Raw genomic sequence first — 235,226 nt, 5'->3', positions numbered from 1 at the left:
TAGCCGTAGCGCTGCAGGCTACACCCGGGCGAGGAGACCAAAACACGCCGCTGAGACGTGCAGCCGGTTAGCAGGTTAGCTGGTTAGCCAGTGGGCGAGACCACACACTGTGCTGTGAACCACAGGATCACTTGGAACCCAGGAAAGCAGGCAGGATAGGCAGCAGACAGCTTCGACCAGGCGTGTGCCAGATCAGGGAATCCAGCCACAGTAAGCACAGGGGAGACCCTTTACCGGCGAAATTAGCTCCAGGCTACCGGGTGTAAAGTAAAACACAGTAGCGCCAAACACACATGAACAACCAAGCTCTTGCACTACTTCTGCCAAGAAGCAGACAGTCTAAGCACTATGCAGCAGACAAGTTGAAGCAAAAACAATCAAATAAACAAATAAACAAACAAATCACTGAGGAGCCATGTCAAATTGTCAAATTGTCAAATTGAAACTGTCTTGTTTTGTCAAATTTAAAATGTCTAGTCAAATTGTCAAAAAGGTGTGAAAACGCCCTTAGGCAAATGTAAAACCCACAACAGTCTTGTATGGTGTAAAGACAGACAGGAAGAGGGCTGAACGAGTGCTCGTCTGTCGTGCTTTTCTCAAGACGAATGCATCATCAAACAATTGTACACAGTCACACTGAATAAAGCTTAACCACCTTTTAGTGACACAACATTTTTGTGTGCATTATAGAACATCATGATGATCTGATGGAGGCTTATAAGAGGAAAAGACTCTCCAAAAGAATGAGTCCAGTGACTAAATCCACTGAAATGCTGTATGTTGCTCAATATCTATCTATCTATATCTGTAATCTATCTTTATATGTATTATTTTTTTTCACTCAGGACAGGAGCCATTCATCAAGAGAATGAGTCACTGAATGCAGTGATTACTTTGTTCATGATTACCAGTGAAAAGCAATGCACTTTGTTTGCGAGTGTCTTAAGTCCCTGAAACACCAAGCCGACATCTTGATGAGAATCTGCAGTCGTACCAAGAAAATACCAATATTAAATTTGTTGTTCTAAAAATGACCCAGAAGTAGCTAACAACACTACACCAGAAAGGTAACATTAAGGTATAAAGCAGTGACAATGAATGGCACTGATATAAAGTAAACTAAAGTACCACTAGCGATCGTACTGCCCAGTACAGTGAACCACTGGAAGGATTCAAATTCCTATACTGAAGTAAAAGTGCTAATGAAAAGTAAAAGCACTCACTAAGATGATGATTGGATTACTGCTGCATTAATGGGTATGTTGTACAACATATAGCCTACCTACGGACAGTGCCGCAGGCAGCTACACTTCCACCCCGACCCCTGACCTACAGTACAGTCAACAACACTAACTAAATAAAATAACATGACACCGTGGGATGGTTTCACCCCTGTCCTCACCATTTTTTTTATTGCGGTCAAGTCAGCCATCAAAATATTCCACATGCAAACCTACGCCCTTGTAAACTGTGTTAGTAGTATCCTACATTACTGACAAAAAGTTTGGGCGCGAGCATGAAAGGACTTTGGCCCATTCAAAATTTAAATCTTGGTGCCGTGCCTGTTCGTGTGTGCACCGTCAGCGTAAAAACAGCCCTCGTGGACTCATCATGACACATTTTGTTAGAAAAATCATGTGTGGGGGAAGCCGCTGAGTGTGAGACGGTCAGAGGAAATGTGCTGCTCATGACACAAGTCCATGTCTAGAAGGGACGCATCCGACACGCGCAGCAACTGAGCCGCGCAGCAACTGAGCCGCGCTGCTCACGCAGGCTGAGTGGCTGCTCTAATCTGTTAACATGGGCACCGAAATAAAAAGCAAGAGGTTCCACCACGCGCTGCTGACGTTGCCAGTGTGTCCCGGCCATTACACAACTTGGGCGCTGGTTGTGAAAATGACAACTGCGTCGGTCTGAAACTAGCGATGACAGTTGCGCTGTGCTGTGTGCCGCTTTGCGCCGGGTGTAAGATCGGGCCCTACAGACGTCTGTAGCCGGCTCCACATCTCTGCATGAGGCTAGTGGTGGCTCCAGGCTACATTAGCCGCTACTAGCACAACACACCTGAATCTCTGACCGGACTGTGAATGATTGAAATTAATTTATGGATAATAACCATATGGATGGCCATAATCATGATTTCATTGCATGCTGCAAAAAATAACTAGCGTTTAGACAAGTTGAGATCTTTCAACTGTACATTTATTTCCAAAAGGCTGCATATACATTTGCAAATTCTACTGTACAGAAAACATCCAAAATGTCCATAATTATAGATACAATATACCACAAAGCTGCCCTGGCATTACCAAACATAGATGTTCAGCACTAGAAAAGCTCTGCAGCCTATTTCAATATTATAATCTTAAATACTTTTTCAACTAATATCTTTAAATGTATGTCAGTAAGATTAATTGTTTTTTTTTCATCCGCATCTGTACTTTACAACATTCACCATTTACAGTAGTTAAACAAGGCACAAGAATAGTGATATGAAGCCGAAGGCCATGCGTAAAGCAAAAAACGAGCGTGGGACGACCAACTCGGGACAGAAAGTCATGGACGCAACAGTGAACTTTTAATCTCATGAAACAGGGTTAGTCTTACACCAAAGCATTATACATAGTGAGAATACGTTTGTGAGCTCACTTTTAAAAAAACAGAATTTCAACACGTTTATGAGATACAGTGGACATAGATGAAACACTTCCAGAATGAAGGTAAGTGTTGAGTGTGACGCCCGTTCTCACTCCCAGCAGCTCCGTCAGCGGCCCTACGCTTCAAACTGGGAACCTCTATGTAGCCCTCTGGTGTCAGTTTTGCACGTGTCTATTTCTGCTCATTACATGTGGGTATGCACTATATGGAATATTGGATATAATATAATAAGATAACCGATAATTTCAAATTTTGTATGTTAAAAAGACGTTCGTAACCTGTAGTTTAGTATGCACACCTGAGGGTAAGAAAGGCTAAGATGTAGTGAGCAAAGATGGATGATTTAATATCCCATAGCTCTGACCCAAACAAATCCAAATGACGTCACTATTGTTACCACACCAAAAGCAAAAATCTGGTCTGATTCTTCAATCTTTTCTAGTAAATTACATAAAAAAAAATTGTATTGCAAATTGCCATCGTGTTGGCTTCCTCTGAAACTGTGAAAAACATCCACATCAGCGACAACATGTTTGGCTCTCTAGTCAGCGTGCTGCGCTCGTTCTTCATTCTTTGGTTTATTGGTGGATCGTAAAACCAACTTTCAAAGGTGCACACCGCCACCTACTGTATCGGAGTGTGTGGCGGCGCTTGTTAAGTCAATGAAAGCAATTTGGCTTCATATAATCAGCTGATAATTTATCGGCTATAATTCAATTATCGGAATAATACATAATAATATAAATTTCCGGTGCCCAAAATATAGTGTGCATCCATAATTGCATACACTGTCTTTTCAAAATAAATTTGTTGTGTTCACAGGAAACAACTTGGTTAGGTTTAGGAAAAGACTGTGGTTTGTGGTTAAGTAGGCTACGTTACGTGCATGATGTCAGTGACATAAGTGATGTAATGTTACATAACTTCCATACATAACCTAAAATAAGTCCAATGCTGACTTTTGGTTTCACATGAGACATTAACACCAGACTGCTGGGTGAAAGTCTGGTACCATCCACCCACCCAGACCTCCTCCCTACACAGACTGTATCACTCTTTATACTACGTCACCTGACGTCTTCATGGCCATGTAGAGCCACTGACCAAGCTGCCATATTTGACGACTTGGGAGTGAGAACGGGCCAGATGGGGGTGTACAGCACAGACAGGATGCTCTCGATGCAACATAAGCCACCGCTAAGCGTTACAAAAGCACACATTTTCCATTTTCGACACTCTTGCAGGAATGAAAAGGAGAATCCATCTAGTCACAATATAATTTGATTAGAAATGCATAGAGATGATGCAGAGAAATAAAAAAAAGAAATGGTTCTTTATCATGGCAGGATGAAACCATTCACATATGTCAGGTCAGATATACTCAGTGATGTATTCAAAGTCACCATATCCTTCCTGATAAAACCACTGAGGGACATACAGCTCTCTTATCTTAAAAATAGCCGACAGAATCTAAATTAGAATAGAAATGTTGAAAAATTGGGGTTGTGGACAAGGAATTGTGTGTTGAGATTGTTTAGCTTACAGCAAGGATCGTACCTATCTTTATTCAGGTTCATTATGTCAATTATGTAATTCAGTGGTGGATGGAGGTGCCAATTTGAAGATGAAGAAATGGTCTCTGATTTTGTTATAGAATCCAATATTGTGCCGAAGATCACTGCGTTTGACTCTTAATACAGTTGAGAGTATCAGCGCTGAGATTGGAGACGATGTGGGCTTAGTGGGCACTATAGACTAAGGAGTGGATAAAAGCAAAGAGTGACTCAGCTGGGTATGTGCTACATCAAAATCAACTAGTGTGTCTGAGGGAGAATGCAGCTCCAAGCCTACACACTTTCATTTGTACCACACATAACTCGTACTGTATGTTTGTTCATGGTTCTAGGTACTGTGATTAGTAAGTGTATTTCCTGAATTTAGATACTAGTGAGAAAGGCCACAAGACTCAAACCACAGGGTTCACTGATGTTCACCTGGAGGATGAATGGAGGATAGAGCTGAAGAGTCATTGCTGTTTTTTTCTTATCTTTACTTAAGGATTCATAGTGAAACAGTACGTCAATACAACTGCATCATGTCATAATCTACCAGTCAAAATTGAACTTCTTTTTGTTTATTTCTTTTAATAATGATTCACAAGACAAAAAGTAGCATACATGTTGGATGTTTTACACCAAATGCTAAAGTATACCCTCATTAAAAAGTGCTCGTCTTGGCGTCAAACCATACCGACACAGACCTACAGTAGATCTACATGTATCCCCATCTGTGTCCTCAGCACTCCCAACACGCCCTCATACCTAAACGACAGAATGGGACTTGTATTAATAATCCCCAAAACAACATATATGACCGTTGGAGAATACCAGTGACAGGCGCGCGCGTTGTCAAACAGTCCCAGTTTTAAATGTGGTTAATATTGTGAACTGTAACAAAACTGTGTGGTTAGGTTTAGGCAATACGATACAACAGGCCTTTCTCAAACCGCCCTCCTACGCCCGCTCCCTACCTACTTCCACTTCGTTTGCATGTTCGCGCAACGAACGCCTTCGCACGTCACGAAGGCCTACGTGACGCAAGTTAAGTACGTTACTTAAATTTGAATAAGTCAACGTTGACTTTTGGTTTCACACGGGACATAAACATCAGTTTCCTGGATGAAAGTCTGTGTGTAATACTACGTCACTTCCTCCTTTGCTCCCGTCATAATTACTACGGCCACTAGAGGTTGCTGTAACCCTAACAAGCTGCTCGCACAGACGACCTGTACGGCAATTTTTTGGGGAGGACCGTCTGGCACTGCGTATATGTTTGCTTGTCACAGCCTGGTCACAAGCTAACATGTTTGTTCCCCATGTAAAACTGCTATTTTATACCTGTTAACCAGCAGCAAAATGTCTGCCTCAAATGACAAAATGTTTCCCTGGGACAAGACCAATGTTTAAATCCAATATAGCCACCCACTGCGTCCTTACACTCAGCTGCTCTTCCTCGCCGGACCTTCGTTTATTTTGCGTGCTAACTTATAGCAAGTAGAGGCAGCAGCCAAATGGAGTCTGTGTTATATAGTGATTTTACCCCAGGCAAACATTTCATTATTTTGGGCATGTTAATTCATGAAAATAACAACTTTTCCCCCTAAAGTTTGTCTAATGTTGTGTGACTGAATCACAGAGGAACACATGGAGAGCTGTGGTCACACATGAGATAACCTCCATGTAACAATCGCTTGAGACAAAAGGTGCAGATGTGTGATTCAGTGTTCAATCTTTTCCCTCCTGCTGTCAGTCCGCTCTGCCTCTACAGCTCCACAGCTGTCTGTGATACACCAGCTAGCTATCATCTGTTTGAGGATGAATTAGAGTAACATTTGGTGCCTTCAGATGTTGTGGTGTTTACCAGAAGAGTCCACATGAACGCCCCCCCCTCGTGGTATTCACAACCTCGTAAGAGTTCACGAGTTGTGACGTGTTTGTTGACGTTGTCAGAAATGGCGGAGGCCTTGGAAGTTCATTTTTCGGTGCATAATAAGTTAATACTGTGTATTGTAATTTTAGTCGTATATTGTAATTCTTCGTAATTTTATAATATGTCTGAGGGAAATGTTGATATTCCCAATATCCTCATCTTTTTCCTCTTTCATTATGCCTCTGCAATTCCTGCATTATGTTACCCGCTTGCCTCTGTGGCTTCTAGACGCCGACAGTAACGTTAATATGGCCGTTGCTTAGCAGCGACTTAACCACACAGCACCAAAGCCAAGTATATTATGTGCACAACGTCCCATGTTGTAAACACAAGCTCACATGTTGTGACTGTATATAATTTAATTCAGTTTCAGTTACACAAATTCTGACCTCAATGACAGCGAGTGTCCTCACAACGCTGGTTAAAGCTCTGACTGGTTCAGTTGGGTACAATAACAAAATCAGGGAGTGTGTTAAGTTTCAAAGTTAAATTTTTTTCTTAAACTATAATAGATTTTGTTGCTTTATGATGATTCAACTCAGAATATCATCTACTGTAGGCCGGGAAACTTTTTCATTTACCATTACCTCAGCGGTTGACACAACACATGTTTTCTTTTCTGATTTCAAGCCTCACATGCTCAGAACATTTGTTCCCTTATCATTGTGTCAGTCTGATGTGTGTTCAGTGTAATTTAAACAGATACATAACAGCATGTTGTATCTCTGACACCATCGGTATTACATTTGTGTTTGTTTTACAATATGCAAACTCCCAGTCTGTTTGTACATGACCTCTGAAGCCATGAAATGTCAATGTGCATGTCTGCGTGTGAGTTGGGGGTGAGGGGGGAGGTGGTGGTGGGGGCAATCGGGTGTGTCAGGGCCTGATATGAGCTCTGTGTGACGGGTGTTAATGGTGGGAATCGGGTGATAAGACGCAGCGATGCGCTCCCTGCCGTGCCAGGAAATGATGTTTTACCGCTTCCTCCCTCTCTATCTGGAGGAAACTGTAATGAACTGTAATGCCACGGTTAGAAATCTCACTCTGCCACATCACGCCACAACCAGTTTTTTTTTTGTTTTTTTTCGTAGCATATAACACGTGGGAAGTCCCTCTCTGACCGTGCTGTCCTTCAAGATTAGACTTGGGCTGATATTGTATTTTTAACTATTTTTTCATATAAATGATCCACAACACTGGTTGTCTATCAGAAGGACTAAACTTCCTATAGACTAGTTTTTAGAATTGTTTTTTATGAGATGAAAATGGGAGAATTTGAAGATACTTGGCTTTGAAAGTTCACAATCAAAACATTTAAGCAATCAGCAGCTTCCTTTTAAAAATATAATATTGGACGTCCAAAAAAGTAGCTTCTAAGTCCTCATTCATTCGCTGACACGGGGATGTGGTGTCGGAGGGAAAAGATAAGAAATTAAATCAGGTGTGTCTGAAATAACGCCACAGTTGTATCACCTTATTTGCATATAAAGAACTTCTATGCAAATATGTCCAGCTGCCGTGTGGACCGCTGGGAGACGGAGGGGAGGCGGTGGGGACAATCCCAGGGGGGGAGAGGAGCTCCCATCTCTTCTAACACAAATTCAGAAAATAATGTGCACAGAAGTTCAGGAAGTACCCCCACACTCACCCTCTGAGCCGGTAAATGAATATACAGAGGCGCAGCTTTAACTTAAGACAACAAATACATTAAAAATGAACTTCGAATGGAGTGGAAAGGCAGAAAAAAAGATTTACAGTCCATCCTCAGACAGATTGTTAAAAGAGACGGGTACATCCACAGCAGGTACCGGCTCACCTCCATCTGTCGGAACTGGTCGGTATGTTGACCGCTCTCACTGTCTACTCACGACCTCGTGACCTTTCCAGCACACCGCCACAGTGTGTCGTCCATCTCTGGCTGTGTGCGTACACAGATATATGCTTTAGTTTGTCAGTCTTCACTGACTCTCTCTCTCTCTCTCAGCCTGTATATTCAGGAGCAGAGTCCTCTGTCGTCTGATTTGTTAGTTCGCCCGTTCCACACACGCTGCCCGCTTGTATGTGATTGAAGTCAGACTCCGGCTCATCCTGGTCCTTGGGGGAGCTTTTGGAGTGGATCTTGCCAATCTCCTCGAGGGCGCTGGCTAGGGAGTCAAGGTCAGCGGTGTCCTGGTGGCGAGCCTCCCACAGGCTCAGTATGACCGCCGACGGACTCCGCTGCTTTGCAAAATAACCCAGGTTTCTGTAGAGGAGCACACGAAGCTGGATTAATGAACTGCACATGTTTAACGTTGGCTTCAGATTATGGACTGTATCCCTGCTGTTTATGTGTGCATTCATCTTGTGAAAGACACAAGTCAACTGATTCAGTAAATAAATAGTGTGTGGGATTGAGTCAAAGACAAACTACAGTGTGTGTGTTTATGTTGATGAAGGAGCTGACAGTGAGGCTCACAGATGTGTTTTTATATCAAATTAGCTATACAACAACACCATATTTAACATCCTATATGCCCTGAAGAAATAATAAAACAGGTTAGAAATGTGAGAAATATCTGTTGACTGAATGTGAGAGCAGCTGCTATATGTGGTCGTGCTGTTATATTGCTAACAGATAGAGCATGTTTATGTCTGAGTGTATGTATGATCTATGTTCTATGTGTGTATGTACGTAGTGATGTGTTTCTCTGCGGGACAATAAAGTAGATCTTATTTTATTATCTTATCTCAGCTATACTGCTAGGTGGCTCGTTGGGATCATGGAAGTATCATTAGAACTGGATACCAGACCCCAAGATGGCGCCTATTCAGTCTAATGAGAATTGCTCGCCTGGCGCATACAAAAAAGTTTTCTAGCTTCCGGGTTTATTTGTGCAGTATTTCTCCAGCTGGCCCCGCCTGTGAGCTCCCGCTCGGCCCATAGACTTTACATTGTGATGATGTCACAAATGGCTTTTCTCGGCTCGAGGAAAGTTTTACAAATATTAAACCTCCATGGATCAAAAATTCAGAATAGAAAGAGTCACAATGGACCTTGTTTGCAGTTGGAGGTGTCCTGTCAACACTTTTTTACAGACGTCTCTTTTACAGTGGTGGTCGATGGGGAAATTGCTTCTGAGTGGCCTCCGGGCAAAACTGGAAGCAAGGCTGAGCGGTGGCGCCATATCCAGGTCTGATTATACATCCATGGATGTGATGGCCGATATGACAGTTTATATATCCTCCGTCTATCGTCAGAGTAGTTGGCATATTGTTTCTACTGTGGAAGATATATCTTGTCTTTGAGTGATAGGCCAGATGGGTGTTTTGGTGAGTTGATTCTTAAATACCGCAAATTACAATTACATGCTGTAAATAGTATAATTACAAACTTGTGTTATGATATGTTGGACGGGAAGAAATTATTGAACATTGCGACTACTGCAAATAAACGTTACAGTGGAGATAAATACAAAATAATTGGATGCAAAATATTTGTGTTTTTCAGGCTTTCGGATGATCCTAGGTGTCAAGTAAGGGGTCCAGACGCTCATACTGTACTACGCACAATGGTTCAATTAACCTGTAGAAAATGGAAAATGTGTTGTTATAATTCTATCTAATAGAATGTAGTAGAATATCTATTATCCTCACTCTAAACGTCAGTCCTGTTTTTGTTGTTACGTGAACATTAGTTTTCATTCATTCCCATCTGTAATGTGTTGTATGTGTCTTTTGTATTGTATTGTATGACCTGGACCTGACGTGTAGCTTGTTGCCTTCTTGTCCAGTTCGCCATCACAAAGAGATTTTATCTGGCTAAATAAATGTTTAAATACAATCACTATACTAACAAAACCCATTTGGGTCCCTGGGTCCTCTTTCACTTGACTATTATAAAATCTCCTCATTATATCTGACTGTATCTGAAAATTCATTTAACACAAATTGTCTTGGTGCAGTAAACAAAACCATCTGGTCCTACATGTAGGTACAACAAAAAGATATGACCTTTTAAGACTATCAAAAATATAGAGAATAAATTACCATCACAAATGATGAGTAATTACTGGCAAACACAGTCTACTTTGGATTTAATTATCAGGTGCTGCCAAAATGAAAGAAAGGAGAGCTTGTTGCTATGCCAGTGCAATGTCTTTTATGCATATCATGAAGTGCTGAATCCAGTTGGGGGCAGTGTTTCACTGCTGCTGCTGCTTTACAAGAGAAAAACACAACAAGCATCATAAAAGGCTGCAGCCGTTGGTCACATCAGGCTCAGTTCAAAGCCGCCCAACTTGGAGAGGAAAGCTTATCTGGATAATTTGGAATCCCAAAGGACTCTTAGATACCAGCGTTTCATGAATCATGCACTTAACAGGAGATTATAGCTGCCACAAGATCAGACCCAGCCAAGACAACAACTAAACATCAGTATGGTGTCTCATCATAAATGCATGTTTTCATTGGACAAGTGATGAATATAAATCGACATTGACAGCAACGTTGGAAATGCATTCGATATAAAACTATTCTTTTGTTAAGGAAATCATATAATAAGCACAAAACCACAATGCACATGAGCCACGGCCTTCAACAGACAACTCAATCACTATGTGCCGTACAATTAATTACCAGTCCTATCTCCTATACCGCTCAGAGAGAACACGAGGAACAAAAGGTATAGCTGCATATAAAGCCACATTCAAGAGGCTCGCCACAGCACATTATCATTCTCGTAGGCGAGGCCGTTACAGAGGAAAAAAGATGCAGCCATCATGCAATCTCGGAGAGGATGCACCTCCTACGCTCACCGATCTAAGTGGAGCTTCTGGGCTAAGAGTTGCCAGTCCTTGCCCTTGGCGTTGGCAGTGTCGAAGGTGGCACAGATCCTCTGGCGGATGGACAAGGGGATTTTGAAGGCCTTGGGCCCCGTCTGGGACGTGATGGTGCAGTCTGTCTGCATAAAAAATGGAACCGACTCCTTTTCAGTCTGGAAGAACAAAACAGAAAGTAGAATGAGAACCAGGGTCAGATAGGATTTGCAAATGTCGCTGTGTGTTTGTTGGAGCACCAGATGGATGGGGTTTACTGGGGTCAGGACAATCCAGACAGGTGTGTGTAACATTTTAAAACATCAGTGCATAGGCTGTGAAGCAATAAGACAAAGGTGGAGACGACTGGTAGCCTCTTAGTGTTGCAGTTAGCGCTGGCATTTCTCTAAATTAAAGCAATACACCACCGCAAAATCTGTCTGTTGATTATCAAACACTCAGCCCTGTGAGTGCTCCTTTGTGGTCACTTTGAATTCGGAGCAGTTACAATGGATTCCAACAAGGATGAAGAACGCCTGCCTCCTCCTCCTTCCATTGATCAGAACCACTCTATCCGTGCTCATTCATTGGCTAACCAGCTTGTTTGTTTATCTGAATTTCTGTTTTTTTGTACTGATTATATTGGCTCCCAGACATACCACACAGTTATTTCCACTATACTAAGATAGCGTCAAACCCACCCATCACAGTATTTGGAACATGCTGTAAATATATACTGACATACTTACTGACAGCAGAGAAGTGAATTCTCTAGATAGCACTGTCAGTCTTTATTCCAAATTCACGTCATTCATATCAAATTCAAACCACTGTTAGAAGTGTAGAGAAATGTTATACTCAAATATTAATAATCTGTTCAAATTTAACAGGATCCCTGTACTCCAGTGTGGGCGTCCTAATGTCCACTTCACACTACACAACTTTCTTCAAGTCTTCAGATCTCTGTACTGTTCACAAGACACATCATGATGTCTAGTAACCAGGAGTCTTTAGTCCTCGTGGTTTACACACTACATGACTGACCGAAAACAGGGGGTCACACACTACAAGATCTTTCACCAGGAGGAATTCCCGATGAGGTCTCCAAACCACGTATTGTCACAAAAACACACGCGAGAAATAAATGACAATGTTAAAATACGCAAGACATATTGCTGATGTTGCCTGTTTCCACACTCTTTTATTTCTACTATTTATTCCTCTCAGTGCCACTTGCTCTGTGTTGCAAATGCAGCACATACAGTCAGTTCCTGTTGTTACAGGCGACCCCTCCTCCCCCAGGTTTACCCTCAACCCGTGTGTCACGCTCTCATTGGCTGTAGCTCGTGGCCAGAGTCCCCGACAGGTCTAAATATTTAGCCTGCTAGATATCTGGAATGACTCTGCGAGGCGACAGCGAGCGTGGGCGAGCTTGTCAGCTCGCGTCTTTGAGCAGCATTTGCCTCTGATCTGGGGCTTTTTGTCGGGGAGCTCCAAAAACTGTCGCAGAGCGGAGAATCAGAGCTAAAGTTGTGTAGGGTGAAGTAGCTTTAAAAGACGCTGTCTGTCTGTCTTTCTGTCTGGCCCACTGCATGTCCTGTTGCCGTCCATCTTATTGCTTGACATGCTGATCAGATAGCCATGACATCAAACAATCTGAGAAGTGACGTGAGGAAGTATTTTGGATTCAACACCATAGATGGAAAAAGGACGAGATGGATGACTTTCATCCTTTACGGCGCTGTTCGTGTCCCGTGTGAAACCAAAAGTAAACACTGACTTTACGCTGGTTATGTAACGTTATGTATGAAAGTCCACTAAGGGCGGTTGTTGTTTACGGTAGTTACATTGTTGCTTTTTTCTAACCATAACCAAGTGGTTTTGTTATCTAAACCTAACCAATCTTTTCACTACGTTAATCACGAGTCATTGTGCGTGTGATACGAGGCTGATATGCAACGTATCTTTGGTTCAGAAACGTCGACATTCAACGTAATTAATAGCTTAATGCTTAATGGCTTGTGTTAGTGTACAGCACATCGAAAACTGCCGTGATGGTGCTCTGTATGAAAATGATATTGACCCGCAATGTAAAACGCAGCGTAGACTCTCCCCCCTCATGTCTGTTCACTGCACAGTGTGTGGTGACGATGTGATGATGATTTGAATTCTAGTCGCAGCTCCTATAAACGCCTTTATTCCTTCCTCATATCTGTCATACCCTAACTAATCATGAAGGTAGGATTAAATCCATAAAACGTAATTGCAAATCATATTTCACCTGCGTCTGACTGCGGTACCGTGAGTTCTGGTGGCCTTGTTGTAGGACAAGCACATTTGTGACTGCTTGTGAAAAAAGCAGTTGGGTAAAATCAATGGGTAACACTCTCTTCTGGCTTAACAACTACTGTCAAGGTGCTCTTGAGTGAGGATTTCTAACTCCTAGCTGCTCCAGTGGAGCTGCTCAGCGGCTGACAGGAGACTGTTGTTACACCGGGCAGCTCCCAGGTGTTAATGCATGTGAATATGATGCTGGCTATTTGCTGGAACACATGTCTCCCTGGACGAATAAAGGTTAAAAAAAATGTGCATTAAATGTGGTGAACAGCTGGATCTCTGTTGTCTGCGTTTAGCATAAATCTGTGAAGAAAGAAAGAAAGTAAGTGAGTGTCCTCCTCGCTCTATTAATACAGAATGCAAGCTCAGGAGAGCTGGCCCTTGCTGTCAGTGGACACACACTCCAGGAAGGTTATATAAAGGTTGAGAGAGAAAGTGAAACGCCGCCCCTCTCTCCCCCATCCCGCAGCTCCGGAGCCTCACCTCGGCCACAGCCGTGTAGACCTGCAGAATCTGCTCGTGGCCTTTGACCTGGCGCACGCTGATTTTGCAGGAGAGCTGGGCGGTGGCGGGGCTGTATCTCTCCAGAGAGAAGGCACAGTGCAGGGGCTGCTGGTTGCTGCACCACACTTGAGGGAAGGAGAACTCCTGAGGAGGCAGAAGAAGAAGAAGAAGAGGAAGAGGGACATCAGAAACATAACACAGTACACAGCAATGATCTGGCCCGAATTTGAGTTTAAATGAACTAATATTCAGCAGAATGTGAAGAGGTTACAGTGTTGATGTTATGTCAAAGACGTCTATGTATTGTGTTGCAGATATCTACTGAAATGAGCATGCTGACCAGCTAGCCCCGGCCCGTCCTGTCTATTAATACCACTTGTACCTCAAGAGGTGATGGTGAGTCACTGTAGCGTCCAAGCCACCAGGAAGATGATAATTTCCCTAGCGGCCAAACGGCGGTACTACAACTTCCGTATCCGTCACGTGATGCCATTGGGCCCATAAATACTTTTTCCCATAGACTGACATTGGGAAAGAGACATCTGTAACTCAGCAGATTCTTTGTGAGGTGAATCAACTTCCCAGTATGAACACTCTAATAGTTCTTATTTAAATCATTAGGTCCTACAAGTTGTAAAATGCACTAATAGCTGAATCCAGAGTTATTTCCCTTTGTCCGTTCATGTGAATGAGACCCAGACCGAGACTGGAGCGAAAGGCTGGGAGGCGGAGCTAGAAAGCCGTGACGACAGCGTGACGTCTGTGACCGAGTCATGTGACAGAGCGAATGCTAATTCGCCTGCCCAATGGATGCGGAAGATCGCCGGAAGATCCGGGTACTTTATCACTCGGAAGTCGAGCCACTGAACAACTTTCATAGGAATGAACGGGCCCCGCCTCCAACGCTGTATCCAGTTCTCTTTACATCCATGGTAGCGTCCAGTCTGTCCTCAGTCCAACATGAGAGGACAAAGAAGTAGAGCTGCCACGAGGGCTTGTTACTCACCTTGAAGGTACAGTGTACATTTTGATAGTTTGTTTATGGAATTAAATCCAAAAATGGCAGAAACGAGAAAACAACCCATCATTTTGTTTCATCCAGGAGACTACATGACTGACAGCTGCTCCAAGAGACGGACCTTCAATTAGCGGGGCTGTAGAAACTCAAATTCAGCCAGCGCAAACCCCGGTGCCGGGGGTCTGATCAAAGACAGCCCCGACTCCCCGCAGGATCAGCAAACTTCTTGTTGCTGCCGTTACACAGGTTAGACGCAGCGCTCCACCAGCCTGCTGGGACTCTGGGGTTTGCGCTGGCTGAATGGAGTCGCTACAGCTAACCGCTAACTGAAGGCCCGTCTCCCGGACTCGTTGCCCCCCCACCCCCTTCACGGGGAGGATGAAATGAAAATACGAGTCGTTGTTTTCTGGTTTCTGCTACTTAATCCAATAAAAAAAACTATCATCAAAACGTATACGGCCCCGGTTAGTGTCACAGTAAACACACAGATGGCCAACGTAAACTGTAGGTGAAGATTATAAAACAGCAGGGTTATTTGGACCGTCTTTCAGAGTTTCAGCAGTTTGTAGTTTTATAACTGATGACTGTAAATGTAGAGTTTACGGACCCAGTACAGACATGAAATGCTGCATGCTTGTTTGGAGCAGGTATATAGATCTGACGCTGCACCTTTAACATACCGGTAGCTCCAAATGAGATGACTCAGCTTTGCTGTTCTACATGTGACCACACTGGCACATGCACTTAAACACACAGCAAGATAAAAGGTAAGGTCTGGCTTTGAAATCCCACGGCTCGATATTATGCATGCATGGAAATAACTATTTTTGAGGAGAGAAAGAAGAAATGCATTTAATAATACAGCCTGATTCTCTGGTACAGTAACTCCTGGGATGGCAGAAGCAGCTCTCGGGCACACTAAGTAGCGTAAGCTGTATATGTGGGAATACGGGGGAACAGGGAACAGGCTTGTCTTTGATGTATAATTAATTTCCAGAGAACGGGAACATCTGTGGGGAAACGTCCTTGACCTCTGCAGGACTCCGTCTCTGCCATATTAAAAGTGACCTGTAAATGATTCTTAGCGCAGACCGTGGCATTAAAAGTGGCGCCCGGCGTGCCTACTGATGACTTAACCCGTGTGGCTTTGATCTTCGGCTGGCCAGTGCAGCACACAGCAGCAGATAATGGAGTCTGGGAGCGGTGGAGGAGGAGGAGGAGGCGGGGAGGAGGGGTGATGGACGTGGAAAGCTCGGATGCTCTTTAGCACTAAAAGCTGACTTGATGTATGGCACGGCGCTCGGCTATTATTCCACACCTGCTACACCAAAGCAGGTTCGCAGTGCCTGGCTGCCATCCCCAGTCCCTCATAAATAAGGCCGTGGAGAGGGTGGGGGGGGGCGGTGTCTTTGAAAACAGAGCTTTCATCCAGCATTCAGGTCTTTAAGCAACAACGGCGAACAGTGGGGACACAGTTCAGCTACTCTGCAAATGGCAACAACAAGATATACAAAACAGCATTCACTGACTGCTGCGGTGCGTTCAATGACTTCGATCTAATACTGTTTGCATCTTAATGCCCCAGCAAGCAAAACAAACACAAAGCTATTAATCTCAAGTCACGTCCATCTTTACGATCCTCCGGAGAGAACTGTGGCTGACAGCAGGATGCACGCAAAAAAAAAGAGACGTTTTAAAGCACAGAACGGTGAACACAAACACAAATATGAAGAGAGAGTCAAAAGCAGATGAATGTCATGAGCTGAGGAGTGGTACCAGCTTAACGTTACAGTCGAATACATCCCACAATACACAAAGGCCCTGTTCACACCTGGTATTAACATGCGTCCTCAGTGATCCGATCAGAAGTGGACAGCTCTAAGTACAGGTGTGAACACACTCAAGACGCATTGAGGACGCATTGAGATCGGATCTTTCAGACCGCATTGAGAGGTGGTCTGGGCCCCATATGACCACATTCTTTTAGCAGTGTGTACGCGAATGCGTCCTGGCCACATTAAGGACCGCCTACTTGTATGATGTCCAGCTGGGATCAGCGGGATCACCGCGCCCCCTCAGGTGAATAAACAGGCAGACACGGAGCGCTTGTCAGCCAGGAAACGGCCTGTGTGCTCTACTGGATGTAGACTAGGCACACAAAGTGCATTATTATCATACTGTCGGAGATGTGTCGGTGTTTTTGTTCTGCTGCTTTGCGCGAAGCTGACACCCGACCGCCCGCCCGCCTGTTCTCTGTCCTCCTGGCTCTCTGGAGCGCTGTAGCCCTACAGGCTGTTGTCTGGTTAAAGCAGCGGTGCCGGGACCGGCGGGGCCGGTACAACAACCTTTTATTTTGATGTTAATACAATGTACCGGAATTAACGGATACATAGGATATTACTACTGACATTCATGTAATATTACGTCACAACGGCTGCTATTAGCCGTGTGTTTACTACGTGTTTGCATATGGGGCGGGGAAGTGAGATCGGATCACAAGTGGCCACTGAAGACGCATGTGGAGACGCATTCTAATGCCAGGTGTGAACAGACGTACTTAAAGCTGTCCACTTGTGATCCGATCACTGAGGACGCATGTTAATACCAGGTGTGAACAGGGCCTATGTTGTCATTTAATATCTTGTCGGTTGCTGCCATGGTTACCTGACATGTGGTAAAGGGTTTGATGCTCCACAGGAACTGGGGAACGTCTTGGATGGACACCTGGAGGCTGAAGGTGTTCGCTCGGAAAGGCAACGTCTTTGGCTCCTCGAGGAGCTGACCCCCTCTGGTCTTCTCTGCAGCCACCACTCCCTGGAGGGGGAAAGGAAAAGGAAAGGAACAGGGACAGCGTAGGAAGAAGAATGAAAGGAAAGGGGTCAGAAAGAAGAAGGTAAAGAGAAGGTACACTATACCTTTGCATATCAGCACCAACACCTGTTTGCAAATCCTTTCCTCTGTCACATCCGCTAATTGACTCATCACAAATATTAACAGAAACAGGCTGCCAAGCCTCCACTGAACAACTCGTGCTCACATTAGCATCACATTCGCAGCCTCAACATGACAGATTGAAGCGTGAATTTAATGCTGGGGAAACGCGTGCGTCGGGGGGGCAGGCGTCCATCTCCCAAATTGAATTTGTGATGATGAAAGAGCACTTTGATTGTCGCTTGCAGGTATTCATCTGTCATCATTGTTCGGTGTCCCGGTGGGATGGTTCTGTGTCTGGCCCCGTCTATCCTTAGCCATAGACTGTAGACTGTGATTGCTGCTGATCTGCTGTTTTGACACATCACACTCGATTGATGTTTTATAGCTAAGGGAGTGTTGCAATGTTGGCCGAGAATGAGAAATCCAGACAGAAGAATTGTGAAGTTGGTGTTGGAGTTATTTTGGGATTTCAGGGTTCCCAAAAGTAAAAGTTATCTTAATTTTCTGCATAGACAATGTTAAGTTACTTAGTGACTTTCTCGCTTGATTTGGGAATTTTAAGACCACTTTTGCGACAAGTCTGGAGACTTTTTGTTTTTTCTTTCTTCGTCGTCAATATTTCTCAGTGAATAAGTTCTCATGTGGCTGTAGCTCTCTGGACTGACTGCGTTCACTGTGTGAGCAACGGCACGTTCAGTCGACCAATCAGCAGCCAGACAGAAATGAGCTGTCAATGTGTACCTAACGACCAATCACTGATCCCCATTGTTTGTCCTTCATAAAACTATTCCCACAATGCATTCCATGTAATAAAAACCCAATTACTACAGCTTTAAATTCAATTACATGTGAAATCACCCTCTTTGACAGATGAAGGTAGCCTGTGCTCATGTGGAAAATATTCATTCCTATTTAAAACATTAGAGTGAAATTGGTTAAGACAGACTTTTGAAATCATTTTTTGAATTGAGTTGAATTTTATATTTGGAGCAGCTGATGATAGCTCAGCCCAGTTAATGTGGGTTTAGTGATTAGCAGGTAAAACATATTTCTAGCTGTCTACATTTGAAAACATTCAGGGGCAAATTCACAGAAGGATTGTGTGGCTTTTTCAGCTGCACAAATAAGACCAAAATAAACTGTGTAATTCTCAAAGCACCCGCAAAAGATAAAATACACCCCTAACTGTGCTAAGCAGTGTCTTGGTGCTCCTGTGCTATTTGCACCTAATTAGGTAATATGCAGACATTTGGCAGAAAAGCATCCCCTTTTCTATGCAAATAGAGCCTCATTGCAAAAATAGTCCAATTCACAAGAACAGCGCTAATAGTCACACGCAGTTAGTGTCAGCGTCTTCAGAGAGTTGGTGGTAACTGAAGCACATTTATAAGGGGTGTCACGCCCAGACTTTCCAGCGATCATGGCATATTAAATACCAAATGGGTTTTAAATTCCTTGCATGAAGTTTTGAGGAATGCCTCTGCACTTCTTCGATCAGGACCTGGAGCCGTCTGAACATTTCATTTGATTTTTTCTCTCTGCCATTGTTCTGCAATGCAACATGTATACTTTACCACATGGACAACTGCAATCAGACGCAAAAAAAGGAAAATTGCACTCAGCTGCAAAACTTTATGGGCATGTTTGGGCTGTAATATCATTAGCACAATATCTTTTGTGAATGGAACCTTGAGACTGGGCAGATAGCGTCTGCAAATGATTCGCAATTCATGGTGTTATCAGCGGCTGCAATCCATTCTTTGTGAATTCGCCCGTCAGTTTTCTTTTTAGATACCTTCATTTTAATGCCATTTTGATGACTATGTTACAGGTTGTTCAGGATCTCTTGGACATATTTCTGAGCAAAAGCAGTTAAAAAGTAAATCATTTTATTTGTCGGGTCCCACTGCAGTAATGACAGCTTGATTACTTCCTCACAACCCAGTTTAGTCTGTACATTTGACAGTTTGCCAGAGCAATGACTGTGTGCTGAGCCACATGGGTATCATAGTATTCAGAGCCATCTGTCATGACAAACTGATGTAAAACACACTCACAAGGGATGTTGGAGAATTACAACTGTTGGCCAAAACATAAATGTAAACCTACAGTACCATCCAGGAAGCTCCAGCCTTTTTTATATTGATGAACATTTCAAATGCCATTAAAAGAAAAACTTTGAAATTTGGAATTTACATCAGGGAAACTGCTTCAGAAACCAGCTCCTATCACATCACAACCCTCTGGATGTGTCCTGGCGGAGGTGAGGAGCACTTTCTAGTAGTTTTTATCCATAGTTTCCCTTATAGCATGTAACTAACTTTTAGAACTGTTAGCAGGTGAATATAGGGGCGCTTTCACAAGCCAACATTTAGTCCACTTTAATCGAACACTGGTATGGTTCGTTTGGGTGGTTGTGAACGAGTAATCAAACTCTGATGTGGGCCAAAACAACCAGGCCGTGGCCGCTTGCGAGAGGTGGTCTTGGACCGTTTCCAAGCAAACCAAAACGCAGGCTGTCTGTGTGGGCATTTGTTGAGATGGACACAGGTAAACGACAGGTTAACATGAGTGGGAGAGGACTGACCAGGACGTCTGCAGAAGTCCGGTGTTCGCTTGACATCTGGGCCGAAGAGAACACACAGAATATGCCAAATAAAGTCCGGAGAAACAGTGATGTTTATAAAGTCATAAACTGGAGGAGAAGGGATTCATGCGGACAGTCGATCTATTCCTAAATCTAACTACGTAATCTTTTTTTTAAAAGACTGGAGCAAAAATTGACATGCGCGTCACGTGTTGCTGCACAATCATAGGAAAAATACGTTGTTGGAAGTTGTGCTGAGCATCACGAAAAAAAGGGATATTTGTGTTTATGTACACGAATCAAATAGATAACATTTTGTGACTATTTCACAAACTGCTGTTTTGACACATGGCACATGATGTTTTACACCCAAGCGAACGTTGCAATGTCAAAAATGAAAAATCCAACCGGAAGAATAGTGGAATCACAAAATGTGATGAAAACCATTTAAAAAAAACGGATTATTTTTTTGTTGATGTTAGAATTCAGGACATTATAGAAATGGTTCTTTTGCCAAGGCTGAAAACTAAAGGTTGAGGTGAACAGCATATACAGTATAGAAGGTAACGTCTGCCAGCAGAATACTAATAGGCCTATGGATGGAAGCTTGCGTCCATTGTGTCTCCAGTACTGAATGCTGTGACCTTGGAAATGGACTTGCTGGTGGAGGGGAATTATTTTGTCCCATCACTAAACAACAAGACTTTCCCTGACTTTGTTGTTACAGCTGACACACAAAAAAAATAATTCACACTATTTTGGTAATTTTAAAATCTTGAACTGTTTGTTTACCTGCTAATTTCAAAAGGAGATGAAAAGATGATGAAATCTTTAAAAAAGTGCATCAATTTGGATATTAATATTCAGAAAATTTCACCTGTTGAATCAGCCTGGTCTCCTAAAAATTCTGTTACCAAACAACAAAACTGCATTGTCAATTACGTTTCGAGGGAAACGTACCTTCTCCCAGATTACGTTTGTTTTTTGAGGTCTCTGTTTTTTGACAAAATAAATTTAAAATACTTATTTCACACCAAACCATGATGTTTTACTAAACCTAACCAAGTAGTTCTGTTGATGTTTGCTAACCACAACTTTAAAACTGCGACTGTGACTCAGGAGAAAATACCTGGAAACGTAATTGAGAATGCGTTTCAGTTGCATGGGAACATCATGTTGTAGGAGACAGGGTTGGTTGAAGAAGTACTCTTTTAAAAGAGACAAAAGCATTGTGCAATATCACTGACTTTATCAGAAAGCTGCCAATCATAACCTTGCTCGGTCTCAGCTGCAGAAAATGTCTCCCTCACACAAGTGTTTGTGTTGCATCAGGCTTCCTGTTGATCCAGAATCCAGTCTGTGATTGTGCCCGAGCTTGGAAAACACACAGCAGAGATGTGGTGCTAACAGACAGGAGCCCAAGGGACGTGCAAAAATCTGGCATCTGCTCGGCAGGCTGGAAATTCATAAACCAAATCCAGAATGCATTTTAAAGCCAGCTGCCGCTGACGGCTGCGACATGTCAGAAAGGCGGTCGGGAGGCAGAGTCAGTCACGAGGATCGCGGTGCTCTGTTCAGCTCGGCTCAGCTCTTCTGTTAGTCTAGCCTCTCCGGGGAGGACGGGAAGCTTGATTTCCCTGATGCTCGCTGATGAGATCTCAATGCTTAAAAACCCTATAGGTCGCTGAAGGATAATCAAGTCAAACAAGATAAAAAAAAGAATGATTGGTTAACATTTGAATGGCAGTGATTACAGTAGGCAGCCTTTGTCTCAGTCTATTAAAACCTCTGGATGAGAATCTGTCAGGCTGTTACAGAGTCCCCACTATGAGCTCGCAGTATTGTTTCAGTGGTAATGAATCTGCAATCACTGTCATGGTTTAACTGGTAGAGAGCACATGCTGAGGTCCCTGCTGCCTCAGACAGCCCAGGATAAAACCACATACACACAAGATGTTCAGCTTGAATCTAGGCCAGGACCTACACTAATAGAGTCGAAACTGCTAAAGTGAAAATGTGAGGATGCACATTTTGTGAAAGAGTTAAAAGTTGTGATGCACAGTTGCACAAAGACTGCTGAATTTTCTGGTTTGAATTCTGGACTTGAGGGAAATGAATTGCTTTCTCTCTCTCTCTCTGTCTCAAACAAATAAACCTCCAAAAACAACACAATATTAACATTAAAGTCACTCATTGGTCAACTGTAGACCAAGACAAGATCAAATCGCTCCGAGCGTAGCAGTCTTACTTTGATGACCTGTTCACATTTCTCACTTACCTGATATCAAGTCATGCAGATTGTTTATTTTTTAATTTTGCTAATATTTTGAGATATTTGCCTCTGAGATGAATGGAATGTAATTTGTAGACATGACACCTTAAAAATGGCGTGTTATTTATACGTCTTCCCATGAGATCACATTGGTGAGCGCCACAAACCAAATTCCATTCGCCATTCCATTTAAGATTCGGATATCTCAAAACTGGGTCACATAAAATGTGAAAAAAATATGTGTTTTCTGTCATTTCGGTGCATATAGCGTCATTTTCTGGCTAACTGGGGGCGCCGCTAGAAGCTGCAGACACAACACTGACATATTATCAGCTTATAAAGCTGATATAGCCTATCGTATGTTTGCCCATGTACACATCCAGCAGACACAGAGCAGCATTAGCATTCATTTGGATTTGTGTTGTGTCTGGACACCTGACTAATGTCAGTCCAACATTCACTCTCTTTTTAGGTTTTGTTTTCCTCATACAGATACCTGGCTCTTTAGCTGCCAAGAGCTCCACTATGATGTATGTCTACCAGCTGCTAACTTTGCCTGTCTGCTGTTTTGGTTCTGGCTGTACAGTGGGGTTATCACAGGTTTTTGCTGAAAGCAGCAAAAACAAGGCTCACGAGAGTCATGAGAATGACCCAAAAAAGTAAAGTTGCCGACCATAAAACTAAAACATTGAGTCAGGTGATAGTTCTCTGTAAGTTTTTTCACCACAAGTGCCACCAGTCACATAGTCATTTGATCCATTGCTAACATAAAAATGTTGATTAGTGCAGCTAATAAACCCCCCACCCTTCCCTTTCCAAGCGTGTTGAAGAACCTATGGTCAGGCCTTCAGCTGCATTCACGCCCCCAAATTCAAGCTGCCACTTCAACGTAAAAACACGAAAGGCCCTCTCTGGAGCCAGTGTTTGGTTTGTTCGTTCTGGGCTACTGTAGAAACACGGCAGACTCTGTGAAGAGGACCTGCTTATACGTAGATATAAACGGCTTATTCTAAGGTAACGAAAACGCAACGATGATCATACACTAAAGAAGACATACTTATTAATATTATATTCCATTTCTACCAATAGATCCCCCAAAATCCTACTGGTCATACACTGGTCCTCTAAATCTGTCCTGTAAATTGAACTTTTAGGTCAGTTCTTTTTTATAGGCAGTGTGCACAGCATTACAAAGGGAAGCACCTATCACTACAGACACACTCTTCTTTAGCAAAATGGCTGAACAGAATTTGAAATATGACGCTAATGTCTGAACATACATGCAAGTACAGCCAAAGAAGTAACTACGATGAAGAAGTCATTTCAGGGTAAACAAATGAACTCAAGCGTTGGCAAAAGGAGTAAATAGTATTAGCCTTCTTGCATTCTTGACCATGTATAGAGAACCATTATATGAAACATTGGAGAGAGTAGTCTATACAAGCACACGTTCCACCTCAGCCACATTTCAATACACCAGACGGTCATTAAATGTGCTTTTGCCCCATTAATTATCAATTTATAACCTCAGATTCGGCTCAAAGATCCAGTGTGTAGGATTGCGGTGGATCTATTAGCAGAAATGGAATATAATATTCATAAATATGTTTCCATTAGTGTATAATCACCTGAAACAGTGTGTCTGTTAGCTTAGAATGAGCCCTTCATATCTACTGTACATAGGGAGTGGGTCCTCTTCACAAAGTCCGCCATATTGCTCCTCCATGTTTCTATAGTAGCCCAGAACGGACAAACCAAACTCCGGCTCTAGAGAGAGCCTTTCACGTTTTTACGTTACCTGAAGGCCACCGTAGTTCTCCGACACACTTCAGAAACTAACGTGACGTGAGGCGCAGAGTTCAAAACCGTGGTACCGCAAACCGCCGCCTGACTTCCGCTGCTCCTAAAGTAGTGTTATTATGGTATGGATGGTCTCTGAGCGAGGCCAACGGTGTTCAAATCTGCAACCACACCACTAGATGCCACCGAATCCATCGCACTATTCTTTTAATCCACTGCTCACATCCTCTTTAGGAATACATGAGACAGTGGAGAACTGTGAAAAAACAGTGCTGCTGGAAATAATCATGACTCAACCTTTGATGGATAAACAAAAAAAAAAAGACAATGAGCCGGACATCTAGTGTCCGTCCCCCATTACCTGAAAGGCGTGTGGCGTGTCATCCACACAGTAGACCCGCAGGCTGTAGCTCATGGAGCCGGCCTCCACGCTCCCAAACACCGCCAGCTTCAGCCTCTTGACGGCAGCCTGCGTCAGGGGCTCGCCCACCAGGGCGTACGAGCCCGGCTGGTCCAGAAGCAGGTGGCAGCTCGTCGAGTCCATCAGGCAGTAACAGGAAGTGGACTCCTCCTCCACCGACATCACTTCCTGCAATAAAGCACAGCGGTATAGTCCCCATGAAGACACAGTATAGGTAGCTCCCTGATGTTCCTCTCAACATAGCAATAATCATCTTTGTACCCTGCATTTACTCATTTAGCAGCTGAGTTAGACTTGCCTACTTTTTTGCATTTTACAAATTCATACATTGGGTAGGTCAGACCTGGGGGTGAAGTTACACTTTAAAGGGAAATTAGAACAATCACCTGATTAATATGTAAACCTGGGCTCAACCACCGATAATCAGACATCCATTTTCATCCATTTCCTTCCACACAGACTTTGCTGCTGTGAAGCCCACTGTGGAACTAAATATTCATGCCCAGAGCTACATAGATATGACTAGAAATATGTGCAAATGAACTTGTGTATAATACAGTAGAATGTATTATGGATTGAGTTCTGGTTCAGTGCTGTTGAATACTGGTATCATAACACTGGTTTAAATCACAAAGCAAAAAACCCACCCAGGTTGTCAGCAGTCTCCCGAGAACGTGAAAACCATTCCCTACATGAGTGATGGTTTTAGTACATAGCAGAACACAAAATAGTCATTAGGAACAATACAGACTGTTTTATTTATGAGATGACAACAGCAGCCAGGAAGCACTACATTATGTCCAACTGGAATGAAGGAATCTTATAATGTCCTGTCTTTCCTTCCCCTTCCTTTAGAAAAAAAGACTGTTGTTTTTTGCAACGAATGACTCAGCTCATTCGAACAAACGCTGTTTTAAGTTCTCTCTGTTGAGCTCATTTTCGTAACGGAAATCGTGAATGATGTGTCACCAATTCCAGAGAGGATCCCAAACTTCAGTTCAAGGAAAATACAAACAACAAAAAACTGCATCTGTTATGAAATCTACTGTATGATGAGTAAATATTTGTTTTCCCCTACTTAGGAGCCAAAAAGGTGAGATTTACCAGGCAGAGAAAAGGCACCAAATCCACCTTCAAATATCTTCCTGTCATTATCCAAACTGTCTCACAATATCGTCACGCACTACAGTATGTTACGAGCCCCATCGTTGCAAGCGGATCAAATCCATGAACTACATGTGATTATGCAATTTAATGAGGAGCTGAGAGACCAAACAGCATGCTTAAGCGCAGCCTGAGGGGGGATATTTATTCCCTTTACAGATAATCACAAGTTAACTGGCAGTATGGCAATCTAAAGTCACGTTACCGGCCGTCATGTCCCGCCTGTTCACTCACATCAACACTGACATAACCACATAACTCCAATTCTTTATATAGTGTATTGACTTAACGTCTTTTGCGACAACATGGTAATACAAGAACAACAGCTGTCCCTTTCACCTCACAGTATCTCTTCCTCTTTTTTTTCCCTTTCAAACACACACAACAACACACTGGGCCCTGATTTATTTTCTGTTGGCAAATACAGTTTATCAGCTCATACATTATAATCAGGCACTGTATCGCTCAGTGAGATGCAAACGTAATGTGAGAAATGTTAGCACCATGTTCAGCCACGGCAATATCAGGTGTCCGGATTCCTTCTGTGAATACTTTATGTTAATGCATTTTTATACTTATGCTTTCCGCATCCTCATAAGCACAGCTTAACACACTGCAATATGGCACTGAATAACAATATAGTGAGTCTGGAAGGGGGCTGAGGAGTCTTCTGTGGGTACTGTGTATTCTAATGACAGCTGGAATAAGGGTATTTTAATGGCACTGTGCATTTGCAGGTATTATGCATCATCACCCCCCTCTCTCTAACTTCAGGTTAGACCTCAATGGTAAGTCATTATTTCTAACCAAGGAGCTCTGAGGATCTCTGCACCCTTTTAATATTAGAGTGAAATCTCAAAGCGACGTGAATCTCGCATTCATTCACTTTCCCTTCGGTCTCCATCCTCATTCGCAACACTTGCACATCTTGAGAAATTGCCCTTTTACACTGAAAAGGAAATCTTTTTTGTCACACAATAGCAAACCTAGAATGCTTATAAAAGGCGAGGTTAGATAAACATGAGCTAGAACTCAAAGGAAGGAGGAAGAAAGTATACAAGCTGACAGAAAGTGCTGACACCTGGGTGAGCAAACAAGATGTCGCCCAAAGAGCCCCTTCAAAACAACATTAATCTCTGACTGAATGACCTGAAGAGAGTCGACAAGGTTTCTAATCTTACAAAGATGGAAATGTGAAAGATAGAACAAATGAAGGAAGAGAGCAACTTCTGTTTCTGGCATCTACTTACACAATGTCATGTCTGTGAGTTATACGTACTGAGAAGGGTCCTGTATGAGTGGGTTAGCCAAGTACGGCGCCTTTGGGCTCAATCTCTGAACCCATCAGCTGTCGGTCTGACGCCGATTTAGCCTCTGGGGGGTAACGGATATAAGGATATCAGATAACGGGCCAAGACTTCCTCTTTCATTGATCATCTTCCTTCATTGTTTACAGTCCGATTAGAATCTTGAGGAGTTTTAGGTCCAGACGACATTTTGGCTGATCTCTATAAACAGATATATCTGCTATGAATGCAGACAAACAAAGATAATAAAAAAGCTAAATCATCGTGACCAAAGAGTTCCACCTCCTTTATTCTTCGCACGGACTGTTTACCTGCATTCAACCAAAGCCTGTGATTGGTCAATACTACGCAGACTAAATCAGAACGCTTCCGATACCAAAATCTTGTCCCGTTGCTTACAGATTTTGACCTTGCACGGCAGCTGGATTCTCGCGATTTCACAAGATTATGCAAAAAAATCCATCTCGCCAGGCTTCAAGTATAATGTGTTTGTGTCTGAACCACGGCGGTTCAGATAAAACAGCGTCCTGTGAGGAGCTACTAGCAGCTATACGGCCGTGGTTTAGGTGTGTGTGACGACGCGTAGACCGTTGGTTCTAAACAACAACGGCGGCTCCTGAAGAGGTTTAGCGTATAGATGCTGCAGTAGCATCAGTTCTACCAGAACTAGAGAGTATCTCTACATTGACAGAAGAGCAAAGAACGACACTGAAGGCTTTTCTTCATGTAAAAGATGTTTCTCTCTTCTCCAGATTGGCTTCGACAAGAGTTTGAGTGACAGATGGTTCATCCAATCACCCAGTATTTTTTGAGAGTGCCTGCCCTTTTCCAAACAGTTACGCAGGTTCTGTGTAACACCATCTGGTGTGTCAGGTTAACGTTATAACGTTATACTTGCTCGATCCCTCTCTCTCTCTCTCTCTCTCTCTCTCTCTCTCAAACGCACACATTTTATTGTTACTGGCATTACACTGGCTGCTGAAAACCTGTTTTGTCTCGTCACCCCAAAAAACACACGGACTTGCTAGTAAACAAACACGTGCGGATTGTAGTTTGAAGGAGACTACACCCAAAACACTCAGTCGCCATCTTTCTGAACTCTGTTACACAATACCGAACTCTGGTGGCGCTACAATACATCACATCAATACAGCATCATAGAAAAGCAGAACATCTGTATTTATGGATATATTTATTGAAAATCATACCATCAGGATTTCTAAATACCCTGTTATACCATAATACCGCCCAAGCCTACTGCACGGAAACCTTCTCTCAGCAGGTTCAGTTCAGATAATCAGATCAAAACATGTCGACAACGTGTTTTAAAGTTAGGCCATATTTTACACGTAGCAATACCTACGATTCAATATGATAATTGCAACCAGGACTAAAAGACTTTTAACGTGGGGTTTGGATCTTAGTTCAAGGGTACCAAACCAAACTTTACTTGTGGTAAAACAGCGGCGCATGCAGAGGCCACTGCAGCTCTTGAATATTCTTTATATCAGTCATCTCCACTGTAGAAAAACATTATTCACGACAAAAGCAGACAATGTGGAGAGCAGGCAAATCCGCCTGTTCTTCCTCTAAATAACAAGCTCTTTTAAGCGCTGACAACCACCACAACAGCCAGAGGCAAACTCGTGGTATTCATTATTCTGACCCATGCTCGGCTTGCCAAAACTTTACGTCAGATTTACATTCACATTACCGCCTGGATGAATATTCTCTTCATTACTCGCCCCCCTCCCTTCTCTTGTCTTGTTATCATCTTGCTGGTTACTGCTCAAAAACACAGGCAAATAATGCAAAGTGACGACAGCGACTGGGCTTGTTACGCCTATGGGTTTGGGATTAAGCTCTTGGGACTTCATCCAGACCAGTAAAAAACAATCTTCTTCGCTGGAGGGGGAAAAAAAAGCAAAAGCTGACACTGTGGAGAACACACACACACACACACAAAGAGCTGGAAAAATACAATGTGTCCTGTTCCAAAGCATTAGAGCAAAGATAACACAACATGGAAAATACTGTGTGAGTTGGACCACTTGGTTGTGTTTGGTGTCGATGGTGTGTGTGTGTGTGTGTGTGTGTGTGTGGATGCAAAATGTGTGAGGGCGGTTGGGAGATGTCCGAGGAAGCAAATGGAGAGTTGTGGTCAGCAGAGAAACAATCTCCATGACTCTCCTCCTGATTGCCTCACATCTAAATTCACCGTGCCATGTCTTTCCTGATCCACTAATCGATACTGCTCTTGTCTAACGGCCCCTTATATCCCCCCCCATTGTAACCCCCACCACCACTCTCCCACTGACTGACAGCAGCCATGCCTCTTCCTGGCCATTACACGCTGTAATTGTTTCTTTATTTCCCTCCTGCCGGACCGGCAGTCTTACCTTCATGTGGCCTTATGTCACTCTGTGAACCCACAGAGAGCACAAGGCTGGATCAATGAGCTCACCCACGAAGCCCCAACAGTCCTTTATGGCTCACACATAACTCACCTGACACATACCATGCTGACTAACAGGACCTTTTACCACATAAAGCACATACTGTATATATAAAGGGTCAGCAAACAGAGGGAGATAACAGAGTCAACAACCTCATGTCAAGGGAACATGTCTTAAACGTCCACGTACAAAACTCACCGTCCTACGCTGAGTGAAATCTGTTACTGTATGGAATAGTAGAAAAACAACAACATAAAAGGAAACTATGGCAACCAATCTTGATGTTAAATGCAACCCAGTCTCACAGGAAGGCGTATAAATATCACAACATTACATGGACATTTTGCATGTCACAAGTACTCATGTTAGCCTTTTTGCATGTCATTTGTACGCCACTCAAAAGTTAGGTTTAGGCAAGAAAACCACTTAGTTAGGGTAAGGAAAAGTAGAAGACGTACGGAAACAACGTAACACAACTAAAGAAAACACGTCAGAAACGTCAATAAAAAACACCTGACAAACGTCACTAACGTAGCTTACAAAACAAAATATTGGTCAACATCCGTCTTAAACAACGGTCTCCTGGTTAAAAGTCCTGTGTTTGTTGGACCCATCCACATCTCCACCCGGCTTTCTCACTAATTATACTACGCCACTCTTATCGTAGCATTTATATGTGGATGTGTTTACATTGCAGTCAGTACAGGATACATGGCGTACGAATGACATGCATAAATCAAGTAAGGCGTACTTGTTGCACGCTAAATGCTTTGCATATTATCGTATTTGCATTCATACGCCTTTTCGTGCAAATGAGCTGGTTAAATGACATCTAGCTGCCCATACTGCCTGGCAGGAAACACCGTAAACTATGCTTAGTCCTGCTATAGCATTGTATCTCATCTGAAGTGAGACAGGTGGAAAACAGGTTCCATTTAAATACTGACTCACTATAAGAACAATGGATTAGCTATACTGTTGTTTATGGAGCCATTGTTGATTGCAGCCTTCAATGTGGTGATGCTACATGGTGACATCACAGCAGCACCTCAATAGCACATATACTTATAAGCTGTGACTGTTTTTTTTTGGTGTTTACTTTATCTACAAAATCTGCACTTTAATATCATTTATAGTCTAGTCTAGTGAGGTGTAACAGGCTTTGTACTGCAACCATAAACAGTGGAAACACAAACAAAGTTTGGTGGGTTTATTCTGCCATCATTCCTGCTGATATTTAGCTCCAAAAAAAGAATAGAGCCATTGAGTAAAAAAGACAACGGAGGAGAGTGAAGCGCCACGTCTGAGTGGAGCAAAGATCTCGATGGGCTGTACTCTACTTGACAGGTGTGGACCTGCAGCTCTCACCTCCCATTTGCTGTCCTGGGTTTTCCTCTTGAGCTGGATGTTCCAGTTCTCGGTGTCCACCTCGGCGCAGTGAGCGATGGTCATGGCCACTGGGCAGAAGAGGTCCAGGCCCGGGGGACCGTATGTCACCTCTGGGCCCAGGAGGATTTCACAGCCTTCCAGTGTTTGGACACTAAACACACCATGACACACACACACACACACACACACAGGCACACACAGAGAGAAAGAGACACACATAAAAAAATACTGCTAATAAAAAGAAGTTGTTGTCCTGCACAGAAAAGATACTGCCTATGTGTTTACATGTGGTGACATGTCAGCAGAATGACTAATGTAATCCTGTAATTGTGCCTTTTGATGGTTGCTTCTATTCAAAGTGCTTTCCAGCATCATAGATGCATTGTTTTGCAGGTATGTTAGAAATTGCAGGGCATTGCGTTTCCTGCACAACTGCACTCTTAATTTAAGCATATGTGCAATACATTAGTAAACCGCAGGACTGAACAAAAGCACGTGTGTTAGTGTGAAATGCTTAATGAAGCCTGTTCATTATTTATTTATTTTTAAAATATCGCTAACATGATCCATAATCTGTGATTATGTGATATTATCAGCTTGATAGTGTGAGAGCCACCTAGCTGCTGTTTTTAACCAAGGTGTATAGAAGCAAAGAGACAAAACTCTGGTCCCTTTTTTGACAACAGCCGCTAGATGGCGCTGCCGCCATATTGGACAAAAAACGGCGATGAATCCGCGGCCATGGATGTATAAAGAGACGTCTGTAAATCAGAGGATAATTAGGTAAATCAACTTCCCAGTACAAACACTTAAATAGCCCTCATTTAAATCTTTAACTTCCATATATGTCCATTGCTCACGTTAGCTCCTCTGGGAAACGGCCGGGCAAAAAAGTTGAATAAATAGATAAGTAAGTAAGTAAATAGTTATAATAGTATGCATCATTTTAAATTGTTCAACAAAGGCAATTTCAGTAGAGACATTAAATATGACAATAAAATAGAAATAATTTAGTTTTACTTTTGTATGGCTCTTTGTAGGCGGACGTTTAACTGGTTAAATGGCGTAAGCGTAGCTCTGCTGCTGGGCGCTAACCATCATCAGGCCAAATGTCCAATATTTTGGTTTAAGACCAATTGCCTGCAAAACTAACAACATTCACATTAGTAGTGCTTTGTATTTAGCGCTAATTAGAAAATGTTAGCATACATTTAGGTCAAAGTCCTACTGTGTTTATAAGTACATGCTAACAGAGCCGCTATGTGGCTGTAGGGACTTTATCTTGTTTAAAAATGTGTGTTTTCCAGCCTGAAAGAAATGAGCGCATCCGATATGTTGGGAATAACTCCTCAATGCAAAGACAACTGGACCACCACAACTACAGCATGTACGGTAATTCAACATTGTTGAACCAGGTAGAGGATCTCTAAACTGTGACGGACCCTTAAAACCAACACGTCATCATACCTATACGTCAAAATAGGTTGTTTGTCAATGACTCCCAAAACAACATATACTGTATGACCGCCAGAGAGTACCAGCAAAAGGCACACATTGGTTAGGTTTAGGAAAAGATTGTGGTTTGGGTTTGGGTTAAAATAAGTATGTCTGTGACGTAACTTAGGTTATGTATGAAAGTTAAGTATGTTATGTACGTGACGTATGAGTGGGCCAATGTTACGTGAGTGAAGTCACCTGACTTTCTCCTTTGCTTCTGTCATAATTACTACGGCCACTAGAGTTCGCCGCCCAACAATAAGACGATGGTCTGCTTTAAACAGACAGTAGAATATTAGCTTCTGCCTTTGTTTTCTCTTCCAATGAGTTTGGCTAACTTTGGAAGTTGGTTTATAACTTTTCTGATTGATTTCTTGTCCCGTCAGATGTCTATTAAGTGATGTCTCCGCATTCCCAGATAATAAAAATACATCGGTATTAATTATTGGAAATGTTGGCCATAACTACAAAATAATATCCGCGTTTTAATAAACCAGAATCATCCTTCAATATACAGGACATTTCATATTGCATAGATACCACTGTCCACATCCCCTTCTACTTTCTCATCCTCACTCATTTCATTCCCTGGCGTTCAGAGATTGCTCATTATCTTTCTGTAAAAAAAAAGACAGACTCTCGTCGCTGTGCAGTTCCCAAGATACAGCATGACACCGGCACCATGGCGGGTATGGATGTGACTCCCACTGAGAAACAGCCATGCTATAATGTGCTGTGCTGCTTTCGGATAAAAGCATCCCTTTAAATGGCAGATGATAGACAGCGGAACTGGTTGTCTATACTTGAAATGCGAATTATAAAATGTTAATTGTCTTAACAGCCTCAATAATGATACTCCAGCTCCATTTAATTCTTTTGACATTCTTGAAAACCTTTTTTTTTTTAAATAAAAAGACATGTTACGTGAGCATCTGAATTAAAAGCCGCTTCATGGTAAATGCTCTTTCCGGCGCCGACATCCACTCCAGACTTTCCAATTACGGCATCAACATCTGACCTAACCATCTCACTGCACAACCACCTCACCCACCTCCCCGTGTCTCTTAGCTCACAGTCAGTTTTTTGCTGTTATGTCAACAGCATTCCTGCTCGACTGGTCCGGAGAAAGCTCTCCATCCCTCAGCCAACAGCGCTGAGCTTGATCACACATTTAATGCAAAGTGTAGGCAGGGAGCAGATTACCTGCTCCTTAAGTAGCCTACAACTCGGACCCAAGAGTCCGGCAGCAGCCTCAAAAGAAGCGTCCGAGGCTCGCAGACTCTCTCAATTCCACTTGTCATCACGATGAAGGGCTCTATACGGCAGCTACTTGAGCCCCTAGATGAGGTGCATTATTTAAAGTGAGCAATGACTCACTCCTCGGGGACCCGGGGAGCCGTGCAAAGTGGCAGATTGGTCCAGCAAGAGGAGGCGGCGGCGGGCTTAATAAATGCACACATTAGCATGCTCCATTAGCTTCACCTTTATTTACTTGTAGTCTCCCACCTGCTTGTCCCACTGTGCTTTTGTCCATTTTTAAGTTGATGCCGACACCTTACGTGGCGCGCGGATACATTAATCAAACAGGCATCTAGAGGTGAAGCTCCGTGCATCGCTGCAACTATCTAGCAAAGACGTTGCAGTTTTAGTTCTCCCGCTTTGATTCATTCATAACTCATCTATCTTCTGCTACTGTCTCCTTTTAACTGCAAAGCATTCATCACAACAACTTCAGTAATCAGGGACTGACAAAGTTACTTGATTGAAAGGACAACTCTGGTAACAATAACTTAAACTAATCACCGATCTGTGGCGCTGTGCTTTGATTTATTATACCATCATAATGACTATTCAACTTTGATTCATGTCTAAACCCAGGCATCGGTGTTCTGCTACCCACTTGACTGGGGAAATGAGTGTAAGCAACCAGGCTAATCACTTGAAACAACCCACCATGCCACTCAGATCACAAAAAATAGCTTCTGAAATCACTGAACAAGTTAAATAAATGCTTGAAGCACCTGTGCAACTGGCATACAAACAGTGGTATATTTTACCAGTTGCCAGCATTATTGTGTATTTTTCTTGCTTTTGCACTGCATACAGTGATTCTTGACTAGATGGACTACACTACTATTACTATTCATCATGACAATTTGTGATTTTTGCCATGGCAATGTGTAACATCTGGACAGAATTTTAATCTAAAATGTTCAAAAAATGACATCATCACCAGAATGTGAAGAGGTTACAGTGTTGACTTTATCTCAAAGACGTCTATGTATGGTGTTGCAGACATGAGCATGCTAACAGCCCCAGTTCGTCCTGTCTTGTAATACCACTTGTTCCTCTAGAGGTGATTGTGAGTCACTGTAGCGTCCAGTCTGTCCTCAGTCCAACATGAGAGGACCAAGAAGTAGAGCTGCCCCGAGGGCTTGTTAATCACCTTGAAGGTACAGGGTCTGTGTACATTTTGATAGTTTGTTTATTGGATTAAATCCAAAGTGGCAGAAACAAGAAAACAACTCATATTTTCGTTTTCGTCTTCGCAGCGACCAGGAGACTACTTTGAGAACCGGCGGTCTGATCCAAGCCCCCAGGAAGAGCGCCGGTTGTTGATGAAAATTTTCGTAGTGGCCAAATGGCGGTACTACAACTTCCGTGTCCGTCACGTGATGCCATTGGGCCCAAAAAAGACTTTTTCCCATAGATTTACAGAGACGTCTGTAATTCAGCGGATTAATGTTTTTTAAGGTGAATCAACTTCCCAGTATGAACACTCTAATGGCCCCCCAAAAGTTGTAAAATGCTCTAAAATCTCGATCCAGAGTTATTTCCCTTCCCCCGTTCATGTGAATGAGCCCAAGACCGAAGCTGAAGCGAGGGCTGGGAGGCGGGGTTAAAGGAAATTCTACTGCGCCTGCTCTATGGGTCTAATGGATGAGGAAGATCGGCAGATGATCCGGGTACTTTATCACTCGGCAGTCGAGCCATTTCGGCTTCATGCGCCACTGAACAACTCTCATAGGAATGAACGGGCGCCTCCAACGCTGTATCTAGTTCTCTTTATACATCCGTTGTCTGATCCCAGGACCCAGCCCGCTGCGACTCCTGACGCTGGGGTTTTTGCTGGTGAGTTGCTACTGAAGGTCCGTCTCCGGAGCTGCCACACTGGCTGTCCTCTCGGTGAAGTAGCCTCCCGTCGGAGAAAAGATGGCTAACGTAAACTATAGGCCGACGCCACACGTGATGATTATAAGAAAGCAGTTTTGTTTTGACCGGCTCTCAGAGTTTCAGCAGTTTGGTTGGATTTTGCGTGTTCTTGCCCTGCTGTTAGTAGTTTTTATAACTGATGACAGTAAGTTTAGATTGTATGGACTCAGTAGTAGAGGTGAAATGCTGCCAGGTATTACACACTGCACCTTTAACTGCTGTTTTAGATGTTCGTCCACCCCCGTCTATATATTCAGCTGTTATTGCAACGTATCAGGCTTATAGCTACTGGTCGTGACTTCATCAAAGGAACCTGAATGCCTCGCACTTTATGGATCACTCTCCAAAGTCTGCTCCTCTAGTTTTAAAGAAGTCAATAAAGGACAGAGATGTGTGTGTGTGTATGTGTTAGCTGAGTCATGGGTCTATTTCAACAGAAAATGGAAAAGATGATGACCACACTGAAAATCAATGTCCAGTTTGATCCCCATCCCTTTAAAACAAACTTTAAATTTTCAAGTTTTTATAGGTGATATTGCCTTCAAGGTAGAGCAATAAAACCTTTAAACATGTCATTAATACAGGTCTTATTTTGAAGATGTGTTTGATTTTGTGGTGGGGAATGCTTGGGGAATTGCAATGTCAATCGATGTCGGGCAGCCGGCCCATCTGTTCACACTTTATTTAACGCAAGATATCTCAACAACTTTCCAGATTTCTATGAAATCTGCTGTTAATATTCATGGTTCTCAAAGGATGATGTAATGATCACTTGCTCTTTCCTCTAGCACCACTATTGGGCCAAAATTTGCCCTTGTACAAAATGTAATGGGCAGAATATATTAATATCTAATAAGCACATTCATCCTCGCTCAAAGAGGCTTTTTTCAATTGTGGATGCTCTATACGAGCTGTCCTCCAGCATCGCCATCAGTCCTAAATGTAAACTTGTCATTACAAATCAAAGTTTTAATGTTTGAATTTCCATGATGTGATTATTTCTACTTGTACAGGGAAAAATATTGAAATCTAGTAAGCCAAGAGAAACATCTAAAGTGATGTGTGTTTTCGTTTTCTCCTGTGGATTGGTCAGATTTATATGTTTGTGATTCACATTGCAAGCACATTAAACATAATTGTACTCCCTCTGCTGTCTAAATAAAACAAGTTCGACAGTTGACTGTATCTATGACATTTATAGAAACATGCATAATTATCCCATTTGCAAAAATACAAGGTGTATTTTTTACCATATAATCTAGAGTAAAAGCTGGTATTAAATAAAAAATAACAGAGAGATGGCACTTCCAATAATATGCTGCTCTGAGTTTCTCTTTTTAACAGAAATACTGTTTTCATTTACAAACTTCTCCATTCCCTTCTAGTTTGCCTTGCTGCGCTGTGAATGTGGGTTGAATTAATTATGTATAATGTATGTATGTATAATTGTCGTAAAGCTGTTGAAGTATAAGACTGTGAAGACATGAAATTAGAAAGATTACACACCCAAAACATAACTTCTTTGGCTGAATATATTTTTTTATGAAATAAGGTCCCATGGAGGACACCATAAGGGGAGGGACTTCAACTCTATATGGAATTAATTCTGTGGAAATGTACATTATCTTGAAAATAGCAGGACAACAGGTAAAGGAGGAGGAAGGTTTTGCGTTTGCATGAATAGCAAACAACATCAACAGCAAAATAAATGGGAGCAGAGCAGTAAACAGGGAAATGTTTTACTGACATATAATAAAATATATTATTATATTACTTTAATAACAGTAGAAATAAAGGCATGTTAGCTAATAGAAGACTGTCTCAAAGGAACAGTTTGTAGCATTTTGGGGGATCTATTGACAGAAATGGAATATAATATTAATAAGTATGTTTTCTTTATTATATTATCACCTGATAATAACAAACGTTGTGTTTTAGTTACCTTAGAATTAGCCGTTCATATCTACATACGGAGCGGGTTCTGTGAACGGAGTCCGCCGTGTTTCTACAGCAGCCCAGAACGGACAAACCAAACACTGGCTCTAGAGAGAACCATTCACCTTTTCACTTCGACCCATCGTAGTTCTCCTACACACTTGGCACACGGTCGGTTGCAATCTGCAATCTCACCACTAGATGCTGCCAGATCCTACACACTGCTCCTTTAAATAAAGGGTCCTTTGTGCGTTAAATAAAGGCCATGGCCACTATGTCAGAATTTATGGTAAGTGTACGTGTTTTCAGTTCTCTGTCACAGAAAGAGTGTTTGCAATAAATTAAGTTATTCAAATTGAAACATGTCAAAAAAGAATAATAACGAGAGGGTGACCTGTGACAACACTGCATCACATGAGCAACACAGTGTAACAGGCAAGAAGAGGGAACGCCTCTGTCCTCAGCATGCTGTAAAGCGGAGGGATGAAATCTTCTACCTCCGAAGCAGTCGAACATTTCAGATAAAGATGGATCTCGCTTTAAAGTTTGACAGCTATTATTTCTTAAAGTGTAATGTCACCTTGGCGAGAACATAGAGTCGTGTGCTCTGGACTGAAACCATGAGTGATGTGTCCACCCAGAGATGTGTGCTGTGAGATCTATGGACCATGAGAGCTGATGGCTTAAAGCAGGAGCTGCCACGGCTCTCCGTCCAGAAAAACAGATCAGTTGGGTCAGACACCGTGCTCAGAACTGGAATCTGACTAGAGGGCCAAGCATCCAAGCAGGACGCCATGTCACAGCTACGCACTGGTGCACTTATACTGACAACCATGTATATTAGATTATCACTTTAGCCCTCAAACTCTACAGAACTGATTCTGCAATGCACTTTTTGGTGTTCTGACAGTTTTCTTCGTCTGATTTATATAAGAAAACTAAACCGGGAGCATCTAGTCGACAATAAAAAACATACAGTACTATGACCCAAATGGTCAGCTGGGCCTCTTTCAAATAAAGCACACACTGGTTTGGTCATTAAAATCTCTTTTCCTACCAGGACAAAGCTGTTTCTGCCTCAATAGATCGAGGGATTTATCTTTCAATACAAAGCGCCCCATAAAACCTCGGAGGCAAAGGGAATATGTCTGACCTAAGCAAAAACCGCGCCTTCAAAAGATTTAGATGAGCCTGTGAAAAGCTCCAAGAACACATCTTTTAAAAAAAAAAGAAAAAAAGGAGGCTTTAATGGAACTCTATCAGGATGTGGAGAAGTAGGTTGGACAGGGATTGGGCCGGACGCTGCAGCGGGGAAAGAAAGGATACAATTCTCGGCATGTCCTCTGGCCTGCCAGGATGAAGACATTGATTGACAGCTAGCGAGATGACAAGCACAACAGACCACAGGGAGAAATATAGGTGTCTACAGTAAACACCCCCCTGCTCACACACACGGAGATGGAGAGAAATAAGCACTTGAAAAGCTCATCGGTGGTCAAAACCGAATACTGACAGGTTGGAGCCTGAAATATTTCGAAGCGTTTCAAAGGTGGATAAACCAGCAGGAAGGAAGCAGACGCTTTCCGCTGGCAGGTAAGAACGTATAAGAGGAGATGAAGGCAGCTCTAGATCTTCTTGTAAAGATTTATAAAGGCGTCGTGCATTACACACACTATACATTTCGACAACACTGCCTGAAGAGGATTTGCTGCAAAAGCTAGTGATTCATGGGATCTATGTGCTGTAGCATCTGTAACCCCACTGAGAACAGAGTAGAGCTGCTCTGTGTACTTTCAGGATCGTAAAAAATAGAATTCTTTGAAAGGGATAATTGACTGACTGCTTTTAAAATTGACTTCAATTACAAAAACTCACACGACAGGCAGAGCTCACTCCATCCGCTGCTGTTTTGCATCTTATTATTTCAGCAGCCCTGTCAAGGCGATCCACAAACCCCGTTTTTACCACTAATGCGTGTGCATTTTGTGGGGTCGCTTTTTTTTCCCGTGTGACTTTGTTCAAGCGGAGCTGTGTGAATAAACAGTGACACTTCAGAGAGAAAACTGGAAACCCTTGTGGCTCTCTGCAGGGAAGAGCGTGTTAAAGCCCCCTGGAGAGAAGCTCAGTCCATTCAAGGGTCATTACCAAGCTGTGATCAGAATACATAATGCGTGTACTGCGAAGATGAAAGGCCTCGGGAGACGTCTGCGCCTTCTATTCCGCCGCGCACGTCCATCAGTGCACCACGCTCCATTCATCACTGCATTCATCATCGTTTAAACAAGCTTCCCGGGTCGTGACTCTCTCCCAGAGCGCCACATTGTTGACACCGAGTGGAGTACATAACTACATATTGACTCTCTGCAGAGAAGTGCGAGACAAAAAAGAGATTGGAGGTTTGACTTTGGTTCCTTCGAGTCAGTTGGCTAAATGAAGGACTCAATTACAGAGACCCCCCCCACCGGGTCGCACAGCGTGAACTTGAGTCACAGCAGCTGGGACATCAAAGCCCAGACTACCACCTGTGAGGGACGAGAACTCCGATATCATGACACCTATAGGACTCCTATAGGGTGAGGGAGAAAGGCTACGGCAGCGTTTAAAAACTAGTTACGGTATGGGCTACGGCAGCGTTTAAAGACTAGTTACGGTATATGGATATGTTCAGTTTAATGTGACTTATAGCTAACGAGTCAGCTAATCTTAAACTAGAGTTACGTTGCTATGGACATAGTTCCAACCGTTGCTACGCTGTTCCAACCGTATCAAATGGATTATTTCACTAGCGGAAGCAATCAAATCATTTTTATATCAATAAAATATTTTTTTTAAATCAATATTTTGTGTCAAATTATTAATTTCTTTAGTACGTAGCCATGTAATAAGCGGGATAATCTACAGTGGGTGATTCAAGATTCCTCCGCCTCGCGTTGGGGTCCTGTTCACCCTGTCTGGGTTCATTTCGCAAAAAACGACCGGCTCACTGTACACTATCACTTCTACTATTACGACTAATAATAATAATAATAATAATAATAATAATAATAATAATAATAATGTAGGCAACAATCAAAACTAAGTAATCAAAAAGAAAAAGCTTTTTTCTAAGTGGACTTTATATTTTGGGATTGAATAGATACAAATAAACAACATAACCATTCCTTATGTTTGTAAGGAAACACTATCAGCAGCCTACCTCTAGTGGAAACAGCCAAATGAGTGGGCAACTAATAACTACGTTGTATTGCCAATTGATCTTTTTTACGGATGTTGTCACTGACTTATTGTTGATTGTTAAAAGATAAGGCTGGTGATATTTGATATTTTCTTGAGCGTTAACAAATTCCATGAAAAGACCCAAACCAACAGTGACTGTATCTACTAGCATGTATTGTACTAGTTTGTACCGAAGGCTGATATCTCTTCTTCCTCTGATCCATAGAGCTCTGTTAAAAACACATCACTGTTGAACTGGGTGACATGTTGCTTCATCACCATGAAAACACATACACTGGAGTTTAGCACCAAATGTGGAGTAATACGCCCAACAAATGCATATATATATATGTGTGTGTGTGTGTGTGTGTGTGTGTGTGTGTGTGTGTGCGTGTGTGTGTGAGCCACAGACGGGATGCGGGAGTCAGTAAGTATTCTCCTCAGGTTTTGCTTTTGCAAGTGACATCTGCAAACATTTACAAATTCAGATGTTTTGGTTGGTTGTGTGTGACAGCATCAAACTTCTAACGTTATATAATCTGTTTCAGTAAGACAACTATAAGTGTTGAGAGGTGAAGGTCCTACATTGAGCTGTAATGGAAGTACCAGAGCACGGTAAATAATTAGAGAGAAACAGGACAGTGAGGACAGAGGATGGAGAGAGTCAGGGGAGATGGATGATGAGATCGCGGGACACTGACAGACAGATAGATGCTTGAAATGATATTTGAGTAAACTCTGGCCTCACCTTGCCTCTCCCTGATTGATCACCATGTACATCTCCCAGGACATATTTTCAGCCACGGCTCCATGAGGCACCAGCAGGCTGACCCCTGGAAAACACACGCAAATGTGTCAACAGCAACACCTCCAACAGGTTGACAGTGTAGGTGAAAATAAGGGCTCACAGCATGTCCTACATGCAGGTGTTATGGGATTATTCATGAGCTTCATTTAACTTGAATGAACTGTGACATATAAAAGAGTAAAGTGATCGTAACATAGGCATCCACATAATATATATGAATTTAAGTAGAAATATTATTTAAATGAAACACTTATCTTGGCACATGCAAACACTTAAATAGATTACAGAGTGAAGGAGGATGCAGCTGTTCGTTTTCTGCAGCACCAGGTGTAAGATCGTTTTAACTAAAATAGTTTCACAGGATTGGGCATAGCCATTAGCATCGACTGTATGCCGTTCTGAATTTCGATTGGCTTAGGTTTTGGTATGTCCATTGCTCTGAATGTCCTTCAAAATAAAAGACATTGTCATCGTCTTCCAAAACCTGTTACCGTTATCTAATTTAAAGAATATTAGAGATCCAAGACAAAACTGACAAGAGGGCGGGACTCAGAGAAAAAGTCTCTATTATAAATCTGTCAGTAAATTCAGCACCACGGACAGCGCCGTGTATTTATCAACACAGCACAGTAAGGCTGCTGATATTTCAGAGCCGTGGTCGGGGTTAGAGATTGTAACTGGCACAAACCTCAGTCAGATAAAGGATCAATGAGTCAGGCTGACTAGACTAACAAATGCACTCTCTCTGCTACTAGGGGACGGAGAGGCAGGTTAAGACGAGGCATGCATTTTGGTCATTTTGCTAACAAGGGGGATGCATAGCCCCCTCATATCACTTATTGTATATGACTGTTTTCTGAGCTGTTACCTCAGTGGTTATGGTTCGGTAAGTTTAGGCACACATCGGCTTGTTAGGAATCTTTCATTGCCGGTTGGCTGTGAACAGCAGCCTCCTATGTCAAGGTCCCAAACATCCACCTGCAGTTTTGCTGTCACACTACTTTCATCTCTTGTGACAGACAACAGTCATATTTTGACTTTACTCTGTCACTACAGAGGGCTTTACGGTGGATTTATGTTGTGTGTTGTCTGGAACAAAACCACATCGTCTCCATGTGCCCAAACGGCAAGCTTCAAACTGCTCCTGTGATTTGCTGTGTCCTGTAGAAATCACCTGGAGTTCAGTATAAAAGACCTGGTCTAACCAGCATTCAAAATGTCCAAATTTCACAGTGAATCCAATTAATTCCGATGGAAATGCTGCGATTGGTGGATTTGCTCGTGGGGGCGAAATAAATTGGCGGCTCTAATTGTTTGCAGGAAGTTTAACTTTGGTGAAATTTGACCCATGAATTTGCACCGTTGACAAAGAGCAAGTCGTCTTCACAGCTGACATCTGAGGGGATGGCGAACCAGAGCTCAAAATGGAGGAAGCTTATTAGCTCCGTTGCACCATTCACTTTTCTTTAACCTCCTCTATCGGAGTATTAACGGACCCACGAATGAGGAATGTTTTGCTGAGAATTATGAGACAGGAGTCTATGGTTCAAATACATCTTTTGAATAAACTGTGTGAACTTGAAACCTAAATATATATCTGTTCTGCATTAGTCTTATTTATACTATTTTTTATCTGCAGAGCAAATTTTGATATATTATTTTTAAAATGTTCTTAATTTTTTCTCGTTCTCTTTTAGTCAGCTGTTGTTTCCATGTCTTATGTAAAGCATTTTGAATTACCCCTGGATACAAATATAGTTGTTGTCATGATCTTTGACCAATTTTATTAAATATGTTTCATGAGTGATAATGATGTTTTTTTTCTCCCTCTCTCTGTTTTTCTCTTTCCTCTTTTCTTTTTTTCTCTTCAGTGCAGGTTTCTTAATATATAAAATGGCATCTTGCATGTATTCATAAAGACACAGAAATTAGAAAAATAATTAATTTCTATCCCCAATGGTTTCCCAATTGTGAAATATATATTTTTACATGATGTGTTGTCTAATGATGAAATTGCACAGGCTCTTCTTGGTGCTTAGCACATACTGTAGGTACCAGGTTTAAAGAGAACACACAGGAATTGTCTCAAGTTGCACCAGTTTCATACTTTGCACTCAGGAGTTAAGGAGCATATTTATACGGTATACTGTATACACATTGTTGTATATACTATATATATTGTGATGTTTTATTTTTGTCTAATGTTGTTTTATTGCACTCGTTGTATTCATGTTATTTGTTCTAATGTCTTGTAGCGACTGTCGCTGCCTCTTGGCCAGGCCGTCATTGTAAATGAGAATTGATTCTCGATTGACTTATCTGGTTAAATAAAAGGTAAAATAAATAAATAAATACATTTCATAGAATATTTCAAAATCTGACCAGACATAAGGACTACCAAAACTTATTAAAACACTGTTTATCAAGAAGGCCTGGAAATGATGGTACAGAATAAGGAGATGACTGGAGCAACAGCAGATTAACTAGAGGAAGTAATCACAATACTGAAATGATGGCACTTATCGGACAAGACAGAATCTGAAACAATCCCAGTCTTGGCTCACCTGATCAGCCCGAATAGGAATAAATGGGCACATGAATCAATATTTGAATATGAATTAAGTTGTAAACGTTTGTCTGAAATTAGACAATATGTAGAAGAAATAAAACAATCTCTCTATTTATTCTGATCTCCCAACCAGCAACGCGTGCTACACTTTTGATCATGCAACATCTTTCGAGAAGCAAGTGGAGATTTGTGCAGAGCAACACTATCCTGCCACTGTTGCCTGACACTATTCATATCTGCCTCTGTGTGAACGGAGAGGCATTCACACTGAAGAGATGAGAGCATATAAAAGCCTCGCTTTACAAATAAAAGGTTCACAGAAGCAGAGTGGGAGATGACAGATAAACATGCTTTTTTTGGCAGCTCTATGGAAAGTGAATATTTTGTATATATATTTTGTAAAAACCTCAGTCATCTCTTAAATGTGCATTTTAAGTTTGTTTTCTTTGAATAATCATTGTGTGTTATATTGTATGCTAGCGGAGGCTGCTCGGCAGTGATGGAGGAAACTGACAGATGAAGTCTTTCACTGTTTGACAACAAAGAAACATATTTTTCTTACTTCCCTACAGTTGGCTTTGAGAACTCAGAGCACTGCAACATAAGTACACGCGGAATCTGTCCAATCATTTCCTTCTTTTAATATGTGGATAGCGAACACACAGGCATGTTAAACTAATGCTGGTGTTTATGTGTGAAGTTTGTTACATCCAAAAAGTATTGTCTCTAATATAAAATAACACTTTTTTACTGGAAATTCTGTTTGGAAAAAAATAATATATTAGAGGACCAGACAATTACGTATTACGTAAAATGTTTTGAATGGAAAGAGTGTTGCATTATGGGTTATTTGTAGCCTTCATGTTGCTAGGCTAGAGAGTCTCGTCAAGTCAGCCCGAAAGGTGTTTAGGAAGCTCAGTTCACCCTGCAGGAGGTTCTGACTTGTGTATAACGTGTTTTACTGCCATGGAGGAAAAGACCTCTACGGAGCCCCAGAAGGGACACAGAGGGGAAAAGAAATCAATGGTTGCAAAAAAAATTTACTTTTACTTTTTGTTAACCTGTGTAACAACAGCTACAGAAAGTTTGTTGATCCGTCATGGTGTCGGGGGCAGTGCAGGATCAGAAAACTTTCAGTTGCTACAGTAGCTAACTGAAGGTTCGTCTCCGGAGCTGCCGATCATTCTCCTCCCGGCGCAACCCGTTCTCATTTCCAGCTCGTCAAATACCGGCGATTGGGCAGCGCCCCTTGGCATCGGAAGCCGATGCACGGAGGCACCCATTAGCCAAAAGTATGTGACGAACCCGGCTTTCAATTAACTCCAATGTAAACCCACCTGTGGCGTTATTCGACGCTCGGAGCAAGTGACGTAGTATTAATAGGGCCTGAGAATCTGCTCAGGGCGGGAGGTCGGGGAGGTGGATGGGTCGAACACGCACAAGACTTTCAACCATGAGACCGCTGTTTGTGTCCCGTGTGAAACTAAAAGTAATGTCGACTTAATTTGTCACGTGACTCGTCTGTATCGTCAGACCTGTGAGTCACTTGAGTCGCCAGTCAGTGAAGTTAACATCAACCACGACTGTTTCCTAACCCTACCTACGAGGAGGTGTTGTCTAAACCTAACTTCCTGTGAAAACGGAAGTTTATTTTGAAAGGACACTATGTATGTAAGTGCGTATATTGACACGCACGTCCCTGGTCTGTCCAAAAGTAATGATAACGTCTCCGATGCTGAAGGGGAACTGACCAAGCGGCGGTATTTGACAAGTTGGGAATGAGAATATGTTGCCCGGAGTTTGACCGTTTGACTGGAGTTCGAGTTTCGCGAGCAGTGATTGACAGCTGCTGTAGAGAGACTGCTCGGCTCTGATTGGTTGTTTTCCTTCTGCCGATGTGAAAACTTGCAGATGCCTTTAGGAGCGCTACGAAGAGGCAGATTACCTGTCCCATGCACTACTGTCAGGATATAGTGATAGTTTTATAAAAATAACAAAGCTCCCGACTGCAGTTTTAACAATTCAAATCTCCGTTGTATTGGGGATGGAGGCAGAAATCTCAGAGTCAGATATCAATCAGATCTCTAAGCCTATACTTGTTGAAGTAAAACAGTCTACATGGTTATATACTACTAGAGGTTAGTGAGGAAATGTATGTCTTATATGTTTTGTTTACATCCACACTTTAAAAGAGTGAATTTAAGAGTCCATTGAACTATACAGATGTAAGGAATGTTGCTGTTTGGCTCCATATCACTAAGGTGACTTCAGTAATCTGCAGTGAAGTGCGACATATGGCCGGCTATTCAGTCTAATGAATAGTAGTCCCTGCAGACGGGCTGTGTGAGTGCTGCACTTGACAGCGGTGACTCCTCCACCGAGACCCTCAGCCTGAGAGACGGCGGCAGGAGGCTGATTTCACTTCACCTCGCCACGCCGGCTACGTACACGAGGACCACAGGAGAGGGCTGGAAGTGCAACGGTTTGCACAGACTGTTGACCCGGTGACAACTATAACGGTCTATGCAAACTCCTCCATTTGTGTTGGCGGGACATGATGACAGCGTGACCTCCTGTTTGCCTGAGAGAGTCTGCGAGGATGTGGAGGAATAACAAACAGCTACCTGCCTTGGCAACGGCACTGATGGATCTTAGCAACAGCATGTAATATACTGTATAGTGTCTAAGGAGTGCGTGTATGTATTAATAGTTACTAAGAACATGACTTCTGAGTGAAGCACAAACTTTGACAAGCTGAGTTACACTAATATATATATGTATGTATATGACTTATATTTCTTTATTTTGTCTCACCTATGACCACATTCAACGTATTTTAATTTTTTTATTTATCTTCTGAAGGCTGTTCAGCAAACATGTATGGTACTAAAATCTCCAAGACAGAATCCTGGGAAATAGTTGGGTAGAATGGCGACTGGGGGTCAACTATCTCATTTTCTTCTTCTACTATTCTCCTTGTAAATAAATGGATTCATGATCAAAAAGCAGGATTTTTGCTCGTTTAAAGGGATAGTTCGGATGTTTTGAAATGGGGGTTATATGAGGTACTTCTCCATCGTCAGTGTGTTACCTACAGTAGATGGAGTTTATAGAAACAGACAGGAGTACCAGCACGGGAGCAAAGCAATGTACTGCTGTGGACGGACCGGCAGCAGCAAAACAGATTATAGACACCTAAAAAAATCTGTTTAAATGTACACTATATTTATAATATTTTCACCACTTTACCTCACCGTCAGACAGCCCTTTCCGACGGGGAACTGTTACATCCTATCCATCTATGTTCTCTTCAAAGCCACCAGACTCAATTGACAAACACAGTAATTGCAGAACACGGGAGTTGCTGGTCTACCGCTGCCTCGATCAGTTAGTTTGTTTGTGTTATTGTGTGACTTTGGTGTTTTAAAGGGTTTTTGTGTAAAATCTGTTTTGCTGCTGCCCCCGTCCACAGCAGTACACTGCTTTGTTCCCGTGCTGGTACTCCTGTCTGTTTCTATAAACTCCATCTACTGTAGGTAATACATTGACTGTGGAGAAGTATCTCATAAAAGCCCCACTTCAAAAAATCCAAACTATCCCTTTAAGTATTTCCTCTACAGATGACGTGGCCTTTTTATAGAAAACCTACGCCTTCAGTAAAGCTGTAGGATGCTTTGGACATTAATATTGGTAAAATCATGTGCAAAGCAGCAGGATTTCACCAGGGCTGTAGCTACAGTCGTTTCTAGACTACAACTATAAAGGATTCAGTATTTTTCCCACCAGAATTATATGCTGATCAGTGATCAGCTGATCAGTGGACAACTCCAGGTTCTTAGAAGTGAAGCCAATGCTGAAGTGCCTTAAATTGCGTTTTTTTCTGACAGCCAGCAGGGGGCGACTCCTCTGGTTGCAAAAAGAAGTCTGATTGTATAGAAGTCTATGAGAAAATGAGCCTACTTCTCACTTGATTTGTTACCTCAGTAAACATTTCTAACATGAGTTTATGGTCTCATCGCTAGTTTCAAGTCTTCTTCAATACAGCCTGATGTTCATTTAATAAATTATTGTTCCATTTAGAGTGTTATCAGGTCTGGGAGTTATCCGTATTTTCATCTTACAACTAACTCTTTCACAGTGCGTTTTCAGTTCATGAAAGTTAATTATAGCCTTTTCGGTCGTCTATAAATGTCTTAGCTCCACCCTCTCATGTCTTCTGGTTGCAAAAAAACAAGATGGCGATGGCCGAAATGCCGAACTCCAGGCTTCAAAACGGCATTCTATAAACCAATGGTTGACATCATACTGACTGCGTCCCCTTCTTATATACAGTCTATGATGCTGATGAGAGTTTGTTTGGTGGTGAGTCAAAATGTTCCTCCAAATTTCCTACGGAATGAAGTCGAGATTTAAAATGTTAATTAGTGAGCTTTACAGATGCTGATCGGTGGATTTTGTTACATTTGGTCAGAGCCAGGCTAGCTGTTTCCTCCGGCTGTATGTAGCTTCATATCTAAAATACATACATGCTGTCTGAGCTTTTTTTTTTAACAATATGTCCAAGAAATGCACAGAATGGCTTTACCTTCTTAGGAGACTCAATAGTTTCACAGTATGTTGATCGATCTTAAAAACTGTTTACGAAGCATGTTTGCTTTACATGTTGGTCGCCTGAAATACTGGCTCAGGAACAGCCTTATAGAGTAGCTGGTATGGACAGCAGAATAATCCAGGCAGACCAGGCTAGGTGACTTGTACTGTGAGAGGAGAAAAAGCCATGGGCATCCAGACAGACAGACAGACAGACTCAGTTCTCATCTTTAATTCCCTCAGTCTGAGATGCTGAACTCTGGGAGGCACCACAGGGGGCTTTTGGCAACCAAAAATAGAGCATTTTAAAATAAAAACATTTTTAGTTCACGTTTTAATAATGTATCCTATTTCGTTTGATTATTTTATTGATTTTTTTATTGTCTAATGTTCTTTCAACATATGTATTATATATTAAAAACTGTATATTATTATAATACTGTATATTATTATATAATACTGTGCTGTTCTCTTCTTCTAGCCTTTTTGGAAGCCACTGATCTGGATCTTTTTTTAGAGCTGAGAAAAGCTCACTGCACAACTTTTTTGTGTGTGTTAGTGTTTAGTGTACCGACAAAACACAACACAGGAGGACTGCACTTTCTTGATGCACACGCAGCAGATCGTTTAACAACAAGCACCAGGGACGTGGAGGAAAAAAAATGGTGGAAAATGTCAGATCTTTGTTGTGTTGCGAGACATTTTTGCGAAAACTGCACCTCCTGCTAAACAGCACTGGTTTAGGACGGCTCCTGTAATGAGCACTCACATTATGGAAACCGAGAGCACAGTTTGTGAGCTACTTTCATTATCAACACAACAAAAGGCAGCGCTGTTTCCGCTAACAAACTCAGTCTGTGCTTTTTATCTACTTCCTGTGAAGCTCACCGGCGTTTGGCACCACCAGGCGTCCTCCGGGGTGGCCGAACACGCCGTTGGTCCTCAGCTGCTCTTTGCCGGCGCTGAAGGGCCCGTTGAGGGTGAGCAGCCCCTTCTGGCGTCGATCCGCGGTGCTGCTGTAGTCCCGGCTCAGGTCCCGCGGGAAGGTCTCGGCGGGGGCTTTGGCGTGGAACTCCGCCCGCTCGGCCACACCTAGTGAAACCATAAAGGAGCTCTGAACTTTGACCTTGATGTCTGGCAGGGGGTCAAAGAGCTCTTTGTCTGTGCCGTCCTGGAAGCAGAGGGGCGTGCTGTACGTCCGTCCCACTGTTAAGTCAGGCTGCATCGAGGAGTTGAGGAGCAGCGGGTTGCCTACAGAGATGAAGAGATAGCACAGTCACCTCAAAGCCCTGCTCGCATGGGACTCGCATCACGTAGGGAACTAAGGTTTAATTAATGAATCAAAGCCCAACCTCTGAACAGTACGCACATAGGATAATGGAATTCACTGGTGTCCCAGATATAAGTAAATAAGGTTAAGATTGTAGGCTACTATCATGGGCGGATTATGAGAAAAATGGGCCCCTGGGCACAGACATGCAAAAGGCCCCCGCACCGCTCCTATATAGGAGCAGGACACACCGACTTCATAGTTGTTCAGCCTCTTTTTGTCATTGTTTTGCCTCTTTGGAGTGGTTTTGCATCTCTTTGTGGTCATTTTGTGTTTCAGTTGTTTTCTGTCACTTTATAATAATAATAATAATAATTATAATAATAATAATAATAATAATAATAATAATAATAATAATAATAATAATAATAATCCATCAGATTTATATAGCACTTTTCAAAGTTCTCAAAAACAAGCAGTAACTTTTTAATACAGGAAAATTAGATAACAAGATAGGAATAAAAAGAAAGAAAAGATTAGAACATAATGGTGTCGACTAGGAAATAAAAGCATGGGAGGTGGGGTGCGGAGGGGTAGCTGGAGAGGTGCGTTTTGAGGGCCTTTATGAATGATGGCAATCTGGGGTCATTTCTGATGTGGATTGGTAATGAGTTCAACAGAGAGGGGACGACGATTGATAACGTCCTGCCACCCCAGGTTCGGCGGATGTTGGCATCAGCACACCGTTCTATTCTCTTTGTTTTGGTCTTTCTGTAGTTATTTTTGTCCGTGGTTGTTTAGCCCCTTTCTTTGTAGATGCTTTGTGTGCCATTTTGAGTCTCTTCCTGGCTGGTACGTGTCTCTTTGTGGTCTCTTTGAGTGACTTTTTGTAGGTGTCAATGTATGGCTACTATGTTTTTTTTGTTTTTTTTATTTCTTAATTTAGCAAAGAAAAAGTTGACATATTAAAAGACTGCGATGCTGAAAAATGTATGATAAAATAATTCTTTCATTTTTCATGACAGGAAAAAGATAAAGGAATAAAGAATATGTGCCTCTCAGTTTGGATTATATAATATCAGGGGATTTCTGTCTGCAGCACAATACAGTAGATTACTATTTTTTCAAAAAGCAGACATTTCAGATCTGAGATTGAAATCACTTTTAATCTCCAAATTTATGGAAATCCTCAGGTAACATTAATCCAGTTCAAACCAGGTTCAAGAGCCACATCTCTGGAAACGTCCTGCAGCTGACCAGTGAAGCTCCAGCACCAATTAAAACAACATGTCCGGGCAGGCGACCATGTGCATCAGAGGTAAGGGAGCGCAACCTGGACAGAAGGTCCAGGGCTCGGAGCCACGGTCAGAACGTTAGATTTAATTACCAAGCACACACACAGCTTGATCTCCATAATCCATCTGCTGGAGTCAGCTCCTCTGGACGCCGAGTCGTCCTCCTGAAGGACGGGAGGGAGGGCCGGGAGGGGTGGAGGTGACTGCTCTGTAAATGAGAGGAGTCCTTCAGCTCACAGTGTGGACCCAACAGCTCGCGGAGGGGGGTCTTCATCTGTGGCCATTAGATGTGACGACGCTGCTGCCAAACGGGGCGAGGAGCGTGCCGCATCGATCTGGCAGCGGCAGGCGTGCGGTGCCCCTGGAAGAGCCGTGCCAAGATAGCGGCGAAGTCACTGAGTCCTTGCTGCCCAGCTGTTGCCTGGCGAGGGGTGCAAGGCGGGAGGCTAATGTTGTTTTATTTTTAGGGAAATCGTTAATTACCAGGGACGTGATTTGTGATGAGCATTTTGGTGTGTGCTCTTTTTTTTTTGACTTGTTCTTCAAAATTCAACTTTTCCTGTTGTTTTTGTCTTTTCAAACAGAACAAAATATGGAATATCAACAGATATGTATTCATGTAACTGTGCTACCTCTCCTATTCAAATTAAATTACAGTTACAGTTACAGTGAACGTCTTAAAGCAACGTGCCAAACTGACTTACTAAATCCTATACTTTTAAACCTACAAATTGTACAACACCACATCACATGTTCAGACCCCAGAATACAGACCTGAACACAAGTTTCAATGCTCATCACTAAGTGGTCACAGAATCAATACATGTTTTTTAAGCATTTCTCCGTAGTGTGCAGCATTGCAACATGACCATCCGCCAATTACTACCACTACTACTGTGATCCATTTCAAATGTATGGCCGATCCGTTTCTCACTCCCAAATCCTCAAATATCAAAGATTGGGCAGCACCCCTCGGCATCAGAAACCGACGCAGGGAGGCGCCCTTTAGCAACAATATGTGATGAACCGCGCTTTCAATAAACTCCGATGTAAACCCACCCGCTGCGTTTTTTGACGGTCGGAGCAATGACATATTATTAATAGTGTGAGAGTCTGCAGGGCGGGAGGGACGGAGGGAGGGGAGGTGGATGGGTCAAACACACATTATACTTTAAACCAGAAGACCATTGTTTGTGTCCCGTGTGAAACTAAAAGTAATGTTGTAATATTTTGTCACGTCTTTAGTCACATGACTCGTCTGTATCGTCAGTCCCGTGAGACGCTAGTCGGTGAAGTTAACGTCAGCCAGCCGTTTCCTAACCATATCTAAGTGGTTGTGTTGTCTAAACCTAACCTCCTGTGAAAACGGAAGCTTGGTGGTATGTGACGAGTTGGGAGTGAGAATGTGTTGGTGTGTGGTGGTAGTAGAAAGTCAAAAAAAGGAAAAAGAAATGCAATATCTTTCCTTTACATTACTGTCAAAATGTTGCGATGTGCGTAGTGTCTATTAGTGTAAAATGTGGTATATTTTGTTATGTCTTACAGCATTACTGCACTGTGAGCTATTGTATATGATGTCTTAAATAAAGTAGAGATGAATAACTTCTATGTTCAACTACGTGAAGGAGTGTTTCTTTTATTTCAGCACAGCTAACACTAAAAAAAACAACCGTCGAGAAGAGACACATAACATGTCTCTTGTGTTGAACCACAGATTATGGTAAATTAGGTCCTTAGAGTTTGCTGGGGAGAGGGACGCTGTGACCGGCCCTGGATAAGAGGAGGAGGATGGATTGATGGATGGATGGAGAGTCCACTAAAATATAACATATTTTGCACTCGCGTTAGACAGCTACCACATTACCGCAGTGTTTAAAGGGGGCATCTGTGTTGTGATGAGGTTGATCCAACCATTTTTCATTTCCACAGTCTAGCACTCCACTATTTTTCCAAATTTCTTTCTCGTAAATTTACGACTTTAATCTCGTAAATTCTGAGTTTTCTCTCGGAAAATATTATCCCCCTCCCTCAGCTCAGTAATTATTATTGTTGTCATTGTTTGTTCCTGTATATATATTTTTGTTTGTATTCAACAGCATTATTTGATGACCATTATATAATGTTGATAGTCACTGATAGACAGACTGAAGTGAAAACTGAGCCAAAGCTACATTGTAAAACACTGTAAAATCAGGACATAGTGAAAAACCCTGATCAGAGATTCCCAGAGCTGAAGGTTTTATCTTCAAATATCTTCATTTGTCTGGCCAACCGTGGAAAACCCAACCATATTCACTTTACAATGATGTCAAATAGAGAGAAGCATGGCATTCTCTCTTTTGAGAATCGATTTCCTCTTTACTTGACTTCATTATTTCAATGAATAATTGATCATCTAAATGTTTGGCAATCATTTGTTGTTGATCACCAAATCCATTAATCTACCAATCTTGTCAGCCCTAACAGTGAGTAGCTTCAGTATTAATATTGTTGCAGGGATTGCACCTGCATTACAAATGACACAATGATCAGTGATTGATACAGAATAACATTTTCAGATGAAAATGAAAATATGCATTTTTCCTTTCTAAACAGTCCGATAGTGACGGTGAACCTACAGAACAGGTGACACTGCGGATATTCCAGCTCTTGGTCAGAGCTGCAGCCCAGCGGACATTACCCCTCTGTGGCCGCGACATTCGATCACTGCTGAATTTTCTCTCCTCCGGTCGAGAGGAGAATGATCTGATTATCGCTTGAGTGTGCATCTTTAAGAATGGCGCTGCGGAAATGGAATGGCAGTGGTGAGATGAGAGAAGTTAATGAAATGTACCTCAGGTTGAATACCTTGAGGGATAGGTTTGGAATTGGGCCTCTGATTAAAAATCACTCAGAAGGAGAAGTAATGCGGAGAGACAGGGTCAGGTCCGAAGACTCATTCGGTACTCTGCCTTACAGCCGAGAGCCATCCGAAAGCATTTACCATCTCCTTTAAGTATTTAAGGTTTTTTTTTCTTGTGATTATTAGGCATGACAAATCTACTGATTTGCAATTAAACACACACTTTTAGAGGAGTTCCGTCCCCTAGAGGAAATGTCTAATTTCCTGCTATGTGTTTATGAAAAGGGGCGGTTAAATGTTGGAAGGCAATCACAGCAGAAGTAGGCTAGTATAAAAACGCCTCAACAACTTCCTCCAAAGCAAACTGGGGCTGAGGAAGTGTTCCACATTTCATGGGGAGCCTCGGCCGGGCTGATGGAGAGGAAAATGGAAAGGAGTGATTGTGGCCGGTGGAGGGCACAGCAGGTAGGCTGCGGGGAGAGCTGGCCTATTTAAATAGGATTGATGACCTGCTCAGCTCCTACCACCTCCCAGCCCCCCTTCGTTTCCCTCACACCCTTCCAATCGCGTGACGAAGGGTGGGGGCTTGACCAACTCCACAGGCCTTGGGGGAGCCGAGGTCTCAGCGTGGGCCCCGGCAGGGCCTCTCACAGAGCTGTCACCGAGGCGAGGATGGATCACCCGTCGCCGCGATGGCTATCACTTGCGCTAACCCAGAAATGTCAGTGACAGTAATATGAATGCCTGTAGCAAGGCTGGCTGGGACAGCCGCAGTCACATAACCAACAGAAGTTATTGCTGTGCACAACAAAAATTGAATTGATGTTCACTGTTCCATACCCCTCACATTTATCCATCAGTGGTTCAGGCCAGTGTAATCTGGTAGGGGAGATTGGTTGCCTGACAGTCAAATGTGTGGTCCGCGGTGAGGGGGTGGAGCGACGCCGGTCTCTATCAGAGATTGATGATCTCCGGCTTCACAATAACAGAGAAGAAGGTCTGTCAAAATAGAAGGACAGGTCCTTTCACTGATTGTGGAAGTATAAATCCTAAGTGGATAGGGAGGCCGCACGCCAAGCTGCTCGACGCAAACAAATGCCATCAATCAGCGGGGCAGCCCCCGTCGCAGAGCTCTTTGATGACGCTGCCTTTTTGGCTTTGTGGTCGCCGGTGCGTCAGCGCGGAGTTGATGGCGTTCCCTCTTACCTTGTCTGGTGGTCTTGAAGTTGAACGATTGGAATCCCCCTGTGAGCGCGGAGGAGTCGATGACATCCACGCCGTACTCGCTGTGGTTCTTCCTGTACAGCATGACGGCCACTACGAGGATCGCCACGGCAATGATGCCGGCTCCCAGACCCGAGTACAGAGCTACATCATTGGAGCTGTCCATACCTGAAGCACACGAGACACATGGGAAAGGAGAGCTACCATAAATTCTCATATAAAAGCAGGTATTATCTTAATAATAATAATAATAATGATAATATCCGGGGGGTTAGGCCATTCGCTAATAAAGGCCTGGTTCTCTAAATAAAGTCCCAGGTCACTATTTGAGAGTTTACAGTATGTAAATGTGTTCTTCAGAGATTTCTCCTGTAACACGGTCTTTTTCTTTTTTTTCACTGTGATGACGGCAGCATTGCCAAAAAAAGAGAAAATGTGTCTTTTCACATAAAAGAGCCTTGTTTTTGTTGTATTAATAAAGACCCAGAAACAGTGAGGAGGAGGAGAAGGAAGAAGAAGTGGAGACGATACTGTTATTATGTAGACATTCAAGGTCAAACACAGGCAAGAATTACAATGTGTTAGTCTGGCTACCAGGATGGAAATGAAACAAGAAGAATGGAAAGTGGTAAGATGGAGCAGACCATCTGTCTCATCTCTCTATGCTACATTATGCACCAGAGATAGGCATAAATGACCATGTCCAGCCGTTACTCTAAACTGTTACATATCACATTCAAGCTGCTAACATGGAGGGTGATTAGCATAACTGCCTTTAGACCCACCGGTCTATATCCAATAGCTACGATGGATATCTCACAGTGCAGGCAGTCGGAGCCCATGCGGTGTAGCCGGTGGTCACCGGTTGTCACAAGGACCAATCAGAGGGAAATTAATTTAGAGTATTCCTACCAGGGCGATCACTCGCCGGATACCAGCTTAATGCGCTCCCCAGTCAATCGTTCAAGCTTTTCCTTAAAGGATGCGAAGAAAGGCAGTACAGGCACAGCTTTTACACTAATGCAGCAATCTAATGAAAGCACTCAGGCTAGCACCTGACAATCACTTAGCCGGGCTAACTCCGGCGAGTGATTGAAAGCCGCCACAGGAAGGGTGAGGACAGCGCTGTAAATTGGTCAAATTAGCTCGTTTGCAATGATTACAACCCATTAATCCTCCACAACATAGCACATGTTCACTTGTCACAACCAATATATCTCCTGGCTCAAAGCAAAAAGCACAGCTGTGATGTCACGCTTGTCATAAAAGCCGGGCATTGAATAATGACATGAATGCGTAATGAGCACATCTTGCTGGGTTAAAACAGGAGTTGCTCAGGTCAAAGTGAAACTAACTGGTGGTAATTCATGAATCTTCTGTTTTCCAGAGTAGCCTGCTGAGAGAATGCCAACGACTACCACTCCTTAACTTTAAACTTAGAATACATCATCTCTTTTTTTCCCCCATAATTCAGGGCATTACATATATAAGTGGCGGTCATGGGGGCCGGGAGTTGAAGATGAAAGAAATCCACAGAGGAAGACTCACTTTGAGGTTTAACATCATGTAGCAGCTTTCGATCTGCAAAGACAGAGAGATAGAATGGAGACAAAGAGGAGAGAAAGTGGTGATTAAAAGTCCGAGCCTCTGTGACGTGACTAACAAGTGTGGTCTCGGATCCAACACCCTGAGTAGAGAGAAGCCTTTTCTGCTGACTGTGCTCAATTGATGATATACAGTATCAGATAATGGCCAGGCAGGCATCGTTACTGTCTTCATATCACCATAGATAAAGGTGGTGAGGTGCAAATTGCTCAAAGGCTCGGAAATACCTCTGAGTGGGCTAATGACCTGCTAACACAAGCCCAAAAACGCACCACTGGTTTAATTAATGGATGAAGTCTGAATTCTTTCTACCAGACTTTCTCCAAAATGCACATTATGGAAACCAAAATATTCCAGTTGGGTTGAACAATATCAAAAACATAATTGTGTGCTAAACATAAACACTAGTCTAAATAATAAATCACGAGCATATATTTAAAATCCAACCCAGTCTCAGAAAATGTTTTGATATTGTACGTTTCTGCAAACCGCGGAATACGTTGAATGTTGACGAGGCATATTTCGTACATACGTTTCCTATCAGCCTCGTATCACGCTTCTAGAAACAGCACAATGCCACGTGGTTAACGGTGAGACAAGATTGGTTAGGATTAGGCAACAAAACTATTAAGTTAAGGTTAGAAAAAAACATCACGGTTTGTGTTAAAATAACGCAACAACATAGCTGCCGTGAATAAATAACAACTAGCGGACTTTCTTACGTAACGTTGACAAGCGTAACAACTTTACGTTGACAAGCGTAAAGTCAATGTTTAGTTTTGGTTTCACACGGGACACGAACAGCGCTCTCCTGGGTGACAGTACTGTTCATTTGGCTCCCTCCACTCTTTCAGATTCTGCCATCTGGCAGGAGGTTAAGGTCCATCAGGACCAAAACCTCACGCCATAAAAACAGTTTTTTCCCCATGGCAGTGGGGCTCTCCAACAGCCCCTCTGCGACTCTCTCCCTCACACACACACACACACACACACACACACACACACACACACACACACACACACACACACACACACACACACACACACACACTATTGCCCCGCCGACACTGGCTCTCCCCCTCTTTCATACACTCTAAATAACACCCCCTACTGTATCCCTCTCTCTCCCTCTGATACCTGGTTGTTTGCACTCCGGCAATATTTGCAATATTTGCACTGTCTGTTTATATCATGTTTATTTTTGTTTATAGCTTATTTTGTATATTGTATATTCTTAAAATTTCAATTTTTTAAATTCTATTTTATTCTAACATTTTTATCTATTCTTTTGTTATTATACTGTTTGACTTGCACCAACATAACCAAAGCAAATTCCTAGTGTAAATCTCTTACACCTGGCAATAAACACAATTCTGATTCTGATTCTGATTCCCACTCGCCCTTAGTGGACTTTCTCGCTTGTTAAGACTCGCTATTACACCCAAAGATGCTCTATTACAAAGATGGCTCATTATAAGCTCCGCCAACGGTTTAAAATGATATACACTTCCTTTCTCCTCTATGAAAATTAGTTAGCTAGAACATTCGCAAACATTAGTTGCCAGATCTCGTGAGAGTGTGTTGCTGAGACAAAGAAAGGTCTCGAACAAAGTTAATTTTCTCCTGATTTGTCCGTCTGAAAAATGTAATTTTAGTATCAGAATGTTCAGAATATGTGTGTCCTGTGAAAGATGGGTCCAATATTTGCTTTGGTGACTATGGGGCAAAATAATCAGTCATACTCTGTGTTCATGTTCACTATCGCCGTGGTGAAACACAGATACAGGAAACTGACTCTCAGTGTACCGTCCCCTCTCTGAACTTTGTCTCTCTCATACCACATAACTGTCGCTCAGTAGCCTATACTACGTCACTTCTTCTGACCCACTGCAAAAACGTCGACATTCAGCAGATCCGGGGTTTGCGGAGACGTACAACGCCCAACATCTTTTCCTGGCAACTGGGCTGTTAAATCAGCTAAATTCATGTGACAATTCAAAGCCGGAAGTATTTCAAGCAAGTCAACTTGAGAAAATCAACAGGTAACAGTGCTAGTTTCCTACAAAAAAAACCCAACAACTGTCAATTTAGCTGTAAGAAAGTGGTGTAATATTTATTACTAACAGCTGAATCCACTTATGGCTATAATGACTTACAATGTCTTACATTGTTGCGATGTCTGACCGTCAATCCTTACTGTTGGCAGCGCTACACTTCAGCTGCTAAGCTAACGTTATGCTATGTTCACACTACGAGCAAAAAAGCAACAAATCGGCCAATACCAATACTTTATTTCAAAAGTTCAATACAATATATTTGCATGTTCTGATTTTTCATTACAATTCTGCAAAACTATTTTACAGTATAAAAATAATATAAAAAGATAAATGATAACTTATACAACAAATAAAATGTAACAATTGGACTACATTTAAAATGTCTAAACAATTTAATTGCTTTAGTCAATTAAGAATTTAGCTATCAATCATAGTCAAATAAAATGAAGCCATATCATTTTATGTATATAATATTTTGCTAGGATAATAATCATATTAAGTCGCCGCTGAAGTGTTATTCAAGCGCTCATTGACATGGTGGTTGTTAAATAGCGCTGGGAGCTGGCTTGTGGCAAGACATTCTATTTCCAATTTTTAGATGGAACGGAACAGGAATTGTTGGCAGAGAGAGAAAGGGACCGCATCATTGGAGCGCTGAATAAAGTTGAGACCAGCTCAACTTTGATTTGTAGCGCGGCACGTGTCGGCCGTCAGCTTGTTGCTTCATATCACCGGCTTCCATCGAAAATGACTCGTAGCCTCGCTGTGTCATTCATAGTGTGAACTGAACATAGCATGAGGCTCACTGACAGGACAAGCTAGTTCACAGAGTCTTTCGGTGATAAGCGTAAACCTATATGATATGTTGTGCTTAAAAGTTCAAATGGGAGATTTGAAATCTGTTCGCTATCTACCAGCTGTCTCTCATCCTCAACAGCTGCGTACATTTAATGTGATTGGTTGCCCTAATGGAGGAACTTGTATTGAACCTAACAGCTTGTAAACTGCAAATCAAATCGTGCCCTTGATTTGAAGATTTAAATTCTTCAAATCACAGTTTTGAAATAACAATGAATGGTTCAGCCCAATATTGTAGTCATTCTTCATACTAGTGTTCACACTAGTCAATAAAACATTCAACTTTTTAAGTCATTGCATGTGCAAGACCCAAACAGTGCAATGACATTTCATTCCAAACGTCAAGCATCATTCAAGAGTGAATGTCTGCACTTCTTACCCTGTGACAGATTCAGTATGACATCCAATATGTCAAGTGAGCAGCACACAGGAGGAAGAGCGCTGACATTATCATGCACTGGGCATCTGTGTCAATCCACAGCATGATTTCTTTCCAACACACACCTCCTGTTCAAACATGCTTGTGATGATTTGCCATGTTACTGCGAGTGTATATATGATGATGAGATGATAATGGTAGGAAAATGATGAGAATGATGATGCTGATGCCCATCAGGGAGAAAGGCCTTACTCTGGGTACACAGTCCATCTGTGCAGTTCTCAGTGGCCTCGCTGTTCCCTTCGCACATCTTGCCTCGGTGTCTGGGTGCCGGGGAGTTGCATTCCCTACTCCGCTGCTTCTCGCACTGGATGCTGCATACGCTCCATTCGCTCCACTCATCCCAGCCTCCATCAACTGCAATGTGAGGATAATATACAAATGTGTACAAAGAGATTAACAAGACATACAGCATGCGTCTGCACAAAGGGCAAAAAGAAAGACAAGAAGAATCAGTTAAAAGACAAGAAAAAATGCTGTCCACCAACAATCTGATGTGCAAAAGTTGTTCTCTATTATATTGTATGATAGGGCTTGTTTTGGTGGTGCGCATAGTGTGAAAGAATTAAAAATAAGTAACAGATAAAACAAAATAAAACAAGAAAAAGAGAAAGTTGAGGAGGAGCTAGAGACACGGCAGCCGTCCACGGCGCCGTCTTGCGAACCATGAGAGTGAATTGCGGGAAAAGTTATCAGGTAGTGTTTTCTCTTATTCTGTGACTGTGCCTGACGGAAGTGAGAGTGAAATACAACTATAACATTTGATAAACGACAACGAGAAACAGTGTTTGTAAAACTGCAGCTCGGAAAAGATAAAATGAAAACTGTACAAAATTAACCTCGCGTTTTCCAGCAGCAGCGCCGTGGGGACCAGTCTGTAGTGTTATGTGGAAAGATTATATTGTTGTCTACCTTTATTAGCATCAGCATAACTATGAGAATAACAGACTGAGACTGACCAGACTTTTTCTCTGGACTGTGGACTAATAACAAAGATGCCGATGGCGAACTAATCACACACACCAGCTAACATCTCACAGAAGATCACTACGCTCTGCACTACAATAAAATAGTACCGTTACACTACACAGTCCAGACAATATGTGGGCGTGATGACACTCCTCATTGTCACACATCATTTTAAACAAGATTATGATTATCTAGTCTCTCAGTCAAGGTTTAGTTATAACTCTGGACTAATGCAAGATGAAAAGCAAACTTTGAAACTGACTATTAATTAAATATTGAATTTAAAATGTTGATTAGTTGGGCTTATGGGCAGTAATTGATGCACATCTCTCATTTAATAATAACCATCAAGTATTCAGCCAAGCCATAGTATAAATAGTATATTATATTTGAAAATGTATAAAAGGAAATCAGGGGGATATGGTTTGAATGGGCCTGATACACCTGATAAAATTAATAATAGCATTGTTATCTATAATTTACAGGTGCTATGTAACCATAGCCTATAGGCTTATGTTAACAATGTACAAGCAAAGCTAATTTTATAATATTGTTACCAGGCAGCAGAGCCAAAGCTCAGTTATATATTATTATTTTCTACATTTTAAAACTATTATTATATATAACTATTAGCTAAAGTTGGAGTGAATTGTAAAAAAACACAGGACTTTCAACCAGGAGACCTCGGCTTGTGACCCAAAGTGTTGTTGAGTTATTTTGACGTTGCGTTAGTGACGTTTCCGTACATATTTTACGTTGTTTACGAAAGTATTTTACTTAGTTTACGTATTTATTTTAAGCATGGTGTTTTTCCTAATCCTAATTTAGGGGATGTTCACATGTTATCAATGAAGACGCGCAGCAGGCGCGCTCAAACACGAGAGCGAAGCTTTCGAAGGCCTTGCCCCGAGATAAAAAATAGTTAAACCTTTGGGACGCTGCAGTGCACACCGCATGTCATGTGATGAGGAAAAACCAGTCACAGCCGGCAGATATCTTTTCTTTCTTCCACAAGTATCAGTCTGCGGTTAATATGGAGAAGAGGTTGATTATTTTAGTGCAGAGCTTTACCATCTGTCCCACAGACTATTTTGCTTGCTTCGCGCTTTCTGTCCGAGGACGGCCCAACATCCGGTTGAACGGTCAGCCAGACTGGAGCAGAGAAATCGAGTGTAAAGATACTGTGAGGGATTTACAGCTTTGGAAATGCATTTATCTTTGTTGTTTTGATTGTGTTTAGTTTAGTCAGTGAGGCTTCCTGCTAAATTAACGCAACTTCATCATCATCATCGCCATTGCAGCACGCAGGTTTTGGTTGCTTAGTAACGGCAGGCACGACAGGAGCGCAACCTCCCAAGCACATTGGGAAGAAGAAGGAAAAAAATGGCACAGCTGGTGTTTTCCACGCCTTTTTAGACGCAGCATATGTACTAAGTGGTGTTGTTGCCTGAACAAATCTGCGACCGTTTCACTGTAACAACGTGGCGTTGACATGCAAAAGCCTAATGTGTCATCATGACATGTGGAAATGTCCTTAGAGTGTCAAGCAATTTATATGCCTTCCTATGAGATCAGGTTGCTTAAACACATCCTGACAGAGACATGAGGTTAATCTTGTCCTATTTTTGGAAAGTAGGCATATAGGCACATTTCCCAAAATGTTGAGATGCTACTAGATAAAGATATTTATGTTTAAATTTCAGACAAAGAACAGGTAGGCCTAGTAGTATCCGTTATGTACTGCAGACACAGTCTCAACTTTCATATCAGGGCTATATTTACACACATTAAACATTTAAGTGTTTCCTTAGTGGGCAAATACAGACACATATTCAGTATGACACACAATACGCACGGTGATTTGGACAGCTTGGGAGATATTTTCTTCCCATTAACCCCCCGGGTCTGTTTATATAATGGGATTTGATGCAAGGCTATGAAACCAAGACAGCCTGGTGCATGCTAATAGCTGGGATTCCTCCGCCGTGGTCTGTCATCTGATCAAGGAAGAGCTCATCATGCTTAGCTTAACAAATACTGGAAGACCATATGGCGCCTGAAGATTTTTGGCAGCCGCTGCGATGCCCATAATACAGCCTTGTGGGCGATGGAGAAGGTCATTTCCATTTGTGATGTTCCATAGGCTCTACCTACACTCTGAATCTGTTTGTGGTTTCCTTCTCAGCTACTTGAAATGCAAATGATGTGTTTGTATGTTGCAGAGATAATGCTGTGTGCTTCTGAGTTTGACCGCAGTTGCTGGTGAGCGTATGCATATTGTTTCTCCTGACAGTTCCCCCATGACTTGTTGCTCTGATTCTGTTGAATGAGCTCATCTGCCTACTGGTAAACAATAGATACAGTCTGACAGACTGTGATGACTGCAGCACTCTGAATCACTTTTTAACACCTTGTGGACATTTTCCATAATCCAATCTTCATTATTTTTGCTACTCACCACGTTCTTCATATCCAGTTTCTTAAACTGGCTAATCACCAGATCCTCAATTTGTTTGGTGACATTTTTACTGCTATAAGCAGACACTACTTTGTGATTTTTGTGCCATACTCTTTCTCAGTTCAGCTATTTTTTTTGTGGTTGAATCTAATTCCAAATACACCAGAGGATTCATTTAAAAAAAAAAAAAAAAAAACCTTCTGTGTTCAAAAAAAGGCAAATTAAAATTAAAGTTTTCATGAACTCGCTATAAGTTTAACACTTGTCATGTTACATAAACTGTCAGTAGATAGTAGCTCAATGGACATTTATACAAAATTGCTCAAACAGATTGTTACTGTAGATGTAAGATCAATTGAAGAAACATCATTGACTGTTTTATTTCTTCCAGCTGCAGCACCATGATCTTCAAGATTCAGAGCCAAACTGAGCCAGGAAAAGTGAAGACATTCTCTGGTCCGTACATCGATCTACCCCTGTGAAACTTTGCCATGACACCATAGGTCAAAGTCCTCTTGTGTACGGTAATCAATACAAAAAAAAAAGCAAAAGTTGTACTTCTGTTTTACTGCTTTATTGTCCCATGAATCAACACATTCTCATTCCCACCCCGACCTTAGAGACTTTATCACTCTTTATACCACGTAACTCATCGTGGTAGTCGGTGTTACCGGTGTTACACGGTGGTCGGGCACACACCAATTACATTACGTACCCACCGCCGACAGACACTTCAAACTTGACAGTGAATGCATCTAAACCATACGGAGTCTCCGCTCAGAGTAGCAGGTGTCAGATTTCACAAACGTGGGACGAGAGAGAGTTGACAGACAAGATGATGTGAAGTGAAAAGCAAAACATGCCTGTTTGGCAATATTTCAGATTTAAACCCAATGCTATAAGGGAACCATAACGGTATAAGGTCATCACTGTGCGGAGGATGGAGCGGTGTGGTGCGCAGGGTGGAAACCTGCGGCCCTGCAGCGAAAGCTGGACCGGAGAGGCCGGACACACCGCCACCCAACGTTAAAGATCAAAATAAGCGCACTACAGATATTGATCTTCTTGTAAAATGTCCGGTGTAATCAGTAACACCGGTGTTGTCACGAGTTTATTAACCGGTGGAAAAATGTTCTCACGGTCACATCCTTACACGTAACTACAGCCACACAGAGCGTCTTAGTCATAGTTTGATGTGTAGGGTCACTAACAAAGCTGCCGTATGTGACGAGTCGGGAGTGAGAATGGGCTGTCATATCACTGCTACTTCTGGTGCAAGAGATGATGGACAAAGATACAGTAGGAGCCTGAGATCATTTGACTGATGTCCAAGTAGGTGGAGGCTAGATCCAATCCAATCCAAATCTATTTATAAAGCACATTTAAAAACAACAAAAGTTGACCAAAGTGCTGTACAATTATTCATAAAAAACATAAAAAACAACACAATAAAACACTAAGACCAACTTAAAACCAACAGGACATTCAAATAATAAAAGCATTAAGACCAATAGGAAAGGAAAAAAGGATTAAAATAGTCAACTCTCATGCCGAGCCAAAAGCCAAGGAATAAAAGTGCGTTTGGAGGTTTGATTTAAAAACAGGCAGTGTGGGAGACGGCCGAACATGTGGAGGCAGAGCGTTCCAGAGCTTTGGAGCTGCAACTGCAAAGGCTCGGTCACCCCTGAGCTTCAACCTATAGACCTCGGGACAGTCACAAGCAACTAGTCAGTTGATCACTTGTTCTCTCCTATAGTAGCACTTCAATGTCCACAACACCAGCTTCATTTCTATCAGTATTCTCCTCTCTTTGCCGTTTCTTGTTAAGCGGCCGTGTGCCTCGTCATGGTGCAGCCTCTGACCTCACCCATCCTCCGTGCTCTCCCTGCATTCAGACCATCATTAAGGCAATGCTCTGGGCTGGCTTGTCAGAACCGGACGGGCTTGTCAGTCAGCAGCTCAGACAGCGGGGCTCATCGCAGCATACGCTTCGCCCCTGTCTGAATCTCCATCCTCCCACAAAGACATGGATTAGCCCTGGTAGCGGGACGACACCCACCTCCCTCTCTGCTGCATTTACTTCAGTCATTCTGTGAGGCCTCCAGGCTATGGTGGTGGTGGCACAGTGCCGCTTATCTCTGCTTGAGTCGGGAATTCTTATTCCTCTTCTTTTGCACTTACTTATTTTTTCATGTGAACTTCACACTGCAAACATAACCCACCAACGCCCCACTCTTAAGGCTGCATTTAAGGCTGACAGCTGTAATTGGCAGTGAGCGGCAGCCAGTTGAAAACTTCGATACTCACACATCAGTCAGTGTCGAGAAATTCCATTTTTTGTCTCAGACTACAAGCCAGAAAGTGAGTTTTGAGAGGCAGACGTTACAGCACCTCGAAAAGCAAAAGCTGAGTCATTGTTATTGATCACCAACCTCATCAGACTTACTCCTGCACAGAAATCCAAGGCGGCTGACGGTGTCATTTTCTGTGCCACCTTCATAAAAAGATGCATGTCGCTGGCAATTTCAACTAGAAACTGTGTATGTGCATAAATATAAAGTTAGATGAGCACAATGTACGAAAATGACACTCATTCACCCGTATTGATTAAAGGTATGAAAGTTTAGCACATAATGGTTTAGCACTAAAGCTACAAAAAAGCTATTTATTTGAAAAGTTAATTATTTCTGTGAAGTTATGTGGCTTGTAATAAAAAATAAAAAAATAATTTAAAAAATATCTTTAAAGCTGGTAGACTACATTGATGGGGAGGTAAGAGCATTTTTAGAGTAGGTGAGAAAGTGGAGTTACAGTAGCAATATGTCACATAATCATAAATAACTTAATGGGAAATGATTGTGATTCAGCAACTAATTCAATTTATCTAACTAATAGATTACTTTGCATACAATACTGGTCCTGGATTACTGAATACTACAAAATGGGGCTGGCTATAGGATAAAAAGGTCTGTATTTTTGTAAATCATTTTCATCAAACTTACTCTGTGGAGTTTTCTTGTAAACAAACAAAGTCTTACCAAAAAATGTTGTGTGTAACCTCTAGGCCTAAAAAACGTGTTGAATGCATTTCCTTCCACATAAAACATTTACAAAGCCAACTGTGCCAAGTATTTTGAAATCTGTATTGTTTAAAGAGACTAAATTTTGTCTATGTAAAGATATAGAGGAGTAATGTCTACCTGAGTCTATGATATCAGCATTAATATATCATCATCAACTATTGTCTATTTAACGATATAGAGGAGTGATCGCTACCTGAGCAGAGAATGAAGTCACTCTCTCTCTCTGTGTGTTGGAATCAGAGCTTCTCTGTACTTTGTTTATGTAGCCGGTCCGGCGGCGCATGCATTTGAATGCATGTGATGTCCTGTGTTTGTTGCTACACTGACTAGTTACCGCTGATAACGGCGTTATCATGGAAGTGTAATGCCCACCCTTCGGTTCCCTCCCAGGTTAACACAGTTAGCTCTGTCGGCACTGTTGCTGTTGTTTGCACAGTTCGGGTTCTTAGCACCGTTAAGCTGTAAGCCGCTGGGTTAGCCGTCGCCATGTTGAGAGCCATGTGGAGGCAATCTCTCAATCATATTTATGCTCTGAATATGGAATTTAGCACCTTTAAATCCATGTTTGCTAGCTAGCAGCCTTCTTCTTCTCTGCCTTTCGTTAGCTACATTTGTTTAGTACATTCCTGCCTCTGACTGTTGATCTTTTTAAATAACTCAAAACTGAACATTGCTCCAAAATAATAACCCCATACTATCACCTTTTTTAACTTAATTAACACACTTTTCTTACACTGGTGTCAGCATGCTTTCTAATTCCCTGCACCTCTCTCTACCAGTTCCACATCTCTCTCTCATCCTGTTCTGTTGCCATTAAACTAGACCTGACTGTCTGCCCCCATCTGCACCTTGGCAGTCTGAAGCCTCACAAACTGAACAAATTGGCTAGAGGCAGGCTCGTTGGACGACCTCACCACCTTCTGAACCACAGCTCTCAAGCTTCCAAGACAATATGTGGAGAAATGTGTAACAGGATGTGCAACAATGGGCTGGGACTGACAGGTCTATAGGGGCCCAACATCTGCACAGAGGTGACAAGCCCTTCACACATGTTGATAATGCGTATAGACAAGCAGACTGGAGTACGTTCAAGCTTGAAACCATCCTGTCTCAATGTGAAAAACAGCTGCTGATTATAACATTTGCTACTTTCCCCTAAAGCCTTATGCCCTCTGTTGTCTTTGATTTTCTCAAACATCTTCCCTCCTCTGTTTCTGCCTATAGGTTTTGTCACCTGCTAGTCTGGCATCTTCCAGGCCGAGCCTTCATTTGTATTGTACAATGTAATGGATTACTTTCAACACAAAACATTTGGCATCGGATTGAACCTTTCTGTCTGGCATAGCTCTAGAGAGAAAAGCTGACAAATGATTACATTTAATTAGGTGCAATGTCTCTTTTTAAATTATTTATGGACAAAACAGCTTCTGTTGAAAACCTTTTATTGGTTCCAATACTCTCCTGTTGTCTTCCCTCTTAAAACTGATCTTGCAACTAATTGTACACAGCAGACATGTCACACATATCTGATTCTGTCCTGCTTGTTTAGATAAGTCACATATTTGAGATTTAGTTACATATGTTAGGCATAATTATTCTTGTTGCCCGAGGTTAACAACGTACGGAGCTAGAGGGCAACTGTTTTCTAGAGCAAACCTGTGCCTGAATTTACTTTCATATACAACTAGTCTAAATTGCATTAGCAAATACATTTCGTAAGAAACATAGAACGTTTTTATCAACATGAGGAAATATTCATATTGAATGTCATCCTGTGCTTAGAGCTGCTCAAATCCATTGTGATTGATTTAAAGAAATACAAACAAGTCAGAGCATTTTTCCCCTATACTAAGGGGACCATATTTTCAAACCTCCAAACTGGGACCCTTAGATATACCGCACTTTTAGGCATGTGCACAGTCACGCGCAGGCACAAGAAGGCATTATTATAGCGGGGTGCATTAGAGGCTGTGACAATTATGATTTATCACATTCACTACTTTCTCCCTCTTTAATCACAGGACTATCCCTGACACACTGACAGTTTGGGAGTCCTATAGAGAGTTTTCCTCAGAGGAAACTTATTGTTGTTGTTGTCTGGGACTTTTGACAAATATTATTCAACCTTAGTTTTGAACCCGAACAATCTCTATCACATCATGTTGCTCGCCACAGCCTCAGGCTATATTAATAAAAAATGTGGAGCTCAGACATTTTGTCCAGTACGGAGACACCGGGTGAAGGACTGACCGGATGGACGGTCCTGAGGGAGTTATATAAGCGGAGCGAAAAGTTTTAAGTGATTCACAATTTTTCGCCTACACGCCTGTTGACGCACAGAAGGAACTGTGTAGAATAATAAATCAAAACGGCACGTTTGATGTGCACACAAGCACGGAGGGTTCTGTTGTTCGACAGTCTGATGCTGGTTCCGTGTCCGTGCGTAAATGTGGCTTGACAGCGTGCAACATCACTCTAGTTAGAGACTGCAGCGGTGCGGTACTGTATCTCGTGCACATTAATGAGTGGGAAAGAACATAATGAACGTCTATGTAAGTATAATATTGTTATTATTTTAATTGTGGTGAAAGCCGGCACAGTTTGTTAGTGACAGTTGAAAACCAGGACATTTGAGTGTTTCACAGATATTTGTCCAGACTCAGGACACCCAGCTTGAAATCGGGACAATCCCGGACAAACCGGGACGTCTGGTCACCGTACCCCTTTACTATAATGATAAAGTGTGCAGCCAGACATTTCTTTAGCGCTGAAACAGCACAGTGCAGATATGTCTGACTATGCGACACTATGGGAGACCTAATTATTACCAGGATTAAATGGCACACAAGAGAGAATAATACAAAACTGCTACATTAACAAGCTAAACTGAAATGGTGGCTATAATAAACACTGTGTGCTGCACGTTAGCATTTCGCTCAAAGCTCCGTTGTGTATAAGTGCAGCCTCACAGAGCTGCTGGCGTGGCTGTAGATTCTGTTTAGTGCCTCTTGACTATTGTGCAGACCAATAATACTGTTTGACTCCATAACAGCCCTGCCCCCTTAACAAATGGTTGTAGTCATACAACTCTAGTCTGCAGAATGTATGCACCACTCAAACTACAAGATAACCGTTACCTCTGTGAGAACCCTTATAGTCGGCCCTCCCTGTTTGCTCTTGTGAGGTAAAACCTAATTTCTTCATGAAGTACCTCCGCTCACCTTCTCCCCCTGAATCACACTGAATCATATCCCCTCTCTCTCTCTCTATCTCGTCTGCTTCCTTTATTTTGCATTGTGAATGCCCTGTTCTTCTTCTTCTTATTATTATTTTTATTTTCTTCCATGTTCTTTCTAACACAATCAGCACAGTGGTACAGGGATGTTGTCAGGTCACTATGTATCTGCCCCTTGCAATCCTTATAATTGGTTGTCTGTAATGCTGTAAAGAGGCAGGGGTTTAAGCTCATTCAAGTCACTGGGGATTTCAGCCACGGATGAATGTCTGACATGTTAGTGTGGGTGGCATGCTGTGATAGTTCAACATGCCTTAAAAAAAAAGCTGGCAATATATCTGAAAACAAAAAAGGAAAGGAAAGATTGTGCTAGAAGTATAAATACTGAATAGCTTGTCATCCAGAAATATTATTCAAATGTGAACATTGTATTTACATGTTTGGCAGCCTGTCATGATCTTTGTCAGCTTAATAATTCTAAGCCACGTCTTAATAACTTTTGACACCTATAAGGAAAATCAACTTTTGTATCTGTAAAACTCCATAAAGTTGTACTTGAGTGTAATATTTCTGTGCAGAAACTGACTTGGGCAGAGTGCGTTGCAGGTGATCTTCTGTACAGACATGCCCTCGCAGAAAGCCCCGCCGTTGAGAGGCGCCGGGTTAGTACAGGTTCGAGATCGCTTCTGGACACCCCGCCCACACGGCACATTGCAGGGAGACCACTCCGTCCACAGGGACCAGCCGCCGTTCACTGGAGGGAGTTCAACAAAGTTAGAGAGTATAAGAAGAGGTGTAGCGAGGGCACAACAGCACATTTTTACTTTTTCCAGAACTCTGGCATAGTTAAATACTCTAACGAGCCGGGGTTAATGATTATGCAGTCTGCGAGGCACTGGAAGGCAACAATGCATAACGGCTGAAGCAGATTGAGCACAGCGCATTCATTGTGGCGGATATACAGCTCCCTCTTTCCTAATTGCTCAGTTCAGTGTTCCTCGCTCTTGGATTAAGATAAAGACGAGGAACTGTGCGAATGCAAAGAAAACAGCCATTAAACGGAATTGCCATTTCTAAAGGCAACGTTGACTCATACTTGTCGACAGGTTGGAGTCGACCACTTAGCACTCTGACTGAAGCACTTTACTCTATGAGCTCTCTGTCTAACGTGTGTGGAAGCGAAATGTTGAGCAGTGCTATCAGAGAGCTGGTGAACCTGCCGCACTGCTGGAAGGCCTCTGGCAAATAAATACTTAATAAGCAACACTCCTTTTAAATGAGATTAAGACACAGTGGCTTATTTCCCTCCATAAAGTACACATTGATTTTAAATGAGAGGCAGTAAATTGAGTCTTTGAATAATACATTCATGGAAATAAAGAGGAGACATCAGTCTTCAGCGGAGACACGGAGATGGGTGTCTTAATCACTTGTGTAGGGGAGAAGGGAAACCAAACAAATTGATCTGAAGTGCCATGTAAACAGTGTGTCAGTACACTGGGATATGTTGTAACAGGCAATAACAGCAGCTGAGGAGGACGGCGTACCAAAGACGATCACAGTGGCTGTGGCGCTGCGTCTCTTAGCCACGATGTTGCTGGCCAGACAGGTGTAGTTGCCCGAGTCAGACAGTCGCGCCTCGTTGATGATGAGGTTGTGGTCCGCACGGGTGTCAATGTTGTCATCAATCATGGAACTCAGCAGCTCTTCGTTTTTCAGCCACTCCACCTGTTCAAGAGAGGTAATAAAGAGATATGATGAACTTTTGCGACACTATTAAAAGGATCATTTTGGTTCATTACAACTTGGGCCTCGTGTTTGTAGTTCATAATTTCTTACTGAAATCCAAGGCCTATTGAAGGAGGCTGTGTCACGCGTCATCAACGCGTCATAAACGCGTCATATCTTCGGGGGTTCAACACATGCGCAGTAAAATCTGGTCTGCCCTCGCCGAAATTAAGCCAATCGCAACGCACGACCGCAGCTTCAGTTACACTGCGCATGCGTTATACCCCATACCCCAAGACCGCCCGTGACCCAGCCTCCTTTCCATAGGCCTTGCTGAAATCAGGGAAGCGTGTTGTTGGGACTCACCACTCAAAATGGCAGCAGAGCCGTTTTGACTCAGTTTCCCAGAATCCTTCAGTTTTCACACAGAAATGGTAAATGGAAAACTGGTCCATAATAAAAGGGGGCAGCTTTCTTTGTCTTCCCTCTCTTATCTCTCACCCCCGCAGCAGCAACAGCTGCACTGCAGCTCAACTCCTCATCTCTCAGGTATGACCTGCTAACAAAGCAGACATAGCCTACGCAGAACTCTTTTTCTAAAGCTGAGGACGCAGGAGCCTGACACATTCCTGGGTAGCTCAGTATGCACTGCTAACCCAAGTAAACAAGTTGAGTGCCAGCAGTGACAACGAAGCCTGCCAGCGGACTTTTCAAGCAACAAGGAGCAACAAGCAAGTTAAACACCGAGCTGCTAACTCAAGGAGAACCAAAGACCGTAAAGTAAACTGTTTCCTTCAATCTGCACAATTAGATTAAAACACATCACAGCAAAGACAAAGACTGCAATCATTTGCCAACGGAACCTCAACTTTTCCAAGACTGACTCCTCCATCACCGACGGAACCAGTTACATTACCAAAGCATTGGCACCATGACGGCACATTGCTAAGCAAGACTGTTATCAATTTATTTCAATGTACATGCATTGATTTGATTGAATGTTTTTCACATGCGTTCAGACAAGACAAAGATGGCCGTCTTTGATTCAGCCCATCTTTGTAATTTTACATTGTCAGCCATATTGTTTGGTAGGCCATGCGGCTTCAGTCGCCGTTTTGAAGCTATAATGCCATCTTGTCTTTGTCTCTCCCACGCACTCTTTTTGGTTTGTAGTTATTTAGTTAGAATAATATTGTGTTTTTAGCCTTTATTATCTTGTAAGTAAATGCTTGTGGATTATAAATGCTGGTCTGTTTAATGTTGTACAAGAGTGAATAATGCCAACCTCTGCTATGACAAGAACTTCAAAAACCTTCAACTTTTAGTAGCTTTTGACCATTATTGGTTGTAGTTGTTAATTTAATTATTAATCAGAGTTCCAAATTGATAGTTTGGTATACTCTGAGAATATTTTATGAGACTACATTAATTGGCTATCTTTTTTCCTTTGTTAAAAAGGCTGGTGCCAGGTATCAGTTGATTTGATATAAATTAAGTCATATGATTCAATATAATTAATCATTATTTTTGATGATTGATAATCCATATTAATAGCCATTTTTATGCATTTTTGAGCTACTGCACCAGCATAGTTTTGGTGCCCCATTATTATTAATATATGTTGATATTTTTAATAGTATTGATATTAATAATTATCTTTAATATTTGCTAATATCCACACCTGCTCTTTCCTTTGTCCCCAACAGCGTATGTGGGTAGTTTGTCACCCCCACCCCGGCAGTAATTACAGCCACAATAACCTACAATTTGTCCACAAACTCCTGTAATTCAAATCCTGTTCAGAGCCACATCCTTGTATCTTAAAGTTGAAGAGTTGCTTGTTTTTCTACTTTTTTCCATTTTTAAAGTCTGCTCAGTGTGAAATTTGACTTTTGTGGAAGAAGAAAAAAAATGGAGGAAAATGTTTTTTGCTAATCTGATAAAAGGAAACGTGAACACCAACATATGAGCCTATAATGAGAGCTCATCAAATGGGCTGTTGTTATTTCAGTTAAAGATAGGTACTAGTATTCTCTTCTGGCACTCTCCTGCTGAGTTTCATGTCTGTTACAGACCACATCCTGTAACTTCTCGATGGATCCAATTAAATTCGAGTTAAATTACAGAGGAGCACAGTGAATATTTTATGCCCCACCTCCAGGCAGGATTTTAACTTCCCTAAGTCCAACTTTCATTTTTGGCACAACTCATTTGTGTGTACAACACAATGAATGCCTTCTGGGGTGGATTCTTCGAAAGTGTGTGATGTTTTCTTTATTGGCATCGAGACCAAAAATACATGCAAAAGACACAAAGAGAGGGTTCAGGGAGGCAGTGTAATGCAGCGGAGAGACGGCCATGATGGCAGGCTTTTTTGCACCCAACTTTGAGTGTTGCCATTAATTCAGAACAGGTGTACACATCTGCCTTTAAACATGGTCTGGTCTACTGAACCCTCAAGTCTCTCATTCTCATATGATGCTGCTCTCACATTTGGATTCACTCCCCTTTAAAACTGTACGGTGACAAACTCATCTGCAACCTACGAGTCCCACCCATACTGTATAACCACACCTAAAGCCATTAGACAGTCAAAAGAAGCACTATAATGAATTACCAGCAACAGAGAGGGAAACTAATTATAATTTACAAACTTAGTGACGCTTTAGTGCCTCTACCCTGGTAAAGGGAGCTGCATCGCTGCGTTTGCAAATTACATTCATAGTGTGGCAGAATGGGCCAGGCTGATGGATTTATTGAAGGAAGCGCAACCTTTATAATAAACAACACACTCAGGCTGGATGCAAATAGGAAGTGCCTGTGGGCATGCAGACACCGGGTAAATAGAAATGACACACGGACCCGAGGGATGATGGATTGCAGGTATATATTGACACAAATAAAAATGATAATGAACATCATAACACAGTAATCATTCCTCACAGTCTGTACATTTCCACAACCTATTTGAGTCAATTGAACCACCGTTAGCAGGAGTGGGAATTTTTTTTTTCCATAGGAAAGGAGTACAATGTAATTACGGCGGCCTTTTTTCCACCGTTTGCCTTGAAGAACACTTGTTAGCCCATCCTCGAAGGCTCACCGATTCTTGTCTACAATTAAAAGAGAGCCTTCCTTCAGAGGTAAAGCGCTTAGCATCGTTGATGGATAAGGAAATAGAGAGACAGAGGACTGGGGGGACTGGGAGTCTAATTTTTCATGATTAAAGTCATCTGTCGCTGAATGGGTGACACAAGTGGTGGCACCCCCCACCCTCAGACTCTTTATGTATTTATTTCAATTTTAGCCGGGGAAATTTGTGACTTGAAAGAGGCAATTAACGCGTGGCCCTCGCAGTGTTTTGGGGCCATGCTGCACATTATCTATCTGCCGCTAACGGCCCTTAGGTAATGATGAAAAGATTCACTGAGTGGAAGAGAAGAGAGAGATACACAAAGAGAGGGAGAGAGAGAGAGAGAGGAAGTGGGTTGGGTGATGGGAGGAAAAAAAAAAATGAAGGGACAAATACAAATTAGCCTGGCAAGTGTGGCAGAGGATGTGAGAAATGAATTGCCTAATTGGCACATTTGTTTCAATTAGGATGTGGTCATCAGTGTCAGCCGTTGACGGAAGGGTTTCCAGACGGGGCCCCACATCAGGGCTTTCTCCCTGTGATTTCATTACCCAGACCGCCCCCGGAGGTCACCTCCTCCAGCCCTGCACAGCAGCCAGGTCCTCTACTTAAGTACACACACACACACACACACGCAGCTCATTCAGATGACATTTGCTGATGATTAGATGCTGAGAAATGTGGCGGTTGAGGGGCAATTAGAGGGTAGAAGAGCAATGTAACCTGTGACACAGCAGCCATCATCAAGACTTATGAGGAGAGCGCTGATCATGACCTTGCCAGCTGACGCATTTTTTCGCCGTGCCTGTGTGCCGCACAGTCCCACTCCCAGGTCTTAAACGGTCACTTGATGTCAAGGTGATGCGGTACAAACGGTATGATTCAGTTGCTATAAGGAGAAGAATCTGTCTGCTGAGTCACGCTTAGGTGTCACAATTTAGCATGATCTCCTCCACTTTGGGTAAATCTCAGCTTCCCGTGGCGAAGCCCGACGTGGGCGGCAGAACTTTTTAATTGCGGAGTATCTCGTCAACGCAATTACATGGATTAAACGTCTCCGTCAGGCTTATACCCCGGGGACCAGGGGGACGCCGGCGGGAGCTGCTGAGCAGCATATCTGAAATAATACCGCCGAGCTACGGAGCTAATCCACCCGATGTATTCCCCCCCGCAACCAATCAACAGCACACGTAAAGAAAGGCATGCTCGTTGCCCACGCACACACACACACACACACACACACACACACACACACACACACATAGATACCCGCAGACACTTTGAACTCAGCGTGGCTCACTGTGTTCAGCCTGAGAGCAGCCGGTGGAGTCGGAGGGAGCTATCTGCGGCTCAGCTGTGCTCTCCCGCTCCGGAGGTTAATCAGAAAAGATACGGGGAGAACACAAAGTGGGCCTGCGTCGCCCATCCGCCTCCCCGTTGCTTCCCAAATGCCACCTCTCCTCCCCCTCCGAGCTATGTGACACTGCATTACTATTCCACCCCGATCTGTCTTATCTTAACGAAATAAATAGAGGGAGCTCCCGGCTTCGGCCTGGGTTTTGGGGGGGGAATGTAATTGCTTGGCTTAATAATGAAGCTCATCATCTGCTCTCTAGGAGACTTTCTCTGACCTATGAGAAAGAAACAGAGGCGCTTGGCAGCGGGATCGGAAAGTAGAGACAAGTGCAGAGGAGGCAGGGAGGTGGGATGGAGTTAAATGCTAACTTGTTTTGGAGTAGCATCGCAATGTCTTTGTGAAGCTCAACAGAGAACAGCTTGTATCACAGTGCAGAAGCATTTAGTTGATTCCCCTTTGTGCCGTAGCCCGGGCTGTCTACCTGAGCTACTGTAGATCAAGGGGATTCATCTTGGATTAAAGGCTTTCATTCAGGGAAGTTGAAATTGGCTCCCAGTTTGGCTGTTCATTTCACACTTTCTCTCGGAGTAACCTCTCAAAAGAAACTCATTATACAGGGTTCTCATGGACTCTATTCCACTTCAGTTAAAAGATCTGCTCTGCATTCACACACCCCTGATATCTGTGAAGTAAAAGTGGGGGATTGGTTTTGGATCAGGAGCACCGAAACGAAATTACAAATAAGCCGATCCTACGTTCTATTAACCATAGGCAAATTACAGTCTCTTGCTCGTTGGATGCCACGTATGAAGATGTTTTTGTGGCAAGACACTCGAGGATTTGCATGGCGCAATTTGCACTCAGACAATTCTCACCCACCTGTGTCCTAAATCATCACATTCTGACGCTTTGTCAGACCCCTCGGCAGCACTTTTAGGTTTAGGCAACAAAACCACTTACAGGTGGTATGAATGACTTAACTTGTGTTAATTGTCTATTTACCAATCCAGTATACACTGAACAACTAACTCCATTGTAAACCCCTAACAAAACGTCTTTCTCTCTAGTCTCCTGCACGCTTGTTTAGGGGTAACTAAATTGCAAACTGCTAAAATCTGTTAAACAAGGTACATGGATGTACATAAAAGGGTGTGCGAATATTGCACCCTGCGGGACAAATTAGCACCCAGGCTGCAGGAGACAGCTAAGAGAACACGGAGTTGTTATTTTATTCCAAGTATCATTTATTTATGTTCTTTGTAACTGACAAACTGAATAATAAAAGAAAGTTCTATCGCATCCATTCTCTATATGTATTTTGATGATGTTTTACAAAGGGTTCAACCTGATCCAGGAGTTAGAGTAGTAGTAAACAGCTGTTAAATAATAATAATAATAATAACTGTATATTTTTTATCACGCTGGTATCGGATCAGTACTCAGTATCGGCAAATACCGCAAGTTCATGTTTCAGAATCAGTATTGGGAAGGAAAAAAAGGTATCAGAACAAGATGGATTTTGGTGAGACATTTGATGCCTGTGATGCTGTCTTGATTCTACATGCTCTCACTTTTGCTTCCAATTGTTGTGGCACATGTGTTGCAGAAGTGATCTGGACCTGCGACTTACAGCATACTGAAGAGAGACAGCTAGAGGAAGTTTGGGGATGATAGCCCTCCAGCAGGCATGGCTGCTCAGAGGAGCAGGTAAAAGCAGCTTCTCCTGTCTTTTTCTTAGTCATCTAAAAAAAACATACAGCTCTCAGAGGTACTAACCTGTCAGTCATGCCGATGTGTTCCAGTGAGTTATATTTCTTTTTGGATGTAGGATTTTATAGTGACCTCTGCTGTCATGGAGAGGTCTTGAGGAGTGCTACAAAGTGTGTATTATTTGTTGATGACTATTGCAAAATTCAAAATACAAGACGTTGTAATAGCGTCGACACGGGGCTCCTCACACAGAGTGGAATGGGTTTGTCATGGAGTGGGTTTTGTGATGAATTACTCTGATGTATCGCGTACAGCAATCTGATTTATTGAGGCCTACTGTACAATGCTCACATTAAAGGAAGAACAATTCATGAAGAAAACAAAAGAGTTAAAGTCAATAAAGTTTTCCTCGTAATATCTTTAATTGCAAAAACACAACATTTTGCTTTTCAGTGCAACATTTTCCATAACATAACACTGCTTTATAAAAAATGTCCGATTATGACTTTGCTCTGGTTCCTTAAAGGGCCAGTGTGTATATTTGGCAGCAACCAACTGAAACCTCTCCCACGGTGGCCAATGCGAAAACCTGAATGGCCCATACGGACCCTATGGACCCCCTCCGTATGTAGATATAAAGGGCTCATTCTAAGGTAACAAAAACACGATGGTGATTATTTTCAGGTGATTATACACTAAAAAAAACATACTTACACATATTATATTCCATTTCTGTCAATATATGCCCCTAAATGCTGCACACTGTTCTAGTGAGGACAAGGATGCAGTTTTGGTTTCAGAAGTGAAAGAAAAACAAAAATTGGTTTGCAAATAAAAACACTATAATAAAATTATCTTTTCGCCCTCTACATGTCTTACAGAATAATTAGAAATGCAGACCTATATTCACCTGTAAATAAAAATATGATTTTTTTTTGTCCAAAAAAATCATGCAGAGGAGAATATTTACAGCCTCTATGTAGCCTGGAAGGAAAAACTCAGACCAAAAAAGCTGTGTATACTTACAAAACTAAATATGGCTGTGAGAGCACGTTAATAAAGGCAGCCGACCAAAATGTATATATAAACATTTTTATCAACTTAGATCTTCTTTCATGTGGATTTTGGCAGCTGGACAGCAGACACAATTTAGAGAGTAGATAAAACTAAACCTGAGACTGGGGGGAGGAAATAGGATTGTGGAGATCGAGGGGAACAGGTCTATACCCTATAATTGCACCCAGGTGTCACAGCAACTGCAGTGTATTTCAGTCTGGTCTCACCAAATGACATATGAATGGGGAAATAATATGAATGGCTATTAACGCTCAGAGTGACGTAGTATAAAGAGCGACTGGTGGATGAACGGGTCAAACAAACAACTTCCACCCAGGAGACCGCTGTTCATGTCCCGTGTGACACCAAAGTCAACCGTTGACTTATTTACGTTGACGACTCAACTTTCATACGTAATTTAATTTACATAAACATTTTTATTTCAACCCAAACCATGATGTTTTCCTGAATCTAACCAAGTAGTTTTGTTTGAAATCACAATCACATGTTTAAAACTGTTTAGGCTTTTTTACAATTTAGCGACTGCAATAAAGGCTTTTTTAATATTTCCTTCCTCGTTGTGAGTTGTTCTTCCAAGAACATCCAACACGTTTTTTATCTGCAGTTGGCCAACCAGTCATCACTTTTTCCTTCCTGAGGCTTATATGAGGCTTCAGCCGTCCGAGTTATACAAGCATGGTCGATATCATCAAAGTTACAGGTTTAAGTACAAAATTCCCTTCCGTCATTCTTCCACTGCAGCTCAACAGGGAAACTGTCTGTGGAACCACAGAGAGGGAATTTTGACTTTTGGTTGGACAAAAAAAAGAAAGAGAAATTGACAATACCTTTGGGCATGTGAAATCATAACTTTGATATTTTATAGAGAAAATTATTCGAGAAATCAAGTAAATAAATAGAAAACAGATGAATTGATACTAAAATGAATTAGTGGCACTTCTAAATGTTATATTCAAGGAGTAATAGAAAAGTCTCGATCTAACCCCGGTATCAACTAAAGAAAAGCAAGTGCTGATAATCTCATATCCAGTTTATTTCAATAATGACCTAACCGAAGTGAGGGTGAAATAAGCACTAGAAAAACATGTCAATTGTTGCTTGAAAACTTACAGTATAATGGGACAGGTAATTGGACGGAAAGAATGGCAGTAAATTACAACACTGTCAGAAATATATCTACTGTGACACTTCTCTCGTGCAAATAAAGACTTTCAGAGTCAAGAAGACGTCTCAAACTCTTGCTTAAATAAACTGTTGCAACCTCATGATACTAAATGATTCCGCTGTGAGCGATCGGAGACTCATTAGCTCACCTTGACATCCTTGCTGACGACGGTGATTTCCAAACACACCCTTCAGAAGCACAGTGTTTACGCCGCAACTCCAACCGCAGGCTCCCGCTCTGTTGGGCCTGCGCTGTGTTTGCTACAGTAGCATCCGTCCTGCAGCTGCACTCTGAAACCTCACACTACCACACTCACGGACGCCATCTCAATATTTCATGGACGAGGTGCGCTGATATCGACTGGGCTGAGGATATCTGCCCTGTGCTCTCTACATTATTCACTCCCATCTCTCGTGGCTGGGCTCATTTGTGTTGACAAAGGACGAGATGGAAGGTTGTGATTCGGCCTGTATACCGCTCATATTCAACTATTTTTATCCCCGCTGTGGATTCTGCGGCGCTGGAATGACATCACTCCTCCATTTCCATGTTGAATCATTTATACAGCATAAGGCCGGCGGTTGACCTCCATTTAAATCTTGTCCCCGCACACATCATTTATACATCCATTGTTCATGCTGATTATCACTGGATCAAATATAGAAGGAGACATTCTGCATTTGGAGAGGAATGTGCACTCGGTGACATTTTGCACTGAGACATTTAAAAGCTATATTTACCCCACAAGTCAGGCTTTCAGATTGATCTCTGTGAGAAACATCTGCTCTCCATCTCACTGGGTGTTTAAGTTGCCACGAGGCATTTCATTGCTTAAAAGCAATCACAGCACTAGTATAGTATAGTCAACAAGAATTACAATGTGTGAAATCCGATTACGCCAATTACAGCGGTTGACTACAATCTTGTGACCAGCTGCCAAAGTGGTTTTGCCCCCTGAATGTGCACGCACCCAATAATGTTTGTATACAAAAAACACGTCTATATATACATATCCTTATCCATATTCAGTGTGTATTACAGTAACCTATTGTGATCGGCATGCTTCCAGTTTGGAGAAACAGACAGGAGTACCGGCAGGAAGCTGAGCAATGTACTGCTGTGGACGCCACGTTAGTTCAGATCAGAAAGTCACACAATAACACAAACTAACGAACCGATCGATGCAGCGGTAGACCAGCAACGCCCCGTGTTCTGAGAGGTAAAATTACTGTTTTTGTCAAAGGAGTCTGGTGGCTTTGAAGACAGCGATATACCGGCTTCAGTTCCCTGTCAGAAAGGGCTGTCTGACGGCGAGGTAAAGCGTTGAAAATAGTCTAGCTTACACTTAAGGTGATATGAATTTTTTTTTAGGTGCCTAAAATCCGTTTTGCTGCTGCTCCCGTCCACAGACGCTTTACCTCGCTAACGGCACAGTGGTTCTTTGTGTTTCCATTGAAAAAAATTGGAAAATAATGCAGATGGACACGCACGCCCTTTAAGATAAGATAGGACAAACAGTTATGATATTTTTTCTGTAATGAGGCCCCTGGATTGCAGACTAGTATAGAACATCCGGTATCTTTCATAGATGTCTTAGATCAGGGGTCTCAAACTCGCGGCCCGCGGGCCAATTGCGGCCCGCAAGACGATATTTTGTGGCCCCCACCTTGATATGAAAGTTTAATGTTAGTGCGGCCCGCAAATTTTTTTTTTTTTTATAAAGTTTTTTATAAAGTTTTTTTTGGGGGCATTTTTTCATTTTTATTGACAGGACAGTGGATAGAGTCTTGGAAAGGGGGGAGAGAGAGAGTGGATGCGGAAAGGGCCACAGGCCGGATTCGAACCCGGGCCGCCGCGGTCAGGACCAAGTCTTGTTACATGGGCGCCCGCTCTACCAACTGAGCTAACCAGGCGCCCTCGGCCCGCGAGTTTTATGTGAATGTCAGTTTGCCGTGGAAGGTCCCTTTGTTGCGCGAGCCCGAGCTGAACGAACCTACCAATCACAGCGGGGTATATGGCTCCCGGGGACGGGCAATCGGCCGGGCTTGATGCAAGCAGAGAAACATTTCACAACAACTGTGGCGGCGCCCGTGTAACATCGCATAAGCTTGATTAAAGCTTGATTTATACTTCTGCGTGTAATCGACGCCGTAGCCTGACGTGCACCTCTCCAGAAATGTAACTACACGTCGCGGCGACGCAGACCGCAACAGCTGTGATTGGTCCAGTCTCTCAGCGATGCTGAGCGGCCAGGACCCCGGACAACCACAGAAAGTTCAACTTCTCTCTGCCTCGATCTTTTCAATGTTTGTTCACACAAATCCACTCAGATATATTTTCTCTTTTCGGCGTTGCAGTAATGTCAGTAAAAGTTCTGTGGTTCAACAGTTATTAGCTCCAACTCCCTCAGTTTCTGTTTGTAGTACAAGAAGAAGAGGAAACTCATAGAGACGCCGCCGCCAACTAGCGGTTTGGTGGTGTAATTGCAGAGCAACACAAACACAGCAGGCACAACTTTATTGCGGAGTGACACCAAGTGGAATGAATATATATCTTGTCACACAGCCCCAATCATGTCTTTTTCAAAGCCTGCAGTGAAGAGAAAGGTTGGTGACGAGCACAGACAATTTCAGGAAAAGTGGGAGACGCAATAGAGGCCATGTTCAGAAGAACCGTTCATGTTCTTCAATGTTCCATTAATGTTCAGGACAGTTCATGTTCAGAAGAACCCATTCAAGTTAAAGAACTGTTAATAATGACGTTTGAGAAGATTGTTGTTTTTTTTAACAAAGCTCCTTTTGTGGCCCAGCCTCACCCAGACTCTGCCTCCAGCAGCCCCCAGGTAAATTGAGTTTGAGACCACTGTCTTAGATGCAATGATGCAATGCCCGTATCACAGGATCTCTGGATGTCCATGTTGCAACCAACAGACACAGTAATGAGATTCCCTTTCATGACTTTGATGTCTTTACCAACACAGTAGGAGCTGCTGGTAGATAAAACTACAGAACCCCCCCGACCCCCAGACCCCTCACCCACTCCCTTATATCATCCCCCAAAACTGTAATTGGACCATTCACTTTGTGGCCTGACCCACTTTAAGCCAGATGTTTCTCACAGTGTGAACTCACAACACTCGCGAGGTTAATGTTGCTATGGACTGAAATTTTAGAAAGAGAATCTCTGAAAGTCTGATGTCTATATTTTATTCACCTACAGTTTACAGAAGATTTGATTAAAATGTGTGCTGTGAATCCTCTTCATCTCACTGTGGAACCAACACCTTCACTTTTCTAAACTTATCCCTGGTTTCTAACAACACTATATCAATCTCTTAAAAGGTCAGAGGAAGCAGAGTCGAAGGTAAAATCGGCATAGAGTTACTCTCCCAGAATACGGATGGCCACTCTGATGCAAATGGTCTCTGCTCAATGGGAGTATAAGCTTCTGCTCTTTCAGGAGAGGAGGAGCGAGTAATGTGGCAGCAGCCTTACCTCCGCCACAGGCACTCCCTCCGGAGGGCGACAGTGCAGAACGATCATCCCGTTGATTGGCACCTCCTTCCCCTGGGGGTCCTGCTCAAAGTTTTTCCTCAGGTCTGTGTGGGGAGATAAGAGGGAGCTGTCAGGTGTCAAGTGTTACGGTCAGCATGGCCTCAATCCTCTTCAGCAGCCTAACACGCCGACATGCCCCCGGCTCTGCACGCCACGACCTTCAAAACCCTCTAGCCGGTACAGGATAGAGAGGATCCCATGGCCCCTGTGTTACGTAATCTGTTTACTAGGTGGTTTGGAGGACACACTGTGTGGAAGAAGTGTACACGGATTGTTCTGATCATACTGGACATTCATGCGCATACAATAGTGACGGATCGTATTCTAACCATTTTCAAAAACTGCTTTTGATTTCAACATGAATGGGTTTCGTGTACCGTTGGATCATGAAACATTCCCTGCATATAAGGGATCTTAAAACGAGAGGGAAACTCTATAATAGTGCCTCAGTTCAGCTGGCAGGTAGTTAAGTGCAAACACATTGATATGCAAATCCTGTAGCAGATAAAGATTTTGACATCACATCGTCATTTGTGAACTCAAATTCTTACTTTTCTTCAAAGGACAAGAAAAGTAAAGAATTTACTTTCTTGATGTTTAAACATGAGCAATTTCTCTCGGCTTTTTCTTCAGGGCCATACATCAAAAAATAAATAAAGTAGAAGCACTAAATTCAACACAGAAGAGGGCTTTAAGATAACCTATAACACCGTCTGGCAGCAATATTGGATTTGGACAACACTGGCTGTGAATAGCTGATTGTGTCTAAACTTGATTAGACAGCATTCGTTTCTGGGAATAGATTATTGCGCCGCTGATAAATCGGATTCATTTTCTGTTTAAGATAAGGTCAGCTTGCTGTGTTCACACAGTTTGGTCCAAACCAAAGGAAACATTTAAAAAAAAAAAAAAGGTCCTGTAGTCAAATAGCTCCAGTCTGTAAGGTGTTAAAGAAGACACGAGCACAGACATTGTAAATCAGTTTGGGTGACCTGTCATTCTGCATGATCATAATACTTCTGGGACCTCCAGAGAAAAATCAACAGTGAGAGACTGACAGCCTTAACTGCACTTGCAAGGCTTTATTTTGTTATCTGCTTTTGAGTTTTACTTCTTTTTTGTATTTATATTCTGCTCTAGTGGTCACAAGAAACAACTGGATGCAAGCAGTAATCCAGTTATTCTAAGTATTTCATATATTGCTGTCACTTAACCTTTTTGGATTCAGATTTTTTCATAGCAGAGCAAAAAACTATAAATTAACTTCCCAAGTTCAGTGTGAACACAACCTAAGCCTATTGTATTTAGTCAACTTATCATATCTGTCTTGGTGCAAATACATTAGATGAGCACCAAAAGCTAATTTAGTATACATGTGCCTCAGGTACTAGTTTCACCTACGCCAACATTTGTTTAACCTTTTAAAATGAAAAGCTCGTTCAGATCGAACTGAACTGATTATTTGAAAGCTACAATGCAAGAGTGATGTGTAGACAATAAGGACGAAGACACCAGCTGAATTGTGGAAACAGTGTTCTTGCTCAGTTGTTACATATTGCAAAATGCAGAAGCTTTTTGATACAGCTGCTACAGTATGGTCACTGATGTGCTTCCATACTCACAGGCGATGCGGACTGTAGCCTTGCGACTCTTGGAGGTGCCCAGATGGCTCCAGGCCACACAGAGACACCAGTAGTCCTCTGGGCCGTGGAAGTCCTCCACCTGCTGACGGGACACATTGATCATCACCTCACGCACCTTCAGCCCTGGGACAAAACAGAGAAGATTAGATAGTTAGAGTCTGCTACATGACCTGAATCCAACGGCTTCCAAAGTATCATTTTCAGGTCAGGTTTGGATTTGATTAGTTTGGTTGGTTATTAAATAACCTTGTGGTTCCCGACATCGTATTGAGGTTTGGTTCAGGTTTGGGCCATTTTGTTGCATAAAACTTTTTTCACATTTTAGTATTTTCAATGAAATAGATTCAGAAATGCAATATTCTGTGTTGGTTGAACATATGTTGTAGTCGCTGCAGGATAAGTTATTTTTGATTTCGGAGAAAGTCTTTCCAAAGCAAGCACCTTACTTATAATGATTATTAAATAATCATAATACTATGTTTTATTTAATGGCGCCTTTCATGGCACTCAAGGTCACCTTCCAGCACATACAAACCAGTAATAAAAACATCCATACAAAACAAGTACAATCAATAAAATCAACATATTCAATACGCAGTAGAGGATAACAACAGCTAGTTAAAATCCGTAGAAATATGATGCAGATTGTTGTGGTTAAAATGAATATGCCGGTTTATAAAGATCGGTGTCAAGAGCAGTTTTGAGATTTGAGATCTGTGAGATAAGCAGTGGAAAAGGTTATGGAGAGCTTTGAATGTTTATGGTATGATTTTAAAGTTGATCCGTTGTGACACAGGGATTACACAGTGTAATTGAATCAGCAGGGGTGTGACATGTTCACTGGACTTTGAGCGTATGTCTAAGTCAGTGGGTAAGTTTGTCGGGAAGCCTGCCAGAATCATGTTGCAGTAGTCAATGTGTGATATGACCAGAGTACTCAGCAGGACTTCCGTGAAGTGTTATGTTTCGTAGATGGAAAAAGGCAGTACGGGTGACATTGACAGTATAAGTACTGTGTGCTCTTAACCTGTGTGGAGACTGGTAAAGTGGCTTCAGCAATGGGGAGTAAGCAGTTATTGGTTTTTGAGAGTGTAGATTTAGAGCCAGTGTGAAGTATCTCAGTTTTATTGCTGTCGAGTTTTAGGTAGTTGTTGGTCATCCATGTCTGTACATCATGGAGACAGGAAGTGAGGGTACTTGAGGGAAAAGTAGGCTTGGTGGACACATACAGCTGTGTAATATCAGCATAACAATGCAAATAAATACCATAGAGCTGAAAGATGTTGCCAAGAGGGAGGAGGTTATGAATAAAAGTGGCCCCAACACTGAACCCTGTGGAACCCCGTTTTGCATGATGGAGTTTTCTGACCGCTTATTATGAATCTGTACAAATTGTGTCTTGTTTGCGAGGTAGGAGACAAACCACTGATACACAGAACCACAGATTCCAGTGTTAGCCAGATGGTCCATTCAGAGCTGATGGGATATGGTATCAAAGGCTGCAGTGAGGTCAAGGAGGATGAGGATGGAGAGTAGACCGGAATCAGCTGCACGGAGGTTGACTTTGATCTTTACCAGGGCTGTTTCTGTGCCAGATTGGAACTGTTCAAAGAGGTTATTGTTATCAAGGTAGGTCTGAAGTTGAAATGCAGCTACCCTCTCAAGAATTGTGGAGATGATTGGTAGATTGGAAAAAGGCAGTTGTTGAGGTCACTAGTTTCTAAACCATTTTTTTTTTCAGAGTTGGTCTGATAGTGGCTGTTTTCAGTGAAGAGGGAGGAGTTCATCATGGAGGTTATCAGGTGACATGATGCATTTTCAGGCTGGTTCCAGGCCTTTTTAGGCACAAGCAGAACTACAGTTAATGGAGAAAACTGAAATAGAAAAAGCCCTGGGTTCTGAATAGGGGTCTTGACAGAATCCTTGATCAATACCTCAATACGTCTACAAGCTTGCGTCAGTGATCAATGGGTATTACAGGATTAGTTATGGATAAATTGTTAGGAAAGGCTGACACACTTCCTTTATCAGTGCGTTCTCCCCCTCTCCACTGAGCTCTGAGAGCATTACTAAGGGAATTGGCAGAAACACAGTCCCTCAGGGGGGCTCCACTGTAGGTTTTGAGCGCTCAATGCTGCTAACAAGAGAAGAGCTAAATCAGCTGCAGCAGAATTAGCATTAATAATTTGAACCACACTTCACCACTTCAAAAACAGCATATGTAGGCTTGCTGTGCGAGCGACACAAGGACAATATACTATATTATGTAACACATAAGGCGTGCGAACACAGCACTTTGTGCAATGCTCTATTGAATGCATTAAAGAAGAAGAAAAAAAAAAAACACTCCATTTGAAAATCCTCTTCGGCAACACGCTGACCCTTAGTTGGAAGTGTTCGTCACTCTGTCATACAGCTTCAGATGGGTATACAGCAACCGTTTTTAATCGGAGTCCTCAGCTTAGGGCCTGTCACATGTGTTTTCTCACCGCTCCTCAGAGCCTTTTTTGCAGCCTGCAGGCCTTATACCCAAAGCTAGATTAAAGGCAAGGGATGTGCAATGTGCTGGGGACCACAAAAGAACAATACCCAAACCCGTCCACCCCTGACTCCTCTGGCTCTTGTGCATCCACTCCCTCTGATAAATAACACTTTAATCTGACATGCTCTTACTAAAAGTCAAACAGCCTCATACTGAGGCTGCACAGCTTGTGAAGTGCTGAGCAGACTTCTGAATGAATGCCAATTAAACCCGAGTGAATGGCAGCGGGGCCACGGCTGCGGATCCATGCTGGCATTTGCGGGTAAAATTAAGAAATGGAGAGCATTTCGTGGCGGGCGGTCTCCACTGTGCCGGGCGTAAATGACAACAAGAGAAAAGTGGGCTTCTTCCTTTTTTTGTCACACCAAACATGGTTGACAAGTTGTGAAAAGCGGATACAAATTAGGTGGTTCAGCTTTAATACGGTGCACTGCGGCGTGTTTGGTGACTGGGGGTAGTTTAAATCGTGATTGACAGGCCTGGTGAAAAAAAGCCCACATTTAAGAAGAGGAATAAACAAAGCAGCTGCTCTATGGTTGGTGCTTCCTAGCCGCGGCCCCTGCAGAGAGTGAGACACAAGCATAATTCAGAATTTCTCGAGAGCTGGCAAGTGACAGTGTGTGTGTGTGGGAGGAGAGACAGTGGAGAAAATAATGACGAATGACTTTCCATGATGCCCTAAAAAGTGTGAGCCTGTGTTTTAGAGAAGAAGAGAAGACAGACTGTCGGAGAGAGAGAGAGAGAGAGAGAGAGAGAGAGAGAGAGAGAGAATTCGCGGGGGTAAGCGTTCTTGACAGAGCGACACATTTCCTGGAGTCCAAAGCGGCGTCGACAGGTGGTTTGCCAGTGAGACGGAGACGAGTGCTGCCACTCTGTCATCTGTCAGCCCTATTTGTTTATAGGCAGAATCCTGTTGACAGGGCTCATTAGAGCAAACCACTTGATCTGTTCTCCTCCCCAATCCCCTCCTTGCTCTTCGCAGTTTCCTGAGTCACTTGATAAATTCATCCAAAACGGCTGAATCACCCAGAGGAAGACTGGCAAGAGGGCTGAAATAAGAACTTTTGTGCTGTTCTGATTCCAGTGAGGAGGAGAGCGCCATAGTATAGCTTATTTACTCGGATGTGGATGATAAGAACTTCATTAAAATCTTGCATTAGGGGTCATTTCTGCTTAAAAAAATTGATCTTTATAGGTTTGATTTCAGAAGAAAACTTTTGTCCTATGTCATCTTTCACTCTCACCACATATTCCCTCTGGTTCCCTTCTGTTAACCATCCAATAAAGGTGAAATGGGAATGCGGTGCCGTCTTATAGATCAATATTAGACTTTTTTAGAAGATGGCAATATCTGCCCAATGTACTGGCAAACCCAAAAATACTGGTCCATTGGCTCTGAAGCAGAGGGAAAGTGCAGGAGCTCAGGATCAGACTCTGTCACCCTCATTTGAAAGGTGATTTTTCATTTAAACATCTGTTTAATGTCATTGAAGTAACTCACAAAACAAAGGCCTACGTTAACGCTCTCTCTTTCGCTGCTTGGTTTTTACTCCTGTCATCTTGTCATTTACAGTCTTATAGCAGAGTCACTATATACTCACTCATATAGAAGCAAGGTTAAGTATAAGCTTTTCAGAAATGTCGTCATTTGGCATGTAAGTGGTAAATATGCCTCATTTCCACTGCGTGGTTCAGCTCGACTCGACTCAACTCCCTTTTGGTACCAGTACTTGTCTCTATTTCGTTTTCCTCTGTAGATATTAACCCCTGAAGTGTAGTCGGGAAGCTGATCGCCATAGCGACGCAGCGTGATACTGCCGTGACATAATTTTCAATGCGACACAGTTCTCGCCGGATCCTTTCATTGGCAACCCAACAGAGTAATGTCTACACTTCATCAATTGTACGGTGTAGATTTGCGAGCTGCCATTTTTTTTAAAATCTGGGTCGAGTGGATAAAAAAATTGCGGTCGCTCTGAGCGGTAGTTTGGCTATTCAAAAATGGCAGGTTTGTGCAGGATGTAGGAGTAACTGGTGTTTGTAAACAAATGTGCAGTGCATAACACTTCATGAGCACCCCACATGCCCAGAAACGAATCAGCTCCAGGAGCAGTTTCCCTGGACACCACTGAAGTTCTGGAGACCACCCCAACTGATGCCAGGATTACTGAATGGCAAAACCAGTGGAACAGCCTCACCCCAGATGAATGCCTCGCTACCGGCCACGATCAACCTTGGGCTGTCTGGAAAACACTGAACCGCCTGCGGGCCGGAGAAGGACGCTGCAAGGTGTCCATGAAGAAATGGAAAATAACAACTTCCGATGCATGTGTGTGTGTGGCGAATCCCAAACCATGGAACACATCATGAGATGTAGCCAAGCTCCACAATGTACCAACGATGACCTGGCCGAACAAAATGCCGCTGCGCTCGCCTGCGCCAACCACTGGAAAGACGTGGTATGGACTTAAGCGACAGCATGTAGGCTACTTGTGTGTGTAGGTGAGGACACCGTGATTTATTCTGTATGAAAACTCTTCCTTCATTAATGTAAGTAGAGTTAAGTGAGTAAAGTTAATCTTCACTTTGCCAGCATTAACATAAAAGTCCAGTCACATATAACCACAAAAATCGCAAAAAAACACGGACATAGACAAACAAGCGGACCGGTGAAACACCGGCTCAGCAGCAGCGCCGCGCCCCTCATCCAGTATAACGCACTAACCCAATAATCACACATCATTTCCTGGATAGAGACGTGATACGTTTTTTATACATATTGTCATTGTGTTATATATATAAAAAAAATAATCAAACTACCACCTCCAATGTCAACAATGAAGCGTTAAACTCACTTCTAGTCTTTTTAGGGAGAATTGTCTTTAAATGAAAACAACTGAATTATTTTTTTACTGGGAAATGCAGAGGAGTTGTGGAATATTTTTCAGCCCTGGGTAGTATCTGCACTTCCTCCTCACGAGCTGCATTCAGCCCCAACCATCTTCATCAAGCAGCTTGTGTGTTACATGAGCGGCAAATTCTGGGTTGAAGTCTGTATAAATCACTCACTACTGCTTTTAATGCTTAATTGCTGTGAGCACACGGTAATAACCGAAGGCGACTCAGATGAGCATTTTAACATTTTGATCAACTCAGAGTTTCTCCCATCTGGATTTTAGCAGCTGGACAGTATAGAGGACACAATGGCTTAGTGGTGTGTTTTTAAGGTGCAAATTAATCAACCTGAAACTATAAAAGTGAGGGGAACATGAGTGGAAATTATGCCCCTGGTGACTATCATAATGCAGGTCCAATAAATCTAAAATAACTGTTAGAAAGGGGTCAACTAAAGTCACAAGCTTTGCATTGAGGCTAATATTAATTCAATAAAAGACACATTCTTTTTGTGATGCCACATAACAACTCCAACTGTAACCACATTGTTCACCAGCTGTTTGTGTTGCAGCTGTGTTGACACGTGTAGGATCCCTCAGTTATATGATCATCACTCTGGTGTCAGTCCATCCTCATAAGCCTATGTATGTAAATCAACATGGTTGGTGAGGAATTGAAGGGTTTAGTGTAGAGGTTTGACACCATCTCTAACTGTTAGCCTCCATGTCTTGGAAGCAGGGTGTGAAATTACTGCTAACTTCCAGCCAACTGCAAGTAAATGATGATAGAGGCGGTTGAGTTAGAGGGTTTGACAGGAACCAGCCATCGATCAGAGCCTCTTTTCTACTCGATAAACCTTTCTGGCTGGTTTAAAAAAAAGAAAAAAAAGACCAAAAGGAACAGATGCTATTTTTTTATTCACCTTCCACTGTGGCCAGTAGAAAACAGTTAGCTTCTTCTCATGGTTATAACCGTTGTATGAATTTCTGACAGAAGTATGTGATCATAAAGTCAATCTGTGGAGGCCATGATAAAAATGGACACACATCACCCAGCAAATCCCACTCTTTATATGATCAACGGCTTCTTATCAGCATGTTTCTTTGATAGCTAGACACCAAATCTGTGTCATCTTCTTTCTTTTTTTTGCCTCTCAGGAGCTGTGCAGATCCTCATTACTGATGCATACAACACACAATGGACAGGTGCTCTTATCTCCACTGGTTGTGATGGTCTGCTGCACTCTCAGCCTGCATGCTAATAAAGCTAATCGGACTAAAATCACAACCGCTGTATATATCAAGAGCTTACCATGTTGCCACAGGTTAGCTTATGTGTTTCTAAAGCTGTTTTCTGATTTATGAAAAACTACATATCCCGCATACAGTTCAATGTGCATAACCGGAACATACACTGCTTATCAGCAGCACTCCAATTGTGTCCATTCACTTACTATTACATTATTACTGACATTATACTATCACATCTTAGTCCAGTTATTTATTATTTGAATTTCTATGCATTCATGTCAAAAAAGTTAAGCTTATTTTGTAAGGCAGTCATGTCTGCAATCTGCAAGTGTAAGTGTAAGTGTGTAAGTGTGTAAGTGTGTCACGTGGTGGCAGCAGCACAGCTAATTATAACACCAGGGTCTTTCCTAAGGGTCTGAAAAGTGAAGCCAATGTGGAAGTGCCTTAAACCTGCATTCTGTCTAGCAGTCAGCAGGGGGCGACTCCTCTGGTTGTATAGAAGTCTATGAGAAAATTAGCCTACTTCTCACTTTATTTATTACCTCAGTAAACATTGTAAACATGAGTTTATAGTCTTCAATCGCTAGTTTCAAGTCTTCTTCAATACAGCATGATGTTCATTTAGTAAATTATGGTCCCATTTAGAGTCAAATAGACCATAAAGCAGGGGATGCTTTAGGGCGGGGCTACCTTGTGATTGACAAGTCACAACCAATGTGTTTATGATTAAATGTTAAATTGTTTACTACAGCACAATATTGTTTACTAGAGCACAAACTTATTCATAGATTTAGCCTCTTAATGTTTCGCTCAAAGTGCACCAGATTGATGCATTTAACTTGAAATTGTGCAACATTTTCTTCTGTTGGAGAAAACAGAATGCCCCCAGATCACCCTAGAGACCGAAAATTCCTACTTTTCATATCATAATATATACTGTATTGCAGAAAGAAAATTGCAATGTCAGGTTTTTTTTTCCAATATCTTGCAGCCCTAGTTTAAATCCTATATTATAATGACCTGAAGAAGGGAGGGTGTTCAAAATCACGTTAACAACATCCAATCCCATTTACCACTATCATTAACCATCATCAAAATAACCACATACGATACCTTTTTGTCCTGAAGTGATGGGGTTCACAAGAAGTGCTTTACCCAATGCTAAACACCAACAGGATAGTGCTTGAAATATGGTCATAAAACACCTTTTTATCTAAGATTTTACTAGAGAATCCAATTTTCTCAGGAAAAACATCCATATTCATGCATCATCAGATTGTATCTACTGTACGTCATCAGTATAAAACATATCTTGATACTGAAAGCCTATCTGACAAAGACTAATAATGACCAATAATCATTCTGTTTTTATCTGCCCATGTGCTTGCCTCCACACTTGTGTGCCACCTACACATGCTTCAAGAGCCACAGCTGAATTCTTCAAGTATAACTGAGGACACTACACTAGATCTCAGAACAGTATTAGCACATTAGCGTCATCCTCCATCAGGATCTCATTACGTCCGCTCCAGCTCTGCCAAGTAAGGCTGGTGTCCACACCAGGACTTAATGCTGACAGAAGAATCCTGGAGGTACTGTTCTGAACATTCTCCCTGCTGTTCGGTAACCGGAGCACTTAAAGTACTGAGGCCTTGTTCAAAATGAATCCCCAAATTAGACACCATTTCACTCTGCCCACATTCATATTGCAAATCAGCAAAATTGGCTCACAGACAAGAGCCCAGGCACACAGATATAGCCTACAGTACACACACACATATGCATGTGCATAGAGCCATTAGAGTCTATTTCAGCTGTATTTTTGGGGAAGGATATTTGATAGCACATCATTTCTTACTCCTCCAAGAAAAGAGAAACCTTTATCTCCCAACTCCATTAGGCCCCGTGCCCACTTCTTAGTACTGTAACCAGAGACAGTCCCAACCCACAGCTGTGTCTCTTTGAAATGATACCCAATTTCAAGCCTGCAAAATGTGAAATCAAGCCTGACGAACCCAAAACATACTGCTAACAACTGACACATCTTGCAATGTTATGAAACAGTGAGAACAGAAGTGACACTATGCCGCAATAGAGGGTATAGAGCAGCAATTAGAACTACAGTGGCTCATAAACAAAGAACAAGGAAACAGCGGCGCCGGTATAGGATTCTATTTCTATAGTTATAGCATCCTCTATCTGTCTTTTCGTGCAGATTTGTTGTGGTGATGTGTGTTCATGTCGTGACGCTCTGAACAATCCACACATTTGCTTGAGGTAAATAGTTCCGTTTGCTGAGTTGTTGTTATCACGTTTAACTGTGATTGGCTCAGCCGAGACGGTGATGTGACTGGCCGAGAGAATATTTAATAATCACCACACCCGCTGATTTATATTCACCTTCACCCAGCCCTTTTGCACGTTGCGCCGCTGCACATACATGAACCAAAATAGAAGGTGCGCATAGAGAAGCCCCCGTGCACCTAGACCGGGGATCTGCAACCTGCAGCGCCGGAGCCACATGCGGCTCTTTAGCCCCTCTCCACTGGCTCCCTGTGGATTCTTAAAAATGGAAATGAATAACTGTTTTTTGTTTACATTTTCATATTTATTTATCATTGTTGTAGGTCTATGGTACGACAGTAAGACGGGGTATTAGGGCCACATTGAGGAAAAAGAAATAAATTGGAGATTTCAAGAATAAAGTGATAATATTACGAGGATAAAGTCATAAGTTTACGAGAAAAAAGTGGTAGTATTATGAGAATAAAATCATAATATTATAATGTATTAATTTAACGTGTTATTTTCTTTTTTTCTCGTAAAGTTATGATTTTTTTCTCGTAATGTTACGACTTTTTTCTTGTAATATTATAACTTTATTCTGTAAATCTCTGATATTTTTCCCTCAATGTGGCCCTAATACTCCATAGTACATTTGCTCTTTGGCCCTCACTGCATTAGACTTATATACTATAAACTTCATCACTAATTTCTTCATCATAATGCTCAAATGTTTTGCGGCTCCAGACAGATTATTTATTTATTTATTTTTTTTGCCTGAAATGTCTCTTTTGATAGTAAAGGTTGCTGACCCCTGACCTACACCTACCATCGTGCGCTTGGCATTTATTATTCAAATTTCAACTGAGGGGAAAAAATATTAAACTGAGGGTGCAATGCATGTATTTGTACCCTGGTAGAACCGAGCCCGTTTAGCAGCATCATCATAATAACAGTTAGGCAGTAAGCACAATAAGCGCTGAACTACAGCCGCTCCTAGCAGTAACCACAAAATGCAACTGCAAGGCTACCAAAAAACAAGTATGCACAGTGAGTACAGGGTTACGGCTGCTGCCACTGAAAAAGTTGTTTCGTATTTCTTCATCTGTGCCTGGATGGGGAGTTAAACGTAGATTGATACATCGAGTCGGCCCACTCAAGTGAGAAGTCATCACTAACTTCAGTATTTTCTCTGTAACTGGATTCAGCAGTGGTGTAGGGAGTGTGTGTGTGTGTGTGTGTGTGTGTGTGTGTGTGTGTGTGTGTGTGTGTGTGTGTGTGTGTGTGTGTGTTGGTGTCCCTTTTCTGTTTCTGCTCAGGTGGCATCTCTTAAACGTGTTTTACTACAACATATTGAGCACATTAATTCTAATCATTAGCTTCACACTCCTTTGTGTTTTAGAGCAGAATTTGTCTAAATTACACCCAAATTAGCTTCATTTTCTCTGCAAGTGCAAGTCATTTTGTTTGCTATACTGTGGTGCAGCTCTTCCAAATGAGCAGAGAAGAAAGCAGTAAACCTATGGGTATGGGATACTGGAGCCATACTGGCCACGGCTGCAGTCTTTTGTTTTGCTTAGGAAGGTTCCTAACTGAGTGAAATGACCCGGAAGTATCTCAGTAAGCAGCCATGATAAGAGCTGGTTGAATTCTCTAAATGCTAAAGGAAAGGAGCTTCAGTGCTTCCTTTCTTATCTCATTTATATAATGCATTGGATACACTGGACCATCCAAATGAAAGGAGATAATGCCGTCCCACAATTACTTGCGGCAGCAACATTTAAAGCGACGCACATCGATCACCACCGTCGCATAATTGCGCAGCCTAATGGAAGTGCAGAGGGATTCTCTGAGCAGCGCTGTTGTCTTTTCCTTAGGAATTCTCCTTCACATCTTTCCTTGACCCCATGACATTTTCCATGGGGTCCACTGCAGCCCGTGTTTAAACTGGAGTGACAGCTGTGTCCGGACATTAGGCATTAGGCTCCACTTGGGTTGTACTTGCTCGCTGATATTGGGGAGCCGCCTAGGTGTAGAGAGTAGTCTAGTAAGGGGCCTCAGGGTTGCATCTCTGCGTTTTGCGTATGACGTGGTTCTGCTGATTACGACAGGAGGGAGTACTTTGCAACCGAGTGTAAAGCAGGATGAGGATTAGCACCTCCACTTCTGGGGCCATAGAGAAATGGTGGATTGATCCCTTTGGGTTTGGAGGGCCTCCAGGAACCATCCCTGTGGAGGTATTACAGTCACGTCCAACTGGGAGGAGGCCTCAGCGCAGACCTAGAACATGCTAGAAAGATGACATCCCATATGACATAGGAACGCCTCAAGGTCCCACAAGAAGAGCTGTAGGAAGCGGCTAGGGAGATGGGTCTTTGGGTTACCTTGCTTAGCATGTTGCCATAGCGACCTGGACCAGATAAGAGGCGGAAAATGGATGGATGGACGGATGGACGAATGGATGGACTAATGGATGACTAATGGTTAAGACGCATACCACATAACATCCTTTGTTTGATACACTCTCAACTGTTAACAAAGGGCAAAAATGCTAACAGAAAGTGACTCTTCCAGTCCTGAATTTCATCCTGCTGGAATCATGCAGCACCGTGCGGCTCCTGGAGTTGTTCTGCATTCTTGGGTAAGTGTCGCTGAGCACCGTCCCAAGGGTCGAAATTGGAAATAAAAACACTAGTGCATGCATCGATACTCCTGTGACGGCTGCAGGTATTATAGCCAAATCTGCTGACTCGTCAGCAGCGACAAAGGGTTCCTTTCTCTGTTGTAAAAAAAAAAAATCAAACCTTTACAGCCTAGTTCTCAGCCCTGGCAGCAAGCATGCGGTACGGCTAAATAAAATCATATCTAGGAAAAGGAGAAGTTATAACCCATCCTTCCCCCCCCCGGGAGTCTATGGCGTGGTGTGTGTTTATGTGTGTGTGTGTGTGTGTGAGGTGTATTGTCCGGGCCACATTCGGTTAACAACCCCATTAACTGGCTCACAAAGCAACCCCGGGGCAAAGATAACATCAATCCCGGCTTTAGAGGCCATTACGTTTCAGCCTGAGATATACGCACCGTGCTGGAAAAGCGAGGTGAGGCTGCGGCAGTGGAGTAGCTAGAAGGGTGGGAAGGTGTCACCGCCAAGCCCAACCCTCCACCCACCCGGCGACCCCATCCTGACCACACGCACACACAAACACACATGCGACAAAGCTCGAACAAGCCCCCCCTGGGCTACTTGGCAGGTGAGGACTGAGGCCGTTTATCTGCTTTAGTCAGGCCTTCGCACTCCACACACTCACATACACAAACCAACATACACACACACACACCAGCAAATACACTTATTCCACACATTCTAAAATATGCAAAGATACACACACTGTAATCACAAAATAAACACACACGTGTGCACCAACACACATGCATAAACACGTACAAACGCACACCTCAGCACACACACTCAAACATCCTTGTAACACACAGTATACACAGCCTTACACCCAAACACGGTCTCATTATGAACATATGTGTACATGCAATACCAATACAGGCAGTACAGATAAGGAACTACACACATACCCAGATGGCTCAACTATGCACACAATGCACATTAACCGTCATACAAACAACCCCAGCCCCCCATGACAATATGTACACAGATAAATACTTACAACCCACACACTCACATACCACCACACGCAGACACACACATGTGATACAGCTTCCACAGTGTATGAAGGTGCAAGCTTTGTCCACCCACTGCTCACCGAAGATAACATTCACACCCCACAGATGCTGGAGAGAAAGGTCAATGATTTTTTTTTCTCCTCTTCTCTATCCTTCTGCTTCATCGGTAACTATTGAACACCGGGATTCTATACGGGTACATGATTGTGTGCAACTCCAAGTGCTTAATAGCCAGATTCCTCCAAGGGAGGCTTAACTGCCTCAATTAAAATCACATAAAGGAGAATGTGTGAGTCCTAACAGCATAAACACGTCTCTTCTTTTAGAAAAAACAAGGATAAAGAGTTTCCCCCTGATAGAGTCGGGTGGATGCAGATTTCCTCTCACACTCCCAGGTCGGAGGCAGTAATCATGATTAGGGAAGTGCCAAGAGAGGAGGCGCCGATGATTGACGGCTCCCCCCTGCTGTCCAGGACATGTGGGTGGGAGGGGACCGCTTTACACCCAGCACCCAGGGGATCAGTGTGCTCTCCCCGAAGGCGCCCCGCTGAGCGTCTCCCAGATTTGGGTGAGACGGGGAAGCTTTCCTGGCAACCGTGGGAGGACGTGCTGAGGGTTTCTTCACAATAGGATATAGGACAGAGTTTACTTCAGGGGATGGAGTTGAGAAAAACCCACCTACACTCCGTTTACTAATCTCCCGAGGCTGACATGAATCTTAATCAGGTGGAATTCTTGGTTTGCATTACAGTGAGTAGCATCAAGCAGAAGTTTTGAAGAGGTGAACACAGGACGTTAATCTGTTTTTTGGTTTTACCTTGCTGTATGTTGGTCAGAAATCGGAGCTCCTAATTTTAGCATTTTATTTAACATGTTTTACATGCATGAACTCTAATTAATAATTGCCCTTATTTTGATTTTCTTTTAAACTTGATTAAACTACTTACATGTGTAGATTTTGTTCAAATAAAATGATTCATGTGTAGTGACAGGCCCACAGTGAATTATCAGAAATGCAGTCCCCTTCAGCTCTACTGAGCACTTTAGTATCTTTCAGGTCATTGTTTTTGGTTTTAGCCAAACGTTCTGATAAACCCACTGTGCTCTACCTGCTCAGCAGGAGAAAGCACACAGTTACAGTTAGAGACTAGCATGGCGAACATAGTGGAGCAATTAGCGAGCCAGACTTTTCCCTTTGGAGTTTCCCTTTGGCCAAAGAAATCAATCAGTTCATATCAGTTAATGCAGCTTTAAGGTTTGTTCAGACTGAATGTGAGGCAAATTTTAAAGGCGGCACAAGAAAGATGCGAGTTGGCGCCATACGCAAATTTGCTCCAGGAGCCTGAAATTGAAGCGTTTATACAAGTTGAAACCAAGTTGGTGTGTATGCTGCAAGCTATAGCTACAGTTAAAGTCTACAGTTGGTACATTCAGTGTTTAAGGTGAGTTAATCCAAACAGATTCTACATTAATATGCGATATGCAAGATTTTGGTATTGGAAGCATCCTGGTTTCGGTTTGTAGACCGAGTAGCATTGACCAATCACATTTGAGCAGCCTTTCATTGAGTGCAGGTAAACAGTCCGTGTGGAGAGCAAAAGAGGCGGAACGCTTTGGCTGAAATGCAGTCTGGGAGTCCACCGACGATCGTCTGATGATGATTTCGCTTTTTATTATCTTAAAATGAGCTTGTAAACTGGCTACTTGTGAAACAATCCGGTCGTAGACGTCGTCTCTCAACTCCAACTCCAGTCTTGCGTCTCAAGTTGCTAATCGGACTGTAAACAATGACCGGCGCACGGAAGAGGAAGTCTTGGTCCGGATATCCGCTGGCTACACTGGAACCCCAGAAATATAGCCCCCATGCCCCCAGAGGCTTATCGTCATCAGATCGACAGCTGATGGTTTCTCACCCAGCAAACATATGATGTCAGGAAGACGTTCAGATCATGTCTGTATAACGTCCGTCAGTCCAGACCCACTTTTGTACGCCTGGTGGAAATGCAAGTTGGGTTCAATATTTGAACGTCTGGTTAGGGGCCTTTTTGGACGTCTCTGGACGTGCAACCCAGGTTGACGTCAATAGTTGAACGTTAAAAGGACGTTTAAGAAAGAGGTCGCAAAAACTTTCATTCTGGCTCCGCAGTGGACGTCTTTTCGACGGTCGACAGAGACGTTAAATCGATGTCTTTTGGACGTGTCTTTGCTCAGTGGGCAGATTGAAGGTGACTTAACATGGACTGCACAAACTGTCTAGTGGTCACATTTTCTTGAATAACAGTAAATACCCACTAGAGGTGAAATGACACCGGCTATTAGCTTGTCAACGCTCACATAGTAGCAAATAGCTTCTGTGTTAGTGAACCATGTAAGCAAGCAGCCATTTGTGACTTTATGCCACATATTTATTGTAACCTCTAATCTTGGAGGCCAATGTCAAAGAGGTTCTCACAATCTTCAGTAATGACCGTCTGCTCCACAGATAATTTTCACTATTTCGTTGTCAATGTTTTAGCAAATGACTACGGACCTTCTAAGGGAATTTTGCTTTAATTTGCATGAGGTTAAAATGTTCCAACCTTTTAATATCTCCCTTTTTTTAAATCATAGCCAGTCTATCCAGCATTGCCTGCTATATCACAGTTCACAGAGAAGTGCTTCACTTGTTCCATAGAAAATAAATGGGTGCAGTTCTCCTTGTAGCACCCCACCATAAAGCAAAAGTTAGCATCACGTTCAATCTGAATGCTCCATTACTGTTTATGTTCAATAAGTGTGTCCCGATTTTGCACAGCAGTAACTGCAGATTGAACCTGACACTATGCTGCATAGTCTCCTGCAGGTTTTCATTCTTGTGATCATCATGGGACACTTGAACTCCCCACTGAATGACAGACTAATGAAATTCTTTGGCTGCAGCTCCTTATGGCAGGGTGAGGCAGATTTCATTTCAGGCTTTACAGACTGACACCCCGAACACTGTTGAGTCAAATCCTAATCCCATATTGGTCTAAGCCTTTGGTAATATTCTCTTCATATAGGTGCCTTCATATTTCTCTCGCTCTCATGTCTCAGATAGATATCAGCAGATTTATTAGCGGAGTAGAAGGCATGAATGATAGCTGTAAAAATTAGACAGCTGTACCAACTTATCCGAGCCTCAACAGACTTCAGATTCACTTGACTAATAATGTGTCCAAACAGCCCTTTGATGAAGTGACTGGTATCATACGCATCATAAATACTCTGAATGGGATTTTAATGAAAGCACCTGTCACTGTTTTTATTCAACCGTGAGGCAGATGATTCAGAAACTGATGAAAAGTCAGAAACTTCCCAAATGTCAAAAAACATCAACCAGGAAATCTTTTAAAAATTGGGCCGGCTGTTCCTCAGAAAACAGATACTTTTTGATAAATTGTATGCGGTGTTGAAAACATAAAAGAAGATTTTAGTAATTCTAATCCAGCACCAGCTAATGGCAAAAAACACACAGAGACTTGCGGCTGAAACAGGTCCATGGCCTGATTAACATGCTTGGGGACCCATACTGACCCCAACTATAAATGGAAGATTCATCTGTTCATCTGTGTATAATGTGATGGGCATATTTCTTAAGATATTTTACAATGTTCAGAGGCATGTTCAAACAGGAGTGCACTGAAATTGAGCCAGCAGTGCCAAGCCTTTATCATTGTTTTTTATTAGACAATGTATTTCCATTACAATTTATATTAGGTCTTCACAGATTTAAAACGTTTTGCTTCAAACCTGCATAAAGAATTTTGTGGAAATTGCATCTAATTTTACCATTGCTGGTCAGCTTTTGTAATCCAATACGCCTTACTTAGCATGAAAATAGGTGGATGAAGCCTTTTTAATAACAAGAAGGCATTTACTAGAGACTCCATTGGGATATTCTCATAATTGCATTGAGCTCTATTGAGTATTGCTGCGCATGCAGACCTTGAGAATAAAGGAAATTATCTTTAATGTTATTTCTATCTGCATATCTCATCCTCGTCATCTCTCTGCATTGTTAAGCTGATATAATATGTCGAACTGACCTGATAAGAACTTTATTACTGGGAAAGAGTCCAACTAAACCTTCTGTACTTCACTCTGGAGTCTATAGAAAGTGTTTAATGTGCCAAGATTGGCGAGAACAGATCAGGAAAAATCCACCCCGTCTCCATCCTCTTACAATGTTACACATCACCATTTTCCCTCAACCTGCCTCATCTACTACGACTTCACGTCTACATATCCCATAATGCCTTTCAACAAAGGGTGTGAGCATGTTGCCTTCAAATAAATATCTCTGTGAACATTATGGGGTGTGTCTGCAGCCTGGCCCCTTGTTCAAAATGCCAATTGCATTGCATTCTGGTCCAGTGAGGCTATACTGTGGGTGGATGAAAGGGTATCTATGTTTCTTCTATGATGGATTTCTCCCTGTATGGTTGTTGAATGTTGGTTCAAAATGGCGAGGCTAGATAGAAGGTGTTGAGAGAGTCGCATTAAACCTGAAGTTTACAATCACAAGGTGTCCTTTAATTTCTAGTACTAACATCTTATCAGGCCTCAAAGTGACATTCAAATGAACTTGCTAAAATTTTATCAGCAAACAGCTGCTGACTGTATTTTTTTTATAGATGGGACTAGAATAATCTATAAAAAAAAATGCAATCAATATCCATGCACACACTTTGCAGGATTGCCTGTTCTCATGTGTTGTACAGCACACAGTGCAGATATACACAGTCCTGCCTCAGTGTCTGCTGCTGGGGAACTCAAGGGCATTGTCAGCTTTATCAGCGCGTAGTGATTCATCAGGCTAGTTGGTAAATAAGAGATGCTATCAGATGCTCCTGGTGGCATTGAGGGCCCATGTCCTAATCAATATCATTCCAATTCTTCACTGATCTCCTTCTCTGATTAGCCGTACTAATCCAATACACAATGTTGCTGTCTATTACTGAGCCAGGACAAAGCCTTCCCGTTAAGACCGCCCTTATCTGCGCTTTTGCGTTTACTACTGATATAAGGCGGGCCTATGCCAGGGGCTGTGGCGAGGACATCCTCAGCCTCCTCTAATTGCTAATCCACTTGGGCCAGGAGATAGCAAGGAGATTTCACTTGGCCTGGCAGCGCCACAGGCAGTTAAGTGCGGTGATTGTAGTGAGAGGTAACCAGTCGGTGAGGAGAAACAAAGTAAAATGGCTCGTAATTTTTCCAACTCCCTTAAATGGGAATGAGAGATAGCGGAGTGGCACGGATAATGAAACAGGTTCAGTTGGAGGGAGGGTGGGCTGTCAGTCAGCTGGTGAAGAGCGGCGACGGCAGCAGCAGGCACTGACGTGGGAATGCTGATGAACAAGCCGAGTCTAATTTGAGTTAATGAATGTGAAATATGCATCAAATTTCCCTTTCAAAATGATCTGCGATGAGCACTACTGAAGGAAGAGGAAATTAATCTGCATTAACTAGGAAGTGTTTAGCTTCATGTTACACACATTAGTCCGTTTAAAGCTGCAGTGTGTAATGTCTGGCCACCTGCTCCAAACAAATAGGGGGCAGCATTTCACCTCTACTATACTGGGTCCATACAATCTAAATTTGCGGTAATAAAATAAGCAAACAACTAACTAACAGCAGGGCAATAAGAATAATTCAACCAAACTGCTGAAACTCTGGGAGCCAGTCAAAATAACACTGCTATCTATAGCTATCTTTGTGATTACTGTGTCACTAACTGGGGCTGTACGGTTCCGTGCACGTTTTGATAGTTTGTTTACTGGAATGTATCCGAAGTGGCAGAAACGAGAAAACGTCCCGCACCTTCACGTCGTCCTCCCCGCCGGGAGGAGAAGCACTCTGCAGCCTTTGGGGATGCAGACCGCCAGTCAGCGGCCACAGTAACTCAAATTCAGCCAGATAAAAACCCCAGCACCGGGAGTCACAACAGGCTGGTGGAGTGCTGGGTCCAACATGTTTAATGGCAGCAACAGAAAGTTTGCTGATCCAGCGTGGAGTCTGAGCAGTCCCCTGGGATCAGAGCCCCAGTGCTGGGGTTTGCACTGGCTAAATTCAAGCTGACTGCTGACTGCGGGACCGTCCGTCTCCCGGAGCTGCCGCCTGCCCTGAAGGCAGCCTGCCGGCGGCGGGGAGGAAAAGGCCACTTTGGATTTTAATCTAATAAACAAACTGTCAAAATGTACATGGACCATCAGCCTACTCGCCAAGAATTTTTTTAGCATTGGACGTTTCTGAAAACCATGGATACGTTTAATATAGAGGTTTTTGCCTTTGGTCAGAGCAAGTGACGAAGTTTAATGAGCGGAAAGAGACACACTAGGCAGGCGGGAGGGTAGGTGGATGGGTCCAACAAACAACAACAACAAGGCTTTTCATGCGTCACGTTACAATCAGCTGTTCCTTGTTCACAACTTTCAGTGTCATTTTCACTGTACTAACGTAGTAGTTTTAAGCCCAACCATGTAGTTCTTTCCTAAACCTAACTATAGTGGTTCTGTTACGGTTTTTACATTACTTCGGTACGTTGTTACATTATTATTTTAAAACAATCCGTGATCTTTTTTCTAACCTTAACCACGTAGTTTTGTTGCCTAAGCCCAACCACAACTTTTCACAACGATAACCACAAGTCATTGCGTTTCTGCAAGCGTGATACGGTGATGTGAAACGTGTTTACGAAACGTATTATTGGATCAGAAACGTCACTATTCAACGTATCCATTGTTCGCAGAAACGTCCAACGCCGAAATGTTTTCTAGCGACTGGGTTGGGACCATGGACGTATTATTGTCCGGCCCTCGGGGCAGCTCTACTCCTTCGTCCTCTCATGTTGGGCTGAGGACAGACTGGACGCCACAGTGACTCACTATCGCCTCTTGGGGTACAAGTATATCAAGACAGGACGGGCTAGCTGGTTAGCATTTAGAGCATGTAGCAGTAGATATCTCTGCAACGCAATACACAGACGTCTTTGTCATAACATCAACACTGTAACTTCTTCACATTCTGCTGATGATGGTAGTTAATTTTTTTTTAATGTTTAATCTAAAATTCTGGCTAGATATTACACACTGCACCTTTAAAGCACCTTTTTTTTTCTTTGCAGCCCCCAGTGGTTGTATCAAAAAAGACACTCTAGTAGACAACAATCTACACCATTGTCGTCCCGCAAATCCTCCATGATGTGGTGAAAGCAACACATAGAATGCACCGATTTCCAATGAGATAGTCTCTTCAAAGAGAATCTGACACCATCAGAATAATTTAGAAGATACAATAGTCACATTGAAAAGAAAAAACGCATGCTTTGAACTGTAAGCACTCAGTAATAATTTAAATATTAGCCATGCACCTTTATATTACTCACTTTGACTGACAAAATGTAATCGGCCTCACATTACATGGTTTACAATATGCTTCTTTATAGTGTTACAGCTGCTCAGGTTTACGCCCCGGCACCTGTCACTCATTTTAAGGAGCAGTCTATCTTAAATCCAGCCTGAGGTTAAGGAAACAGGCAGTTGTTTTTGCTGATGGTGTTGGTTCACCATTAGCCAAGCCTGTGGTCATTTATAAAGAAAAGTCCCACCATGAAATTTTGTAGTCATTTATTATTGGCTATTCTTGTTCAAACCTAAATGGGTTTCTATCATTTCATTTAAACTCGTATAATGTATTTAAACATGTCTTTCTTTGCAAAAGCCTCCAACATTGTCCCTTGATTTTTTTTCTCATTCTGTATTCGCTACATTTACATGCACACCAATAATCCAATAATAATGACATTAAAGCTCCTTCTTCCACAACAAATAGGCCTTTTTCATGGCATGCATTTTGTAATTTTGTGTATTAGTTACACCTGTGGGTGTAACTAATAACATTAACGATGTCTCAGTTCCATTAAGTGCTACAGTAAGCCACGACAGGGAGCTGGCATGCACGAACAAGAGCCTTGGAACAGGTAAACCTGAATGGATTGTAGTCTTTGTTAATGTTGTTAATTAGACATGTGCTTTTCCTGCCAAGACATGAGCAAATGTCTACAGTGACTCTATAAGAGCATTTGTCATTATCTACAAACACATTTGAGGCTAAAAGCTATCTCCTTGAGCCTTTTTGTGGTATTAAAGAGTCCTTTTACAGACTGGTGTGTATGTCCCCCTATGTTATAAAAGAATGACTCAAAGCTCAGTTTAATTACAGTATTTGCACAAAGATAGCCACAAGGGTATCGCAGTAGCATCTCGACAGAGAGATCAGGTTTGAGGTTGAATACTGGAGGGAAACTGTGATGCTGTGGAGGAGGCTATTAATCACACTATCTTCAGTAGCATGGAAACAGGAATATTAATAGAACCGTCCTCATGTAAACAACTCAGAGTAATGCCTTAGTGGACTTCATTTTATTGGCCATAATCAGATGATTAAGCGTATGTCCTTGTCTGTTTGTTTGATTATTCTTGCCATTGTCAGAACCATGTAAGAACCTGAGAGATTGACTTGTCTGACAAACTAGTGATGAGTTTGACAGCTTGGGGATGAATGGCTTGCTTTAACATCCTGCTAAAATAGCATTGAATAACCATACAGTGTGTCTTTAAAGCTGCTCAAATCGATATTTTTACATTGACAATGGATTACAAGACTGTGGCGAATTCTGTGGCCGCTGATCGGGGGGCGCTTGCCAGAGCGCCACTTCCATCCAAACCTCCCGAAGGCAATTAAAAGAGACGAAAGGGGAAAATGTAAGCCCAGGATTTGGGAAAGGAGGGAGAGGGAAGTTATAATTTGTTTATTCATTTATATAATAACTTTAGTTTTCATTATTTTGTTCATGTTTTTTCACAAATGACATGTCGGGGAGCTTTATTTTAATCATTTTTCATAACAGCTGTCACGCCATCCCAAAATAAATGAGTTTGAGCAGACACCCCTTATAAATGTGCTTCAGTTCCCACCAAATCTCTGAAGGCGCTAATAAATTCTCTGCAACTGCGTGTGGCTGTTAGCGCTGGTATTTGTGAAATTAACTGTTTTTGCAATGAGGCTCATTTCCATAAAAAGGGACCACATTTTTTGCGCCAAATGTCTGCATATTACCCAATTTAAATATGGAGCACCGATAACCTATATTTGCTCGGCAACACAATTAGGGGTGCATTTCACCCTACACGGTTTCCTTTTGTCAAACTTGTTCAGGTTAGTGCCCGCAAAAGCCGCGCAATCCTTTTGTGAATTTGTACCTCTGTGTCTTGTGAATGGGCTCTCAGAGTAATAAACCAACAGAGTATTATTACCAACTCTGCAGCTCCCCTCAGATCTACGGAGCATTTTAGCATCTTTCAGCTTGTTGTTTTGGTTTTACACATCTTAACATTATTTTTTCTCACATGCTGAAATGTATCGTAAGAGTAGTACAAGTAATAACGAGTTACGTAGTTAACGTCAGTTCCACAGTAATACAAGTATCTATCTAAAGTTTGCTAACATTCGCTAAAGTTAGCCTCCATAATCTATAAGGCTGGGGCGATTCGTCGACGTAGTCGATTACGTAAATACGTCGATTTACGTAACTTGCGTCGACGCATCGGATGACGTAATGAAAATGCGCTGCGCCAGGTCCGAGCATGGATTCTGATTCTCCCAGAGCGCAAGAAGCGTCAAAAAAACTCTCCAACGTTCATCAAAGGTGTGGGAATACTTCAAACAGAGACCCAACAATGTGGTGCTCTCTAAGTTGTGCAGGATGGAGATGGCGTACTACAGCAGTACAAGTGCAATGCACGAGCACCTGACAAGAAGGCATCCCAGAGCGCTGCATGAAGAAGACAGCAGCAACACACCGCCGTAAGTCCTGTTTACTTTTTCATCACCCAGGCATGATATATTAAGATTGTAAAAGCGCGGATGTGTTTCTGTTAGCAGCAGTCATTTAAAGTTTGTTTTTAAAATGTTTCTTTATCACCACCATGTTAAAAGTATTTTATGGACCACTGTTATAGTAACGTAACGTAACGCCACGCGTCATCTAATGTTGTTATTCGGCCTTTTATTTTTTCTGTTTACTTTAACGGCGATGTACGGGTGAGAAAATGGCTTAAAGTAACGTTACATATTGTTCTACAGTCTGTGACTGTTAGTCTATAAATAGTTTCAATTATTTCTCTTTCTCCACACTGATGCAAAAGTACATTTGCTAGTGTTTATCTTAACTGCATATTATTACAGTGATTAAATAAATCCATGTCTAAACCATTTTAAGTTTTAAGTTAAGTACTTAAGTAAAAATACTGATGAGAATTATTATTATTATTATTATTAGCCTAATGTCATAACACAACAGTGCTGTGGAAATTAGACCTGTTTTAAAATGTGCCACTATTATCATTATTCTAATGGGCTCTTCTGTGTCTGTTTTTCAGGATGAGACAAAGCAGAGTGGAGGACTTTTTCTACAAAAAGAACATTGCACTTTATTTCTTTTACATGAATTTACAATACAAGCTCTTGTTTTAATTTTATTTTGGAGAAATTTTATGTTGGACTGAAAACAGATTACCAGCAAAGACTGGGATATGTTTTGTTGTGAAATAATGCCATAATAATATTCTTGTTTTATGTATATGTTTATAAGAGAAGATATTTGAATAAAGTATTGAAATAATAATGAGTCAAGTTTTTGATATTTATTTATTTATAAAAAAAATATTTCTAATAATTGTGAATTAGTCGTTAGATTAATCGACTAATCGAAAAAATAATCGTTAAAAAAATAATCGTTAGGTGCAGCCCTAATAATCTAGCGGTCATGCCAGACAGACATGGCAGCAAAACTCTTGAGTTTATTGAATTGAGCAACAGTGTGTTTTACTTCTTATGAATTGCACTTTTAAATTATAATAATTATAAGAGGAAACATGTGTTATTTGTTATTTTTGGAGTTTCTTGCTCTAATTTTGGAGTCAGAAATTTCAGACAGTACTTTGGAGGTTTGTTAACACAGCTGCATGTTGTAGCCTTGAGGCAAAGCAGGCTTTTTGGTAGAGTTTCTCACTCTTATCTGTCAAATCCACTGATTAGCTTCCCTCCTGCTGGATGCTGGGCGTTCATGTGGCATATGAGGTGAGCTGACGAATACCGCAGAGTGAACTTCCCCTTGTACTTTTTTCCTCTGCACACAGAACAGCAAACAACCGAAGTTCCAAATTTCATTTTGCCATTATCAAGCGCACGACAATTTCACAGCACAGCAATCACACTATAATGAACTTCCAGAAGCAATTAAAGCCTCTTTCCTGTGGAGGGACCTTCATGAATACAAGAAAGACGGCTTTCTCACAGCCTCTAATCACAGAGCATTCCAGCCGAGGTGTCACATTGGCTTTGTTGTTTGCCAGAAATCCCTTCAGGAGGCTTCAGTCAGGTCCTCTAATCAACACGCTTCCACCTGACAAAAACTAATGGGACTTAATTGGTATGGCCCGACACTGCTTCCCTCACACTATAAATCACAACCCGAAACTCATATCAGAATTTGCCGAACATGTGTTGACTGTAGACCGTGTTGTAACAAGCATTATTTTAAGGTTTCCAGCTGGTCTAGCCTGAGGGTCCACATATCTCCTCAGCGATTAGTCATGGTCCAAACATAGAATCACTTAACTTCAACTCCATTTAATTTCTGAACATGAAAACAGAAATAAACAGAGTGCAACCGGGGCTTATACCTAATAAATAAAAATAATTGTATAACCAGGAAGCACAATTTAGGCTTTAAAAAAACCATGATTAAAAGCATAACGCAATTTAGAACCAAATCAGGTTTATTGAGGCTTCTAAATAACTCTTTAATTTTCATGGCACAACACTCAACGTGCTTAATAAGAGGAACAACAGGCCAATAAAGCAGGTGCTCTGCTGAGACGGATAAAGAGAAGGAAAACGCGCTGCCTTGTTATTTAGGTCTCTATTAATAGAGTAAAACAACGTTTAAAGACATACTCAAGAGACTCTTACATATTTGTTTTAAATAATCAAATGTGGTGCAGCAGAGGCCGATAATCTACTATGTGTCAAGCACCAGAAACACCCGATACTACATTTCCCATAATGCAACTTGGTAGCACCTCATTAAAACCTCCCTGCCTGGTTAACACCCATTGCCTTTCAAACACCATGTCCCCAGTTTGCAGCTCTGGCGTTCTGTTATAAATGTGTGGTCTCCAAGCCTTAGTCGAGATAACCCTGGTGACATCATCAGAGTCATTAAGTTAAACATTGGAGGGCTCCCTACAGAGTCACAGAAGACATTATAGAACTGTTTTCACAGGCTAGGAGTGGACTAACCAAACTACATTTATGTGTAAAATTGGTGGAATGCTCCTTTAATATCTAGATTTTATAAAAAAAACTCTCGCTAGCTTTCTCTCCATTTCTAAAATGGTATTTCAAAGTTAAAGCAGAAAATTATTTTCTTTTGTATGGGAAAGATCACAGACACCAAAAGGAAAGTTGACTGTTTGTTGGAAACCAGCATTAAAACAGCGACCTCCCATTTCTTAGTCACATGTCTTGTTGACCCATCCATCCAGCCAAAGATTCTCACTAAGATTCTCCCACATAAATACATTATTTTTATTTTTTTTTCTGTTAAAGTTAGAAAAGTGTTGGGGTATAACTGTGCTCTCTTCCCTGGTTTGAGGTGTTGTGAGTTTAGCAACATTTGAATCAAACTATGATTGAAATTTCAGTGTTAAAATCCCCATAGATAACTCAGGATGTTTTTTATAAGTTCAACTTCAATCGTGACTAATTTAGTCATGAGTTTATCCCTACGTTTAAAAGTTACCAGGGGCTTTAAACAAGACTTTGACAAATAACCATTGCCATCAATGTGGGTTTTCACTTGCCGAACCAGTGCCAATATTTTGCAGTTAAATATGTCAGCATCCGTTTTTCTATTTCCAAGCCTCTCAGAGTTTAATGGACCTCTCCACTCTCCACCCACACTGATGACATTCTTTGACAGTAAATGCTTTAAAGGCAGGGTGACCCATAACATCTATTCACTGGTTATGAACTCCAAGGTAGCTGCCCTTCAATTAAATATTAATTCAAAAATGTTATTTAAGAGCTGAAATAATCAAATGTGCAATGAAGTTCCCAGTTTTACAAGCATTTATTTAGCTGCAGTCAGGGAAGGAACTCAGAGTGTGTGATCATAACAGAAAAGCATATATGCATTTACGTGAGTGACGACTCATGTGAAACTGGCTGAATTTGTGCTGATGTGGTACAGTATCCCCCCTCCATCTAGCAATGCAAGGAGCTTAAAATAAGCACATACTGCACATATTGCTTGACCCAGCGATGATTACTGAAGCTGCTTTGCCTTTGTTGGCTTTCAGGCTTAAACCATCTGAGGCCACACTGATATTCTTATTGAAGGTCAGTATAAGTAGCTGTGGTCAAGACCTGGAATCATCTACACGCAGAGAGAAATGCTACATTAATACAAGATGAAAGATATTTCCTGTGTTTTCAGTGAGTGAACAAAACCTTTGGATCAAATCCAGAATGAAAGCTTGTGGCCTTCATCCACTTTCCAAGGATACTTAAAGGGCACATGCTTTCTGACAATGTTATTGAAGTATTGTGCTGCTGAATTAAAGGAACTGTGTGTAGGATCTGGTGAGGTGAGGAGATTGCAACCAACTGAAGCCTCTCCCGTGTGCCAAGCCTGTTGGAGAGCTATACGGTGGCCGACGTAAAAACGTGAATGTCTCTCTCTAGAGCCAGTTACAGTAGAGTCAGTGTGTAGAGTGTGTGTGTACATGGAAGGTGAGTAAGAGAGAGAGAGAGAGCGGCGGCGACGGGAGCGAGTAACGCTATCGACTCCGATCCAAGCAGGAAAAGATAACAGTGTTTGGTTGGTCCGTTCTGGGCTACTGTAGAAACATGGCGGTGCAACATGGCGGACTCCATGAAGAGGACCCGCTCCCCATGTAGATATGAACAGCTAACGAAAACACAACCATTCTTATTTTCAGGTGATTATACACTAAAGAAAATATACTTAATTAATATTATATTCCATTTCTGCCAATAGATCCCCCTAATTGTTACACACCGGTTCTTTAAATCACATGCATTCAGTCTCTTTTCAAAAGAAACTTCCAAGGTTTACTTAGTTTTTATGGTTTATGTACGCAACAAAACTACTTGGTTAGGTTTAAGAAAAGATTGTGGTTTGGGTTAAAAGGAATACGTTTGTTACATAAAATAACTACGCTTACGTAAATGCCGTTATTAAAGTCTGGAAGTTACGTATCAAAGCTCGGGTCAAATAAGTCAATGTTGACTTGGTTTCACACGGGACACGAACAGCGGTCTCCAGGGTGAAAGTCACGTTTGTTTGACCCATCCATCCTCCTCTCCCGCACGCCCTACTGTATGTGGACTCTATTTTAACTACACCAGTTGCTCTGACCGTCTAATAACGACATGGATGAGTTTACATTGATGTTAGTTGAAAGCCCGGTGCGTTCCATACAGATGCTAAAGGGTGCCTCGGTGTGTTGCTATCAGATGCAGCGGGGCACTGAAATTTTGTTATACTGTAAGTGCATCCACCTACACTACACTACAATCATATTTTATATGTTAGCACTGTCTGGAAGATGGAAACGAAGCTTCATCTTACCAGTGTTGAGGTCCTTATACTCCTGGGAAAAGTGCTCATTCTGGTGCACCCACTCCCCGTTGCATTTGAAGAAGATCTGTAAGGCGGGCGCGGCTCTACAGCGCAGCTTAATGGGGTTGCTCTTGACGATGTAGGCGTCCTCCGGCTCCTGGATGAAGTGCGGTAAGGTGCCCTGCACTGAGGGTAGGGTGTCAGGCTGAGCATCCCCCATAGCACCTGCAAAACCAACATAGAACAATACTGAAATGAACAATAGCAAGCCAAATCCCTCTCAGTTAGATACACAATTTAGCAGGAAAAAAAAACACTTCCGACTGCATTTTGCTTTACAAACAACAGTATAACAGCAACGACTTGCAAATTTTAAAATGATTGCTCTGTGGAAAATGTTCCAAATTCAAAAGCTAACATATTATAAAAAGGCAAAGTATACACAGAGCATAATTTGTACAAAACTGTTCTCCTCAGAGCAATTTGCAGATGAATGAAATTAGAGTGGACCAAGTGGAGAGCAATTAGGAGGGAATGATTACCCAAAGTGTGGCATGGAGTCTGAACACATCTTATTTCAGCCACAAGGCCCAGATTTTGTTCCACAAATAAACAGCCTTTGTGCTGCCGCCAACGTGTCTTTAACGACAATTCACAGCAGGTTACCCCTCTTTCTTTTCGGTTTGGCGAACACCCGGCCCAGTTCACGACTGTTGTTCCCCGTGGCAGCTCATCGATCTAAACACAGTTTTGGAAACACCAATCTCAGATTGTGAGAGCTTAACTTATAAGTGCATTTTATTTTCTAGTTTTGAAGGTAGGTCTTGACCTCACATGGCGTCCTGTGCTCGTGTCTTCTGGGTAAAGCACGGAGAGCTCTGCGGACTGGGAAAATAAGGAACAGGATGTTTGTGCTCCTGCCATCCCCGGGATACTTCTCAGAATTACACCTCAGTCCCATCAAGGCAGCTCCAGCTAAGCTATTCAGTGCCGTAAAAGCCCATGAAAGCTATTACGCCCCACCATCAAATCCAATTCTGTCCCCTGAAATCGAATCGGCCCTCTCACCACCTCTCTCAATCAATGTTGTCCTTGTTAAATGGGTAAATGAATGGATGCAGGTGTAAAGAGAGGCCACACATAAAACAAAACAGGCGGCAAGGTGAATGAATGGAAATAATACGCTGACATTACCTATCGCAGGACAGGTGGATGTCTTTATCATATTGCTATAACACACACTTCCTTTAGCTATTCATACCACCATTATACTCGGATTTCTTTGTGTTCAATACTTCCTGGAAAAATGAGAAAAGCAAGGCACTGGCAGGGGCTGCTGCAGATGTATTCTGATAAAACCCTCCATTAGGTGGCATGGTAAGTTAGGTTATATGTTAATATGTAACAGTCATGGCATGCAGAGAGATTTGCTTTGTGTTATAAAAGCAGGGAATGACATGGACCTAGGGGTGAAAACTAGTGATGTCGCTATAGTTTCAAGTCTTCTTCAAAACAGCATTATGTTCATTTAGTAAATTATGGTCACATTTAGAGTCAAATAGACCATAAAGCAAGGGATGCTTTAGGGCGGGGCTTTAACCCTTTAACACAGTGTGTTTTCAGTTCATGAAAGTTAATTGTAACATTTTTGGTCGCCTAGAAATGTCTTATTCAGCGTTCGGTTGTACTTAGCTCCACCCCCTTGTGTCACTTCTGGTTGCAAAAACCAATGATGGCGACAGACAAAATACCGAACTCGAGGCTTCAAAACGGCAATCCACAAACCAATGAACGAGATCAGGAGCCAAGATCTATTTGACCACAGGCTGCACACCCTGCATGCTGTTATTAGCTTGGGGTTACAAACCCAATGGCCCCCCAAAGGCTCTTGGCTGAAGAACAGCAGCGTACCGAGAAAAACAAAAGAAGAAGAAGAAAAGAGAAAATCCAGGCAGAGGGCTGCAGGGTCTCTGCAGAAACAGACACCACCACACACTTTTTTGCTGTAAAAGCAGGTAAATGACAGACAACTGACAAGTGGAACAAATCGGAAAAAAAACACTAGACATACGGGATATGACTATGATGAGAAACGTGACAGAACGCTCAACGGCAGCAATTTTTTACACAATCAGTGAATAACAAGTCGAAAACAGTCCTATATATAAACAGATGGAGGTTAGGTTTTTTTGAGATTTTTTCCTGCTGATATTTGATGGCGGATGAGAGGGACAAACTGGATGATGGGTTCGGCGGGTACAGTGTATGAACTCAATTAATTATTTCTATCTGCAGAAGAAATCGGACCACTGAACACATCTGATGAAAAAGTGACTCCATCAGGATTCTTTAATTTCTTTCAAAACCTGCTTCCTTGTTGTCTTTAATACATTTACAGCCAATTACGTATTCATGTCATACATGACATTTAAAAAACAAACAACAGCAGAAGAAACATGCTGTGAAGAAATCAATGTGGCGTGATATCTTAATGTTTGAAAGCCCTGCAATTTGAGCCGGAGTTTTGCTCTCAGAGGGACGGCGGTTTCGTCCATACTGTCGCCACATGTGGAGGCAAAGGTATCAAACCAGCTACCACAAGCTGTTTTCCACACAAATACTGAGGTTATCTCCATCTCAGCTATTGCTGTATAAGTTATACATCATCTGCATCAAATAGAGTATAGTTTCTTTTTTCTTTTTACAATGAACAATTTATTATGACGCCTTGCAGGTAATGATCGTGCTCATCTTTATGCAAACTGTTGGATTCTCAAAGAATGTAAGAACTTTGTGTATCCTGGTGCGACCTGTGCCTTGTATCTGTGAGGGAGCTATTTTCTAAGGTACATCGCTGGTGCACGTCTGCACACTGTGCTGCTGTGACTCCGGCAAACTTTAGAGGCATTTTTTTTCCAAAGAAGCAAAGTTTCTCTTCCTGAGTGCACATTAATAAGAAAACCAGACAGCTCTTACATGAGCTGTTTATCATGCATCATCTTATAACAGCAGATATTAGGATGTGTCTATCTCACCAACTATATCACCAGTAGAATTTCAATTTTGCTATATAAATATATCAGTGTAGTACACCGCCAACAAGCGGTGTGGATAAATAATGGCTACTATTAACTGTAATGCAATTTCAACAAAACAATGAGCATTCAATCTACTTTTAAATAACCCTGTTAACTGGAAGGGGGATAATTTGGGGGGTTGATTACAGAAGCAGCCGAGAAAATAACATTCACACGATGGTTCCTGTCTTTTTTTAGAAGACGGAGAAGAAGACATACTTTATTGAACCCAGAGGGTTTTTTCATGACTTTAGTTTTGCTCCACACAGACAAAGGGCCTTGCATTCTAAACAACTCTTTTCTAGCCCTCCACATTATCCGACACATATTAAGATCACGTACACAAACGGTGAACTGGTTTTGAACACAAACACACACATTTAGACTAAAAAATTCCACGTCACACAACCCTTAGTTGTGACTGAACACATGTCAAAGACAAGACAAAGACACCATTGTGTTTGATGTCCTGGTGGCCATCTTTGATTCAATCATCTTGGTAGTTTCACATGGGCTGTTTTCGAAACCGCATACTATACTAGTAGTACATACTGATTTGGCCAAAATGTAGTATGTAGTATGTAGTATGCAGTATGCGAACAAAAGCAAAATCTCCAGTATGCCAGAAATACCCGGATGACGTACTGATTTGGAAAAATTCTCCAGTATGCATCGGACCAGTCTATCTCGCCTACTGTATCCCACAATGCAAAGCGGCGGAACAGCACAGGCTACGGGTATAAAACAGCAGCCAAAAGCTGCTCTTTTTTTACGTTTTCTGTAGCCATTTCATCACTAAATTCACTTCTGAAAGTTTTTGAGGCGAGAAATCAACTGTGTAGATTATTAATATCGGCAGTTTTACGAAGTTAGATGGCGAATCGAACATTTGTTCCACCGTTGTCGGAGTTTAGAAGCTCCACAGAATACCGTGACAGCCAGCGAGCGCCTGCCCGGGTCGCTGCCAGCAAGCCGGGTAGTCACGCTCAGAGACCGCTATGAGCTGCTGGAGCTCTCTAGAGACCGGTCTGTAGACGAGAGGCTTTGATTTCCTTGTTGACGGATAGTTTGTTTAAATATCACAACACAGATGTCCATTATAAATTAACAGGAACCTGTGTTTATTTGCCTTTTTTCGAGTTAAAAAGCTCCACAATCACCCGCGGGCGTAGCTCGCTGGAGAGCCGGCCAGTGACGCTCACAGAGCGGCTGCAGAGCAGCAGAGTGGCGAGGGAAGATGAGAGGAGAGGAAGAGGAGAGAGAAGAGGAGAGGGAAAGAGCAGCTTCTGACGGGGCAGAGAGGTTCCTGATGAGACAACATGACACTTTTTTAACATTTCTCTAATATCTGGAGGGAGATCAGTCCTTTTGCTGTAACTGAAAAAGCAGTTTGAGTAAAGTAAACGTTGTGGATGAATGTTTTATATTTCCCGTCTCTCCTCGTTGATGATCCTGTTTGTCGGACTTCTTTATGAGCTGTCAGAATAAATAGTTTAAACCTGCAGTATCTTATAAAGTAAACAAGCACAACATAAACAACAAAATCAAAGTTGTATTTTTTGATAATATTGTAATAGTGGTACAAGTTAGTTTTTTTGTCCTGTGCTTTAAGAGCTGGTTTGAAGGCTTAAGCCTCGTCTAGCATACTGCTAAATACATCACTTTAACTGTCACATACTGCATACTACTGAGGAACGCAGTATACAGTATGTACTGTATACTGCATACTGCGCTCCTCAGTAGTATGCAGTATGCGGTTTCGAAAACAGCCATGGTCAGCCCTGTTGTTGTGTAGTCTATGAAACCTCAGCTGCCATTTTGAGACAAAAGCCATCTTGTCTTTGTTTGTCTCTCTCTCTCTCTCTCTCTCACACACACACACACACTGTGTTTGGTTTGTTTAGTTTAGTTATTTAGTCCGATTAATATTGTGTTTTATTATCTTGTAAATAAATGCTTGTGGAATATACATGCTGGTCTGTTTAATGTTGTACAAGAGCGAATAATGCCAACCTCTGCTATGCAAGAACTACAATCCTCCAACTGTAGCTATTGATATGGTGATTTATGGTCATAGTTATGAATTCAATTATTAATCAGAGTTCCAAATTGATAGCTTAGTATACTTTATGAGACTTATTTAAGAGACTGCATTAATTAGCCATCATTTTCTCTTTGTTTCTAAGAGTGTTGCCCACGGATGATTTTGATGAATAAAGTCATATTATTTAACATAATTAAGAATTATTTTGATAAGTATTATTAATTTTGCCATTCCAATGCCTTTTTGAGCTCATGTACCAACATAATTTAGTGCCACATTATTATTAATATATATATATTGATAATTCATTAATATAGATTTTATTGATATGAATAATTATCTTTAATATTTTCTAATAACTAGACCAGCTCCTTCTTGCATCCCCAAAATAACAGTGCCCCATGTGAGTCATAGTATTGTTGCCAATTATTCATAATTGTGCAATATTAATTGTAGCATATTTTTTGGGTAAAATCCAAAATTTAGTTTCCACCTCTAAACAAACCACAAACGTGTTTACATTCTACACCACTAGTCTTCCACAGGAGTAGACGTCCAGCTGTAGTTATAAACAAGTACATTGTGGTGAGAATTGTAATTGGAGAGATTTGGATTACTGATCGCACTTTAAGCCTCGTAGTGTTACTTTAAGAAATTGCGATTGCTGGTAATCCAAGTTAACCTACTCTGTAGAACTTGTAAGAATTTTGGTTCAGCTTATGAATACCAGGTATTCAATGCAATCTAGTCCATCAGTCACAATTTGCTGTTAGTTCAAGTGTTCCTTTAATTAAAACACAGCGTGCCACATATAGAGCTTGTACCTGGCTGTTACTGCCACGCAGTCTGAGATAGAGCCACAGTGTGCTACCAGCCCTGTGATATAAGTTTTGTACCCAGCTGTTACTGCCTTGCATTTAGTGCATGCTGAAAAGTTGGTAAGCAAACTTTCGTTGTAAACCTTCGTTTAGGACTCTGGCCCCTAATCTTTTATGCCCACTAGTGGTGCCGTATAGCTACCTCTCATTCATAGAAAGCTACTTCCCTATAGTATAGGCCAGTTTATTAGGCTAGTGTACCTCCCAAGCTACACTACAAGGTGTCTGCCAACGCAACACCATAGCACACAACATTGTTTTTTTTGTCCAAGACATTCTGTGTAGTGTCATCCCTCCATTCCAGGCACAACAATGGAGAACCCATGTGTAGAGCTTCTTCACTATAGCACAGAGCCTAAACCCTGGCTGCCCTGAACTCATCAGCAGGTTGAGTTTCAGTGAGTGCAGGAAATAAATAGAATCGCTACTCAATGACAAGTGTGATGCACAAACCGCATCCAAAGGGATGCGGTTTGTGCATCACACTTGTCATTGAGTAGCGATTGACCCACTGTTAAAATGCTTGCTTCTGATCTTTCACAGGCAAAACTAGCCTTACCATTTAGAGCAAAGCAGCCCTGGAAAAGAAGGTATAGAATCCCTAAGAACGCAAAAAAGCAAGTCTCCTCCGTGAAGTTCAGGCAGCTAATAAGAAAATGACGCGTTACTTAGAAGACCTGCATTCAGCAGAGTTAAATCTTTGCTCACACAAAGAGAAATTGTTCGGGCTTAGACTAGAATGTCTTTCCCCACCACAGTCGTTCAGCCATTGTGATTCTGGTTACTCCGATTCACACTCCTCCTGATGAGAGGTTAACTCTCCCTCTCCACTCAGAAGTGAAGAATTTCCAACTGACTCAAGGGCCCTGGGAATGAAGTCAGCTCCTCAACCGTCCTCTGAGAGACAGAGCTAACAGCAACCTGACTTCCCACCTTTCTGAAACTGACAGTGAAGACACATGTAGTTTATATTCTATAGAAGCCCGCCTTCTTCTCAGCTACTGAGACGTGACACCTTCATCAGTGCTCATCCCTCCGAAGGTTCAGCCTGTTCATTCTCCTTTTCTCTCTACCACGAGAGTGATGTTCAGCCCCTGCCTCTCAACCAGAGAGAACTGAAGTACATGACGCACACGTCCATAACAGTGCTCTAGCTTAGTCGCGGCTTGAGTGTCTTGAAGTGCTTCAGTTATAGCTAAGGACATTGAATGTTTTGATCCAGACAAACTGTGATCATCATATTGACTACTTTAGAGAATTAGATCACAAACTAATTGACTTGCCCAATGCATCCCAAAAGGGAGAAAATTAAACTTGTGTGGAGAACCAGCTCTAAAGCTGTTCATACGTTTATACAGACACAACCTCCCAGTATCAGAAATGACTACAAAGAGCTCCATCATGCATTCATAGAAGAATTGTCCTCTACTGCTGACGAGACCACAGCGATGTTTGCAGCCCTCCAAATTAAACATTCCCGTAGTGAGGCAAAAGGCTGCATAAGGACACTGAGCACAACCACCATGTCCACCAATTGTGTCGAGATTCACATAACAGCAGCATTAGAAAGCCATACTCTTAAATGTTGGCCCAGAATTGGCGTGACCAGCCGGTCTGACGGTCACCAGAACCAGTCGAACACCTACGGGAGGTTTTGAAGCAACGTGTAAGACAGCTCTCCCAACCGGCATCACCAAAACACCAGATGGGGAAACATTTTTCGGAAGAATGGTCTTCAATCCTCTCAATGAGTTCCACAGACTTGGAGAACCAGTAGCTCAGTTTATTTATTTATTTATTTTTTCCAGTACATTATTACATTACATTTTTCACCCATCTGTATATGCTTCTATATACTCACATTGTATAACCCAATCAGCTATTTTAATGAGTTTTCAAACCTTGTGACTCAAATGTTTTACAATGTCATCTTCATTTTAAGTTTCCAAAAAGCTTTAGATTCATATGCTAATTTCTACTATTATTCTTAAGACCTTCATACCATAGAGGATTTACTACAGTATATTTGAAAAAAACAGACGCCACCACTAACCAGTCTATTTTATTTATATTAAAAATCTTTTTAGCCTGTTAATTACTGATAATGTCAGAAACACAAGCATGAATGCCGGCGCTGGCTACAGATCAAGAAAACAGCTTTTATTGCTTTCACAAATTGATATGGAAGCCTGCTCATAAAACTGACATTGTTCAACCAGAAAGAAACACTGCTTCAACATCATTTAAAGCACTAACACATTTAATGGCTGGGGCATGTAATTCTCCTCCATCCAACACCTTCCTCGCCACTGAGCATCCTTACTCTAATCAGCTAATTGCTGCTATGATGAATAAAAATAACCCGACACTGCCGAGCCTCTACTCTCACTCTTTCTTTTTCACATCGCACAACAACTAATGGTGTGCCGTGTCCTTTTCTCTGAATGTTTAAACATTCAGCACATTCAAAGGTAGCAGATAATTGGAACAAGGTGACAATCCACGCTCCATAAACCTGGAGCCGTAACGTTTGGCTGCTCCACTCTTGATGGATGCTCATAAATATCAGCCTTAATGAAGGAAATGACTGCGGCGCCAATAAGTCACTTATTTCCTCATTACGCTGGTTAATTTTAACACTGCCTCTAAAATGCTTCCTCGCCCTATCTGCTGCCAGTCACAGGTTTCCACCTGACTTAACATGTGGCTCAGTGCGGTGGACCTGCAGCTGATAAATGCCCTGGGTATCAATCTGCATGCAGGGACACAGACGACATGGCGAGGTACTGGCGGCTAAGGCTGGCTGACAATGCCTGGGAGCCAGGGGACCATGTTGAACAAAAACAGATTTAAATCAACAATCTCTTGGAGACATGCCAGGGCAATAAGCACTACATGGCCTGTTTGGATATGCAAGGAAGGATTGAGACAGTGCAGATTTAAATGACAGACTGTACAGTCATGCAGTTTGAACGGAGGACTTTTGGAAGATTGACTGCAACAAACACAAGGCTTTCATCCAGGAGACCACCGTTCCTCACTTTCACGTTACAATCTGCTGTTTGTTCCGTGTCCCGTGTTCACAATGTGAATTCTTATTTTCACTTTACAAACGTAGTCATTTTCAACCCAGTTATGTTGTTTATTCCTAAACCTAACTACGTGGTTTTGCAGCCTAAACCCAAGCAAGTGTTTTTGTTTAATTCACATTGTTACCTCAGCCATGGCCAAGGGTTATGTTTTCACCAGCGTCTGTCTGTCTGTCTGTCTGTCTGTTAGCAGGATTACTCCAAAAGTTTGCGATGGATTTGAAATTTGAATGCTCTGTCTATTTCCATAAACACAAAATGCAAATTAACTGCAACTTTCCTAAATTAATAATAGGTTTGTTTTTTTCTTCAGATGACACTAATTACACAACTAATAATGTTTTGAGAAGAAACAAGTCAACATTTTGCTATAATGGTTGTTTATTATAGAAGTTTATTTTTGGTGTCTCCAGGAACCCCCGTCGGTGAAATGGGTCGGTAGGATGAGGGTTAAGCACGTGTTTCCTGCAACCGGAAAGCAAAGCCGAGGGGTCTGACAAACGAGTTGGGATGAGAACGTGTTGGAATCTCAGAATCGCTATATATACACATATAAAATTTGTTTGTCCCAGACTGCTCTCATGTTGATGTTGGGGTGCTCTAACTACAACGCTGATCTCAGATAAGGTCCTGTACTGATAACAAAACTAGAGAGATCTGTGACTGGTGTGGATGATCACAATAGTCAACAACAACAAGCGACAACAACAAGTTTCTGTTTCCACTACCTCCCTCCATCACTGCTCCCAGTTCCTTGTGCACTCTAATGGGATACTGCTTCAAGGTGCTCAAACTACAAGGTAACCATGTTTTGGCTATAAATAAAAAGACAAAAAGGTCTGAAAACAATCAGAACAACTGGGAGAGTTCTCAAAGAGGTCATCTTGGAACCTTGGAACTTGTTACAGTTTCAGCCCTGACTCAGAGATTTTGCCTCAAATCTCAAAAATGTGTTAGAGGCAGTCCAATTGGTGCAAAAATCTTAAAGTTTGCACAAGGCTTTCGATGTATGGTGTGCAAAGTCTGCATTCTGGTGGGAGGGTGGTGGAAAAGGAAAGCTCTCAAAGTGTTCAAAATGGAAGGAGGTCATGGAGGAGGACTCCTTAACACAATGATCCCGTGACTCTTTGTCTAGTGACATCAGATTTGTAATTGTTTCTCTCAGAATGAAATGTCACAACTACCGCTGGATAGATTGCCATGAAATTAAGTACACATTTCTTACATGATGAACTGTAATAACTTTGGTGATCCCCAATTTTCATAAAACAACATCCAATACCCCAATACTTTGGCTTATGACCAAATACCTGCGAAACTAATGACTCCCATCATCCTCAGCTGTACTTTGTGTTCAGGGATGATAACCAAATATTAGTATGCTATCACACAAAGCTAAGATGGCTCACGTTAAGCAATAGATGCTAAACAACCACATGTTAACATTGTCATTGAGAACATGTTAGCAGTAGCCAGGCCTGAACTGGCCATCGGGAGTACCGGGAGAATTCCCACAATGTTCTTTCAGTGTGGAAGTGGGGCCCCGTTCATTCCGTTGAAATTTGTTCAGTGGCCCATGAATAAAAAGAAGTTTGACTTCCGGGTTTAAAATTACCTGGATCTTCCGTTGACCTTCCGCACTAGCTTTTCCTTTTTCAATACCACAAGGGGGCTTTGAGCTCAACTGAATGTGATTCTGTAACCACTCCTATCTAAAAGGTAAATGCTGTCAAACAAGGTCCTTGATGTATTTAACTGGCACTCGTGTGTCCCAAAACCACAGCCCATTCTTGCCACTAGGTTGACTGCTTGCCTCAGCATCAATCCTTTGCAAACTCTACTAGAATGGACACTAGAAGATAAGCATTCCTGAAAGATCAAGCTGAGAGCAATATACGCTTTTCCTTGTTGGGCCCGCTGACTGAGTTGGACATTACTATTTCACACAGCCGCCCCACAGCCAAAGTCCTTTAAAACCACACATTCTTCCTCTCACATCTACTTGATCACTGGGGACTTCTCATGGATTTTTTTTACAAGAGCTGAGATAGGCAAAGGGCAAGGATGAGGAGCGTCAGCAGTGTGAGTATCGGCTTTACATGGTGAGCACCCGCTCAGCTTTTCAGCAGGAGTCCTCCTTATTTGAAAGGCATAGAGTCAGGAGGTGTCAGACTAATCCTTGACACTAAAGGAGAAAGATTCGCTGAACAAAAAATGCAGGAAAAGGCTCTGCACGACAGGACTGGGAGACCGCTGAGTGAACTCCAGAATATAGGTGCTGGAGACACTGAAAGGACAGGACTCAAAAACACACTCTCATTTGTGATACTTGTGGGTAAATTCACTGACATTCTCTCTCACGCTAACCTCACTATGAACTCTACAAGAGATTAGAATCTCAAAGGACCAGTAGTTTTGCATGCTTAAGTGTATACTTTGCAAACATTACAGCCACCGCATACTATCTATTTTAGGACACATATCCTACTTAGCAGGCTTCTTCTTCTGGTTTCAGTTTATTCCAATACAGTATAAAAAACAAAACAGAAATGCTTAGTTACAGTGATACATCAAAGTGCATTTAGTTGCATATATATACACACTGTATACAGTATATACTGTAGAGTGGAGGCTGGTCTATAGAGGCAGAGGAGGTTGCTCCTCCTAAAATCTCCTCCAGATCTCAGTATCATTTATAAAATACAATTATTTCTTCTTTGGAAAAAAAACTTCAACAGCGACACCTGCAGAGCAGGCAAGAAAGTGGTGGTTGGGGCAGGTCTCCATCCTCCCTTTAGGCGAGACCTCTATCAATTCAATGTATTTTATTTCTTTTTTGCTAATCTGTGATTGGCCAAAACACGTAAAATGATGCTTCAAAGGAGGTCATCCTCCATTGGCTCATTTCTAGGAGGCCTGGTCACCTGGGGCCCACCCATAGCGCCGGGTCTGATTCAGGAGCCTGGGATCGATATGAGACGAGATCATAGGCCCATTTAACATTATCAGTTACATTTATATCAACTAACAAAAGGCCACTACAATCCATCCATCCAGACAACTATATTCCAGACGTTCCCTCTTCCCAGCAACGTTTTCCAGCTCTTCCTGGGAGACCCCGAGGCGTTCCCAGCCCAGATGAAATATATAATCTCTCCAGCGTGTTCTGGGTCTACCCCAGGCCTCTTACCAGTTGGGAGTGCCTGAAAAAACTCCAAAGGGAGGTATCCTGATCAGATGCCCGAACCACCTCAGCTGGCCTCTTTCATCAAGTTGGAGCAGCGTTTCTACTCCGAGCTCACTCAGGATGTCTGATCTCCTCACCGTATCATCTCTAAGGCTGAGCCCAGCCACCCTACGGAAGAAACTCATTGCGGCAGCTAGTTTCCATAATCTCATTCTTTCAGTCACTACCCAAAGTTCATGACCATAGGTGAGGGTTGGAACGTAGATGGACTGCTAAATCGAGAGCCTCATAACTGCATGCAGACACTGCGCCAAACCGCCTGTCCATCTCCCGCTCCATTTTACCCTCACTCCTGAATAAGATCCCGGGACACTTGAACTCCCTCGCTTGGGGCAGTGACTCACTCCCAACCCAGAGGGTGCAATCCACCGTTTTCCGGCAGAGAACCATGGCTTCAGACTTGGAGGTGCTGACTCTCATACCGACCGCCTCACACTCGGCTGCTAACCGACCCAGTGCGTGCTGCAGGTCACGGTCTGATGAAGCCAACAGAACCACATCATCTGCAAAGAGCAGAGCCAACTAAAATATGATTTGACTTTTTTTTTTTTACTGGGCTCTTCCAGACATTTAAATAAAAAAAAACATTTTCTTTTTAATAAAAAGAATAAAAATATACCTCCTATTGTCGGAGCTCTGGTTACTGTTCACTAAATCACTAAAAGAAGAATAGCCTGTCCACCTTGAGCCTGGGCTGAAGTTGTTGCTAACCCCCTTCCCTTTACTAGCAGGTGGCAAGCAAGACACTGGCACTTCCAGGAAGTCTTGGGTCTTAAGGAGTTGTAGCTTGTTACTCACCAACACATCACACACACATGCTCTCTCTCTCTCTCTCTCGACCGGCAATTTCTAACATTAAGCACACAACATACGCTGGTTATTCTTCATCCTCATTGTCTATTTCTTGGCTGCTTGCCATTATCTGCGTGGCGCTAGGCCGCTAGCTGACTGTTTGAATGTTTAGGAAGGAGGTATGCTTGGACAGAATTGGTGAAACATGTGCCATGGGAATTTCAAAATAAGGGCGTATGGTAAAGATGATGATATGCATCTATGTTATTGGATCATTGACCATTGAATTGATACATCGATGTGTTTTTTTTAAGAATATGCACTATATGAACATAAAATGACCTAAAATAATTAAAACTAGATTTTAATAAAGGGCTCACATTAGTTGATACCTTATTTTATTGGTTAAAATTTCCTAATAGATTTGCAAGTAATCAAATTATCAAAAACCAACTGACACACATTGAACCTGGGGTTTTGGTAGTTCTGGGGATCTGGGGAAATTCCCCCATAGCCTTGTGTGTGCTTCAGTGACCTAAAGAGAGACTGTGCATTTTCGTTTTACTCTTAGACTGTAGAGAACACTCAAAGCCATGCACGCAAGACAGCAAATCCTGTTTTTGTATACAGTTAGAAGCAACACAAACCATTAACACACATTCCATAACACACAATGCATGAGGCTCACAACAATAATGCAATCTCCCTTTCAGATAAATGACTCTGCATGAATGGACATATTCATCCAGGCTAGAAAAATATGTTTCATATGCAATAGACAGCACTACTTAACAACCACTTTCATTCCATATTACCAGTATACAGTATAGACGGACACTGACAGGACTGCACTCAGGAGAGCCCAGTTGGCTGCAAGGATGTTGCAAACTTCCTAATTAGTACCACTGGTATAAAAGTAAGCAACCAGGGACACCAACCTAAATGTCATCCTACTGTCAGCCATATAAACAGTTCAAACCCTTATTAAAGTGTGGATCATGGATTATTAAAAAATTACCAACAGCTGCATACACAAGCATGTACAAAAAGCACACACTCAAACCCACCTTGCCCAACTGAAAACACACGCACAAATGCAGGTATCCCTACACAAGATGTACACGGTCCTATTTTTATGTACACCACCATGCCCACTCGTACAAAGACATCAGAGCAGAGCAGCCGCCTCTGCTAAGTAATTGAGAAAAAAATAACTCTTAGAGCCAGCAAAAGATTTTCATTTTTTCATTTTCATTTGCTAGGTGGTCTGTCAGACAGGCCCAGGGGGATTAGACCCTTTGTGGGTGATGACTCAATGCGTTGCCGCCTCACAGCATGAAAGAGGAGCCAGCCACATTGTTTACACATACACGTTTTGTAGCATGACATTGTCAAGTATTACCCCCCGCCCCCCTCCCTGTCTGTCTGTACGCCTCTCAGTAAAGCCTCTTGCGTAGCCTGTAATCAATTTTAAAAGGTTGAATGGTATGAAAAGCAATTACACGGCACATGTGTCCACTGTCAGGCAGCTGGCGAGGTTGCAGTTTGAGAGGTGGGCTCCCCAGTGATTACAGAGCATAGATCTGGAGCTGTGTCAGTTATAGGTTGTTTCTGTTAGATCCTCCTGTTACACCAGAGGCCCAAGCAGCCTTACAGGCCTGATTGACTGAGACAGCCTCTGACAGTTATTGACAGGCTGCTGCACTTCCCAGAAAGGGCAACAGAGAGAGAGAGGCAGAGAGATTGAGAAGCAAATCCCCATGTTAGGGGCTGCTCACATATCCTCACATATTTCTTCCCATGCAGTCTCGATGCCGGATGCTTTCCTTTATATTATTTGAAAGTGTTTCTTATGGACCGATGGGTCGATATCGGCTGTTTATTAAATATCAAATATCTGCCACTCATGTTATCCTCTGCTGAGACTCTTCTTCAGTGACTCTACATAAGAAAAACTAAAGAGTGTAGAGCTGCAACGATTAATCGGTTATTTGTCAACTATTAAATTAATCGCCAACTATTTTGATAATGGATTGATCGGTTTGAGTCATTTTTAAGAAGTTTCCAGCTTCTTAAATGTGAATATGTTCTTTACTCCTCTGTGACAATAAACAAATAATTTGTAGACAAAACAAGACATTAGAGGACGTCAGCTTGGGCTTTAGGAAACACTGAATGACATTTTTCACATGACATTTTAAAGCTGCAGTGGGTAGAAATGAAGCAAATATGATTCAAAAAAGTTATTTTTATAAAACTGTCACTATATCCTGACAGTAGTGCATGAGACAGGTAATCAGGAAAAAAATCATGTTCCTCTGTGTCCTCCGGTGCTCCTATTGGCATCTGCAAGATTTCACAGACCGGGGGGAAACAACCAATCAGAGCTGATCTGGAGTCTGCCGTCCAGCTTTCGTCTACGAGAGCCAGCTGTCAATCACTCACGAACTCCGATCAAACGGTCAAACTAGGCAGCGCTGACCAAATATGAATCAATATTCTGTTACTGCAATGATTATTTCTCTCCTCAGATGTTTTCAGAAAATATTTACAAATATATTTTGTAGTGTACTGTTTAGCTGTAATATTGAGAAAGTTTGTGACCCGGCAGCCATGTTGAGATCAGTTGAGGAAATACCAAGCACCGCCCACCAGCCGGAGTGCAGCCAATAGGAACGCTCTCTCTCTGAACACTTGAATTACAATAAGCTGAAAGGTTATTATGGATTTTTTGCCCAATGATGCCAAAAATATTCTGCCTACTGAAGCTTTAAGACTAAACAACTAATCGATTAATCGAGAAAATAAAGGACAAATTAATCAACAATGAAAATAAATGTTAGTTGCACCCTAAAAAAAAAGAAAAATGCACATTTGACTCTATACATCAGTTTACAGCAACATTTTAAAACGATTAAATGCTTCTTTTGCTGCTCTATGTAACCTACTGCTGACTGATGGCACACAATATGTCTCCAGCCTAAAAAAGTTTAGGAAAGCCTCTTTCCTCAGAAAAATCCTCTGCTGCTCAGAAAGTGATAGGTCTAATATTTACAGCAGTTTGTTTGGAATAAATACAACAAAATGTACATCTCAAAACCCTTCACTGCCTTTATTAAAATAGTATGTTGGGAAAGAAATCTGCTCTTACTGCATAGCAATATAAACAGTGACTGCATATGACCAAATCCAAGGTCAGGGGTAAATGCTGGCAAAAACAGGCAGAAGAATCTGGCAAAAGCCAAAACAGAGAATCTGACAAAAAAGTTTTTGAATATATTTTCATTATTCTTTCTATCACAATTTGCAAAACGTTATAGAGATGAAATGATTAGTTGATTAATAAATTACTCAATCGACAGAAAAGAAAAAAGCCGTGGAGGATGTTGACACCTGGCACAGAGTTTTGAGGTTGTCTTTGTACCACTTTATAAAGCTATATGTCACTCAAGAGTGACGCTATGCGTGCATGCATTTAAGATCTTTAGAATTGAAAAAACAAATATTGTTGCCTCTCTCTGATCCCTCTAGACAGCAACTGATTTTGAGTTGCCATGACAGTGTACAGACTGTTTAAGGGCAAACAGCAGAAATCTGACTTTTAATAAAAAACTAGACATGACGCACAGTGGATATTTGCATTTTCCCTGAAAGCTAGTGTGGTATACCTTCAAGTATGCCATTACTGGTCAACCGTCACTTGTTGGAAATGTCAACACTCAACCAGCCACGCCATTAACAACCAGCATTATCAGAACTGGACAAAATACAACACAATTTAGTATGACATGCATTCAAACAGCAAAGCCACATTTGAACCTGGAATCTAGAGAATGTTGTCACGGAATCTCCACATATTCAACCCATCAACACTCCTGCGAGGTCTTCTATGCGCTCAGCATATTTTTCTGTGTTGTTACATTCACAGGTAAAAACATGTGAAATCTCAGAAGATCACACACTGTGGCATGTGCTTCAGGTTTTCCCGAGACAAGGAGAGAAATTCCCCCATCAACATGCTTTCAGGTGTCGTCTTCGGTCTATGAGCCATTTCAATCATCCTCTGTGCTCAGGCTTCATTGCGCTGTGCAGCTGGTGATAATAACGTCGGCATAAGCAGCTCAGTTAGGTGTTGATTAACACATTAGAAAAAAAAAAAAAAAAACATTTCTGTGACTTTGCGGCAGAATTTATACCAACCCTATAAGGATGTAAAATATGGAATCCTAGAGTGTTTAATATTAAATACATAAAAAAAAGATTATGAAATAAATAATCGTTAGGGCCGTCAAGGATAACGTGATAATAATGCGTTAACGCAAATTTGTGTTAGCCCCACTAATTTCTTTAACGAATTCATGCAATCAATCTTTTGGAGATTGTAGATCTCAGTGTTAAAGCTAGAGTGAAGATAGGGGTATCATATGAAACTAGAAAAGAATCTATTGGTACCAACCATGTCATACTAGCTTGTCAAGAAGGATGTTAAATACGCTAAATTTTTGCAAGGAAAAACTACCATGGTCATTTTCAGGGGGTCCCTCAACCTGAAAATGGGTTCTATGGGTACCCACGAGTCTCCCCTTTACAGACATGCCCACTTTATGATAATCACATGCAGTTTGGGGCAAGTCATAGTCAAGTCAGCACACTGACACACTGACAGCTGTTGTTGCCTGTTGGGCTGCAGTTTGCCATGTGATGATTTTGGCATATTGTTTTATGCTAAATGCAGTACCTGTGAGGGTTTCTGGACAATATTTGTCATTGTTTTGTGTTGTTAATTGATTTCCAAAAATAAATATATACATACATTTGCATAAAGCAGCATATTTGTCCACTCCCATGATGAAAAGAGTATTAATTACTTGACAAATCTCCCTTTAAGGTAGATTTTGAACGGATAAAAAAAAGCGTGATTCATTTTGCGAATAATTACGATTAATCATGGACAATCATGCGATTAGTCACGATCAAATATTTTAATCAATTGACAGCCTTAATAATTATTTGAATCGATAGTGGAAAATATATAAATGAACCAAAATGTCTTAAATAATTTAAGAAATTATTAAAACTGAACAATTTATGACATTTTTTTCATGATTTCATCTATCAACATTTCATCTATCAACAAAGCATCTACGAGAAAAAAATGTTTTTTGCCGAATTTACACAATTAATAATTACATGTGCTGCTTTTATATTGTATTGTTTGTGAGCGTGTGTGGATTTGGTGAGGTGAGATCAGTGATTCTTAATGACAGGGCTGTGACACAGTACTGCTCTCTGCTCTTCACTGAGCCCAAACACTTCATTAGCATTAGTGTACCTTTTTGTTTGCACTTAATGGGCCATCGGTGTGCCAAAGGTCTCCATTCCCCCTCTGAGTGTAAGGGCCTTTGTAACATACACAGACAACAACACAGACCTCAGGGCAGCACATTCCTTCTGCAGCTCTGGCTGGTGGTTACTGTTGTGTCAGCACTGGCACAGACCATGGAGGGTGTTAAAAGCACCGTATGTATACTGATAAAAACAGCAAAGCAAAAATGTTTAGAGGTCACACATCTGTCATAGAAAACCAGTCAAAACCATGGACAGCTACAGGATGGAGACAGGAGATAAGAGACGGGGAGAGAGGGAGCAAGACATCAAGAATATTTCCATTTGATGGAATTGTGTAGCCATAAAAATATGGATTATTTGGTTTGAATAATTTAATAATTTCACGTGTTAACATCATACAGCCTAACTTCAATGAACAAGCTGATAATATATACGAGATATTGTCAAACAGCATTTTTTTTCTCTTGAACTTGCTACTATGACATAAAATAAAACATGTCATTATGACATATAAAAGTGTCGATGTGAAATAAAAAGTATCATTATGAAATAAAAAGTGCCATTATGAAATAAAAAGTGTCGATATTAAATAAAGTGTCATTATGACATAAGTGTTTTGAAATAAAAAGTTATGACAAAAAGGTGTCATGACATAAAAAGTGTCGATATTAAATAAAGTGTCTTTATGACATACTGAAGTGTCAATATGAAATAAAAAGTGTCATTATGAAATAAAATGTGCCGTTGACATAAAAGTAATATTATGATATATACAAGTGTCATCTTGACATAAAAGTGTTATGAAATAAAACGTTATGACAAAAAGGTGTCATTATGACATATACAAGTGTCGATATGAAATAAAAAGTGCCATTATGACATAAAAAGTGTCGAAATGAAATAAAAAGTTCCATTATGACATAAAAAGTGTTGATATTAAATAAAGTGTCTTTATGACATACTGAAGTGTCATTATGAAATAAAATGTGCCGTTGACATAAAAAGTATCATGATATAAAAGTGTTATGAAATAAAAAGTTATGACAAAAAGGTGTCATTATGACATAAAAAGTGTCGAAATGAAATAACAAGTGTCATTATGAAATAAAAAGTGCCATTATGACATAAAAAAGTGTCATAATGACATAAAAAGGTGTCATTATGACATACAAAAGTGTTGATATGAAATAAAAAGTGCCATTATGACATAAAACATGTCTTTATGACATATAAAAGTGTCAATATGAAATAAAAAGTGCAATTATGAAATAAAAAGGTGTCATTATGACATATAAAAGTGTCGATATAAAATAAAAAGTGCCATTATGATATGAAAAAGGTGTTATTATGACATAAAAGGGTAAATATGAAATAAAAAGTGTCATTATTAAATAAAAGGTGCCGTTCACATAAACATTGTCATTATGATATATACCAGTGTCATTATGACATAAAAAGTGCCATTATGAAATAAAAAGTGCCATTATGACATAAATGTGTCGTTATAAAATATCTAGATTTCATCTAGATTTTTTACCCAATTTAATCATTTGATGTTTTTCAGAATTATCTAGGCTATTTATTATTAAATATTGATCACATTATAAATGTGTTATGTAATGTAATGTATGTGCTTACCCCTCAAAAAGAAGAAAAAGTTTCTCTGTTAGCATTCCAGTTCACTGAGAAATGGCTTGTTAGCATTGTTAGCAGTCCTGACGGATAGCGATGGTTCTACCAGTAAGCCGCAGGCTCATCAGCATCACATTTGGGTCTCATGTATAAACATGAGGTGTCTGCTGTCCTAATCCTCACAATACTGCTGAATCAATCCTCCCTATAGACTTCAAGCCACTGTAGAAACGTTGTTGCCGGAAATACTGATGACACTGATTTACATATTACTACAAAATCTATCCCCGTCATGGATTGTGTTGTAGCTGAGCTAACCTTGCTTTTATGTATCACAGGCTCATCAGATTAAAAATTAATCCCAAGGCATAAAATGGGAATAGACAGGCGTATAGATGTCTTGTCAGGTTGTTTGACTCATAGACACCGACACAAGCCTCGTGTTTAAAGAACATGTCTGTTATATAATCTTATGAAACAAAGCAAATTCATTTGATGCTCTAATGTCCCCTGTGTGATGATCCGAGGTGTTTGAACAGCGTTTTGTAGCAAAATTAATTTTGCTACTAGTGATTTCTCTCAGCGCGATGATAATCAAAGACTTCAAATATGTTTGAGAGATGGTAGATTTGATGCTGGCTGGGAAAACAAAGTATTAGGGAAGTGACACATTTGTTGGCTCTGTACTGCAGCACACTGGACTAGAAAAGAAACAGTGACTGTGAGGTTAAAGTGCTGACACTGCTTTAGTTTGAGTGTTGTTACATCCACATGAGATGAACAGTACACATTGTAGTTCTTTCTGTACAGTGCCCCCAGAAACAGAAAGTAATGTGACAAGTTAAGATAAACTTTTAAAAAAAATGAAAATCCTTCGCAGTCAGTGACTTAGTATCTTCCATGGAAATACTCTGTATGCTTGTACTGCAGCCAGATTCAGTTCTTGCTCGTCTTCGGCACTTTTTGCCTTCATTCTGGGAAAAACGTGCAAGTTGGATTGAGATCTGGTGACTAACTTGGCTATACTTAAAATCATTCCACTGTTTTCTACCACAGACCCAACAAGTTTTTGTAAAAGAACATTTAGAGGGAAATACATTGATTTGTTTCCTTATGAGTTAGATGAGAAGACTGATGTATTAAGTGAGGAAAAAAAGCCAGGAGGTGATTAGTTTAGCTTAGCATAAATACTGAAAGCAGTTAAGGGGACGCATCACGCCTGACTGATGCCAAAGTTACCAAAGCTACCAGCACCTCTAAAGCTCACTAATTCATACAGCAATAGCAATGTAAAAACAAAAAGTGTGGTGCACCACAGAAAAAACCCTCTATATTGCATATTGCATTCTCCTATCAACAGTTATGAAGAAGCTGCCACAGCTTCTATGTTGACTAAAAATGACGACAGCAATCCCAAACAGAAACATGAAGCCAATGTATGACTGAACAATCTGATTATTAGGATAAAAAAAAAAAAAGAGTTCACACGTTCATAGGGGTCACCCATTACGGATGCAAACACCTTAATCACCTTAACACCAGAATCAAATGCTGGAAGTCAGAACTTGTTTCATTTTAAAACCAATGTCCAAATGGTTTTAGAACAAGTTGATTCATGATTTAGCTACATATCAGATGTTGCTGTTCATTGTCAGAGCGTTCAGTCCAGATCTAGGGTCTTTTTAAGCCTGTGTGGACTGTCCATTTAGAGTGCAAGTAAAAATAGACATAAATCAAATACCACTGAGACAATATCTCCCTAACCTGAGACAGTCGTACCCCAGTTTGAAAATGCGAAAAGGTCTGCAGCCCCTTTCGGAGCAGAACGTGTCTGGCTGACTGAACGGCTTTGATCGCTCTTTCAGCGATGGCAAATGCCTTAAGTGTTACCTGCGCCGTCTCCTGGCACATTTAAATTGAAAGGCCAGAAACTAATTACCAACTGTGACTGCCTGACAAAGCTCCTATTCCAACTCATTTTCCCTGTCAAACAGAGAGAGGGGGGGGCAGATGCTAGAGCTTGTCAAACTCACGACTCACTCTGCATAAGTCTGCCCCCCCCCTCCCCGATATAACTGTCCAGCTCACTGCTGTGTCCTGATGTGAGAAACTGTGGCTCAGTGGACGTGAGGTAAATTGAATCTCAAAAGACGAGAGCCATACGGTTGGGGCTGATTTATTTACAAGCTGGCTGATGAGGGCCACAGAGGGCCCACACTAGGATTCAGGGAAAATGGCCTCTAAACCCGAGCTGGGGCGGCTCTGATAAATCTTATTTAACACTCTGCTTTATACTGCAGAGAAAAACTCAAGGTGCTTCCACCACAGTCACACAACCACAGATACAGACAGAGCACTGATAGTTTCTATGCATTAATGCAACCCTCTGACTCCTCTGCTGAATTTGTATTTCTAGTTTCCACCGGGGCACAACAGTAATTTGAGCATGCTGTTTTGTAGTCTACACAACATTTAGTTTTCAGGGTCATTGGGCTTGAGCCTTTGCAAGCGTTCAAAGCAGAAAATCCTGACAGGTCTATCACAGTGGACTTTTCAGCAGCCCTCGGTGTCTTGATACCGACGCACAAGGCACCCTTTAGCGTCTGTATGAGACGCATCAGGCTTTCAACTAACTCCAATGTAAACCTCATTATTAGACACTCGGAGCAACTGACGTAGTATAAAGAGTGAAAAGTCCACTAAAAGTGGGAGGGTACGGGTGGTGGATGGGTCAAACAAACACTGGACATTCACCAAGGGGACCGGCGTTCGTGTCCCTTGTGAAACCAAAAGTTTAGTTATTTTTTACTGACAACGTTATGTCACGTGACATTATGCCAGTACGTCACTGAGTCACCTGCCACTGTGTTTGTAGCTTAAGCTGCATAACAGACGTAGTTCTTTTAATCCAAACCGTGATTTTTTTTTTCTAACCGTAACCAAGTAGTTCTGTTGCATAAACCTAACCGTGATCATTTCACAACTTACACCAAGCGCAAACCTTCTGCATCAAAATAATAAGCAAAAGGCTGCCCAAGCGGAAAAATATGACAAGTAGGGATGAGATCATGCTGCATGATCTGTTGCCTCTTAGATGACAATGCAAACCACCACAGTACTTGTTTAATTTTTTTTCCGGACCAAAGAAAAAAAGAAAGAATACAATGTTGCCTTTTAGTTGTTATCAGTTAGGTATTCACACTCAAAACAAACAGAGTGTAAATTTGGAGTCCCATGGACTTACTAGAACATTTGTGGTGATCCTAACTACATGGACCCATGATGGAATGGAATCTTTGTGTGTTTGCACACATTGATGATGCTACTATCATCTCCTCTCTCTATAATCCTCCAGAGGTGTACCCTGTATTCATACCAAATGCAAAGTGATTTTCTTTGCCTTGTGTTGCATGTTTGACCGCAGGATCATTTGTGTTTATTCGTGTTACTCGTATGAGACATGTCCTGAAAGGAGGAGGAGCTTTACCTCCATGTAGATACCGTCAACGTTTCTTTAAATTATCTTCTTTAAATGGACACTATTGCTGCTTTGTACAGAGTCCCAGATACGTCAGAAAAAAATAAACGCCGTCATGTGTGGGTTCATAAATCATCCGGAGGCACACACATTTGGTGTGTCAAAATGTCTGCTGAATCAATCTGGTTTTCTACAGTAGTAGGAACCCAAAATAAAAAGATTTTGATATGATTTTATTGCAATAAACGGATAAAAAAAAATATCTGCATGATGCCGATTTGAAAAGAAGTCTTAATTCATGCTTTGTCAGGTCTGACCGCAAGAGGACGACCAAACAACTTTTAAATGCTTATTTTCTGAATGGAGTTCAGATCAATCAGGGCTATTCTATGCTAACATTGTAGCTGCTTCATCAACACTCAAAATAACATCATCTAAAGTAGGCTTGAATACAGCAACAACATTATTATTTATACACATGGATTGCTGTCTGGTCTCTGGTTCTCTGTCTCTTTCGTAGAGCTCTGGGTGACCAAAGACGGTTACAATATTTGTTTTTCCCCCATTTCTGAGTCAACAACGTCCGGACGTCAGTGATGGAAGGAGAATCTCAACGCTGATAGGCTTTCCCGACACATCGTCACGCAAATAAGCAAATGACCTGAATTTTGCTAATTTGTGTCTTTGCATTGACTTTGTATGAAATCGTGCAGAGCAAAAAATGTACTTTGTGTTTGGTATGAACACACCATAACAGTAACACAAGTAGAGAAGAGTCATAAAGTTAGCACACTGACTCAGTAATATCAATCTTAACTTTGCTAACATTAGTTAACATTAGCCATTAGGCCATACCAGACTAAGTAAAGCTGTAGCAGCAGAAGTCTTGTGTCTTAAATGAACCAAGGCTATATTTCATAGCTTATGATTTCAACTTATCATTTGCCTGAGGAATATGAAGTTGTTTTCTTCTTCTAAAAGTTGCAGAGTGTCACTTCAATGTGTGCACAGTTCATTGTATACGTATTTATATAAGCTAAAGAGATCATGATGATCGTGATTATGGATAATTCTTTAGCAGCACACACTGAACTCAACGTCTCCCTCAACTTGAAAACAGCAGCAGGAATGTACTGTTGCATTGTCACATCTGGAAAAAGTAAATCAGAGGAAACTGGTAACTTTGCCTTGAACATAAAGGAAACGGGGCAAGATGAAGGAAAAGCTTAATTTGCTTCCAAAAAGGCAATATGCCAATCTCCCTGCAACGAAGCATTTCGTCTTTCAGCTGTCAGCTCCATCCCATTGATTTATGAATATATCATTTAGTAATTGATTGGCTGGTTTGCTGGAGGCCCTTGTTAATATTTCACTTGACCTCTCACCAAATTGGAGTTTATCATCTCTGACAGATGACTTGGCTGTGTGAAGGAATGCGAGATGTGAAATGAAAGCTGTTGCTCCCCTCTCCGTTTCATTAAAAATGCAACACAGAACCTGCCGGAGGTGAGGCGTAATGAGCGGAAGCAGGCACCTGGGTCCTCAATGGGTCCCATTCATATAGGCTACCACACCGCTTTGTCTGGGAAACCTCAGACTTGCCATGCTTTATCACCACGGGTTAGCACATATCTCTCCTGTAGAATAAAATTAAGATCCAATTGGCAGAAGGCTTTGAATACCAATCAATCCGATTGCATTGGTCTTTTTTATGAACAAAGAATGTTTATGGGTGTGCAATGTACTATGTAGTATTTATGTTGTGTAATAAGAGTGAAATTACAATATGTAGTACATCCACGTACATAAATGATGTTATCATGCAATGTGTAGGAGGACTCATCATGTAATATATATGCCATGTGCTTCCAAATGTGGTTAATTCAATCTTCATTACCATCCATTATGAACAGCATCACATTATACATTTGTAAAATGAGATGATATCATGAGGCAGGAGGAGGAAGAGAAGTGATAGGCCTGTTTTGAAGTGTTCCCCCCAGCAGGGATGGGATGGTTACAAGCGGGTAGATATTATCTCCTCTGACACCCATTGTTCAACCGATTCCCTCTGCAGAGGCACAGGCCCGGAAGCATTGTTGGAATTGATTTAGTGAACGGGGCCCAATCTTTGGACACTTTTCTGCTATTGACTGTGGCTTCAAATCAGAAATTCGAACAGAACTCAGTCGGGGATTTAATTAAAACTCAAAAGAGGGAATGACTGACATTGCGGACAGGGTAGTTGCGAGAAATCAATTGTGCAATGCAAATTAGTTTCAAATCCCCCCTTTGCCTTCTGCTTCCATTATGTATTTATCTTTTTTGTTTTCTCCTCCACGGCTCTGTGCTGCATTCTTAACTGGGGGCACGGCTCAATCTTTATTCAGCAGTTCAGAAGATAAGCAAATGTTTTTTAAGCTAATTACTAAAATGTGTGGCACTAGGATTGGATTGCCACCCCGTTTTCATGTCATTCAAAAAAAGCCTGTCAAAGATACAATTACTGCCACAATAAAAAAAGGAGATATTTCAAGGGAAAATCCACCCTAAAACAATTTTTAACATCAAATGAAACAGCTATTGGTAATCTATCCTGTGTTTCTGGATCCATTTTGTTGCTTGCTGGTGTATTTTTCTTCTTTTTCTTTTTTTTTATGGATAACCAGCCAAATGTAAATGAGATGTCAAGATATTTCCAGAAGAGCTACAGCGCAGTTTGACAGTCAAACATAATTCAGCTATCTGAAACATCAACAGCAAAACGTCAAGTTTTGATCTCAGTCCCTCAGGATGAAAGCAGTGGGATCTCGCTAGAGTTGCCATGTTGCACCAATGTTAAAAAAGAAGGGAGGAATCTATCCTAGACAGCTGTGTGTTGGGGAAGGGGGGGGTGCATTCTTACTCCTAACTATTCCTATTACTTTCTCCACATTGGAACTGAAGACGAAGTAGATGAGGCAGGTTGAGGAAAAAGGAGCAAACCAAAAAGGCAAAAATTACTGTCGCCTGGCAACGCCAGCCCACAATTTTCACTTTGCTTATTGTAGTCTGGCGAGCCTGAATAGGCATATTGCTTGGGAGAGAAGTAATTTCAACTCCGCTGTACAGAGAGAGAATGGATGATTGACATTCATCTTCGCTCAGACATCTGCAGCTACTTTTTCATTGGATGAAGGCACGGCTCTCTGAGCTGCCATTGGTTTCTGCTTTTGACTACCAAACTTTAAAAAAAAAAAAACATGGTGGCTGTTCATATGTCTTACGAAAAGTTATTTTCTGTGCGTTCTTCTACAAATGTCCAGCAACAGAAGCGATCCGTGAGCCTATACACAAGCCCCTGCAGTGCAGAACCTGTTGTTTTAGGCTACAAAACTACTTGGTTAGGTTTAGGAAAGGATCGTGGTTTGGGTTAAAATAACTGTTTGTTACGTAACTTATGCACGTTTCGTTAAGTACGTCAGATACGTAACAAAAGTAAGGTCAAATAAGTTACTTTGGTTTTACATGGGACTGACAAACAGGGTCTATTAGCTTGTTATATCTGTTTGTTTTTTTAAGATAAGATTAATTAATAAAATATTGACATCAGACACATTTTTGATATTTATTTGTGGTAAAATCATTCTTATATTAATCAGGGATTTAAAAATAATAATCTTTAGAATAATCGATAAATTGACGTGAGATTAATAGACTAATAAAAACAATAATAGTTAGATTAATTGATAAAAAAAATAAAAAAATTGTTACGTGCCGGCCTAGGTGATATGTTGTATAATCTGCTGCCCTTAAGTCGCTAAAAAAATAATGAATGCAGCTTTAAATACTCAGTTTGATACACAAGTGCTACTGTAGTGTGGCACTGAGAAAGTTAGTTTTTTTCAGTGTCTAAATCAATTAACTGACTGATAGACCTTTTTGTTTTTTCAGATGAGGTCTTATTGGCCAGCTGCTAAGCTTTGATCCTCAGTCCTCTGAGAATTAGACCTCATTTAGTTTTAGGTAGCGCATTACTTACATGTCTTTAAAGAGTATCTCAACACAAAACACCCTTTTTGAGTTAGTCAATTCCATGTGCAGTCACTTTATTAAACTAATGATTGACTGTGTCAGGGTTCCATTGTATTTTTTTAATTTGTGAAGAGGGCTAGACTCAACAGTAGGTGGAATATTTAAAGTAACATTTTGTGATCCCTTTTAAAAATATATTAATAAATTAATAATGTAAAGAATGAATAGAGAAACACCATAAGCCATGAACTCAGAGAGATTTTCTCTTCCTAAGCTAAGGTTATTTTGTTTTACATGTGCTGTATGTGAATATTTATATTGCACTGATGAATTGATGCCTTCTCCTCATCCTCTGCTGTATCAAATAATAACTGAAAAGGAATGAGCAATAAAAATGCAATGACATATTAACATTGCAAAAAAGAAAGAATAAGAAGATAAATTATTAATTGGCCAATTTAAATTTTTTTAATGTTTCTTAATGTATCATTTAAATGGAAATGTTATTCATCCATTTATAATTACTTTTTATTCTTCGATTGTAAATTTAAGGCTCAATTCATTCTCTATGGATATTTCCAGGCAGACAGACCTCGGCAGATGTGGTACAATTACTGCAGAATAACTCTACATTATGTCAAAAATATGACTTTGAACATAATCGGTCTAACATGGCTTGTCTTCAGAGATCAGGCAATAATGACAGAAATTCTGTTCATGTCGGTGTGGTCGAGCCAAAATGTGACAACAACCCAGGGAGGTTCCTGCTGGTGGCACATTTCCTAGCTAAATGGTCATTATCATAAATATGTGGGGAAAGTTATTTTCATTGCTATTACCACGCAGACTTCTACTGAATAACGTCCAGTGAAAAGGGCCAGCCCTTGTCACCTTCCCAGCAGCTAATAGTGCGTAATCATTGATAATTGGCAGCCAGCAGCATTTACAAAAGGGCCAGTGATTAATGCTAATTAAGAATGGAAAATGTGTGTTTGGTGTGTGGGTGTGTTGTCATGTGCGAATGAATACTTGTGCATCTGACCTTGCCTGTTCTCTGAGCCCAGTCCCAGCAGCTGAGTTCAGCCCATAACAACCAGCCTGCTACAATCAAATATGCTGTTTCAAAGGCGGCTGGGCTGCAGCCTGGATGCTTAAACAAGACTCCGGCATCACACATGAAGTATAAGAAAGAAAAGCTGACAGAGAAAGGGGGGGGAGGTGGGGTTGGGGGGTCTCTGAACGCCCTGATCTTTCCCATGGATCTGTTGATGTCTCCACTCTCTGAGAAGGAGTGCCGAGTCAGCACAGAATTGAATGACAGACAGAGTAGCAGAGTGAAATCTGGTAAAGAGAGTCTGCTTTGAGTGCATCTCGAAGGGGAGAAAACAGGCACAACTGTCGAAGAGAGGAGATGAGAAGTGTAGCTTTATATGCAGTTTGTTTTCTTAATTGGACGCCGCAATTAGGAGTGTATAAGATGAAACATCCAAAAATGCCAACACAGGTATAAAATACATCATTCATCATTTGTGATGAGACGTTCCATCCAACAACTCCTTCCAACTATAACATCCCCCACCCCTCCTCCTCTTTCACGAGCGGATCAGGAGCTGAGTTAATATTGTGTGGGTCAACATGAACAGAATGTATTAAGTAAATTAGCCACAGCAGGTCCTATCTCCTTAATCTGTTTGTGAATACCATGCATCATTTTGTCAGGGGAAATCCTGGTAGCAGCTGCACGGACACACAGAGGTGACCTCTGGTGTCACAGTGAAGCATCTATAGCCATAAGCTGATTAAAAAAAGAAATGCAGGTGGAAGTTTTTGAGATATAACGTTGATTTTTTGCTTATTTGCTGTTCTTGAGTAATGTAACCAAATCACAGTGGAAGGACGATGCTACTGAATCCCATGAAAATGGTTTACCGCACACAGTTGGTTAAATCAGGGTGGCCCATAACCTACCAGTTATTATGCATTTATTTTAGGATTAATTTATTGTGAATCTGTCATATGTAGATATTAATTTTAGTCCCAGATGTGGGCTGCATTAATACAATTTAAATGTCTGTTCTAAATCCCCCAAAAATTATATGATACATGTTCTTAAGGTTAGGTAAGTTAAGCAAATACAAAATTAATACAATTTTGCAGAGTCAAACTATTTGTGCATGCATGTGTGTGCACACAACATATAGGCTACAAGTAAGGGATAATACTCATAGATGTACTATGAGAACTGGATACAGCGTTCATTCCTATTAAAGTGTCTCAGTGGTGCATGAAGACAAAATGGCTCGACTTCCTAGTGGAAAAGTACCCGGATCTTCCGGCGATCTTCCATATCCATTGGGCCCATGGAGCAGGCGCAGTAGCATCTGCTCGGTCACATGGTTCGGTCACGGGGTCACAGCCGTCACGCTGTCGTCACGGTTTACTAACTCCGCCATCTCATTCACATGAACGGAGGAAGGGAAATAACTCTGGATTCAGCTATTAGTGCATTTTACAACTTTTAGGACCTAATGATTTAAATAAGAGCTATTAGAGTGTTCATACTGGGAAGTCGATTCTCATTTTCTGAGTTACAGACGTCTCTTTCCCAATGTAAGTCTATGGGAAAAAGTATTTTTGGGCCCAACGTTTGGCCACTACGAAAATTGGCATCAACGACCGGCGTTCTTCCTGTGGGCTTGGTACCGGCCGGTTAACAGTGGCCTGTAGTGAGCAGTCTTCTTCTCTCGGTTTGAACAGCGGATCACAAACAGCTCGAAGGCGCATACCGCCACTTACTGTACAGGAGTGCGTAACGTTATATCTTATATCCTACCCACCAGCCTTGTGTTGTTTAAAAAGTATCAGAGTGCCTTCCTAGCGACCTCTTCTCCTTCTGTTAAAGAATCACTACCAGATCCTTTTCCCGTCCAGCCTCTCTGACTCTATAATGCAATCTTTGTCTTTCCACTTCATACATGTTACAGTGCAATACATAGTACTATTTAAACCGATGTGGTTCAATCTAAGTCTTCCTATGATGATTTCCTCCATTTTTATAGTACTTTGCTATGACTGCTTTTTGTATTTTGTGACACCTCCTTCTGTTTCTAGTGAGGAGTCAGCAGTCAGTGACTTCATAAAATATGTTTTTTCAAAAAGTGTGAATCACCACAACAACCATGAGAACTCCTTCAGCATGCAGTCATAAATGAGCACAAACAATATCAGGCTGACGGGTCCAGTAGTATGAGAGATAAGCGGTGGACAGACAAATGCACACAAACACACACAAGATAATTAGTAGTGTATAGAACGTTTTTGTTGTATATAATGAAATTGCCCCCCTTAAAGTGTTTTCCATCCTTTGTATTTAAAAGGATCTCAAATGGTGATTGCTGTGGTGTGTCTGTACTACATTCAGCTGGAATGACAATAGGTTGAATCACTGCTGAGTTATATCACAAAGAACAGCACTTTAAATCAACTCCATGCCAAACACGTTTCTGTGCAGCTACCTTCTGTATTTAACATGCACAGGAAGTCATTAATCTGAGAACTTGTTCGCTTCAGTAAATTTCAAACAGCTGGCTATTAATTTGAAAATGAAATATTGCGGTGAACAGGTTCCTGCATCATACCACAAGTGTGTGTTGAAGAGATCAAATGATCAAAATCACTGTTGCTACTGGCAATGCAGTTGTTTTTTTACTGTGCTTTTAAATGTGATCTTGTATTTTAATCCTGTTTTTCAGTGCTTCTCTGCTTTGTTCAGAAGCTGCTACTGTCCACCAGGAAAAAAAAGTGAACTTCCCCTGCCAAATTTCCATCTTGAACTTGTCATCTTTGACCTTCACGCCAGGTCAGCTTTCTACTTAATGTCATGAAGAGTGGCAGCCGTGCTGTGATGAACAATCTGTCTCTGAAACTGTCTTTTAAAGCAGTTTAAGAGGTGAATGGGATTTCTCTTCCATGACAGACGAAGATGTTCTCAAGACAGGGCTTTAAAAAGGCCTTAATAAAAAATATGCTCGTCTCATGTTGGTGTGGACAGCTTTGCCAAAAGGTTTTACTCCATTTCACTGACACTTAACGAGAGCCAAGAGAGGATCCCACTTATTCAACATTACCTCTCCACTGGCAGCCTCATTATCTTCCATAGAGAAGCTGCTTCAGGGCCAGATACAGCATGAGGAGAGGACAACATTAACTCTGTCTATATATATATATATATATATATATATTACAATTGATGTAGGTGCAATTAGAGCAGCAGCATCCCCGATGACAAGTTCAGATTTAATTCAAGACTTCTACGTCTCGCCCCGTTTGGGCCGTTATCAACAATTTAGCATTTCTGCAAGTGTCCAAAAACAAGCCTTTGGTGGACTGTGTTGAAGAAACAAGAAAGTCTATACCAACGTTTGGCACAGTGAGTCTTGTCTCAGCCATGTGGAGCTTGTTTGAAGTAGCTACTGATGTGCTGTTATTTATGCAGAGCAAGACCACAGAGACCACAAGCGGAGCGCTGTGTGACCCACATTCGGCAGACTTGAAAGTGCTGCTCATTGCCAAGTTTAACAGAGGGCAAAAGTACACAGAGGGCACGGCTGTTTCATCGCGGCTGCTCCGTCCTGTGTAGCCAGTCTATAAAAAATACAGAGCCCCGAAATGTTTCACAAAGAACAGGAAATAAACAATATTTCTACACAATCTGCTTTTCCTTTGTGGGTCTTTTTTTGATTCTGGTAACATCGTGGGTGCTTAAAGGGTCGTTGCATTGGTATGTAGCTCTATACACGACACTGTTATACAAATTAGATATCAGTTTTGTGCTAAAGTTAACATTTAAATCACCCAAATGTGATAAACATCAACCAAAACATTGCAGTGGGTCGACCAGTCTTGGTTGGTTTACTTACTCTGCCTACATTTTACAGTACTGATTTTTAACTCTTCATCTTTGGGAAAAAAAACAACTTGTTTACTTTTTCACCTCTTGTGGTCCTGGAAATGTCTTCCAAAGGCAGAGGAAGAGTGACAGGGATATAGTGCAGCACAACCTCTTTAGGGAGGAGTTTGGGGTGAATACTTGGGTGATTGCAGAGCATCAAAGATGACTAGAGATTGTTCCCTCCTACCAAGAGTTGCTTTCTTTTAACTAAGACCACAATCTTTCTCTCACCTTAACCAAGTATAGTGTTAGTTTCCAAACAGCACATGTTGTCAGGACATGCTGAAAAGGACACATCTCAATTAGTGGCCTTGGGCTACACAAGAACACAAGGAAATAACTAACCCTGCCTGATTCCACCGAAATGCGGGAAATGACCACGACATCTTAACAGCAACACGTGGCGGTGCACGAAATGACATGGCACCACGAAAACAATGCCAATGGAAAGTCAATCAGGATCCTTTTGTCGTGGTGGACACACAAATTCCCCCGGTTCAACAGAAATATGTTTGGATCATCTGCGCGTAGGCAGAAGGTCTGGGTGGATGTGCAGGTCAAACATGTGACTTTCACCCAGGAGACCGGTGTTCGTGTTCAAAGTGTGACATTGACTTACTTTAATTACATATGTGAGAAGTGACATAACAAACTTAGATATGTACAATTATTTTAACCCAAACCATGATCTTTTCTTTCCTAAACCTAGCCAAGTAGTTCTGTTGCCTAAAGCAAACATTAAATTGTTTCCGTGGTCGCAGCACATAATAACCACGTTGACTAGCCAGTGTAACTAATATTTGCAAACAAGCAAATTAGCTTTAAACACAAAGTACAGCTGAGGCTGATGGGAATGTCCTTAGCTTGTCAGGTATTTGATCATAAACCAAAGTATTGGCCAAATTGAACCTTTGACCTGATGGTGGTGCTAGATAAAAAATGTTATGGCCTCACCTAAGGTATTACAGTTCTGCCTCTGGGAATCTTAAATTTCAAGGCAGTCCATCCAAATGTTGTCAAGAAATTAACAAACCTAAAGTCTCAACCTCATAGAAGTGTTAAAGGAAAGTCACAGGTCACAAAAAGAGTTTCAGTCTGGACCAAAGCCGCCCCGACCGACCGAGAAGTTAACATGCCAGTCAAGGATTCTGTAGATAGTGACTTGATCAACAATTGTAAATGGAAGATTCATTGCAAAAACGACTCACCACATCCAAAAACGTGCTATGTATGTTGTAAAGCTCAGAGCTGGTTACAACAGCTGGGGAAATGAACAGGTGTGCATCATATTTTATTGAGCTGAACATCAAGCACATAGTCCATCTCAAACTGTGAGGATGGTTCTCTCTGCCTGCTCTCTCAAGAGAAGTTTGTTCTCTCAGAAACAACTCGGGACGATCTCTCTCTGCAAAGACACGAGTATTGACTCAGATTCCTTGGATGTGATATTTAGCTGTGGATTTTACAACTTCAGATTGTGAGTTTGGAACATAAAGTTTAGTCTGGGGAAAGTTCAGCACTGAGATATTAAACATCAAGGGTTTGTTATACAACCTGGCAAAACTGTTACATAGCCTGACACTACAGGTGAATAGATATCGCCATGAAACTTCCCCAGTTGATTTTTAAACATTAAGAAAATAAACTGGGAAAAAAAAGTTCGGAAACTTGTGTTTGGTGGATTACTTCTCTGTTGTTACAATGCTAATGGTCATTGTATTTTACATCATTGGAAAGTCTGTTTATTTACCTTCACAATGATGTCCAACTTGTAAGGATCATGCATTTGTGGGATGAGCAGCACAGCTGATTATGTGGGTAGCGCCCAGGAAAGATTTGCTAAAATGCTCTGCCAATGGTAAACAGTGTGTTCTCATAAGGCTACCAGGAAGCCTGCAATGACTGCCCTTCACCGTCAGGCCCGTTTGCGCTGGTGTCAGAGTTCAATCATCCAATCCACCAAACAACTCAAAACAAGAGTCAATTCCAACAGGAGAATACACTGTTTACCATTGGCAGAGCATTTTGGCAAATGCGCTACCCACATAAGTTGGACATCATTGTGAAGGTAAATAAACAGGCTTTCCAACGATGTAAAATACAATGCCAATTAGCATTGTAACAACAGAGAAATAATCCACCAAACACAAGCTTCCGAACTTTTTTTCCCCAGTTTATTGTTTTTGTATTACAAGTTTCCTGAAATGTTATGTTTGAATATACAAATGAGGCATTATCCAATGCTAACTTTGGTGAATGTAGGAGAAATATACAGATGCAAATAGACAAAGTAGTAAAATAAACACCTAAATGTGTATTTTTGATTTTTTCTTTCCACAAAATAGCCCAACATCTAAAAATTGACTATGAATTGATTATGAAGATGAATCCATTTGGACTTCAGAGAGAAAAAGATTATTATTAATATAAACAACTGAACTGGATATATAACATCTCATACATCTGATATAGATATATGTCTGCGATAGAGAGAAGCAAACCTTGAGGCCTAATATGCAAATGATATCATAGCTGCAAAGTTTGAAAAGTACACTCCATCAGATTTATTTCCAGAGAGGTCAGGGAGTCACCTAAACAACTGTTGTATTGTGCGCTGTGTCGACGGTGCAAAGCAAACTCCATTTCCCTCCCTGCACGTCAGAAGCCAATGCTGGCTGGCAGTCAGAAGGGAATTAATTACACACTCACAGATTCACAGTTCTGACTGCAAACACAATGAGTTCAACACAAACAAACACTGGTCAGCACTCATTCCCACAGATGAATAAAACAACACCAGTCATTATCTACGCCTCTCATCTCTCCTTTGTCTCAGCTGCTCCACTTTGCCCAGAATTTGCTGACAGCCTTTATTGTGCAGTTCAATATCGGAGACAAAAAATGCATCCGATTTCTTTCTCTCAACGATCCCGCTGCCACAAGACGCTCAACTATCATTTAACTCACTGCTGCGCTAATGAATGAATACATAATGCATCATTGTAATGTGAGGCATTTTCCCTCTGAATAGCCCAGATTGAAATAAATTGGTTAGGATTAAACCTATAAAATCCTTCTTGGTCAGGTTTTGTCTCCGCAATAAACTTAAACGCTTGTTGACGATCAAACAAAGAGTCACAGTGTGATTATATACCATTGTTGCAGAGAGTGGAAATGATTCCATTCTTGCATTCAGTTAATAAGCTGAAACACACGAGGCTTCATTATAGATAGGCTAAATGAATTTCATTAGATTCCTCCTAATTCCACTCTGCTTGACTCGCTGGCAAAAGCACGTTCTTATTCAGCTGAATTAACAATACAGTATCACTTACAAGCCATTTATATACCTGTCTTCATATTACACAACAGATTAGAGAGAAAATGCACATCAAGTGCATAATTTCATCATTACCAATTATGTTCTGTCAATGTAAAGATACTTCATACAAACGTGGGCAAAGCTGATCCTGAAAAAAACCTAGAAATACCGCTGAATTACCGTACCCGGTATGCCTCCGCCAACCAGTCGAGTTGCATTTTACGTCCATGTCTGTCCAAAATGTCAACACAAAAGTCTTTTGTAAAGTCACAGTGACCTTGTCCTTTGACCACCAGATTCTAATCAGTTCATCCTTGAGTCCAAGAGGATGTTTGTGCCAAATTGTTCCTGAGCTGTTCACGAAAATGGAACGTACGTACGGGAAAAAACAAAAACAACCTCCCTCCACGGCTGCCACCGCCAAACTAATTGTTCGAAAATGTCAGATTTTGTTGTGAGTTTTCATTTCCTGGGTGGGCTTAGTGTGGATTAGTGGTTGGAAGAGATGGACAGGTTAGAGGAGGAAGCTAAAAAAAAGACACACTGAAATGAATGAGAGAGGAAATAACTTTAAAGATTATAACTTTAGCTATAGCTTGCATGTTTTTATTTTGTAGCCTATTATGTTCACGTTTTTTCTAGTTCCATTGTCACATGCACAACTGCTAGTGATGTAATTGTTGTTACAGTGTTATGGAATTACTCAGCAAGTAACCAGGCATCACTGTCTGTCACAAAAACTATAACGCCTGCAAGTGACAACCGCTAGGGGGAAAGTGAGAATAATAGTGGCCGATGGCATACGTGGTTCTGATGTTACTGCAACATGATGAGAACTGTTCTTTCTCTTTCTCCTCATGTTAGCTATATACTAGAGAGCCCATGGGGGTGATTCACAAGCCGACATTTAGTCAGTTTTAATCTAAATCTGATGCGGTTCGTTCCAGCAGTTCTGAATGCAGTAATCGCAATCTGGTGTGTGTGGACCAAAACAACCCGTTTGAGACCGCTTGTGGGAGGTGCATCAGTGTGGGAAGTGGGGGTGCTGCAGCACCAGCAATACAGCAGCAATATTTAAAAGTCTGCATAGAAGTGGCCCTACTACTTCGTACACGCCCCTCAGAAAATATATATATATTTTAATTTGGTCCGCTTTAACTTGTGCACTGTGCAACCGAACCAGACTAATACAGAAAATGAACCAAATGGGACTAGCCAAACGGACCAAAAGCTCCTGTCCAGAGTCAAACACCCCTGCTGTACCAGCGAAGAAGAGTTCTAACATGATTGAACACTACTTTAATAAGTGCACAATCGATGGCGATATCCAGATGAATGTTAATAATCACCCCGTGCTTTCCACTGCGTCTGTGTGTTGCTCGGCAACCGTTCTGCTAAATGTTGCTGAAGAACTACCTAGCTTGGCAGAATAATGATTATTTGTTATCAATAAATAATTGCATTTTTTGTGTTGCAGTGTGTTTATTTTATGAAACCTTGCCAGGTATAAAACTAACCATTTTATAAAAGCAATGACCCTCTCTCATGGACTTATTGCTTAATGATATAACTTTAACGAGCTACTGGGACTTGCGGAAACTGGGAAATTAACCACTAAGTTGTGCACCAGTATGGTGGCTAGGGGAGAAAATAGCTGGGAGTGTGTAAATGACATACTTTGAGTATGTGAATGTGTGTATGGGGGTTTGGTTAGAAGCTTATCTTTATCCAGTAGCTTATCTCAGCAGGTCTATCTGTGATGGACGCTAGCTGTTGTTAGCATTGGTATTTTACTGTGCATGGGGGTCTGTCCTGTTAGAAGCAACACTGAATGTCTGTAACACATACAAACACACACAGAGTCAAACACCTGTTTTGTAAATTCCTCCCTTCTGCCATCACTGGTGCTGCTCATACAGTGAGTGATATCAGGTTGACAATGACTCAGTGTGTGGTCAGTCTCAGCAGACAGTCTCGAGCTTCAGCCCCATGCAGCTGCAGAGCAGCCTGACGCTGCGTTCAGACATGCGGATACAAAGAGGCGGGCTGTCTCCAGTCTCTCGCTGAATCCGGAGCTTTCGGCCATGTTTAGTGCTCAGCACAGAATTTGCATATTTCAAATGGGCAGTTTTTGACCTTATCACAATGAGGATAGGGACGTAGGCTTATCATGTTGTTTAGTGGCCATTGACAAATGCTCATTTTTCAATGTTGTGGAAGGCCTTCATTGCAGTATCATACTTGCATATACAGTATATGTACTTTTTAAAGACGTATTTGCACGGGACTAGTATCACCTGGGGACCTCTAGTAATTTGTAATAATTGCGGAGGTCGTCTTTGATCTTAATCCACGTGCAAAATCTGCCATGTCCGTAATTTGTCAAGTAAAAATTCTATCGCAAATTACCTACCGTATTTCGCCAAACACAGAGGTCATGTGATAACATTAGTTCTGTGCGAATCGCCATCTGGTGATTTGGGGTGCAGCGATCTGACTTTTTTAGTCCCGATACAGATAGCGATACCTGGGGCTTTGGGTATCGGCCGATACCGAGTACCGATTCGATACCAGTGTTTCATTAATGAGCTGTATGCCTCACTGTGTGGAAGTGACTGGGATGATTTTTTTAAGTGTAAGGCAACATCAGGCTTGACTTAAACATTGTTTTACTAACTTTGTAAAATAAAATGTGACAAATAAATACATAGATATACATTTACTGAATTGAAATTTATTATTATAAAATATTATATTATATATATAATATATATATAAAATCATACATTAGAAACTTGGTGAAAAAAATCTTCAAAATTAAGAGGAATTACAAATCAAAGTGGAAACATTTTTAATGCCGCTACAATGTTGTCAAAACTTAAACAGAAATTAAAATTCCAGTCTATAATGTATATAGTATTTAAACATAGAATCGAATCAAATAGATCGTCTGGATTGTCACCGATCCAGCTATTTCAGTCAGTATTGGCAGCGATATCTGATCCAGTATCGGTATCTGTGCGTCCCTAATTTGGGGTCATTTTTTGTTTTCTCTGCGCCTCTTTTGTGCCAAGTCAATAATTACGGAGGCTGCGTTGGCAGTTATGAAAGTTTTGACAGCAAGTTTAGAAGGCTCATCTCGCTACACAGCATGGAGACTCTTTGGGAATATTATATAAACATACGTAAATAGGCCTATATAATGTAATCCCATTTATAATTTTAAAAATAAATGTATATAGTATAGGCCTATAATATGTTTGATATGTGAATTCAACGAATCTAATACTAGTCCCGTGCTGATAGGGCTTAACATAGGGCTTGCCCCGAGCTGGCAAGATTGGTTGGCATCGTGGTCCTTTACATTAGCTGGAATTGGAGTAGCAACGGTTAGTTCATGAGCTACTGGCTGCTGCTCCTAAAAGATAGAAGAAAAAAAAAATCCTGATGCACCGCTTGGTGCATTTTTGCCTGTTTGAATCTCTTCTGCTGGTCCCATCATTGACAACGCCTGCCATCCTGCCTCCTCCTGCCTTTCTCACCGTTTGTATGTGGATGTTTGAATGCATTTATGCGACATGCTCGCATATCCAGTAGAAAGAGCTCCAATTCTGCCCTCTTGACTTACTATTCAAGATGCAATGTCCACATTTTAGCTTCACTGCACTACTCACAGAGATAGAAAAAGGGAAAATCCACATTCTTATCTGTGTTAGCCAAACATTCAAGGATTATGCCACGCAGGAAGCACATATATGCTTTATGCATACAGCAGGTCAGGAAAAAAGAAAAGCGTGTGACAAGTAACGTATTAGCACTCTATCCCCTCTGCATGCCCTGCCAGGAAAGTGTGGAAGGGGCAGAATCGGAGACGGTTGTGTTCTTTTTTTTCTCCAGTAGAGCAGGACCTGTGATCCTTGAGCTGAAGGAGCATTGCTCTCCCCAGACACGCTTCCTGCACACGCAGCAATGCTGGGGAACTCAAGCCTGATTGGAGAGGACAGCCTGGTCCACTATTGCCAGCACAGTGTTCAGGATTCGGGCATATGCAACGGCGTCCTGGCAGGGACAACGGTCCACTGGGCTCTGATTGGCAGCGCAGGAGCCAGCATGGCTCACTAGTAGCACACCTGATGACAAGGGAGGTTTCAGCCAGATAAGGCTGTCTCGATGCTGCCCATATGACAGCCAGCCATAATCATGCATTCTTCTGTAAGTGCTGCCTGTACCCGGGGTATATCTACATCAGGCTGGAGAGGGGGAACACTCTTCGGCCGAAACATGGCTCTCTCCGGCTCAGCGGGAGTGATGGACGGCCAAGTGGGCAGGACAGCCTGGTGGACAAATAGCTCGCTCTCGCATGCTCCTCCACCACAGAGGCCTTGTGTCAAAAGCAATGCTTGACACCCCGGCTTTGAAGCCTAATGGCATTAGGGTTGTGAGCAGACAGCTGGTTAGAGATGGGGTGCACAGAGCCTAGAGTGCATTATTAAGTGTAATGAATGTCAGCGTAGCGAGCTCATCCGACACATCAGGTGCCAATTATAGGAGGTGGGCCCTGATTTGGTTCTAAACTCAATGCACCGAGGAGGAGCTCCTTTGGCCTAACTGACATCTGCCTCATTAACTGGGAGAAGGCCAGTGACCATCCTCGCCTCCAGGCCTCCGTGGGCCCTCGCGGGGGCACAGGGACACACATTCTCCCCGCTGCGTCTCCACCGAGCTCACTCCTTACCTATTATTGATGAGTTGGAGGGTGAACGGAATATGAATGGGCGACAGCTCGAGTGACATTTGGAGGTGATTAGATACTCTTGTGCGCCCTAGCTGGGGTGTTTGGCAAGGCAGTTCATTCATTAGTCAACGCTGAATAGTGCCTCAAATCTTCACGCATAAAGAGGTAAATAAAGCATTCATGGGTATCATTGCCTTGGGCAGCCGGAGCAAACACTATTGATTTTTTTCTGGAGTGTTCTGAAATAATGGTCACAGATGTGTCAAGACATTCATCAAACCGTCTCTATGAGCCAAATCCTCAATGCAGTAAAAAGCCAATATGCTGCTCTGTTCTCTCAGAGTAATCGGAAATCTGTGCCAGTGTTAGTGGTGACAGTTTAGCTACTCAGTACAATATACTGTCAACCAATCACACACACACACACACACACACACACACATATGCGGCCGCCGCACAAGCAACAGCATTTTTTCCTTCCACAGAAAAACAGCTCTCTTAAAACTGTACGTTTCAAGCTCCAGTTTTCACAGATAGACTGGATATAGAGCAGTATATTGTAGGCAGATTTATACTTCCTCCAAAGTATGTCGCAAACCAACAAGCCTCAAGGTGCATGTTGTCTACTCTTTCAATAATATGTAATGTACTCACCACAATAAAGCAGATTCTCCTAAGGCACCAGCCAGCTGTCTCGATATATTATTGGTCTGCTTGGTAGCGCTGATTATTAGGCCGATACATCACGGCAAGAGCAAAAACAACAAGGCGGAGGAGAGGGCCGCAGTGGGGAGTTTAATCGGAGGAAGTATAACAGGTCAGCTGAGAGGTGACCAGATCATTTGACCTCAGCTGACCACAAGGGAATACGCACAGGAAACAGACAGTTACTGCCGTAATAGAGTGATCTATGCATTGCCTCTGATGTGCACACCCCTGATATCAAATATCCACCCGTCAACAAGGTAATGGAGGGGTTGGAATATGCTTGCCTTTGGCGATCAAAGCAACGCCATGTACATGCTTGAGTGACAGAATAAAGATGAGGCAAATCTGCTGTACCTAATTGCAACAGTTTTGTTTCGAGCAGCTTTTTTGCTGATCAACTTGCAGCCTTCAGCGGTATAGTGAAATGTACGTTAACAGCAGTATCTGGGGAAAGCTTACTCACCTGATTGACAGATCGGTGGATGACGACACAGTGCCAAGTGCAGAGCAGAAAGAGAAGAGAGGGGAAAAAAAGACATTAGCAATGTATATCAGCAGCCTGAAGACTGACAAATTACTCCCAATTTAGAAATATGTCATATGATCTCACTGAGGCTCTTGAGGCTCAGCCACTAAAAAAGCAGCATCCAGGACTAAGCAGCGGTATTCCTGCAATGTAATGTAACAAGCAACCCTTTGAAAGCCCTTGTTGCTCGATCTTGCCCTGTCGGTTGTAACATTTGTACCATCAGCACTCAGCCGCGGTGTGACAAGGCCTCTGGAGGTCTACGAACGCTGCCTCTCTGCTGCAGTCCCAATTAGAAGGATTCACCTGCCCAGCGGGGGATGGAGTCAGAAGTTTTCCATCTGTCAGACCTGTGCACTACCACTGTCATATCACTCTTCACAAAGGGGCCACTGAGGCCAACAGCCACGGCCTAAAAAGCCTTGCGTTTCAATGGTCATCACGGCTGGCTCGAAATGTTCGCCGCACTTTGACAGGCTGCTGCTCTCACTCCTTCAAGGAAGACACATACACCGTAAATACTGCATGTCAGGAAACGCTCGAGTACTCTCTAGTACAAGCAAACTGAAGGATTGAGAGTGTGTGGGGAGGGAGGGAACTCCTGGCAACTCGAGAAAAACAGGGAAGATGGAAAATACTCAGCTCAGGTTTGTGAGATTGTGGAACTACTTTTGAGGAGCTTTGATATATCAAAACTTCATCGGTATCCCTGGGCGCCCATAGCTGCTTTTTCACTTACTTTTAAAATTCTGATTATTAACACTCGGACCGCCAAGATGGTCTGACAGACTGGGTTTTTATAACGCAAAAAAATCTCTGTTTGAATAAAAACGACAAGCTTTTCAGCCCACAGCTTTTCCTAAATGTGTGTTTTTGATGTTGTCTGAAGCCTAGAAGGTGATAAAAGAAGACACAAGAGTTCTGAGCATTTATTCCTCTGACCATCATATAGACCGCATGCAGTCGCACTTTTTAATCTCATGTTATTCCATTGCGCAATGTGTTGAAGATCAGAGCTGTCACAATCAGGAACACAGCCTCTGATTGGTCGACAGACTCAACCCATCAGGAATTGCAAGTGGACGACTAACAACAACAATAAGTGTTTTTTAAACAGAGAAATTGATAAATAATCACAGAAAATATTCAGTGTTGGATTTTCTCATCATGGATTTATTTTACAAAGCCTTCAAAAAGACACTATACAGTTCGAGGCTGGATAACAAAGCTTCTGAAAGGGGTTATGATCACGTTGTGTACGACATACTTTGACCTGAAGCCTACAATATAGTATAGGCTACAAGTTATATATTAGTGTATATGTATTTTAGCATTGTAAAGCAAATTGGTTCGTTTGGACAGGAGACACGCAGCAGCAGTAAATAAATCAATGTGTAAATTGGCATCGAAAAGGTTGCCGATCCTGCTCTATGGTCTGTGATATTTTTGTTTATTTCCCATCATTTCTAGTTACTTCATCAAACGAAATGCATTATTGATGTGCTTGTGAACACAAACAATGAAATGACATATGCCGGTCTGGCAGACCGTTGCAGCAGCTGTAGGGGGTGGCAGAATGCTGGCGGTCCGAGTGTTAAACAAAAAAGGCTGGTCAAGCCAGCAGCTATAACAGTTCGCCCACCTTCAAATTCACAGAGGTGCATTATGACATTGAGGCCAGCCCAGTCTGGATGTACAGTACGATTTTGGGCGGGTCTCCGGTCATGACCTAGCGGTGGGAGTTTGCTCCCAAGCGCCCGCTGGACAGTCCTGGCCGGTGACACATTGATGTATGAGCTCCAGTTTTTCGCTCCCTCTCCCCCTCGGCACAGAGAAGCAGGTGTGCTGATCAGTGCCACTTGATCTGTCAGTCGGATGGATAAAAATAGCCTTGGAGATTGAGCTGGGAAAAGGACTCGCCTAACTCTTTGGTGGAAACTCAATTGACTTTGAAAGGCTCTTAGAATGTTCTTGACCACGGTAAATGAGCCAAAGTCTTCTCAAGGTCGAACATCTTAAATGCGGCTTTTCAGTTATCTGTCAAGGAGAAGGCTTGTCTTACCATCAAGTGTCTGTTAGTGTGAAAGGAAGAACTGCCTTCCATTGATGTAACATCACCATATTAATCTGTAGTCCACAGACAAGGTTATTATCTGAAAATAAGATGTGGTGCTCAAGAATAATGCATTTTCTTTGCTGTATCACAATGAATGAACTGTATATATTGTTTTAGTTTTTGAGATGTGCTCATTTTTATGAGCAGAGTGCAAAGGTGTTTTGATAGTTTCATCTGCAATAGAAATATTTCCCCAGTGCTTACATTGTTATTCTTTGCCTATTGTGATGTAATTTCTTGGAGCATATTCAAATTATAGTTTTCCTAAACAATTCTGAATGTAGAAACATGAACAATGAACATTATTTGAACTGTCACGTAACATAACGTAACGCTATGACATCATCACAGGCGTGCAACGTGATGACAAAAACCAAAACCTTGGCTTTCTGCTGCAAAGAAGAATGAAAGCTCTAGCTCTGGTTTTTACTTCAGATTGATTAAGCAGGATCATGCAAAGCAACGATCTCCCGCAGCCGCCAGCGGGAGTTCCGATTTAAAAGGGTTAATACAAAAGCTCTTTGCTGCCTGGCTTTTTTTTGCTTCCTTGTCATTCCTGTCAGATTTACTTGGAATATCCTGGGCTATCCTCTCCTGCTGTAGGCTCTGAAAAAAACGCAGAACTTTGCAAGTTTTCTCTGAAGTTCCTGATCAAGAGAGAGATTGAGGGCAGAGACTAGATGGAGGGAGTAAAGCTGCTTCATCAGCAGCTTTCATTGTGGGGAGGCTCTGCTAGTTGTTTGAACAGCAGGCGGCTATTACAGCACACGGATGCTCAGAGTAATTAAATGTGCTCTGTTCCCCTTCATGTTCCTTTCTCTCTCTCTCTCTCTCTACCGTGCCTTAAATCTGCACAGTTTAAAGAGGTGTTAATGTCAATGTTGTTTGCCGAAACCCTTCTTCTGCCAAATGTGGCAGAAGTGTTTTATTCACTTGTCGTAGCCTCAAAGTGACAGCAGGACTGATAAAAAGCAGTCAAGTGAACACGCATGTTGGTAAGGCTGCATGATTAAGCACTCCATTAAGTCCTCAAGTGAATTAGTTATGTTGTAGTTACGTTCCCTTTGACTGGGTTCACTTTTAATGAGCAGCTCTCCATTTCATTTCCACTTGACATGCTCCTATCTAACTTTGTCAAAGGTAGAAAATGAGGTGCTAAGAAGAAGCTTGTCTAATTAGCGAGCCCACTTGTGGCGGTCCCAACGGCAAACCGCCATTTCAAATATTGAAGCTATTATTATGATCACTCTCGCCATTGGCATAAAAGCAAGGCAATGGGCCATTTAATGGGGCTTCCTACGTAAACACCTCGCAAAACATATTCACATCGCAGGGAGAATCAGGCTCAGCAGGTGGCTATCTATTAGATGAATAATTGTAAAGCTCATAAATGAGATATCTGGCGGTCTTTAGCAGATAAAATGGGTGCAGTGTTCATCACAGTCAGTAGTCTACTGAGACTCCCACACAGTGTCTCAAACTTAAAGCGCTGACTCACTAAGTCCCTGGAGTATTCCTTCATAACTTGAAAGGCCACGCTGATCCCATGATCAGCTCAGAGAAAAGACAAATATGCCTCATATTCCATCTAAGAGGGAGATTAACAGTATTAGCAATAGACCCTTAAATAGTGCAGAGGAGACAGTTGTCGGTTTTCCTGTTTGAGAAGAATATGCAAAAGAAAAGGGCTGTCACGGGTGTGAGGAACCAAATGTCTGGGTTTGCGAGGATTAAAAAACATCCAGTTACCTCAGGCAAGAGGTCCTAGCGTCGAGAAAGAAGGATTAATTATGTGCATATTTAAAGAGTCAAGACATAATTTAAAGAAAGCCAAGAGGAGCTACATGAATTGGCTGACGGAAGTGTGTTACACCCCCACCAGTGCTTGGGCATTTATATTTAGTCAAATGTCTTCATCTCTGTAATGTGCTCGTATAAGGGAAAACATAAGGGAAAGAATGAAAATGTCTTTGTATCGAATGTATTGTTCGTTTCATAACGCCCTGGGAATGTTCAGGAAGAATATAGAGGAAGAAATGATGGAAGTGGAAGCCTTTTTCACAGAAGTAGGAATTAACTGAGAGTAAATAACTCCACAGCGGAACAGCCTGGAATACCACAAAGCAGGCCAAAAGCTACACTACATTGAGGGCACGAGAGCCCTCCCCTCCATTCAACAATACACGACAAGCGGGAATGAAGATGGCACCAAATGGAGAGCACTTAATCTCCAAAGTGTTCTGAATCAAGTCGGGGGCTTTTGTCATTGGCTTCTTGGCAAGAAGTTACGTAAATCACATCCAATGGCTCCTGTCTCTTGGAAAATACCCGTCTGCTGCTCGTTCAGACTATGCAAAATAAGTCAACATGTTACCCCCCGCATGACTGGTCCCGTTTTAAGGATGGCCAGGGGGGAAGGGTTTGAGGGGGATATTTTACACGCATCATCTAAATTACTGTCAGGGGGAGTCAGCGCGGAGGACAGAAAAAAATCGGAAAGACGCCTGCTGTAATCTCGGCAGAAAAATAAATAAACCAAGCATGGCCGTTTAATTGCTGCCTCCAACTTGGCCTCTCCGCGGTCTTCTGGGAGCTGAGCTGCCGCAGAGCTAGATGGCCATCAGTGTAAAGAAGAAAAAGAGGCAGGGAAAAAGAGAGGGAGGATGTGGTCACGGTGACTCAAAGGCTTAGAATTTAACCTGGCTGGTCTAGCTTCCCAATTCCAGTTCGTACTTAAGTGATTTATAGGTATGATTTTGCCTTTATATGTCACCAAGGGCGTCTCTGTCGGCTCAGGATTCAGTGCATACGAGATCTAGGGAGCCCGGCGCTTTGATAAAAGACTGATGTTGCGATGGAGACCGACCCGCTGCGGAGAGGGCACTGAATGAAACTATAACAGATGAGATATTGATTCAGCGCTGATTACAGCCACACAGATGAATGTCAAAATATTGTCACAGTCTCATTCTTCATTATATTATCACTGCGGGGACAAAAAGGACGGCCAGTAGAGCAGATTAATTCCACTGGGAGGAATCCCAAGCAACTGTTTTCATGTCAAGGTTAGCTAAAGTGACTTTACTGTACATGGCGATAGACTTGGTATCAGATTCAATTAACTGGAACATGGATGGAACGGATAGAGTCTGTTCCCAACATGTCTGGGGTTAGAGGTTCACTTTCCTCTGGACACCCTTCACTAAAAATGTAGATGCACTCAGCATGTCCTGTAAGGAAATCAATCAAAGCTTCAACTAAATACCAGATATCATATATCATGTCAGTCTTCGATTCAAATGCCGCAGAGCCACATATTTCTGCAGATAGTTGTCATTGTATAATACAGTGTCTCTTTTGCTCGACTTACTGTTTCTCCAGCTGCTATTGTACTGCTGCTGTGCTACTTTCTGTTTACAAACCAAAGGCCTGGGATTGAGAACAATAAGTCTGGATGCCTCAAGAGAGATATGCAACACAGCTCACACTCCATACTTAATACAGAGGCACAAAAACAGGTAATTTATTGTGAGACAATAGGAGCAGTTCTGACCAATTATCAGGAAGACGCCTCAAAATATGAGACAAAATATGGGCTGCAAAAACAACCAGCATAAAAATAGACATGAGGGAAATATGAGCACGGTGAAAGCACATCAAACACGATGAATAACCAGTGAATTAAATATATATTTTTACAGAAGTTTGAAAAATGATGGGTTTAAACAGTAGGGATTTGGTCAGAGAGTTAGTTCAAAAGCAACAAAAATGCTTGCTTTCTACAATCTCGGCGCATGGCGAACATGGGTCTAGTTAAACCTGCAATAACTGGTTTTTTTTGGCCACTTAGCAGCAGAAACACGTTGTGAACACATCACTGACATATCATCACCTTTTGAGTTGATATGGTGAACTATCACACTTACACATCCAGCAGTTATGGCGCAACATCATCATTCATTTGGAGTCGTGTTTCTTCTGATGATTGTAAGTTCAATATTCACTCTCTTTGAGCTCTGTTTTTGGTCTCCACCAACTCCTGACGGGAATATTTGTCTCTTTAGCTGCTAAATGCTCCACCATGTTCACCAGCTATAGTCTCTAACTGAGTCTGTCTGCTGTTTGCTGCTGAGCAGGTAATGTACGGTGGGTTTATATGTGTCTGAAAATGATGCTATGAGAGTAGTGAGAGTGAACCAGAACAGTTCTTCAGCTGTTTGGCCCACAGCTAATCAATGAGCTGAAACTCACTATAAAGCTCCGTAAAGATGCGGAGAGCTGCAGATTCAGGTGATAATTCTGTGGAGGTTCATCACTACAAGTGACCCCTTTGACATTGTTTTTCACATTGTCACAAATATTAATTATAGCCACATTAAGGTAAGGGAAAACTTAAACTTAAACACTTGGTTAAGGTTAGGGAAAGATTGCGCTTACAGGCAATAAAAAAGCAAATGTCTATTGATTGTAGACATGAACACTGGTCTTGCATATGAAAGTTTGCCACCACCCAACATCCACAACCTTACTTTTCACCTCACTACATGAAGGGAACACTACTTCCTGCAGTGGCACTGAACTTCATCATGAGGTGCAGAAAAATCCAATATGGATTTAATTCCTAGGGGTACTGCAAGACATGCAATGTACAATAGACTTTGCATATATAATGCACTTATAAATCTACAACAATATGTAAGAGCTACTTTATGCCCAACATGCCCTAGAAAATGATCTTACATGGCCTTACATGTCATAGTAATTTTCCTAGGCATGAGTTATTCTCAAAGGGAGACTTTCTTAGGACCTTTGCACCAAACCTGAAAGCACTACTATGTTGACTGTTCTCTTGCCATAAAACATATTTTTCTATTTATTATAATGGGCTGAGCTGTCAATATCCACAAACCAAAAGGCACCCAGCTAGAAATACTCTCACATATTCTCCACAGTCTTGAAGCTTCAATAACATAATCACGAAAACTCATTTTCTCTCCTGTAATATTAAGGATGAGGTGATTGCTAGGCCTCATTAGTTATTCATTGCCTCTAATGTCTGAACATCTGGTCAGTGACCACCATTGCCCATATCACCCTGGCCACCAAAAAAATCCATTCAGGAGCCTGCAGGGTGTCTCCTCCAGCAGCTCTGCATCCTTTCGCTGATCAGCAGCTATTCAAGATAGGCCAGGCCTCCTGCCTCCAGCTTATGTACTGGAAATCAGAGGAATCACATACTGGAAATCACTTCAATCTGTATGATAATTTGAGACTTTCATCTGGGATTTGGTGTATCGGTCCAGTTCAGCAGCTAGAATGTGTCAGATTGGTTGGTGATTTAATCTACAGTCAAAGTAATGTACATATGGTGCAGAAACCTTCTGTGAAAAGCACTCCATAGAATAAATGAATCAAAGTCAGGTCCTTTTTTAAACCTCTGAGACCCACAATAGACCCATTTTGTCTTTTTATGGGGGCTCCAGGGGGTCTTTAGGGGGAGATAGCAGGTCAACAGTAGCTGTCACATACTGTAGAAGTGGTGTACATCATCTGAAAGCTGGGAACCTGAAGATTAATTTGAGATGCTGTTAAAAAATAGCTGATATAAACATTGATTAAAATACATTGTGAGGGTGTATAAGGGCTTAGAACATTAGGATATAAGTATATTATGGCGATTCCCATGCTCACTTATTTCTTATAATTTTTTTAGGTTGATACCATTTGTTACACAGATTTGGTGTTTTTATCACTGGAGAATTGATAAAAATGATCAATAATCCCTCCAGAATACCACATTAAGACACCAAGACCTTGAGGAACACCATAGAAAAAGCCATGCTGTGATTTGGTATCAAAACCTTTTGACATTTGGAGATTTCTGCAAGAATTGCATTTTTTCAGTGACTGGACGGCGAGCACTTCTGTTGTGTAAACTGCTCAGAAACCCCCCTTATTGTCAATCCAGCTAGGAAAGCCATCAATCCTCTGAATGCCCTAGGTCTTTAGTTTGAGGCTGTAAAGTTTCATGAGGCTGTGATTATCTTAGAGGTCACCACCAGTGAAATGGTCTCACTACAATGAAATGGCTCCTATGGGGACTAACATCATCACACATGAATACAGTTTGGCTCATTGGATCAACGAGAGTCTCAGCTTTACAGTGATACCCAATTTATGTAATTCAAGACTGTTTAGGGACCCCAGTATGCAGAAATATCTAAACACACAATTTTAACCATTCAAAAAACTGCATGTGATTATCATAAAGTGGGCATGTCTGTAAAGGGGAGACCACTACCCATAGAACCCATTTTCAGTCACATATCTTAAGGTCAGAGGTCAAGACACCCCTTTGAAAATGGCCATTCCAGTTTTTCCTAGTCAAAATTTAGCCTAACTTTGGAGCGTTATTTACCCTCCTTCGCAACAAGCTCGCATGACATGGTTGGTACCAATGGATTCATTAGTTTCATCTAGTTGTGATATATACAGTATATCTCGACTCTAACTCTAAAACTGAACCTGCTGCAGCCTCTGAAAGCAGAAAAGTCAGTCGGGATCGCGATCCCGCGGGTCTCTGGGGTTTCTATATTGCAAACAGGATCCTAACTTTGGTACTCTATGTTAGAAGCCAGTTTTTTTTTATGAGCTTTGAAGTCCTGTGGTATAATAAATGGATCATGCCCAATCCAAATTCGGAAAATGTCTTGGAGACAAAAAAGTCACAATGAAAAGTGCAAAGATGCGAGGGGTGTACATTCCACAAATCTCTCCAAAGTGGAGGCACGCGAGAGCAGAAGGATTTTAGCGAACAAGAAAAGCCCATTTGGACTATCACGGTGCGTTTCTTTTCTCCGAAAAGCTTTCAAAGTCTCTGCTCATGAGCAGCTTGCATGTTGGCTGGGAATGAAACTTTAATTATCTCGATGCTTCCTTCACATTCCTCGGGCTGACCAGCGATCAGGCCCCTCCCCTCCCCCCCCCCACCCAGCGGGAGCCACAGGAAGGCAGGTTAATAGGGGTGCATGTTTCACTGCCAAGTAAATGGAGTGTGATTCTGTGGGGTAGAAAATCTAAATCTTTGTTCCAAAAAAATACTTGAGGAAAAAAATTAATCGGGTCAAATATTTTAGGAACACCAAGAAATATATTAAAAGCCAACAATTGGTACTGTACATTTAAGGAAAGAGAAAATTATAAAGCTCATAAAAATAATAATAATAAATAAGGGACTTTAAGCATAATTCAGTTTTATTAGAACTTTCCTTTTGGAGTTTTGGACATCATTTCTACAGAGACACTGAATATTAGTAATGGCTGAGATTTTGGAATGCACCATCGCTACAATGGAGTCCTGTGGGGCAAGAAAGATCAGCAGTCAGACAAGTTTCAAATAAGCCAACTTTATCTATCTCTCTCTCACACATACATATCTAACTATATATCAAGTTTCAAGTTTCTTTAATTGTCATATGCACAACAAATACAGCAATCAGTCTTTGGAAATGAAAATAGTGGGTCTCAGGTACCCTCCACAATGCTCATTAAAAATGTATTTATAAAAAAAGAAAATCACTCAAATAAAAGCAAAATGAGAATCAAAGACACACAATAGTGCAAGATAAAATAAAGGACTTAAATATTAACATACATAAATATAAAATAAGTAAATGTACATTTTTGGAAGGCAGATTTTCATATGGATAAACTGAATGTAAACAGTATATGCATGATGAAAGTAATACAATTTAAATACATATCCAAAACAGTATGTATAAAGAAGTAATAAATATATACACAGATGTGTAAACGGTTTGTAAAATAGCAAGTAGTAAGTAAGTAGAGTATATACAGCTAAGTTGACAGCATAGTAGTAAAGTGCTGAGCTCAAGAGTTCAGTAGTCTCATGACCTGCAGGATGAAGCTGTCCCTGTGTCTGGTGGTGCAGGACCGGATGCTCTGGGACCGTCTGTCAGACGGCAGCAGGCAGACCAGTCTGTGTGTGTGTGGGTGGTTGGGGTCTGTAATAATCCTGTTGGCCTTCTTCCTCCACCTCTGGGTGTAGAGGTCCTCCATGGATGGCAGCTCCATCCTGGTGATGTGCTTTGCAGTTTTCACCACCCTCTGTAGAGCCTTGTGGTTGAAGGTGGTACAACTGCCATAGCAGGCGGTGATGCAGCTGGTCAGGATACTCTCGACGGTGCACCTGTAGAAGTTGCAGAGTATCCTGGAGTCCATGTTGAACCCCCATCAGCCTGCAGAGGAAGAAGAGCTGCTGTATTGCCGTCTTGATGATGTGATGAGTCCAGGTCTGGTCCTCACTGATGTGAACCCAGAGGAACCTGATGCGGCTGACTTCCTCCACCATATTCTTGTTGATGCAGATGGTGGGCGTGTCCTTCTCCCTGTCTCTTCCTGTAGTCCACAATCAGCTCCTTTGTTTTGCTGACGTTGAGATGGAGGCTGTTGTCCTGGCACCAAGATGTCAGGTCTCTGACCTCCTCTCTGTAGGTCGTCTCGTCACCGTCTGTGATCAGGCCGATGACGGTTCTTGTCGTCAGCGAACTTGATAAAGCTGCGTGTGGCCACGCAGTCATGCGTGAACAGGGAGTACAGGAGAGGGCTGAGCACGCAGCCCTGAGGGGCGCCGGTGTTGAGAGTCAGGCTGGAGGATGTGGTTGTGCCTATATCCGCACAGCCCGGGGTCTGCCCGTCAGGAAGCTCAGGATCCAATCACAGAGGGTGTTGTTCAGTCCCAGGTCTCTGAGCTATAGACTGAGCTATAGTCAATGAACAGCATTATTTTGTCTTCCTCTGGTTGGCCCCCTCAGGGCTAGGGTGATGGCGTCGTCAGTTGATACATTTGGTCTGTCCAGTGAGTCAGGGAGGGAGGGAGGAGGTGATGAATGATCTGACTACGCACTCAAAGCACCTCATGATGGTGGAGGTGAGTGCTACTGGGCAGTAGTAAGACATCTGCCCGTTGATCTGCACACACCTTGAGACCTCGGCCGGGGATGCCATCAGGTCCAGGTGCTTTGTGTGGGTTGATCCTTTTAAAAGATCCGCACACATCTGCCCTGGATATTGTTCATGGGGAGGGGTACTGGGCCAAAGTGTGCATAGAAGGTGTTCAGTTCAACTGGGAGAGATGCAGACATTACCTCAGCACTAGCGTTTATCCTCTTGTAGTCTGAGATGGTTCTTAGTCCAGTCCACATGTTTCTTGTGTTGGAGCCCTGGTAGTCAGACTCCACTTTGTCCCTGTATTGTCTCTTTACACTGCTAATAGCTCTCCGGAGCGCATACCTGGAGTTGTAAGCGCCGGTCCGTGCTTCAAGTTTAGCACAGATTTCCCTGTTAACCCAGGGCTTCCGATTCAGGAATGTCCGTACAGTAATCCTCGGTACGACGTCATCGATGTAGCCAAGGACCGCGTCCATGTATGTGTTTATGTTGTTGTCTAACCACCACTCCGTAGTGCTGAGGCAGTCACTTAGAGCCGGGTCTACGGCATATACAGACAGTATATACTGTATATATATATGGACTTGGTAAATGGACTTGCATTTATATAGCGCCTTTCTAGCTTTATACAACATGTCAGCATTCACCTATTTACATTCACACACCGATGGCTCAACCTTCAGGAGGAGTTTGGGGTTCAGTATCTTGCCCGAGGACACTTGGACCATTGTACAGCGTTATGTTCTCCATGTACTAAACTTAATCACATCTATATGTAAAGAGGGCCATCTACAACCTAAAAGCACAAAAGACCATTCAAACATATAGATTAGTCCTCTCAGACACCTGACTGGACCCGATCAAACTGTTGTGGCAGCATATTCAGAGCTTGTGAATGGCAGTAAACAAATTCCTTGTGTCTTCACAATAAATAAATTAAATTAAATTATATATATATATATTTTATTTATTTTTTTTTTTTTTTGAATGTGTAGACTTGTATTTTCAGCATTACATCCCACATAGTGAGTGTTGGATTTTATTCATGACTTTCATTATGCGGAGCTCTGGAAACCACTTTTACTCCGCGTGCAGCACTTGCTGTTATGAATGGCTGTGTTGCACTTTCAGTCACTGTTGCCTTCAGCTTGAGTTCCCTAATACCCTCCTCTGTATTCCCTGTGCTTTATCATGTCCAGCCCGGCTGCACAAAGCATATCCAATGGTAATTAAGGTCAGACAATTAGATTCAGCCAGCCGCGGTCCTGGTGACTTAATAAGTATAGACAATTATCTGAAATTAATATGATAGATGCCATCATCTTCTGCTGCTCTGCTCAGTCAGGTCTTGGCAGGGCTTCGGGTTATTATTACCGAGTATGCATCCACTGTATTAGTTTGAATAATGACGCTCTCCATGCGGCTGTTGCCGTTTCATCACAGAGAATGTGATTATTAGTTAGAGGTGCTAAACACACTCAGCACTCACCAGAGGGGCCTGGGTTGATGGCATCACTGCGAGGCTCGGATGCAGCGGGCTGGTTTGTGCTCGCTAAAAAAATATTCATAAATAAGCCTCAACCAGGTTCCAAACCGCTGTGAGCAAACTGCTTTTATGACTTAGATGGCACAGTTAAAACAGAATGAAGTAAAAGAATTGTGGAAAATAAGATTTTATTTTTTCCTACTGTGCTGTTTCACAAAAGGCTTTTTTTTTTCTTTGTGGAGATAGATACTGGAACACTGTGTGGATTCTTCAAGTAGCTTTAAATCACAGAGGAAATCACCTCCACAAGTGCGTTTATAAATTCAGGTTCAGATTTTTGTCGAGCAATTTGCACTACAGAGTTCACTGTTTTCGAGCAGCTTTAGCTTTTGACACCTGTTGTCACACCGTGGTTTTACCACCTGGCACCCAATAACATTTGAAGAGCTGCTCCTTGAGGACAGCAACCGAGGTACAGAGGGACATATTGCTGCAGCTGGCTCCGTCTTATAATGAGTGCTGTCAAGGATTTGCAGCACTGAACTTTTGCGCCCTGATCTGTGGCGGGTCACCATCGAGTTCATATTAATAATTCATTTTTGCAGCTCAACTCCCTTCCCTGTTATGAAACAAATCTTGTTAGGAAGTCCTGCCAACACTGTCTCCATCTCAGTACCCGCCTGTATTTGTTACTCTCCCTGCTCAGACTGGAGATGGAGGGTGGATGGGGGGTGGTTTGGGAAAGATTAGCTCAGTTCATCAACATGAAGCGTTTGTTTGGCAGCAGGAACAGGAAGGAAGCTTGAATCTGGTGTGTGATCTTAAGGACGGAGTCTCCCCACAATGGCTCGCTTCTCCTTCCCAGGGCTGGAATAGACGAGTTCATGAAAAGCAGATAGAGTGTTGCCCCTTGCTCTTTATCCTCGCAGCATGGCTCCTATACAGACTTCCTCTGCTTTATTGTGAAACAACCTGGAGCTGTCAGAGGCTCAGTGGAGACCCAGGGAGAGCAGGGCAGAGAAGTGGAACGCCGTACTGGATGGGCTGCTCCTGGTAAGATCCAGGGAGACTCCTTTTTCCCTCCCCCTCTGCATCTCCCCCACAGCTGGCAGGCAAACGACAGTAACCTTTCCTGTCAATGACAGTTGCTAAAAGCAGCAGGGGGATTTGGAGGCATTATGTTTGACTTCTTTCAAATTAGCATCATTTTGTTGTCGTTGTTGTCTTTCTCCTGGCTCCGCTTATCAAGGTGGCCACAATCAGTCAACTCACCGTGAATAATTACACGCCTGGGGATATTGAGCACACGATGAACAGCTCTGTAAACACTTTACATAATGCTCAGGTATTCATAAAACCTCAAAAAAACAAGTTAAGACATGAACAAATCAAACGCACCACTTGACACTCCTTACAGGAGACTTCAAACGTCCCTGGCCTTGATCACACTGCTCCAGTTTAAACGAGATCCATCCACCGGAGTAAAATAGGTCTAACGGTTCCCCTTATATTAGCGTGCTAATGAGGTCCCAGTGTGGTACTTTTTAATGAAACCATCCAGGAGGCCAATTGTCCATAACTAATTATCATATGCTAATTGGCACACTGAAGAGCAGAAAAGAAGACTGATTTTGTTTGTCTGGTACCTCTCGTTTTCTTGCCTCTCTCTGTGCGTGTGTTGTATCAAAAGTGCTTAATGAGTGTAATTAAGGCTAAAAGACAGCACAACTCACATGCTTCTTTAATATGATTACCAGTATACTGCCTATAAACAACACGGATTTATCGGCATGTGGGTGTGTAATTTGGAAATGTACAAAATGTTAACATCCAGCTAATAATAACCTTGGGGGTGTACCTCAATACACTACAATAGCTTCGACTGTTCTCCAGTCAAACTGATGTGCGATTATTATTGCGATCACAGCGTCTCGCTCCGTCTACGGTGGTTTTGATAAGCCAGGTGTAACAAATTCTAAAAAGTAATATTGCACGTTATCCTCATATGCCTACCCCCCACATAGATCCCAATGGACTGAGAAAGAATGAGCCCTGATGAATAGCACCGTATTGAATTACACTCAAGAAAAGAACAACACTGGGTGGGCACCTGGCAACGGACCATATTGGTTCAGTTCTGGTTCAGCGTGCCAGAAAATGGGACAGGGACCACAAACAAATACAAACAACTGCTATTGCTTTAGAGATTGCAGCTGACCAGCTCTGCAAACTGAATATAGCAATAGGTTCTGGTTCGGAGAGCAACACAAAGGCAGTGGTCCTGCTGGAAACGTGCGGGGAAAAGCTGCTCCCTAGCGAGAAAAACACAACATCAAGATTGGCCCCGTCATGGCGCTGGGGTGGAAATAATCAAACTGGGATTCGCATTGTGTCAAAAGGGATGCTTGACAGCCTAACCAAACAGCACAGACCAATTGGCAGTATTGCATGGCACCCATTTGTCTACGGTCCATGTGTTCTTGTGTGAAAATCCATACCATCCCCACTGCTCCACTCTGTCTGAGCGTATACACATGTCCAGATTTGATTTTGCTCATTTAGGTGGTCATTAGGCTTGTGACAATTAGCTATGGATGATGAAGCCTGGAGGTAGGACAGAGGTATCGTGCTGGATCCCCATTAGCTCATTTGCGTAGGATCATTAGACAGAGTGCGACAAGTGCCACGTGAGTTGTTTGCTGCACGGCAATGCACATCGCAGGAGGACTGCGGTCGACTCCGGTGGCTGATGGGCTTCCCGCGCTCAGCAAATAGGCATATTTCAATGTTAATGACCATGGTGCGCAGCAATTCTTGCGAAAAAGCCATTAGAAGAGTGAAGGCAACGCTCGCTGAATTCTTAGTCATCTCCAGTGAGCGATTCCCCCGCAGTCACTCCGGACAATGATTTTTGAAAGGTTTCTTCCTAGGTTGTTGAACAATGTCATCGGATAATGTCGGAGTTTGAACTAACGGCCGTGTCTGATTTGAGGCTTTTATATATCGAGAAGCAGGAAGGGTTCTCGGTGTACCTTCACGGAGCTTTACAACTCATTAAATCAGAGGAGTCAACACGCAGTACATCACTGCTCAATTACATTACCGGAGACGTATGTGAATTACCTTCTACTGCAGTAAAAATGCATTAAGCTAAAAATAGAATAGGTGTCTTGGATATTTGTGAAAACTAATGACCCGTGCTGCCTCCAGTGAGCATGCTCGTGCAAACCCTGAGAAATATTGTCAGTGTACTTGTTCCCCACAGCAATACAGGCTTGTATGGGCTTGATGGATGGCAGCTTTTCAATGGCAATCCATCATGTCATGTCAATATATTGCGGGGAAGAAAATATGTTTATTCTGATACTGCTATGTGTAATGGAGTTCTTCAATGAGAGAATGGTGTTTTGTCTGTTGAGGATCGCAGCGGTGGACCATAATGAGTTCGCCATCTCCTGAACCTCAGGAAACCTTGCCTCCACGGTTCCCATTTCTTTCCTCCCAGCAGTACTGTACCTACACTTCCACCTAGACCCACTGATGTGGAGCTGCAGCTTCTGAGAACATATCGACTGGCCAATCTGAGAAAAAAGCCGAATTTCAAACAGGTTCCTGAAAACCGAAGGCTAAAATCATCCATCACCCTGGGCTGCTTCAAATGCAGACATCAAAAAAGCTACCTTATGGATTGATCTTCGTGATCATATAATGGATTTCGCCAGTGCCAGACTGACGGCTGTAATGGCTTTCTATGCCGGCTGGCTATCGGGAGTCTGTCAGTTGCACCGGCTCTCCATGGAGCGCTCTATACATTTGCCGGAGGCTTCTTATACCTGCTCTTGGGGGACCGTATAGTAAATTGACTTCAGAAGCACTCAAGGAAACAAGAGAAAGAAACATCAGCAACTCCTGTAGGCAGAAAAATACTACATCTTGACATCTTTTTGTAATTCTTGTCTACCTTGCACAGATGCCGCTGTGTAGATTTTCTGCTTTGCTCAATATTTACAGCCGACACTATGTTCTCCAAACTCTCCGCAGAAAATGGCCGGATTTAATAATTTACTCCCGATTTGATACAGAATGTTCACTGAGTCAACAGCAGACAACTGCAGGCTGTTTTGCATTATGATGAATTAGTTACATGTGAATCAAATTAAGCAAATGGAGCACATGACAGAATTATGTGAACGGAGTTCTTGAGATGGAACAATTTCCCTTTGAAAGTCTGATGACTGATTTTCCAGTTAAGTGAACGGCTGGTGCATTTGTCCTGTTCATTGACAGTAACCCGTCATTTGCAGCACTTAATCTAGCCGAGGACAGAGCGCAGCTTTCAATTAACTCGTCAAATAAGCCAAGTGACACATCCATCACACATCAATCTGGCACACTGTGTTTTTTTGTTTTTTTTCTCGTTAAAAAAATCAAACAGCAAATTATGTTTCAAACCACAATGCTGGGGCGCATTATGCATTTTATCTCAGGAAGGAAAATAAGTCTATCTATTTCTCCATACAAGGGATCGACACAATATCACGATCGTGTTTTGAGTTCCTTTTTCTTTCATTTGCAACCGTGGAACATGGAGTTACTCGCTGTTTTCAGTTTGAGGACTCATTATTTTATGTCTTAAAGAAGAAACTGATCCCAGTGCAGTGTCACACTGCGGTGGTAATTACACTAGATATTCTCCCTCTGTGACTAATTGCATCAATCGTGTACATCATCATGCATCAATCATACGGAGGAGACGGCACCTTGGATTTCAGAGCAGCTGATTACTGCACACAGAGACCCAGCAGACAGCTCTGCTCTGTCCTGCTGGAAAGCGAAGCCCGCTGGCAGGCGAGAACAAAGAGCATCGCCTCCTTCCACAACAGCTCACATCCACCTCCGTCAACCTATCAGGCTGACCTTGCAGTACATCTCTCACCTTGAGATGGATGGCATCCCCCCGAAATCTGCGGATAGCTGTGTTCTCACTACACAGACGAGACCTTCCTTAACAACTGCCAAAGTGTCTGGGCCATATTGTAGCACGGCTGCCAGCCACCAGTCACATGAGATGGGAGGGGTCAAAAGAAAAGGGCAATAAGGTTTTGGCTTGAGGAGTAAATAAGAGATGAGCTAAATAAATAAGTGGAAGTGCTGGGATATTAATATTGCCAGGAGTCAGAGGTATAGGCTGGCTCGCTGACAGACAGCACAGCAGAGCCACCATTAGATCTACTCATCTGCGTTGCCTCGGCTCTGTACGGCACAGAGCAATCAGGAGCACCTGCTGAGCAAACTGGGGGGCTAACAAAGTTTCACCTAATGTCTCAGACTCTATTTGAAAAACTGCTTGAGTCAACTCTCTGCTGGAGGATGAATCCAAGAATCTTGCACACTTACACAGTATCTACACCAGGGGTGCCCAATACGTCGATCGCGATCTACCGGTCGATCACAAAGGTAGTGTGGGTAGATCGCATGGCATTAAAAAAAAAAAAAAATTTTTTTTTTTTTTTTTTTTTAAATAGACGTCAGCCAACAAATTGCAACACTGTTTCACCTGAACTCATCTGGAGTGGAGGATGAGATTTTGACACTACAAGCTGACATTCAGCTTAAGTCCAGGGCTCATGGACAGTTCTGGAACTTACTCACAGAGGAAAAGTACCCCAACATGAGGAAATGTGCTACCTCCTTGACTGCATTATTCGGCTCCACTTATTTATGCGAGTCAGCCTTTTCCCACATGAAGATTATTAAGTCCAAATACCGTTCCACCTTGACTGATGATCATTTGGAAGTGTGCTTGAGGCTGGCTATCAGCAGCTACTGTCCGGACTATGCATCCCTGGCTGATTCCATTCAGTGCAAGTCATCAGAGTAAGGTAATGACAAAAAATGTACAGTTATATTGTACAATATGGGTTCATGCAGTTATGCAAGGTACACCAACATATATTGTACATATAAAGAATACTCAATATATTTATACATAAATATATGTTTTGCATTTTTATAGTAGGTAGATCATTTTGACTTGGTCATTTTATAAGTAGCTCGCATGCTGAAAAAGTGTGTGCACCCCTGATCTACACGCTCAGGCCTTGATCAGACGCCTGGGACGGCGTTTCGTAATTGTTTTCAATGAGATTGAAGCGTTTTGCACGTTGGCTTTGCGTTGCTGAGCGCCTCACGTTTATTCACTCTGTGCGCCTTGCGTTGAAAAAAAGAAGCGCCCTGAACGCCTCGAGTTGAAAAAAATTAAACTAACGGAAAAGCGCCCAACGTCATTAGCGTGTTTTACCTCCACCAAGGCCAAAAGGCCTAGGAAGGAGGTTATGTTTTCACCGGCATTGGTTTGTCCGTTTGGAGGTTTACTCCAAAAGTCTGTGATGGATTTGAATGAAATCTTTTGGAGGGGTGGGGTGTGGCACAATGAACAATCCATTAGATTTTGCTGGCGATCCGTATCATGATCTGGCTTCGGCAATTTTTTTTAATAACTCTGCTCAGCCTGTGCATTAACACCACAGGCTTTACGACACGCGCAGTGTAACTGATGACGCGTTCATGAAACCTGCCTTGGCGGAGGTCTGCGCTCTCCGAGTGCACTTCTAGTTCTCATTGTGATGACTTTAGCTGGATACCCAGAGCTTTATGACTTCACCAACCATAGTTACCAACCCTAGTTACCATCTGTAGTTACCAACTGTAGTTACCAACTGTAGTTACTGGTCTGAACAGAAAACAGCAGCCTGGAGGCAAATTAGTGCCGTACTTGAGATTTCAGGTAAGTTGTTTTCATTAATTTAAACAGTACTATTCACTATTTGGGTGACGTACAGTTCATGCAATAAGGTAACGTTAGCACTCCTTTGGTGGTTGCCTAGGAACATCTAAAACAAAAAGAGCAAACTACAAAAAACACTGTCTGATTGGACAACAAAAAGGCAGTGCGGTGCGTCTCATGTTTTCCACCCGCAAAATGCGTTCTGTCTGATCAGGACCTCACAGCATTCAAACCCACATCTAGATACTATTGCACTTTTCATCAACAGACATGTTTAACAACATGCCAAAAAATCACCAGAACACTGAACTGCTGACGGTGGTGTGACAGGATTGTTTTCCATAAAGAAATAAGGTGTTTTTTTTCTTCTTTTTTTGTTTTGTTTTTCTACTTCTTGGCAGGCTGCCTGAACTCAACATCTGTGATTTTAACTAAATTAGAACATGTAACTCCACGGTCCCGTATGACTGAGCTCAAATCAGCTTAAAAGTTATGTTTCATGTCAACACATTATGGATGAGTGGCTAAATGGGACAGATTAAAACAACACTCCAGTCGGTTATTATCAGAATCATCACAGACAGGCTGGAGGAATCCGGGGAGTTGAAAACTTATAACTCTGACATTTTCAAACTGTAAGGGGGGAGAGTTGCAGTGGGGGCGCAGAGGGAGAGATGTGGGGCAAAGATACTGTGAGAGGTGAAAAGGACAGACGCATGCCAGGGTTCTAAAAACAACGGCAACTTAGTTATTGTAGTTTGGCTCGCTGATTTGACTCGCTTACCAACAGGACCAACAGCAGCAACAGCAGAAGTGGCTGTGACACACAGCTCAGATACTTTACAAGCCTTATGCTGCATCACATGAATCAGACGGACGGACAACACCTTCTGGACAGCACGGGGAAAACAAACAAACAGTCCGACGGAATTGCAGGATGGCAAAACAAAACATGCATGCCAATATACAGTATGTTGCTATGGTGATTGAATAACATACTGTATATTAAATAGGGCTGTCAAAGTTAACACAATAACACCTTAAAGCTTCAGTAGGCAGTATATTTTTGGCATCATTGGGCAAAAATTCCATAATAACCTTTCAGCATATTGCAATTCAAGTGTTCTGAGAGAAAACTAGACTTCTGCACCTCCTCATGGCTCTGTTTTCAGGCTTTAGAAAATCCAGCCTGTGACAAGAGACTTTGGCCAATCACAGGTAATTTCAGAGAGACCGTTCCTATTGGCTGTGCTCGGGTTGGTGGGCGGTGCTTGGTATTTCCTCAACTCATCTCAACATGGCTGCCGGGTCACAAACTTTCTCATTTTACAGCTAAACAGTACACTACAAGATGTTTCTGCTTGAGATGATTGAGATGACAGCGGTGCCTAGTTTGACCGTTTCGTCGGAGTTTGCGAGTGATCGACCCGTGGCTCTCATAAACGGTAGCTGGACAGCAGACTCCAGATCAGCTCTGATTGGTTGTTTTCCTCCGGTCTGTGAAATCTTGCAGATGCCATTAGGAGCACCGGAGGACACACAAAGCAAAAGTACTTAATTTTGTTGGCTTTGTTGTATCTATTCATCTATTGCAAAAACATTAAAAGAAATTGACAGTTTAAAAAACAGACTGGAAATGTGTCAATGAGGATATTTTAATCTGAATCAGCAAAATCAACATTAACTAGAAGTGCACTCGGAGAGCACAGACCTCCGCCAAGGCAAGTTTCATGTACGTCGCTGCCAGAAAAAGTGATGATGATTGGCCCAACGGTTGTGGAATTTGATGCTGAGCCACGCCCTTGTAAAGTTCATTGGCCAATATCTTCAAAACACAATGACCTATCAACAAGCTTTTGATACATTTTTAATTTGGTACAAATCAGAGTTACGGTTTAGGAGGAGATGTCAAAAATGTGTTTTTCAAAAAATTCTAAATGGCGGAAAAGCTAGTCAGGCGGACTTTAGTGGTGCAGGAGGCTTTTTTGTAGAGTGAATGGAGATGGATTTCTGTAAGTTTTGTGTAAATCGGATTCATGCGTAGGAATTATGACTTTTCAAATTTCAAAATTTGTACCTTTAAGTATAGTGCCATAACCCCATTATATAATATGAAAAGTTGGCTCCATTAACTGTTGACATTTTAGATGCATTCCACCGTAGCTCTGCCGAGATACAGTATATCTCATATCTCAAGCCTATTCAATAGGAGCAAACAGGGAGTGGCGCTGGCGGCTGTGAGCCCAGTGCATTCTGGGTGTTGTAGGTTTTCTACCTTTTGAGCAAAAAAGAATACCACAGCCCCTTTTCTCTGTTTTCTCCAGTCATGCAAAACCAATTTAAAAATAATTGGCCTAATTTTATAAAAAGATCTTTGCAGCGGTGAAACACTTCTTTAAACTGATTTGTTTTGGATGATAGTCCTACCGATATTTTTGTTTTAAGCAGGTGAGAAGTTTTTGAATATCCAGTTTTGTGCAGATGTTCAATACCTTTCAATCTGACTGCTTTCACGCCAAAATCTATTAACTTAAAAGATCATGGGGCATTCAAACACAGCTTGAAACCAAGGACGATAATAATTGGCTGGGTGGAATTATCAATAATAGTGCAATGTTATTATTATTTTTTCCCCCCAAAATCAATGTCATGTCTGGAAATCTTCATATTGATATTTGAAAAACATGGTTTTCAATTTTCTTTCTTTCGGCAGGGAGGAATAGTTTCAAAATGCATCAAGGACATATCGCACCTTGAATCCTTTGAGTAAGAACAGTTTGCAGCAGATGTTTTTGTACATTTTAGAACAACAAGGACAAAGAAGAAAGCTGTCTGCGAGCCGTAAAGTTTATTGTTGAAATGCGGCAGTTAAATACAGCTGAAATCATTTTACAAGACACCATCTGGATGTACTACTACAGTGCCATGTAGTTTTGCATGTGCTCAGATTGTTACTTCAATGTATACTAAACATAGTAACTGGTATACATTTACTTTCATAATCATGTATACTTTATTTGTAAAAATTAATTGCGGATCCATATATAAATACTTTGACATAATTGTAGCTCAAGGTCCACTTACTAACTTTCAACTGCATGAAACAGCACTCTCCCTTACAACTGAGCAAACTCCAGATGGTGATGAAGACTGTGACAAACTTCTGAAAGCTCAGAAAAAGGTATTAAGTGGAGATGGAGAGAGAATAGTTCACCATGTTTAGAATTACATTTAGTGAGTGAGATGATAAGTTTGATACCATTCGAAGGTCTGTGCATTAAAGGTTATATTTGATAACATTTTTATGTAAACAAATCATTTTTAAAAATTAATACATCAGCCAGTTAGTGTGGTAAAAAACGATAAATGGCTGATATTGACTCGTGTCTCCATCCGGCTGCAGAATGCATTACATTAATATTTACCTCGGCAACAAGTGACAACCGACGTTAGCACATGTTAGCTGTCTTAACTTAATAGTCCGAACAACAATAACCCATAAAAATACAATTTGTCATATTTAAACAAAACCAACAGCTACCAACAGTCATAGTCCTTACAACCTTAAAAGGCAGGTTTGACGATGTAATCCAGTATACACTATTTGTTATATTGGTTGAAATGGTCTTTACACCCCGACAGCGATCCATTACTTATGAGCTCTGAAAAAGGACCGGAAAAGAGCCGTCATCTGTAGCTACCGTAATCCTGTAAAAACGTTTACCAATCACTGCCTCGCGGTCCGCTTGGAAAGAACCAATCAGATATCTCCCTGCCTCCCTGCTCAGAGAAGAACAGCTTCAATCTCTGAGAAGCTGCGTTAGTATCTTAGCATTAGTGACAGTTGCGCCCAATTACCTAATGTTATACAGCAACCACTTATATCTGATCTAAAAGCTTGGGACAGAATCATACCTACACACTGGTTAAATAATTAGTTTATAGTAATCAAGTAGTCTGTTTACAGTGTTCATTGGGGGTCTTTTCATACATGACAACATTTTAAAACTACGATAGACTAACGTTAGTTGTATTTCACTTTACTCCCTTGATACTTTGCCTCATAGAATGTCTGCTTTCCAGCTGGTTATCTGTGCTGCATGGACACTGATATCATGACGGGAAAAGGAAAGTCAGTTTCTCTGAATGAAACATGAATGTGCACGAGGAAAGCACCTGTGGTTGAAGCCGCCCTCCTCCGCTTAATAAAGCCTGGTCACGTAATGCTCCCAAAGTGAAACTTTCCTGACCGGCTCCTCGGACTGACTGCCAAGCGGTTGCCAGCTCGGATGAACTGGCGACCACTTGTTGTGCAGTGAATGCAAGGGAACAGGGGAGGGAGAATGTGACATCTAGTTGCTGAATGTTATCAACTGTACCTTTAAGTATGGAGCTAGAGGCATGAGACTATTAGCTTATTACACCTAAAAAGTGTCATATTTTGTGTACAGATAAAACAAACGAGATACACTGTGTTCATAACTGTATGCCATGTGGTTTGTGATAATGTGATTACTTGTGTAGCACCCCAACATGCTATAGTAGCTATAAATAACCTTAAACTAAGATGAAGGGGCGTTTGAGTTCGGTTTCTTAAGGTAGCTACTAAAAAGGTTTACCTGTTGTGGGTGAAAATTATATTACCCTAGTGATACACAATCTATTTACACTCACAGTAATGTATTTTAAATAACTGACCCCAGACAACTTCTCTGAATGAAAAATAACTGTTTACTGACCGTTTTTAGTAATGTACAAATAATATTAACTTTTTTTGTTCAAAGAAAAAATAACACAAATAACACATTTTATGCCCCTTTAAAGTCCCAAAAAATCAACACTTAAAATATTAGACCACACTGAAATGATCAGATTACCTGAGCAATTAGTTAGCAACACTTAAATAACCTGGCCAGTTACTGGAAAATTATGCAAAACTGAATTGGCTTACACAAATATACTGTAACACCAAACTTAAATCATCTTAGATTCCCTTTTAAAAATCCTATTTCTTCCCTTTTCTTTTTAACACTATTCCCCTATAGAAAATAAACAACTTCAGATCCAACACTGAACTCAAGAAAAAAATACAGTAACAGTGCACAGCCTGATTAACCTGCATGGGGGTCATGGGGCTGACATTAGCTGCTGGGACCCTATAGGGGAGATACAGGTAAATAGGGTACAAGTTTTAATTATATAACTGTATTCCGTACTGATGTTGTTTCCATACGTATTTTACTTAGTTTACGTACTTATTTTAAGCCCAAATTTGATGTTTTGAGTGGTTTTGTTGCCCCCTGCTGGTACTGCAGGTTCATGTTTAAGGGATCATGTACAGCGAGCTGGTCATTGTTGTGAACGAATCCCCGATGTGAAGCGGATGGGTTTCTCATCACCCTGAAGGGGTTTCTTTCACAAGAATTACCCGCTAGCTGTACATTATCCCGCTTATTACACGGCTACTTACTGAAGAAATCAAAAATTTGCCAAAAAAACGATCCGCCAGGGTCCGTCATCAGAACCGCGCCCATAGCAACGGTCTGTTATACATAGCAACGGTCTGCTATAAATAAATAACAGACCGCAGAATGCTGTGATTTTCCAATCAGAATCAAGTATTCAACAACGCCGTTTAATAAACGTGTGCAACATTCACATCTCTGCGAGGCAAAACATATCAATGACACGCTATCCTCTGGTGGACAGGCGGGTCTATTACACGCTTTGGTGTGGAATCTGGTTGCCATATTCATGCAAATATGCATGTAATTTGATTGATGCAGGAAAAGGGTGTCCCATAGACGACCAGTGTAGTATTGATGAATCAATCCATCTGCACCATATTTATCATATCAGAGCTGGTGTCGGCTCTGACATATTTACAAATGCGTCAGTCCAGCCCCAGTAGGCAGAGCTAGATTTACAGTTAGAAAAACAGCACTTCATCTACATATATTCAGTGTCAGTATGAATCCAACAGTAACTTGATGAAACGGTGACACCAGAGGCCACTTTACTTTCAAAATCCAAAACTTTGGTTCCTGAAGGAGAGCAGGCCGCCTACTGTTCTCAGAGGTGACCACTTTGGTCTTTGGTCTAAAACATGACTGAAGGATGAATCTTCAGTGGGCAGCACAAGCTGTTGAAGCAGTGCCATTAGAGTAATAATATCCCAATGCAGGACCTTCTGGAGCCTTTGACACCTCCTCTTCCTCATTATCCCTTCACTGATTTTCTCCAGTGGTGGTCCTCAGGGTCCGCATCCTTCTCGCTAAATTGGGAGACTTGGGATATCTCCGAGCCAATTCAGCTTTGATCTTTAATTTAAAGAAGAGCCAAAGAGGAAGTGACATCCCAGTGGAGAATATTATGCTAATCTTGAAAATATTAATTAAGCCCAAAGGGTTAATTTCTCCTTCTTTACCAACTCTATACTTTAATCTGTCCCTCAATTAAAAATGCATTTACTGGAGAATGTTTAGAAATAATCAGTGTTGTAAATTTGGAAAAACATTACTTTTCCTTCCTTTTAGCTACAGGTTTCCGTAATCCTCTTTCTTTGAAATGTAATTGGTACAATCCCACAGCCAAGGAGCTCTCTCTCATCAAACCACAAAATAACATAATCTTCTTTAATGTGTCACATAAATTCATTCAAAACATATTGCAGCCAGTCTCCCTGTGTGTTGCTCAGTGGATTCTTTGTGGTGCAAATCGCTAGATTAAGGAAAGAAAAGGTCAAGTATTATCTCTACAGACAAACACATAAAAGAATCTGATAACTATTAGGGGAACCAAAATACATTCAGACACCATCAACTTAATTACATTTCATTCATTGATTTCTTCTCTGTGATGCAGCAAACTGTACCTAAATGGATGATAATTACTTTAATACCAGGGGTGCTATTCTTATCTTGCAAATTGTCTCTGTACTCGGGGAAATAATGAAGGAAACTCTTCTCGGTACAATGTCAGTGACAAACAAGCATGTACCTGCAAAGTCAACGGAGGCCACGTGAAACGCTTCATCCAATATACAGCGCCACGTGCACTTGAGGGCGAATTTGGCTCGCAGCTCGTTTGAAGAAAACCAATGAGTGCTCTCAGACAAAACTTATCGTCCCCTACAGGCTTGTTCATTCACCTGCACATTTACCACAAAGCTGGTGTCTCCCTTTCTGCCATTTCATTAGTGGTAATTCCTCCTCAGGGATATGGGAGGAATGTCAAAGCACAGGGTCCCTTTTTGAGACGCCGAAAAGAATGAACGGCTCTCACTACTCACACTGAGTGATGAACAATGTCCTGACATGGCAGGCAACGGTTATGTATCACCCTTCTTCCTATATGTGACACATTGAAATGATAGGCGTTACTGCGGGGAGTGATGGATTCTGCAGTGCAGAGGGAGCTTACGTGCAAAGGTTGAATTGTAGAGCAGGAATTCATCTCAAGGTTGGTCTAAAAGTAAAATTAAAGGGGTGTGGAGCTTGACTGTTTCAAGGTTGTGGTCACATTAAATCTGTTCCCAAGGTCTTATTTTTAAGCTGTGTTAAATGACACCGTCTACAAAGGCAGAATTATAAATAATACTGATTCAGAATAACAGGTTCTTTGAATTCCAGATCTAAATTTAAATAATAATAATAATAATAACCTTATTTATAGAGCATTTTTATACAAGACATATAGCTTAAAGTGCTTTACAAAAATAAAATAAAATAAAAATGAAACAAATTCAAACAAGGGCAGATATATATCCAGCAATAGAAGATATAGAAGTAGATGCTTTAATATATAAAGTAAATAAAAAAAACAGAGAACATTAAGATGAATTAAAAAGAGAATTAGTAAAAAAAAAAAGTAATAAGAATGACATTAATTATATTTTCCTGTGCGTATAATTGTGTGTATTTAAAAAGATGCATACTAAATCAACACATTCTAACCCAAATGCATCAAACACTGACGTTTGGTCAGTGGTTCTACGCTTCAAACTATGACGCTCTACGTACCTCTCTAGCATCAGTTTTGCACGTGTCAGGAAAAACGTGTCAGTATGCTGTATATGCTCGTTACATGCATAGTGTCTTTTCAAAATAAACTTCCATCTTCACAGGAAGTTAGGTTTAGGCAACAAAACTACTTAGTTTTAGAAAAAGAGCGTGGTTGACGTTACCTTGACTGACAAACGAGTCACATGACTAACGATTGATATGACGAAATGTCAACGTTAACAGCGTTCTCATGGGTAAGTGCTGTTTGTTTGACACAACTATTCACCTCGATCTCCTCCCTAAGTGGACTTTCACGCTCTGAGTACTACGTCAGTTGCTCTGACCGTCTAATAATGACGCAGATGGGTTTACTTTGGAGTAAGTTGAAAGCCCAGTGCGTCTCACACAGACGCTAAAGGGTGCCTCGGTGCGTCGCTGTCAGACGCCGAGAGGCACTGACCACGCTGTGGTATTTGACGACTTTTGGAGTGAGAACAGGTACAGAGCAAAGGATATACTTTTAGAACCCCGGATAATGGTACAAACTTTAAGTCAGATGTTACACAAGCCAACATACGGTTCATATGTCCACATCAACACCCCGATCTTGCCAATATATTCTCATATGCGAAGGACTCAAGGGGATATAAAGAAGTGCAAGGGAATTCAATAGACAGATTTGTGCAGCAATAAAGGAGAAGGTCACACCAGCTCTACAGCACACGCAGAAATATGGTTATACATTACAGTCTATTAAAGGAGCGGATATGAAAAGAAACAAAAAAAGGTGAAGCCACAGCATATACAGAGTGGGAGGGTCGGAGCTGCCGTTTTCTGCCGTACTGGCCATCACTACACCTGCCGGAACTATGAGAACTACCAGCCGCCCGTACACGACTCTCCTGCTTCTAAATGCAGACATGGATTGGAGCTTTCAACCATTAAAAATGATGACTGAGAGATTCAAGCAGCCCCTTTTTTCACCACCGCTGCCTAACACTATAATATGGTTAAGCGGACATAATTTGCACCTGTCTTTTCCTGTCAATTTCTAAAGAGGGATGGAGTTGCACTCAGGCGGAGAAGGTAGCATTGCACAGCTTGGAGTTCGGACCCCCCTTACCTTCTCTCTGCAGCACTCAGCGGTAACTCCCACTGTAATTCTTGAGGGGGGGATGTAGAAGTTGAAGGATTTATTCACATCCAATTGCAGCAGAGGAGAAAACGAGCTCTGACAATGCTGCTACTTTAAAGTCACTTCACTTGGCACTTTGGGGCCTAATTGCTCGACTTGGCCATTTTTTGTCGACATACTCCTCAGATCCAAGAAGAACATCTATTTAGACATCAGCAGTGAGGAGATAATGTTCATTTCCAGACCTGCAGGCACAGGGAATTTAACCCAACTGTGCAAAGATGCTGTATTATTATTGCCAACCCCAGCCTTAGGGATTGGACCCTAGCCTTTGAGCACACAGATCCCCATCCCCCTAATTGATTTTCCCAGATTCTTTAGATGCAGAGCCAGGAACAGTGTTGCCTACCACAGAAAGGCAGCTGATAGAGTTAATTAGGAGTAACTGTTCCTGGATTAGTGATAAAAGGAACTAAGGAACCATTTAGGCAAAATGCATAAGCCAATATGCAGAGTACAATCCATTAACTAAGCAATGCAACATAGTGGAGTATTTGCTCATGTGGTGTTTATCTTGACAATTAAACTCCTTCCATTGTCTTAAGAATTGGAATATCCCAGAACAGCTATATCATAATAAGTTGTCTGCCCACAGTGTAACATCCCCTGTTAATTATACGTTTATCAATTTTCACAGCGAGAAAAGAGATAATTCAAATGCTTTGTCATAATCAACTTAATTAATGCTAAGATCACACAACATTACAATTTTTGTTCTCACAGCACTTAATCGTAGATTGGAGTTTTAGGTATCCAAATATTTCTCAGAGGCAAAGCTGCTCTGGAAACTTTAATTAATCTCTTTGTTTTAGTTAAACCTCAACGGGTACTGTTTTCTAAGAGCAAGTTAGAGATCCGACACAGTTTATTCCATGGGCAAAATAAATACTAATCTGTCTGGGACCATGACATTTATGAACTTGGAAGGTCTTCAGGTGACAGACAGTAACTAGGACTGCCTAAAAGTAGTCTGAAAATAATGTAATCTCGTAGCTAGCCACTGTTTCGTTAGTTTCTGTACCTCAAAGCAGTCTCTTAATGAGGGTTTCTTTCATGAGTCTTTCGGGAAAAAGTTAAACTATGTTCCTGGAGTTTTTAAAGATGAATGAGTGCAGTGTTTTCCATTAATTTCCTAGACTGACAGGTCTAATTTGTCCCGCAACCGTTTCACCGAAATTATGTTTACATTTCTCAACGGTCGGGCTGGCTGGCCCTTGCCAGGTCCATTTCTTCGGTCGCTGCACGCTCTAAGTCGGCTTGGGAAGGCCCGGGGTGAAGGTGGTTCACGGCCATGAGCTTTACAGAACGCCCCCCAACACGAACCTCACCATGGACTTAGTGCTCGCCGTGCCCGCTCTCCCTGCGAGGGAGGAACGGGGCTCCCGGTGTGACTGTAAACCGGGCGGACTGTCCTCAGTGCATCAGGGGTCTGCAGCGATGTCACCAACCTGACCCGTCTCGTTGACCACGCTTTGTGAGAGTGACTTTTTTGCCGTGTCATCATCATATCGATAAAACCGATGTGTTTCTGATTTAATTGTTTACTAGAGCACAGTGGTGGAAGAAGTACTCTGATCTTTTACTTGAGTAAAAGTAATACAGTGTAAAGATACTTTCTTACAAGTAAAAGTCCTGCATTCAACAGCACCAAAAGTAAAAGTGCTCATTATGCAGAATGGCCCATTTCAGAATAATATATATTATATCATTGGATTATAATTATAGATGCATATATTTTGTATTAAGAATCTGAATCTGCAAAGTAGTTAGTAACTAATATTGTCAAATATATGTATTGACGAAGTACAATTTAAGTACAGTACTTTAGTACAGTACACAGTTTATATCCAACATCAATAATCAATGCCAATTCAAGAAGTAATATGACATGATGTTCCTTCAGCATAGCTGGAAGTAAGGTAACGTATTTCCCTTTCTCTCCAGAGACCAGGGTTGGCGTCCCATTTCAGACCAACAATTAGCATTGGCTCTTTATTAATATTTAAAAATGGCCACAATCTATCCATAACCTCAATAACTATAATGGCTAGACCAGATTGTTCCTCAACAAAGCACTAGGCTTAATATTAGTGTTTTCTAATCTGTGTCTTCCATTGAAAAAAAACTTGATTTTTATTTAACTTCCTTTGATGCCCACTGAGGCTTAACTCAACCATTATGATTATGAATACATCCAAATAGCTCTGCCTCACAGTCTGCCAAACCCATTTACAATTAGTTGTGAACTGGTGAAAGGATGTCACTAACACTGACAGATGTATCCCCGGGGCTTTCACTCCCATTTGGGAACACATGCTAATAATGTATGTACTGGTATTCTCCGGTGAATTGGTGTTAAAGTCTGTACTAAATGGCATGTGTAAACAAATGACAATAATGGTGAACTAAATTTGCCCTGCTGAAAAAAATAAAAAATGTCTTCAGTGTCAGCGTGCAGTCTGCAGAGAGCAGCAACCACAGCCCACTTTACTCACCACAAATAGCATTAGGAAAACATTGCTCTCATCATTCAGATCCCACCCCATGGCCCGAGTGATGACAGGCGTTACACCAGAGTGACCACTGCACCACCGGAGGGGATTACAGTCAACTGGACAGCAACTGCACGGCTTCTTTCATCTTTAACAAATCATATTAAAATGATACAACAACAGTGGGTTAGACCAAACTTCTAAAATAGCTCTTCCAAAAACATTTCATCAAGTCCTCCTTGGCTTGTGGACAACAAATGGCAGAGATATCGAGAACACAGCGATAAATCTATGTCATCTATCACAGCACGGAGGGCGTATTTCAAATCCTTTAAATGTAAGGTCAAGAGGTTGTGCTACATCTCCCTATCACTGCCTCTGTCTGTCTCCCGGTAAGAGAAACAGGAGCATAATAATGGAGCCAATGCACAGGAGGAATATTAGACTAATGAAAAGCTCTTTCCTGCCTTGGCCGCTGGCCCATCTTGTGTGCTGCCTTGCGTCTACCATTTCACAGCATGGAGCTGTGAAATGGAATTCCGTTGGCAAAACAATAAAGCAGCCCCCCCCCCATGATTGTGAGTCATGCACTCTAGCTCCACAAAAAAAAAAAAAAGCAGTGGCAAACAATGATGACTCAAAGGGAAGTGCAAAGTGTGATATTGTATATGCATATGGAATCACTCAGTTGTAAGTAGCTCATTCCTAAGTAGCGCAGTGCATTATTCTGCCTGACAAAGGACAGGAGTCTTTATGTGCTGGCGGGGTGTTCCTGCGTCATCTTGGCTTTTTACAATGACATAAAGGGCACTGGGCATACGGGCAGCAGGTCCTGGAACATCATGACTTTGTGGATGATGGGAAAGGTGGTAAGTAGTAGTCCTGCAAATGAGCAAAAAGCGAACTCCTGCTGATCATGAGCCAAAGCTGACAAAGTGTCCCTCGCTGTGGCCTGCAGCACCGAGGGTGGAGCTACATCTAGATACAGTAACACTGCCACACAGTTAGAAATGAGGTTAAAGGTGACATAATGCACTTTTTCATGATTTTTCAACATAAATATGTGTCCCCGGTGGAGACCCCCCAAAGTATGAGGAGAGACCATCCTCTCTCTTTTTCTACTGCTCCATTTATCAGAAAACATATGTAACAATGAGCTAGTCAGGCTTGATGCTGGATGTGACGTCCTATTGGGTTCAAGACCATCCCCGCCCACGGAGTAACTGCTGAATCGCTGTCCACCATTGGGATTTCCTCGCTATCACAGACCTGGTAACACAGAACAAGCAAAGCACGCTACTTATTCTGTTGTTGGCTGCCAGAACCAACAGAAAGCTTTCATGTACTCCCATATTTTGAGGAGGTGAAGACCCAGTGGATTTCACACTGAAATATCCTCACAACAGGAAAACGCTTTCTCAACGTGGGTCAGTACACAACAGGATTCACTTCAAAACTGAAGCTCAGGATGGATCGATATAGCAGCTGTCCGTGACCCAACTTCAAACTTGTTTTGCCGTTTTTAGGCAGTTGGAGTAACATTATGTAAAACTGAGAGAGTGTGTGTGTATGCAGATTTACTTAATAGACGTGCTCAGAGGGAACACGTGAAAAACAAATGGCAAGAAACTGTAAGGAATTGTAAGAAACGGGAATTTCTTTGCTTGGCAACATTGTGAGACTATGACTGACGTTAGCACAAAGTCAGAGGCCAGCCGGTAGGTGTGTAGTATTTAGCAGTATTGAAGTTTTTTTGGTTTAGAAGTGGTTATTGTGGTAAAATTAGTCTTCTTTTGGATTTCTGACACTCCACACAAAGGTGTCACTGTACCCCAAGCACCAGGCCACACTTAAGACTCGGATTATTACGGACAGTACATTTACAACAACAGGTTTTAAGAAGGGACAACTGACAACTGATATTAACTTTGATGGCAGACCAGATTTTACTCAGCCTCCTTCCATAGGCTTTGCAGAGCAGCAGGAAGAGGCTGCAGCTTTAGACCTGGGGCCCGTATGTACGTAGTGCCTATTATGCCCCAATATCGCGATTCAGTTTTCGTCTCGACGATGCATATCGTCACATTACATCGCGATATTTCATGGCACGCCGTCGTCACGGCTTGTGCTCCAGCCTCAGCCTGGGTCTCACTCACATGACCGGAGGAAGGGAAATAACTCTGGATTCAGCTATTAGTGCGTTTTACAACTTTAAAAACTTATTTTTTTAAATAAGGGCTATTAGAGTGTTCATACTTGGAAATTGATTCACCTCAAAAACAATTATCCACTGAGTTACAGACGTCTCTTTCCCAATGTAAATCTATGGGAAAAAGTATTTTTGAGCCCAATGTATCATGTGACGGATACGGAAGTTGCAGTACCGTCGTTTGGCCACTACGAAAGTCCGGATCGACGACTGGCGCACTTCCTGGGGGCTTGGACTGCACCCTATAATCTGACCATCTATGAAATGTCATGTCACACTGATGTACAATGCAGCTGTCCAATCTTCAAGCTGAGATGTGCAACTTCAGAAGCAAAAACCACCAGGCTTGCAGTCCTTGCGTTAATATTAGCTCCTTGTCAGGGGGGAAAGCATTGGCATGGTAATGCATCATGTCTTACGCTATGTATGCCATTCCAGATCTCAGCGGTGCAGCCTTGGCACTTCTGCTGTTTTATTAGGAATTATCTGCAGTCGATTAATAAATGTCGCACTGGCTGAGTCCCACAGGACGAGGGGCAAAGAAGCACGCCCTGATAATGGAGGGGTATCCATCATGTCTGCCAGTCAGGACGCTGCCACTGCCACCCACACTCATGATGTGCATGAGCAAGGCAACAGCGGCTAATAAGGATGACACTGTGAACACCTGCAACTGATCGGATGATAAATGTAGGAGAGGCTCGGATTACTTTGACCCATTATGATACACAAACATTAAATCAATCATTATTGTTTGTGCCTAAAATCTGAAAATGAACTTTAGTAAGATTATTAACTTGACTTTTTATGATTTAACCCACCTTTCAGACATGCACATCAATTTTGAGTCTATTTCAGGAAGTGAACAGTAAGAGCTAATAGGTGACAAGTATCCATCCCAGATTGGCAGATGTCATAACAGGGAAAAGTGCTAATTTGCAGTAATATTTTAACCATCCATCCATCCTCGACAGGCATACATTTAGATGTTTAAAACCTGGAATTTATAAGCATAAAAATGCAGTCTAAATCATCCCACAACTCTCAAAGGACAATGGTAAAGTGAGCTGTTTTTCTGACATGTCATGAATAAAAAAGGGCTGTGGGCTCTTAACAGCCTGTGGCCTACTGCAAAAACAGAAAGCTCAGCGCTCGTTTTCCCCCAGTGCTCTAGTAATAGGCCAGTGGAAATAAATGTAATCACTGCACTTTGTTCTCCCCAGTGATATCATTTCTTCTTATTACTTTTCACCCCCTTCGCCTCTCAGGCCACCATCAGAATCTCATTTGATCGTATTTACATTCGCTTTGGCTTCAAACCCCAGTGATGCTAAAAAGCAATTACTACTTCAAGTTGCCGTCTGCCAAAGAGAGCCACACAAGATGTCCTTGCCAAACTGCAGAGGATTCCTACCCAGTCTGTGGTTGGCATTTAAGCTCTTGTCTTCTCCGAGCACGGTTCACTACGTTTAGAAGCAAAGAACTGCATATGACAAACATGGCCTTTAAAAGAGGCCTTTGACCAGGGACAATCCCAGCAAAGTAACATTTATCAGAGTTTAATACCAGAGCCGCTCAAAGGCAAAGAACAGAAGGATATGCCATTTATCAAATTAGAACATCATCTGAAATCACGCTGCCCGTCTGGACGGGAACCTTCGTCAGCCTCATGAAATAGAACTGAAAGTCAAACCTGTAAATTACGATGAAAGTACAGATCTGCACCTAGATACTAAATTAAAGGGGCACTTTCATTGTTACACATCAAGTTCAGTTTGCTAATCATGGAGAGAAAACTGTTGTAATGTCCTGATGATGTCATCAGGGTTGTCGTACATTGAGCTTGGAAACTTACTTTTTATTAAAAAATAAATCCTGCATTACAAACTAGGGTTGTGAAGTTTGGGCATTTACCTGGACCAGGAAGGGAAGGTCTATTAAAAGATGCTACTGAGTTGCATTATGGGGAATGTAGGATCCAATGTTGAGTCTGCATTTAGTTGCTTTAGTTCTGTCAAAAAATGTATTTATGGTGTAAAACCAAAGAAAGATCATTTTCATGGACCTATTACTTTTTCTCCTTGCTTAAATATTTTGGCAAATCTGTAGCATGGAACACGCTTTCAAAGAGCAATGAACTTTTAACTTCTTAAAAATATTTAGACATTGGAATTGGAATGTGAAAAAAAAATGAAAATATTCTAAATAAATAAAACACAAATAAAATAAAACCACATAACCAAAAGAATTAATAAAATAGACTCTCAGGCATTGTTAATCTGTTAAATTCAAGTCTTGTAATGGTAGGGAGGTGCCTGCTGTTTATTCTGGCATCATAATGGGCTGAAATGTTGGAGACATTCTGGTGTAAACAAACATGCACGTAAACACAACGGGCAATATCGAGGTCAGCCAAAATGATGGAGAGCATGTCCATATATGGTACGATAAGTCTTATAGTAATGAATGTGACAGGCCCACCAGCAGGCACTGACAGATAGATACACGATACTACACTAATACACCCGATAATCACCTGGATTACTTTTAACAGTAAAGAAAACACCTGCACAAACTCAAAGGTCCACTTTCTAGCTTTTTCAGAGCTTTTAAGTGAATCTCGCTGTCTTTATTAGTGAATGGAGATGGCTCAAATGGATTATTAGTAATTATTAGGCTAGTTCAAAGTTATGAGGATCATCTTTTCTATACAGCCATTGTAGTTTGTATAATGTCTCCTGGAAAGACCTTTCTGAAGTCCAAAAACAATAACCCTGATGACATCACAGTGGTGTCAGTGGTTGCATTATGGGAAGTTTTTCTAGGTTCACCTATACTAGGGGCTGAAAGTGACAACATCTCAGCATCTGCTACTTCATTTTTGACAATTTTGTTTTAAATCGGTCTCTCACAAGACCCCCGACTTTATAGAAGTGGAATACTAAATCACTATAGGGCCTCTTTAAATCTCTGTACTGCAGCAGATGCTTGGTTTCAATCTATTTTAAAGGAATGGCAAACATAAAAAAAAAAAGAAAATAGAGGTTTAAGAGGACCAATGAATTTGTGTTCTTTAGTTTTCTACAGTAAATGACATTTACTTAAGTTACATTCCAATTAACACAACCCTGAAGCAAATCATAAAAAAAACATGATGTAACATTTTGCAACAGCTACTGGATGATGAAACTGATGATGCCACGAAGGACTCGACAATACAAATGATACAACTTTAATTTTATTTCCCTTATTGCAATGTACATACCATTAAATGCAAACTCCTAAGCAACCCTGTTCTCCATTGATTGTGTTGCTTTGCAAATGGAGATTCAATTACGCTGTTCTTCCAAGTGAGCGCAGAGCAAACGACATAGAACTATCAATAGTGGGCCGCTCGGGGGACAGATGCAGCGGAGAATAAGCGAGATAGCCAGACCTTCTTTGCTGCGCACTCTTTGTTAAATTACCCAAGGTTAGTGCAGCGTACTAAAGGCGACTAAAGCAATTAGTTTTCCACCAGTTGGTCAATTGTCAGAGTCTGTAGGCAGAAGAATAATTGTGTATACAGTGCTGTTTTAGACCAGATGGCAGCAAACAAGAATCATATCTGAGCATGAGCAGTCACGCTCATGACAATTGATATTTTTTTCCTTTTTTTTGAAATAGCATTAATGGATTGTGTGAACCAACATTTCTCATCTATTTTTTTAGATTTGGTGGGAATATGAACCCTCCTGAAGAGCAGCTACATGCACTCATTACAATACAAGTTTGACTAAAGAGCAAAGCTCCCATCTTCATCATCACTACAAGAGCAATAAAAGAGGCTCTTCCAATCAATGCTGCCTTTACAGTCAGTGCAGCAGTGTATTTTGTAGCACTTGATGTTACTGAAGCAGAAGCAGCTCATGGGGATTATAAGAACTGACACGGATTTAAGGTTTTATACTTTATATTTCATGTAATCCATTATGCTTCTTAATTCTCGACTGGATATTTGTCTTATTATTTCTTTTTACTTGTGCCTTTTCCACTCATCTTGAATGGGAGACATGTTTCTGTATCACTGTCCTCCCCTGTGGCGGACAGAGGCAGAACCAAATGTGGAATATTCCAGGATGAAGTGCAACAAAATGTCTAGAAATGGTTTTTGAAACCTTTTTTTGTCTGCAATTACCGTTCTGCTTTCCATACAGCCCTGTGGACCACTCATTACTCAAGGACTTAAGGTAGTGATAGACTACTTCAATTTATTCCATGCAGTCTGCATATTCAGCATGCATCTATCGGGTTACAGTACCTCGCCATGGAGGCTGAGACTATTCTGAAGGAAATCAGTAGTGATATTTTGTGACAGTGGGTTTATTTCCTGATATTACTCCACCACCTATTTGGGTTATTTTAGCCACCCGGTGAGCAAATACCGACTGAATAAATATTTCATTGTTTGATGGATTTCTCAGCTCCAATCAATGATTTTGGATTAATTAGGCTTTATTCAAAATTCATATTGCTGCAAAACAACATTGACGCAGGTAATAGAAAAGTGCCATTGCCTATAAATCATGTTGAAATGTCCCTCTCCCAAACTCTGGCTCACTCTCAATACTCACACTAATGGTTGAGTGTAGACTTGACCTGCTAGCGGGTGACGTTAAAAGCTTTTCAGTGTCGGGAAGTGATTTCTGTTACTTCGCAGGAGATCTTTGGCTCGCAGAGCGGATATGAATTTCACATGCCCTGAGCGTAGAGGGGTTGACCGAAATAGAGGACTTTTATCTCGGTGTGTGTCCCTCCAAAGGTCTCATTATTTATACTTGGCATACAATTACTCTTATGACAGATTTGACTGATGCTTTATATCAAACTTGTTTTACCTTTTAAGAACTACCTGAGCAAATGAATGTGTATAGCGAGAAGGGATCAAATTATTTGGTGGTTTAATCGATTATCAACAGTGAACACACTTATATTTATTCAGTTTTCAAGCAAAAACATCAACGATCGTTTTTCAGCATTGTAAATGCAAAGATCTTCTTTTCTTTGTTTCATATCTCCCGTAACTCCCTTTATTTACAGGCTCATGGAATTGTTACTAGATGTCTTGGCTTCTCAGAAATGCCAGTTTGTATGAAAAAAAGCAAACAATTTTGGCCTTTATGTCTTCAGGTTTTAAAAACACTGCAAATATCATAGAATGAATGGATAAAAGAGAGGGAGTGAGTGTTCCAGGGATATCGATAGGACAATCTGAGCCTCGGTTATGACAAACAAACGTATTGATAGTGACCAAAAAAAAAAAGCTTTCATAGATTTTTCACTCCTTTTTTCTTGTTGGATGAATATTTCCTTCAATTTTCCAACCGGGGTTCCCATTATGGCTCGAGTGTTTTATACAAAAGGTAAAATGTTGTTGTGAAGATATTTAGCTTTCTCCATGGCAATTCAGCTGTAGCTATTTGGTGAATCTGCACCATTGATAGTGACTAGCAGTTTCTGTTTGCACGTTAACTATTGATAAACAAACACAAATCACCTGAATTACTTTTCAAAGAAGACATGTAAAGATCATGATTAAGTAAAAAAATCTCAACTCAATCTCCAGTTACTAGATCTTTTTTTTTTAGCTTTCAACTGCATCTCACAATCTCCATCAGTAAATGAAGTGTGCTCAGGTTTATTATTACCAAATATTGGGAAAAGATCTGATGTTAAGTGTCTTTTATATGATTTTTAGGAAAATTTTCATCCGATTCTTCGTGATGGACACTTAACATTCTAGTATGTGTATGATAACTGTTAATTTAAATTCCAATTTGTACGTTTTCAGCCTTTCAAATGCAGATATTTACGGCCTATATAGTCAGAAAGATATCCCATTGGACCGAAAGCGAAACGAAGGCATGTATAGTAGTACTAGCTAATCAAAGGCAGAGTTAGGCTGGACATGCCTTTATCATAGTAGGACAGATTCATTCGTCATTCTGCGTAACTAGCTATGTGCTTCTGTTCCTTGCATAGTGTGTATTTTTGGAGCGATGGGCCTTCGGAACAATGGCCATGTGTTTTCAGGATATCGACTGTTGGACAAATGGGCTTTCAGTCCAATGAGACATTTTTTTGACTATTAGGGTTTCGGAATAATGCGTTGTCAGAACAATGGGAAGTCCCCCTCTGTTTGATAGCAAGTCTCTTCATTTATGGATGTAGTGATACAAATACAGCTAAAGCTTTTCCATGGTTGTAAAACACACAGCATATTCCATTGATAATAATTAAATAAAATGAACATTCATTGGATCTATATTCCTTTGCCACAAAGACAATGTAGCTCTGTACTTGCATGCCATCGTAACATACAGTATGTGTCGAAGGTATAAAACACTTTGAAGTACTTGCAGAAAGACAAGGAAGCATTACTGCCATCATGACCGAACGCTGGTCACTGCTGATCACTTCAGACAGCATTCATCTGGCTGGATGGCATTTCATGTCATTAACTGTAGGACGAGGCGTGCTGACTCATACAGACACCAGCGGCTGACATACAAACAAGAAGCAACAGCTTCAGGCCAATGGTACAGCTGCATGCCACATTGTTGCATAACTGCTATTAATTCAAACTAACTAACGCTAATGCAGCTTAAAAAGACAAACGCAACGGCAACAAAAGAAAAACATTTTCCCAGGATGCTGTGTGGGCACAAGGCACTGCAAATCAGCAAAGATGCAACATGGCCCACAAGGTTGAGATGAATACATGTTGGTTTACATGGGAGGGTTGAGTAATCCGCAGCGGTGCTGACCTTGAAGAGCTCGAAGATTGTATCAAAAGACAAAATGAGTTTCAAAAGAGAAAATTTCAAGCATTAAAAGGAGCCAGTAGGAGGATGCCTGAGGCACACGAGGAACTGAAGAGTTACACAGCCACTACCCACCCGCCAAGAGTACAATACAGTATTCTTATTCTAAATGCTTTACCAGGTCTCAAACCAATGTCAGGACCGTTTAAGTCTACAAATAACGGTGAAAGCAACTGTTTCCCCCATCAAACTCCACACTTAATAATACACAGTGAAAACAGGCTTAATATGGTTCAACTGAAGGACTAATGCATTAGTCATCGATGAATAATGCCCCAAAAAAAATGTGTTGTGAACAGCCAGTGAAAGGTTGGAGGGGGAACACATGCCAGGTGTTTCATCACCTTCCAGCTAAGAAGCTTGGACGAAACAGCAGCAGCTGTCTGCTGTCATCAGAACATGGCTACCTCATTTTCCTGTCCAGAAGTCTGTTTTGAAATATGCCGAATCCCATCACTGCACGCTGTAAACTAATGCCTGATGTCTCTGCCATGGTGACAGGTTTTAAATGTATTTTCATATTACCCTCCGTATCATAGTAGCCGCGACTGTCGAGAGGCTGGTTCTGATCATTTGTCAATCCGGGTTGATACTTGCAGTGAGTGATGTTATATGAGAAATGTGGCTATCGAGTGAACAGACTGTCAAATACAGATCTCCCATAAAACAGGGAGGCGGTCAAGAAGGTGCCTTTGAGGAGGAAAGCGAAGCTGGATGGGAGCTTTCTAAAATATAAAAAATACGATTGGTGGCCTCCATCTCACCCGTGATGACAATTTCTCATAACTACTGTTGCTTGTCGCCTTATTTCGCCCTCTCTAAATTTATGTTTTAACCACATTAACATTCCTTCTCTGGAAGCTTTACCCTCATTAGCACAAGAACAACAGTGGAATTAAAGAACCATATGACAATTTGGGGAATTTAGCAATTTACAATCTTAACGTTGGATCACTTTAATCTCTGTCCGTGTGATGAAGCAGGGGGAAACAAATAGCCTAGTTTACGCAAGTCAAGTCCAAAGCTGCCTTTTATGAGTGGATTTACATGGTTAGAAAGAAAGAGCTGGATGCAGTCGCTACACAAAGCATGTCAAATGTCCTGTCTTTAACGTGAAGTTGACGCCTTTGCACACTGACAAAAGTACAGCTAATTTTAGCTAATATGTGGACATTTTCAGTAGCCTGTCTAAAAATAAAGGCAACTTTCTGGAAAACAGTAAAATTACATTTAAAGAACCAGTGGGGAGGAAGACAGTGTGGTAGATGGGTCAGACAAACACAGGACTTCAACCAGGAGGCCGCTGTTCCTGTCCAAACCAAATGACAAAAGTTGACTTATTTATTTATGTTGACATCAGGACAATTGTCAAGATGAGTCAGTTTAATCGCTCGATCACCATCTTGTTAAAATCCTATTGTAGTCTTCAATATCTAAATAAATAGGATTTACATTTAGGAACATTGAGGAGCACTAACAATTTCTCCTAAGTACACTACGGCCACAGAACATTTTTTCCACTTACTGATATTTATACATTATGCTCCAAAAACTGAGAGATTACAACAGTCCAGTGTAGATATCATTGCCAAAGCAACAACTGCAAAATTGCCTCTATCTTTAGATTTTACATATTTTCACAGTCAAAGCTAATTGTGACTTGTTTGGTCGAACACTGCCCCCATCAGAATACATGTACACAGACGACGTGATCTTTAACTGCCATAATGCAAAGTGAAGTGTTTCAAATGAGGGAAGTTACAAGATGTTGATCAGGAGCCACATTCAGGTCAGTCAGTCTATCAAACACCATTACACTGTAATCCATGTGTGACAAACACAGTACTGTTTGTTACCGTTTCATTTGACTGAGTTAGTCAAGTCATCATTTGCAGATTGGAGTTTCCAAAGCTGCTTGATGCTCACTCAAGTCCTACTTGTGAGATGCTTACAAGTGTCTGATGTGTTTTTAAAATGCAGCTGATAATCTCTGTGAAACAAAATATGTTTGAATATTTTTAATGAATTTTGATGTTAGAGGCAGCTACTGTATTTTTTTTAATTTTCTCTGCACTCCAAATAAATGAAATGATTCTGCTGTCACCTTTGGATAAATATGGTGCCACAGACTGAAGAGCTGCAGTAATAATCTCGAAGATTTTCATTTAAATAAATGTCTGTTAAGTCACTATCTATAGTCAAATGAAGCAACACAATGGTGATATGGCCCACTGATGAAAGTATTGCAATATGTCTGCGGTGACATACCTGGAAAAAATCCTGTTGCATAAACACAAATAAATAAACTAATTCTGAATAATTCTGAAAACTTGAAGCTGATGTACATATAAATAGAACTTTTCTATTTTATTTCTGCTCATGTATCCTGAAAAAGACCCCAGGCTGCTGAACTCGGAGCACAATTCTAATAGAAATTCGAAATCAACCAGAACTGAAATCTTAAGGATTGCCACGTTAAGGTCAAACTTTGTAAGGATGCATTATTACGTTGTCAGTGTTTATGTGGAAAGAAGACTCAGAAATATCCAAAATATTGTGTACGAGTTCCAAAGTATGTACAAATTAACAAATTAATTGCTGAGTGAATCATTTACTAAAAGTTCTGAAAATGGTACATCATGGATAAATGCTATCAGGTTTGGAAGCATGCAGATGAGAAGATTCCCACCTAAAGTAACATGAACTTATCCTAAAATAATCCTATAGTCACTGGTTACTTATTGGTAGTCTGTTAGTGTTTCTGTTGAGACGCCGCTCTCTGCCTGTAACGCTTATTTCTGATTGCTCCTGGCATCGACCTGCTGTTAAAGAGTGTGTGAGACGAAAACACCATGCAGACGAGGAGACACAGAGCTGGCCTGTTCTGGTTAGTGTAGCTAGCTGTAGCTGGTGCTGTGTTCTGGTCACTGTGTTCAGAGAATCCATGTCTTGTTGAGTTATGAAGGGGTTGTGTTTACACAGTGACACTCAGTAGGCCTCATTTAACTCTTTACCATGAGGGTTAATAAAATTTACAAATGGTGGATAATGGATTATTGTATTCTTACACTTTGGTGTTTCCTTAAAATGTTATACATTTTACAAACAATGTAATGTGTAGTAATCGTTAAGTTAACCATTTAACAACCACTGCCCTTCTGAGGAAGATCTGGCTAAAATAAAACAAATGGACTTTAATTGTTAGACCCCTGCAATGAATGTGGACATAAAGAAGTCATGCTGTATTACATCATTGTACTGCTACACTGCTTTAAACTACTATGCTATCAAAATTAAGTTGAGAATGAAGTTATTGCTCTCCATACAGGGACTCTGAAATAACTACATTTAAATTGGACATAAATCTGATATTATGCCATGATAATACCATATTTTCACACTATTTTCACATAGTTGTGTCCATCATACTGAGGGTAAACTGTGTTCTAAGCTAATATCAAGGGTTTTATTAACAAATCCCCATACACCCACTGATATCTGTAAAGATAAAAAAGCTACTGTCAAACCCTTTCCCTGGCCTTTTCTGCAGCACCTGAGTGTGTCAACCATTGGTCACAAACAGCGTGGTCCAATGACTAACATGTATCCACCAGCGAGACCCAGAGGTCCTCCAGGCAGGACAGGACACAGCGAGCTGAGACTGGCGCTCGGCAGTCCATTCATCACATCTTGTCCTTCAGCACTGTTCTGTCCCGGTAGGCCTGCTGCTACACCATGGATCAACAGAGGACATGTTTGAACAGCTGACCCAAGGCCATGAAAGTGGGTAAAGCAACAGCAGAGAGCCATCAAGGTTGGCATATCAAAGGCCATACATCAGGCGTCCGAGAAAGAAATACCTGTGATTTAATATTGGAGAGACTTTTCTACAACCATTGGCCTTTCAATGGAGGCAGCTCACGTTGCGGGGGTTAACATCTTGGCTGCTTTCTTGGTTACTGTAAATTAAATCTAACCCTTCATACTGTACAAGAAGCCATCCACTGGGGGCTCTAAAGGTGATGTAAGAGGATCACCAAAGTCATTAGGATGTATCCTACCCAGACCATGAATGTCTGTACAACATTTCATGGCGATCCATCCAATAGCTGGAGAGTTATTTCAGTCTGGAACAAAGTGGTGGACTGACCGATCTGAAGTACATTGCCATCCATCATACTAGAAACTAGAAGACCCAATGAATCCATCAGTACCAACCCAATGTCATGCTGGCTTGTCGGGAAAGAGACTAAATAACACTCCAAAGTTAGGCTAAAATTTGGCGAGGAAAAAACTGTCATGGTCATTTTCAATGGCATGGCTCTTGACCTCTGACCTCAAGATATGTGAATGAAAATGGGTTCTATGGGTACCCACGAGTCTCCCCTTTACAGACATGCCCACTTTATGATAATCACATGCAGTTTGAGGCAAAAACCATGCAGTTTTATTGCATGCAGTATAAATGTGTTATGCAGATGCAGCATCCCATTGCAACAGTTTTGACGGCTCGTTCTATTTCCGGAAATCATATGAGGTTTTGAGTCTGTTGTTATCATTTAAGTATAAAATAATTAGGTTAAAATGATTTAATAAGCTGCAAATAGTTTTTTTTAGCTCAAAATTAATTTATAAGCTGCATCCAATCGATGGGTTGAAGAGTCGGTAGAATTTCAGTCTACCCCGGTTTTCATTGGTTGACCACAGCCCTCGCCCCTAGCATGGCTAGCAATAAAAACAAAAGGTGATTGACTCCAAGCAATATACAGAATAATGACACCAAAGGATGGACCATTCACTTAGAAGCTCCAGTCATTCAAAAGGCCATTTACTTGAGATGGGCTGACATAGATTCCAGCCATGACCCATATATCAACTGGACATGTTTTCCGATAACAATATTGAATTTTCTCTGACTTGATAAGAGATGAGGCCTCGCCCATCACTTGACTCTGACGTTCTCACCCAGATGCTATCAAATATAGCCAGCGATATAGTATAGACAATTTGACACAGTGTGTGGGCTTCCTAATTACTATGAGTGTCTATGTGTATGCATGCAGGCACAGTCACACACACACACACACACACACACACACACACGCACACACACACACACACACACACACACACACACACACCCAGTAGGCCTTATGGCTGCTTGGAGGTTTGTTAAATAGGATGCTATCATAAAGCAGCCTTGTAAAAAGCTCATCTGGTGTGCACCATCTGTAAACACAGATATGAAGAAGTTCGCGGAGCCGGCGCAACCTGACACCTCTAAATTTGGAGTATATTACCGCACCGATGTAGTGCCAGCATTTGCTCTACAGCAAAGACCAAATTAATGTGCAAAAACACACATTAGAGACGCTTTTTCATAAAGGCGTCTCTTCGACTCGTGCAGATGCTTGAGAGTAATTGCTCCGCAGTACAAGTGTGATTAATTACAGTTTGCGGGCAAATAAATGTGTTTATTTAGAGCACATGTAAGAATCTTCAAAGATTACAGAAATCAAGATGATGTTCAATTAATAGCTATGAATATTTAAGTAGTTTTTGTATACCACAGTTATGTGTGCATTTAGGTGGCTGTACAAAACAAGTAGTATCACCCATAGAGAGATAGAACAAATAAGTGTTTTCTACTTTGCTGTTAATTTGTATCCACAGTTCTTATCTATTATTTATGATGAATGAATATTACATGGATATTCACAATATATAACACACTGTATTTTACTTATGCTGTTTTAAGCTGTTGGTTTGACCCTTACTCTTCATATCACTGGCTATGTGCACACTGAACAACGCAGACTAAGTTAAGATTGGATCATTGCCACTCTACATTTATGTAACAATATCAGCTTAATGCCTAAAATGAATACATGAAATATGAATACAGATTTCTATAAACTCTTTTCTATAGCTCTTTTTAGACAGTTAAAGACAGTTAACCCCGCTGAAGTATTTTTTTGTCATCATTATACAGTACAGTGAATTCTCTGTCTACCACATCTTAATCTCAAGTGTTTTTTATCTTCAGGGAGTGCTGGAAAAGAAAAACACAAAATAAAAGAAAAAAAGATGTGTCCACATATTTCAATCAGGGCTCACACAACGATTGCAATATTTAAAAAGAAAGCTACTTGGCTGGAGTCTAGACAGGACTGTGGAATGAAGACGTGTGGCTCTAAGAGCACAACTGATTGAATCTCCTGACTGAGATGGATGAAGGGTATCTGCAGCTTTGTTACATGATTTAGCACTGTGACTGAGTGGGCCTTCTCATCCTGTCCTGATTGCCGTCCCCTCAGATTAAGTAAAAACGGAAGCTGCAGTGTTCATCGAGGGCAGATTAGACCATCATGACTCAAGCATTTTCAGAGGAATTGTGAAAAATAGTCCCCATAGCATGCTGATTCTCTGGAAATGACAAAGTTGAGGATGAATGAGCAAAAGAGAACATAGATCTCTAAAATGTCAGTATTTGATGCTGTTTGTCATTATTACAGTATCATTACAAATGCAGTGGCTGAAATATCTTGGCTTCTGTAGAGCTATAACTAACAAATAGTTTCGTTATTCAATCTGCAGATGATCCTCTTAATTATTTGATTAATCATTTGGTCCATCAAATTGCAGAAAAGGGTGAGAGATCCTCATTAATATTCCTCTAGGCTATACTGGTGACATCATGTCTAGACTATTTAAATCTAGACTCAAAGTCTACTTACAGAACTAGCTTTTTCTGCAGCTTTGAACTGCATCTCATGATTTTCCTCACTCTGAGCAAACTCCATCTGCTGAGGAGCACTGAGATGTGAAAACTGCTAGTAAATACACTTTGAGTTATGACTTCCTTTTTCACAGTTTTTGGTCAAACTAGGTCAAGAAATAACTACGAAATAACAAAAACCTTGAGCTATTCAATTTACAGTGATACAAAACATTTGAGAAGCTGGAATGTTTCCTATTTTTGCCTTAAGAAATAACGATTAATCCTTTCTCAAATTGTCTGGCTGTCTGTTAAATGTGAGGTCGGCAGTTCATTTTTGGCATCATTGGGCAAAAGTTCCTTAATAACCTTTCAGCCTTATTGTAATTCAAGTGTTCTGAGACAAAACTAGACTTCTGCTCCTCATCATTGCTCTGTTTTCAGGCTTTAAAAAATCTACCCCGTGACAGGAGACTTTGGCCAATCAGAGGTAATTTCAGAGAGAGGGCGTTCCTATTGGCTGTTCTACAGATGCACATGCACATCCCTTCAGATGGTGAAACCCTCATGCAACGGTGGAATATCCTGCAGGAAGAGTTGCTATTCCAGGATTGGCAACAACTGCCTACACTGCGAAGCAAACCAAAAAAGGAAAACAGACATGATCAAAAGTCTGACACTATTGGCGAAGTGTTTCAGAGATGGAGAGAAAGTAGTTTAGCCTTCTGTTCGCGGCTTCGGGCGGCTTGCTCATGGTTCACGGCTGCGGCAAGCAGAAGGATAGACTATTAGAAACATTTTCTCTCCATCTCTCTAATACTTTAGCCTTCCTGTGATCTCGATAGCTACAGTTAGCAGAGGCTAAACTATTATTCAGATTTTCTTTCCATCTCCGAAACACTTTGCCGATATTGGCGCGGGGCTTTTTTGCCTTTTCCAGAAAACTGCCTACTCTATGGTACCAATTGAATTACAATATCCTGAAAGGTTATTATGGAATTATGGAATTTGTCCAACGGTGCCATAGATAAACTGCCTACCTCACCTTTAATCAACTGTGGTCGTGTGTAGCCATTGGCTCAATTTCGGCGAGTGCAGACCAGATTTTACTGCACGTGTTGCATCCCGATGATATGACATCTTCTCTTTCAACCCTCCTTGCCGTTTTGAAGGCTTCAGTTCTGCGTTTTGGCTGTCAGCATCTTGGTTTTTGGCCGTTGCCATATTGTATTATTGCAACCAGAAGTGACACGAGAGGGTGGAGCTAAGTACAACCGAATGCTGAATAAGACATTTTTAGGCGAACAAAAAGGTCTCAATTAACTTTTATGAACTAAAACAGTGTGAAAGGGTTAAAGTTCTAAGATGACAACACAGACAACTCGCAGACCAGACAACACCGTGGTAGCCACCAGTCAATCACAAGCTAGCCACGCCCTAAAGCATCCTCTGTTTTATGGTCTATTTGACTCTAAATGGGACCATAATTTACTAAATGAACATCATGCTGTATTGAAGAAGACTTGAAACCATAAACTCATGTTTACAATGTTTACTGAGGTAATAAATGAAGTGAGAAGTAGGCTCATTTTCTCATAGACTTCTATACAATCAGACTTCTTTTTGCAACCAGAGGAGTCGCCCCCCGCTGGCTATTAGAAAGAATGAAAGCTTAAGGCACTTCAGCATTGGCTTCACTTTTCAGACCCGGACGTAGCCCACTGGTACAAACCAGTGTTGTAAAATTTAAAAATTGTTAAACTCAGCCACTCTTACTGCCATTTTGGTTTTATGTCACCATTTGTCTTACTCGGGTATATGATAATGACATCCCCAGATGATCCCACCTACAAAGGTTTTGGAAGAACAGGCTATTACACATCTTGAATGTGCCAGGACCTTTGCAGTGTAAACCTACAGATACAGATGGGACACAGTAGCTAGAAAAAAGTTGAATGTCTAAGTACCATTCAGCCCCATAGCGGAAAGGAGAACCCAATGAGCTGCAGGGCTGATTGCTGACTACATTAAGCCTCTTAGGCAGCACGTTGATGAATTCACTCGTTGAAATGTGAAGGTAATAGTCTTGACATAGCAAAGACATAACTCACCGACTGTACCTGCAAAGTTCCCAAATGACAGCAATCCCAAGTAGAAGCCGGTCCAATATGAAAGAGGACTTTGCTTTTATTACCATCATCATTACTGTATATCATTTCTGAATGTACAGCCATTTGGTTTCATTTAAATGTAAATCTGGGCACTGAACTGCGCACGTTGTCACCCACGGCAGCCTGACTATGATGATTCATTCTGGGATAGGCAGAGAAAATATAAGAGCCCCTTTACTTTCTCTGAGGGAAAATAACAGATTTGACCTTTGTCTGTTTTCATGAAAGCCGTGTACACAGCAAAATAATAATACAAAAAAAAATAAACCTTGGGATTTTTTTTTCTAGAAAACAAATGTAACCACAGTTTTGTGCATCTTTTGTACTCTACTGTTTCTCTCCTTTTCTTTCCCCCCATCCTCCCCAACCTGAAGAGCAAGGACAGAGAGGTACAATCTGCACTGCAGCGCAAGGTCAAGGGTGAACTAAAGCCTGAGGAGAATTGACGAGTCCACATGTCAGAAAAGAGAGAGACGCGGCTTCACACGCCATGTGGCGATGGTTACATCAGCGAGACATAATTGTGCATCTGTGGAGCCAGAAGACGCCGTTTGCTGCTAATGTTCATCAAATGAGGTGACCAGCAGGGGTCCGGGCATGCGTGCAATCAAGCACTATTTCCAGCAAGGCAAACATTAGCGGCTCCATAATCTCATAACATATTCTTATAATTAGGGATGTCACAAGAACCGATACAAAGTCAAAGTCAGGTCGAAGCATTTATTGTCATGTGGACGGATAAAAACAAGTTTCCCTGCACAATAAAGTTCTTCTTTTGCCCTCCGCTCTGAGTGACATTTACAAGGAAATACACAAGCCAAGTACCTTCAGTACCAAGTCAATGCCAAAATATCTTCCCGTCATCCTGGGGACGATAGAAAATGACGCTGATAATGCTACATTAGGAAAAAAATATGTGTTGAAATCAACAGGAGGAGAGCTAGTTAATGTTAGCTGTTAGCTTTTAGCAGCTGGTGGGCGGCACAGTCCTGCTTGGCTTAATAACATAGCTAACAGCTAAAATACGGAGGTTGCATTGAGTACATTATGATGCATTCAAGCTCTATTCAGTAAAAAATTACGCATATTAGGCAATGGTATATTATAATGTTATGATGATGTGTTCAAATGTAATCTTGTAAAAAATTGTTTTATGGTGAGAAACATGAGGTGGATCATCACGGATTAATAATGATTAAAAACAAAAAACAGTATGCAACAGTAATAAAAGGAGTGTATGTTGCAGTTAATGGGATTTATTGTTTTGTTTTTTTACCGTGGTATCGAATTGAGTATCGAGAATTGTGGAATTTCACTGGTATTGGTATTGACTATTACATTTTGGGTATCGTACATCCCTACTTATAATCATACATAGCACAAGGGAAACTTACGGCAGAGCATGTGGAATTACTGGCAAATGAACTGGAGGACATCAACAATCCTCAATCAAATATCAGATAATCCCCTTCCTCATTATTTTTCTTACTCTATACACACACCCCCTCTCTTGCTTAATCACACATCACATAAATTAATCATCAAGTCCCAAATAAATACACCTGTGAGTCAAATGAAATCAACAAGAGCCTCATCAGCCGCTAGGTTATAAGGGATATTACATATCAGTGCATTCAGTTCGCCTTTCTGCATCTCTAAGTGGGGCTTCATTAGGAGATAATGGTATATGGTAAGAGCCGATACCTGATCTATAAGAAATTCACATCTAATATCACTGCTCAGCAAGCCGCATCTTAAATATTCTGAATGTGTTTCATGACCAGTTCTGTGAAACACGATTGAAAAGCCTTTTAAAGTTTCCCTCTGGGCAACGCCATCCCTACTCACGACTGTGTTACACAGGAGGAGGCGCCCCCCTTCCGTGACCACTCGCGTGAGTCTCGTTTCCAGCCAACGGGGCACCGCGAACATCACCATTGATCCTTAAGAGCTTAAATATCGCCGAGTGCAAGCCAGCACTGTCAAGTCCCGCTGCGGCCGGACCGCCGCGTTTGCTGCCGTTTGGTTCATGGAGTCAACCTTGTGGGGAAATGTCCGTGTGACACCTATTGTTACAGTTATGGCCTTTGAGACTGATGTGACGTGCAGAGAAATGGCAACACTGAAGGCGTTTTATGCTGCACATGAGGAGCTGGAGACAGCGTGATGTCACTTTGACTGCTGCAGACATGATGGAAGCATTCAGGGTGCATTAAGATTAAGATTTGTAAGCAGCTGCCTCGAGAGCTAAAACGATTGGTTGATTGATTAGTCAATGGACAGAGAGTGTATCTATTTTGATAATTCAATAATGTCATTCTTAAGCAAACATTATCTGATTTTAACTTCTCAAATGTGAAGGGTTTCTGTCATATATAACAATTAACTGAATATATTTGCGATTTGAATTAATCCTCGGATAAAACGCTCTGGGAAATTAAAATGGACATTTCTACTATTCTATTTACATTTTATAGACAAAACCTTTAATCAAGAAAATAACTGGCAGGTTAATCAATTAATTGAAAATAATCTCTTGTTGCAGGACATTAGGAAATGTATTTGAGTTAAACTCCGAACAGAATAAACGCAGTATTCTGACTTTATTCTCAGTACTCAAATACATTTTGCACGTGCCCCAGTGCTCTTCCCTAGTGTCTGTATAGGCAACATCAACAAGAAATATAAAATTCTGGTATGGTGTCCTCTTTGGACACAGGAAGTGACAAGTCTAAGTTCAAACTGTCTCCTAAACTCTGTCCAGAGAACATCTGACTCACAACTGTTTGCCTCTTTGAAATCTTTTCTTATGTTTCCTTTGGTATACAGTAGGACAACAGTTTTGGGAAACAAGCGTTCAGAGAGCAAAGTTGCACATCTGCCTGTATGAGCAGCCTTTTTTTCTCTACAGTCTAAATCACTGGTTTCCAACATAGGGGTCATGACCGATGAAGGGGTCAAAAGAGAAATTTGAGAGGTCACGAGATTATTCGCAGGACAAGAAAGATGAAAAACGCTGTATTTTTTCCACTGCAACATTTCTTCAGTTTTCAGATTTTTCTCTGTGTATCACTTTAAAGAGGAATTCACAGAGAGCGAGCTCGTCCTTTTAGAGTTTTATTGCAATAAATACGGTTCGCATTGGCAAATGTGGATCTCCGAGCTGGCTGGCAATAGAGATAAAGAATGAAGTTCAGGTAAAGATACTTACATACACATATTTTCACCCTGGGCAGGTGTCCTTAAACACACCGTGTTTTGTCTGTACATTTCTAACCTTGTGTCTAGAGTGTCTCTTTCTGCCTTTGTATGTTGGGAATTAACAGCTGAAGGCTGAGCTCCACGACTTAGCTTCTGACAACATTCGCTGGGAAGTTGAATTCCACGGGAGGCAGAAAGAGACCAGCTCTGAGGCAGATAGGCCTAATATAAGACAGTATGACATAATCATATCTTTGTTTTTATTGTGATGTTCTGGATAGTGAAGTCACTATAACCCTGATGACATCATTAGGGTTCAGGCTTGACACTTAAAGGGATAGTTTGGATGTTTTCAAGTGGGGTTGTATGAGGCACTTCTCCATAGTCAGTGTGTAACCTACAATAGATGGAGTTTATAGAAACAGACAGGAGTACCAGCACGGGAGCAAAGCAATGCACTGCTGTGTACGGGGGCAGCAACAAAATAGATTTTAGACACCAAGAATTAAATTTTTTGTTAATGGAGTCTGGTGGCTTGAAGAGAGAATAGATAACGGCTCCAGTTCCGCGTTGGAAAGGGCTGTCTGATGGCGAGGTAAAGACGTGAAAATATTCTAAATATAGCGTAAACTTAAACTGATATTGATTTTTTTTGGGTGTCTAAGATCTGTTTTGCAGCTGCCCCCGTCCACAGCAGTACATTGCTTTGCTCCCGGGCTGGTACTCTAGACTGGCGGCGTGCCGACCGCCATCTACTGTAGGTAATACACTGACCATGGACCAAGTACCTCACACAACCCCACTTGAAAACATCCAAACTATCCCTTTAACGTTTTAAACAGAAATCCTTTATTACAAATGGAGCTGTGGACTTTGAAGAATGAGCCCATTTTTACAGCAGGGAATGTTTAATGAAAGACGTTATCAAGCTGCATTATGGGAATCCACTGTTTCTGGACACTAGGGACTAGAAGTCAGGCTATCTCCGCCTCTGTAGCTTTAGTCTTTACCATTCTTTTTTAATGCGTCTCTTGTAAAACACCCAACTTCATGGTGGTGCAACAATGAACAGCTGGAGTACCCCTTAAACTTCTCATGACTCAAATATACTGTATGCAACCTGTGATAATGGGGCTAGCAAGAAGATTTTAAGTGGTCACAAGCCAAAAATGGAGGGAGCCACGGGTTTAAATGCAGAGCTACATTGTAATTCTGCATTTAGTTTTGTTTTTAATTTTTTCTGATTTTGCTTTCATCATTTCTCTATTTTTACAATTGGCTTTTATAGATTGTCATATTTGTATGGCAAGACATGGCACCTGTTTCCCTTTCATGGAAATGAACTAAAAAACATACTATCTGGTAGTGATATACTTTATTTGATAGTCAAATGCAAGCTTCATACTAAACTACACCAATAACACGTAATACGGAAGCCATCGGACAGATTCCACCAGACTCAACCAGCGAGATGAAAGAGCTGGAGTGTTCCTGTGCTTGATCTAACAGGGGACTCACCCATGTTCAGTGACTGCAGTGTGCGATGGAGTCGTGATGCTGTGACCTCAATCTATTACTGCACTCAGTTCAGCTCCACTTGGGCTGCCATACAGCGAGCTCAGTCCATGTGGCTCCAAAAGGGGTGAAACAGTGATATCACATCAGATTCAGGTTATAGACATCACCTATAACCTACAGTAACAAGAGTCGGCTCTGTGCCACAGCCGTTAAAAGTAGGAAGTAGAAGTGAATGATGAAGATCGGCACGGTCATGATCATGTGACTGAAAGGCAAACATGTGCTTCGATTAGGTGAGTTTCAAAGCAGTGGCTACAACTCAGTAAATCCTCAGCCACGGAAAAGCTTTAAAAAGAAAACTGGAGACCATCTTGCGATCAATGGGATCACACACCAGCCCCGACACCAAATCAGGCCAGGGTGTAAATTCCCCACTTCCTAGCCCTGTACTTCTGGCACCTTTGCTCAGACCACACCCATCTCCGAACTCAGCCTTCATTTTGATCTCAGCTACACACACCTGTAAAGTTTCCTGATTGCATCTTGCACGGTTGTGACGTCATCGTGTGACAAAATCTATCCACAGACAGACATATTAACACCTGGCAAAGTACTCTTTAAACCTCCTCTGTGGTATTTCCTGCTACAGTAGGCGTCTCCAGGACCACATTTTGCCATGAAGACACAAACACACACACACACAAGGTGAAACCAAGCCTACATAAAAACTGGGACAGATGCTCAATCCTCAACAGGCTTCCTACGAAATACAAATATCAATCAATTTTACATGTATTTGTATAGCCCTTTACAATAACCAAAAGGTACCCAAAGTGCTTTACATTAACATAAAGAAATAACAGGAATAAAACCATAACATATCATAAAAAGGTACATAAAAAGCACAGGAAAAATGTCACAGTGCTACTAGGTATTAAGCCAATCTAAATAAAAAAATCTTGAGCTTAGATTTAAAAAGTACTAGGTCAGTGACAGTGCATATATCAATATATAATGTAAAAAATACATAACGTAACATACAAAATATGTGTAAAACATGTTCATTATCTATACACAAACCACGTGGGCACATAGCTTTTAAACAAATTATCACAATGTCCCCTAAAAACAAATGCCTGGCTCCCCACAGAACAGAAGCCCTTCAAAAATCACTGTACGGTGTCACAATGTGGCACAATGCTTCTCTTATTTTGGACTTTGAATTCAACAGCCTTCCATATAGATTCTCCCTGACACTGTGGTACCCAGTTGATGATATATCAGGGAGTGGATCGTGTTAAAATGAAGACAAGACAGTCCACAGAATCAGCACAGTATAACTCCCAAAGAAGAAAAAAATGCGTTGACATGCCTGTTGCACAGGCGTGCCAGTAGTAAAGCTATACTCCTCAAAACGCGCTCATTATGATTAAAGACTGAGAGTGGAAATTGGACAATTAACATCGATTTGAGGGGGGAGTATGAGAAAGATAAACAGTGGTGTGGGAACTTGGCCGGTGTGAGCAGCAGTGGCTTGATGAATCAATATGAGACTATAGCTCTGCTGCGCATCGATGGAAGAGAAAAAGGCTCAAACAGTGACAGTAGGATGAGTCAAAAACAAAGGTTGGACATTGAATGAGCACAGTGGTGCGTTCATGAACCTTCACAAATATCAAACATCTTTAGAAACACGACAGAAACGTGGCAAGTAGGTGGTGCGTAACCACGGAGATATGGCACAAGAAGACTGCCGGGAGAAAGGCGTAATAAACGCCGTGACAACCGAAAGTATAGCCACGCACACAGAAACACCCAGCTCTTACCTTTGGAGACCACTGTCACTGTGCAGTAAACAAGGAGCAGGAGGCCCGTCATGGAGAGGTAACGTCCTTTTGTCAGCGCACCCATGATACCGACGCGTAGCTCTCCACGGAGGCGCTGTACGGGTGGTGGTGGCGGCGGTGCTCCGGAGCTCCGGTGCCTTTTCCTCCTCTCCGAGCCTCCTCCGAGCCCGGCTGCGCAAGTTCCTCCTCCTGTAAACCAGGGAAGGGGACAGCTTGGCACTCTGGTAGAAGAAGAAGAAGAAGAAGAGGAGGAAGAAGAAGAAGTGAATGGCTTGCGAGCTGGACTGTTGAGCGAAAGGGAAGAAGCATCTTCACTTCACTTTTGTTGCGCGTGTGTGCGCAGCAGGAGGGACGCGCGCTCAGAGTTTACCCCTTCATCATCATCATCATCATCATCATCCCGGAGCCTGTAAAGTGCTAACCAATGGCAGAGGGAGGGAGGAGGATGAGGATGGGGGGGCAGTAGGCTACATGCAGGTCTAATCACTCAAACACTTCTTCTATGACTGTAAACGCGTCAGTCAAGTCTATTGTGGCCGAAGAAGGAAAAAAAGAATACAATGATTTAATTTCAATTAATTATTAAATATGACAAAGCTGTGTCTAATATTCCAGTAAAGAAATCCAAGTGGAGAATAAATGTATTTATTTTTATTTATTTATTTATTTATTTGCACATATATCTATCTATCTATATATCTATCTGCAACCGTCTTGGGCTCTTGGACTCTAACCACTGGCGCACCTTACACTTACTTTACACTATATATCCTATATACCACTTTATAGACTGCACATATGCACATATTACATTTATTTAGTGCACATACTACATTTATTTATTGACGGATTGCATACACTATGTTCACCCTTTCACTCTGTATCTTTTATATCTCCATTATTGTTTTTATAATTTTTGTATACCTTTACCTCTCCTGTGTTTCACTCTGTTTGCTGATGTTTGCTGATGTTGCTGCTTTGGCACCTGAATTTCACTCCGGGGATTAATAAAGGTTAATCTTATCTTATCTTATAAAACTTCACAAAATCCAGTCAATGAAAAAATAAAACAAGAAATGTGTCAGGAGAGGTCAAGAAGCCACAGGCTTATTTACACAAAGGACCCGCCCCCCCCCCAGGTGAAAAAAAAAACAATAACAAAAAGGGAAGAAAGATCTAAGCTCACAATTTTAAAAATACAACAAAAGTTAAACAACAACAAGAAGTACACAAAATGTGCAGACAAAATCTAACCAAACAGTGGAAAACAATCCAATAAAAACAATGAAATACATACAAAAAACAGAGCAGAATAAAATAAAATATATCTAAATATATCAAAAGATAATTAGACATCATGAATTAAATGTGATGATAATTTCCTTTTAAAATGTTCTAAGGATAACGAGCTCTTGATAACATGTATTTTGGTGTTCCATATGTGTACACCACGATATCTGACGGAGTACTGGTCATGTTTATATATTTCAAGAGATCATTGTAATAACTTTCTTTCCTATTTAGTCACATGGGCAGAGCAGAGCGCACACTGGCCCCTCAATCCCCACTGACTGCCAAGTACATTTCTAAGAAGTGTATCTTGGCAGTCATAATTAAAAAAAAAAAAAAATCTTCAGATGTATTTGGGCCACAGAATCTGTCATTGTTACATTTTTCTTTTTTAAAAACATGGCAATGTTACTAACTGAACTCACATGATGGCCCTGCTGTAAAGACGGATTACCAACTGGGCCAAGCCGAGCCCTCAGGGTTCAAAAGGTGGTAATTAGTTTGCTGATAACTGTATGCACCGCTCAGCTCATATATAGGCTATATGGTATATCATATAATCTACAGTTGTAACTCCAAACCCACACTGTACCAGCTGGGTGCCCTGCAGACCCGAGAGGTCTACTTTCACTTCACTCAGTGGTGCTTTATTCTGTCATTCCAATTTTTCAGGACTTTGTCAATCAGTTTGATCCTAATGACTTCATATCATTTTCAGTTTTAATTAGTGCTTTTTTAAAAACACTGATGTATCAAAGTGTCAAAAGCCCCCAATTACAGCCTATGCTGCTAAAAAAGAATAGATAGATCACATGATTGCCATGGGTCCTGATTTAAAGTCGACTACTATCAGGGGGGTCGGGGTGCGCTGTCAGTCATTGTGAAGGAGACAGACACAGACCTCCTCCTGTCACATGTCAGTGTGTGTTATAACTGCCTGTAGCGTCTGGTGTTCATAATCATGCAAACACCATTCATTTTACATTATGTACAAAAATCTAAATTACATTATTTCAACAATTATTTTGACAGGTGGGTCATACTGAGATCAAGGTCTCATCTACTTTTGTATTAATAGACAAAATAATTAAAGAAAAGTGTTAACTGTGGGTGGCAAGTTCAAATGACTGTGGGTTTATTTTAATTATTTCATATTGGGATCAAAATGACCCTAGTTGGTATAAATATAACACAAATTATGTTGACTTTAAATTACTGAAATCTAAATCAAAAGGATAGTAAATAAGCTTTTTAAGTACTAATGTGGATTGTACTTGGGATAAAAGCTGCAATTTGTATTAAAGTATATATTTTCATTTTACACAATATGCAACTTAACTAACTTTCCAAAAAAAATAATAATCTGGGTTTTTTCCAGATGACATTACATAACTAATTGTTTTAAGAAGAAATAACATTTTCCGATGATGGTTCTTTCTTAGTTTAATTTGGGGTCCCTATAGGGACACAAGGTGGGATTCTTTGTATGTTAAAAGTGCTAAATTTCAAACTCAAAGTAATCCTATTGCCTCCACACGGCTCTCAACATGGAGGTAGCTGAGGCGGTGGCATGCAGGTAACGATGCCAACAGCTAACAAAGGCAACTGAAGACAGAGCTAGCAGTGTTAACCTGGGGGGAACCGGAGGGTGGGCGTTATACGCTTCTGTGACACAGTCGGTCAGGACGGCGTTATCAGCTCTAACCGCCGTATGAGAGCAGTGCAGAGTGGCGGCCGTGAGCTAGCCAGTGGGGCACGCTGACATGCACTATACATGCAGCCAGCCCAGCGATGTCAACAAAGCACAGAGAAGCTCTGATTCCAACACACACAGAGAGAGACTCAGGGAGACATTACTCCTGATAATATATTAACATATAATACAATAATGCTCTGAATATCTAATAGAGAACCTTTAAAGAAAAAAAATTTAGACTACAAGATGCACAACTGGAAATGTGTCGTAAAAATACATATTTTTAGGACTTTATTACCTCTATGTGTCAGGTTTTTCAGGAAAACAGGTTTGGACCCAAATGCAGTTAAGGATGTGGAGGCAGCAGGCTGAATTCAATGATTTAATAACAAAACACTTACAATATACAAAAATGCAGCTGGTCCACCAGGAAGTTTGCAGAAAGCCAATCCACAAAGTAATATCGCAATGAGTAAACTAGAAACTCAAATATTGGGAAAAAAAAACTCACGACAGGGAAACACAATTCACGAGGAGCGACGACGAACTAAAAACGGGAAACACACCGACTAAATCCATCAGGAGAACAGGCTGATTGAACACAGGTGGAACAAATCAGGGCGGGGCAGACAATCACAAAGGGCTTGAAACAAACTTAGGCAGGAAGTAAAACCAGACAAGATACAAGGGGAGTGAACTTATCAAAATAAAACAGGAAACACGAATGAATGAATATAACAGAAAACCTAAATCCAAGAAACGCAAATCCTCCAGACAACTACAGAACTAATTAGAATGGCACTCGGAGAGTGCAGACCTCTGCCAAGCTGCCGGAGTATTATTGCCCCCCCTCTCCGTGCAGCTTGCGCCATCACCCATGTGTATTTTTGTTTATGTTGAGATCAGCTGTACGTAGCGGAGCAGCGTAAAACACTTCATTCAAACTGGACAGAAACAAAGTAAAACTCACCTAAACCGTCATTGTTACTCTTTCCAACAATCATCAAGTGTGCTTTGGTCAAACTCATCTGTAATTTCACAGAGTTTAATGTGAAAAAATGCCGAATCTACAGGTGTCCCCCCCTCCCTTCACCCCCAACTCTCTCTCTGTCCCTCTCTCTGCAGGCAGAAGGAAAGAGGCAGGGTGACGCGTCATGAACGAGTCATCAGTTACACTGTGCATGTCCTAAAGCCTGTGGTGTTAATGCACAGGCTGACCGGAGTTGTTAAAAAAATTGATGATCGCCACCAAATCGAATGGATTGTTCATCGTGCCACACCCCACCCCTCCAAAAAATGTCATTCAAATCCATTGCGGACTTTTGGAGTAATCCTCCAAACGGACAAACTAACAAACCAACAAACAAACCAACAAACCAACAAACCAACGCTGGTGAAAACATAACCTCCTTCCTAGGCTTTCAGCCTTGGCGGAGGTAATAATCAACTAAAAAGATGACCACAAGATATTCTGAAGTCTAAACTAAAAGAAAAAGTCCAATGGCCTCTGCGCACAGTCCCAGACCGTGACATGGTAGGTCCGTCGTCACACATGGCAAGAACCATTTTACTTTTCTTTTCATGATTTGTGCTGCGTGTTGTTTATGTGTCATCTGGGATTGAAAATGTGTCTACATTAATGGCACAATGGAAAACTGAATAAATGCAAGAGTGAGAACCTTATGGCACATTTCTTAAGAAGATGCATCTGCTTTGTCTGCATCATCTATGTCCTTGTTTCATATTCATTGGAACCAAGGCCGAAAGACACATTTATTTCTTCTTTTAGCACATTTCCCAGTAAAACCAATATAAACTAAATGTTTTGCCGAGCATTATGCATGCCTTTCATTTATAAACCTTTTTTGTTTGAGTTTGGCATTCACAATAACTGCAAGTGAACACTTTCTTTTCTCTTCAATCTTTTCTATTCTGTCAACCACCTTCAGCAACTCTGCTGCTGATGTGTGGAATATGTCTGGCAAGCTTCCCTTCCATCAAGCAAAGCTCAGGATGTTTTCATCAGGAAGTCCTTGACCTGATTTTGTGTTGCAGTTATTTTGCATTTCACTCTCATCTGACACAGATGTGATGTTCTGTAATCAGTGTGACCTGCAGAACGCTGTATGGATTGCCTTTAAATTACAATTTATGGATATGAAGTAAAATAGATACTGAGGCAATAGCAATTTTCACTCAACGCAGTTGTGCTAAAATTGGAATTTGTAGGTGTTTCCATGACAATAAGTATATTTGAATTAATTTCTCAGAGACAATGTCATAAGTATGCCAGCTTGACTGATCTAGTCATTGATTGGTATTTGGCAGAGAGCCAAAACTAAAGCAAATTAAATGTTGCTGAAGTGTCTATATACTGCAATATTGTGCACATTTCTTCTTCTCTTTGATGTATCTGCCATATCTCAGAGGTGTATATAATAGTATTGTTCTCAATCAAAAGTATTCCAATGTAACACTGACATTGAACTTATTTTTTGAGAACTTATCACTGGAAGTTTCACTTTGCTCTTGTTCTTATTTGAGTACTAACAATCCGTTGACAGTTTGCTAAAGCTGCTAATAAGAGCATTACTCAGCATTTAAAGACTTTGGAATGTGGTATGTATTTTTTTTAGCCTTTACGAAACAAAAGTCGAAGAGCATTATTAGATTTTATTACACAAAATGTTCTAGATGAGACACATTTTCAAATAGAAAGGAACTGAGAACTTCAAATCACCACCTCTGCCTCTTCTGACCACTTTTATAACATCCTGTTCTGGACATGGGCACTTGTGACAGGGCTACAATGGATGTGAAAGGTGCACTTAAGGACAACACTTGAAATGATTCACCTCTTGTAGCTTTTTTATTTTAAATGATTGGGAGAGCAATCAGTGTAAGTGCCTCCAGCCATGCAGATAAAACAAAGTGGGCAGCTTTGTTTTCATGGATGGTGAGAGCTGAAAGAATGGTACACAACTAGTTCAACTATACTTGACTGGAGTGCAGCAGGACGATTACTGTGCAGATTAGTTTGAGTTCCACTGTAGCTCCACTGTAGTGAGGCCAACCTGTCTCCTAAAAATGATGTCATATACAACTAATTTGCATTGGCTCACATGTTTTGTAAAAAAAAAAAAAAGGTTATTGAACACGTCTGTGAAATATTCACTGTCAAAGACATTCATGCTTTTCCCACAATATTGCTTCAAAAAACTAAAGTTTAAATCTGGATTTTGATTAAGTATTGAAAAAGTCAATGCTGAAGAATGGGACAGGACATGTTGATTTTTTTTTATATATCTAAGCCTCTATGTGTTGAATATTTCTATGATCATAGCATGTTTCAAATTATTCTGGCGGCATACGTTCGTTATTGAAAAATAAGCCCACTGAAAGTTGGTGCAGTCTATGTGTTGCATTCAGCCCGTTCATTCAATGTACCGAGATCACAGTTGTGTCTTTTTTGATCCCTCCACTGGGGGGCACCAAAGTCAGAACTTTTATAATTCCACACATAACGGCTTTAACCAAGAACGTGATGTTTCCCAAACCATGAACACATGTTTTGGTAGCCTAACTGTAACCACACCTGGGACATGAGATGTTAACCGTGTCTCTAATCTCATGACTCATGTTCTTTGTACAGCCAAACATCCACCCTGTCTGACTGAAAGAATAAATGTAACGCAAGTAGCAATTACATTTCCTCCAAGCTGTATTTGGTAGTGTGAGTCAATAGCAAGGGGAGACGAGGTTGATGAGGTAATATTCTATATTTTTCATAATTTTCAACAAATTCAATGAATAGTCCAAAACCAACAATGAATGCATCTACTAATGCACAAAGTGTTGTGTGTGTATCCGAACCTGATATATGTTCTTCCTCAGTGCCATAGAGCTCCGTTGTTGTCCAAACACTATTAAAAACACATCAGTGATCCACAAAGTTGCACTGGGTGACATGTTGCAATTCCTTACCACGAACACACACACACTTTATTTTGAGTCAATTCCACATACACCGCCCTGCTGCTGTAAATGTGTAAACATCTGAAACTAGTCACCAACAAATATGTTTATTTCAATTTGAGAAACTAGAACCAGTTTTCCAGAGGAAAGGTTCAATTCCACAGATGTAAGATACACCACCGATCTGTGACCGTAACCTAACCATAACCATCTTCAATCACAAACATAAGCAAACTTTGCTCACATTGCACAGTGTGGAGCAAGAGATGCTCACAACTAGGGATGTCACGGTACCAGAAATCTAGTAGTCGATACCAATACCAGTGAATTTCCACGATTCTCGATACCAATTAGATACCATGGTAAAAAAACAACAACAACAATAAATCCCATGTAATCCAACACGTACTCTTTTATTAAAAACATTTAAACATTACAAAAAACAGAGGCATGTAGCCTTTAAGTAATAAATAAAAATAATTGACCCATTTTGTTCATTTTGACGTATCAGCAGCATGCTATCAATCGATAGTTAAATGACGGACACTACATACTGACCGTGAACTCATCTGGTCCGTCAGCTCAGAGTATCAGAAGGCAGAGGATTTGTTGTCGAAGCGAAAAGCAAACGCACCTATTTGGCAATATTTCACATTTAATCCCAACGCTATAAGGGAACCATAACGTTAATGAGGTAATTGCCGCGAGGTGGATGGAGCTTTTCACAGCCGGTGTGCACGGAGGAGCGGCGCCAGGTAGACCCCCGCAGCAGAGCTGCGCAGCAAAAGCGCTACCGGAGAGGCCAGACACACCGCCACCCGACAGTAAAGATCAGAGTCAGCACTCTGCACATGTTGACCGTCATCTTTTCTTGTAAAATGTCCGGTGTAATCGGTGACACCGGTGTTGTCACAAATTTATTAACTGGTGGGAAAATTTTCCTCACTGTCATATCCCTACCAACGACCATTACAGGCATCGTACGGTACCTTCAGTACTGTAGAAAAAGAGTACCGTCACTTTTTTAGAAGTTTGGCATCGACTTGGTACAGAAGTATCGGTTCTCATGACATCCCTACTCACAACTGTGTCCACAGATTCATCTGGCTCACAATGAAGCACTGAAACGTATACCTTAACAAAACCCAACCTATCAGTTTGGGAGGCCAATAACAGCACTTCAGCCCATAAACCAGGTGTGATCCACTCTGACTCCTCTGTCCTTGGACGATGCTACCTGCAGCCTGCAGAGGCTGAGGATCCCTGAACTAGAAACAATAAAAGTGATATTAGGCTACAATAAAATATAATTATACAAGCAATATCGGGATTCCCACCTGGTGAACTGCTGTTGGCATTATTAAAAACATTCACGTAACCTGCAATATGAAACAGAGACAATATGGCTAAATTTAATTTAGCTGATAATTGATACACTCTTGGTAAAGCGCAGGATGATTCCCTGGGTGTGCATAGTCAACAGTCTGTTTCTGGAGAAGGCTGCGGCATGATATTGTGGAACAAATCCAGGAGGAGGCTCATATATCTGACCTTCAGCCGTCAAACATTCCCTAGCTCATCTCTCACCGGTCTGATCCAACGCATACAAGTCTGATGTTTAGAAGAAGGTTACCGTCAGGCTCAGATACAGAGTTGATCAAAACACCACTGTAAAAAATTAGCACACGCTAAAACTGCATTTTAACCATTTCATGGCAGATGAATAATGGTCACTTTTATCTGGAAATAACTTATTTTGCAATGAGCACTATAAAATGGGACCAGGATCAATAGACAGTGTAATAAAGTGACTGTACATACTAACTGAAAAAGTGGATTTAGTGTGAAGAAAATGTAAAGCAGTATTAGTGTACTTATAGCTTGTAAGTCAGCCTATAAGAAATTGGGTTTTAAGCACTAAGAGCTATGCGACATGTCCTCATATCTAAACGACAGAATAGTGTGTTTCTTAATAACTCCCAAAACGACATAATACAGTATGATCATTCTATTTAAAGGTCCCATATTATAAAAAAGTGAGATTTTCATTTTTTTTTAATTATAAAGCAGGCTTAAGTCCTACATAAATACTGTGAAAGTATCAAAACACTCAATCCACAGGGAAATACACACAGCCCGCATTCAGAAACTCTGCATTTGAAACAAGCTGTCAGGATTTCTGCCCATTCGTGATGTCACGAATATACAATATTTAGACCTTTGACACAACGTAAACGTAAACATTCTAAATGTGTCCCAGTTTATTTCCTGTTGCAGTGTATGTGAATGTCATCAGCTGACAGGAAGTACACATGGACCCAAGCTGTTACCTTGCAACGCAATTCTGTTGCAATTCCGTCAAAATGCGCTAAAACGGAGCGTCTCAGACAGAGGGTTAATACAGGCATATTCAGGCTGACCGTATGAGGGAAATAAAGTTTTTTTTTAACATAGCAGCATGTAAACATGTTCTAGTAGAAACACAAAATACAAGTATGAACCTGAAAATGAACACGATATGGGACCTTTAATGCTAGTGAAACGGCTGCACAGTGGCAGTTTTAAAAACATGACCGTTCTATTGTTGTGAAACGGTCGCAGGTTTTAAACACGTGGTTAATGTTGTGAAACGGAACTACTTGGTTATGTTTAGGTGACAAAACTACATGGTTAGGTTTGGGCAAAGATCATAGTTTGGGTTAAAATATGCGACATGGTTACGTACATAGTTATGTAATAACGTAGTTACATACTGACGCATGTTACCATAGTAACATAGTTATGTACGTAACTTAAAATAACTCATCATGTTGACTTTTGGTTTCAGACGAACAGGTGCCACCACAGTGAAAGTCCTGTTTGTTTGTCCCATCCATCCACCCTCGACCTCCTCCCTATGTGGACTTTGTCGCTCTTTATACTACGTCACCTGACTTCCTCATTTGCTTGCGTCATAATTGCCACGGCTACTAGAGGTCGCCGCCTAACAACAAACGTAAATATGGGTCGTAATAAGCTGCTTCCACAGATGACTTCTATGGCTGTTTTTTCGGTGAGGACAGCTTGAGCTAAGTGTGAAAGTTATCTTCATAATGTATATCAGATATGGCAAAAAAATTATAAGAATTCATGCACATACAGCACCGGAACTCGAGACAGCAGTGCTGCATATCGAGCTGCTCTGGTTTACTGAATGCATGACTCATTCTCTATTACGCACTGTCCAACATAAGTCTACATCACTTTATCACCGGTTTAATTATTATAATTTCATGCAATATTTCCATCACACTTAACACTAACAGCTGCACAAACAAAGTAAACAGAGAAAGGCTGTGATGTGGTCGTAGATAGTTCAGTGTACTGACTGTGGTTGGTGTTGCTCTCTGCCAGCTCTCTGCTGTCTGCCTCCACCTCCAGCTCTCCTTCCTGTATTGATCGAAGAAGAAAAACTTACCCTTAAACAGCACATATACCACTCGCTTCCCTTAGTACTAACATTTCCCAATGTAATGGTTATTTACTGATACATGACATGATGCAGAAAGGTCATCTCTATAAATATCATCCATCCAAATTCATTACACAACGAGAGAGGATGAGTCGAGTCTGATCCCCAAGAGGCGGTTTGACGTATATAACAGAAGCATTAGCTTTTGTCTTACAGAAAATCAAAAACAATTTTTTTAGAGTCTCATCATTTAATCCTCAGCGCTTCCCCGGCCTTCCATCCTCCCCTCATCTGAGACTGATCCTCCTGCCTCTTTTAGACTCAGTCACACTGAGTACTACATATAGAACACACAGGGTTGATTCAACTCTAAGTTAACATGTGCCTCATATATTATCTTTGGGTATATCTGAGTATAGTACACTCACTGCAGTCACTGTAGCATATTTAGGTAAAATGATATTATATTAGATCAGATTAGATTCAACTTTATTGTGCTCAAACGAGAAAGGGATGAATGAATAGCATCACTCTCATGACTCTTATAATGATATATAATCTTACAATTAAAATTCAGGACAGGGAGCTGATGAGAAAGTCAAATTTAAATTGCGTATATTAAACTCATCCATAAATGCCTAAAAAGGAAAAAATCGAAATGGATCATGGCCCATTTTAAACTCAAATTGATTTTTTAATTTTTATTTTTTGAACCAGTCATGGACCGAGTGAGACCAGTGAAGACACAAGTGCTGCAGTTGAAGTTAAAGGCAGAAGTCTTCCAGATATTAAGCTCAGTTTTCTTCTGTGGCTTAATCAGAAATTCTAATCTGCTAATTAACCAAAGTACTCAAAGTATTTAGTGTGATGTGTGATTAGCTCGAACATGTCAACTTTGTTACAGAGGGATTCAATGAAGGTGGAGAAGCCACTAAAGATAATTCTGTCGCTGCTGTATTTACTGCTGTGCTGTTGTGTTTAGATTCTTATCTTGCACTTGTAGTGTATAATCAGCCTTTTTCTTACTGTTATAATATATTTTATTTCCTGCTGTGTACAAGGCCAAAGTCTTTTCAAAAAACATGTTCTCTGTGCCCTTGTTTGAACTGCAATTGACCTCTGTTTTTCCGGTGTTTTCAGTTAGGAATATAACCATTTAATTGGGTCTCTGATGCTTCAAAGTTAAGGGAGTGAAATAATAGATAAGACGATGGCAGAAGTGTATAACCATTTAATTGGGTTGCTTATGGTTCAAGGTTAAAAGACTAGAAGAGGCAATATCAAAAGTGTATAAAAGAGCAAGAAGAAAACAAGGGTCAGACCTCTTTTCCACTCTGCAGACTGGAAGTGTCATTCTCTCAATAAACAGACAAGGAACTCAAGAAGTCTTCTGTGCTCATTGAAAAAAATACTACACACTAATACTGTAGTTAATATAGTACGATGTAATACAATGCAGAGGGAACTGCAGTAATACCAGTTACTTATTAATCTTCACTTTTTGTTGATACTACTTTAATTGTTTGTGTGGATGGCGTTATAATGAGCTGTATTATCAGAGAAGGTGTTTCTAATATTTTGTCCACCTCACAACTTCACAAACAGTTACAAAATCACCATATATTTTGATCTCTTATATTAATATATTCTCATTATTATCAACCGTGCACATGTGTTTCCATGTGTCATTCTATAAATTATGATTTAAGAAATCAATAATTGTGATAACATGTGACATGTGGTGGATCTCTGTATGTCTTAAATGTTATTTGATTAGTATGACACATTGTTGATTTTGTTCTTGCATGACAGACGATGAGATGAAGGTCACTGAGACCATTATTTCCTGTTACTGAGAACTGTTTCACTCACATTATAATAAAGAGTATTGCATGTATTAAACTTGAGGTTAATGCTGTAAAATGTGAACCACCAAACCATCACACTATAATAGACTGTTAAAAGGCATTACTAATGAACTGAGCCACTGATACTGCAAATTGTGCTTATAGGAATGAACAAAACCACATTGTTGAACCACCACCGAGACTATTTACTGTATTTGGGCCAGTGGCCAGCACATCAACAAGCCCCAAGGGTCTGAAGCTCTGTAGCTTTACCAAAAAACCTATATTTTATATTCATTAAGGGCCTTACTGAGCATGCGGCGCCCTGGGTAGGAAGCAAGTGAGCTGTAACTGAAAGGGGAGCACAGACAGTTTAGAAAGAACAACAGTGAAAAAACACTCCAATGTTTTAATTAGAACACAAAGTGGACTTAAAGTATGTGCACTAAAACTACATCTGCTGTGGTTGCATAACAGGTATCGCCTAAAGCAGTGGCTCTCAAGCTTGGTTGGTGCCAGATCATAAGCGTGCATCCAAGAGGAAGCTACGAAAATGGTGGACACAGCGCCGGAAAAAAACCACAAATAGGCGAAACACCAAGCGGACAAAGCGCGTTCCAAAACGAGAGTGAATCTGGGGTCGGCTTACACTGAGTTGGGAGGGAGGGGGCAACTTTGAATGTTGTGTTTACAAATGGTAATGGACAGATCCTACTCATTCTGCCTTTAAAAACTGCAATGACACAATGATAATGTAACTCTGAAATATATGTAGACCTAATGTTCATTGTAATAACATAAGCATGTTTTAAGAGTCTGCAAATTATTTTTTTTGTTGTTTTTTTTCTCACAAATTTACAACTGTAATCTCAGATTTTTTTTCTCTGAGTATTACCCCTCCTCCCCCTTTGGCCTTTAAGGAGGTTATGTTTTCACTGGCAATGGTGGGGTTGTTTGTTGGTTTGTTTGTTTGTTTGTCTGTCTGTTAGCAGGATTACTCCAAAAGTTCACGTTGGATTTGGATGTACTTTTTTTTTAGGGGTGGAGTGTGGCACAATAAACAAGCCATTAGATTTTGGTGGCGATACGGATCATGATCCGGATTCAGGAATCTTTTTAAGAATCCCGATCAGCCTGAGCATTAAGACCTCTGGCTATAACACATGCGCAGTGTAATTGATGACGCATTGATGACGCATGACCCCGCCTTCTTTCTTCTTCGTGCAAAGAGATACATGTGTGGATGTGTGGCAAGACTTCGAAGTGCGGAGGGAGCTGCTGGCCGTCCGCGGTGAGAACGAAAAAAGCGGTAGATGACGGGATGAGAGACAGCGTAGTGTAACGTTATACAGACATAACAAGGCTGCTGAATGAGAGAGGCATCTGCCGATACGTTACACGGAAACACGCCGTGTTAATAATAAGCCGACCACCTCACGGTACCGCTAGCTCTGAGCTGTGATCTGTTTTTAAAGTCAGGCACCTTGGCATAGGTCTGCGCTCTCCGAGTGCCATTCTAGTTATTATTATTTTTTACCTATAATGGCCCTAATAGATGAAGAGGCACAAAACAGAGAAATATGGGTCTTTTTCTTTGTGCTAACGTGTCTCCTCGTTTCCTTTCCTCGCCTCCTCCCCTCGCGTCTTAGTCCCTCCCACAGGCGATACGGGCGATGCGAGCGGAGGAGGTGAGGAAGTGATGCGAGGAGAGAGGAAGTGAGGAAATGTTCTTTTAGAGACATGAGACGTCCTTTCCAGCGGCACCGGCAGCTGATCACAGCTGGATCAGTCGGCTTTAGCAGCTGTAGAGACTTTTGATGGAGTTTGTGTCTGAACTGATCCAATACTAATAAAGACACACAGTTCTCAGTGTTTTCTCTCTGTAGCCTGTTACCTGTTTAACAAACACCTGCACATGAATAACAGCTGCAGTCTGTATTTATACCATGGACGTAGGAACCATTTCTACTGGCAAAATGCCTTTATATTATTTATTCATTATTAGTGTCTGTATTTATTGATATTCTGATTGTGCGCCGGTCGTCAATCCCGATTTTTGTAGTGGCCAAACGGCAGTACTGCAACTTCCGTGTCAGTCACGTGATGCATTGGGCCCAAAAAACTTTGCTTTCTTCTCGCTTCCTCATTCTGCTCATCGTGCTCACCTGTCTGCAATCACCTCACCTCACGTCTGTTGACCTGCTTCTCATCAGCTTGCAGTATCATTTTATAATTATTATTTTTTTTAAATCTACCTTGGCTCAACCATTCTTTGCCAGATTGCTGTTTCAACCAGAGAGGATCATCACTCGCCTGCCTGTCTTTCACCCTGCCAGCAACCTCCTATCCTCCAAGCTAGCTCCACCCGCCCGCCTCATTCCACGCTCACGCCATCATCTCCATTCTTCTCTGCCATCAGCCCCTCATCCAGATCCTCCTCTACAATAAGACTCTTGTCCCCCCACCTCCCACCCTTTCCCATGTCCCTCCTGTGTTCATAACAGAAAGCAGAAACTGTATTTAACTAGATTGAAGTCTAGATCTATTGATTCCAGTGAGTAATCTATGATTTATTCCTCAAACATACTAGTTTTTCATCTAAATTTCCTATGCATCATATATTAACTATTATAATGCCAAATGTAAATGAGCTCCCTGCACCTGCCAACACAACAGCCGTCTATTTTCATGTTTGAATTACATTTGGATTAACATGAAGGCGTTATGCTAGTGGTCTCTGTTTGAGTGCTTCATGTCAGGCTACCTGGTGTAAATGTTCCCTATAAATATATATATATACAACACATAAGAAAATGCATAAAGAAACCACAGAATGGAACGCCATTGGTCTTTTGATTCTCCATTTGCAAAGCGCAGCAACATCTAAAAAGGAGACAATTCTATTACCTTGTATGCAGGGACCTTTCAATTATTTCTGGAAGGTGCACTCTATTTGCAGAATAGTGCTACCCTTGGCATGTAGTGCTTGAAGTGTGCTCTTCCAAGCAAAGGATGAATGACACTACTTACTGTATTCTTATTACTGCTGGCTGCCTCTTTGGCGGAGGGGGTACGGAGTGATGCCATTTATCATGCTAGACATGAGGCTGGGTTTTTATCAAACACATTTTCTCCTACAGGGAGCTCACAGTGCACATCTTTGATGCATTTTCAAATTTACTGGACATCTTTATTTATATATTTTGCTTTCAGTGAGCAAGCTGGCCTGGAAACTCCCCACACAGGAGTCACTGTCCTCGTCACTTGGGGTGTCAAAAAGTATTGAGTGGTTCGTAATGAAGAGCATCCTGTGGGGACGAACCTTAATTTCTTCGAGGGAACATGCTGAAAATCCATAAACAAACTGGCAGTGAGAGTGTTTGATAGCTGGACTGCCTGAAGGCTGCTTTGTCTATTGGAAGATTACAGTAGGTAGCCCCAGGAGATTGTGTAACAGATGAGGAGACTCTTGCATGCATGCAGATGTGACACGTGTTATGCTTATGGATTTTCAATGAGTGGTAGACCAAGCAAATCCCGGTTTAGGAGCCGAGGTACCTAACAAGGAAATGTGTCACTTCACTCTAGCTGTCTCACACTCACTTCGTTCATTCAGATCTACTGCATCACATTTAAACTGAAGATTTATACTGCAGAAAAAGGTAAAAAAATTAATTATTACAAGGGATTTCTTTTTTAAAACTTGTAAAACAAAAAAAGTATTTGGTGGCCTCCTTCCAGAAAATTCTCTCTTGGTAGGTTTTTGGTGGTGTTTCCAAAAGTGAACATATTTTTTGATGTAGTTTTGGTGTATACTTACTGATCAGAAGTATGTACTGAAAATGCATACTCCCAAAAATGACTGTGATTTTGTTATCACGCTCGCGGCTTGGCAATGTCAGTCAGTTTGTTCGTCGGTCGACTACTTTGGTCCAGCAGAATTATCATATAATCCATTATCAGTTGGATGTAGTTTTGTCTAGACAGAGGATCAATCCTCATGACTTTGGTGGTCCCCTGACTTTTCCTCTGGCACCACCAGCAGGTTGATATCAGCAGCAGCTACTGAATTATTTTACTTTATCGTTATTTTTACTTTTATTTATTTTTTCATTCTTATTATCTTCATTTGGTTTGAACTCTTACTTGTACCTCTCCTGTGCTTCATTCTCATTGCTGTTGCTGCTATGACACCTGAATTTCCCTCCAGTGATTAATAAATAAATAATAATAATAAATGTTTATATCATGTTTATTTTTGTGTTTATATCATGTTTATAGCTTATTTTGTATATTGGTAGAATTTCATTTTTTTTATTCTTATTTTATTCTAACGTTTTTATCTATTCTTTTGTTATTATACTGTTTGACTTGCACCAACAAAACCAAAGCAAATTCCTAGTGTATACCTCTTACACCTGGCAATAAACACCATTCTGATTCTGATTCTGATTCTAAAGGTTTATCTTATCTTAATATACCTGTATATTGACATCACAATGTAAAAAGTACATTGACAAAGTCCTCAAAGTGTCCAGGACAGTTAGCATTGAGCAGTACAAGATACAGCCACGTTGTCCTCTGATCATCGTCTGTACCAGCAAAATAAATTGCACTATTCCCCCATTGTGCATTTCTACAAATCAATATCTTTCAGGTGACATATAAATTTTCCAAACTCTGCTTATGAGTGTTATGGGCACTGAAATAGTTTCTGTTATGTATTCTTTTACATCAGATTCGCACAACCTAAGCAAGAAAAAAACTGTACGTTAAAGTAGTTTACCTCTGGGAACCATTCATTTTAATTTATGCAAGACCTCATTCATGTGTCTTTGTCTGTCTATCGGCAATACAGACATCTTTGAGGTTCACTTGGTGAAATACAACCAGTCATTTTGTGGTAGTACACTTTAATTTAGTATTTAGTAGGTTTATGAGGTGACTGTTAGTTAGATTTAGATAGGCAGATTAGTTCTTTTCTGTGGGTTTATTCAGCCCTGTATGCACTTGGTTGGCGCTTGCTTTGGCCCATGATGACTTATTTGGGAGAACGAAGTGAGGCTTATTCTCTGGTTGGTTCAGTGTATGAAATGGCTGAAGTCGCTGATTTTGTTAAGGCTCCATCGGAGGAGTTTTTGGAGAGGTGTACAAAGGAGCAGCTATTAAAAATCATCATGAGTTAGAGATTTCTGAAAAGCGGTTTTGAAGACACCATTAAAAGTATTTTGAAAGCGAATCTGAGTGAAATAGTGTTTTGGAAAAAACCTCCTGGTCCAACTAATATTGCTGGTTTGTCATCACCGTTTTTGGCAGCTAGTATAGTTTTACATTTGAGCAGCAAAAAGAGAGATGCTTACATTACAGTTGGAGCATGACAGGATGAAGCGGCGGAGATTGAGAAGCAGTTGGCAGTTGAAAAACTGTGCTGTGAGACTGAGCAGGCTAAGTTGACTCTGCAGCAGTACAAGCTTGATTTGATAAACGTGAAAAAAAGTGAAGAGTTTTGATATTTTGGGTAACCTGCGTTTGTTGCAACAATTTAATGAAAAGGACCCAGAGACATTTTTCACTCTGTTGAGCACCTGGCAGACACAAGAAGGTGGCCGGAGTTTGCGCACACTTTAACGCTGCAGTACGTACTGACCAGTAGAGCGCAGGAGGCCTCCTCTTCGTCTTCTGCAGATAGTAACACATATTTGATTGTCTAGTCAGCTGTGTTGACGGCTTACCAGCTGGTCCCTGAGGCTTTCCGTCAATGTTCTGTGTGACTTGATAGTCTTGGAGCAGTATCGCTGCATGCATCAGTGATCAAAAAGTAAAAACTGTTACTGAAGCGGCTGCTTTGACAGATGAGTATTTGTTAACGCACAGGCGTAATTTTGTTGAATTATGCACTCGCCATGCTCGTTTTGATACAGGTTCGATACAGGTTTGTATTCCTCTGTCCATGCAGGTAGATCTAAGGAGAGGGATCGTATGTTACGTTAATGCCTATTTCTCACCTCAAATGTTTTCAAAATCATCTTGTAGTGCACAGTTCTAGCTGTAAAATGAGAAAGTTTGTGATCCGGCAGCCATGTTGAGATCTCTTGAGGGAATACCAAGCACCACCCGCACCAGCCAGAGCACAGCCAATAGGAATGATCTCTCTCTGAAATGACCTGTGATTGGTCAAAGTCTTCCGTCACAGGCTAGATATTCTGAAGCCTTGAAAACAGAGCCAACACAATTTTTTTTGTTGTATTATTATTATGAAAAAGAGTTAATATGATCAAGTTAATGATGAAATATATATTTGTCAAATGGTTATAACAGCAAGTTTTTTTGGTGGGGATATTTTTAGACAGTTTCAAAGATTTTATATTGAGATTTGATAGATTTGCTAAATTGGACATTGACCACTTTGTTCTGATCACTGGGGATAGTCTAGGTGTGTTCAGACTGAAGTGTTTAGAAAATACTCAGTTTTCGTGTCTTAAAATACAAGTCAGCAATGGTTTGTAGAGTACCACAAAAACAGCATCTATTTTCCAGAATGGATTGCACTGCATACCTTACGACTTTTTGTTTTTGTTATTTTAAGAAGATATCTGTTCCATCTTCATCTTTTCATTTTCTCCTAACCTGTTCCGCCTATGAGACATGCAGCAAAGATAAACAATATACACAATGATGACCAGGCAGACTGAGAAGAATTATGCAGAGCTCCACTGAGGGTTGTCGAACACATCCAAGGACCAGAGCTGAATACTCATAGATCCCTGTCTAGTTGGGCTCACTCAGTCTTCAAAACAATTCGGCCTTGTTCCACTCTCTAAGGCCTTTGACCTACTGGTGCTCATCCTCAAGGTCTGCTGGATGCGTCAGCACATTATTCTTCCTTAAAGATACGACAATCCACTGTGGATAGGAAAAAATGGGAAGAAGGGGGGATGTCATCTATCATGATCAGGATTGCAGCTTTGACCAGCACCGTGTGGAGGATTAGGTGTTATATGGAGAACATTTTTCAGCAGGGAGGTGGTACACAATGTTCAGAGGAGCTGTGGTGAAGCTGGAGGATATGGGATGTGTTTTGACAGTTCAGTCGGGGGGGTTAATCACATCGGTGAAAAGGCAGAATATGGCTCTCATTTCACACATGTCACCAGTTTAAGGTGACATCATTGACGCCATCTGAGAAGTTGGTCTGAAAGTGCAACAGAGGCCGACAACATTGTTAAAGGAGCAAATCAGAGTTTTATTGCCCCTGAAATGTAAAGTCAATAAAAATGTGACTTTACTGTTTGTGTCAACTACAGGCCAGCGTAATTGAAAGTTGTATTGATTTATTGAAGCCTTAATGGCCCCAATGACACCCATATATGTTGATAGAAGTGACGGAATAGTTGCCGTAATGCATCTTTAACTACAAAGCTGGTCCACAAAACATGACAGCACCCCCAGTTTTTTTTTACGGTGGCAAATATTTGAACTAAAATAAACTTTGTCAAGTGAGAAAATGTACTCACAATCCCTTAAATTATTGCCAGCAGAGACTGAAAGATACTGACTTGGGTGTTTAAGCATGCATGTGGGGATTTATTGTTTTTCTTTTTTATAATTAAAAACAGAGAGTCTATACATTTATTTTTGATGGCTTTTAAGGCAATAAAGGGAAATCATTATTTTCCTACCATAATTGTACCCCTTGCTTTGTGGAGAAGGCTTTGTATGATATGTAAGATAATCATGTTGGTGGGGGAAAAAACTATAATTTTATAATTAACTGAATAAGCACAGTTCACAAAAACTATATAATCAAAAAAACATTTAGAGAGGTTATGTTAGATATGCAAAGACAAGATAAAACAAAACAAATGAATAGAAACCGTGTATAATCTGTGTCGGCAAAAATCTACTTAATTATAGCCATGCCAGCAAAGCTGAATGTATATTCTAAAGACAAATTAAAAAACATAAATAATAATCAATTAAAAATGTTTCACCCCCTATTTGTCTTTGTGACATTTTTGTCGACAATGTGTAATCAGGCTGTTGTCATACACTGTTCTTATCTATACCTAAGAAAAGTATTGCACTTTAATTCGTACATAGGAGAACTCACTAAAATGAGGAATAACTTTATGTAAGATATCATACGAACTGTTGTATGAGGATACGTTGGTGTAATAAATAATAGATTTACTGAGGTTAACTGTTCATTTACAGGCATTTTAGGCAACAAAAATAAACTATGTGCAAACTTCCATTTACCATCAGAACTTTCAACAGCATGTCTTGAAAGCCATTTATATCCAATGCCAAAGACCATCCTAGAACGGAGACATGGTTTACCACCACAGTATATGACAACATTCGACCAAATATGACCAAAGTTCCACACTTGTTTGCACTGAAGAGATGCAGTTGAAAGCTCTGAAAAAGTGGACTGATTTTATTACATATACTGTTTCTAAAGTCTTCATGCTCACTGCTATTTTGTTTTCAGTGGAGAATTGGAGTTTTCTTCAAAACACGAAAAAAAGGGCTGTGTATAAAAATGTTTCTCACCTAAGCACATTTTGTGTGTATCCTTGCGACCTCACAAATGTGTTGAATGCGTTACATTCCTTGTAAAACATTCCCAATCTGGGGTTCAAAGTTGCATTTTTACATGTGTTCATGCCGACCTTGTAGTCTTCTTCCCTGCTTAGTATTCGCCTATTGCTACATTTCTTGGCCCACTGTTGATCTGTGGAATAATGTGAAACCATCTGCACAAATATCAATCTTATTATTTGCATGCTTGTTCATTTTTGTAGCGGACTCCATTTTATCATATGAAACTAGAAAACCTAAGGAATCCATTGGTACCAACCACGTCATACTAGCTTGTTGGGAAGGAGGCTAAATAACGCTTCAAACTTACAATAATTTTGGCGAGGAAAAACTGGCATGGCCAATTTCAAATGCTTCCTTTGACCTTTGACCTCTGACCTCGAGATATGTGAATGAAAATGGGTTCTATGGGTACCCACGAGTCTCCCCTTTATGATAATCACATGCAGTGTGGGGCAAGTAAATGGACTTGCATTTATATAACGCTTTTCTCGTCTTCCGACCACTCAAAGCGCTTTACACTACATGTCAGTATTCACCCATTCACACACACATTCACACACTGATGGCAGAGGCTACTAAGGTGCCAACTTTGCCCATCAGGATCTAATCTAAATACTCATTCACACAACGATTGCTAGGCCTTCGGGAGCAATTTGAGGTTAAGTGTCTTGCTCAAGGACACATCGACATGTGACCCGGGGGTCGAACCACCGACCTTCCGATTAGTGGACGACCTGCTCTACCCTCTGGGCCACAGCCGCCCGAGTCATAGTCAAGTCAGCACACTGACACACTGACAGCTGTTGTTGCCTGTTGGGCTACAGTTTTCCCTGTTATGATTTGTGCATATTTGTTATGCTAAATGCAGTACCTGTGAGGGTTTCTGGACATTATTTGACATTGTTTTGTGTTGTAAATCGATTTTCAATAATACATATATACATAGCTTTTGCATCAAGCAAGCACATTTGCCCACTCCCATGTTGATAAGAGTATTGCATTCTTGACAAATCTCCCTTTAAAGTACATTTTGTACAAATAAAAAATGTAACAATGGACAATCATGCGATGAATCGTGGTTATATATATATATATATATAAATAAAAAACAGGACCTTAATCCACTTTGACAGTTGGTCTGCTACTCAAGTGTCAGATTGAAAGAAAGTGGGTAATGCGTCTCAGTAACAGATAAAAACAACCATTGTCTGTCAGCAAGAACACACACAACCAATTTGTTTGTCTGATGTTGAAAGCCAAAATGGACTGGGCTGACAGGCTTTTACTGGATTAACGATGACAGCAGCCACTTTAACTCCTCTTTCACAAGACGGAATAAACAATTAGCGATGCTGTTGTGGTTTCTCTTCTACTGTAGGAGATGGCTCTTGAGGAGACGGCTCTTGTGGAAACCCCTCTCAGGACGTCTTCACTTATTTTATCAACTCTCTCTCTAGTCTTACCGTGACTTTTCCTTCTTATGCTAATTATGCTAAGATACGTCTCTGGCTCTTTTAATCTCCCTCTAGGTTTAATGACAAGCCAATTATTTCTTTCTCTTTGTCATACGCATGCAGCACCTGTGCGCTCTTCATGTAGGTCATGAATTATTCGTGTAAAGTATCTTGCTTGCAATAAAGAGGTGATGATGGGGTATTCCCCCTGTACAACTGCCATGGGTCCAGACCTTTGAATCCACCCACTCCACCAAGTGGATTTATTCGTCTGGCATCATGACATGAAACAGCGGTTTATCAGTTGAAAAAAAAACAATCGCCCTCTGAACTATCACATACAAGTATAACGTAGCCAAAAATGATAATGCTTAGGTACAGTACAAGTATCTCAAAATAAATAATTGAAGTCAGTTACATTCCATCACTGCGAATGAATATTGGTAGAACAAATGTCATTAACAATATAAAATATACAAGTTGATATAAAGAAAAATTCAGGGATAACAAGTTGACTTGCCAAGTCTGCAGAATGTCCCAATATGTCTTCACTTTCCAGCTGATGAGAAAACAGCTGTAATGAAATACATTGTTATGCATTTTATTTGATTTAAGTGAATTACTTTACAGGACATTATGTCATATGCACATTCAATACTGTGCATGGGAATCTAATACTGCTTGCTAATACCTCAGCAGGTCTCCGACTGTCCTGTCTGAGATATTACCCCGACGAGCAGCAGCTGGTGAAGATGAACATTGTTCCTAGACTGTCTCTCCTGATCTCTGTTATACCACTTGAACTCCTCCAGCAATACTTCAAGGAGATAAATTGGCTTCAGCGCTTTTTGTGAAGAGATAAGAAAGCTTGAATTTGTCTTAGAAAAATTAGCAATGCCTAGAAATACGGGGTGGATACGGCCTCACTGATGTGTATCTTTAATATTTCTCTTACACTGGCAGATACCCATTATCATAGCAACATGAAAAATAAGAGGAAGTAGAGTTGGGAATGACTAATGGAAGACGAGAGCTGAAAACAAACTCTAAAATATTTATAAAGCTTCCTCGTGCTAGCTTGTTAAGTAAAATAAAGACAGACATACCTCAAAACCCACTTTTAATTAAAACACTTCAAAAGAAACATATTATTAATGGGGCCTTCCTGCCCACCGAGGAATCACCCCTGATACACAAGCTGTGGGCTAAAACGTGTAAATGGTGCTTGACAGCATTAACACAGCACAGAGCTGGGGCATCTCAGAAGAAATGGAGACATCATAGCAGTTAATGAGCTTAATGTGCAGTTTGGCTTGAGTGATTAAACATATTTGCACTATTTACAGCTGGAAGTTATGCTGATGCATGGTTTAATAGGGGTATTGAATTGGGATGAGAATCAAAAAAAGAGCCGTGATAGCAACTTGGGTAATGGTCTCGGCCAGTGGAGGCGGTTGAGCACATATTCCTCTCTGGGGATACTTCAGGCATTAAGGGACAATGGGATGTGGGTTTATCTCTCACCACAGATCAATGGCGTGTGTGACAGTGCAAAGCATTTGTTAAACTGTGGACAATATCAAGTTGTACAAAAGAACATTGTGTTCAGAGTCCATATTTTGCTGATGTCCTATGCCTTTTGTTATGTATTCAGTGCTGCATGTGGACTAACATTGCTGTGGCAATCTAAAAGAAGGCATCTTTAGTTACACAGTTAATTTTTCATAGCATGACAAACAATTACAGGGATTTCAACGTGTGTGTAATGTAGTTATGGAGAAAGTGTTTTACTTATAGGGATAGTTTGGGTGTTTTGATGTGGGGTTTTATGAGAAACGTATCCAGATATCCTAGATGACGGAGAAACAGACAGGAGTACCGACACTGGAGCACATGCTGTGGACGGGGATGGCAGAAAAACATATTTTAGCCAACTAAAAGAAAGGCTCACCTAAAAAATAATTTATATCCATTTATGTGTACGCTATATTTAGAATATGTTCACCACTTAATCTTGCCGTCTGAGAGCCCTTTCCTTCTCCTTTCCGACGGGGAACTGAACTGAAAGTGAAACTTAACTACGCTCTCTCCAAAGCCAGCAGGCCCAGATGACAAACAATTGGGTGAACTGGCCCTTTAAGAAACTTTGAAAAGCACCATAGCCAGCTTTTGGCATGTTTAGTCCATTTATTAAAATATTACAAATCCTCTTTGTTTGATGCTACTGCTGACCATTTCCTGAAGCATACCAGAGGTTTTAGATTTCTGCATGCATTTTTCATGCAGAAACGAATTTCCATTCATTCCCCTACAGTATGAAAATCAACTTGCAGAGACTTGAAACTTGCCTGAGATACACACAAAGTAATCCATCAGAGTGAACAGCAGTTAAGTTGCCTTACTGTTGGATGGTAACACAATACTGACTTTTC

The 235,226-nt window shown here is 41.4% G+C and overlaps 1 protein-coding gene across 1 annotated transcript; it reads right to left on the bottom strand.

Annotated features, from left to right (window-relative positions):
* Positions 1 to 2,632: 2,632 nt before the first annotated feature.
* Positions 2,633 to 210,871, bottom strand: unc5db (unc-5 netrin receptor Db). The gene is given in 18 exon segments (XM_074637598.1): positions 2,633 to 8,216; positions 8,218 to 8,392; positions 10,944 to 11,122; positions 13,764 to 13,928; positions 17,467 to 17,616; positions 24,757 to 24,984; positions 31,112 to 31,283; positions 41,742 to 41,826; positions 49,849 to 50,211; positions 55,574 to 55,759; positions 57,140 to 57,172; positions 60,743 to 60,907; positions 70,882 to 71,049; positions 71,843 to 72,023; positions 83,960 to 84,063; positions 85,642 to 85,785; positions 113,066 to 113,281; positions 210,454 to 210,871. Coding segments are annotated over 18 exon segments (2,841 nt in total). The 5' UTR covers positions 210,539 to 210,871; the 3' UTR covers positions 2,633 to 8,174.
* Positions 210,872 to 235,226: the final 24,355 nt, after the last annotated feature.

This window comes from Sebastes fasciatus, chromosome 6 (genome assembly GCF_043250625.1).
Source record: "Sebastes fasciatus isolate fSebFas1 chromosome 6, fSebFas1.pri, whole genome shotgun sequence".
NCBI lineage: Eukaryota > Metazoa > Chordata > Actinopteri > Perciformes > Sebastidae > Sebastes > Sebastes fasciatus.
The sequence above is the reverse complement of the archived record's forward strand: the minus strand, read 5'-3'. Positions and strand labels throughout refer to the sequence as shown.